This window comes from Giraffa tippelskirchi, chromosome 1 (genome assembly GCF_054371585.1).
Source record: "Giraffa tippelskirchi isolate mGirTip1 chromosome 1, T2T-mGirTip1v1.2.pri, whole genome shotgun sequence".
Taxonomy (NCBI): domain Eukaryota; kingdom Metazoa; phylum Chordata; class Mammalia; order Artiodactyla; family Giraffidae; genus Giraffa; species Giraffa tippelskirchi.
In genome coordinates, this window is record NC_137275.1 from 94,302,627 (window position 1) to 94,590,984 (window position 288,358).

Here is a 288,358-nt window from a genome sequence, read left to right on the forward strand (position 1 = left end):
AGCATGTCTGGCTGTTAGGTAGAGAAGGGGTTGGTTTTTCTCACAAAGCACATCTAACCAAGGGAAAGAGGCATCTTGTCCCACTGAAGACCAGAGGGCACCCTGTCTCTCTGAGGGGCAGTGGAGGCCTTCTGAGAACCACTCCACCTAGCCAGGCCAAGAGGTTGCAGGGCCCAGTGGACAGATGCAATAGCAGCTGGGCTGGCTGTGGATGGCAGGGAGGTGGGGTGGGAGTGACCACATAGCAGAAATGCCTGACAGAGGCTGTGAGACTCCCCTTGGCAATTTCTAGAATTAGATGTAAGGGACTTGGCAGGAAGTCAGAGGTCCTGCATCAGTGGGAGCTACAAACCAGCAAACAATTTGCCTCTACAGGCCAGTGGGTCTGGGGGAAATTCGGCTTAGGTGAAAATAAACAAATGAGTTGCCTTGGCCGCCTAAGTCAGTTTGGAAGCTCAGTAGATTTATGTTGTATAGATTTGATTATTCTAAAACCAAGTTGAAATAAGAACTGCTTCTGATTAGGAGACAAAATGCTCGTTTTGCAAAAATGAACTGGTATTTTATAGTAACTCACACCGAGTTACAAGCCAGACAAGATGCAAGCATTGCAAACCTGTTTGCCTTCTCTTTGTAGAGAGATATTGGCTGCCTGAAGAAACACCCAGTAGAGTTTTCATAAATAAAACACAGCATAGCAACACCCAGGGGGGCAGTTTTTCCCTCTAGTATGAAAGGAATTAGTGTAGTCGATAGAAAAGGAAGCTGTGTATGAAACCCCAGCCTGTAGCACAGGGTTTTCACCCTGGGGGGCTGAAAATACCAAAGACTGCAGAATCCAGTAGTGAGACGGTAGGGGGTGTGTCAGGAGGGGCTGCCCCATGGGTTTAACCCTGAGGATGCTGTGCTGTTTTCTGAGAGCCTATAAATATGTCTTCCATATATACACGTCTTCTATAATGCATATATTTTCCTTGGTGGCTCATATGGTAAAGAATCTGCCTGCAATGCAGGAGACCTGGATTTGATCCCTGGGTTGGGAAGATCTCCTGGGGAAGGGAGTGGCAACCTACTCCAGTATTCTTGCGTGGAGAACCCCACGGACAGAGGAGCCATGTATAAGTAAGGTGGAATACTAATGGTTACATCCTTCAACTATTACATAGATGAAGAATGTAAAGCAGAAGGAAATGTCAAAGGTTACAGACTGAACTGGGTCAGTGAATTTAATCTGCTCTAATCCAGATCTTCTCATTTTGTCTGGAGTCCTTTATGGTGACACGAGGGTGCAGGTGTCACAGGCTGAGGGGGAGAGCACGTGTATGATTCTGTGTATGTCTGAGTGCACAGTTTTGTGAGGGGTGGGGTCGCTTGGTGCAGCCCACCTCTCCCCGCACAGTGGAAACCCCTGCGGTCACCAGTGCTTCAGCAAGGCCTCTGTTTAGTCTCAGGACATGTGTTTGGCAATAAATGAAACCTCGCCCCAGATCTATGAGGCCTGTAGATTCATCAGCAACAGACCAACCAGTGGGGAGCCCTTTTAATTACTCTGTTGACCATGCATTTAATGATACCTCATTATGGCTCCAATTAATTTCATTCATGTTGCAGAAACAACCAAGAGTGGTCATGTTGCTGAAATACTGTATTCTGACCCTATTCTTATTTTTCCATCCCTAGGAAGCCTGCTATAGCATATTCTTGGTCTTGAAGTGTCATAAGTACAGCATTTTTGCTACATAGATAGTGATATAAAATGCTCATGTTTTAATGTGCGCCATATTCATTTCTGAAGCTTGTATACTATTATATGAGACTGCGTTTCTATCAGAAGCTATCTGATGGCACAATCATTTGTACTGGGGTCTGAGACTGCTATGAAAAAGAGAAACACCTCTAAGGTTTGTTTCTGCTTTTCCTTTACACACACTATTTTTTGTTGTTGTTGTGAAGTTAATAAAAATGACTTTCTGTGCAGTATAGGTCTCCCCTTCCCCATCCACCCATTTTGACCTGAATTAAGAACATACATTAAATGAGTTACAAATGGGAAGTTTTGTCTTAATTTATTCTGAGATGATGTGAAAAGAGAGGCGCGCTCATGGCAGTTTAGCTATAGAGAACCTTCACAAGTAACAGGTTCTTGGTTTTAAATATAAATGCTGTAGGGACATTGCTATTGTACACATTGTAGAGAAAAACATGAACTTGTAGCCTGAAACACATACAATAGATCATACAGAAACGTTAAAAGTTGAAGGCCAAATTTTAGGAGCGGGGAGTAGAGGGCTGTGCTCCCCTTGCTGGTCACGGATGAGTAAGTGATGTACCGCCCCTCCTAGGGGGTAGGCGCTATGTTTCCTGTTTCCAACACATTTTGTCCTGGAACTCTTTGTCCAGTGACATGGCACAGTGCTTCCTAGTTCAGGGCTGAGCCTTGGAATTTCACTCATTTATACTACTTTCCAGAGAAGGCAATGGCACCCCACTCCAGTACTCTTGCCTGGAAAATCCCATGGATGGAGGAGCCTGGTAGGCTGCAGTCCATGGGGTCACTAAGAGTCAGACACGACTGAACGACTTCACTTTCACTTTCACTTTTCACTTTCATGCATTGGAGGAGGAAATGGCAACCCACTCCAGTGTTCTTGCCTGGAGAATCCCAGGGACGGCAGAGCCTGGTGGGCTACCGTCTATGGGGTCGCACAGAGTTGGACACGGCTGAGGTGACTTAGCAGCATACTACTTTCAGGAGATTATGTTTACATCTTGTTCCTTCTAATTTGGTGACATTTGATCTAATGAACACCTTTCCAACTTAGACTACCTGCCCCATGAGGACTGCTCTGACGTGTCAGGTCTGGAGAATATGTGCTGTGTTTCACCCTTGAAACACTATGGGAGGGCTGGACACCTGTGGGGTTTTGATCGGAAGTATCTGGGACCCACATCATTCCTGGGCTCTGCTTGAGAACTGGGGAGTTTCAGTGACTCTCCTGTGTTCCGTGAGCACACTGGAAGGCCTTTCTGAGATTTCTAAGTAGCCCTTATGGATGCCTCCTTTGCACTGCCCAGAATAAGAAAGAAAAGAAACCGGAAACAGTTTGGTTTTAAATCAAAAGTTATGATTTTATTTTTAATATACCAGAAAAAATATTTCTTTTAATGTCGTGAAATCAGCACTTGAAAATAACAATTCCAACATTGCTGTGATTTCCTCTGTGAGGCTTACATGGGTGGGCTTTTAGTTGAATAGAGGCACTGGGTCCTCTAAGAGGCGGAATCTTCCAGTGGTTTTCCGGGTAGCAGTAAGCAACCTCCTGCCTGAACATGCCCAGAGAGCAGACCTGTTTGAATTGACAGGCTTGGGCAGCACTATGAGGCTACTTCTGGAGCATTCTAGGGTTCTGTCTCCTGGGAAAAAGTCTCCAGTGGCACCAAGCATTGAGAGAATAACAGTGTTCAATACCAGCATGAGGTGGGACCTTGAAATCCTGGCTTAAATGTGTTGCAAAAATGGCCTGACTGTGATTTATACAACCAGTTTCTTTAACCAGTTGCTTCAGGAGCTGTTTACTGCAATGTAGTTTCGTGTTTGGATTTCTGTGAAGTGTATCTGATGCGAAGACTTTTACTTGCCCAACATGAAATCAAACTGCCATTCTTAAGATTTCCCTAGCCTCCCTGAACTCCGCCATGGATGTGTTCCCACTGTCTGTCTCGTTAGTGCTAGAATAACTTGTTTCACTTTTTTTTAAAAAAGTATAATTCAGGAGGAAGGGAGACCTGGGGACTATTTTTCCCTCTCTGTGAGCCCTGAATTTTCAGAGTATCTGAGGATGAAGCAAGTAACTTGGTGATTCACCAGGCCTGTGAATAGTCTTTGATGCCCTGCACAGGGGTACCTAACTGGTCTCTTTAGCTATGGGTTTTGCCACATGACTCAAAGATGTTTATAATTGGCGTGTTACAACTGGCATCCAAGAAAATGCTATAACTACAATGATCCTTGTTTTGCTTAAGTATTGGGTACCAGCATACAGAGGCTGTTGGTTCACTGCAAGACTGGGACCTAACACTTCATATTGATTGTCAGTATCATAGGGTATCATTGCTTTATCAGCTCTCACTTTAATGTGTATACAACAGAGGCCAAACCCTGTGGTTCATTCTTATCAAAATCTCTTTTGGTTGGTTGATGGGTCTGAGGCACAAAGAATCGGTTCCTGTACACAGATAGAAAAGGGACAGAATAACAAGTTAAGTTACAGGAGACAGTGACTCACAGCACAAAAATAGGCTCTACTACCATCCTGAATTGATAGCAAAATATTTATTATTGAAAGCAAAAAGATCGGACCACTAGACTTTCATCATAAAGCTCTCACACAATTGTACTTTTCAGGATGGAAACATTTTCAGGGAAAGAAGTGTCAAAGAGACAGGCACAGACCATGTACACACAACTCAAAGCACTGAACTCAGGGAGGTGGTCTGTTTGACCATTTCCACTCTCCTAACAGCTCTCTTGAGTCAGCACATGACCAACCCAACAACTATGTTGAAGATTCATTTATTAACCAAAATGGGGGGAAAAAGTGCGCTGGAGCTTAGTTGTGTCTGAAGAAAGGCTGTTCTCTCATAATAGATAGCAACCTGAGCTTTTTTCTCCCTGGTAACCCAGCAGTCTGGAACCAGACCAGACTTGTGGAATATTCTTCTCCAGTGTAGTTTACTCCAGGTGCTTTCTTGTTCTTAATGTGACAGGTTTTATCTTATGATGATACCACAGCTGATTAAAAAAAAATTTTTTTTTTTCTGTGAGTCTCTTTCCTAAGTGTTCTTCCATCCCATTCTGCAAAAACCCCACCCAGTAAAGTTCCAGACTCAGAGCCACATTAATAGAAATGACAGGGATATAATTTTTTCTTTCCCCATCAGCAAAGTATATGAACGTATTGTCCCTGTCCCCTCGTGTTTATAGCAGCGTATGATTAGAAGGTTTTCCCTGGTGGCTCAGGTAAATGGTAAAGAAGGTAACTGAAATGGTAAAGAAGCTGCCTGAAATGTGGGAGACACGGGTTGGATCCCTGGGTTGGGAAGATCCCCTGGAGAAGGAACAGGCGGTTAGAAGGATGGGAGTAAATTAACTGGAATCATCTCAACACATGATTTTTGAATATAGTAGTGGCTCTGTTTTCATGAGCAAAACTAGAAGGTCCAGATAAAACCTCCTGATCTGTGAATTAGAGAATTTCTCACTAGAATGTTTTTCACTGCAAACTCATAGACTTGGGTTGATGCTCAGACCTTGTGTATCAAATTGCATGTATTTATGTCTGAAATGAAGGTTTGGTTTAAAACATTTTTTCAATCCAGGAATGTTTTCATGATACTGGAATTGAAATGCAGTGGAAAATCTTCAATAGAAAGGAAATCTATTGCAGCATAGTGGGGCAGCTATAAAAACTTGCTTGCCCAAGTTTTTCTGGAATGTTCAGTGACAGCAGGATTATCTATGTGGCAGTCAATTCTCTGACAGGCTTCAGATTTGCCATGGGGTAGTGGTCCAGCCTCATATCTTAATAGAATTAATCACTTAAGCTGAGATGTTATAAACAGTGTGTTGAACCTGTAATACCAGAATTTCAGTTTTTTTAAAGGTGTGATTTTTTTTCCCCCTCCCATGATAAACATTGGAAATGCCTTTAGATATATTTAGCTAATTTTAAAACTATTTATTAGACATTCAACCTGTAAACAAAATTTCTAAATTATCTCATAAGTAGACACAAGTATGAACCTGTGCCAAGATGAAAGTGCTTTGGAAGCATCAGAGTCTGTTTAAAGTCTATGATTATTTCCTTATTCTAACCTGCATTAAAGGATCACTGATAAATCAATGGATTAAATCATTAAATTAAATCAACCAAATAAGCGCTAACTCTCCTTCAGTTAAATTCAAGTCAACTGTTATTTGGCCTTTTCTTCATTATTCTGCTCATTTTCTGTTATAAGGAAAAAAAGCTTATTGCACAGTATCATGTATTTTCAAAGCTCAAAATAACATTGTTTACATCCTAATAATCTACTAGTTGTTATAGCAGGACTTGTCTTTTCAGTCCATGTCAGTTTTTGCCCTAATAATACATTCCTCGATCAATGCATCTATGAACCAATGTCAAGACGTCATAGATTGTTCACAATAATTTAACACAGACATAACAGCTTCCCTTCCCTGCATACAGCCCCACCCTCCATCCCATCAGTCATGACTTGGTTTGCACGGATTCTCTGTTCATGGTTCAGACCATTCACACAGAATGGAATAAAACTTTATTCTTTTCAATTCCACACATAGAGGAGATGCTGAGAAAGCCCTTGTCATCTCTGACAGAGAAGCAGAGCAGCTCTGTTTCATGAATGACAGCACAATTAAAGCTAAAATAATATAAAAATAATTTGAAAAATCCCTTTTCTGTACACACTCAAAGCAAGAAAGCTAAACAGCTTCTTTTTCTGCTAGCCAGAAAACATGTTTCTATTTATTTGGGCTTTAAAGTTCAGTGGACTTCACATCTGTGTATATATACGTGTGGTTATGCATGTCTAATCTATGCAGTGTAGTAGCCCCTAATTTTTATCTAGTTTGTCTAATCATTAAGCTATATAACCAATTAGAATACTATTATATCACATTGAACAACTTGACATAATTGCTTCTTTGAAATACAGGAATGTTTACACATTTATTTGGCTTGTAAAGGACTGAAATATTACAGATATTATAGTATCTAGCTTTTTTTTTTTAAAGAATATGGCTCTTAATAAGTTGATTTTCTGAATTCCAGAGCGAAAGTCCCTTTTCAAAAAATTTCTGAAGCTGACTCAAAGTAGGAAGAATGTCTTCTGATTTAGCTAAAAATATGGTGAATATTTTGTATCATTTAAAATTTGAAGTATAAGTCTCTAAGGGGGCCCTTTGTGTGTCAACTGTTCAGCCCAACTTGCCATGAAGTGTGTTTGTCAAAGTATCTCCGCTTGACCAGCAGAGGGCACTTTAAACACCTCTGCATTGCTTCAGGGAGCAACAGCAGATGATGCAGAAACACAGTGTTCACCCAAGATCAAGGAGAGAGCCCTGTGGGTTGCTCTGTGAAATTCACAAAAAATATAGAAAATGTGGACTGTACCACAGGGTTTCATTTGGAAAGTTATGTGTGGAGTCAACTATGGAGGGGTGTACTTATTGTCTCTCATATTGATCTTCGGCTCACTTCTCTTTCCCAGCTCAAGAACTTCGGTACAGGGCCATAACTTTTTACAGGTAAGAGAGTCTATTTTTCAAATAATTTGGTTGCGTTGTCTGTTTTCTATTCTATATTTATTCTTCTGTTTGAAAGCCCAAGGCAACTGAACAAAGGATGCTGTGTCCTACCTCATTTAGGGGTGGAAATAAGACTCTCAGAAATGCTGAGATTGGAGCTGCCCTTTCAGGAGTTGGGCTGCACTGTTTCCTTCCTCCCAGGGAGAGCCCCGGGAAAATATTGTGCCCCGTTTTGTTATGGCTGTGCTATGAAGGGGAACGAGTCTTTCTCTCAGTGGAAATATACTTTATCATCTGTTTTCTCAGGAGGTGATTAAGACATCTCTTCTCACGGGGGCTACAACCAGTAAGCTTTCTTAAAAAGTATTTCCAATTTTGCAAAAGCGTTATTCTAGATATACACCCCATGTCTCTTCCATTTTTACCTTTTCTGTTGCTCCAGTTTAGTGTCAGAAAGGATTGTATGTATGTGCTCACATGGTTTTTAAGTAAACTTCTTTGATCCTTAGAGAAATATAACACTTAGTAAATTCATTTATTTTTTCCATATACTGTTAATAGCTTGTTTGCCTTCTGTCTCTCTGCCTCTGGTCCACTTTGTTCTCATGTGCCCTAGAGTTGACAGGTAAAGAGGGAATGGGGTCTTCCAGCAGCAGTCCTTTGAGATGGAGGTGTACTCAGTGAGTCCTCACCCAAAAAGGATCACTAACTTACTGGGTTAAGTCAACCTAATTATCCCTAAGCTGCCTTGGGTTGTGTGTTTGCTCATGTGTCTTGTTTTGTTTTAGCTGCACCATATGTGATTCCTTGTGCCATTTTCTTTTGTCTGTTATTTTTCTTGATGACCCTGAGCTACGGCTTCCTCCTCAGTTCCGACACTAGTCAGCCTTCATGGCTTTCATCTTGCTGCCGATGTAGGCCTCAAAGAAGAAGTGGCAGAAGAGCACAAAGTAGCTGAGGTACATGAGTGAGGACCAGAAGATGTTCTGAAAGTGAGAGTGACACTGGTCATGCTGCATCCATTGGAAGACCAAGTAATTAATGACACAGCCTATCAGCATCTGAATGATCTGGGACAAGGTGATGAACATGGCGAACTTCCGGGAGACTCGGAAACCCGCCGCTCGCAAGGCATAGTAAGAGTACATCACAGAGTGCACGCTATAGTTCATAGTCATAAACCAGCCACCCCCAGCAACCATGTCCTTGTAGGAGTACCAGGAGTACAGGAGCACAGTGATGTGGTGGTACCAGTGTAGGAAGATCAGCTTCTGCTTCCTCAGAATAATGAATATTGTATCTCCTGGAAGACACAAAAAGATAGGGACATGAGCCCCTTGACTAGACTCTATATCAAGAAGGTAAATGTCTTGAACTTGTACCTGAGAATGAGATGGATTTGGGTTAGACTTGTGGATTGATATTTACTAGCTTTGTGACCCTGGCAGGTTATTCATCCTATTTTCTAGTTTCCTCATCTGTAATATGGAGATAGTAGCTTGGAATTATCTGAGGATTAAATAGGGTACAAAACAGGCAGGTGGTAAGCACTCCATAAATGTTACTTTCAGAAAGGTGTTTTGCACACAATCATATTTTGATTTGGAAGGGACACTACTAAGTATATTGTCCATTTCCAATGAGGCTATGCATTTTAGGAAATATCACCTAGAAGAGAGTCAAGTGATATTCAAGAGAAACAAATTTGAATTTAAGTGCCCAGTAAAATGTTTTTAGGCCGCTCTGGAGTAATAAAACTACCTTTCTTTGGTATGTGACAAAAGTACCTTTTAAAAACATATCTATCTTTGTAGGTTCCCTATAAAATGTGAAGCCTTGACACATGGAAATTAGAAAAGTAAAATTTAAACAAAAGGCTATTCCTGGATAAGAGACAAGATAGAGGAGTAGGACTTGAGCTCAACTTTTCTCACAAAAACATCAAAATCCTAAGTAACTACTGAACAACTATTGACAAAAAAGATACTCTATATCCAAAGACAAAGACATCACACCAGTCAGAATGTCCATTATCAAAAAGTCTACAAAAAATACCTTTTTAGGGTATTTACATATAAGTAATATATATAATATAACATTTGTCTTTCTGTGTCTGACTTATTTCACTCAGTATGACAATCTCTGGATCTATTCATTTTGCTGCAAATATCAATATTTTGTAATTTTTTAATGACTGAGTAATATTCCAGTGTGTGTATGGAACTCATTTACAAAACAGAAGTAGAGTCACAGATGTAGAAAACTAGGTTATGGTATGTATGGTTACTATGTGATAAAGTAGGGGAGGGATAAATTGGGAGACCGGGATTGACTTATATACACTACAATATATAAAAAAGATAACGCAGAATCTTCTGTAGAGCACAGGGAACTCTACTCAATATTCTAAATGGCCTATATGGGGAAAGAATCCCAAAAAGAAACCAAGTTGATATCAGTTATACAACTGATTCACTTTGCTGTATACCGGAAACTAACACAGCACTGTAAATCAACTATACTCCAATGAATTTTTTTTTTAAAAGTCTACAAACAATAAATCCTGGAGAAGGTGTGGAGAAAAGGGAACCAACCTGCACTGTTGTAGAAATGTAAATTGGTACAGCCACCATGGAGAACAGTACGGAGGGTCCTTAAAAAACGAAAAATAGAACTATCCTATGACCCAGCAATCCTACTCCTGGGCATATATCCAGAGAAAACCATAACTTGAAAAGATGCATGTACCCCAGTGTTTATTGCAGCACTGTTTACAATAGCTAAAACACGGACGCAGTGTAAATGTCCATCACAAGAGGAATGGGAAAGATGTGGTGCATATATACAATGGAATATTAGTCATAAAAAAAGAGCGAAATAATGCCATTGGAAGCAATGGATGAGAGATTATCATACTAAGTGAAATAAGTCAGAGGAAGACAAACATCACACAATATCACTTATATGTGGAATCTAAAAATGATACAAATGAACTTATTTGCAAAACAGACTTCAAAAACAAACTTATGGTTTCCAAAGGGTGGGGGAGGGATAAATTAGGCATTTAGATAATCAACAAGGGCCTACTGTATAGCACAGGGAAATCTACTCAATACTCTAGTAATCTATACGGGAAAAGAATCTGACAAAGAAGGAGTATATGTATATTTATAAGTGAATCACTGCTGTGCACCTGCAACTAACAGCATGGTAAATCAACTGTACTCTAATATAAATTTTGAAACGTTAAAAGACAAAAACAGAAAAAGAACAAAAATTATCCTCTGTATTTACTGAAGAGGATAATAGGTATCATTTTGGTAGCAATGAATCAAGTGATAAAAAGCTGAGAATGACACTTTCTTGTGGAATTTACTTGAAAATGCTTTACAGGATTATCCAAAATCTCAGCAACATTAACCCCTTGAAGAAAAAGACTACTGTTTCTTTGGTCTAACTCTCCTATCTGAGCTATATTGGCTACCCAAAAGACCACTATTCACATCTAAGGTAGAGAATTTATATTATAGAAGCAAGAATGGTGTCCATGTAGGTAGATGCTATTTGTGTATAATGATTCTCTGAAAAGCCTAGGGATTCTGAAAAATATACTTAAGAACACTTACATAAAAATAGATGAAGAGCAGGCACAGTGACAAATACACCCAATTCCATTAACAAGTACCAAAAAAAAAAACAACCCACTGGGATGTGAGACAGAGCAGGATTTATACGGCAGATGCTTCATTCTCTTTCCTATCTCGGTGGTTTTCAGATATGAGAAAAATCAATATCCTTCATGACCTTTGGTGACCTCAACTTCTTTTTGTATAACAGGGATAACTAGGTGGTCCCTCTTCTTATTCTGAAATTTAATTAACCACAAGGGGAATTAGTACTTACCCTTGTCTTATCCCTTATTCTTCAAGGATGCCCTAAAACATTGGGTACAAAGGAAGGTCAGACAGTGTTGGATCTTGGAAAGACTTAAGGTTCTGATGGGACCTTAAGTAAACAGAAAAGATAAGACTGATGGGAATGTAAACTGGTATAGCCATTATGAAGAACAGTATGGAGGTTCCTCAAAAAACTAAAAACAGAGCTACTATATGATCCAGCAATCCCACTTCTGGGCATATATTCTGAAAAGACAAAATCTCTAACTAAAAAAAATACATGCACTCCAATGTTCATACAAGCATGATAAACAACATGTGTCCATCAGCAGATGGATGGATAGAAATGTGATACGGCAACCCAGGCCAGTACTCTTGTCTGGGAAATTCCACGGACAGAGGAGCTTGGTGGGCTACAGTCCGTGGGGTCGAAAAGAGTTGGACAGGACTTAGCTACTAAACAACAACTACTACACACACAGGAATATTACTCAGCCATAAAAAAGAAATATTGCCATTTGCAACAACATGAATGGACTTAGAGAATATCATAAGTGAAGTCAAAGACAAATGTTATAATGATATCACTTATATGTGGAATCTAAAATATATGCAAATGAATTCATTTACAAAACAGACTCACAAACATAGAAAACAAACTTATGGTCACCAAAGGAAAAAGTGGGAGCAGGGCATGGGGTAAATTAGGAGTTTCAATCCCAAAGAAGGGCAACACCAAACAATGTTCAAATAACCATACAATTGCACTCATTTCACATGTTAGCAAGGTTAAGCTCAAAATCCTTCAAGCTAGGCTAGCAGTTCATGAACCAAGAACTTCCAGATGTACAAGCTGGATTTAGAAGACAGAGGAACCAGAGATCAAATTAGATCTGGTAGACAGAATGCCTGAAGAACTATGGACAGAGCTTTGTAACATTGTACAGGAGGTGGTGATCAAAACCATCCTCAAAAAAAAGAAATGCAAGAAGGCAAAGTGGTTGTCTGAGGAGGCCTTACAAATAGCTGAGAAAAGAAGAGAAGCTAAAGGCAAAGGGGAAAGCGAAAGATATACCCAACTGAATGCAGAGTTCCAAAGAATAGCAAGGAAGTGAACAATGCAAAGAAATAGGGGAAAACAATAGAATGGGAGACTAGAGCTCTTTTCAAGAAAATTATAGAGATACCAAGGGAACATTTCATACAAAGATAGGCACAATTAAGGACAGAAACAGCAAGGACCTAACAGAAGAAGAGATTAAGAAGAAGTGGCAAAAATACCCAGAAGAACTGTACAAAAATGACAGTTAATGACCTGGATAATCATGATGGTGTGGTCACTCACCTGGAGTGTGAAGTCAAGTGAGCCTTAGGAAGCGTTACTACAAACAAACTAGTGGAGGTGATGGAATTCCAGCTGAGCTATTTCAAACCCTAAAAGATGATGCTGTGAAAATGCTCCACTCAATATGCTAGCAAATCTGTAAAATTAAGCAGTAGCCACAGGACTGGAAAAGGTCAGTTTTCATTCCAATCCCAAAGAAGGGCAATGCCAAAGGATGTTCAAATTACCGCACAATTGCACTCATTTCACATGCCAGCAAGGTAATGCTCAAAACCCTTCAAGCTAGGCTTCAACAGCATGTGAACCAAGAACTTCCAGATGTACAAGCTGGATTTAGAAAAGGCAGAGGAACCAGAGATCAAATTGCTAACATCTGTTGGATCACAGCAAAAGCAAGGGAATTCCAAAAAAACCCATCTACTTCTGCTTCATTGACCATGCTGAAGTCTTTGCCTGTGTCGATCACAACAAACTGTGGAAAATTCTTAGAGAGATGGGAATACCCAACTATTTTACCTGCCTTCTGAGAAACCTGTGTGCAGGACAAGAAGCAACAGTTAGTATTATACATGGAACAATCGACTGGTTCAAAATTGGGAAAAGAGTAACTTAAGGCTATATGTTGTCACCCTGCTTATTTAACTTATATGCACAGTACATCATGCTAGGCTAGATGAATCACAAGTGGAATCAAGATTGCCAGGAGATATCAATAATTTCAGATATGCAGATGATACCACTTTAATGGCAGAAAGCAAAGAGGAACTACAGAGTCTCTAGATGAAGGTGAAAGAGGACAGTGAAAAAGCTAGCTTAAAACTCAACATTCAAAAAACTAAGATCATGGCATCTGGTCCCATCACTTTGTGGCAAATAGATGGGGACAAAGTGGAAACAGTATCAGATTTTATTTTCTTGGGCCCCAAAATCCTGTGGTTGATGACTGCAGCCATGAAATTAAAAGACATTTGCTTCTTAGAAGAAAGCTATGACAAACCTAGACAGTGTTTGCCAACAAAGGTCCATATAGTCAAAGCTATGGTTTTTCCAGTTGTCATGTATGGATATAAGAGTTGGACCATAAAGAAGGCTGAGCACTGAAGAATTGATGCTTTTGAAGTGTGGTGCTGGAGAAGACTCTTGAGAGTCCCCTGGATAGCAAGGAGATCCAGTCAATCCTAAAGGAAATCAACCTTGAATATTTATTGGAAGGACTGATGCTGAAACTGAAGCTCTAATACTTTGGCCACCTGATCGGAAGCAGTTCATGGGGTCATAGAGAGTGGAACACAACTTGGCAACTGAACAACAACAACAATGGGATTAACAGATACACATGCTATTATATATAAAGTAGATAAACAAAGATTCACTGTATAGCATGGAAAACTGTATTCAATGTCTTGTAATAAACTATCATGGAAAAAAAATTTTTTTAATAAAAAATCTGAATCACTTTGCTGTACACCTGAAATTAACAAGATTGTAAATCAGCTATTCTTTAGTAAAACATACAGTCAGTTGCTACCTAGGGAATATGAAAAAAAAAAAAGAAAAAGCAAACTCCAACATTATTACTTCTTATTTGTTTAGAACAGAAAGGAATAGTTTCCAGCTGCTGCATTTCTGAACCTTTTATAAAATTTTCTTTGAAGTCTTCTCTATTGTGAGATGCTTGCATATTAAGCCTATAAATGTCAGACAGACTAATAATGATCGATGGTGACAGTAACTCTCAGTTGTATGTTAAAGGTACACAACTAGTGTTAGGAGACCTGGTGTTTACTTATTTGTGTTAATCTGTGCTATTTTTGTGTGCTTGTCAAAGATCCACTATTTCCGTGTAATTGCTACTCTGCGTCTCCCTTCCTTCTATGGACTATAATGTAGACATGGTAATTTCAGGTTACCTTTGTTCACAGTGGAAAGAAGGTAAAATTTCCAAGGAATTGTACGTTAAAAGCAAATTTATTTATTTGTAATTGAGACTTTGAGTCTCTAAATATTAACTAAGATAAATATAAAGCCTGTACAATATTCAAACCTAATTAGTTATTTGCCATAAAATAACGAGCACTTTATCCTTTTACATTCCTTAGATTTAATTTTACCTCTGTCATCTCCTTTACATTAAAACTTTATTGTCTAAAGAACAGTCTGAGTGGGAAAGTGATAGGGGACAAAACACAGATCATGAGAATGGGCTAACATAGAAGCTACAAATCTGGAACGGAATATTGTGTTCTTCCCGTCTGAGTGGGGGTCTCTGGCTCGATATAGGACATACTAGGTGTTTCCATTTAACATGGGGAAGTGGGGGCAAAGCTCATGCCATGAGATCTTCAAAATGAAAGAGTCGGACACGACTGAGTGACTGAACTGAACTGAACATTTTTCTCAGAACAGCTATGCAGGGTGATTAGATGGAGAAGGAAGATGAGGATCTTCCAGTAATGGCCTTGAGTCTCTCAGGAGTAGCACTCCGATTCCATATCAAAGTTACTGTCGCCAGAGAGGCCACCAACCCAGAGGAGGGGAGTTTCCCTTGAGTGAGGTTCTAGAAAGGACTCCCTGAGACCTCTCATGGTTCTTCTGATATCACAGCTGAGATGCACCAGTCATGCAGCTCTGGGAATTATGAATTATTTTTACTCTGGGAAGAATCACACATTAACCCATTTAATTTGTTTTGAGTCAATCATACTGATAGCATTCCACATCCAGGCCTATCAAAAGCTACAGACTGACCAAGAAATGCAAACAAAAGATATTGAGACTGTGAATGCAGAGTCAGCCAATCAATCTTTCTTGGTCAAAGGTCCTGTGGGCAATATGGGAAGAATTCTGGCCATGTATAAGCAGTGGATCTTCCGACTCATGAATGTTTTGGCCATGTCACGTATTTTAGCTTCCTCTGGTTCATGTTCTTTACCACAGTCTAACCTTTGGTTTGGCTATTTTCAGTCAAGAGCTAGCCTGAAGCCAGATCATGGTGATCTGGTATCTAAGTGTCCCTCCTGAACTATGCCTTCTGCCCACATGTCAAGTGCAGCCCTGTGTGTAGCTCTGGAGAAGCTCACGAGCATGTGGAAGCTCCAGCCAGCCCCAGCCACCAAGAGATGGAGAGCCCACTGCCTGTGTGATTTGTTACAGATGGCTGTGCCCCTCTTCGCAGAGTTAGCGGGAGCTCCGCTGAGTCAGAGTTTCAAAAACAATGACAAGCTCAACTGAGCAAGGACCTAGACTCAGAACAGATGTTTCCAAGTTTTAACAAAACAAAATCTCAGCAGGTTTTAATATAATTCAAACAGTAGTCAGTCAAAGATTTTGGCACACAAAGCAGGTTGGTGGCTCTCTTCCCCTCACTTGTTCTAGTAGACCGTAGCCCTGGGATTCACTGAAATGAGCTCATTGTTCTCTGCTGAGACAGAAAGCCCTTCTTGCTATTAAAAGTCCAGTGAAGGGGGAATGTTAGTGTTTAATGGGCACAGAGTTTTCAGTTGGGGAAGATAAAAGTTCTGGAGATGGATGGTGTGATGGCTGCACAACAATGCCAAGGACCATAATGCAGCAGCCCTGTCACCTAGAAATGGCCAATTTTACGTATGCTTTGCCACAATAAAAAAAAAAAAAAAAAAAAAAAAAAACTTTAGTGAAAACTGCAGGCATGCAGGTTTTGGGAGTGGGAAAATAGAGTTTTCAGTATTGAACATGGAAGAACCGTTCTTTTTTCTCTCTCAAGACCTTTTCTTTCTGAGATACATCAGGGAGTTCAGAATAGAGAACTGAAAGCAGAACTGGGGACCTAAAAAATAAGAAAAATTCTAAATAATCCAAATGAATAAAGCTTTCTTAATTAAATAGTAGCGACAAGGTTTTCTAAGAGTGAAAAACAGGGAAGTAATTTAACTTCCCAAACCAACAAAAAGCCATCCAAAGCACCCATGTTCACTAAACTAGGTGAACTGGTTTAGGATCTATTTTGATGAAGCAGTTTACCTTGGGAAGATAGTTATCAAGTAAGATCCAGGATATCTGAAAGGGAATAAGTCATATTTGAAAATTGAAAAAGGGTACTCAAGACTGAAAATATCTGTATAATGGATCTGAAACCACATGAAGAATTGGTGTCACACACTACCCTCATTAAAGAGCTGCATCAAGTTTAGGATTTATTTTTCAACTCTTTAGCCCACTGACAGCACTTCAATCCCTTGTCTGAACTGTGAAGGAATGGATTGTTTGATATACAGCCTATAAACTGCTGTGGTGAATGAGGCTTCTCCAGGCAAAGTGATATCAAGCCAATGGCATGAGGAACTAGAGTACAGCTCCTTTGGGCCTCAAGAGGGAACAGAATTATGTCCAATTACAAGGTCTACATTGGGGCAGGAGGGAGTGGTATGTTCGAGCCTAGATTAATTAAGACAGGAACTATTTTTATTCTCAAGTCCCACAAACACAACTGGATAAAACTCAGAGCACAGACAAGCAGCCCTGGCAGGGAAATGCACTTCTAGAAGCAAAGACTGAAGTAGCTCCTTTGCAATTAGAGGCCTAAAGGCCAGAAGCATAGAGGCACCTTTTCTGATTAAAACAAGCAAGAAAGTACTTTTTGAGGGTAGGGAGGGGGAAACTGTGAAGGTGTTCAGGGACGGCATGCAGAGGGAATCAAGGTTCATGCATTTACTATATTCATGTATCTATAGACAATTCTTTATCAAAAAGGCGGGGGGGGGCAGTTCATAAGGATACTTATACAGAATAAAGTAAAAGTCAAAGGGATATATTTCTCAATTTGAATAATTCTTTAGTCTGACTCAGAGCAGAGACTCTGACTCTGAATAAAAAATCACTATGAGAAATGTAGACAATCTTTTATCTATACCTGAAAATACAAAATTAAAATGTTCTCAAAGAATTTTGAAATTCCTAGAAAACACATCTGTAGGATTTTAGGCATTGTCTGTAGCTCCAAGTCTGAAGAACACTTCTCTAGTCTAAGACTTTGCAGCTAGTGGTCCTAATCTAAATATTAAAAAATAGCTGCCTGGGGGCCTGGTTCATAAAAAATTCATATGATAAATTTCTCTTTTGGATAAAGTAGCAATTCCATTTCAGTATTTTAAATGCCTGGCCCATGGTAGGTGCTTATTATAAGTTTATTAAAGGACCCACACACCTATGGTCAAATTAATCTTTGACAAAAGAGGCAAGGATATACAAGAAAAAGACAGTCTCTTCAGTAAGGGGTGTTAGGAAAGTTGGACAGCTTCATGTAAATCAGTGGAGTTAGGACACACCCTCTCACCATACACAAAAATAAACTCAAGATGGCTTAAAGACATAAATATAAGACATGATACCATAAAACTCTTAGGAGAGAACATAGGCAAAATATTCTCTGATGTAAATCTTACCAATATTTTCTAAGGCCCTTCTCCCAAGGCAATAGATATAAAAGCAGAAATTAAAGGAGCTAATTAAACTTGCAAGCTTTTGCATGGCAAAGGAAAACATACACAGGGAAAAAAAAAAAAAGACAACCCATGGACTGGGAGAAAATATTTGTAAACAACATGACCAACAAGAGGTTAATTTCCAAAATATACAAACAGTTCATAGAGTTCGACAACAATAAAAACAAACATCCCAATTGAAAAATGGGCAGAAGACCTAATAGGCATTTCTTTAAAGAAGATATACAGATGACCCGTAGGCACATGAAAAGATGCTCAACCATCAGTAATTATTAGAGAAATGCAAATCAAAACCACAATGATGTACTACCTCACACCAGTCAGAATGTCCATCATTAAAACATTTACAAATAACAAATGCTGTAGAGGTTGTGGAGAAAAGGGAACCCTCCTACACTGTTGGTGGGAATGTAAGTTAGTACAGCCACTATGGAACAGTATGGAAGTCCCTTAAAAAACTAAAAACAGAGCTACCACATGATCCAGCAATCCCACTTGTGGGCATATATTCAGACAAAACTATAATGTAAAAAGATACATGCAACCCCTATGTTCATAACAGCACTATTCACAATAGCCAAGACATAGAAACAACCTAAAGTATCTGTCAACAAATGAATAAAGAAGATGTGGTACATATATACAGTGGAATACTACTCTGCCACAAAAAAATAAAATACTGCCATATGCAGCAGTGTAGATGGGATGATCATACTAAGTGAAATAAGTCAGAAAGGCAAATACCATATGATATCACTTATATGTAGAATCCACCATAGGACACAAATGAATTTTATAAAACAGAAATGGATTCACTGACATAGAGAAGTGACCTGAGGTTGCCAAGGGGCCAAGCAGGGGAGGCATGAAGTGTGAGTTTTGGATTAGCAGATGGAAACTATTGTATATAGAATGGATAACAACAAAGTCCTACTGTAGAACACAGGGAACTATTAATATATTCAATATCCTATGATAAGCCATAATGAAGAAGAATGTATAAAAAAAAAGAATGTGTATGAATAACAGAATCACCTTACTGTACAGCAGAAATTAGGGCAACATGTAAATCAACTATACTTCAATAAAAAATTTTAAAAATTTATTAAAGGAATAAACTAATGAGTCCATACTAATGCATTTCACTCTAAGACTTCTGATAGGCTGTGTGTGTGAGTGCTGAAGTTTTTTCCTGCTGTTCCTCCCTTGTCTTTGACCTGGGAAGAAATGGCCAAACCAACAGTTCAAACCAATTGCCAGCAGATTAGAGCCCCTGATGAAGAGCGGCTAGAGGTAGAGGATGCATACACAGAAGACACGTCATATCCTCTGTGAACAGACGCAAACTAGGAGAACCTTTCAGAAAGACTCGATAGCTAATACTGTAGGTAACTTACAATGAAATTACAACTTCCAACCCCCTTTTCAGGAGAAACAGGAGATGGAACGCAATTTATAAATAAAAATTTTGAACTAAATAAACCAATTCTTAATTACAGATAAAACATTAAGAAACCCAGAGGATGGACAGGTGTCCCCTAAGGATGTGGACCAATTTGTGACATGCTGGCCAGCATGGCTCATAGATGAACTCAGATCTTTTTATCACTGGTGGCTCCCTTTTTCTGGCAACAAAGATATTTTCCTGGGGAACTGTGCCTGTGTTAAAAAAAAAAACCCTTGCTACTTGATTTTCCACTGTGTCTGTTACCTTGTGACACACTTATATTCAAAACTATTAAAGAGTTAAAGCAAAAATTGTTAGAAATCTACCTATCTATCTAGTACCTGAATTTTGGATTAATTTCTAGAAGATGAATTATATTTCTCTCAGGCCTATTTCTTCAATTGATTAAAATTAAACAACATCAGAAACTAACCCTTAATATTTTGTGAATGAGAACATGAGGATCCCCAAACAAAAGGCTGAATGTCCTAGTCTGTATCCAAACTCCAGAGCTGAACATACGCTTCGCTGTGAGACTGGGAAATAGCTGTGAGGCTAACTTTCCCCACTATTCTAATGTTAGCTCAGCTGTTAAAGGCCTCAGAGAAGGGGCTAGGTAGATGTTCTTAGCCCCTGGAACTGTGCTTTCAGTGAGGCTTGGATCCGTGCACGTTCTAGATAAACTTTTTGGCTCTTGATACACACAAGGTACAATTATTTAAAAGGAGGGAAGAGAACAAAAATAATGGAAGTTAGTTAAGAATGCAAATTCACTTATTGTAATTTTCCTGCAACCAGTAAAACAGGACCTTCAAATTATTTATTCGTTCATTTTTCAATAGATATTACGGGTGTGTAACTACAAAGGGGTGAGGGTGGGGGAGGAAATGGAAGGAGAGAAGAAAGACACTCACCTAGTTCGGGTGCTTTGCTTAGCACAAATGCGTAAGCCCAGAATTTGCTGACAGGTCCATTGTAAAAACCCTGGTCACAAACTGAATGCTTCAGGCCTTTGGTCATCACAGTGTACACCATATAAGCACCAGTTCGAAGAGCACCGAATATACTTCACAACGAAAAGAGAAAAGAAACAATATTCAGGAAAACAATTTCACGTCTGACATTAACCATTAGTAGAAGACTGCCATTGGCAGGAATAGGCAGAACTGCATCACTATCATTTGCATTTACCCAGAAGCATTTAAAAATGTTTTGTTAACAAGAGCAAGAAAACTACTCAGAGCTTTATTCTGAAGGCCATGCCACTTACTCTTCATCCATGTTCCAAAAAGAGGTCAAGGGAAAGGGGACTAGATCCAGGGCAGGATCTCAAGAACTCCAATTACCATAGTGTTTCAACTTGAGAACTACCCCTTGGGGATGAGAGGGAGTTGGCTGAAAACTTTTGGAATTATGTCAGTTCTGTCCTTTGTCCAATCATTCTCCAAATCCCCTGCCTCTGTTCCCTTGAATCGCTCTAATCCATTTTGTTCTCACAGAAGCCAGAGGAAGAAGGCTTAGCTCTACTGTCAACCCTGAAGCCCATCCAGGTTCACTCCCTTGAGCTCCCATAACTAGGCCCTGACACTCCGTTAACACTGTTCTGCAGTGTCCTGTAACGTATTTGCCTCTGCATAGCCACAGGTGCTCCAAGTGCTGAAAAAGTGAGATCGTTGGTTGAGAAGTAAACTTACATATGGACTTGTTATCACAGAACTGCTAAAGAAACAGGAGAGGTCTGGAGTGTGTTGAGCTCAGTGATGTAAGTGAAGAATGAAAGGACTTGTCAGCTGGAACACACAGCCCCCATCATGGTGTGAAGCCCATCGACATGTGTCCCAGAGTTCACAAGCCACGTGCATGCGTGAAAGGAGAGCTGACTGATCACGGGAGAGACGTGTTTGCCCATCTTTTATTGTGGCAGCATTCCCTTTTTAGGTTCTAAAGTCAGTTAGCATAGAAAACAAACTTATGGTTACCAAAGGGGAAAGGGGGTTGGGGGAGGGATAAATTAGGAATTTAGGATTAGCTGACACACACACTACTATATAAAAAATAGATAAATAACAAGGTCCTACTGTATAGCACAGGGAACTATATTCAATATCTTATAATAAACCATAATGGAAAATATGAAAAAGAACTACACACACACACATACATACATATGTATGTATAACTGAATCACTTTAGCATTTAAAATGTCTTCAGCGTCACTTGACTAAGTCATCCCACTGCTGCTGCTGCTGCTAAGTCGCTTCAGTCGTGTCCGACCCTGCGCGACCCCATAGACGGCAGCCCACTAGGCTCCCCCGTCCCTGGGATTCTCCAGGCAAGAACACTGGAGTGGGTTGCCATTTCCTTCTCCAATGCATGAAAGTGAAAAGTGAAAGTGAAGTCGCTCGGTCATGTCCGACTGTTAGCGACCCCATAGACTGCAGCCCACCAGGCTCTGCCGTCGATGGGATTTTCCAGGCAAGAGTACTGGAGTGGGGTGCCATTGCCTTCTCTGGTCATCCCACTAGGCTACCCCATTCACAAACATGCATCCACTAGCGAGAACTGAAGGCCGGCTTTGCATAGAATAGAGGTTATGAAGTTGAATTCTTGGCAACTGCCTATTAAGTGAGGACTCTATAAGCAGCTTTTCTAATAACATATGGCCTACCTTAAACAGAGTTCCTCTTTTCAACATACAAAACCATTCTGCACAGGATTACTGGTATGATTTTACAGTTGTAGATCCCTGTTTAAGCCAGTGTCTTCCTGCTGAACACACAATGTAACCCCCAACTCCTAAACAGAAACGGCAAGACTCTGGATGGCTCCTCCTTCTTCACCCCTGCCTCCTGCCATGCTCTTCCTGCTCCTGTGAGCCAATCACTCCAGCACGTTCTGATCCTTTCAGTTTTCTGCTTTAGGACCCGTGCATATGATACTTCCCCTTCTTGGGGAGCTTTTTTCCTGTTTACTTGAAGGCTGCTCTTCGCGGTCTCTTATCTCAAAGAAATGTCCCCTCCTGCTGGAATGACCTAAAAGCCTTTAGAGTCAATAAACTTGCCCTGATTTGAGAACGGGGAGTTGGATTTCATTGGTACTGTCAAATAATGGAGAATTTTCTGTCTTAACCTGAATTGATTTTTCATGTTTTGTCTTTATTCCACCAGACGATGGCTAAATTTCATAGGAAAAGTAGCCACTGTCACCAAATTATTACCAAATTGGGGACTGGTTTGCTGCTGTGGAAGGTACTATGCAAAAATGGATATGGCACTTCCACTGAGCATACAGAGAGACATTCTGGTTGTCTATCCAGGGGCCAAGTCCCTTCCTTCTTCTCCATGTGAAAAGAGCCCTGATTTTGTCCAGGTTCTCCCAAACCACGATTGCCTCCAGGAAAGTGATCTTATCTTCAATTTAGGAGTAAATCCTAATTACCTAAGCAAGTATTAGTAATCCCACTTCCCTTTCTCACTGACTTGTTAGGATGGATAATGACCCAATTCTAATCAATATGATGTGAGGAGAGAGCGGTGAGGGGCCTTCTGGGGAAAGTTTTCCTTGCTCATTACCACATACTACTTGGAAGAGCAGCAGACATCTTGCCACCAGGAGGGAGCTCCCTTGAGGATAAAGTTCAGTCAGAGAAGATCACAAAGTATTCCTCCAAGGTGTGACTGACCTGCTGAATGCACCAATCTTTCAGTGACTTTACCATGAGACTTCTTGGTTTGGGGATAGAGCTTCCTTACTGTATAAGCCATTTGGAGTTTTGCTTTTTATTATTTAGACCTCAGAGCATCCTACTTTCAGGAAACTTCTGAACACTGGTTAACATTTTGTGGCTATCAAATATGTCTTGGTCACAGATACTGCTGGTGAACCACCTACTGTATTAGTTAGCTGGCTTTCATAGACAGATACGTCAGTGGGAGATACATTAGTGATTTCTATACCAGTTGAAAGCAAAGAAACACACACACGACACACTTTCAAGATGTATCAGTCCCTGCTCCTGAGGCCCCAGATCTGTGACTTTTCTGAACAATCAGCACGTTGTAGAGACCATGTCTTTCCCTCTGAGCCCCTCGCAGCATACCTAGGAAGCAGAGCCCTTTCTCCACCACGTTTTGCTGCTAGACTATGTGCTTCAGACGTGATCATAGTAGATCCAGGGAAAGGAGTTTTGGAGTAATGACTTTTTTATCTTCCTGAGTTTCAAAACTCACTGTAGTTTAACTATACCCCATACTCTAAGCATTGGCTTAGCTATTAATTCTTTCATTTGTTAAATACTCATTGGCAATGTTCCAGGTGCTAAGGTGACAAGAATTGGTACACCAACACTGGCTGCTGCTGCTGCTGCTAGTAGTCCTGGAAGAGGAGGTGGTATTTGAGTTAGGGTTAAATAGGTATCCAGATTCTGAGGGGAGGGCACGAAGGGGAGGTCATTTCAGAGCACTGCAGAATTGAAAGTTTAGGTCTCACAGTGACCCACGATATTACTGGCAACAAGTCTATAGCTCATCTTATTGTCCCATATCTGGACATGCGCCTCCCCCCCTAAGCTCTGAACAATAAGGCTGACTAAAAACAGAGGACAGTGCATTTTTCAGGGAAACCCTCAGTGCCAGCCATCGGGTGCATGTGTCTGAGGGCAAAGGCGCTTTGTTGTGATGTGACAATGCCACTGCCGGGGAACCGTCAGGGAGCTGCTTGGCCACTGGGATGATTGTTATTTGTGGGAAACCAGACCTCTGCCCCTGGCATATCTCAGCCACTGTGTGCTTTGGAACCAGGCAGCTTTCTGTTATAACTGGGCACAGGGTTCTTAGACTCTGAGACTTCACCAACACGTACTTTAAGGGAGGAGGCTTTTTCTCCTCCATAATTTACATCATCTTGATGTGACGCAAGAGACCAATATACAGCTTATGTCTGGCTATTCCCAGTCCTTACTCATACTCATGGCAGACAGTACTCACCAATTTTGACACACTTTCCAGGCCACATGCCTGGACCACTGTTAGCCAAGACCGATAGATTAGAGTTGCAAATTCCAATCACAGTGCTTTCATTAGTTTCATGACTGGACAAATTACTTAACCTCTCTCAGTCTTTATTCATCTGAATTAATACTTAATTTGTAAATTAGTTCTATAAATTTTATAGGACAGTATAAGTAAGATATTTAGTTAGCACACAGCCTCTCGTATGTAGGTGTTGAATAAATTATTATACTATTATTATTTTATTACTATTTATTGTTATCACTGCTGCTTTACTTAGTCTGTCCTTCAGTGTTGAAAATCACTTTTAACTTTCTCCAGTTAAGGCTAAATATCCTTAATTGAAATTATCCTATTTGAAAGTCAAGGAAATTGATAAATGGAGAATTTGATTGGCACTGATGATTTCATGTTATTATGTGTTTTATTCTTAAGTGTTATGAGCATTTTCCAACAGGAAGAAGAGATTGTTGGTATAGAAAAGCTCCTGGTTCATGTGAAATTTATCTTTCGATCAGATGATAAAGATTCTAAATCTAGGCCTTCAAAGAGGCTAAGAGTATGGGCCATTGTATTTAATGGGAGCATGTGACTACATATATCATCACACCCTTTTCCCAGCTGTAAAGTCACACCAGCATCCTTTTTTTTTTTTTAAAGAAATACATCATTTTTCTTGCCTGAGTCTAGTTTTGATTATAACAGTTAATGGAAGAGGGGAGAGCTCAGTGGAGGACATGGTAGATGTTCCTCTCCTGCTTCAGCTACTGGGTCCTATTAGACACAATGCAGGAAGGAGATCGGGAAGAAACCACAGCCCTGATTAACCAAGGTGCTTCTTCTCAATCAGATGTTCTAGATTTCTGGCCCAGAAGAAGCCTGTTTCATCATCATTACCATTTGCCACAGCATGTACTCAAGGAGGTACCAAGAATGCCCACTGGACTCCTACTGTGACACCCCAGGGATGGAGATGGCAAACTTCTATTTTGTACTGTACACATATTTCTGCATTGCCTGACTACTGGGAAGCAAGCTGGTATTAGACAATTTAAAAAATATATTTTTAAATAGGCACCTACTTGCAAGTGATACACTGAATAATCACAATGGTGCTAGCTTGCAACTTCTTAGTATGAGACTGAGATGAAATATTACTCCCTGACCTGCCCATGCATGACGCACTGGCATTGGTGAAGAAAGACTACCCATTTATTGAATCAACATCTATTCATTAACATCCATCAAGTATCAGATATCATAATCCACTGGGGCAGGGAGAGACTCTCTACAGCTCATTATAGGTGGTAATAGACATGTAAATAAACAAATATATATATTATATAAACAAATTTCAAATTCTGACAGAAACAACTCATGCTATAAACACTGAGGTCCCTTCCAAAAAAGCTTGAGCAATATGGCTAATCTTTCAAACCCAAGCTGTGATCATGAGGTCTGACTGTATTTAGTTGAGAAAAAGTTGAATAACTGTATTCTAATCTTCCAATTTTAGTGCCTTCTGGAAGTCAAAGTGGAATATCTCAGTAATGACTATAAGAATTCCAGAATTCTACCCTGAGAATAAAGAGCCTTGGGTATAAATCATCAATAATACTTTCAATTATTTCTGCATGAACACTAAGAGTTGATAATACCACTTTTGCATTGCTTCCTTCTTGGCCCTCAACTTAAATGTTAGGTATTTAGGGATCAAAACAAGGTTTCTCAAGGATTTTTCATTCTACAGGGCCAACCACCCTGGCCTCCCTTCCTCCGCCCCCCATCCCTGCTAACTCAATACCCAAAGGTGCAATCCCTTCCAGTATTGAGCAACAAAAATGTTTCATTACTCTTGTATCTTGTAATCAGAAAAAAAAAATACTTACGAGATCTTATCAGTTGTCACTGACTATGCCAAAGCCTTTGACGGTGTGGAACACAATAAACTGTGGAAAATTCTGAAAGAGATGGGAATACCAGACCACCTTACCTGTCTCTTGAGAAACCTGTATGCAGGTCAGGAAGCAACAGTTAGAACTGGACATGGAACAACAGATTGGTTCCAAATAGGAAAAGGAGTACGTCAAGGCTGTATATTGTCACCTTGCTTATTTAACTTATATGCAGAGTACATCATGAGAAACGCTGGGCTGGAAGAAACACAAGCTGGAATCAAGATTGCCAGGAGAAATATCAATAACCTCAGATATGCAGATGACACCACCCTTACGGCAGAAAGTGAAGAAGAACTAAAGAGTCTCTTGATGAAAGTGAAAGAGGAGAGTGAAAAAGTTGGCTTAAAGCTCAACGTTCAGAAAACTAAGATCATGGCATCTGGTCCCATCACTTCATAGGAAATAGATGGGGAAACAGTGGAAACAGTGTCAGACTTTATTTTTTTGGGCTTCAAAATCACTGCTGATGGTGATTGCAACCATGAAATTAAAAGACGGTTACTCCTTGGAAGGAAAGTTATGACCAACCTAGATAGCATATTTAAAAGCAGAGACATTACTTTGCCAACAAAGGTCTGTCTAGTCAAGGCTATGGTTTTTCCACTGGTCATGTATGGATGTGAGAGTTGGACGGTGAAGAAAGCTGAGCGCCGAAGAATTGATGCTTTTGAACTGTGGTGTTGGAGAAGACTCTTCAGAGTCCCTTGGACTGCAAGGAGATCTAACCAGTCCATCCTAAAGGAGATCAGTCCTGGGTGTTCATTGGAAGGACTCATGTTGAAGCTGAAACTCCAATACTTTGGCCACCTCATGTGAAGAATTGACTCATTGGAAAAGACCCTATTGCTGGGAAGGATTGGGGGCAGGAGGAGAAGGGGATGACAGAGGATGAGATGGTTGGATGGCATCACCAATTCGATGGACATGGGTTTGGGTAAACTCCAGGAGTTGGTGATGGACAGGGAGGCCTGGCGTGCTGCAATTCATGGGCTCACAAAGAGTCGGACACGACTGAGCGACTGAACTGAACTGAACTGATCAGTTGTCAAAAAAATGGGGATGGCTGATCTAACGGTAGCAATTTTTTGTAAACATGGGAGATGCCACTGATTTCCCTGATAACAAACTTTAACTGCCATTAGACTGTCCTAGACTCTGACAGTTTCCAGAATAGGAAGAATACTCAGTGACCCCCGAATACGTTAAAGCAAATCAATGAGAACCAAAATATTATTACAGTGCTTGTGACAGGGAATGAAGGCATCTCCACATCCGTATCTTGTCTCTATTGACAACCCACCTTTCCACACTTGAGGACACGTATCTGTAATAGAGAATGTCTCCTTTTGTTTGGTCTAGACTGCTCCTTGCTACAAACACATTTTCCAATAATAATATAACAAGTCAAAGTCTGAAGCTTTTTTTTTTGTCCAATAAACAGGCAGTAAAATAGGGATGTATTGGATTGGCCAAAAAATTCATATTTTTCTGTACGATACTATGGAAAAAACAGAATGAACTTTTTGGCCAACCCCACACATCGTAGTTTTTAAAAATTTATTTTCTCTACTCCTCTTTCATTAACAATTCAGAGTGCACAATTTCACTTTTTACTGAGTGGTCATTTCTAGCTGTGACTGATTGATCTTGACTTGGATATTTAGTTGTATATCTCCATTAGAAAGTTTGAAGTTTCTTGTGGATCAAGAAAGGTGACGTTAAAATTGCATAATATAACGAATATATATATATTTCTTCTTGAAAAAGAAATGCAAGAAGGCAAAGTAGTTGTCTGAGGAGACTTTAAAAATAGCTGAGAAAAGAAGAGAAGTAAAAGGCAAAGGAGAAAGGAAAAGATATTCCCAACTGAATGCACAGTTCCAGAGAATAGCAAGGAGAGAAAAGAAAAACTTCTGAAGCAAACAGTGCAAAGAAATAGGGTAAAACAACAGAATGGGAAAGACTTGTGATCTCTTCAAGAAAATTAGAGATACCAAGGGAAAGATTCATGCAAAGATGGGCTCAATAAAGGACAAAAATGTCAAGGACCTAACAGAAGCAGAAGATATTACGAAGACATGGCAAGAATACACAGAACTGTACAAAAAAGCTCTTAATGACCCAGATAACCATGATGGTGTGGTCACTCACCAAGAGCCAGACATCCTGGAGTGCGAAGTCAAGTGAGCCTTAGGAAGTATCACTACGAACAAAGCTAGTGGAAGTGATGTAATTTCAGCTGAGCTATATCAAATCCTAAAAGATGATGTTGTTAAAGTGCTGCACTCAATATGCAAGTAAATATGCAACTGAACAACCTATATATATTCACCAAAATTGAAAATATACACATCTTTTGAAACCTAGCCATTTGGGACAATATGCGTGGACCTTGAAGGGGTTATTAAGGTAAGTGAAAAAAGTCAGACTGACAAATTCCATATTGTTTCACTCACATGTAGAATATAAGAAAACCAATAAACTAACAGCAAAATAAATGAATAAACCAAACCAAACAAAACAGAAAACACGTAGATGCAGAAGAGATAGTATTGATTACCAGGGAGCAAAATGGGTAAAGGGGATCTACTCTATGGTAACAGATACTAGAATTTTGCTGGTGAGCAAGCTGTAAGGTAGACAGAAGTAAAAATGTTATGTATTGGGCTGGCCAAAAGGTTCATTTAGGTTTTTCTGTAACACCCTGTGGAATAATCCAAATGAATTTTTGGCCAACCCGGTACCCATGGGCTTCCCTGGTGGCTCAGATGGTAAAGAATATGCTTGCTATGCAGGAGACTCAGGTTCAATCCCTGCATCAGGAAGATCCCCTGGAGAAGGGAATGGCAACCACTCTGGCATTCTTGCCTGGAGAATCTCATGGACAGAAGAGCCTAGTGGGCTACAGTCCATGGGGTAGCAAAGAGTCAGACACGACTGAGAAACCAACAACTTTCGATACACATAAAACTTGTAAAATATTATGAGCCAATGTTACTGCAATTTAAAAAATTGATTAAAAAAAAAGATGGCTAAGACATAATCATCTCAATATAACTGACATGAAATGATTAATTACAGTGAAAACAATATAGCAATAAAATATACCAGGTACATTTGCCTTGGGTGTTGACATAGAAAAGCTCCAGGATATGTGGTGATTAAGTGAAAAATATAAGGACCCAAACATTCTATAGTATAATCCAGGTTATACATTTAAAAGGTTATACATACATAGACTGTGAGTTGTAAAAATATATATGAAGGTAAACCACATGAAACCAGCTTCAGTTCTGGCTGACAAGGGCTTAACTAGATGGTGGCATAGTATTTCACATTTAAAGAACTTTATTGAGTCCCTACATTATGAAATTTGATTTTCACAACAACTTCATGTGGTACCACTGTGGCGTGGTATGTAACCTTCATGGTTACATAGACAAAGAGAGAAATAGGCATGGAGAAGGCAGGGGCCTGGCCTGAGATTACAGTTACGAAGTAGCAGAATCTTCTGACTATAGCTCCAGTCCTTTGCCCTTTACCCAGACCTGACCCTGAACTTGCCAGTAGGCTTTCATTTAGTATAGTGATTCTCAAGTTGACTGGACTTTACAATCACCAAGATGCATGCTAAAACAATTCTAATACCCAGGACCCATCTCATACCAATTCACTTGGCATCTTGGATGTGGAAGCACCTAGGAGTGCTGGCTCTGAATTAGGGATGTCCTAGAGACTTCACCCTGCAGACTGCCTTCCACTCCCTACTTCATGAACCTTTGGATGAAGCCGTCCAGGTAACTGATGTAGACAGATGCCTATCTCTGCATCACTGCTGTCCTAGGTGAGAGCCCTTCTCCCTGAATTTCACCACTGATGGGATGCCATCTAACTCATTCCTGAGCAAAGGGAGACTTGCTCATGACTAAGGTTTATTAACTTTCACCAACACATGGAAAGAACAATGTGCTGATTCCTGGACTTTTAAGATGGGAACAATGAGATAAAGTCTTACCATTAGTGATCTTAATTAAGTATGGCAGAAAATTAAAGAAAGAGACTTGAATGAACTAAAAAGAACCTGAAAATAAATATGGGCATAGTAGAAATTAATGTTGAAGCAAAAAACTCACCAGAATTACAAAAGTGGTTAAATATCTTGTTTCTACAGAAAGCTTTGTTTCTTTGAGAAAACTCTTAATCTCTTTTGGAATATTCCCAAATTACTAGGACAATGATAACTCCAGTGCCAAGACAAATAGCAGTGACCCATTAATTCCACTGCACAGTCTTAACTAGGGTTCGCAACTGCAAGAAGAAACCAAATTTCTTTTTTTCCACCTGAGAGATGATTAATGAAAATTTCACTGGGAGAGTACTTGAATAATGATATATAACATTATTTGTATAAATGGTCTCTCCCCTGACCCAAAAACTGAAACAAAAAAGAAAGAAAGTGAGGAAAGAAGAGAAAAGTAACTATGATGCTCAGCTTTCCACACCTTAAAACTGGGGACTAGGAATGTCTTTTAGGATTTGAGCCCTAAACTTACGTGAGATCATGTTTTACCCATAAGAAAGGGAGGAGGCGTAAGCCATAAGTTTCTGCTCTCTGTGTGCCCAATTCCTTTTGTCGGGCTGTTCTAAAAATCCATTAGATAAATGGATGCATGAAATGAAAAAGAATTGCAACAAGGCAAAATGGTTGCAAGGAGGCCTGACAAATAGCTGAGAGAAGGAGAGAAGCTAAAGGCAAAGGAGAAAAGGAAAGATACATCCATTTGAAAGCAGAGTTCCAAAGAATAACAAAGAGAGATAAGAAAGACTTCTTAAGCAAACAATGCAAAGAAATATAGAAAACAACAGAATGGGAAAGACTAGAGATCTCTTCAAGAAAATTAGAGATACCAAGGGAAAGTTTCATGCAAAGATGGGCTCAATAAAAGATAGAAATAGCAAGGACCTAACAGAAGAAGCAGAGATTAAGAAGAGGTGGAAATAATACACAAAAGAACTGTACAAAAAAGGTCTTAATGACCTGTATAACCATGATGGTGTGGTCACTCACTGGGAGTGTGAAGTCAAGCGGGGCTTAGGAAGCATTACTACAAACAAAGCTAGTGGAGGTGATAGAATTCCAGTTGAGCTATTTCAAATCCTAAAAAATGATGCTGTTAAAGTGCTGCTCTCAATATGCCAGCAAATCTGGAAAACTTAGCAATGGCCACAGGACTAGAAAGGGTCAGTTTTCATTCCAATCCAATCCCAAAGAGAGGCAATGTCAAAGAATGCTCAAGCTACCAGACAATTGCACTCATTTCAATGCTAGGAAGGTAATGCTCAAAACACTTCAAGCTAGGCTTCAACAGTACGTGAACCGAGAAATTCCAGATGTACAAGCTAGATTTATAAAAGGCAGAGGAACCAGAGATCAAATTGCCAACATCCTCCAGAGAAATCTGTATGCGGGTCAGTATGGAATAGTTAGAACCAGACATGGAACAACAGACTGGTTCCAAATTGCACGGTCACAGCCAATATCAACACCAGAGTTAAGAGACTGCCTGATAAATGACTCAGCACTTGCTGCTATAAATTGAATCCATTTATCACTGAAGGTGAAGAATCAGTGATGAGTGGCTGAAGGAAAGAAAGAGAGATAAACATCAGTACAAATGTCTTGGGATAGGAATGCTACGAAGCATGAGAGGAAGAAGATGAAATCAGAACGCTTCTCTATAATATACTATATATAACTATATGTTATAGGATGTATCAAGTTTTCACTCTTGTTGTTCAGTTGCTAAGTCATGTCCCATTCTTTGGGACCCCACGAACTGCAGCAGGCCAGGCTTCCCTGTCCTTCACCATCCCCCAGAATTTGCTCAAACTCATATCCATTGGATTGGTGATACCATCCAACCGTCTCATCCTCTGTCATCCCCTTCTCCTCTTGCCTTCAATCTTTCCCAGCATCGAGGTCTTTTCCAATGAGTCAGCTGTTTGCATCAGGTGGCCAAAGTATTAGAGCTTCAGCATCAATCCTTCCAATGAATATTCAGGATGGATTTCCTTCAGGATTGACTAGTTTGATCTCTTTGCTGTCCAAGGAAGAGTATTCTCCAGCACCACAATTTGGAAGTATCATTTCTTCAGTGCTCAGCCTTCTTTATGGTCCTCATTATAGAATCGTAATGAACTCGACCATTATCCACAAACCCTCTTAGCAGCTTCATAGAAATTTCAGATTAAGGAAACCATTGGCATTGTTACATGTAAATATCAGAGTTCATAATCCTTACTTGAATACTGAGACAAGAATCTGACACTCAATGTAAGTAAAATCATTGCATATATATCCCTTTACAAAATTTTAATTTTATCAGATTGTTTCTACCTAGGTTTAGTCAGAGAAGGCAATGGCACCCCACTCCAGTGCTCTTGCCTGGAAAATCCCATGGACGGAGGAACCTGGTAGGCTACAGTCTATGGGGTCGCTAAGAGTCGGACACGACTGAGCGACTTCACTTTCACTTTTCCCTTTCACGCACTGGAGAAGGAAATGGCAACCCACGCCAGTGTTCTTGCCTGAAGAATCCCAGGGACGGCAGAGCCTGGTGGGCTGCCGTCTATGGGGTCGCGCAGAGTCGGACACGACTGAAGCGACTTAGCAGCAGCAGCAGTAGGTTTATCATCTAAAAATACTACTACCTTTTTATTCCTCACAGTGTGAAAGTTCCTCTGATCTGCTGACAAACACATAACATCGGTAGGAAAAAAAAATGTTCCTGGAGATTTAATCCATCCAGGCAGCTGATTTATTGCAAAAGAAGAAACAACTAACTAATTCTCCCATTAGACTTGCTAAAGCTACAAGTAAGGGACAATATCAATGGTTGGAGAGAATGGGGAGCAACTGGAATTTTCACATGCTGTTGGTGAGAATTTAAATTGGTATAAACTCTCTGGAAAACATTTAAGCCAAACCTTCTGACTGAGCAATTCCTCTCATAAGTAAAAACCGAGCAGAAACACCAACATAGTACACACTAAAGGGCAGCTATTCAAATGTTCACAACAGCATTATTCATAATATCTACACAGTAAAAACCAAATGTCAACCTGCCATAGGGTAAAATAAATGAATAATAAATGAAGTACTAGAGAGTAATAAGAACAAAGCAACAACTTCTACATGCAAAACATGGCTGATTCTCACAAATGTAATGAATGAAAGAATCAGGACACACAAGGATATACATTGTGTGATCCTGTTCATATGAAGTTCAAATACAGGCAAAGTCAGATTGGTAGTTACTTTGGGAGAGATAACAGTTGGGAAGGGGCACAGAGGGAAGCTTCCGAGGTGCTGGTAACATTCTATACTTTGACTGGGGTGGGGATCACACAAGTGAGTTCACTTTGCTAAAAAAAAATCATTGCATTCTACATTAATTATTTGTGCATTTTTCTGAATATATATGAATATCTCCAACAAAAAGGTTTACAGAAAAAAAAAAAAAGTGACATGTGAACTGATGAAAAGGAGCCACCGTGGCCAAGACCTGGAGAAGAACACGACAGGGACAGACGACAGCAGAGCAGGAGTGAGCTGTGTGTGCTTGTGATGCAAGGCTGGGAGGTGACAGAGGCAGGAGGGAAATGCGCTTCAACAGGTGGACAGGGCCCAGCACTGGTGGGGCCTTTGAGGGTTTCATATGTCACAGTGATAGTAATATTAAAAATTAACAATAAACGTCATAAAATGTACTTCATCCTAACTGCACTGCATAGACATTGATGGATTTTAAGCAAGGGAGTGACACAATGTTGATTTATGTTTTTAATGATCACTCAGACCACTGTGTGAAGAATAGTCTATAATACAAAGACAACTACAATAATTAATGTAACATTAATAGCTAATCATAGGGACTTCCCTGGTAGTCCAGTGGTTAAGATTCCACCTTGCAATACAGGGTACTCGGGTTCGATCCCTGATTGGGTAGCTAAGATCCCACATGTCTCAAAGAAACTAAGCCTGCAGGCTACAACTAGGGAGTCCGTGAGCCCCAGTCGTATCACAAAAGATCCATCGTGACTCAACGAAGATCCTGTGTGTTGCAGCTAGGACCTGACACAGCCAGATAAATAAATAAATAAAATTAAAAAAAATAGATAATCATATAATTAAGACTAATGTGTAATTATGAATAATATTAAATGATAATTTATCATTATATAAGAAATCCACCAGGGAGAACATTTAAAAGGACATTATATCTCTATTTCCAAATGAGAGAGGTGGTCACAGCAGGCATGAACAGAAAGCAGCAGACAAATCTGTATACCTGAGAGGACACCCTGGAATACTGAGAGTGGGGCCAAATCACAAGGAGGAAGACTAAGATTTCTGGCCTGATGAACAAGAACGGATAATGATGCCAGGTACTTAGCTAGAGAGGCCTCGACCTAATAATTAACTTATCTGCATGTTAATTAAGTCATAGTGGGGCATGGGCAGAGGGGAAATCCAGACCTCTGTTTAGGGACATGAGACATGAGATGCCTACCATATGCACATCTTAGTGAAGATGAAGTAGCTTTAGATGAAGGGAAGTTTGTAGTTTAGGGAAGAGATCAGGGCTGGACACTTCCATATAAGAGTCATCTGATATTTAAACATGGGCTGAATAAGGTGAGATCCCTTAGGGAGAGAACTGAAATAGAGGGCAAGAGAGCACCTAACTGAGCCCTAGGACACTTTGACTTCTAGAGGTCAGAGCAGAGGGGTGCAATGGAGCACTACTGCAGAGGGAGTGAGGAAGCTGCTGGAAGGTCCACTAGAGCTGTCACCTGAGCAGAGAGCTGCCCAATGAGGGTGAAGTCAAAGCTTACTCCCTCCATTGAGCCTCATAAATAGGAGGTAATCAGGCCACCCTGACTGCAAAGTTTGATAAGCTTTATTAAAAAGATAAATAATTACAGCATATAGACTTTAGAAAATTCAGAAAATAGAGAGGAAAAGAACAATCATGATCCTATAAACATAACACAATGGTTATAATTTTTATTCCTTCCAATCTTGTTCACTTTCCATTCAAGGTTGAGCTTCAAGTACCTAAGCAGAGCAGCCTACCTAAGTACATTTCCAACTTATCATCAGCAATTTCCCAAGTTGCTACCCAGTCTTCCTGAACCCCCTATTTAATATCTGCCTCATGATTCCACCGGATGTTTGCACTGTAACTTACCACTCCCTTCTTTCTTTCTTTCTCTATTGCTTATTTAAGTGCCAATAATGCTGCCATAAACATCATTATACAGGAAGCCTCTCCTTGTTTGACTTTATTTCCTTGCAATATATTCCCCACGGTGAAATTTTGAGTTAAGGGACTGGCTGTGAACATTTTCCATTAAACAGGTTCAGGTAGTGTTGAGTTTGAGGCCAGATGGGGCAGCCAAGAGAGAAAATGCAGACCGATAATGGAACAGGACCTCAAGACTTGGCAAATCATGTGTGCATGTTGAGCGGAGGGAGGAGGGGTGGAGAAACCAGGATTAGGGAGAGACTTCCCTCACAGGAAATCATAGTGGAGGGCTGAGACACTGTTGGGGCGGCTGGCTTTGCCTCCCCTGGCTCTGCCAAGATGGCTTTTGGTCGACCAGGAAGCTGATCGTGATACAACGCACCTGAGTGAAAAGTTACCAAAACACACTGTTATCTCAGGTGAAAGCACCTAGTGAATACTCCATGGTGCTGGAGAAAGTCTATAGAAAGGCAGAGGCACAGTAAGAAATGCATGAGTAAGGATCAAGTGTGCTGGAGTTGGCAGTCAGTCTGTCACCTCTGCAGGGCAGCTCACCACACACCGAACATCTTCTGCAAGTCTTTTGCTGTTCTGTTGCCAGTTTGTGTGTAGGTCTACGTGTGTGTGTAGGAGGGAGTTATCTAGATTTGGAGTTAGGGGATAGAGTGATGTCTCAAGGACATATGAGAGCCCTGAAATTACACAGACATTTTAACGACAGTAAACCATGGAGGTCGATAAAAATGCAGATTTCCAAGCTCTACCACCAGAGGCTCCAATTTTATAGCTTTGGAGGAAGACCCAGAACTGGGAATTTTTAATAGACATTCCAGATGTTTTGATGCAGCTTGAGAAACAGTCGTTTCTCCTCCTTCCCTGGCTTGTAAGATCATCTTCCCCCTCTTATGTAAGCCACTCACAAAGTCTTTCTGGAATGAGGACTTTTATTTCTGATTTTCCCAGTTATGTGAGCAGCATGGCACTGAGCAGACAGTATGGGTTTTTGAGTCAGACCAACTAAATGTGGTCCTGTCACCTGTAAGCTGTAAGGTAAATTTCTTCATCACTCTAAGCAAAATAGCAACACAGATGCATTTTACATGGATTTGGATCATGACATTGTGAAATATTGATGTACTATATGATATCAATCAGGATGTACCTAATATGTGAAATTTGAAGGAATGTGAATCCCCCACATCTAAAATACACTCAAGAATCATGCAATTTCAAAGCTGCCGGACCTGATTAAACTACCTTTACAGTGTTGCCCATGGGAGCACCACATCAGTGAGGAACAGAAATACCTACAGCTTTGGTCATTATCTTCTGAACCGCTCTTTTGTTTAGATACCTCAGAAGTCTTAATGGTGATTTTGGTGACTACTGGGGGCTGTTAGTTTAACAATCATTGTAGCTAAGTTATAACAATGCTATCTGAGTAGTCATTAAGTGGAGGGGCTAGTGGTAGAACAGAAAAATGTGTTAGAAACCAAGAACTTTTAAATGAAGAAACAAAAGTTAGATATGATGAAAAGTTACTCTTAGGTATATATTTGTTATGTTTAAAATATTCCTATGGGAAAATGCTTTTGAATTATGAAAGTTCTAAATTATTTGAAATATCCAAAGAACTCATCTCATCTAGAAAAATGTGACCTCCCTAGGATGAATACAACAGTGTAGATAAAGTATCCAGCATATACCATCTGATCTGGTTATTAGGTTTGGAAATTTAGAGCAAAACCTATCATTTCTTCTCTATTCTAAACAAAGGAGATCTGTTCACTTTAAATCAGGGTAATCTTTAAAAATTTTGGAAAATAAGGAGCTTTCAGGACAATAAAAATTTCCCATTCAACACTGAGATCTACTTCTGTTCCCCTGCCCCAGCAAAGGGTTTCATGAATTATCTAAATAAAAGTCCCAATGAAGCCTGGTTGAAATTCTCAGCTTTTCGATTATTAGAGTAGCCTAGGAATGGATAATAAGTCTGATTTCCTCTCTTTCTGTTGTCTGTGGTTTTGACTGGATGGTTCTCTACTTTGCATTCTGTTAGTCAAAGCAAAAGGACCACTTTTGAGAAACTTGCTCCTTAGAAATATTCTTTATAAAATCCAGTCACTATTCTTGTACCTTGGCCCACATTTCTTTCCTACTACAAGAGCAGGGTTATCTGAATAGCCTGAAAACTTGGCAGTTCTAGAGGGTAATTTTCCTCACTTTTGGACTTGATCCAGTACAGGAAACAATAAAAGACTTCCAGAAGGTTTTGCAAGCCCAGCTGTCTCTGACACTTCTCATTCTGCAAAAATATTTGAATGAGTTTCTTAGTGCACCTGTTACTAATGTCACAGCAGAGACATTTGCCCTTACCTTGTCTGTGTAGCTACTTAAACTGCATTAAGAAATAATAATTTAAAACTTACGGTGGGAGAGAGGAGGAGTTAATTTTTTGAAGTAGCTCCTACTTTTTGGTTGGTTTTTGGTACAAATTACTTTTAATCAAAGTGATTTCTACTAGTTTTGTTTTGTCAAAAGTGCTCATTTTGTCCTTAAAAATCAGTCACTTTGGTTCTAGTCTTTCCTTTTTGAATAAAGATTAAAAAAAATACATGGTTTTATTGATTTTAAAAACATTTTAAATTATAAGTCTATTTAGGATTTATAGAGCATCTCATAGGGTTTTGTCCAGAAGTTTCAAAGAAACAAGAGGCAGTGGTACCAAAGCTTACACAACCTTTGGTCATTTCTACTCAAAGGCTTCAGTGGAACTAAGTATGGAGTTTGTTTTCACCGAAGCCAACATCAGGGTTTTATGGCTTGTATATTTCATGAGAACAAATATTACTTTCTATCCAAATGCCAAGTACAGCAAGAGCAAGTGAAAGCAGAAGGACTTACTTGGGTATACTGGTGTTTTAATGTAGAGACTCTATTATTTAACTTAGCCAGAACTTTCACAACAGTTTTCTTTTCCTCTTTAAAAAAAAAAAAAAAAGTCTTTTTTATTTGGGTTATTCAGTTTTTTCCCTTTCTGGCAGATGTTACTTTGATAAATATTTCAAGTGATAATTATATATTTAGGATAGAGTGTTTTTTTTAAAAAAAAAAATCAAAATTAACAGTTCAGTCTTTTCCTCATGAAGAAATAGATGTTCAGTCTTTTCCCCATGAAGAAATAATGGACACTGTGTATGAAAACTTGCATTTGGTTGAATATAAAATGCTACAAGGCTGCCTACACACCTGGTGTCCATTTCTACTGGCAGTCTCACAAATGGATAAACACTGTATCTCTGCATTTCTCAATAATTGAAATCACTGACAGATCACTAACAATAGAATAGGAAAGACTAGAGATCTCTTCAAGAAAATTAGAGATACCAAGGGAACATTTCATGCAAAGATGGGCTCAATAAAGGACAGAAATGGTAGGGACCTGACAGAAGCAGAAGATATTAAGAAGAGGTGGCAAGAATACACAGAAGAACTGTACAAAAAAGATCTTCATGACCCAGATAATCACGATGGTGTGATCACCTAGAGCCAGACATCCTGGAATGTGAAGTCAAGTGGGCCTTAGGAAGCATCAGTACGAACAAAGCTAGTGGAGGTGATGGAATTCCAGTTGAGTTATTTCAAATCCTGAAAGATGATGCTGTGAAAGTGCTGCACTCAATATGCCAACAAATTTGGAAAACTCAGCAGTGGCCACAGGACTGGAAAAGGTCAGTTTTCATTCAAATCCCAAAGAAAGGCAATGCCAAAGAATGCTCAAACTACTGCACAATTGCACTCATGTCACATGCTAGTAAAGTAATGTTTAAAATTCTCCAAGCCAGGCTTCAGCAATACATAAACTGTGCACATCCAGATGTTCAAGCTGGTTTTAGAAAAGGCAGAGGAACCAGAGATCAAATTGCCAACTGGATCATCGAAAAAGCAAGAGAGTTCCAGAAAAACATCTATTTCTGCTTTATTGACTATGCCAAAGCCTTTGATTGTGTGGATCACAATAAACTGTGGAAAATTCTGAAAGAGATGGGAATACCAGACCACCTGACCTGTCTCTTGAGAAACCTGTATGCAGGTCAAGAAGCAACAGTTAGAACTGGACATGGAACAACAGACTGGTTCCAAATAGGAAAAGGAATACGTCAAGGCTGTATATTTTCACCCTGCTTATTTAACTTATATGCAGAGTACATCATGAGAAACACTGGGCTGGAGGAAGCACAAGCTGGAATCAAGATTGCTGGGAGAAATATCAATAACCTCAGATATGCAGATGACACCACCCTTATGGCAGAAAGTGAAGAAGAACTAAAGAGTCTCTTGATGAAAGTGAAAGAGGAGAGTGAAAAAGTTGGCTTAAAACTCAACATTCAGAAAACTAAGATCATGGCATCTGGTCCCATCACTTCATGGCAAATAGTTGTGGAAACAGTGGCTGACTTCATTTTGGGGGGCTCCAAAATCACCACAGATGGTGACTGAAGCCATGAAATTAAAAGACTTAATCCTTGGAAGGAAAGTTATGACCAACTTAGATAGCATATTAAAAAGCAGAGACATTACTTTGCCAACAAAGGTCCGTCTAGTCAAGGCTATGGTTTTTCCAGTAGTCATGTATGGATGTGAGAGTTGGACTATAAAGAAAGCTGAGTGCAGAAGAATTGATGCTTTTGAACTGTGGTGTTGGAAAAGACTCTTGAGAGTCCCTTGGACTGCAAGGAGATCAAACCAGTCCATCCTAATGGAGATCAGTCCTGGGTGTTCATTGGAAGGACTGATGTTGAAGTTGAAACTCCAATACTTTGGCCACCTGATACGAAGAGCTGACTCATTTGAAAAGACCCTGATGCTGGGAAAGATTGAGGGCAGGAGGAGAAGGGGACGACAGAGGATGAGATGGCTATATGGCATCATCGACTCAATGGACATGGGTTTGGGTAAACTCCAAGAGTTGGTGATGGACAGGGAGGCCTGGCGTGCTGCGGTTCCTGGGATCACAAAGAGTTGGACATGACTGAGCGACTGAACTGAACTGAACAGATCACGTCCCTTTTTTAAAATTTTAGATTCAGGCATTGGGTGCTAACATTGTGGACTATATGGGATTCTTGCCCAAGAAGAACTTGTATCAGATGGGCCATCTTTTCTCCTCAGAGCTGCTCATTGTTCTGACGTGTTATCACTGCATCAGGACAGCAAGTCATAAATATTACCAATGTAGTGCTCCTACCCAAAGGGCCTTGGGCTGCAGGAAGAGCACAGCCATGATGTTGACTATGACTATGAGGAGGAAGAGAACAGTAATTTAGCCAAGAGGGCAGTAGGTTCTTATGTCACAGCAATTTTCTTTGTAAAATACAATAGGCTTTAGGTTTATTGCCTAGCAGTAAGCATGGGAAGATTACTTAAACCTCTCTGAGATTTGGTTTCCTCATTTGTAAAAGGAGAAAACATATACCTCAAGGCAGCCGTGAAAGTCAGATCCCTGGCTGGGGAACTAAAATCCCATACACCGCAGGTCATGGCCATTACAAAAATGCTAACTTAAAAAAAAAAGCGGGGGACATGGGTGTACCTACGGATGATTCTTGTTGATGCTTGACAGAAAACCACACAATTCTGTAAAGCAATTATCCTTCAATTAAAGAAATAAAGTGGCAAAAATAAATAAATAAAAAACCATTGATCCTCAAAAAAAAAAAAAAAAAGAAAGAAAGAAAAGAAATAAACAAGGCAGGAAAATGGGTCTTTGCTTTAACTTTTAATGACTTCAAACTTTAACCCAAAAAAAAAAAAAAAAAAAAAAACTTTAACCCCATTCTCCTTAATGCATTTAGGGAGAAGTCCTTAAGGAGTGCAGGAAATGTTATACATTTACATCCTAGAGGTGTCAATCAGCAGATTAGTGAATGCTCAAGTACAATTCCCTCACTGCTCAGTGTGACAAAAGATGAGTTTGGTCTCAGCAAGAATGTAAGTGGTGGTAAGAACATCTTGAGAAGTTTAGATGCAACCTCCTAGGCCAGGCTGCCAATTCAAAATTGGAAAAATTCTAGACAGTTTTTCTTTCTTTCTTTCTTTTTTTTGAAGAGTTTTAAAGGCAAAATTTTTCTTTTCCTTCCTCAGCCCTTCTTTCCTGATCTCTGTGTCCTTGACCTGGGTCTTTTTGAATTTTTTTTTTTCCACCAAGCTAGTATAAACTATAATTTAAAGCTAAACCCTTTCAGAGAAGCTGAATCCCTGCCTCCTGCATAAGAGAACTCTGAATAGCTAATGATTCATAATTTCTTCAAGTGATAGGCAATTCTCTAAGCTGTACTGATGGTTTCTGCTGTGGGTTAACACATATATACCTAGAATCAATGGACAGTTTTCCCCAGCTACTGTAATCACCCTGCTCATCTGCTTCTCAGAACAAAAGAACAAAAAGCCACCTGTCTGTCCACCATGGTACTGTTAATAATGAAATAAAAAAGAATAAAAGAAAATCATGCCATTAGGAAAATGCAGCATGAGAGCTATGAAGTATTTTGCCCCAAATCAACCATTTGAGTCATATCAATTTTTTTCTAAACCCCAGGGCTCTGAAAACTATAAAGGGAATAGTGGATTGCAATGAATACAGTGAGGACTGCTGGGGTACCACAGCCTCCACCACAAAGGACCATCCAGTCCTAAGTGATGAGAAGGCATCCAACAGCCCCCATCAATTTTCACTCAATAGTTTGTAAAACAAATGGCAGGAATCGAGTTCCATGGAGAACCAGCAATTGACTAAAGTAATCCATCTATTGGTAGCATGGACTACAAGACACGCTGGTTACCAGGGAGAAAACCGGGTCCTTCTATCACATGCAAAATCAAGTGGGATGTGGGCAGCCTGTCAATTTTACAGCATCATCAAAAATAGATGAGCAGTTACTATTTGGAGTTCTTGGTTGAAATACAGAGAATAAAAATTGATAGCTCTCATGAAAGGACTGCTGATACTTTCAAGATGGAGGTCAGAAGTCTCCTGCGAGAACTATTTCATATTTCCCTTGATTCTGACAGCTGTGGTTAACCCTAGCATGAGTTATCAATGTTTCTTTCCTGAACCCTCATCTCATCTTTCCTATAGTTCACTCTCTACTCACACTCATGCCTTGAGGATATGCGGACCTTGAGAAGAAGGAAGTTTTCTCTCTCCATATTTCACTTAATTCTGTGCAAACAGGCCTTTCCAGAATAAGCTTATAGTACTTTTCCATGTTATTCATTTTGTTTTCTTCAGCCAGTCTACAATTGTGGTTACTGTAGTTACTTCATCTTAATAAGGATGTTACATCACCTGATGCACTCTAGATTATGCAGTTAGGCGATTTTATGCAAAGTTAGGTCTGAAGAGTCTTTTGAGGATTCAATTTTTTGTTCAATATCATATATTTTTTAAACCCTACTAAACAAGGATTCTTTAAGAATTTTGAGGTAATACTGCAAGTTTATAAGCAAAGTAATCCTTAACTAGCTTTAACTCAAAATAATCCTTAACAAATGGTTTAGTTATAACACTTATATCCTAAATTACTGTGAAGTCTCTTCAAGAACACTCATGTTATTTCTCACACAAGTTTCAGAAAAGCTGTTATTCTAGCTATTTCAATACTAATTCCTTTTGATAAAATGATTTAAAATGCCTTATGTGTCACTGTTTTACGTTGTTCTAGCACCTGTAATACAAACATATTACTGAAGTACTATTTTCATCCAGACTCAAATATATTACTTGGATTACACAAAATTAAAATTATGAGGAAAGAATCTCAAGCTTAACATTATCAAGAGGGCATGCACCAAAATATTAATAGCAAATATCTGTGGGTTTCTGAAAGGAAAGGTTTTGTGTTTGTGCTTTTCCGCAGTTACCAGTTTTACGAACAGAGAATTCTCACTCTTATAACTATAAAAAAATCATTTAATAAAACAATGACTACTGGATCCCATTTCCAGCTGTAAAGAAGCAAAGGTTGGCAGGCAGACAGTAGTTCTGGGAATAGGAGGCCACTGCCGCCTGGACTCATTACCCTGCAGCTCCCTTCATGTACACACTGGGGACAGGTCCTCTCATAATTTACATTTACAACAAACTGTACACTTTGCTCCTATTTGGACCAGATCATGACACTATGAGTTGATTTTTTTGTTAATCTGGAGCAGTCGAGTGACCTGCAGGTCCATGCCATCCCCGCGGTAGGAGAGGCCAGGGCTCTGCCTAGAGCCCAGATTCCACCTGCAAAGCAGGGTGATGTTTGTTCTCCTGGCCTTCCTCAGAAAACTCTTACAGCAGCTCTGAATCCTCCCCTATAATGGACATCTTAATTTTTCTTTATAGCAAAATATTAAGCATTTAGTTAATCAATCTAATTACTATTTTCCTAGGAATACTGGAAAATCCACATTGTTCGGAGTCAAGGGAAAAGCACAAAAAATACCCTATTTCCGTCTTTGGAAAGAAGACTTTTCAAAAAAGGAAGGAGACTTACTAACAACTATTTACAAATCTCTTTTCATTTTCTTTTTTCATTTTGAAAAGCTATTTTTTTTCAATGCCTAGGTGGACACTAGAGACATAGCAAAAAAAAGTCAGACAAAATCCTTCCCCTCAAGGAACTCAGAGTTGAATACAGAAGAGAATGAGCAAGATTAGCAACACACATAGTGGCTGGAAGGTGATCAAGGAGAAAAGGAAATCAGGACAATGAGGAGTGAGGGTGGGTGTTATTGTGATGTTAGATAGGGAGGTGGGAAGGTTAGATTTGAGCCAAGGTCTGATGGAGGCAGAGGACAGGCTATTAGAATAATGGGCAATGAATGTTCCAGTCAAGGGAGCGGCCAGTATGAGAGCCCTGAGGCAGCAACCTTGTTAATAGGTTTGAGAAAGAACAGAGCTGCCACTCTGGCCTGAGGGATGGGAGAGGAGGAGAGGTCAGACAGGAACAAAGGCGATTCTGTGCACTGCTCTGCAGGCCTCTGCAAGGCTCCTCCAACTCCACGACATCGACTCTGGATTTCTTGAAGCACATCTGTACTTTTATTTTTGAATGACTTAAAGATGTTCACTAGGAAAATAGTGACAAATTTTGAAAAATTTTAAAGGGCTATCAAAAAGGCATCAGTTTGAATACTTTAAATTTGAGTGACAATATGTTAAATGTTTGGGAATATTATGGACAGAGGAGCAAGTTTCAGAGAGGAGAGAAATGCTAAAAATAAAGATTTGTTGGGGCAACTTTGCAAATGATAGTTGGAATTTCCCCTTTTTCTGTTTTATTAAGCCAACTCAGTTCCTCAGTGGGTTATAACTAGATTAACCATTATCTTTTACCATTCAAAGTGGGTCACTGTTGAGAGTGAAAGGGGAGCTATTAATAATTATGCTGAGGCAATGGGTATAAAAGTAAGTTTACCCTGAGCAAACCAGGATGTATGGATTTTAGTTTATTGGTTTCACATGGAGAGTTGCCATTTCTTTTTAGTATTGCTCTTGGTTTTTCACAATGAGTCAAAAGTGATTCAACTAGTGTCATAAGAAAACAACCAGAAGAAAGGTCCCCAAATTATCCTTCCAGCTACACATACAGACTGAGCTCAGGGTCACTGTCAGAAAATAGAAAACAAAAAAAGTTCTTAATTTGGACTTCGCAATGGTACAGTGGATCAGAGCCCGCCTGCCAAAACAGGGGACACAGGTTTGATCCCTGGTCTGGGAAGATTCCTCATGCCACAGAGCAACTGAGCCTGCATGCTGCAACTACTGAAGCCTGAGTGCCTACAGCCTGTGCTCAGTAACAAGAGAAGCCACTGCAATGAGAAGCCCATGCGCTGCACCTAGAGAAAACAGCAGCAATGAAGTGCAGCAATGAAGACCCGGAGCAGTTAAACATAAATAAGTAATGTATATACAAAACAGCTTCCCTGGTGGCTCACACAATAAAGCGTCTGCCTGCAATGCAAGAGGCCTGGGTTCAATCCCTGGGTCAGGAAGATCTCCTGGGGAAGGAAATGGCAACCTGCTCCAGTATTCTTGCCTGGAGAATCCCACGGACAGAAGAGCTTGGCAAGCCCCAGTCCATGGGGTTGCAAAGAGTCGGACACAACTGAGCGACTAACAGGACGAACTGAGTAACTAATTAGAGAAAACAGCAGCAATGAAGTGCAGCAACGAAGACCCAGAACAGTCAAAAATAAATAAATAATGTATATATAAAGACCATAAAGAAGGCTGAATACTGAAGAATTGGTGCTTTTGAATTGTGCTGGAGAAGATTCTTCAGAGTCTCTTGGACAGCAAGGAGATCAAACCAGTCAATCCTAAAGGAAATCAACCCTGAATATTCAATGGAAGGACTGATGCTGAAGCTGAAGCTCCAATACTTTGGCCACCTGGTGTGAAGAGCCGACTCATTGGAAAAGACTCTGATTCTGGGAAAGATAGAAGGAAGGAGGAGAAAGGGACGACAGAGGATGAGATGGTTGGATGGCATCACTGACTCAATGGACATGAGTTTGAGCAAATTCCAGGAGATAGTGAAGGACAGGGAAGCCAGGAGTGCTGCAGTCCACAAGGTCACGAAGGATTGGACACAACTTAGCAATCAAACAACAACAATATTTAATTCTAACTATAAATCTGCCATTATTGTGCTGGTATTTAGATCAACAAGGCACAAAGTTTGAGTATTGATATGAACTTGCTTTATTTAATGTAAACCAGCATTTTGCCAGAATCTTATAAAATGACTACAATTGCTAGCTTTCCTTTAAACAACTGACTTCTTTTCATTATTTGCTTTCAACTTAAGAAAATTTGCTATCCATACTTGTATCGAACAGTTATTTTTTTTTTCTTATTTAACTTTTTCATAATAGCAAGGTCATACAAAATCAGGGCAAGCTTCCCTCAGACCTTCTCTGATCTCACTGGGCTCCCTGAGTCCCCAGAAAGAATCACTAGCCTGAACTTTTTAAATGTTGTCTTTATGTTTTACTACACGCATGTTAATAAATACAACGTAGTGTTAATTTATAGGTTATTAAACTTTTCACAAAAGGTATCACATTGCCACAATTATTCATCAGCTTGCCTTTCATTGCTACTCAGTATATGCTTTCTAGAAATACCTTCTGCTTTGTTACGTTTGGCGTTTTGATGCTGTGTCTTAAAAAATGTGAAGTTTATAACCTGCTGTTGAAAAACTAGGAGCTTTTCCCCTATGACAGTTTATAGTGTATGTATTCATTTCCTTCATAATATTAATATCGCTGTAATCATTGTCTGTAATGTTCTCAGTGGATTAGGAAGGACCACTTCTGGAAACCATAACAAAGCACTAGATACAAGGAGCGTGAGTATAAAATTCAGTTTTGAAATTTGTTATTTTCAATGTGTCCTCACTTTATAGGTCAATGATGTACTTAACTCCTTCAATATGGGTTTTTAAAATGTCATATTTTTCTCATCTGAACAGTTTCAGTTGGTTTTATTATATATCTGTTTCTTTAAAAATAAGGCAGTTGCCAATAATTCTTCCAATATTAAATACTGATGGATGTATAAAACCACAAGTAGATTTGATTAAATATCATTCATGTGCATCTTTGCTCTGTTAAACACACTTTTCTGAATGTGTCCTATGGTATATATAAGCCCTTTGTTCATGGAACTCTTACTAAAGAAAAAGAGTAATTTTCTATTCACTTTGAATATATTTTATACTTAAGCCGAAGATGAAATTCAATGACAAAATAAAAATAAGCCCAGGGTATAAGAATTAGTTTCAACAGAGAAAATCACTGGATAATAACATGGCAAAAAGTCTAACTGTAAAGTGAGGATATGTGGCTTTGAACAAATAAAGCCTAAAGCAATTGAGGCCAGAGTGAATCACCAGGAGACAGGAATAAGCAAATCTGAAGCAGGTGTGATACTGGCATCTACAAATATGCAGCACAAAGTAATTAACTTATTCTAATGTGCACTGACTAGACACCTGTCCTTTGATCTGCTCTGGGTCAGAGACCTAGAAGAAGGCTCCTTATTCTGCCAGTGAGAAGAAAACTCTGCCAGACAGAGACCTGGTAAAGGCTGCTTGAATCAGAAGCATGCACATCTGCACCCAATCTAGAAGGATTTAAAGTTATTAAATCAGTACATAGAAAGTCTTTTACAAATCAACAGAAGTAACCCCGCTGAGATGCCATAGCAACATGATTTAATGACTCAGGAAGAATAGGTGGCTGGCACCTTGAAGGGCTTAAGGCTGTCTGCCATAAGCAATAATCTCAGGATTTACTAGTTCAAATTACCAGAATTTTTTTCAGTATTTACCCTAAGGAAATATCCAAATATCTAGGGCCAAACGCCACCTGGAATTGTCTCATCAAATAAGAAAATGCTTATCCTTGGGTTGTAGGCTGCTATGTCCTAATCTTATCCGTAAAGATTGATACAGAAGCTGATGGCTTGGGTCTAAAAGGGGAGGCATAGCTTGAGGTTAATGGGAAGAAATTGTCAAGAAAACCCCAGAGAAGTCATTCTTTAATGAAATAAATCCATGGTGGACCTGGGAAAAACCTCACTTGATCATATCCTATCTACTCCGTCAAAACTTATGACAGCCTTCAATAAAGTACAATGTATTTAACCTATATGAAAACTGCTGTTATATCAGTCAAAATCCAAAGATAAAGAAAGAAAACATGCTACAGGTAATGCTCACCAAATCATATAACACCCCCCCCCTCCTTCTGGAACAGAGCAGTAAAAAGAGAGAGGTTTCTTTTTGCTTAGGGAGCCTACATATCTGATTTAATTTCCACCCAGTTGTCTCAGTTCATGAGTAAACACAGTTTGGGGTATCCGGAAATAAGTCTAAATTGGGTCTCTAGTTACTGTAAAGAAGCTAACAGGCAAGCTTGAAAAACTGGGGAAAAGGCATTCGTTTTAAGCAGTAATATACATTAAAAAATCTTTTCAGTGATTTTCTAAAAGCAAAATCTTACTCTTCGTCTCCCTCAGTTCTAATTCCTCTAACAGAAAAGTTAGGTTCTCTCTCCTCTTTTTACCAAATCCATAATATCCTATTAGTGGTAAGCAGTGGCTCTTAGGGTCCTACATAATTGCATGCCATCTCATGCAGGAATCTCTTGTGTAAGGACTTTATATACTTATATATTAAACACTATTTATAGGTGAATTTGAAAATTTGTGAATTATAGTAAAATAAGAGTCATAATTTTCTACAAACATATTCTTATAATAATGAAGTTATTTTATTAATATATGACCTAGGTAGGAGAATTTTTATTAATACTCATCCAAAACATCTGTTTGTGAGCTTATTTTTTTGATGCTTTATATAAATTTTTGATGCTTTATGTCAATTTCATTCAAAAGCTATTTGGATTCTAAAAGAAAGAGGAAATATCACTTGAGATTCTCTAAGCTGTGTATGAGACTGTGTATGCATGTGTGTATATTTTAGAAAATGCTGTAAATGCAGTAAAGCACAAAGACTAATAAACACCCAATATCCAGAAGTGAGCTGTCAACATGATTCTTGTTTCATTTCTTTTGAATAAGAAGATAAGGCATCACAAAAAAATTTAAATCCTTTTTGCTTTACATTACTGGTCCACTAGAACCAACCTCTATAAACTCTGAAATTTTTTCTGTTTATTTTCCAGTAAATAGTGGGCATTTAAAAGCCTGTCTCCTCTCCCTTTCCATAGATGTAAGAATTGAGTATATTTTCTTCTATTATCTTTTTAGATATTTTTACAAATTCTTAAACATATTAATGAACAGCATATGTTTTATGTCTAGGAGTAAAATTTACATAAACATTCCATTAAAAAATTCATTCTGTATTTAGCCTTTTCATTCAATGCACTGTTGATCAGAACTAAGCACAGAGAAACCTTAATAAACTCTTCCTAACATGGGACATGTTCAATTAGTACAACCACAGAATTCCATTATAATGTTTCCAAATAACTGATTAGAATATTATGATCAATTTTTATAAGACCCAAGACAGTCCATGCTTGGACACCTTTCTGTAGTTCCAGCTTTTAAAATTTTATACAAAACATGGCTCTGAAGAAAGTAAAGTAACCAATAGAATTAAGGAAATTGAAGATGAAACAGTAACTTGTCAGGGTGTTAACCACTAACGCATATGTTCTATGGTGTAAGTAAGTACTGACCTTGGGAACTTGGCTTTTGGCATAGGAAGAAGGAGAAATCCATTAAGTAAAAACTCCCTAGTCATAAATATGAACCAGAAGTATGAATACTAACTCTGGATACATTCTTTCAAAATAACGAATAATTTTCTATTTCTGCTCTCTGAGAGGCCTAAAAATAAGAACTTAGTGACAACAACCACCCCTAGTACTTATAGTTATTTCTAAATACTATCCTTCTCCAAAAGGAACTTGGGATCTTTTGAGAAATGACTGATTCCAGTTCTGGACAAAGATATGCAACATGCTTGGCCTGGGACAGCTTGTCATCCCCACCCCCACCGCCAATCACATACACACATACACACCCCCAAATACACACACATACACAAAAACAAGCTGTGAGCACTACTCAGGATGGGGAAAGGATTCAGGAGCCGATCTGAAGAAAATCCCTTTGGCCAAACATGGGTTAACTTAGCAATAAAAAAAAAATAATAGCACCGGACTACAATACATCAAATCCAAATTCACCTCACACTCACTGACATGTAAAAAAGTATAATTCTGTAAGTTCATAATGATACTTAAAAACACCCATTATTATTCACATGCTAAGTAATCAATTTTTTTGAAACTGCTAAATATGACTAAAGAATCAAGTATTTATCCTTTCTTTTGTTTCACTAACTTCTTATAAAAAGTCCTATCAAATCTAAATATAATAAAATTTCTAGCTCTGTTGACTAACAAAGAATACAGGATTTCAGAAGAACGCAATCAGTAACATCCTGTCTGGGAGAAACTCTAAAAGAGAAACAATTTGGATTATCCGAAGAATGGATTGGAAGTGGAAGGAAGGACAAAACCTCTAAGTTAAATCAACCAATGGAAAAGTGTGGACCTGTTCGACTGAGGATTCTTTACTATTTTTCAGCTCCTTATCAGTTGACTATTTTATATATAGTAGTGTGTATATGTCCATTGGGTCAAAATTCTTAAAAATAAATTGTACAAAAAAAAAAAATTGAAACAACTGGAGAAAATGGAACACTCAATCAGAAAAAATTATTACTAATTTAGGTGAGATAATGACACTGACCAGTCTAGTAAGACTACTTAACTTTTAGAAATGGTATCATTTCATTCAGAAATAGTTGAGTCTGTAATAGTTCCCAATAATTTGGGTCAAGGGAGAAGTTGGTGGGAATATAGATGAAACAGTGTTGATAACTGTTTAAGCAGGAGAACAGGTACGTGGGGGTCCCTGGACTTTCTTCTTCCCTCTTATACATGCTAAGGTTAAGAAAACAGAAGATAAAGGTTCAGGGGATGCTGAAAGATCTGGAAAATGCTGAAAGGCATCATCAAGATAATTTTTTCCTCAAATATCAAACTACTTAAGGTGAGGCATACTCTATGAACCTTCAATGTAAATAAAAATGAAAATGCTGCTTTGTATTAGAGAATTAGGACCTGATACGGCTTCCCTTGTAGCTCAGTCGGTAGAGAATCTGCCTGCAATGCAGGAGACCTGGGTTCGATTCTGGGTTGGGAAGATCCCCTGGAGAAGGAAATGGCAATCCACTCCAGTATTCTTGCCTGGAAAATCCCATGGACAGAGGTGGCGGGCTACAGTCCATAGGGTCGCAAGAGTCGGACACGACTTAGCGACTAAACCACCACCACATATGAAATGGAAGGAGTCTTTAGTGATAGGTTCAAATCACAAGTATCTCACATGTGGTGCCTTATGAAATGCACCAAAATAGAGTGCCTGCAGTAGCAAGCAGATCAGTGTTTCAGATGCAGGAAGCTAGCCTGATGGAAATGTACAGATCAGAGTTTGTGAAAATTCTCTTCCTGCCTGATCATCTTTAAAAAGCCTTAAGTGACTAATGAGGCTTTTAATGATTCCATGTATTTTTCCTTAGGGGTGCATGCTAAGTCACATCAGTCATGTCCGACTCTTTGTGACCCCATGGATTGTAGCCCACCAGGCTCCTCTGTCCATGGTATTCTCCAGGCAAGAATACTGGAGAGGGTTGCCATGCCCTCCTCCAGGGGACCTTCCCAACACAGGGATCAGTCAGTGTCTACTGTGGTTCCTGCATTGCAGGCGGATTCTTTACCACTGAACCACCGGAGAAGTAGAACTGTTTATATGTAATACAATAAAAGTAGAAATACTCCTATATATTAGAAAGCATAGGTTTTTATTCTGTAGCATATTTATACCTGCTTCCTACCTGCCCCCAAACCTAGTTATCAACCTGCTGGTTTTGACCAGCAAAACACAAATAGAATAGGTGCCTTTGTTAGCACTGTAGATAAGTTCTGGCACCTGTTTGGATACCAGCTGTGTGTTAATTCATCTTATGATTGTCAAATCACCAAATATTACAAAACTAGACATGTTCCTTCAGGGTTCCAAGGGTGTGTCTGTATATTGGCTGGCAGATATTCCTGGAGAGACCAGGCCTGATCCTGACCAGCCTCTATGACGAGTTTCGCCTGATGCAAAGTAAGACCTGAATGCATAACCATATGCCTGTGAGTCAGTTCAGGCGGAGGATGCTTTGGGGGATATGAACAGAAGCATTCTCTGCTCCAGTGTCTCATCAAATGCCTGAAAGCCATTTTTGACTATGTACCAGTCAGTAAGAGTATGCCCACCACATCTGAACACTACCATACACTTCCACAGTTTACTGTCGCAGCTTTCCATTTACCCCCACATCTATATTTATAAGCCAAAAAATGGAACTGACGTACTGCTTCTAGTCCTAAGACATAAACTGAGTTACTGCACGCACAGTTTGGACAGGAGAGGAGATGGCCTGAGGGTTCTCAAAATGAATAGAGCATGGCAAGCTTGCTTGCATGAAGGCTTTCTCTCTGGATGTGGTGTTACTTTACATCCTTAATAATAAAAAATATGAGATGCAGGATGTTGTCTTTCAGCCAATCTGATGAAATAGATGGATTTTATTTGAAAAATGAAAAAAAAAAACAAACCTACCTGAAGACTGCAAGGGTCAGGGACCAGAGCACTAATGGCTTCCTCAGTTCAAACTTCGCCCGTTTGTTCATTAGGTGCCGACCACCAAAGACAAAGGCAGCATACAGAGCGGAAAACAGGAAAGATTTCTTCCTATGAACAAACAGAAAAACAAAATCTTATGAAATAAAGATCTTTCAGCAATTTATCTTTATTCATTAGAAATGTATATTTATTCACCAACTTTTATACCACTCCTCTCTTCATACTCACTGAAAATATACTCTTGGGAATGTGCCCCCTTCACTGAAGAGAGAAACTTTAGTCCATTTGGCAACATGGTGGCTATTGATTCCTCCCCTGATAAAATAGGCCATCCAGGTTAACTCATGTTAGGAAAGATGTATTTTCTTTGGGGGCTCTGTAACTATAAACATTTCATCAACATGGTACTGAGGTACAAAAAGAAACATTTTTACCAAGAGAAACAATTTTCAGAGTTTGTTGGACAATTTAGACAGATTAATTTAAAAGGACCATTTTATTGGAAATAGAAAAACTAGGTGACAGACCTGTGTCCTAGGACAAGAAAGCCTTTAAAAATGGCATCTTCCTACTAGACTAATGATACTAAAAAATGATTTTGGAGAAACGCTTCATGATTTAAAACACTAAAATCAAGCTACATGAATTATGGCTCCTGAAAGATAGATTCCTGACATCTTCACCAGGGGAGGCAGGTATTAAATTTCAGTATAATCATTAATAATAAGCCTAATTGTCAGACATCATACAATGCAATAGGAAGAACACACAACTTCTTATAGTACAGTGGCCTAAAACCTTGAGGTTGAATCTCATCAAATATCTGATTTTTCTACCTGTTTATAGGAAAGATAGGGGATAAAGCCAAACTGTGAAACATTCTGTTGTTACTCAGTCACTAAGTTGTGTCCGACTCTTTGCAACCCTGTGGACTGTAGCCTGCCAGGCTCCTCTGTCCGTGGGATTCTCCAGGCAAGAATACTGGAGTGAGTTGCCACTTCCTTTTCCAGGGGCTCTTCCCCACCCAGGGATTGAACCCGCGTCTCCAGCTTGGCAGGCAGATTTTTTATCACTGAGCCACCTGGGAAGCCCAGGACATTCTGTAGGACAGCTGACTTTCTTTCTTCAAACTGTCAGTGGTAAGAAATAAAAATCTAGGGCTGTTCTATATTAAAAGCAACTTGATAGACATAATTAAATATAATTAAATACAATATGTTGAACTTTTGGGGATCCTTATTTGAACAGATTGTTGTTTTTTTTTTTAAATCTCTAATAAAATCAGAAAGTTATCAGTCATAATTTTAAAAGTTCTTATCCGTTAATATTTATGGGTGAAATTATACGTCTTGGATTTGCTTTAAAGTACTCTAGGAAACAAACAGAACTCAGGCAGTATTAAGAATGGAGAAATGAAAGGAGATTTTTTTTTAAAAAATGATGGAACACAGGGTCTTCAGCACCCATTTATGATTAAAATGCTTCAAAAAATGGGCAAAGAAGGAACCTACCTCAACATAATAAAGGCCATATATGATAAGTCCACAGCAAACATTATTCTCAATGGAAAAAACTGAAAGCATTCCCCCTAAGATCAGGAACAAGACAAGGGTGCCACTTTCACCACTATTATTCAACATAGTTTTGGAAGTCCTAGCTACAGCAATCGGAGAAGAAAAAGAAATAAAAGCAATCCAGATTGGAAAAGAAGAATTAAAACTCTCATTGTTCGCTGATGACAAGACACTATACACAGAAAGCCCTAAAGATACTATCAGATAATTACTAGAGCTAATCAGTGAATTCAGCAAGGTCTCAGGATACAATATCAGTACACAGAAATCACTTGCATTCCTATATACTAACAATGAAACACCAGAAAGAGAACTTAAGGAATCAATCCCATTTACCATTGTAACACAAAGAATAAAATATCTAGGAATAAACTTCCCTAAGGAGACAAAAGAACTGTATACAGAAAATTATAAGACACTGATGAAAGAAATCAAAGATGACATAAACAGATGGAGAGATATTCCATGTTCCTGGGTAGGAAGAATCAATATTGTGAAAATGACTATACAACCAAATGCAATCTGCAGATTCAATGCAATCCCTATCAAATTACCAATGGCATTTTTCACAGAACTAGAACAAAAAATTTCACAATTCATATGGAAACACAAAAGACCCCAAATAGCCAAACAGTCTTGAGAAAGAATGGAGCTGGAGGACTCAATCTTCCTGACTTCAGATTATACTACAAAGCTACAGTCATCAAGACAGTATGGTACTGGCACAAAAACAGAAATATAGAACAATGGAACAAGATAGAAAGCCCAGAAATAAAGCCATTACTTTGCCAACAAAGGTTCTTCTAGTCAAAGCTATGGTTTTTCCAGTAGTCATGTATGGATGAGAGAGTTGGACTATAAAGAAAGCTGAGCACCGCAAAATTGATGCTTTTGAACTGTGATGTTGGAGAAGACACTTGAGAGTCCCTTGGACTGCAAGGAGATCCAACCAGTCCATCCTAAAGGAGATCAGTCCTGGGTGTTCATTGGAAGGACTGATGTTGAAGCTGGAACTCCAATACTTTAGCCACCTCATGTGAAGAGTTGACTCATTTGAAAAGATCCTGATGCTGGGAAAGATTGAAGGCGGGAGGAGAAGTGGACAACAGAGGATGAGATGGTTGGATGGCATTACTAACTCAATGGACATGAGTTTGAGTAAACTCCAGGAGTTGGTGACGGACAGGGAGGCCTGGCGTGCTACAGTCCATGGGGTCGCATAGAGTTGGACACGACTGAGTAACTGAACTGAACTGAACCTATGGGTACCTCATTTATGACAAAGGAGGCAAGAATATACAATGGGGCAAAGGCAGCCTCTTTAATAAGTGGTGCTGGGAAAACTGGACAGCTACATGTAAAAGAATGAAATTAGAATGCTTTCTAACACCATACACAAAGATAAACTCAAAATGGATTAAAGACCTAAATGAAAGACCAGAAACTACATAAAACTTAGAGAAAACATAGGCAGAACACTGGACGACACAAAGCAAGATCCTCTATGACCCACCTCCTAGAGTAATGGAAATAAAAACAAAGGTAAACAAGATGAAACTTAAAAGCTTTTGCACAGCAAAGGAAACTATAAGCAAGGTAAGAGGACAACCCTCAGAATGGGAGAAAATAATAGCAAATGAAACAACTGACAAAGGATTAATTTCCAAAATATACAAGCAGTCATACAACTCAATACCAGAAAAATAAACAACCCAATCAAAAGGCGGGAAAAAGGCCTAAACAGACATTTCTCCAAAGAAGACATACAGATGGCTAACAAACACATAAAAAGATGCTCAACATCACTCATTATTAGAGAAATGTGAATCAAAACTACAATGAGATATCACCTCACACTGGTCAGAATGGCCATCATCAAAAAGTCTACAAACAATAAATGCTGGAGAGGGGGTGGGGAAAAGGGAAACCTCTTGCACTGTTGGTGGGAATGTAAATTGATACAGCCACTATGGATGACAGTATGGAGATTCCTTAAAAAACTAGGAATAAAACCACCATGTGACCCAGCAATCCCACTCCTAGGCATATACCCTGAGGAAACCAATATTGAAAAAGACACATGTATCCCATTGTTCATTCCAGCACTGTTTACAATAGCTAGAACATGGAAGCAACCTAGATGTCCATTGACAGAAGAATGGATAAAGAAGTTTTGATACATATACACAATGGAATATTACTCAGCCATAAAAAGGAACACATTTGAGTCAGTTCTAATGAGGTGAGCCTAAAGCCTATTATACAGAGTGAAGTAAGTCAGAAAGAGAAAGAAATATCGTATACCAGTGCATATATACAGAATCTAGAAAGATGTACCGAAGAATTTATTTGCAGAGCAGCAATGGAGAAATAGACATAGAGAACAGACTTATGGAGATGGGGAGAGGAGAGGAGAGGGTAAGATTAAGGAGAGAGTAACATGGAAACTTATATTACCATATGTAAAATAGATAGCCAACAGGAATTTGCTGTATATTTCAGGAAACTCAAACAGGGGCTCTGTATCAACCTTGAGGGGTAGAATGGGGAAGGAGATGGGAGGGAGGTTCAAGAGGGAGGGGCTGTATACCTATGGCTGATTCATGTTGAGGTTTGAAAACAATAAAATTCTGTAAAGCAATTATCCTTCAATTAAAAAAATAAAGTAAAAAAAAAAAACCCTCACATTTCAGAAAATACCTACCCACCAACAAACACTTTTAAAGAACTTGTTTGTTTTTGAAGATTGTTTTATCAACATAATGTATGAAATTAGGAAAACAACTAAGAGCTCAGGCATTCTAAACCAAAAGGCAAACTCAAGAGAATCAAGAATTAAGTTTTAAGAACAGTTGAATTTAACAGAACTTCACCCATTTTTACTACTAAATTATATAAGAATCTATAGGAAATTTTTAGCTAAAGTCCATCTTCATTTGAGTTATGTCAAATAAAATCAAAATTTTTTAATTGGCTTCCTCATATATTAGTAAGCTGATTATTTTTCAAACTTTAAACTTTTTATTTTGTATTGGGGTATAGCCGATTAACAATCTTGTGGCAGTTTCAGGTGAACAGCGAAAGGACTCAGCCATATATACACGGGGTCGCAAAGAGTCGGACACGACTGAGCGACTTCACTTTCACTTTTCACTTTCACGCATTGGAGAAGGAAATGGCAACCCACTCCAGTATTCTTGCCTGGAGAATCCCAGGGATGGAGGAGCCTGGTGGGCAGCCGTCTATGGGGTCGCACAGAGTCGGACATGACTGAAGCAACTTAGCAGCAGCAGCAGCAGCAGCAGCAGCATCTTTTCTCCTCCAAACCTCCCTCTCATCCAGGCTGGCACAGAACACTGAGTAGAGTTCCATGTGCTATACAATAGGTCCTAGTTGTTAAATTGTTATTTTTAATGAAAATCTAAAATGGTAATTTTTAACAAGTCTAAAAAGTTTTCAGAAAAATAAATGAAATCTCAGAAATAAAAAAGATAAAAAAGAAAAAAGAATGGAGAGATGAAAGAAGAGTAATTAAAAAAATGATGGAACACAGGATCTTATGAGTCCTTTTTTCTTTTTGTTAGGTTTAGGTGGGACTTTTAGTCAGCAAGGCCTGGGTAAATAGAATAGAATCTGCATGTCCTGCACATTTATTAGTGTACCAAGGGGAAGTGAACAATAGTATCGATAATGCCATAAAGAACAAAACCACAAAGTTTTCGTAGAGTACAATTCAATAGAAAGTAACAGAGGCCATGTATTACAAATAACTAAAACATCTGAATACTGTCTGATATGATAAAGCAATGTTTCTTTTAAAATGGGTACTCCTCACTCAAGGGCTCAAAAATAAGTTCCAAGATGTAATACAAAAAGAACAATGCATTCACCCAAAGAGCATTACTTGTAAAGGGCTTTGCATTTTTTCCCCAATGACTGCCACGTATTGCTGACTCATGAGAGATCTTACTGTTCACACAGCATCATTCTTCCAGTGATTGCAAGTGACTGACTTGGTGAACACCACCAAGTAAAGTGGTGATTTCTGAAATCAACTGGTAAATAGATTTAAATAAATCACTTCCACTGAGTGTCACAAAATCTTGGAAACATAAGACCTGGCACAGACTAGTGCTTAATAAATGTTTGTTGAATGATCATGATCTTATACTGAATTTTCTGATAAGAGAAAATATAATTAATGTACTCAGGCACATGGAAGCCCAGAGAACACTGAGTAAATCAACAGTTGGGGGCTCAGATGGAAAAGAATCTGCCTGCAATGTGGGAGAGCTAGGTTCGATCCCTGGGTCAGGAAGATCCCCTGGAGAAGGGAATGGCTACCCACTCCAGTAGTCTGGGTTGGAGAATTCCATGGACAGAGGAACCTGGCAGACTACAGTCCATGGGGGTCACAAAGAGTCGGACACAACTCAGCAACTAACAGTTTCACTTTTTCACTTTCCCTTTCCCAGTTAATGTCTTAATAACTAAAGAATAAAATATTTAGAAAAAAAAATATGATCCATTTTCTTCTTCAAGAAAGAGACTATTTCTGTATTTCAAAGAGAAGCAGAAAAGTGAGACAGTTTTATAGAAACTGTTAACTATTGAACATTTGAAGAATAAAGCAGTTTGGGCCATAAATACATTTATTGCTTTTACTCCTTTGAAGTTTGAAAGTGTATGGCATTACTTTAAAACTCAGAATCTCTATCTCTACTTATGTGCAGGTAAGGATTCACTCAAGAAAAACAAAATTTATTAAGTTAATGTAGACAGTAGTAATAAGCAAAAGCATATATTCTTTTCTAAATTAAAGGTAATGATAAGTGACAATAATCATAGTATTATGATTTAAGGAGTGACTCCTGGGGGTAGAGATAGTGCTAAAAATCTTTGGTATTTAATTCTCTTAATCATCCTTAATGTACGTAAAACATTTTCTTCATGTTATGGCCAAGGAGCCTGACTTCGAGATTAAGTAGCCTTAGTCTTATTGTAAGAAGAGTTTATCTGCTGTGTTATGAGAATTCCTTAAACCCCTTTACAGAACTACAAGGCTATTGTGTAACTTTGTGGCACACTGTTTGCACTGTTTGTGAAAAGATGAAGAGGAATCTCTACACCTTTGTTTCAACTGCCACATTTTCTGGGCAGTGGAAGTCTTTGATCCACATCCTCTTCAGAACAAATTCACTATATGTATCACTGAAACTCTTCCTTTCAATGATTTATTATTTTTCTCTTGCTCATTCAGTCTAATTCCAAGTTCAGTTATAGTTACATTAATTATATTACTCACAATTATGAACCAAGTTAAAGAATATGTATATGATCCTATCATTCTAGAATTAGGGAAAACTAATGTGCCTTGAAGAACTACCCAAAAAATAAAAGTCTTCCCTCTGTATTCTTTCCTCAAATTTCTTCAGTTCCAGAATGAGAATTAGTCCTAAGGTACTGCTAGGTTCTTGGCCAGGGCTGTTCCATTTTTCACGTGTTTATTAAGATCTCTTTAAGAATCTTCAATTCCAGAGCTAGGACAACCAAGTTAATTAATATAAACATGCAGAATTTGAGAACTGTGAGGGACAAATGTTCTTGTTCTATAGAAAAGGAAATGAGGTGGGGAGTGCTGATGACATTGGTTGTTCAGGGTCACGTGGCTGCATTCATACATATTGGTCAAAATTACCAAAAATTCAAATGGCTGTGATCAAGTATGTAGGTAAACAAAAATCAATTATCTAAGCTCTATCTGGGTCCCAGGCAGTCAATAATGAGTGCTATCACTTCAGTCGTCTCTGACTCTCTGCGATGCTATGGACTGTAGCCTGCCAGGCTCCTCTGTCCATGGGGATTTTTCAGGTAAGAATCCTGGAATGTGTTGCCATGCCCTTCTCCACTAGTGGTAATCACTAGTTTTCCAGGGGATCTTCCTAACCCAGGGATTGAACCCACATCTCTTAACGTATCCTACATCAACAGGCAGGTTCTTTACCACTAGTGCCACCTGGGAAGCCCCCAGTCAATAATAGGGACTAAATATAAATATTACAATAAAAAACAAGTTACTTATTGTATCCTACATAAATCTTCCACTGTGGTGAAATTTAAATAATGTTTTGGCAAAAACGGATGGACTTGGAATGCCATTATGCTAAGTAAAATGAGACAGACAAGAAAGAATACTGTATGATATTACTTATACAAGGAATCTAAAAAATACAACAAAGTAACGAATATAAGAAAAATGAAGCAGTCTCACAGATATAGAGAGAATACTACTGTTAGCAGTGGGGAAGGGAACGGGAGAGGCAGTATAAAGGTGGGAGGGTAGGAGAAATCAACTGTTGGATGTAAGATAGGCTACAAGGTTGTATTTTACAAACGGGAAATATAACCAATGTTTTGCAACAACTGTAAAAGGAGTATAAACTTTAAAAATTACAGTAAAAATGAGTAAATACACAAAAAGTAAAAATGTTAAATAATGCTTTGAGTTAATTTAGAACTAAGTTTAGGGTTCTACTAAGAGAAGGAGTCATTTGAGGAAGCATTAACTGAGTAAACATTTCTCATTCATAGTTGAATGTTATGATTTTTCCATTTTGCTAGAAGAAAATTTTTCTTGAGCCAAAAGGGTGACTTAAGTGGGTTAAAACTGTATTTCCATCCTGGTATCTCTTTGGTAAAGTTTCAATTACAGTCAAGATGAATAATGACTTGCCACAGGCCCACTTACTATTTAATGTGGATAGATGACTTCCCTAAAACTTCAACAGTAATCCAATAATACTTCAATATTCTGACAGGCCTCCATAGCTGGGTATAATGGTTAACACTGCACTATTTTATCACCAGATAACTAGAAATTTCTAGATGGTATGGACTCTTGTTTAGTAAATGCACTCTTAAAAGCAAAATCATACAGCACAACCTTTAACTGTAGGTACTAAACTTTTCATACTGTTCATGGGGTCCTCAAGGCAAGATACTGAAGTGATTTGCCATTCCCTTCTCCAGTGGAACACATTTTGTCAGAACTCTCCACCATGACCCATACATCTTGGGTGGCCCTACAGGGCATGTCTCATAGATTCATTGAGTTAGACAAGGCAGTGGTCCATGTGAGCAGATTGGTTAGTTTTTTGTGATTGTAGTTTTAAGTCTGTCTGCCCTCTGATGGAGAAGAATAAGAGGCTTATGGAATCTTCCTGAAGGGAGAGACTGATTGAGGGGGAAAGTGGGTCTTGTTCTGATGGGCGGGGCCATGCTTAGTAAATCTTTAATACAATTTTCTGTTGATGGGTGGAGCTGTGTTCACTCCCTGCTATTTCAGTTCAGTTCAGTGGCTCAGTCCTGTCCCACTCTTTGGGACCCCATGAATCGAAGCATGCCAGGCCTCCCTGTCCATCACCAACTCCTGGAGTTTACCCAAACTCATGTCCATTGAGTCGGTGATGCAATCCAGCCATCTTATCATGTCGTCCCCTTTTCCACCTGCCCCCAATCCTTCCCAGCATCAGGGTCTTTTCAAATGAGTCAACTCTTTGCATGGGGTGGCCAAAGTATTGGAGTTTCAGCTTCAACATCAGTCCTTCCAATGAACACCCAGGACTGATCTCCTTTACGATGGACTGATTGGATCTCCTTGCAGTCCAAGGGACTCTCAAGAGTCTTCTCCAACACCACAGTTCAAAAGCATCAATTCTTCCACACTCAGCTTTCTTCACCATCCCACTCTCATGCATCCATACATGACTACTGGAAAAACCATAGCCTTGACTAGATGGACCTTTCTTGGCAAAGTAATGTCTCTGATTTTTAATAGGCTGTCTAGGTTGGTCATAACTTTCTTTCCAAGGAGTAAGTGTCTTTTTAATTTCATGGCTGCAATGACCATCTGCAGTGATTTTGGAACCCCCAAAAATAAAGTCTGACACGGTTTCCCCATCTATTTCCCATAAGTGATGGGACCAGATGCCATGATCTTAGTTCTCTGAATGTTGAGCTTTAAGTCAACTTTTCCACTCTCCTCTCTCACTTTGATCAAGAGCCTTTTTAGTTCTTCTTCACTTTCTGCCATAAGGGTGGTGTCATCTGCATATCTGAAGTTATTGTTATTTCTCCCGGCAATCTTGATTCCAGCTTGTGCTCTTCCAGGGCAGTGTTTATCGTGATGTACTTTGTATATAAGTTAAATAAGCAGGGTGACAATATACAGCCTTGACGTACTCCTTTTCCTATTTGGAACCAGTCTGTTGTTCCATGTCCAGTTCTAAAGGTTGCTTCTTGACCTGCATTACAGGTTTCTCAATAGGCAGGTCAGATGTTCTGGTACTCCCATCTCTTGAAGAATTTTCCAAAGTTTATTGTGATCCACGCAGTCAAAGGCTTTGGCACAGTCAATAAAGCAGAAATAGATGTTTTTCTGGAAATCTCTTGCTTTTTCCATGATCCAGCGGATGTAGGCAATTTGATCTCTGGTTCCGCTGCCTTTTCTAAAACCAGCTTGAACATCTGGAAGTTCACGGTTCACGTATTGCTGAAGCCTGGCTTGGAGAATTTTGAGCATTACTTTACTAGCGTGTGAGATGAGTGCAACTGTGCGGTAGTTTGAGCATTCTTTGGCATTGCCTTTCTTTGGGATTGAAATGAAAACTGACCTTTTCCAGTCCTGTGGCCACTGCTGAGTTTTCCAAATTTGCTGGCATATAGAGTGCAGCACTTCCACAGCATCATCTTTCATGATTTGAAATAGCTCAATTGGAATTCAGTCACCTACACTAGCTTTGTTCATAGTGATGCTTTCTAAGGCCCACTTGACTTCACATTCTAGGATGTCTGGCTCTAGGTGAGTGATCACACCATCGTGATTATCTGGGTCATGAGGATCTTTTTTGTTCAGTTCTTCTGTGTATTCCTGCCACCTCTTCTTAATATTTTCTGCTTCTGTTAGGCCCCTACCATTTCTGTCCTTTATTGAGCCCATCTTTGCATGAAATGTTCCCTTGGTATCTCTAATTTTCTTGAAGAGATCTCAAGTTTTTCCCAATCTGTTGTTTTCCTCTATTTCTTTGCACTGATCACTGAGGATGGCTTTCTTATCTCTCCTTGCTATCCTTTGGAACTCTGCATTCAAATGGGTATATCTTTCCTTTTCTCCTTTGCTTTTTGCTTCTCTTCTTTTCACAGCTATTTGTAAGGCCTCCTCAGACAGCCATTTTGCTTTTTTGCATTTCTTTTCCATGGGGATGATCTTGATTCCTGTCTCCTGTACAATGTCACGAACCTCTGTCCATAGTTCATCAGGCACTCTGTCTATCAGATCTAGTCCCTTAAATCTATTTCTCACTTCCACTGCATAATCATAAGGGATTTGATTTAGGTCATACCTGAATGGTCTAGTGGTTGTCCCTACTCTCTTCAATTTCAGTCTGAATTTGGCAATAAGAAGTTCGTGATCTGAGCCACAATCAGCTCCCGGTCTTGTTTTTGCTGACTGTATAGAGCTTCTCCATCTTTGGCTGCAAAGAATATAATCAATCTGATTTCGGTGTTGACCATCTGGTGATGTCCACGTGTAGAGTCTTCTCTTGTGTTGTTGGAAGAGGGTGTTTGCTATGACCAGGGCATTCTCTTGGCAGAACTCTATTAGCCTTTGCCCTGCTTCATTCTGTACTCCATGGACAAATCTGCCTGTTACTCCAGGTGTTTCTTGACTTCCTACTTTTGCATTCCACTCCCCTATAATGAAAAGGACATCTTTTTTGGGTGTTAGTTCTAAAGGTCTTGTAGGTCTTCATAGAACCGTTCAACTTCAGCTTCTTCAGCGTTACTGGTTGGGGCATAGGCTTGGATTAGTGTGATATTGAATGGTTTGCCTTGGAAATGAACAGAGATCATTCTGCTGTTTTTGAGATTGCATCGAAGTACTGCATTTCAGACTCTTTTGTTGACCATGATGGCTACTCCATTTCTTCTAAGGGATTCCTGCCCACAGTAGTAGACATAATGGTCATCTGAGTTAAATTCACCCATTCCAGTCCATCTTAGTTCTCTGATTCTTAGAATGTTGACGTTCACTCTTGCCATCTCCTGTTTGACCACTTCCAATTTGCCTTGATTCATGGACCTAACATTCGAGGTTCCTATGCAATATTGCTCTTTACAGCATTGAATCTTGCTTCTATCACCAGTTCCATCCACAGCTGGGTATTGTTTTTGCTTTGGCTCCATCCCTTCCTTCTTTCTGGAGTTATTTCTCCACTGATTCCAGTAGCATACTGGGCACCTACCGACGTGGAGAGTTCCTCTTTCAGTATCCTATCATTTTGCCTTTTCATACTGTTCATGGTGTTCTCAAGGCAAGAATACTGAAGTGGTTTGCCATTCCCTTCTCCAGTGGACCACATTCTGTTAGACCTCTCCACCATGACCCGTCTGTCTTGGGTGGCCCCACACAGTAAACTATGGTGGAGGTAATGAAGATAATGGTGACCTCCTTCAAAAGATCCCCGGATGTACTGCTATACTTAGTGCCCCCAACGCTGCAGCAGGCCACCACTGACCCATGCCTCCGCTGGAGACTCCTGGACACTCACGGGCAACTCTGGGTCAGCCTCTTGTGGGGTCACTGTTCCTTTCTCCTGGTCCGATGCTGTAAAGAGCAATATTGCATATGAACCTGGAATGTTAGGTCCATGAATCGAGGCAAATTGGAAGTGGTCAAACAGGAGATGGCAAGAGTGAACATCAACCTTTTAGGAATCAGTGAACTAAAATGGACTGGAATGGGTGAATTTAACTCAGATGACCATTATGTCTACTACTATGGGCAAGAATCCCTTAAAAGAAATGAAGTAGCCATCCTAGTCAACAAAAGAGTCCGAAATACAGTACTTGGATGCAGTCTCAAAAGAACAAAATGATCTCTGTTCATTTCCAAGGCAAACTATTCGATATCACAGTAATCCAAGTCTATGCCCTGACCAGTAATGTTGAAGAAGCTGAAGTTGAACGGTTATTTGAAAACCTACAAGACCTTCTAGAACTAACACACCAAAAAGATGTCCTTTTCATTATAGAGGTGTGGAATGCAAAAGTAGGAAGTCAAGAAACACCTGGAGTAACAGGCAACTTTGGCCTTGGAGTACAGAATGAAGCAGAGCAAAGTCTAGTAGAGTTCTGCCAAGAGAATGCACTGGTCATAGCAAACACCCTCTTCCAACAACACAACAGAAGACTCTACATGTGGACATCACCAGATGGTCAATACCAAAATCAGATTGATTATATTCTTTGCAGTCAAAGATGGAGAAGCTCTATACAGTCAGCAAAAACAAGACCAGGAGCTGACTGTGGCTCAGATGAAGAACTCCTTATTGCCAAATTCACACTTATATTGAAGAAAGTAGGGACAACCACTAGACCATTCAGGTATGACCTAAATCAAATCCCTTATGATTATACAGTGGAAGTGACAAATAGATTCAAGGGATTAGATCTGATAGACAGAGTGCCTGATGAAGTATGGATGGAGGTTCATGACATTGTACAGGAGACAGGAATCAAGACCATCCCCAAGAAAAAGAAATGCAAAAAAGCAAAATGGCTGTCTGAGGAGGCCTTACAAATAGCTGTGAAAAGAAGAGAAGTGAAAAGGAACGAGAAAAGGAAAGTATACCCATTTGAATGCAGAGTTCCAAAGAATAGCAAGGAGAGATAAGAAAGCCTTCCTCGGTGATCAGTGGAAAGAAATAGAGGAAAACAATAGAATGGGAAAGACTAGAGATCTCTTCAAGAAAATTAGAGATACCAAGGAACATTTCATGCAGAAATGGGCACAATAAAGGACAAAAACAGCAAGGACCTAACAGAAGAAGAAGAGATTAAGAAGAGGTGGCAAGAATACACAAAAGAACTGTACAAAAAAGGTCTTAATGAACTGGATAACGATGATGGTGTGGGCACTCATGGAGAGTGTGAAATCAAGCAGGGCTCAGGAAGCATTATTACAAACAAAGCTAGTAGAGGTGATGGAATTCCAGTTGAGCTATTTCAAATCCTAAAAGATGATGCTGTGAAAGTGCTGCTCTCAACATGACAGCAAATTGGGAAAAGTCAGCAGTGGCCACAGGACTGGAAAAGGTCAGTTTTCATTCCAATCCCAAAGAAAGGCTATGCCAAAGAATGCTCAAACTACCACACAATTGCACTCATCTCACATGCTAGTAAAGTAATGCTCAAAATTCTCCAAGCCAGGCTTCAACTGTATGTGAACCGCCAACTGCCAGATGTTCAAGCTGGCTTTAGAAAAGGCAACAGAACCAGAGATCAAATTGCCAACATCTGTTGGATTTTCGAAAAAGCAGCAGAGTTCTAGAAAAACATCTATTTCTGCTTTGTTGACTGTGCCAAAGCCTTTGACTGTGTGGATCACAATAAACTGTGGAAAATTCTGAAAGAGATGGGAATACCAGACCACATGACCTGCCTGTTGAGAAACCTGTATGTACATCAGGAAGCTACAGTTAGAAGTGGACATGGAAAAACAGACTGTTTCCAAATTGGAGAGGAGTACGTCAAGCCTCTATATTTTCACCCTGCTTATTTAACTTATATGCAGAGTACATCATGAGAAACGCTGGGCTGGAGGAAGCACAGGCTGCAATCAAGATTGCCGGGAGAAATATGAATAACCACATATATGCAGATAAAACCACCCTAAATGGCAGAAAGCACAGAGGAACTAAAGAGCCTCTTGATAAAGGTAAAAGAGGAGAGTGAAAAAAGCTGGCTTAGAACTCATCATTCAAAAAAGGAAGATCATAGCATCTGGTCCCATCACTTCATGGCAAATAGATGGGGAAACAGTGGAAACAGTGACACATGTTGCTTTTTTGGGTTCCAAATCACTGCAGATGGTGACTGCAGCCATGAAATTAAAAGATGCTTGCTTGCTCCTTGGAAGAAAAGTTATGACCAACCTAGACAGCATATTAAAAAGCAGAGACACTACTTTGTCAACAAAGGTCCATTTAGTAAAGGCTATGGTTTTTCCAGTAGTCATGTATGGATGTGAGAGTTGGAGTATAAGGAAAGCTGAGCGCCGAAGACTTGATGCTTTTGAACTGTGGTGTTGGAGAAAATTCTTGAGAGTCCCTTGGACTGCAAGGAGATCCAATCAGTCCATCCTAAAGGAAAGCAGTCTTGAATATTCACTGGAAGGACTGATGTTGAAGTTGAAACTCTAATTACTTTGGCCACCTGATACGGAGAACTGACTCATTTGAAAAGACCCCGATGCTGGGAAAGATTGAGGGAGGGAGGAGAAGGGGACGGCAGATGATGAGATGGTTGGATGGCATCACAGACTCAATGGACATGTGTTTGAGTAAACTCTGGGACTTGGTGATGGACAGGGAGGCCTGGCATGATGCAGTCCATGGGGTCGCAAAGAGTAGGACATGACTGAACTACTGAACTGAATACTTTTCAGATAGTGATTCTACAGCCCAGTTACAATAGTTATAGGGCTTCCCAGGTGGCACTAGTAGTAAAGAACCCACCTGCCAATGCAGGAGACATAAGAGATGTGGGCTGGATCCCTGGGTTGGGAAGTCCCCTGGAGAAGGAAATGGCAATCCACTCCAGTATTCTTGCCTGGAGAATCCCATGGACAGAGCATCTTGGTCGGCTACAGTCAATGGGGTTGTAAAGTGTCAAACATGACAGAAGTGACCTAGCACACACAAGAAGTAACCAACCAAATGAGGACCACCCAAATGCAATATGTATATGCTTGCATATACCCTTTCTTTCCATTTTATTTCTGTCCCCGTGATTAATGAAAATTGGCCCATAATTAATCAAAACAATAGTTTTACCATTTATCTTCAGAAATCTAGATTTCTTCATCATGCTATATTGTTCCAAAACATTCCTACATGTTTTTCCTATTCTGACCTATTCTGCGTACCTGCTTATGATTCGTATTGATACTTATTGTTCTAGCTAACAAAACTTGTTAAGGAGTATATGTGTATATATATATATGTTTTTAAAACTTTTTTGCTTTTCAACTCCTGGGATTACACTGAAACCAGCACTTAGTAGCTTGAGTCTCCCATCAAAATCTCTGCCAGATGATTGGCACTCCTTTGGAAGTCAGAGAGGTTTGAAAATGGTGAAACTTTCATGTGGGTAGCATTTCACTCAGGATAATTGCTAATGAACCCCCTGGGGAGATGACCTGAGCCTCTTTATATCAGCAATCTTGTTTTAATGGCTACTATGTACGTGTCAGACACAAGGAGTTGTGAAAGAGAAAATTATGCTGTGAGGGAGAAAAGGAACAAAAAGGAGACCTAAAAGGACCTCAGATTTCGGCTGATCTATCTGGTACATAGAAAGTTTCCACCTTCTAAGCCAAAGAATGTGAAGCCCAGAAGGTATGCTGCTTAGTAAGGCCACATCTCCTTTCAGATTTCTCCTTTAGTTCGGTTGCTGATTCAAGCCATAAAAATAATTTAAGGTTCTGAAAGTAATTGTAGGACACACATGAACTGGAGACTATAAAAATCAGTGAACAGAAACCTCAATTAAATAGAGTCCGGAGACCTGAAGGGGAAATTCCCCTGTTCCGCTACCATGTCCTGTTTGTTGTTTTAGTCGCTAAGTCGTCTCTGACTCTTTTGCAACCCCATGGACTGTAGTCTGCCAGGCTCCTCTGTCCATGGGATTTCCAGGTAAGAATACTGGAGTGGGCTGCCATTTCCTTCTCCATGGGATGTTCCCTACCCAGGGATCAAACCTGCGTCTCCTGCATTGGCAGGCAGATTCTTTGCCACTGAGCCTCCAGGGAAGCCCCTGTGACCATAGCAGAGACCAACAAGAAAAAGAACGATTTCTCATTTTTCCTGGCAACAACACAGCCGATGAAAAGTCATGGATTCTGTTTATTATAGCCCTCTGCACTTCCTTATAAAAGCATTCTCCTTTCCTTGCATGGTTGTAACACCCTAAGCTGCAATTCTCTGCTTATCCCCAATAAATTCATCTTTGCTGGAGAAATATCTGGTCATCTATTTGTTTGATGTCAAACAAGACCAAGAGACTGAAGGAAATATACTGCTTTTCCCCCCGACAACACACTCAGGGGATGTGTATTGTGGTTACAATTTGATGAGGGTATAAATGGAGATTTTCTGGTGAGGGATCCTGAAATTATGCACAGTCTAGGCAGGGCTGGACTGTGTCACTTTCTTGAGAGTTCCACCAAGACTTCAAGCATTTTTCTATATTAAAAATGATGGGAAATTTTCAGCAGTTTTTATCCTTAATTATAACTAGGAATTAACTCTGTGCCCAGAAATTCTGACAAATAATTTTGTGAATAATGGAGTATGTCTGTAATTAATACAAATGGTGACTTTATAATTGCAAGACAAGCCATTACTAAAGAAAAGGGTGTTATTCTAATCTATTTGATCAAGCACATATTGTGTGACTTGAGCTTTGAGTTGCAAACACCTCTGCTTCTCACTCTACTTTCCCCTCAGATGCTAATTTAAAGATCACAGGTTCTCTTTATTTAAGGTGAGAAAACCATTTTTTTTTATCATTCTATTGTCAAAGTAGGTCATGATCAAAGTAGTTACATTAATACAATGGATTCAATGACATGGTCATAAATCCCTTTCCAGGGAAGAGCACTCCTCTTAGGACAGATCTGTTGTAGAATGTTGCCTGTACATTATCTGTCAACATCTTTTTTCCCTTTGCTACAAAACAAACAAACAAACAAACAAACAAACAAAAAAACCACCCAACTTGATAAACTGTTTTCTTGTTATTTTCTTTTTACAATTGGAAATAAGATCTTTGGGGGAAAAATACTTTCAAAATGTGTAAAACACTCACACACAGCCCCCTAAAAAATGCCACCTCTCTAATACTTAAACTGGTAAGATACCAATTAATTACCTTTGTTTCCCTAGATATTTTCACCTGTTGATGAAAATGCTCACATCTATCCATCCATTCAAAATATGACCATCTTTTTCATTTGCAGTGTGTTTAGGATGCCAGTGTGTTTAGTATGTTTAATGGTTTAAAAAAAATTCCCATGTAGGAACAAATTCTGCCTTTGACAGGAAAAAATGTGTTGGTGCTTTGAGGTGGACCCTTAAGGCTTTGGATGGATGGACAGAGGCAAGAGACCTTGGGTGGGAAGCAGCAGTGGTGTTTGGCATGAGCTAGGCCGGGAGCATATCAGACGCTTTGGAGAGGAGAAAGCTAGTTTGGAAATAAAGGGGAAAGTCGAAGTATGTAGAGTTCTGAAAACAGCAGAGCTAACTCTGCCTGCATCTTAGCTCAAAGTTGCAATAGGTTTTAAGGCAGGTGGCGAGTAATTTGTTACCATTAATAATTACAGTACCAAAATCTGTGGCTTAATTTTCTTTCCTTTCCTCCTTCTTAAAATACATTATGTGACTTGGATGCAAGAAGAAGGAGGGGAAGAATGATGGATAGTGATTCCAGAAAGAGAAAGATGGAGAATGCTTGTTTAAGTCGTGGAGAGCAATGAAAGACTTGGAGATGGGAGGGGGCAGAATAAAAAAGCCTTTGACTGTGTGGATCACAGTAAACTGGAAAACTCTTAAAGAGGTGGGAATACCAGACCACCTTATCTGCCTCCTGAGAAACCTGTATGCAGGTCAAGAAGCAACAGTGAGAACTGGACATGGAACAATGGACTACTTCAAAATTGGGAAAGGAGTATGTCAAGGCTGTATATTGTCACTCTGCCTATTTAGCTTCTATGCAGAGTACATCATGTGAAATGCCAGGCTGGATGAAGATCAAGCTGGAATCAAGATTGCCGGGAGAAATATCAATAACCACATACATGCAGATAACACCACCCTAAATGGCAGAAAGCACAGAGGAACTAAAGAGCCTCTTGATAAAGGTGAAAGAGGAGAGTGAAAAAAGCTGGCTTAAAACTCAACATTCAAAAAACGAAGATCATAGCATCCAGTCCCATTGCTTCATGGCAAATAGAAGGGGAAACAATGGAAACAGTGACAGACTATTTTCTTGGGCTCCAAAATCACTGAGGATAGTGACTGCAGCCATGAAATTCAAAGATGCTTACTCCTTGGAAGAAAAGCTATGACAAAAGCAGAGACATTACTTTGCCGACAAAGGTCCATCTAGTCAAATCTATGGTGTTTCAGATAGTCATGTATGGATGTGAGAATTGGACCATAAAGAAGGCTGAGTGCCAAAGAATTAATGCTTTCAAATTGTGGTGATGAAGAAGACTCTTGAGAGTCCCTTGGACTGCAAGGGGATCAAACCAGTCAATCCTAAAGGAAATCAACCCTGAATATTCACTGGAAGGACTGATGTTGAAGCTGAAGCTCCAATACTTTGGCCACCTGATGCAAAGAGCTGACTCACTGGAAAAGACCCTGATGCTGAGAAAGCTTGAGGGCAGAAGGAGAAGGGGGCAATAGAGGATGAGATGGTTAGATGGCATCACTGACTCAATGAACATGAGTTTGAGCAAGCTCCAGGTGATGGTGAAGAAAAGGGAATCCTGGTGTGCTATAGTCCTTGGGGTTGCAAAGAGTCAGACAGGACATAGCAACTGAACAACTACAACAAAGAATTAAAGAAAAGATATGCTCACAGAGAAACTTGGCATTAATTACTTCTATTCTAGTGGGGAGATGTGGCTGAACTTTAATCCTAGTACTCTAAGTTAGTACATTCTGGCATATTCCCCACAACCTATATTGTCAGCATCCGTAGCTGCAGGAGTTACTGAAGCACATGTATGAACTGAAGGATCTTCTTTAATGAATTGTTCCTCTTCACAGGCATTATCAGATGGGACCTTCTTTAAATTATCACTTAAAAATGGATATCCTCCTGTCCTGAGAAAATTTTTGAAAATGGCTAGGCTAATCATGGCATTATTTCAGTCAAGCTGTGTCCTGAATTGTCACATAGAGTAAAGGTCAATTTTAATCCTAAAGTACTGCATCCTCAAGAGATACAAGAATATTTTTGTTTTGGAAGACATGGTTTAACCTAACAAATCAGAAAGAATTAATGTCAAAGTTAGCATCAAAGATTTTTGAGGACAGTAAATAAAAGAAAAAGAATTCTTTGACAAAGTTTTCTTATTTCCTTAAACAGGGTAAACATGTGTCAAAACCTCTGAATAACATGTTAGCCAAAAATCTATCAGTGGTTTTAATTAGACACATTTCCTCCCATCTTACAATGCTAACTTACAATGAGCTCTGCATTGACAAAACAATTTTTAGCTTCTGTATTGTTTGCAAATATTGCTCTCAATCATCCTGATTCTTTGCTAATGATTATCACTTCAAGTTAGAATTTTCAAATAACTGTCTTATATAATACATAAGCTACTGATACTAGACATGGGGCCATTACCAAGAAAAAAACAAACAACAAAACACAGTACATTCCTAATAGGAGAGGCACCAAGCAGAAACAGAATCCAGAAAGTAATTTCATCAACAATTCAGTTTCATTGTGCTAAAGCCCTTAAAGAAATGCCCTTTGTTCTAAGAAACAGAAAGCTTTCATCTTAATTTCCAATGAAGAAATGCTCACTTGGTTATTTTCAAGTATAATAATAAAGATAATACAGAAAGCATACTAGAATTCTGAAATGGCTATTAAATAGAAGCAGTTGAGGGACACTCCTGTCAACAGATTAAACTTTATCTCTCACAGGCTTAAAACCTACCAAGTAATATAAATGAGGTATTGATGACTTTTTCCCCCTGAATATGAAATTTTCTTGGACCAGAAGTTGTACAGTGTAGAATTATGGGTTTGTATCAAGGCTGCAAGCTTTAAAAAAGATCTTGTTGTCCACTTAAATGGGCAGCTGACTATAGAAATATTAAATATCTAAAAAATAAAAATAAAATCAGAGTCAAACTAAAAATGTTGCCTGTTTGTCTTTATTCTGAAGAAGCCCTGAATGTTCTGTGGATAATAAAGTTATCTCAGCCCTGGAGACTAAAACCAGAAATGAAAAAACACTATGAAAAGCATATGACTGTTCACAATGGAATGGAAACCGGATTTCCAGTTTACAAGATTAAATCCAATTCAGACATAAAATGTTCCCAGATTTACGTCCAAATGACAGCCACACAGATAATTATATAAATAAGCATAAATGTACCCAAATCTGAGAGCATTTTCTCTACACTCAAGGAGGAACTGTTTGAACTGAAAGGTGATCCATTTCTGTTAACTATCTCCTTACATTTACAAAGAGTTTTAGTTGAAAGGACCTACTGTATAGCACAGGGAACTCTGCTCATTGCGATGTGGCAGCAGGGATGGGAGGGGAGTTTGGGGAGAATGGATACATGTAAATGTATGGCTGAGTCCCTTTGCTGTTCACCTGAAACTATCACAACATTGCTAATCAACTATATCCCAACACAAAATAACAAGTTAAAAATTTTTTTTGTTGTTGACATTCATTGCTTCAGGCAACTTTAAAGCTGGAAAATACTCTCAAGGAAAAAATTATGTTTTCATGTTAACTACTGGGTGATTAAATATACCATTGCATTAACTTTCTCCTGGATATAAATTTTGAAAGTGTATTGGAGAGGCAATGAGAAAATATGCCTCAAACACTATTTCTGGATTAGGGAGAAAATAAGTCAGCAATAATAAAGATTACTTCACTGTCTAACTCATGGACACCTTTCTGTCACCAAATCATATTTACATAAGAAATGAAGCCTGATGGAAATACGAAAAACCTCGAAGAGCCAAAGCAATCTTGAGAAAGAAGAATAGAACTGGAGGAATCAACCTGCCTGACTTCAGGCTCTACTACAAAGCCACAGTCATCAAGACAGTATGGCACTGGCACAAAGATAGAAATATAGATCAATGGAACAAAATAGAAAGCCCAGAGATAAATCCACACACCTATGGACACCTTATCTTTGACAAAGGAGGCAAGAATATACAATGGAGAAAAGACAATCTCTTTAACAAGTGGTGCTGGGAAAACTGTTCAACCACTTGTAAAAGAATGAAACTAGAACACTTTCTAACACCATACACAAAAATAAATTCAAAATGGATTAAAGATCTAAATGTAAGACCAGAAACTATAAAACTCCTAGAGGAAAACATAGGCAAAACACTCTCCGACATAAATCACAGCAGGATCCTCTATGACCCACCTCCCAGAATATTGGAAATAAAAGCAAAAATAAACAACTGGGACCTAATTAAAATTAAAAGCTTCTGCAGAACAAAGGAAACTGTAAGCAAGATGAAAAGACAGCCTTCAGAATGGGAGAAAATAACAGCAAACGAAGCAAAGGACAAACAATTAATCTCAAAAATATACAAGCAACTCCTGCAGCTGAATTCCAGAAAAATAAACGACCCAATCAAAAAGTGGGCCAAAGAACTAAACAGACACTTCTCCAAAGAAGACATACAGATGGCTAACAAACACATGAAAAGATGCTCAACATCACTCATTATCAGAGAAATGCAAATCAAAACCACAATGAGGTACCATTTCACGCCCGTCAGAATGGCTGCTATCCAAAAGTCTACAAGCAATAAATGCTGGAGAGGGTGTGGAGAAAAGGGAACCCTCTTACACTGTTGCTGGGAATGCAAACTAATACAGCCACTATGGAGAAGAGCGTGGAGATTCCTCAAAAAACTGGAAATAGAACTGCCATATGACCCAGCAATCCCACTGCTGGGCATACACACTGAGGAAACCAGAATTGAAAGAGACACGTGTACCCCAATGTTCATCACAGCACTGTTAATAATAGCCAGGACATGGAAGCAGCCTAGATGCCCATCAGCAGACGAATGGATAAGGAAGCTATGGTACATATACACAATGGAGTATTACTCAGCCATTAAAAAGAATACATTCGATTCAGTTCTAATGAGGTGGATGAAACTGGAGCCTATTATACAGAGTGAAGTAAGCCAGAAAGAAAAACACCAATACAGTATACTAACACATATATATGGTATTTAGTTAATCGGTAAAGATAACCCTGTATGCGAGATATCAAAAGAGACACAGATAAATAGAACAGTATTATGGACTCTGTGGGAGAGGGCGACGGTGGGAGGATATGGGAGAATGGCATTGAAGCATGTAAATTATCATATGTGAAACGAACCGCCAGTCCAGGTTCGAAGCATGATACAGGGCGCTCGGGGCTGGCGCACCGGGATGACCCAGAGAGATGGGATGGGGAGGGAGGTGGGAGGGGGGTTCTGGAAGGGGGAAACATGTACACTCATGGTGGATTCATGTCAATGTATGGCAAAACAAATACAATATTGTAGAGTTAAAAAAAATAGATAAATAAACTAATTAAAAAAAAAAAAAGAAATGAAGCCTGAGTAAAAATTAGCAATGACAAGAAGAAGCAATGATATATTAGCAAGGTTGCTGTAGTTGTTTATTGTTTAGTCACTAAGTTGTGTCCGACTTTTGTGATCCCATGGACTGTAGCCCATCAGGCTCCTCTGTCCATGAGATTTCCCAGGCAAGAATACTGGAGTGGGGTGTTACCTCTTTTTCCAGGGGATCTTCCTGACCCAGGGATTGAACCCGCATTTCTTGTGTCTCCTGCATTGGCAGGCAAATTCTTTACCACTGAGTCACCAGGAAAGCCCATTAGCGAGGTTAACAGACATTTTTTCACCCATGAGATACCATCCACTTATCCAAGCAAAGACTATCAATTTCATTTTACTCTTGAAAATAATAATAAGGCAAAATTTTAATTAGGCTATTCACACTGCTACTTCAAAATCTGAATGCTCATTCAGTGACATAAGACAAGGCCCAAGGACACTAGCTTTGAAAAGGCTGGTCATCAAGAAAACCTGCCTTACAAATTGGATTGTATTACTTTCCGACTGTTGCAGTAACAAATTCCCACCAAGTTAGTGGGTTGAAAATGACATGTATTTATGATCTTATAGTTCTGAAGGTCAGAAGTCTCCAGTGAGTTTCATGGGATTAAAATCAAGGTGTTCCCAGGGCTGCATTCTTTCTGGAGGTTCTTGGGGAAATCTGCTCCCTTGCCTTTTTGTGTCTCCCCAGATATCCCAGACTACTCTTCTCATCTTAAATTCCTAACCTTACTCCCACATGCAGAGTCTCTTTTTGATCTGTCAGGTAACATATCAACACTTCCAGGGATTAAGACATGGACATCTTGGAGGGACTATTTTCATTTTACTACATGGATTATGCTGATTAAGAGCAGAGTCTAAAGCCCCTTTTCTATTGTGACAGAGAGGAATCCCCTACAGATGGCAAACCTTTCACCTTTATTCTGGGTTTGCTAGATCCAAAAGCAGTCTCTTCTCTCCAGCTCAAGAAAGCATTTTAGAATTCAATGGGCTGAGAGTCACAGTGTTAAGGATTGTGCTGGAACGACTCATGGATATATAAATTCACAAATGTAAGTACTTGAATTTGCATTAGTAACAAATGGCTTATCATATAGTATTAATACCTTAAATGGACAAGGCACCAAAGATTAGGATTTCTAGTGAAACGTGCAGTTAGAAATTAGTAGGTACTCAGTTTATCCCAACTGTCACAGGTTCTAAAGTGCCATCTTATGCTATTTTTCATCAACAAAGTTTATTTGGCCTGTGACCAACCTCTGAATTTCAATTTTAAAATATATACTATAGGGACTTCCCTGGTGGTCCAGTGGTGAAGACTCTGTCCTCCCATTGCAGGGGGCATAGGTTCAATCCCTAGTTGGGGAACTAAGACCCCACATGCCACCTGGTGTGGCCAAAAAAGAAAAAGCAATTGAACTTGTTTCTATGGCATATTAAACAATCTTACACACACACACACACACACACACACACACACACACACACACACACACACACTACAGGCTCCATCAAGTACATTTTCCTATCAGAGCAGTCCATTTGTTCTAAACTTTAAAATCTTTAAATCCCTAAGGAAGAGTCTTCATTTCGAGTGGCCTAATGAACACTTTTGACACAAATGGTAATCCCTTCTTTGCTGTGACACTTTTTTCACTTGATTTATGGTACACTACATTCTCTTGTTTCTTCTTCAACTTCACCACCTGCCCATTTTTCCATTCTCATTTGCTAGCTCCCTCTTCATCTCCCTCAATCTTTAAAGTTTGAAGGGCTCCCAGGGTTCAGTCTGTGGACCACTTTTCTCTTCATCCACACCAGTGGTTCTCAGAGGGGGTGATACCCTCCTGCAGAAGGTATTTGACAATGTCTGGAGATGTCCACACAGCTGGTGGAGGGCTGACTGCTGCCATCTGACGTGTAGAGGGCCTGCCGGGTGCTGCACGGGACAGCTGTTCACAACAAGAACTATCCACATGTAAGGTCAACAGTGCCAAGGCTGAGAAGAAAAATATAAAGAGTCCAGGAGTTGGTGATGGACAGGGAAGCTTGGCGTGCTGCAATCCCTGGGGTTGCAAAGAGTTGGACGCCACTGAGTGACTGAACTGAAGAACAGAGAAGTTGAAACATGTAAGAGTATACGTTGAAATGTGATATAGCTTCCAAAGCACGAAGTATTTGTTGGTTAGAATGACAGTCACTTATCCTTCAGATACCCTCAGGCTAAACTGCTTCAAACCAATTCCAAGCACTGAGTAAACAAAGGAAACACCTGGTTTCAAATCAGCAGTTCCATTTAAAGTTGAGACTAAAGCAGAGCCACCAATTTGGAGCAATATTTCCCTGCACTGCTCTAGAATTAGGTTCCTTTCTGCCTACAATCAAGTCATGGTCCAGCCCCCATGGGAAGCCTGGAGTGATCCGTTCTTACAAACTGTACACCTGTTGTGATGCTTCCCTTGCCAAGAAGGTCATCGAGACTGCATTTTATAACAACTCTCCAGGCAAGAGAAACAGATAACCTGAAATGAAGAACAGTCACCGCCAAGACAACTTCCTTCTGAAGTAGAATTTCAGTTATTTCCATTCACCTCGAGTATAAAAATTCGATGATGCCCAACACTTTCCTAGCCCTGGCTGGGTAATGCTGTAAAAATAACATTAGACTACCAGGACTTACACCTCTAAATTTGATCTTAAATGTTCTTAGCCAATTTCTTCTAAATCAAAGTATGACACTTTGATAACAATAAAGGTTTCTGTGCTGCAATCTTTTTAAAATTAAGATAACTCTATTTTGTAAATCTCAGAACTATGTAAGTAGGTGCTAGCATATGCCAAAGAATGCCAATTGTAACGAATAAAATGAACTGCACTGTTTTCTACATCTTAGAACAAATTATTAGTTTTACTAGCCACGCTCAGGCGTTGGGTCCCCTGCATTTCTGCCATGTTGAGAGATACTAATCCTGCCCTGATGATTGTGTGCCAAGCTGAACAAGTCGAACAGGAAGCTGCTCTCTATTAGGTGTGTGTCATCAATTTCTACAGGGGGAACCAGAATAAAACCTGCCAGAGAGTGGCCAATACTGGTTTAGGAGCTTTTTATCTTTACATCTGTGTTCATCATTTCCCACAGAGACTTTCACTTTGTTGTTTTTTTTTTAAACTCCCTTCAATTATAGGATCAAAGCTAGGAACAATGATAAAAATTTCTCTTGGGGAAAATGTTTAACAGAAAAATCTCCAGGTCTACCAAACAAACATGGAAGTGGAAAGCACAGCTCCCATCTCTCCAGAAAGGGAAAAGAGAATTTGTCTCATTTCTAACATTTCTTTTTACTACTGTGCTGTAAGACAAGAATAATTTCTACTTCACTTGCATGGCAGGTGAATCCTGAGACATGACTAAGGTACAGCTGGGATTTATCAAGTACATGTTCTGAGAAAAGAGATTCTTAAAATAGCAATATGCCCAGAGCACGCCTTTTTTCAATCAGTTTCAGAAGGAAGTAAAATTTCTTAAGGAGACACATGTGTATCTGACTCATGGTTTCTTTGAAAGCTGGAAGCTTGATGGGTCTTCCCATATTCCTAAGAGCATTCCCCTCGGGAATGTGCATTATGAGGGACTGAGTCCTTGAGATTATTCACAGTTGCATGCACATGCTGTGTCAAGACAGCCATCACTCTAAATAGTAAACCTCAGCCTTTGCTTTTCTTATTTGTCAAGGCCAATTTAATAAGCAACAAGATTTGGGAGAAAGAATATTCTTTACTTAGCTATGTTTATATAAAGGGTCCACCCCCCCCAAAAAAAAATTAAAAAATGATTTAGCAAGTGTTAATTCAAAATACATCCTTCAGTCTAAAGCATTTTTGAAACAATTTGAGAAATTCTGCCTATGTGCTATGAGCGTACATGTGCATGCACAGTCATTACGTCGTGTCCGACTCTGCGACCCCATGAACTGAGAATACTGGAGTAGGTTGCCATTTCCTTTTCCAGGAGATCTTCCACACCCAGGGATTAAACCTGCATCTCCTGCATCTTCTGCATTGGCAGGAAGCCCCACCTATGTGCTATAAGGACATTTAAACACCAATAACATTAAACACCAATATTACTGTGAGTGTTTACTGAGCACCCACAGTAAATCTCTATTACATGAATTTACTATTCCACAATAGACACAAAATTGAACACTGGCCTAGAATGCATATTTGTGCACTGCTGCAGACCACTAAGATTCAATTTGGTAAGTAATAATAACTTGTTTAACCAAGCACAAATTCTTAGTGTTCCAAGGACTTGTTATACAAACTGTCTTCAGAGAATATGTCCGTTTTGCAGACAAAGAAACTGCTGCTGCTGCTGCTGCTAAGTCGCATCAGTCGTGTCCGACTCTGTGCGACCCCATAGACGGCAGCCCATCAGGCTCCGCCGTCCCTGGGATTCTCCAGGCAAGAACACTGGAGTGGGTTGCCATTGCCTTCTCCAACGCATGAAAGTGAAAAGTGAAAGTGAAGTCGCTTAGTCGTGTCCGACTCGTAGCGACCCCATGGACTGCAGCCTACCAGGCTCCTCCGTCCATGGGATTTTCCAGGCAAGAGTACTGAGGTGGGGTGCCATTGCCTTCTCCGGACAAAGAAACTAAAGAACAAGATTAAATAAATTGTACAAGAACCCAGAACTTTGCAGTGATGGTGCTGGGACTTAAACCAAGGCAGCCAAGTGTTAGCCCAGGGCCCTTAACCACTACGTTGTGTTCCTATGCAAAATATTAGACTACTTCCTCTTTGGTTCTTTCAAAGGTAATGTATCATCACTTTTTCTAGTTCTCCATCACGCTACCATTCACGAATGTAAATCATCATTTACTCTTGAAATCCACTTGTTCTTCAAAAAAAATATTCCTTTTAAGTCATATTAACAAGGCTATTAATTTCAATAGAGAGAAATAGCTTGAAGAAGATAAACTAAAACAGTGCTCTTGCCTAAGAGGTCAAAGTTTCTAGAGAATGCATCTCAAAAAGCCACTGCATGCTAGAAGCTGACTCTTTCAATCTGACGTTTGCCTACTTTTTTCGTATGCTGACAGGCATATTCCCTGGATCACTTAATGGTTGGACATACTTTGGGATTTTACACAATTCTCCATATGATTTCTTTGTAATCTGTGGCATAATAATTTTCTGTCTTTGTGTCCTCCTACTTAGAATGATGTACTCTGTAGTTCTAGCTGTCCAAAAGGACATGCTGTATTCCTGTGTTTTGGATCTTAAAATCTAGTATTCAAAAATTATTGAGGACACACGTACAAGACTATATCTAAGGAAACATAAACATTAAATCATACAGATTTAATGGTCCCATGGAAGATCCCATGTGCTACAAGTAAGACTTGGTACAAATACATGAGTAAATAAAGAAATTTTTACAAAAGAAATAATAAATTATGTTAGAAGATTATACATATGGTGGAAAGAAGAGAAAGTAAAAGCAGTGTGCAGGAAAAACAAGGCAGGAAATGAGGGGCAGACCATAGTTTAAATAGGGTGGCCAGGGAGGACACACTGAGAAGGTGAATTTGAGCGAAAAAAAGTATAGAAAGGAAGTGAACCACCCTGGGAAAAGCTGTGTAAGGCTGAGAAAAAAACAGGGCAACAACTGTCTTCTGTGTTTACTTTTATCAAGTTCTGCCAGTTTTGCCTTTGGAAATTTCAGTATACTGGGATATCCTTTGGGTATGTATCTCCAAGTGTGTATCTGAAAAAGTAATTCTGCTTCTTTCAGTAATTTTTCTTGTAAATATAGCTATGTTTGCATGGTCATAAATATCATTCAGAAAGAATGAGCATAAAAGTATTTCGAATATGGTAAAGAAAGTTATTAATTTATATAAGCAAATAATATTTATTTAGTGGATAATTATAATTGCAAATCTGAGTTCCTAAGAAATCCCTAAACTTTTGAGTTTCTGATTTCTTGTGAATTAAGGTAGTCTGTAGACAAAAGATTATGAGGTACCATGGTAGAATCTTAAATTAAGACAGATCTAAAGTTGCTTGACACTAGAGATGAATTTATTTAATCTTTCTCGTAAAGAAGATGTATACTATTCTTTCAGGATTTCCTCCTGCAAACCCAAACCTGAATATACAAAAGCAAAGGCTGGTTCTTTAAAAAAAAAAAAATTGCCAAGATTATTCCCCAACTAGAGACAGAATTTGATTTTCTGTGAGCACATTAATTCTGCTTCACTGGCAAAATGGCTTTAGGTCCAAGTAGCAAAAAAAATGGGTAATAATTCCTGACAAGGACAAAGAAATAAGTTTTCAGTTTTCTTCCTGAATCAACGGGAGGAGGGGCGGCGGGGGAGAGGGGGGTTGTAGGACATAAGTGACTTTTTAATGTATATTTTTCTAAATGTCCTTTAAGAAGCAAACCCCAATGGTACTGTAGAAATCAAAACTTTAGAAAAAGAGGCAAATGAATAAAATATGACTTTAAAACTAAAAAAAGGAACTAAGTGAATTTCTTTTAAAATATACCGTAGCAACTATTTCCATTTTTTAAAAAATTTAGGCTTTTTATTCTAGAGCTTAAATGAGTTGCAGTTAGGTTTTAAATTTTCAACCAAGTAATAACACAATATAACTATAACCTAATCCCAATTTTAGGAAGTCACCATAATACTTCAAATATAAGGGCTAGTTGTTTCTCTAAAAGCCAAAAACTAATAGCTTACTTTTAAGAAAATTCTGTATTTCCCTAGTTCATCCTTTCTAATGTCACAAAAGATTATCATCACATCCTTACAGAACTCAGATTGCTGCCTGTGAAATGAGAGGCTAAAACTATATTAATATATATAAAGAGAAGAGTGGATAAAAGTTAATTTTCTTTATTTACTCTTTATTAAAAAGAAACATTGAGATGGTAGGTTTACGGCTAACTTATTTTCTGCTTGTGTTTGTGCAAGATGTATTTTAAAACAGGATATTTTATTTTATAAGTTTTAATTGGAGTGAGATAAGAGAGCTAGAGATTGGGAGTGAGAATTGAGGAAAACTGGCAAAAAGTGAAGTCTTAAACAAAAAATGTCAGATCCTAGTATGAGTTGGAGGAAGGCCTGGCATTTCCAGTAACGGCAAACCAGTAGCTCAATGTTGTCCCTTTGGTAGCTCAGGAGGCCTTTGGTAGCTCAGGAGGCCTTTGGTAGCTCAGGAAGCCTTTGGAAAAAGTGTTTCTATGGAAGGTGATGAGGGATTAGAAGCCAATTTTCTCCCACCTTCTAATCTGATCCCTGATAATATGGAAAGAGTTTAAGCAGACCTGGAGGTGGGTGCTGGTCTTCTAACATCTATATACAAGTGTACATTTTCTAACTATGCACCTTTTCCTAGCAAATCCTACATGTTTCTCAACGTGGTCCATTGACTGCTTGCATCAGAACCTCTGGGTGCTTGTTACAGCGGCATATTCTCCCTTTCCAGACCTAGATCTGAATCTAGGGAGTTCTATGGTCCAAATGTCTGTGTTCCCTTTAAAATCTGTGTCGAAATCCTAACCTCCAGTGTGACAGTGGTAAGAGACGGGGCCTTTGGGAGATAGCAGAGATCTCCTGAATGGAATCAGTGTCCTTATAAAAGAAAGTTCCATATGAAGTTGAAGAGAGAAGATGGCCATCTAAGGAGCAGGACCTTTCCACATATGGAATCTGCTGCTGTCTTGATCATGAACTTTTCAGTCTCCAGAATTGTGAGAAAACTTTGTTGCTTAAGCAACGCAGTCTATGGTACTGTGTTATAGCAGCCTGAACAGACTAAGAATAAAAAGTAACCCTAAAAGTCTGCACTTCAGTACACCTCTTAGGAGACGCACATCAGGATCAAACTGAGCTTTCTGCCTTAGGCCACCACCATCCCTCCTGGTTCTTTGATTTCCTACCTCAAATATAACACAACTGTAATGCACAGCAAAATCAATTATATCCTACAATCAAATTAAAAAACTTCTGACTAATACCATATTTACAAAAACAAGAAAAGAAAAAAATCAGTGCATTACAAAGAGCAAAGACTTCGACAAAAGAGAGGAAAACAAAAAGAAAGGAAGTTGTTATTGCTGAGTTGCTCAGTCATGTCCAACTCTTTGTGACCCCATGGTGGTAGCCCGCCAGGCTCCCTGGCCCATGGGATTTCCCAGGCAAGAATACTGGAGTGGGTTGTCATTCCCTTCTCCAGAGGATCTTCCTGCCCCAGGGACTGAACCCAGGTCTCCTGCATTGGCAGGCAGATTCTTTACCACTGAGCCACCAGGGAAGCCCCAAAGAAAGAAGCGTGGCGCACCATCTCTTGTGCTCCGCACTGACAATAGAGGCAGGACATTGCGCTGCAGCTGCCCTTCAACTCTGATGATGAGAAGGTAAGTCTACATCTCACTAAGCATCTCATTTATGTGAAAATTTAACACACACATTAGTCTCATTCTTTGCCCTTTAGACAGATAACTAAAACGTAGGAACTTTTTTTCACATATAATGAGCTACTTCAGTTGAAAGATACACTTTTTAAGAAATTCCTTGGAGGAAGATAATTTAGTCTAATAACATAGATCAAAGATACTTATCTCCTAGTTAATATAAATTTATGAAGTCTTTTGGCTACAGAACCAAATTTTGCTGAATTTGTACTGCTAAGAGTTTATCTGGGCTAAGGGTATGGAGAGTTCTGAATTATCCATTCTTTCATATTGCAGTTCAACAAATATTTATTAAGTGCTGACTACATGCAAGGCATTGAGAAGAGTTGATTATGTTCAAGGCATTGAGAAGGGTTGACAAAAGAGACACACTCCCTGATCCCTTGGAGACTTTAAAGCTTTTTGGGGCTAATAGACAAGTGAACGTGAAAGTGGGGGAAAAGATAATAAGGAAACACTCCAATAATAGGTGAGGAGAAAATGGAACTCTCCTGCCACTGTTGGTGGGAAGGTAAATTGATACAGCCACTATGGAGAACAGTATGGAAATTTCTTAAAAAAACAAAAAATAGAACTACCATATGACCCAGCAATCCCACAAATGGGCATATAACCTGAGAAAACCATAACGCAAAAAGACACATGTTTCCTGATGTTCACTGAAGCACTATTTACAATACCCAGAACATGGAAACAATCTGAATGCCTGCCTAAGAAGAGATGAATGGATAAAGAAGATGTGATACATATGTACAATGGAATATTACTCAGCCATAAAAAGGAATGAAACTGGGTCATCTGTAGCGATGTGGATGAACCTAGAGTCTGTCATACAGTGAAGTAAGACAGAAAGAGAAAAACAAATATATTAATGCATATATATAGAATCTAGAAAAATTGTACAGGTGGACCTATTAGAAGGGTAGGAATAAAGACATAGACATACAGAACAGACATGGGGAAGGGAAGCGTGGGATGAATTGTGAGATTAGGATTGACACACATATGCTACTATATGTAAAACAGCTAGTAGGAACCCTCTATACAGCACGGAAGCTCAGACCCATGCTCTGTGATGACCTAGGTGGGTGGGTGTTGTGCAAGGGAGGCTCAAGAGGAAGAGATACATGTAGCTGATTCATTTCATGTTAGAAACTAATACAACATTGTAAAGCAATTATACCCCAATCAAAAAAAAAAATTATAAGGATGCTCTTTAACCCATATTTAGACCAGATGAGTGAGTGAGTGGGAATAGCATGGGCAGAGAGAGAAACCACATTCAAGCAACTATAGGAAATTTAGTGGGCTTGATCTTCAAATTCCAAGAGAAGGTTTTGAGAGTTGTAGAAGCAAGAGTATGAGGGCTTATAGATTATGTTAAAATGTTTCTTTTTAATCCTAAGAGCAACAGGAAGCCATTGAAGACTTTAAATAAATGAAGTCAATATGCTCTTATTTGTGATATGTAAAGATTGCTCACTGATAAGATGAAGGCAGGAGCTTGAGTAAGTCTTGAATGAGTGGCACAGGTTTTAGATAGGGCAGGTCCTGGAGCTGAAGATAAGGGAGGAGAGTGCAGTAAGGTTTTAGCAAGTCTCCAGTTTGAACATTCCGAGCTGGGGAATCATTTCACAGGAACAGATCATACGGTCTAATGCTCAGTGTAAGGAAGGGTGTATGAGGTTAGTCAAGTGACTTCTGCAAATTATTTTCACTCTACCCATCGATGCATATAGGGAATATAGCAAAGTATAATATTTCCTCATGGTTTTGGTGCTTATCATGATCTTGGCTATAAAATTATGCTCCTTCCTATAATGTGTCAAACAATGATGTGCAATGATGTCAGGACTAAGAAAACATTCACCCATTTTCCTAACCAACAAGGCAGAATTTGTAAAGTTCTAAGCTCATGTGGAACACACTTATGAAGATCTAATACAGAGGTGACTGATTACCAAGATTTTATTATGAATTTCATATTCATGTCTCAAAAGTAAAATAAACCTTTTTAAAGTACAGGTTTATCTTGCTTTAAACAACAGATTCCCCAGAAAATTGTTTAACTATACAATTGTATAATTGTATAAATTATTTTAAACTATTGTGAGAAACTTTAGGGAGCTTCCCTACTGAAGAATTGAATGATTACTTGTAAAGATCAAATCTTGTTATTGTATTATATATTTTCTCAAGTGAGGCACATCTATACTGGATTGCTCTAGCTTCTCATCAGCTGAGAGGAGACATTGTCCCCAGGGTCATTTCCTGCAAAGTTCCTAAGTCTCTCAAGAGATGCCCAACACCAGGGCAAACATTACAGTGAGTGATGTGTTCCACAGATGTCCTCTGATTGGAACCCTAGTTTCAGTGGACTGCATCCTTAGGGAGATTGTCTGAGGATGGCGGTATGACTGAGCTGCCAACCACAATGCCCTTCTCCCTGGCTCCCTTCCAGCAAATGGTCTAGGGCTAGTCATGTGATGGAGTTCTGGCAATGACGCAAAAAGTAGAAGTGGCCAGATGGGACTTCTGGGTTTCTTGCTTAAGCTGACATACCCCTTCAGAGTTTTGCTGCTTTGTACTTCTTTTATGCCTTGGAGTACAGAATGAAGCAGGGCAAAGGCTAATAGAGTTTTGCCAAGAGAACGCACTGGTCATAGCAAACACCCTCTTCCAACAACACAAGAGAAGACTCTACATGTGGACATCACCAGATGGTCAACACCGAAATCAGATTGATTATATTCTTTGCAGCCAAAGATGGAGAAGCTCTATATAGTCAGCAAAAACAAGACTGGGAGCAGACTGTGGCTCAGATCATGAACTCCTTATTGCCAAATTCAGACTTAAATTGAAGAAAGTAGGGAAAACCACTGGACCATTCAGGTATGACCTAGATCAAATCCTTTATGAGTATACAGTAGAAGTGACAAATAGATTTAAGGGACTAGATCTGATAGATAGAGTGCTTGATGAACTATGGACAGAGGTTCGTGACATTGTACAGGAGACAGGGATCAAGACCACCCCATGGAAAAGAAATGCAAAAAATGCAAAAAAGCAAAATGACTGTCTGAGGAGGCCTTACAGATAGCTGGGAAGATAAGAGAAGCGAAAAGCAAAGGAGAAAGGGAAAGATATTCCCATCTGAATGCAGAGTTCCAAAGAATAGCAAGGAGAGATAAAAAAGCCTTCCTCAGCGATCAGTGCAAAGAAATAGAGGAAAACAACAGATTGGGAAAGACTAGAGATCTCTTCAAGAAAATTAGAGATACCAAGGGAACATTTCATGCAAAGATGGGCTCGATAAAGGACAGAAATTGTATGGACCTAACAGAAGCAGAAGATATTAAGAAGAGGTGACAAGAATACACAGAAGAACTGTACAAAAAAGGTCTTCATGACCCAGATAATCATGATGGTGTGATCACTCACCTAGAGCCAGACATCCTGGAATGTGAAGTCAAGTGGGCCTTAGAAAGCATCACTATGAACAAAGCTAGTGGAGGTGATGGAATTCCAGTTGAGCTATTTCAAATCCTGAAAGATGATGCTGTGAAAGTGCTGCACTCGATATGCCAGCAAATTTGGAAAACTCAGCCGTGGCCACAGGACTGGAAAAGGTCCGTTTTCATTCCAATGCCAAAGAATGCTCAAACTATCGCACAATTGCACTCATCTCACACGCTAGTAAAGTAATGCTCAAAATTCTCCAAGCCTGGCTTCAGCAATACATGAACTGTGAACTTCCAGATGTTCAAGCTGGTTTTAGAAAAGGCAGAGGAACCAGAGATCAAATTGCCAATATCTGCTGGATCATTGAAAAAGCAAGAGAGTTCCAGAAAAACATCTATTTCTGCTTTATTGACTATGTCAAAGCCTTTGACTGTGTGGATCACAATCAACTGTGGAAAATTCTGAAAGAGATGGGAATACCAGACCATCTGACCTGTCTCTTGAGAAATCTGTATGCAGGTCAGGAAGCAACATTTAGAACTGGACATGGAACAACAGACTGGTTCCAAACAGGAAAAGGAGTACGTCAAGGCTGTATATTGTCACCCTGCTTATTTAACTTCTATGCAGAGTACATCATGAGAAACGCTGGGCTAGAAGAAATAAAAGCTGGAATCAAGATTGCTGGGAGAAATATCAATAACCTCAGATATGCAGATGACAGCACCCTTATGGCAGAAAGTGAAGAAGAACTAAAGAGCCTCTTGATGAAAGTGAGAGAGAGTGAAAAAGTTGGCTTAAAGCTCAACGTTCAGAGAACTAAGATCATGGCATCTGGTCCCATCACTTCATGGGAAATAGATGGGGAAACAGTGGAAACAGTGTCAGACTTTATTTTTGGGAGCTCCAAAATCACCGCTGATGGTCATTGCAGCCATGAAATTAAAAGACACTTACTCCTTGAAAGGAAGGTTATGGCCAACCTAGATAGCATATTTAAAAGCAGATACATTATTTTGCCAACAAAAGTCTGTCTAGTCAAGGCTATGGTTTTTCCAGTGGTCATGTATGAATGTGCGAGTTGGACAGTGAAGAAACCTGAGCGCCGCAGAATTGATGCTTTTGAACTGTGGTGTTGGAGAAGACTCTTGAGAGTCCTTGGACTGCAAGGAGATCCAGTCAATCCATCCTAAAGGAGATCAGTCCTGGGTGTTCATTGGAAGGATTGATGTTGAAGCTAAAACTCCAATACTTTGGCCACCTCATGGGAAGAGTTGACTCATTGGAAAAGACCTAATGCTGGGAAGCATTGGGGGCAGGAGGAGAAGGGGACGACAGAGGATGAGATGGTTGGATGGCATCACTGACTCGATGGATATGGGTTTGGGTGGGCTCCGGAAGTTGGTGATGGACAGGGAGGCCTGGCGTGCTGCGATTCATGGGGTCGCAAAGACTCGGCCATGACTGAGGGACTGAACTGAACTGAACTGAACCTGCCTTGTCACAGAGCAGAGCCTGGTTGCAGCCATCTTATAGCCATGGGAGAGAAAGCTGACAGCACAGAAAGGTGAGGTAAGCTTGGTTTTCAGATGGCATCACTGGGCTGCTTTATCAACTCTGGATTGTGTGCTCTGGATTTCTGTTGAATGAAACAAGGAAATCTCTATATTTAATTAAGGTTCTATTTGTTGATTTTTCTGTTAGTTTCCAGCATACTCTTAATCAGTACCCTGAGTTTCTATTCAAACTTCTCTTTGCTACTGACATATATGGAATTCTGTTGCAAGTTGATGACACTGCCTGGGAATAAGCAAGCCGTTACCTCCAAAACATAAATGACATTTGCAGAGCCTGCTTACAGAAAAAATGCTGGGCTACCTGATCTACTGTGTTGTTACCAAAAAACAACAGGGAAACAAAACCCCCAAACTCTCTACATCCTGCCAAGGCATTTTGGCCACAATTACTTTCACTTAGTTGAGCTTGATTGGTCAAGTATTAAAAATGACTGAGCCCTGAATGCTACAGCAGAAGAGACACACTGGCTCAAGGATATGACTTTCTAAAAAATTAAGAACCAAATGTTTTATGGACAATTTGGGGCAAATTAAAGTTATGCAATAGTAAGCACAAACCAGCCAAAATCATTAGTCACCAGGGACTGGATGGTTCTCTTTGCACAAACATGTGAACTAAAGTCCACAACAGCTACCAGCTGTTGTGCAACCTGTCTGGCAGACTCCAGGATCTTCAGATTAGTTTATAAGTACATGACAATAAATCTTTATAGGATACCAAAGACATCAACGTCATACTTACACATATATGTATTTATATTGGCACTTAAAAGGAATAAATGTAGGTAAGTACATATTTCTGTTCAAGGAAATAATATGTGAGTTTAAACATCACAAGAGACTTCTCATTCCCACTCGTATATAGAAGTTACGGCTGCACTGTTTTTTGGTTTTCTTTGTATATAACAAAAATTTCAGTTAAGGGAGCTTCCTAAGCATTAATACTATATTATGTGTAGGGGCTACACCTGGACATTGAACTCAAAATGATGGAACACATAAAGTGTCTGCCACAATGATTTTCAAATTCCTATAAGCCCAGGAATTTGAATTTGCACAGAGAGAAACTGAGTTCCAGAGAGGTGAGACCAAGTGCTTATGTAATTAATAAGAAGAGTCATCTGGCCTGCTTAAATCTAGTTGTATGGATTATTTCATTTGAACTCTTCAAATGGTTTAGTAAACTGATTAGAATTGACCGTAGGACTTTCAAACCCCAGTTCATTTTATGACGTAGAGGTAAACTTTTCTCTCAGAAATTAAATGGTTTTTCCGAAACAGGATGAGTATTTATAGAATGATCAGCAACAAATCCAAGTTACTATAGTGTATGTGAACTAGTAAAATATAAGCTCAAAGTCACCAGCTGATTTATTTAAAAATATTTGTTGAATATATATATTCATAAAAATTATCTGGAGAATCCATTAAAAAAAAACCAACAGAAATTCTGACTCTCTGGGTCCTATGGGGGGAGAGGAGAGCCCAACAACATGAATGTTGACAATGGCTAAATGAATCTGAGCCAGGAAGGCCTGTGGACCTCCCTTTGAGAGACACTAGTCTATATGCTTCTGTATGCCAGAGATACAAAGCTCAAACTGTTCAGACTAGTGAGACACAAAGAAACAACAATTTTCCAATGCCTTCAAAGTATTCAGAGAGGAATGAAGGCATAAAACTGAGTGCAGAAGTGAGACTAAGCTCCCTTGTGAAATGAACTAGTTTTAAAAGAGTCGAGAAGCAAAAGAATGGAAGGAAAGTGCTCAGGCAGGACGTGGCATGGCAAGGACAAGCGCTGAGCGAGGCTTGTGGGAAACTGAACAAGGAGTTTGGACTGACCAGGACAGCCGAGGAGTCGGAAATGAGGTGGGAGAGTTGGGAAGTGGTGTCCTGAATGACTTTTCTGTCTCTGTGGGACTTGTTGGAACTTTTGAAGGCACAGGAGGTAGCTGAGGGTTGAGGCACGAGGGGCAGAGTTAAATTCAATTTTTAGAAAGCTCACAGACCATAGTCACACAGAGGACACTCGGGAGGAATGCAACCTGACGGAAGCAGAGAGGCCAGGGAACTGCAGTTCTCAAGAGAAGAAGCCAGGACTGGTGAAGGCAGGTACATGCCATTTGGAAGATGGTAACCCAGAGTAATCATTCTCTATGTGGGTGGAAGTGAATTCAATAGGGGAGGTAGAACAGAGAGGTCTTAGCACCTAATCTAATGTGGCTGTGCTCAGTCACTTGGTCGTGTTCAACTCTTTGCAACCCCATGGACTGCAGCCTGCCAGGCTCCTCTGTCCATGGAATTTTCCAGGCAAGAATACCGGAGCGAGTTGCCATTTCCTTTTCCAGGAGATCACTCCAGCCCAGGGATCAAACCCGTGTCTCTAGTGTCTCCTACATTGGCAGGTGGATTTTTTTTTTTTACCACTAGCGCCATCTGGGAAGCCCTTAGCAACTAATCTAATGTGGGGAGGAAGGGGAAAAAGAGAGATTAGGTGATGGTTCTTAGGTTTCTGGTTTGTGTGACTTGGTAGCTGGTGTTAGTTTTGTGGGTGGGGAGTAAAGAAGTGACATTTTAATATTTACTAATAAAGAGAGCTAATAAGATTGTGTGTGACTTGCTGGTAGAGATTAAAAGAGACCTATAGGGCGTGGGACTTAGAAATGTGTGGGCTGGTCTGGTATCTGTTTGGAAGCCATCCACGTCTGCTTGGTGATGGCTGAAGTCACAAAACTGGATGAGGTCATTCAGGGGGAATTTCCTGAGAATCAAGGTAGATAGAGCCTAACTGGAGGGGAGTGAGTGACAGTCACTCAGTCGTGTCCAACTCTTTGCGACCCCATGGACTGTACCCTGCTAGGCTCCTCTGTCCATGGGATGCTCCAGGCAAGAATACTGGAGTGGGTTGCCATTTCCTTCTCCAACTGGGAGGGAGGTATCACCATTTAAGGGGGAGATGAAAAGAAACAAGTAGGAAAGAACAAGAGACAATCAAAAGGTAAGAAGAAAACCTAGGAAAATCATGGAAAAAAGGTCACAGCAGAGAGGGTCAAGCGTCCCTGAGCAATCAAGACAGATAAGTGCTGATCAAGTGTTCCAATTTGACCTAAAGTAGATTCCTCTGTGCAACGATCACTCATTTCTTCAAATATTTACTGAAGTCCCCTGGGTGTCAGGTGCTGGAAAAGATAAACCTCAAGGACAGCATCATCCTACTTTGAAAGTATAACAAAATCACTTCCATTTCCTTATCAATGTTGCACTTTGTAGATGTGAATGGAAATTGGATTCATATGCAAAGCACTGGAGGAAACTGCACATGGGCAAACAGCAAAAAGAGGTGAGATGACATGCCTCAGAAGGAAGGAGTCTGAGATGAAAGTGGGGACAGGAAGAAAAGGCACTGCAGCATCACCTCCTCCTCATCCTGAGCTTTTCTCTGTTTAACCCTGACTTAACTCCATCTTAACGATGCTTGCCTGGGGAGCAAAGTCCTCTGCTGAGAAGTCCTTATTTCCCAAAAGACTCTTTTGGTATTGCAAGAAGAAGAATAAGATAGGAAAGAGTTAAACTTACCAAATTTAACTGAAATGTTTCTGGACTACATTTTTGAAACCTCATCTCATAGTTATTTAGCATAGTGCCTTAGTTTCATTCTCTTTTTTCTTTTAAAATAAAACAAGTCTTCCAGGTTTTTTAATTACCAAAAAACTTTTTTAAAAAAACCTTTCTGACTGTGTGCTTGTGCCTTTCATACTTTGACCAGGATTTTCTGTTCCTCAGTAAGGAGAATGAGCCTGACCTGTTTAGCACACGTGGACCCACCAGAGGCCCTGCTGACATGTTTTTTCATTTCAGATAACCTCTCAAGAACTTCAGGTCTCACAGCATGAACTTCTCAGCACACACCACATACAGATTTTGGTGCTTTCCCCAATCCTCTTGGTATAGAAGCAAATAATTCTACTACCAGGGGTTCAATACTGCCTAGTTTTATTAGAGGCTGTATTTCAGGAGAGCCTGCGATGGTGTGTCAAGCTCGGGACCACCATGCTCAATGCCTCTAAACACCATCCCTGGAAGGGCTTCCACTTTTTAAAATGACTCTGCAAAGTTAACCTCTAAGCCTCTAAAACAAGTTGTTAGAAACCTTGTTTTTGTACCTTTAGAAAATAAGAACACATACCATCCGTACTTTAGCAAGAGTAAAGCCTATGATTATTTCAGTAAAGGAAAAGGTAGGAAGGAAGAAGAAAAAGAGGTTTGAAAAGAAAACCTTATCACAGAAACATCCAGTCTTCTGGGATTGTCATTTAAAGAGCTGTGTAAATCACCTAAACTCAGAATTATGTTCTTTCCTTCTTCTTGGCTGGAAGCCCGAGGACACAGGTCAAAGTCTGGTAGAGAAAATGGCACCTTTGGAAATTTTATGGTCTGGCATTATATAAAGGTCAAGAAATACAATAAAACTGGTTCTTTGGTTTCCTTAGAAGACTGGAAATCAAGAGAACTTTTGGGTTAATATAAGTACATTTTAGTTCCTTCTAGCACTAGAATTCAGAGGTTCCTTAATTCTGAGCTTGTATTAAACCTACCTTGGTTGAGTATAAACCTGGCACTGGCTGGCTGCCTTTAGTGATTTTGCACTTTATGGCTGCCTCCTCTTAAAAAGTTCACCATTGTGACTAATTTCTTTGGTAGTATGTTGGAAAGCAGAGGGCAAAGTCAATCTGAAATGGAGCAAACAAACTCACCTTCTACTCCCTGGCAAGGAGGATATTTTCACTATTGTTACTGAACCAAACTTGGGTCCACTTGCCCATGCACAGCACAATGTACCAACACCAGGTTGTTCTGAAGAAAAGGGCAGTTTACATAAGGTACCAGACAAGGAGTCCACGGCAGCCAGCGCTCAAAAAAGCCTGAGCTCCCCGTGGGTTTCAGCAAAGCACTTCTAAAGGCAAGGTGAGAGAGGGGTGTCCCAGGGCAAGTGATCAGCTCACGCACAATTCTCTGACTGGTTGATGGTGAGGTAATAGGGCAGCGTCACAGGACTTAATGAGTCTTAGGTGCCAGTAGGTCTTGGGGCTGCATGCTCATGGTCATTAAGTAGTTGATTTCTTTCACTTGGTGGTAGTTCCAGCCTCTGATGTGCATCAGCTGGTATTATCTAAGCACCTCTGAGAGGAGCTGAAGCAGAGGGTATGGAGGAGGAAGTCTGTCCCAAGAAGGCCCTACAGGGTCCTGCTCAATTACACGAAGAAACATCACCATTGACCAGGTTTGACAAGTTATTTTGACTATACTGGAGTCAGTTAAGCTGATGCTTCTAGCGCTGTGCTTAGTCACTCAGTCGTGTCCGACTCTTTGCGACCCCATAGACTGTAGCCTGCCAGGCTCCTCTGTCCATGGGGATTCTCTAGGCAAGAATACTGGAGTGGGCTGCCATGCCCTCCTCCAGGGGAACTTCCCAACCCAGGGATCGAATCAGGGTCTCCGGCATTGCAGACAGATTCTTTACCAGCTGAGCTACCAGAGAAGCCCATGCTTCTAGTAAGTCTATCTAAATTTAAAAGGTAAAAACCAAGAGTCACTATTAATCGATTCTTACTTATTAATAAAATCTATTTTTTTAACCATATAATAATAAAGCGACCATAAATTCATTTGGCACTTGGCAATTCACAAAACACTTCTACTAACATTACACAGATTCCTCAGCAACCCACTCTGAGACAAAAACAAATTTGTGGAACCAACACAATTGGCAATGGGCTCACACATGTCTGGAATTCCCAGGCAGTCAGCTGCACGTGTTCCCCTTTTCATTAATTTCAAAATAATAAGACTTTCAGCTTCACTTATATATTATGGCAGGTTTTAATTGTATGTTGTCACCTACCTTATTCCTATGAGACCAAATCATTTGCCTTTTACAGGTAAGAAAATGGAGACTCTTAAAAAAAAAAAGAAGTTACTAATAAATGACTAAGAAATAGAAGATCTATGATTAGAAAAAGTACAATTCTTTCCTCCATCCCGCAGCTTCTGCCAAGTCATTATAAAAATGTGCAGGGAGGTTCTTATCCCTTGCTGCTGGGTTTCTCAAGAATGGTAACCCACTTTAGTAACACGGCATGCTCTGTAATTTACTACTGACAAAGCTACTACTAGAAATTTATTAGTAACTTTTAATTTGGTAAAACATGACTAATAAAAAGCAATCCAACACTAACCTCTTCACTACCTCACAGCTGTAAAGCAAGCTAGTTTTATGTTTGTGGATTTGTGCTAATGATAATATATAATGATAATATACAGATATACAGATCATTAATTCCCCAAATATATACTGAACACCTACCTATTCTCTGCCAGACCCTATGTGAAGTGCTGGATACAAAGTAGTGAAAAAAGATGGGCACTGCATTCTGTTGAGTAGGAGAGAGATGTTAATCAACAGATAAACAAAAATAACCTGGTATGGTGCATTTTGAAAAAAAATGAGAGTATTAGGAGCTGGGGGTTTTTTTGGCCACACTTGGAGGCATGCAGGATCTTCATTCACTGAGCAGGGATGGAACTCATGTCCCTTGCAGTGGAAATGCAGTCTTAACCACTGGACTGCCAGAGAGGGCCCACGAGAGATTACTGGGAAAGACAGTGTTTGAGGGTGGGAAGCTCTTTTAGATGGAGAATGAGAATATCTCAGTAGAGGTGGCACATAAATTGCGATCACAAAAATGAGAACGAGCTGGCCTCGAGAAGCATGGAAGAATATTCAAGGTAGAAAGAAACGCATGCTGAAAAGTCTGAAAACTAGAGTTTCGTTTGTGTAAGGGGCTGAGAAATGGTCATTGTGTGGGTAGGACCAGGCAGTGTTAGGGAAGGAATGAGATAAGGCTGGAGTCCTAAACTGCTGTGTGTGTGTGCTTAGTCACTCAATACTGGCCCACTCTTTGTGACCCTTTGGAATGTAGCCTGTCAGGCTTGTCAGTCTTTCAACTGCCTCAAGGCATCAGCTACTCTACTATTTGCCTTCAACTGACTGCACTTAACTGCCTTGGAGAAGGCAATGGCACCCCACTCCAGTACTCTTGCCTAGAAAACCCCATGGACGGAGGAGCCTGGTAGGCTACGGTCCATGGGATCCCTAAGAGTCGGACACGACTGAGTGACTTCACTTTCACTTTTCCCTTTCATGCACTGGAGAAGGAAATGGCAACCCACTCCAGTATTCTTGCCTGGAGAATCCCGGGGACGGCGGAGCCTGGTGGGCTGCGGTCTATGGGGTCACACAGAGTCGGACATGACTGAAGTGACTTAGCAGCAGCAGCAACTGCCTTGTAGCTTCCCAAGTGGCGCTAGTGATAAAGAACCCACCTGCCAAAGCAGGAGATGTAAGAGACACGGGTTCAATCCCTGGGTAGGGAAGATTCCCTGGAGGAGGGTATGGCAACCCACTCCAGTATTCTTGCCTGGTGAACCCCATGGACATAGGAGCCTGGTGGGCTACATCCATGGGGTTGCAAAGAGTTGGATGTGACTGAAGCAACTATCACTTTCACTTTCAACTGCCTTATAATCCAGAAACTATCCCTGATTAAGCAGATAAAGCCAAAAATATAATACCAAAAGTCTACCTAGGCCAAGGACACAAGTTTCCATCTTTTTAATGAAGGTTTGCAACAAGTTAAATCATTATAGATACCTATATAGATACAAGAATGGACAGATACATATCTCTAGTGTTGTAGAAGAAAAGTAATATATCAAGGTGGGAGGACAGGGAGTGAGATTATAGGGACTTGCTTTTTGTGTATATTTTTTAAATTAAGGAAATAAACAGCAAAATGAGAAAAACCTTTTTGCTTTTAGGAAAGCCTAGTTTTAAGAAGAGTTTCAGCTGGTTACATTTTGGAAGCTAAAAAAAAAACCCAAATTCAAAAATGTTCCCTGGACTTGAGCCTATGCATTTTTATTTAAATAAGAATTGAATATGCATTTTTGTCCCCTTGGAGCCCTGGAATGTCAATATTTTACTTTTCAGAGATGAGCAGACAGCATAGGTAATCATGGTGACTTCAGTAACACTTTCCCTTATTTAAATCAGTCTTCTTTCCAAAGTATTTTGCCTGTTAAAGATAACTCTTTTTTTTTTGGCTCACAGATACGTTTTTAGAGAACAACCATGCACATAAAAATTCTTCCTTTTGCTCTGGTGGATCTGGACTTTCTCTTTTATATGTCTACTCTTTTATCTCTTTTTAGAGGCGATTTGGAAGCAAAGAAGAGAATGGCTGTGTAGTTGACCCAATTCTTTCTCTTTTTCTTTCTTTTTTTTTTGGCTATGTCACTCGGTATGCGAGCTCTTAATTCCCCAACTGGGAACAGAACTTAAGTCCCTTGCAGTGGAAGTGCAGAGTCTTAACCACTGGACCACCAGAGTAGGCCCAACTCTTTCTAGTAACAGTGTTTTAACTTGGAATTTTTAAGTGTAAGTGAACTATATCTTAAGTTTGTTTGTTTGTTTTTCTTTTTCAGGTTAACTCTAGCCCCGTTCCTCTTTTTCAGCAATAACAATCTCTAACAACTGCCACCATCTTACCGTGGCTGAACTTTCATAGCAAAGAATCTCAACTTTCCATTGGTTACACACTATTTTGTCACATCTAAGTGTCTGACAGGGTTTTGTCCTGCCCCTTCCCTTCTGTGGCAGAACACCTTACCTAAATTGCCCTTAAATTAGTCATATTAGGCATCGTTGGGGAAGGTTCGGGATAGTTCTGTCACCCCATCCGCTTGGTATCCCTCTACTCCAAGCACTTGTCCATAAGTCCCAAACTTGACTTTGCATTCCACAGAAAGGTGGAGAAGTTGGATCTCCTTCCACTTTCTCTTTTTACAAGAAGATAAGACCAGAGGAAGCCTGTACTGTCTTTATTTCTGCAATTGCAATGATCAGCTGCTTTATGCTCCTCACTTCTAAGTTTTTGTGCACTCAAGTATCAAATCAGGACCAATCTCAACCACTTCCTCTGCTAAAGAGAATGATTTGCTCATGCTGAGGGTCTAGTTCTTTTTAATGTTTTGGATCACTTTTTGCCTTCAGTTCTGAGCACTGTTTACTTGTAACCAAGAGACAACATTTTTGTGAATTTTTAAGATTATCAACGAATACTCAACGTTTTGATGACATATAAATGATAATAATCACGTTCTTACTGTCCAAGTGCCTTCAGTGATGACTTGTTAATTGCAACCAAGGATAATATTTCTTAATGAATATGTTGAGGTCTTAGAGAAGTGCCTAAGATTTAACAACACACAAACAATACTGTGTGTAAAAGTCACCTCTTGGATACCATAAAAACACCACAGTAAACTCTTCCAGAATGATTAGTTTTTCTAATGTTTCTTAGATAAACTTTAATTCTGATCTTAACAACCAACAGGTAAATACGGGCCATTTAACAACTTATTGAGAGCATATTATATCAATACCCTGCTCTTGGCTCCCAGAAAAAGACAAAGCCTTCTGCTGTTTTTCTGCAGGTGGTTTGCAACCAGTTGAATAGCTTACAGTTTAAACTGAATGAAATATTGACTTAAATAAAATAAATTCTGTTACCCCAAGTTTACAGACTATTAAAATGTTTGCTTTTTTTAATGGCTCACAATGACTATTAAAATTTCTCCTTCACTCATTGTCATAGCTCTTTGTTCTGAAAACACTCAGTCCAGGGGGAACTGACTCACCTTGAGGTATAAATGAATGAATGATAGTTCTCATGTTTAATTCTTGAAAGTTGCATGGTTCTAAGCCCTGGGGCACGATAGAATCATCTAGAGAGCTTTAAAAAATACAGTATTTGAGAACTGCCTCCTAGAGAATCTGATTTGTCTAGGGGTAAGACACATTGGTATCTTTAAAAAGCTGCCCAAGTAACTCTAATATTCAGCCCCAGCACATCTGAAGGATACTCACAATGTACCTGAAGAATACAACAGAAACAGCATTTCCTGGGGCCACCTACTCAGAAAGGAGTCTATCAGATGATCATGAGGAGGGCAGTAGAAGGAGTTGGGAAGTCTGAAGGTGACTGATAATAAACCACATGGAGGGGAATGGTCCTTATCTAGAGAGTCACTATGATTCTTGCAGAAATATTCAAATTCTCCTAGTATGAATTCATGTTTTATTAATCTAAAAGAACCTTGTGATGCTTTGGAATTTTAGGTAAAATGTTTACAAATGTGAGAAAGTCAGCTGGTGTGAGAGACTATACAATAAAGCAGAATGACTACCATATAGATAGCTTAGCCTCATTGTAATAGCTTCACTTTGCAACTTTCCTGTAAGCCGGTCCTGTGTTTCTGATCATATTCCTTTTGTCCACTTCTGAACTTGCAGAATACCCCCAAGTGGCTCACATTCTTTTCAGTGGGAAAGTGCCTTGTAAGCCACAATGGCCACCCATCCATGTCTGTCCACTTATTACTATGGTCTGTTTCCAGTTTCTATAAAAATGCCAATACCCATTGTGTTCCATAGTCCAGTGGAGCTGGCAGACAACCAAAAGGGAAACTTGATATTTTCTGGCCACCACTGCAGAGCACTGCTCCCCACTAAAACTAACTGAATGGAAATTTGTTTGTGATCTGAATTTATATAATGGCAGATATCTCATGTCCCCTCTTTGAAGTCTTCTTTAAGCTCCAAAGATTAGAGAAGCACTTTGCTTTTTTCTCACTGGTGGGATGCCTCGTTTTTCATATAGATAGCACAAAATGACTGATTCTGAAATGAGCAGCTCTTCTGTCTAGAAGAAATAGAATTTTTCATATGCAAAAGATACCTCCTGATTGAATTCTATAAAGAGGTATTACCATTCCCATACTAACAGGTTTTAAAATTTTTTCTTAATCACAAAATAAGTTGTCACATTCCCAGAGTTACTATTTCTACTATGGCAAGTGAAGAATACACGGCGGCCGGGAGCTGGGGGCGGCGGCCGACAGGGACTAGGCCGGGTCGGGGGCCGGGGGCAGGGGGCGGCAGCCGAGAGGGGCTAGGCCAGGCCGGGGGCTGGGGCCGGCGGCGGCGGTGGCGGCGGCAAGAGGAATTACCCAAGGCCCAAGGTAAGAGAAACCCAAGTAAGACGGTAAGTGTTGCGAGAGGGCATCAGAGGGCAGGCACACTAAAATTAAAACTACAGAAAACTAGCTAATCTGATCACACGGACCACAGCCTTGTCTATCTCAATGAAACTAAGCCATGCCCTGTGGGGCCACCCAAGACAGATGGGTCATGGTGGAGAGGTCTGACAGATTGTGGTCCACTGGAGAAGGGCATGGCAAACCACTTCAGTATTCTTGCCTTGAGAACCCCATGAACAGTATGAAAAGGCAAAAGGATAGGACACTGAAAGATGAACTCCCCAGGTCAGTAGGTGCCCAATATGCTAATGGAGATCAGTGGAGAAATAAATCCAGAAAGAATGATGGGATGGAGCCAAAGCAAAAACGATACCCAACTGTGGATGTGACTGGTGATAGACGCAAAGTCCGATGCTGTAAAGAGCAATATTGCATAGGAACCTGGAATGTTAGGTCCATGAATCAAGGCAAACTGGAAGTGGTCAAACTGGAGATGGCAAGAGGGAACGTTGACATTCTAGGAATCAGCGAACTAAGATGGACTGGAATGGGTGAATTTAACTCAGATGACCATTATATCTACTACTGTGGGCAAGAATCCCTTAGAAGAAATGGAGTAGCCATCATGGTCAACAAAAGAGTCCGAATTGCAGTACTTGGATGCAATCTCAAAAACGACAGAATGATCTCTGTTCGTTTCCAAGGCAAACCATTCAATATCACGGTAATCCAAGTCTATGCCCCAACCAGTAACGCCGAAGAAGCTGAAGTTAAACGGTTCTATGAAGACCTACAAGACCTTCTAGAACTAACACCCAAAAAAGATGTCCTTTTCATTATAGGGGACTGGAATGCAAAAGTAGGAAGTCAAGAAACACCTGGCGTAACAGGCAACTTTGGCCTTGGAGTACAGAATGAAGCAGGGCAAAGGCTAATAGAGTTTTGCCACGAGAACGCACTGGTAATAGCAAACACCTTATTCCAACAACACAAGAGAAGACTCTACACGTGGACATCACCAGATGGTCAACACCGAAATCAGATTGATTATATTCTTTGCAGCCAAAGATGGAGAAGCTCTATACAGTCAGCAAAAACAAGACCGGGAGCAGACTGTGGCTCGGATCATGAACTGCTTATTGCCAAATTCAGACTTAAATTGAAGAAAGTAGGGAAAACCACTAGACCATTCAGGTATGACCTAGATCAGATCCCTTATGAGTATACAGTGGAAGTGACAAATAGATTTAAGGGACTAGACCTGATAGACAGAATGCCTGATGAACTATGGACGGAGGTTCGTGACATTGTACAGGAGACAGGGATCAAGAAAATCCCCATGGAAAACAAATGCAAAAAAGCAAAATGGCTGTCTGAGGAGGCCTTACAGATAGCTGGGAAGAGAAGAGAAGCGAAAAGCAAAGGAGAAAAGGAAAGATATCCTCATCTGAATGCAGAGTTCCAAAGAATAGCAAGGAGAGATAAGAAAGCCTTCCTCAGCGATCAGTGCAAACAAATAGAGGAAAACAACAGATTGGGAAAGACTAGAGACCTCTTCAAGAAAATTAGAGATACCAAGGGAACATTTCATGCAAAGATAGGCTCGATAAAGGACAGAAATGGTATGGACCTAACAGAAGCAGAAGATATTAAGAAGAGGTGGCAAGAATACACAGAAGAACTGTACAAAAAAGATCTTCATGACCCAGATAATCACGATGGTGTGATCACTCACCTAGAGCCAGACATCCTGGAATGTGAAGTTAAGTGGGCCTTAGAAAGCATCACTACGAACAAAGCTAGTGGAGGTGATGGAATTCCAGTTGAGCTATTTCAAATCCTCAAAGGTGATGCTGTGAAAGTGCTGCACTCAATATGCCAGCAAATTTGGACAACTCAGCAGTGGCCACAGGACTGGAAAAGGTCAGTTTTCGTTCCAATCCCAAAGAAAGGCAATGCCAAAGAATGCTCAAACTACTGCACAATTCCACTCATCTCACATGCTAGCAAAGTAATGCTCAAAATTCTCCAAGCCAGGCTTCAGCAATACGTGAACCGTGAACTTCCAGATGTTCAAGCTGGTTTTAGAAAAGGCAGAGGAACCAGAGATCAAATTGCCAATATCCGCTGGATCATCGAAAAAGCAAGAGAGTTCCAGAAAAACATCTATTTCTGCTTTATTGACTATGTCAAAGCCTTTGACTGTGTGGATCACAATCAACTGTGGAAAATTCTGAAAGAGATGGGAATACCAGACCATCTGACCTGTCTCTTGAGAAACCTGTGTGCAGGTCAGGAAGCAACAATTAGAACTGGACATGGAACAACAGACTGGTTCCCAATAGGAAAAAGAGTACGTCAAGGCTGTATATTGTCACCCTGCTTATTTAACTCATATGCAGAGTACATCATGAGAAACGCTGGGCTGGAAGAAACACAAGCTGGTATCAAGATTGCCAGGAGAAATATCAATAACCTCAGATATGCGGATGATACCACCCTTATGGCAGAAAGTGAAGAAGAACTAAAGAGCCTCTTGATGAAAGTGAGAGAGGAGAGTGAAAAAGTTGGCTTAAAGCTCAATGTTCAGAAAACTAAGATCATGGCATCTGGTCCCATCACTTCATGGGAAGTAGATGGGGAAACAGTGGAAACAGTGTCAGACTTTATTTTTTTGGGCTCCAGAATCACTGCTGATGGTGCTTGCAGCCATGAAATTAAAAGACGCTTACTCCTGGAAGGAAGGTTATGACCAACCTAGATAGCATATTTAAAAGCAGAGACATTACTTTGCCAACAAAGGTCCATCTAGTCAAGGCTATGGTTTTTCCAGTGGTCATGTATGGATGTGCTAGTTGGACGGTGAAGAAACCTGGGTGCCGCAGAATTGATGCTTTTGAACTGTGGTGTTGGAGAAGACTCTTGAGAGTCCCTTGGATTTCAAGAAGATCCAACCAGTCTATCCTAAAAGAGATCAGTCCTGGTTGTTCACTGGACTGATGTTGAAGCTGAAACTCCAATACTTTGGCCACCTCATGTAAAGAGTTGACTCATTGGAAAAGACCCTAATGCTGGGAAGTATTGGGGGCAGGAGGAGAAGGGGACGACAGAGGATGAGATGGTTGGATGGCATCACCGACTCAATGGACATGCGTTTGGGTAAGCTCCGGGAGTTGGTGATGGACAGAGAGGCCTGGCGTGCTGCAGTTCATGGGGTCGCAAAGAGTCGGACATGACTGAGCGACTGAACTGAACTGAACTGATTTACATACAAGTTCAAGTACTCTTTATTGGCACTCCTGAATTTGTGGATTATGTCAAAATATGTCAAGCTCTGGTTTCATGTTTTGTATTTCTAGAGTAGTTGTAAAGCAGGTTCAGAAGGAAAGATTTCAGTTTAGAGCTAGGTAGATAAATAATGCATCCCCCCCCAAATAAAGAAGAATAAAGAGAGAAGATAAAACTGATCAAAAAAGGATTGTTTACCAGCTGCTCAATCCCAATGCCCACTCCTCAAAGTGAATCCTGGCTGGAAACCGCCTACTCAAGACATTGATAATGCTGATAAGAAAACTGTCACCAAGGCCATTCCCAAGATGAGCTGTTTACCATAGTAAAGACGTCTGCTTTGGTTGTAGAGAAGAGGTGAATCAGTCTATGGACATCTGGGTGATCACAAACCAGGACAAAGACAAGACAGAAAAAGACAACTATTAGAGACAGAAAAAGATTTTGGAATGAAACAGATATGGGTTTGAATTTTATCAGGACCACTTTCTCTTATCTCCCTGTTAAAATGTCTTCCTAAGACTAGACATTTACCTGTCTACATAGAATAATTTCCACTTAAAAAAGACCTACATAGAAAAACATGTTATAAGCACATCACAACTGACAAATGAATTTGTTCCCTATAGACTTTAGAGAGTTTAATACCTTCTTAGTCACATTCTTGGTTGAATTCTTACTAATTTCTTTAAACTAAGGACATCAATGAAGCCAGTGAGCAATTGTGTTGTTAAAAAGTAAAAATCTGAGTGGGAACTGTTTCTTCTTTTCTGCATTATAGTCCATATACTTCCAAAATAACCATGAAAGCACATGTACTCGAGTTCATACAACATTCTTATTCCTAAATTGCCTAATTTAAACATAGAGGCTTCCCTAGTATCTCAGATGGTAAAGAATCTGTCTGCAATGCAGGAGACCTGGGTTCCATCCCTGGGTCAGGAAGATACCCTGGAGAAGGGAATGGCAACCCACTCCAATATTCTTGCCTAGAAAATTCCATGGACAGAGGAGCCTGGCAGGCTATAGTCCACAGGGTTGCAAAGAGTCAGACACGGCTGAGCAACTAACACTTTTTCTTTTAAACACAGAGGCAGCAAAAATTATACTCCTAAGTTTAAAGTTCTTGGCTTGCATAGCTTGATCTAGATTTGTTTTTCAAGATTCTCCATAAATATCCAAACATACTGGTAATTTCCATATTATCATATGGCACTATATTGTCTGGCAAAAGGAAATCTCTTACTCATCACCTGTCAATAGCCAGTTTTTAAAACCAATGATTTCTCAACAATAAGGAAAATTAAGCAAATATTTTCAAAAGTCCTCCAATTTGTATTTTACAAAACTAAAAGATGTTTAAAAATCTTAAGGGCTTCACTGGTGGCTCAGTGGTAAAGAAACCACCTGCCAATGCAGGAGACATGGGTTTGATCCCCGATCCAGGAAGATCCCACATGCTGGAGATCAACTAAGCCCGTGTGCCACTAATATCGAGCCTATGCTCTAGGGCCTAGAAAGAACCACTGAGCCCACGTGCCACAACTCCTGAAGCCTGTGTGTCCTAGAGCCCGTGCTCTGCAACAAGAGTGTGTGTGTGTGAGTATGAAGTCCCTTCAGTTGTGTCCAACTCTTTATGGACTGTAGCTCCTCTGTCCGTGGGATTCTCCAGGCAAGAATACTGGTGTGGGTTGCCATGCCCTTCTCCAGGGAATCTTCCCCCTCTAAAGATCGAACCCACGTCGCTTACATCTCCTGCATTGGCAGGCAGGTTCTTTACCACTAGTGCCACTTGGAACACCCCAACAACAAAACAAACCACCACAATGAGAAGCCGGCACGCCGCAACTAGAGAGTAGCCTGCACAGCAACAAAGACCCAACACAACCAGAAATAAATAAATACAATTTAAAATAATTTTTTAAAAAAGAAGAATACTTAAAGCATCAATTTGACATGATTTAAATGACTTTAGATATTAATTCACTATATGATCATTTCTATAATTTAATCTTATTTGGCAATATGTTGATAATTTAAAAATAAAAATCTATCTTTAAAATGAAACAAAAATTCTTAGCTGGATTTCTATACCTCTTTTTTGCATAAGTTCCACATGAAAAGAGAGGTTTCGAAGTCTTCTCATACCATTATTATAGTAATGAGTCACCAATGAGACCAGTATTTGGGTGGGAATGATAAGATAGGTGTTTGGTTGTCTCAAAAGATTTGCATGTAATTATTTACAGAAAGGTTTTACTAACTAGAGCAATAATGAGGTTTGAAACACTTTCCATTCCTAAGAGCCAGTGCTCCTGGGCCATAAAGAAGTCTAGAAGGCAATCTAGTATCATAATTGAGAGACTTTGGAATGAGAGATCCTGGGCTTATTACTTGCTTCTGCCACTTACTAGCTATACAGTTTTTAGCACATTACTTAATCTCATAGCTTCTCAGTTTCTTCATCAGTATTAAAAGGAAATAATTAGTCCTTAGTTGCCTAGTAGTATTGTGAAGATTAACTTAATGAATTCTGCTGGCTGCATTTACTAATCAGCTAATAAATATTAATCTTAGAGAAGTTGTAGCAGTCAATAATAAGAAGTCATTACCTGAAACTATGAACATCTCTAAATTCTAAATTCTAGTGGTAATGAAATTCTATTGGTAAAAAGAAAGTTTATCTAATACATGTGTCAACTAGAAACTGGTGCTTGCCAAAGGCTTTTGCCATCTGCCTCTGCAATTGAATCCAGCTGCTGCAGCTGCTGACCTTTGACATGCCCTGAGGGAGTTCAGGGTGGAGAGTAAGGCACACACCAGGGAAACTGGTGGAACAGGTCCTTCAGTTCAGTTCAGTTCTGTCACTCAGTCGTGTCCGACTCTTTGCGATCTCATGGACGGCAGCACGCCAGGCCTCCCTGTCCATCACCAACTCCCGGAGTTTACCCAAACTCATGTCCATCGAGTCGGTGATGCCATCCAACCATCTCATCCTCCATCGTCCCCTTCTCCTCCTGCCCTCAATCTTTCCCAGTATCAAGGTCTTTTCAAATGAGTCAGCTCTTCGCATCAGGTGGCCAAAGTATTGGAGTTTCAGCTTCAACATCAGTCCTTCCAATGAACACCCAGGACTGATCTCCTTTAGGATGGACTGGTTGGATCTCCTTGCAGTCCAAGGGACTCTCAAGAGTCTTCTCCAACACCACAGTTCAAAAGCATCAACGCTTCGTCGCTCAGCTTTCTTTATAGTCCAACTCTCACATCCATACATGACTACTGGAAAAACCATAGCGTTGACTAGATGGACCAGGTCTTTAGATGGTTAGATATTTTCAGGAACTGATTTCCTAACCCAATCCTTGCATCTCCTCATATCTGGAAAAGCAGTAAATCCCTTCATGGTGCAATCAGTTCCTCATGACTAGCAGAAAACCTGTAAAAGTAGTGCTTCAAACTCCCTCTTCAACAAAATCGTATATTGACATATTGACCTTCCCCCACTACCTCTTTGGAGCAGTTTCCTCCCTCAGAGCTCTCTGAGGTTCCATCTCCCGGGCTGCAGTCCTCATTTTGCCACCAATAAAACTTAACTCACGACTCTCAGGTTGTGCATCTCTTTTTAGTCGACACATGTTAACAATAAAATGAATATTATATGAGAAGTACTCAATTCTAAACAGTGGATTCCTATTGATTTGGCTCTTGGAACTCCCACACCCTCCAAAACATATTTTTACAGCTTCATACTGTTTGGATTACTATAAAAAGAAACAGTTTTCCTTAGAGACTACTGAAAGGCCACATTTTACATCATCCCAGTCCCCAAAATGGACCTTTCTCTTTGCAGATCTTTAACTGAAGACACCATCTAAGAGGAAACTGCTGAGGGGAAAAAAAGAAATCTGTCACAATGGAGTCTTTTCAACTATTTCCCTGGCATTATTTTACAGCTGCTATTGTCACATTATTATGGTTATAAAACCTTTACCTGCCTAGGTCTCACCTCTCCACTACCCCATTCAGGACCTCCCTTGCCTAGGGAAAAAAAAGCAGGATTCTCTCAAGCACAGAAAAATACTTTTTTTTTTTTCCAGTGAAAATACAGACAGTGCCTTTCTGCCAGACAGTGATTGACTCCCTGACACCAGCTCTTCAAATTCTGAATATGTTTGAGCATATGAAACACCTGGAGATCTTGTTAAAATGCAGATTTTGATTCAGTGGGTCTGGGGTGGGGCCTGATATGCTGTATGTGTAGCAAGCTCCCCAGTGATGCTGCTGGTCCACACACAGAGCCAGGTCCTAAGTAGTGAGGATTGTTGACAACTAGGTCACTATAGTGTGTGTGTGCGTGTGTGTGTGTGTGTGTGTGCACGTGCACGCATGCGTGCGCATATGCATGTGTGACATGGCTAAAAATATTTCAGAAATTTTTAGATGAAGAAGGGGGAAGCACTCACTGCACTGTCCTAGAAACCTTATTTCAAGATGAACACTTGGTTCTTCCAAAATTTGCTTTTTCAAACTGGTAAAGACAGTTTTTTGTCTCTCAGAATAAGGCTCTCAAACCTAGGTGACCCTTCCATAACTAAAGACACTGGCCTGTAAGACAGCAGAGAGGACACAGTAGTTAATGAACTACTTCTCTGATACACCCATGGTCACTTTTTAATGTCATGATCAGCCTGTGTCTCTTAGGTGGCCAGGGCACCGACAGACATGAAGAAAACTACAAACGGAATGTATGTGAGGATGATTTCCTGATGTCATGGATAAGATTTTTCAAATTTATTAATAATAATAGTAAACTATAACTTTGGTAACTTTGTGAAAATGATACCATTCTGTACAAAGTAAATGGCGAGTGTCACTTTTGAGACCTTATTTAAGGTTGTACTTAATCTCTTACACAAAATTTTTATCTTTGAAACAGAATGATAGCATTAACCACCTACCTATCTTTCTTGAATGCTTTAACCTTAAGAAACAGTGGGATAAGTTCATAGATAGTTATTAGACAGTGAGGTGAAGTTTAATTGATAGTGGAACAAAATGAGAAATATCCTCTCTAAGAGAGGCAGTTCTGAAGAAGCTCATAAAAAAAGAAACGTATTTGATGATATGAAATCTAGTAGAGTGGTTATGTGAATGGTGCCATATAAAGGAAATAGAGTGTAAAAAACGCTTAAGATTCATAAGCTGTTGACATATTTTATTCTCCATGTAAATCGTAAAAGACAGCTTTTTTTTTGATGTTTCAAAAACTGAACCTTTAAATCTTATGCTCCCATGTAAAAATGGAAGTGAAAAGTATTATAATCTAGAAAATTTTAAGGATGATTTTACAGATTTAAACAAAACTAACAGATCTTTGTTTAAAATGGGATCCACTGAACTTTGCAGTGCCATTCCTGAAATAACTCTAGAGATGGAATAATGGGCTGCTTCTTACTTTGTAGTTTCTTAATGCAAAGTAAGCAGCTTTACAGAGCTTAGCTGTCTCCACTGACCTAACAGCATTCTTTACCTCATTTGTAATGAAACAGAAATAGTTTCACTCCAACGCAATTTTATACCAAGGTATAGACTTTGTCTATTAAAAATTACATTTCCTCTTTTGTTTAGAAAAGTTCAGAAATGTTAAAAGTCCCAGGCATTGTGTCGTCAATATTAATTTCTTAGTGTCTTCCTAATTGCCTCTCTCCAGGAATTTTTTAAGGCCATCTCTGTCATCAGACCCAAACTCTGCCTGAATTTCTTATCAGCTGCCAGCTTTTGTCTTGTACTGTCACCGCTGGGTAGAGCAAGGGGCTTGGTGTGCATGGAAATTAAGAAGGAATGGCAATATAATGGCCAAGACAGAGACTCCTATATTATGCTGCTCTCCAACTATGAAACTCCATTTCTTATCTGTAACTACCTTGGAGAAGACATGCTATTCTGGCTGCTGTAAGGCCAAAAATGTGGTAGAAGCAGAAACAACAACAGCCTTTCAGAAAGACAGGGCTGAGTCAAAATCCTACCCTTTTGAGTTACTAATTCTGTGATGGAGCCCCAGCTTCTTTATCTGTAAAATGGAGAGAATCTCTTCCCTGTAGCATTATTCTGAGAATCAAATAAGTAATACATTTTAAGCACAATAGGCAATTAATTTACTTTATTAACCCCATAAATTGTAGCAAATTTTGGGCACAACTGGTAACAAATTTTTAAAATTCCTTGAAAATATAATGTTAAAGTATATATTGAACATGTTTACATAGACAAAAACTAACTTTTACTTCTTATAAGTTTTCAGATGATAAATCATTATAAATGCATGTTTGGAACCAAATCTTAATTCCAATACATACTAATGACCTTGTGGTTTTAGAAATCCTCTTACAGTTAGTCACACATATTTATTAGTGTGTTAACATACTGACATATCATTTAAAACATTATTTAAAAATATAGGCACCAAAAATGATTAGCCCCGGGACCTGAGGGAATAGAAAACTTTACTATCTTTAGCAAAAAATTTTGTTTATAATAAAGGAAAAAAGAAAACAAGGAAGATAACTATAAAATATGAAAATACTAAAAATATTTAACTGCATTTTATTTCAAATCAGATAATATATAACAAAATCAAAATTTAAAAACTTGTTTAAGTATCAAGATTTAACTACACTATAGGCATTTGTTGGAATATTTATTTTTACTCTAACACAATTTCAGTTTTTTCAGACAGTAAGAAAGAGAGACCCATGTTGTCCTGGTTCATATACTCATATCTAGAGGCATGGCAGAATGGCTACATTTTCTAGGTAGATTTTAAATAACCAGAATTACTTGGGCAGATAACAGACCTCATGTCTCTAACATCTTCCTACATACAGGTTCTCATTACCCCATCTCCCGGGTAAGGTTTTAAACCTAATCTCCACCTCCAGAGATACTAAGGTGACTTTGCATGGTGACTGCAAAATCTTTCCAAGTGATTACAATGTGGGAAGTACAAGTCATGTGAAGAACCGACTATGCTAAATAATAAGAATGGCTACAAGGCAGTGCAAGAATAGTAAAGCACAGGAGTGTTAAAAAAGACATGAACAAATGTTCTCTTAAGAATAGTGCCTTAGTGGGCATACCTCCATATATGCCTGCTGTCTTCTCTTTAAATATCTGTTCAAAAAGATTAAAAAAAAAAAAAAAAGGGTAGAACAAGAAGAGGTAGACAAAAGAAAACCAGAACTTACTGGAAAAGGAGGATTCCATCAGAGCCACCTTGAAAATGCAAGAGATGGGTAGTTGTTACTGAACCTGCCACATTTGGTGAAATCTGAATATCTGGGAAGTTCAAATGCTTTCAAGAGTGGGAGGCATGTCAGGAAAGAGGATTAGGTAACAAGTGACCTGAAATTAGGATGTGATTCTCCCTGAAGGAGAGAACTATACAGAGGTTGTAATGAAAGGAAGGGCTTTTCTAAGACACTTCCTTGCGACTCTACTGTCTAAAATCTTACCAATGTTCATGAGCAGAAATGAAAGGGTTTCACGTATGCTTAATTACATACTTCATTTTCAGGAAAGGAAGGACAAGAGAATTGAATTAGTGTCTTTAAACAGTTAGTTTTGTGCTTCCTTGGTTAGTTAAATAAAAAATGTGATTAATCAATGTCTGCCTTGAAACAAAATGTATCAAGACACAGCATCCACACCCAAGCACAAAATTATTCCTCAAAAAACTCTTTCAGATGGTAGCTTGTGGCTGGATATTTGTGGCTACAGGAAGCCACAGCCAAACTGGTAAAAGACGCTGTTTCCTCACTCACTCAACTGATCTGTATCAACCTATGCAACTGGCTAATCATCATTTGGACCCATTTTTGGAAGACTTGGACAGGGGGACAGTCCAAGAGCATAAGGCCAGGCACCCCCTGGTTTCCTTGCAGCAAGGCCATAGCCCAGGATTAGTGAGAGGTTTGTGAGAGAAAGGCTCAGACATTTCATCTATCCTAATACCAACCTCACTTGTTCCCTCCATAATTTACTGCTAACTGAAGCATAACAGGAACATCTGTACAAAGTGACTGACCATTGTACAGATGGTCCCTAAATTAAGTAACAATTTGGAATATGCAATGTGAATTATGTATCTGCTGTGGAAAATATAAAAACACTCTCATGGAGTTACACATGTTGAATTAGCCATTAGCCTAAATGACACTTTTTGTCATTGCATGCTAAGTTGCTTGAGTCCTGTCCGACTCTTTGCAGCCTTATTGTTTCATTATACTAAGCAATTTTTTTAAAGGAAAAGAAGTAAGAAATATATTCATGACGCTAAGAAGTGAACCAGAGATCAGTGCTTAGTATTTTGACATCTAATCGCTAATTCTTTTCAAGGAAAAGGAAGGATTAAACAAATACATACAAATAGTAACCAAATACTCAGTTACTTTATATTTAAATATAAAGGTAATCCAAAATTCATGGATATAATACATTGAAAAAGAAGTTTGCCAAATCAGTTAATTATGCTTTCATACACAGCTTAAGAAACTTATTACATTATTTTCTTGTACTTTATTGAATTTATTAACGTGAACATTACTTTAAAAAATCCAATCATAGTATACATCCCTATATTACTTTATATTATATAAGGGTGCTTTTTTCCACGGCACTATATATTCATCCATCGCCACAGAAATAGAGGACTCCACAGTGACCATTGTATAGAGGGTCCATAATTTAAGTAATCCCATTTTGAATATCACAACAAATTTTAAGCCAAACACGATGCAATTTATTTTGTGCCACCTATGGAATCAATCTGCACATTTTCTTCATTTGTGATCTGTTTACTGAGACAGAAACACAGCTTTGATGAAGGAAAACGCCACTCTCATTAACATCTTTCTGGATCCCTGGCACACCATTTATCAAGAAGCAGGACAAAACGGGAACAGCCATCCTCTAGTTGGTAACCAAGAAAGCTGGATAATACACTAAGTTAAACAACTAGTCACGACTCACAAAATCTTAGCCTCAGCTCTAATGCCAAACTTACTTTGCACAGTTGCTTTATTTTATCTATTCTATTCACAACGGACTTACTTTGTAAGTTTTTTCATAGTTTGTCTGTAAAACAGAGGGAATAGTGTACCTGCCCAGGATGATGGTAATATTGGAATAGTGAACACTGTTTAAAAATCATTTTCCTTTATTCATTTAGCCAGCAAACTTTCATGGAGTGCCTACCACATGCCAAGGAACCAGAACACACCCAGGGGAGCAAGACGGGCAAATCTTCTACTGTCACGGGATTTATAATACAGGGGGACAGCCAGTCAATAAAACATATGAAGGAAATTTTAAAAATTGACGATTACTTTGCTTAATCATGAAAAAAGATAAATGCTTTTCAATTTAAGCAGGTGAGATTAAAATTTTTACCCTAAAAATAAGAAATGCCCAGGGTTAGAGAAAAAAGAGAAAGTCAAGTAATATAAGAATGATGCAAAATGAAAACCAAGTCTCCTTACCTTTCCCACTGACTCCCAATTTCATTCCTTGGGTTTTTATGCATATTTGTATATTAATATATGCATACACACTTTTAAAAAGCTGTATCTTAATACTATTGTGTATTTTCATGTTTTTCACTTATGGCAATGTATTTGAAATCTTTTTACCTTAGCAGGAGTCACTACTTCCATCTTTTTAACAGTTCATAGAGAACACAAAATTACCCTCAAAAATGACTCCAAAAAGTACAGAAATTTCTATCCTTCTACCAAAATATTTTCCCACACTCCCCAGCATTGAGAGTGTGGAAAAATTTTAATCTCTCATAGTCTAGAAGATGAAAGTAGTATCTCATTGCTGTTTTCTACTCTTAAATTGGCACCTAAAGCAAACACTAAAACAAAAATTAAATACTTTTTAAATAATACAATGGGAATTTGTTTACCACTTTGCTCCACATTAAATGCAAACACATAAACACACACACACAGGTGTGTACTATTAAATGACATGATTTCTTATCATTTTAACAATGTGTGTGGTAGATCTTCCCATCACAGCACTTGAAGCTTGACCTCATTTTTTCTGCAATTCTGTAGTATTTCATGGCTTCAATGTGGCCTTGGAAAGCATATAGAATGCCTTCAATTATTTGCTATTAAAAAGAATACTGCAAAGAACATTCTTGCACCTATATCATTTTGTACACAGTATAAGGGCAGCGGGATCCCAGTCATGGGCAAAACGCTTTTACGATGAAAAGTCTTGACAGTGCCTAAAATTCTCCAAGATTGTAGCCATTGACTGTCCCACCAATAGTACACATGACTGTCTATTCTCCCATACCCTCAACACACTGATAGAGATCAAATTTTAAAATCTAGTTCCTTTGACTCTTTGCCTGGAGTCTTTTTCTCTTACCTGTCCCCTCACTAACCTGCTCCTGCCATCCTGGCCCCTTGACAGATATGTGACTTTCCTGCCAGGTAGAGCCTATTCTTGGGCTCTTTCCTCATTCTGGCATCTCAGAATCTGCATAGTTTACCCTCTTTACTTTACAATCTTTACTCAGATACTATCTTTCCTAACATTCCTGCCAAACCGGACCTTCCAACTATTCCCAACTCCTGTCTAAGCCATCCTGCTTTGCTTTTCTCCATAGCACACATCACTATCAGGCACACTAGATATAAACCAGAAATATACATGATTAACTTATTTTATCTATCTCTTACTACTAATATATAAACTTCATAAAAAGAAAGTGAAAGTCACTCAGTCATGTCTGTCTCTTTCCGACCTTCATAGAGGCAGGGAGTAAAAATGCTATTTTATTAAACAATCTGCACAGCTATGCCATTTTGCTAGGTTTAATGCACATCAACTTCATGGTAATGAAGCTTCAGATATTTTAAATGTATTCAAATTATCCACTCTAGTCTGTTGTTACAATACTAAAAGCATGCATGTTGCCCATATGTTGCTACAACATGTACTGATTTTGGAAACATGATATTTTCTATAGAAAGTGTAACTAGAATGGGAAATAACAAATGGATTCATGTGACATACCAAGAAGGGTGATGTACCAAATGAAAAGTTTAGGAAATAGGTAGACAAAGGGGGGAAGGAACCTCATTATCTCACACACTGACTCCTTTGAGGTTTTTTTTTTAATTATTTTCTATTCAGTAGGTTCTTATGCCTTATTGGAAAATTTAGTAAGATGGTTTCTCTGACATAGGAGATTGATATTAAGATATAATTCATATCATTACAACCAGCAAAAGATGATGCTATGTGGAAGAATACCATTCCCTCTTAAAATAGTGGTAGCAGTGTATAATGTACACCGTCAGAGAGGGCAATTTGACAATATCCATCAACATTTTCATTGCAGTTTGTTCCATGTATATCTTACAGATATACTGTATCTCAAATAATAAAGGATTGGAAACAACACAAATGCCCATGTAACAAAACAATATACAGCTTCAAAAATACACAATGCAGAAGCTCCTTTTTCACTGAAATAAAAACAATACATGTATGTGTATATAAAATAAGTTTAAATAGTAGTGCTCAATGAAGAAATGAAGATGTAGAACATTATGTATAGAATCCTACCTTGTGTATCTAAAATTAGAAAACAGAATATATTTGCAGATTTTGTATTTGCAAATTCTCCTACTCACTAAAATTTACTTCTACCCTCCCCTGAAATCAACACTTGCAGCACTTTCAGCATCAACTGTGGACACGTACAGAGTGGCAAAAAAATTTGAGTCATATGACATACATGCCCAGCTGAGGCAGAACAAGACAAAGGACTCTCTGCTTCTAATTTCAGCTCTCGCGCTGTAAGCACCTGTCCTTTCCAGGTCTTAGCACCCTGTCTTTTGCATTTCTGTGCTTTTTTTGTTGATGTTTTGTTGTTTAAAATGGCCCCCAGTGCTAACGTGCTGCCTAGTGTTCCCAAGCAAAGCTGTGATATGTCTTATGAAGAAATTTCATGCATGAATCAAGAGAGCCACTGGCTGGGTTCACTGTTAATGAATGAACAATATATATTAAATAGTATGTATTTAAACAGAAATGTATACAAAACAAAAATATATAATGATCAAAGTATATATTGATCAAAGTGACGACAAGCTCTCAGGAACCAAATCCTGTATTTCCCCTGAGTGCATTGGTTCTGTATTAGCTAATTCAGTGTTTGTGGTGATTTTATAGAACATAGCTACCACCAGTAATACATCCCAGGTGGTGCTAACGGTAAAGAACCCGCCTGCCAATGCAGAAGATATAAGAGATGTGGGTTTGATCCCTGGGTTGTGAAGATTCCCCTGGAGAGCAACCCACTTCAGTATTCTTGCCTGGAGAATCCCATGGACAGAGGAGCCTGGCACGCTACAGTCATAGGGTCACACAGAGTCAGATATGACTAAAGCGACTTAGCATGCACGCACCACCAATAATGAGAACTGATTGTATTTGTAGTTGCTTTTACATGCAAGACCATAAAGGTACGCTGGTTATCCACAGGAAGGGGCACTGTGAATTAAAAATGGATTTATACCCCTTTATGGATTTCCCAAGTAGCTCAGAGGTACAGAATTCTCCTGCAATGCAGGAGACACAGGTTTGATCCCTGTGTTGGGAAGATCCCCTGGAGAAGGAAATGGCATCCCATTCCAGTATTTTTGCCTGGAGAATTCCATGGACAAAGGAGTCTGGCGAGCTACAGTCCATGAGGTCACTAAAGAGTCGGACACGAGTTAGCGACTAAACAACAAATCCCTTTACATTGAATACACTTTCCGATAAGTACCCTTGTGTACATTTTTTATTTTATATCATGCCTATTTTAAACTATTTTTTAAATGAATAAAACTAAAGGTAAAAAAAATTAACTAAAAGAATGTTAACAGTAGAAAGTTCAACAACTGGCTTTAAAGGCTACCCACAGTAGAATTATAAAGATAATAGACAACCAAATACCAAAATTCTCTCAACTTTAGACTCAATACAGTTTTAATGTGGCTATTTCAAGGTGGTATAATAAACCATTTTGCTGAAGATATTTAGCTATTTTGGACAATTTTTCCCCAGAAATTTTTTTTTTGCCATTTTCCCTCCTTCTCTCCCTGCTGTAAATATAAAATAGGGGATCCTGAAACATGCCTATTTGGACTCTGAAGACAAATTGAATTATATTTTGGTTAAGGAAATATCTACTGGCAGTTTCTCCAGCTCACTTAACATGTTATAATGTCTATTCTTAAATCACCATAGTTCCCTCATCAAAACAACTCCTTGAGGGGTTTTTGGGGAGAGGAGTATGTATGCAAGCACCTTCCTTGAGGACTTGCTATGCTTCTGATTTTGGCAGGCATAAATTTGCTTCCTTAAGATGAAAACTCCACAGCAATGAATGTTTAACCACTGAAATGAATGGCAATGATATAGAAACACAAGCTTAGAATCTAGATTTACATACCATATTGGTAATTTATTTTAATAGGATAATATATTTTAAGGTACCTGAAATATCAGGCTTCCCAGGTGACACTAGTGGTAAAGAACCTGCCTGCCAATGCAGGAAATGTGGGTTTGACCCCTGGATCAGGAGGATCCCCTGGAGAAGGAAATGGCAACCCACTCCACTCCAAGGAAATGGCTCCACTCCAGAGGAGCCTCGGGGCTATAGTCCATGAGGTTGCAAGAGTCGGACATGACTTATTGACTAAATAACAACAACAAATAGTTATTGAACTTACTGTGCTTTGTGGCAGGCTTGATTGAAAGGCAAATCTTATCAAAATTAGTATAAAATGCTATAAAGATGATAATACAAGTCACAACTAACTTTATTAAGAGAGAATCTGCCAGAGAATCTGCCAGAGCTAAGTAGGAGTTTAGGGGTTTTAAATGCAAATGGAAGAGTTAGGGGTTTTAAAGGCAAAGATTGCAACTATTTCAAAAAACTTAAGTATTTATGAAGGTGGTAGGGAATGTGGAGCTTTCTGGGTAAGTTTTCAAAGCAGGGAAAGGAGATGGATATTCCAGGTGACAGAAATAAAAGGAAAAGATGGGATGGAAACACAAGGGAAGTAAGAAGTGCTTCAGTCTGCCATGAACAGAAGCTATCCATAGGAAAATGGGGGAACTAACTTAATACAGAAATGGTGAGTTGAGTTCATATTGCCAAGAATCTTGCATATCAGGTTGAGAAATTTGAGTCCATGGATAGACAATCTGTGAGCGGTGAAAAGGTTTTAGACAGACTTGTGACACAATTTTTCTGAATGCCTACTGAGAAGTTAAAAAGAAGTGTTGGATTATGAATGAACCCTGTTGTTATATGGAGACCCAGGCAAAAATTAAATGGTGGCTCACAGACAAACCAGTAAAAGCTATCTTTTACAGAGGGTTTATAAAACGCTGGACATTTGTAAGAGGTTTACACACTTTATCTAGTTTAATTCTGGCCAGGACTAAATGAATATTCACAACTGATCTCCTTTAGGATGGACTGGTTGGATCTCCTTGCAGTCCAAGGGACTCTCAAGAGTTTTCTCCAACACCACAGTTCAAAAGCATCAATTCTTCAGTGCTCAGCTGTATTTTTGGGGGCTCCAAAATCACTGCAGATGGTGACTGCAGCCATGAAATTAAAAGACACTTGCTCATTTGAAGAAAAGCTATGACAAACCTAGACAGCATATTAAAAAGCAGAGACATTACTTTGGCAACAAAGGTCCATCTAGCCAAGGCTATGGTTTTTCCAGTAGTCATGAATAGATGTGAGAGTTGGACTATAAAGAAAGCTGAGCGCCAAAGAATTGATGCTTTTGAACTGTGGTGTTGGAGAAGATTCTTGAGAATCCCTTGGACTGTGGGGAGATCCAACCAGTCCATCCTAAAGGAGATCAGTCCTGAGCATTCATTGGAAGGACGGATGTTGAAGCTGAAACTCCAATACTTTGGCCACTTGATGCGAAGAGCTGACTCATTTGAAAAGACCCTGATGCTGGGAAAGGTTGAGGGCGACGACAGAGGATGAAATGGTTGGATGGCATCATCGACTCAATGGACATGAGTTTGGGTAGGCTCTGGGAGTTGGTGATGGACAGGGAGGCCTGGTGTGCTGCAGCCCATGGGGTCACAAAGAGTCAGACACGACTGAGTGACTGAACTGAACTGAACTGAACTGAAGTTCAGCAAACCATGAAGTGGCAAATGGCTAAGGTGGATCTGGAACTCAGTGTGCCTGCATCCACAGGATAGACTATATACTAGGCCGTAAGACAATCTTCAAAATATTTTAAAAGATTGAAATCATACAGGGTATATTCTCTACCACAAAGGAATGAAATTAGAATGAAATACCAGAAAGAGGTGCCAGACGGTCACACACTGCTTCTTTAATGACACATTCAGGGAAAGGAAAGTTGAGGCCATGGTTTTAAAAAGAGAAATGGAAAAGTGCATTTATGGCATGGGTGAGCGAATTCACTTTCACTTTTCCCTTTCATGCACTGGAGAAGGAAATGGCAACCCACTCCAGTATTCTTGCCTGGAGGATCCCAGGGATGGCAGAGCCTGGTGGGCTACCGTCTATGGGGTTGCACAGAGTTGGACACGACTGAAGCGACTTAGCAGCAGCAGCAGCAGCATTATAACCCAGGCACTATGTACACACTTAAATAATTCCATTATCACAAGTCTACCATAGACATGCCATGAGGATTTGTTGAAAGACAGAAAATAGGATGGAAGGCAGGCAGGTAGGCTGTTTGTTTCTGATGAAAGCAATGATTTCCAAAAAGTAATACTGCGCGTGGCCTTTCTATCAATTTAAGTTTTATGTTTATCCTAATTGCGGCAAATACATAAATTTGTGCAGCAGGTTTGGTGTTTTTTCTGCACAAAGAGAACTGACTTCCAACTAGTTGGACAGGCAATACAGATTGTCTGCTTGGTGTCTGCAAACAATGCTAAATTAAAGGCAACCCTCTCCAACAGCCTCTCGGTGAAAGTGGATGTGAAATAGGAGTATGATTAAAACAACAAGGAACATGTTTTAGCTGAACCATATGATGTTGTTATTTCAAAGGTCAAAATATTTAAGTATCGGCACTTGCATATAGCTCCTAAATACGATTTGGGCTTATGAAAGAAGAGGGCACTTTTACCATTATGTTCCTACCTGATTTACATGTGTTTTTCTCCCTCCTGGCCCGCCATGCCTACTGAAGTTACTCCAATTCCTAAGGCTGGTTTCCAAGTTGCCAATCTACCCACATGTATCCAACCTCATTCCTCACAACAACCTCAAGTAAACCTGTCAGGCAGGGCTGAGTCTCCTTGTAGCTAGCGATGCTTATCAAATCCGTCATTTTAATGTCACTGCAAGAAAGAGTAGGTGGGAATGAGTTCGGCTTGTCCAACTCAGAGACAAGGAAGGGCCACGCTTTACCTGTTCTCCTCAACGTGTGGGGCTGTAGTGGGTTGGGAGAAGCATGGGCTCCAGTCTTGGGAGATGGGCATGCTCAAGATTGAATCCCAAGTCAGTCACTCACTCGCTCTGGGGCAGAGGTGAGCAAATCACTTCTTTAAGATTCACTTTCCTCAACTATAAAGTAACAGTTACAATGCATTGCTGCCCAGACTGTCAGGGGCATTTACAAAATAAGGTATGTGGAAGTTACCAGGTAACATCTGCTTAAAAAAACCAAACATTTACCCATGCATTGGAGAGAAGCCAAGATGGATTTCCAAGGACAATCAACCCTACATTGTCCACCTGCACCCTTTGGCCCACCAGGGCAGGTGGAAAGGAGGGGTGGTCCTCTCTAAGCAAGGTGACCAATTAGGCTTTTCTACCTTCCTAACTAATTATCAACAAGTGATCCGCTTTTCAATATACCTGGCCACTTCCCCTGTCAGTGACACAGAGTTCCAGTACTCCTGGGACAGCTTATCAACACAGCCCGGCTCAGAGCCCATCTTCAAGGATGATACTGTCAGCATTATCCATTCCCCTGGGGACTGAATTCTAGCCTGTTCTTTATCGAGATTAGGAAATGCCTTGGGTCACATGAATATGGGCCCTGGGCTGGTATGTTCTTTGGTATTATATCACTGACTTTCTTCCAAACATTGCTGCAGTCTTTGGTCTAGGACATTGCCTTGTCCTTGCCTTACTGCCAAAATTATCTAAGTCTTTCGAGCAATAATTAGATACCTGGATGCCCTCCTCTTTTCAGATATTAACTCTCTTAAATTCTGTGTTTGTACTTTTGGCCTGGCTAACAGAGAGCAGCTGAACACTGCCTCTTAATCTCAGCCCTCTGTACACAGTCATGGCTGGCATATCGGAGAACATGGGGTTGGTTTTCTCTTGCTACCACCTTAAAAGTAAACGCCCAGTTCTCCTTTTTGTCAATCTACCTACAATAAAAGTTCTCAAGGTTCCTGCCTTTTAATGGAGTCTTTCTAAAGTCCCACTATAGTGATTTTCTTTTCTATTTTCTATAATTTCTATATTCCAGCACTTGAATATTTGCTCTGCTATATGACACCTACCTATATTTTGCATGGACATTTGCCTTCCTGAATGGATTGTAATTCCAATAGATAGAGATATTTACAGAGGATCTAACACTCATAGGACATTGCCTTCTTCTCTCTCTTCTTGCCCGTCTCCTGCATGTCACGCACACTCTGATCTTTTAGTAATTACCAGCTGGTTTGACCCAAGAACAGATGGATCAGCCTTGATGCACACAGCTGCTGAAGACCAAGACCTCTAGAAGTCTCTCCACTAGTAAAATATTAGGTGCATTGAGACAACTACTGGTTCCCTGGAGTAAAAACTTAACCCTGTCTTCAAAAGACAATCATAATTAGAATTTTGGTACATACACAGTTAAAACTGTAACTAACTAACTGTACTAACTATGTATATGTATGTGTGCAATGTGTGTGTTTTACAAATTGGCCAGAGTGTTTTGTAGGCAGGTAATTTTCCCCTGTAACATTATATGATGTACATTTTCTACCAAGATATATTTCTCAGTAATGTAACTTTAATGGGTATATAAGTATCTATAAAGGTTTTTCTGGGTTTTTTTTGGGGGGGGCAGGTAGAGGACCCTTCTATCAGACTATTCTTGACTACAATTGATCTCAGTCAAGTACATACAAGAAGATCACTGATATCAATTTTTAATAATAATTACGTATATCTATAGGCAATGGCACCCCACTCCAATATTCTTGCCTGGAAAATCCCATGGATGGAGAAGCCTGGTGGGCTGCAGTCCATGGGGTCGCTAAGAGTCAGACGCGACTGAGCGACTTCACTTTCACTTTTCACTTTCAGGCATTGGAGAAGGAAATGGCAACCCACTCCAGTGTTCTTGCCTGGAGAATCCCAGGGACGGAGGAGCCTGATGGGCTGCCGTCTATGGGGTCGCACAGAGTTGGACACAACTGAAGTGACTTAGCAGCAGCAGCAGCAGCATACTTATTTTGTAGAGTTATTTTCTTAGCCACAGAAGAACAGAATGCCTGCCTCAATGTTTAAGGCTAATTTAATAGTCTGCACCAATTTTTCTGAGGCCTATAGATGCTGACAAATATCAGCCCAATTAAGGAAGTTCTTTCTTGTATTTTTGGTATAAAATTCTAGATTTAGCGCTTGATTCCAATTGGAAAGTCCAGTAAGGGAATTTTTTTTTTAAGATTAATGCTCAGTAGAAATTCTGCCTTTGTATCACTATAAGACTACAGCCCAGAATATGTGAACACAGTAGAGATAACTAAAAAAAAAAAAACTCTTCAAGAGTGAATAAGCGTATTCTATAAGTATTTTTAGCTTCTTAAGTGAGCATTATATTGCTGTAAATTATTGGAATAAGAGTCTAATCCAGAAGATACAACCACAATTATTACCAAAACTCCTATTTCATATAGTATACTTCCAGTGATCTGGACTTTCCTAAACAAAATGAATGAAGCCCACTCTGTCACCCATCCCTACACTTTTAAAACACTGTCTTTGGAAATGGTTTCTGTGATTTTCCCAGTAGGTGCTGGGGTTGCAGGCCAAAGTGGGCGACAGAGTGCAGCCCAGTGGGCGGACTCAGCCTACCAGGCTATGAACCCATCTCCGAGGATGCCCAGCATCTGAACCCATCTCTGTAGGAGTCTTTTCGAGTTACTCATCCTCTCTATACCTGGGGTTCCTCAGCTGCAAAACAGGCCCCATCACAAACTGCATTTTGTAAAGTGGAGGCTTAGTTGCGTCAGTGTTCATGAAGTCCATGTTAGACCTGGGATAGGCTCTCAATAACTGTTAGTTAACAGTCTTGTTGGGCTTCCCAGGTGGAACAGTGGTAAAGAATCTGCGTGCCAATGCAAGAGACACAAGTTTGATCCCTGGGTCGGGAAGATCTCCTGGAGAAGGAAATGGCAACCCACTCCAGTATTCTTGCCTGGAAAATTCCATGGACAGAGGAGCCTGGTGGGCTGCAGTCCATGGGGTCGCTAAGAGTAGGACATGACCGAGCGACTTCACTTTTACTTTTCACTTTCACGCATTGGAGAAGGAAATGGCAACCCACTCCAGTGTTCTTGCCTGGAGAATCCCAGGGACAGAGGAGCCTAGTGGGCTGCCATCTATGGGGTCGCACAGAGTCGGACACAACTGATGTGACTTAGCAGCAGCTAGCAAACACAATTTAATCACTTTCCACAATCATAAATCCAATTGATAAGGATTAATTGTGTATGTTTGTGTGCGTGTATAGGTGTGTTTTCAATTATCCATCCTTTGCTCCCCAGTTCTGTCTGGATTCTCCCTTAGAAAACCACAACAGTTTTCTTTAGTCCCTTAATTATCTCCTTTAATAAAATTTCAAATCTCGAGGTTTAAAGGCATGCTTTGTGATACAAATCTGAAAAGACAAGTTCTCTGTATGTATGAAGAGATGCCTTCTAAGCATTCTGTGAAAAAGTATTTTCACTGCTAAGCATAGCTGAGTGCTGCCATTATAAATCAGGGTTATCCAGGACAGTACAAACACTTGAACTCTGGATGTTACCTCCTATAGCGGAATACAGTTGATCTTCATTATTGCAAGTTCACCTACTCATTAGAATTTATTTCTCATCCCCACACAGTCCTTCCATGGTCATTCATGGTCATTCACAGAGTGGTGAATAATCTGAGTTGCCCAATGCCTGAGTTTCAGGCTTAGGTCAAACAAGGTAATGCTCTGCCTTCTTATTTCGACTCTCATATTGTAAATAAGTGTCCATTTTTCAGTCTACTTAGTGCCACATGTCGGAGAAGGAAATGGCAACCCACTCCAGTGTTCTTGCCTGGAGAATCCCAGGGACGGGGGAGCCTGGTGGGCTGCCGTCTATGGGGTCGCACAGAGTCAGACACGACTGAAGCGACTTAGCAGCAGCAGTATCAGTGTCATATGTTCTGCATTTTTGTGCTTTGTTGTTGGTGATTTCCCTGTTAAAAATGGCCCCCAGTGCTGAAATGCCATCTAACTGGTGTTCCGAAATACAAAGCTGTGCTGTTTTACAGAGAAATTCATGTGTTAGAGAACATTCTTTCAGGCATGAGTTATGGTGCTGTTGGCTGTGAGTTCAGTGTTAATGAATCAACTATACATAAATAAGGTGTAAAGTAAGGAGTCTTTAAACAGAAACATTGGAGTAGGAAATGGCAACCCACTCCAATATTCTTGCTTGGAAAACTCCATGGACAGAGAGGAGCCTGGTGGGCTAAAGTCCATGGGGTCACAAACAGTCAGACATGACTGAACAAGTGAGCATGCAAACAGAAACACATAAAACAAAGTTATGTGTTGACTGGTTGACAAAAATATGGCCAGAAGCTTGCAGGAACCTCACTCTGTATTTCCTCTAGGAACAGAATTTGCCAATTTAGTGTTTCCTATGACTTTATAGAACATATCTAGTCAAGTAATGAGATTCAATTGTACCACCTATAAGGAAAGTGGATAGACGTAGACAGTACTAATGCATTAAAGAACTTTGTGGAGTATAATCTGGACTTCATATTGGTTGGTTAGTGAGTGATTACCTTCCCTTTTGTAACCAAGAACTCTGCAAGGCTTTTAAGTCTTGTTACAGTGAGACAGGGGGTTCTCTGGTGACTCAGAAGGTGAAGAATCTGCCCACAGTGCAGGAGGACCAGGGTTCGATCCCTGGGTTGGGAAGATCCCCTAGAGAAGGGAATGGCAACTCACTCCAGCATTCTTGCCTGGAAAATTCCATGGACAGACAACCTGGTAGGCTACAGTCCATGGGGTGGCAAAGAATTGGACACAACTGAGCGACTAACACAGTGAGACAATGAACCTACGTTGCCTGGAATATGGGGACTTTTCATCTGAACTTTATGTTATCTAGTGCAGACGAAGTACATGAAAACGAACATTCAGGGATCTCCCAAACCTGCTTTTCTTCAGATCCTAAGTACAAGAGGAAAAACAGCATTCAGAGCCACCCTGAATGAAAAGCCACCCTGACTTTTCATATGTTCATGTGATACCTTCCAGCAGCCCTGTGCTGAGTCATCTTCAGGTCTGTGTAAGAAAGCAGAAAAAGCCCAACCTGCATAACCATAGTAGTGTGCTATTTCATCCACTGACCTCATCTGCTTATCAGTGTATTCAAACAGCACCTCTGACCTGCTTCTCCACCTCAACAACACAAATTGCTGGGTGTGACTTAGTCAAGTGTGAGAATGAACACCAACAGAGAGAGGTGAACTTGGGCCTGACAAGGCTCAGGAGCAGGCCATCACAGAAGTAGGCAGATACAGTAAGGACGGCAAAAACTCAGAATCTGAAACACTGATAACATTATTAAGCCACCGAACAACTACAGAGTCTTCCAATTGGAGTTACTCTTATATGAGATAATTAGAAGTTTTATGTTTTAAGCCACAGTTAATTATAATCTGTTACTTGCAGTTAAAAGCATCTTAACACTGTTCCTTGATTGGTGGTTTGTTCTGCACAGCAAACTGATAAGTTATTACCCAAAGAAGACATAATCCGTGAAGAAAATAATCTGAAATATACTGCATATTTATTCTACTGGTCAAACTTAAAACCATTTTAATGCTATTAACCAGTGTATTCTTTGCTCTTTTAAAGCTACTAGTTTCCTTTTTCTAAGAATGATAGAAAATATGTTGATTGAAAAGAGTGACACATGTCTCCCTCAAGCTTTTCCAATGTCAGCTAGAACACTACATTAAAGAAACAAAATTATCCCACTTAACAATTTGGTGAAGAAGAATTTAAGAATAGGGAAAAATGTTCCATCCTTTATCAAGAAAAAAAAGTCAGGTTACAGAAAAATAGAGTATGAACTCTATGAAAATATTCTTGCTAAAAATATAAAGATGGATAAATGGAAAGAAAGATGTTTAAAAAGATTTACACCAAAATGTTTATCTAAAGGTAACTTTTACTCTATTTTTTCTTGTGTTTCCCAAATTTCTGACAATGTATAATTTCAAGTTACTTGCACCAGGCCTATCCACCGAATGAAGAAACTACAACTACAAAGAAACTAAAAAAAAAAAAAGAAGAAGCTACAACTTAATAGGAGTTTATTCCTTTAAAAAGTGTTTGTGACAATACATACCTTTATCAAGATGCATCCTAATACTTTTCTACATAAAAATCTTAAGAAAAAAGTAAAGATTTTATGTATATCTCCTAATTCTAGGCCTCCGTACGCATATAATTTGATGAAAAACAACGCATATACAAACTTCAGGAACTAGTGTGGAAATGTTAAATCTTTAAGCTGAACTCATGAGAAAACAAGAGTATTATTTTCAGGTGGAAAAAAAAAAAAGCAATTTAAGCCTACTACTGGAGACAACCGGCATGCTATTGATGGTCTGACCCAAGATCAATGAAAACACAGTTTATAGCAATACTTGGGTAAACTCCTATATTCCAAATATTCTAGACTTTGCATATAAATGAGGCATTTGGAGCTCGTTTGTAACCACCTATGGAAAATAGTTCAAATCTATTAGAGCACATCTAGACAAGATAGACTATAAACATAAAAGCGACTATGTATTCTACTCAGTAAGAAAAATTTTATCCCCAAAGGAGTATACAATTGCACCATTTTTCGTTAGAATCTATGTTCCAGTGAGTCCCTTGGACAGCAAGGAGATCAAACCAGTCAATCATGAAGGAAATCGACACTGAATATTCACTGGAAGAACTGAGGCTGAAGCTGAAGTTCCAATAATTTGGCTACTTGATGCAAACAGCCAACTCATTGGAGAAGACTCTGATGCTGGGAAAGATTGAGGGCAGGAGGAGAAGGGGACAACAGAGGATGAGATGATTGGATAACATCACCAACTCAATGGACATGAGTGTGAGCAAACTCCAGGAGACAGTGAAGGACAGGGAAGCCTGGTGTGCTGCAGTCCATGGGGTTGCAAAGACTAACACGCAACTGAGCAACTGAACAAGAACAATATTTCAATGTGAGAAGGTAGGATGAGCATAATTCACCAGCTTGAGTCCCTATACCCTGTCCCTTCAGCATTGCTGGGGGAAAAAAGAGGCTCTGGATACCAAATGTTTTGTGGGGAAGAAACAATCTCCCCAAAACTGAGCTTTTTGTTCCTTGCTGCTACTGCTGCTAAGTCACTTCAGTCGTGTCCGACTCTGTGCGACCCCATAGATGGCAGCCGACCAGGCTCCCCAGTCCCTGGGATTCTCCAAGCAAGAACACTAGCCAAGAGATAATCCTCAAAAACACAGTAGAGTCTTTCGTCTTCTTTTTTTTGGTCCAGTTTATTCTGTGCAGATTTCCATTGTGAGTGTGTTAGTCTCTCTATGTAATAATGCAAGTTTAAAAAAGCAGCTCTCTGGTTTGCCTGAACTATCCACATAAATACCACCAATCCAAGCCTACATAGCAGCCGCAGGATGTTGACCATTTCTTATCTGCCTCAGCAGAACTAAAGGAGGGATAAGCATCAACATTGGCTCAATTAAAAAAAAATCCAATAATTAATAAAGATTTCTTTGTAAAAGTACCACAATATTCATATCTTATGGCATTGAAATGAAAGCCTACTTTCAAGATAAAGTATAGATAGATATCAAGTGTTTAAAATATGTGAAAATTTGTTTAAACATTTAAAAATTTATCCAAGTTTATAATGTGAAAATTTCTGTTATAATGTTTTACAAAGTCAAGGACAATCGTATAGCCTTCACGCTCTACTGGTTGGAACTATATCTACATACTCAGAGATTGTGCCAATCAGAACACCGTACACCTGATGGGCTGTAATTTTGGTATTAGACTCATAAACATGTTGCTCTAGAATATGAAATGATGAACAATTGCTTATGCTTTATTTTAGAGTAGTTGTCAAACTAAAAAAAAGTTTTTTTCTATGATAGGAAAAAACTTGCCTTAAAAAATTACCTGAAAAGGAATAAAGGTACTTTTTCTTCTAATGTTACAGAAGTCATAAATGCTTAGCAAATTAAATTTTAAAGTTTACTTCAAGAAATATTATTTTTTGAGGAAAGTTAATGTTCTTTTAGAAAAATCAAGTCTAATATACCTAACACATATTAAGTATGCGGTATTTTCCTTATAGTGAGTATTTTCTTTTTTGGTTCTTTAGAATATTTCTAACTGTATTTCTTGTTTTCTTGCTTCCAAAAAGAACACTTAAGTTGTCTGGAGTTTAAGTGCAGAACTTTTTCAAATTTATAAAAGGTAAGACCAAAATCTCATCATTAAATTACAGAAATTTTGTTACAAACTATATCCCATAGGATTTGGAGCCATTCTCCTCCACCCTCTTTTCCCCACTCCAGTGACCTTTGGTATGCTGACTGAGACAATGCAAAGACTCTTGTGGAAAAGGAACACCAAGTCTTCCTAGACACAGCAAACTAAAAATGAAACATTACTTCTCATGTTCTCACCTGGAAATCCCTGTCTCTCTCTTCTAAGAGGAAATATAGAAGAAGCAAGTGTTCAAAGCAATGCTCCAAAGTGATTAAGATCTCTGCAAGGCAATCTTGTGAAAAAGCTCTTGTCACTTAGTTCCCAACCAGATCCCTGGTCCTTCCTACCAGACCAGACACACCAGATTCTCTGGCTCCACACAGGCTGGCCTCTGGACTAGACTGGTCCTTTATACCCCTTATAACCTTCACTGCAGAGAGTAACTAAATCCTTCCAGTGCCTCTAAATCAGACTCTAACTCCCAGGCAATGGGCAGTGCTGGAGTATTTGTTAATGATATATCCCAGGTATGTGTGCACAGTCTGTTTCCAGGTGCCACAAGGTCCCTGAGCCAATTATCCTATTGTTTTTTGCTCTCCAGAGGCAGGTTTATGTTTAATCTTTTATTGCTGTTAGATTAGATGACTCGTCCCTGGGGAACCTTTGCCCTATTAGATACATTCCTGAAACCCAGACGTAAAAGTTGTCATGTTCAAGTCAAACGAATGTCTGTTATAACCTTCCTTAAACAAGCAGGACTCTTTCCTACTAAAAAAAAAAAAAAATCAAACTGTATAATTTGGAATTGCAGAAAGAGAGAGACATTTATTGTGACCTCAATCAACAGTATGGCTTACCTCTACCTTAATCTGATAAAAGTATATTTATCTGAGGTAAGAATGTGCATTTCTGTCCTCTCAAAATGCTTTTATGTTTAAGTATGCTGCTTAATGTTTATTAAAACAGGTATTGGTTTTTTCTTCAAGTAATTTTTACCTTATATCGGATACTACACCATTGTAAAATAAAGCCTGTCTTTTACTACGAAGTAAATATATTATAGCTAATGCAAAAAATGCAAAAAAAAAAGACCAATATGCAAAATCTCACCACCCTACGTACCCAGAATGTAATATAAAAAAATTATGGAAAACTGGAAGAGCAAAAAGAAAAATAATAACCATCATTTTATACAACTACTTTTTACTATTTTGGTATTACTTTCTTCCTGATTTTTTTTTTCCTTGTGTATACAATCCCACCTTCCCTACCACTTTAAGCAAACTTTTGACTTCTTTCTGATTGGAGTATTATTATTTCAAGAAGATATTAGTCAGTCCATAATTCACTTAAGGACAACATAAAGAGATGTTGAATAATAAATACATCTGAGAGTGAGTAAACAGCCTTGTGCATTCATGCATGACTTCTCCAGTGGTCCAGTGGTAAAGAATCTGGCTGGCAATGCAGGAGACTGCCTGCCAATACAGGGTTCGGTCCTTGTGTCAGGAAGATCCTCTGCAGAAGGAAATGGCAACCTATTCCAGAACTGCCACGCACAGAGGAGCCTGGTGGGCTACAATCCATGGGGTTGCAGAGTCAGACAGGATTTAGCCACTAAACAACAACAACATCCATGCATACCTGCATTCATCTAGTCCACACACAGTAAGGGCAACTACACGCCAAATTCTATGATAGGCACTTATTTCTAAGACAGAAAAGTGAAAGTTGCTCAGTCTAGTCTGACTCTTTGTGACTCCACGGACTGTAGCCCACCAGGCTCCTCTGTCCATGGGATTCTCCAGGCACGAATACCAGAGTGGGTTGCAATTTCCTACTTCAGGGGATCATCCTGACACAGAGATTGAACCCAGATCTCCTGCATTGCAGACAGATTCTCTACCATCTGAGCCACCAGGGAAGCCCAATATAGAAGAAAGAATACTAATCTATTTATGAGCCAAGTGCCAGGAAACCACAAAAAAAGTAGCAACAGATTTTGATGGGTGGGGAAGAGAAGGGATTTGTATTTGAATAGGCCTGGGAGAAGGGCTACTTAAATAGGTAACATTAGGAAGATAATCTTGGAGCTGGATTTTGAATGACCTTTCAAATCAATCAGAAAAATTTGGATTTATCCTACAGACAGTGGGAAACCATTGAGAGTTTTTTACCATAGGAGTGACAGGAGAAGGCAGAGAGCTGGGGTAGGAAAGTGAGGAAGGAGAGATGGAAGTAGGAAACAAAAGTAGTGATGGGGGCCTGAAGGAGGTGACTGGCAATGGAAAGCATTGAGAGAAAGCAAATTGAGGGCCCGATCACAAAGATCTTGGTTGTTGATTAGAGACAAGGAGGGAGAGCAGGGTGTTGGGAAGCTTGATATCCTGGTCCCAGGGAGCTGACAAAGGAGGCAAAGCAGGCTGGAAGAGGAAGAGATGTCCAATGTGTGAAATTAATGAGCTGAGAAGACAGACCTAAAGACTGAGATGAAATCAGCAGTTACCAGGGCAGCGCTCCTCGCTGATACAAGCTTCAGCTGGGAAGATCTTTCCCAGTACCTGGGCCCCACCAGGGACCCGTTAATTCTGAATCTCTGAGATGAAGCCCGTACAAGTGTATCCCGAGGAAAAACAAACTCTCCACGTGACCCTGGCCCAAACACCTGGTTAAGGATCGAGGACACAGATCGAGGTTCTCAAACTTTTTTTTTTTTTTTAACCTCCAAACTACCCTTTTGTCGGTAGACAGTGAGCCCAGTAATTATAAAGAACTGGAGAAGAGCTGAGCACCAACCAAAGCAGGATAATCACAAACAATATCAGCCATCGTGAAATACAGTTTCCGAAAAATGTTTCTACAAACATGAAAGCAGGAACAGTCACTGAAAAGCAACTACAACTCAAGACAACCCCGGTGGCTCAGGGTTAACACAGAGTCCTTAAAATTTCCAGAATGTCATATACAATAGGAGCTTTGTAATGTTCCGAAGCACCATGTGGCAGACTTTTCAGCAGAATACTAAATTAGAAGTCCCCCCTTGCCTGCTGCACACCTCTAATATATGCTTACTCATTTTAATGTATAAGTGCCAAATCTGAGTAAGTTTTAATATATTTCTCAGGAGTTTCCTAGTAGGTAACATTTAATTATTCAAAAGTATAGGAGTTCTGACTTTTTTTTATTTTTTACAAATACCCATGTGGATTACCAGAGGACTGCTGATGATATTCTAAAAAAGAAAGCCTAGAGAGGAGATAGTAGTCATTTTCAAATGCATCCAAGACAGTCACGCAGATGTGAGAATAAACTACAGCTAGTAATTAGAACAGTCTTCTAATAATCAGAGCCACCCCAAGTAGAATGGACTGAAAGGAGCTTCCTGAGAAAGCTCTCAGGTTCTTTCAGTGGATGACCAAGTCAAGAATAAGGAAGTGCTTTGCCCAATTAGAGGCTTCCCTGCTGGCTCCGGTGGTAAAGAATTCGCCTGCAATGCAGGAGACCTGGGTTTGATCCCTGGGTTGGGAAGATCCCCTGGTGAAGGGGATTCTTGCCTGGGGATTCTCCAGTATTCTTGCCTGGGAAATCCCATGGACAGAGGAGGCTGGAGGGCTACAGACCATGGAATTGCAAAGAGTCAGACACAACCGAGTGACTAACACTTGCCCAATTAGGAAACTAGCCCTAATGACAACACACACAGAAATGCTATCAGCTATAACCTTCTCTATAGTCAAGAAAAGATCATTTAAGACATTACCTGTGTCTCTCCTTCTTGCCCCAAAAGCAAAGTAAAAAATGAACAATGATGTGAGCCATAATGATAATCTTCACTTTCTTTTCCCCTACTGATTAGACCTCACATTTTGAACGTTAAGCTGTTCTGAATTCATAACAACCAGAAACAATATAGGATGAGTACAGCCGAGTTTGTTAAATGTATCAATGTGGAATATGGACCATTTTTTTGAGCTAACAATGAATGAAACCACGGACTAGAATCTTACACATTTCAGATTTGTTGTCCATTACTCAATAAAAAGATAAACCTATCTTATCAAGTCATGAAATATTTATTAAAACTAGCCCATCCTCATTTTATTTATCTCTATTAAAAATTTAATTTACTTCAACTTACAAAGGAAAAAATATTAAATGTGTGAGGCAGTATGTAATTTTTCAAACGTCTTTTAGGTGGATGTCAGCAAAAACATTTGAAGAATCCTCCTTTAATATAGAAAATTTAATTAAACCACCTATTTTTTTTTGATTAAGGATCACAATGTTCCTTGATCTCTTAATCTTCTCTTACTTTTAGAGTCAGTACCAAGTGTTGCACTCCTTTGTGGGACCATTTTTCACAAGGACATAAGCTTTTACCTCAAGATTTCCTACCTACCAGACAATAAAAGAAAGCAAACATAACTGCTCTGAGAACTAAAGCCAAAAAACAAACAAGCCAACAAAAAAACCAAACTGTTTCATTTCCTGGATTGCTGGAGTATTCTCCAAGTCAAAACTGCTAGTGTTAAAAGCATAAATTCTAAGTATCTACAACACTAGGTCTTAAAGGGGAATCACTCCACAGTTGATAGGGGTCCAGTGGTCAGGCTACATATGAGTTAAGTATTAGTAATAACAGGTTAATTGTAAAACATCTCTAATAGCATGGCACATTTTACCTGTGCTGTCATCACAAAGAGGGGCTCAAGCTGCCCAATGCAATGTCAACTCTGGGCCTAGAAGGAGAGCTGTTAGTTTGTATCCCCAGGAGTTCCAAAGTAAAATTTGAAATTGGCTCCCTTACACTGGAAGGCAGGAAGAGACCAAAAGAGAAGGCAGCCGCTGGAGATGGGTAGGTGGCAGGCAGTAAGCAAGAGACTCACCTACCAGGCTAGTCTTGGGTGGCTGCCCACCAGAGCTAAGAGTCTATATACTGTCCTTGAGGTGGCTCAGTATGCGTATCATCTAGATGATCTCAGCAACACATCACCCTCTCAAGGCTGCATCCCTGAAACAGCTCCGGCTGTGGGAACGGCGGGCAAACACATTCCAAGGGCAGGTGAGGCGTGAGGAGCGTTGATTGCCCAGGGCTGGCTTTCTGGTCAGCTGAGGGCCATATACTCTTGATGACCTCCGCTGATGTCAAGAGGTCTATTTCTACAGCAAAATATTAGAAATTCAACATGTCCAACCTAACATGTAAGGGAATGGTTACCTAAATTAAAGTTCAAACAATACAATGTTAAATAGCCACTGAAAATTATACCCATGGAGAGGAGAGGTTTTAGTGACATGAAAAACATTTATAATGTAAAGAGGAAATGAAGCAACATATAAAGTTGTAATGAGGCAGCAGGTGAATGAAAACTATCCAGTGCAGTCCCTGGCGTATAATAGACAACTCAGTCCATTGCTGACATGCACTGAATGAACTAAAGTATATAAAAATCTTGAAAACAAGGCTGAAAGAAACATGGCAAATAACAGTGGTTACATCTGGATAAGAATTAAAGGTGTTTTCTTTCCAGAATCTTTATGCTTTTTAATGTTTTCATTTCTTTTTGCTATAATAAATATTTTTACTATAAAGTCAGGAAAAGGCTTTAAAACTAATTTTTAAAGAAACCCGACAGGCTCTCTATTTCTTCACACTGTAGGAACTGACCTTCAAGAACAGGGACATCTCCAGGTCATATGAATGGGTGTGTGTGAGTCTGTGCGTGCATGCGTGCTAAGTCGCTTCAGTTGTGTCAGACTCTTTGCGACCCTATGCACTGTAGCCCGCCAGGCTCCTCTGTCCATAGGATTTGCCACGCAAGAATACTGGAGTGGGTTGCCATGCCCTCCTCCAGGGATCCTCCTGACCCAGGGATCGAATCCATATCTCTTATGGCTCCTGCATGGGCAGGTGGGTTCTTTACCACTAGTGCCACCCGGGAAGCCCATATATATAATACATACATATACATATATATTCTTTCCCCCTGCTGACAGGCAGTATAACAGGTAGAAATACAAGCTTGGAGTCTAGAACCAAGCTGAGTGGACAAAGCGTATAGCATAGAAAAGCAGACAGAAAGTATGCTTTGTAAGAAATGTTCCAAGTCTGTGGGTCATGGTTTGAGATGAAACTGAAATATTTTATGATAGAAGCATTATTAAAGGTGACATGGCTTCCCACAATTTTAAAAGTACTGATCAATTTTGATTAAGTAATATTCTGAAAATAATAATTCTGCATGATTCCAGTATCTATATCTACATAGGGCAATTATAACATTAATAGTGCTTTTTGTAGTTATCCTTGCCTTAAGTGTTCAGGAATCACTTATTGAACAATAGGAAACAGACACTGTAAGATCCTAAATTAAAAACTACAGATCTCTTCCATGTTTACAGTGCTGCCAAGTTTCCAAGCACATTTTTTTATCGATTGAATATTTATTCTAACACAAACAGGGGGATGATTAAGGCCCGGGTGACTAAGCTTTGGTCAATGCTGGAGCCCATTTCTCTTTTTTTCATCCCTACATACAAATTCCAACTTGTGAAACCTCATTGGGCCTCATTTCCTATTGTTTAAAATAAAAAAGATAATACATCAAAGGGTGGTTGGGAGGATTTAATTATTAACATATATAAAACATTTTAAAAGAATGCCTGCAATCAGTAAATGACCATGTTCTCAACTGTTAGTATCATTAGTTCAGAATGAAGAAAACTTACCCTCCTTTCTAAGATCTTTAAATCTATGTCAAAAAGTCATAAAATTGAAAGGAAACTACAGACCTTGATATTTAGAGTAACTTTTTATAGAGCTTCCTACTCTCTTATTGTAATGATAACCACTGCTATACCAGCTTTTAAATGCTTAAGGCATCCATAGACTTCAAGCGAAATCTCACACATTAAAAAAAAAAAAGAAAGAAAGTTTCAGGGGTAAACCTTTTCTTCAGGCTTTCCCCCACCAGCCGCTGCCACCCCACCCCTCACCACCTCCTTGAGGCTCCTAAAACAAGATCATGAAATTCTCAGCTTCAAAATGTTCAATTCAACTAAACCCACTTCACCTGAAAAAGTCAATTACCCCAGCTAGAGTGGGCCGAGTATCTTAAAAACTTTTATACCGTACTTCTATTACAAATAGAAGGAGCTAGTCAACTGGGACTTGAGGGTTTCACCTACTATTACCCATATTGAAGATTTTTAAAAAGTATTAATAACTGGGGTAAATCCAAGTATTAAATGTTCAACTTTTGCAGTTTTAAGAAATTCACTAAAATAGTATTATTTAGTCTAAAAAATTGACAAAATATTCAAATTAGGACCTATTTTGCAGTGAATTTTAGAAAAGTACATTTGGTTCAGGAAGATGCTTCTATTGCTGTGTTTGTTGCCCCAGGTAGCCTGTGGGATCTCAGTTCCCCAGCCAGGGATTGAACCTAGGCCCATGGCAGTGAAAGCGTCAAGTCCTAACCACTGGACAGCCAGTGAATTCCCAAGGAAGACACTTTTCTATTAGCAGGAAATACACAAAAAGTGGTCTTTAATGGGGTATTGGTTTTCATTTTTTTAAAAAGTCACTTTAACATAGTTATGTGTATTTATAGGTTTGTGTGTATATATATAAACATATACTTTTCTAACTAACTGTATAGACATTTATGCATAAACATGCATTTCATTAATCTTTCCAGTCTTCAAAGAATGATCTCGTGTGCTGCCCATTAAGCGTTAATAGTCAGTTCAAAAATTTAGCCTCATAAAGGCTGTACTTTCATCAAGTGGGATTGTTTGGGGTCAGGCCCTGAACATTATCCTGCTTAAAAATCTGCCAAGGGAAGACAAGTCAAGGGGAGCAAAAGGAGCCACTGGGGCCAGAGGCATGACAAGGGATGGAATCCTGGGGGCCCAGGGCAAAGGAGGGGCTCCAGGGACTAGAGGCGCTTCTTGGGGTGGGAGGATGCAGTAACAGTGTCTCCCCCTTCTCTCTGCCACACTAGCTCCAGCCTGGCCTTTTCTTTTCACCCCTCTCCCCCACTAAGAACCTATGACACTGGCCACATTCCTGTGTCCCCTGAATGTTCCCCACTCTTCACCCCTTCCTTTTGTGCGGACCCCATTACAATAAATTTTAAATAAAATCCAGGAAAAAAAAAATCAGTCTCAGAATTTAAACGATTTTTTTTTAAAAAAATTAAGGGTTGAGTGAAAACATCTGAAATTTATCTTTAAGAAAATGAATCTTTCATTTGTACATTATTTTGGGCACCCAGGTTTAAAGTTAAATTTTAGAAAGTTCACAGTGGGTGACTGACTCAACAAAAGGGTTCCTAATAATACCTGTCATTCTAATATACTAAGATAACCTTGAAACTTAAAATCATGAGTACTCAGTACAGAAAGAAATCATGATAAAATTGTAAACTTGATGACTTACAAAGCTTAGATGTAAGCTTACAAAGATCTGTGATTTGGGATGCTTTTTGCTCAATGAACTTAAAATTACAAATCCATTTTTGACTCTAGGGCAGTCTTCTTTCAAAAAAGGATTAATCTTATAAAATTATTGGAAGTTAAGTACAGCTAAGGATGCTGTTAAAGTTCTGAACTTTACATGTTCATACCTGCCTGTATATACTCACAGAAGAAGTAAAGTTGCTCAGTTGTGTGTGATTCTTTGCGATCCAATGGACTGCAATCTACCAGGCTCCTCTATCCATGGAATTTTCCAGGCAAGAGTACTGGAGTGGGTTGCCATCTCCTCTCCGGGGAATCCTCCTCACCCAGTGATTGAACCCAGGTCTTCTGCATTGCAGGCAGACGCTTTACCCTCTGAGCCACCAGGGAAGCCATATACTCACAATCAGAATACAAATAAAGAAATGAAGTTATGAGCCTCCACCTTTCAATAAAGCCATGTTATATTTTTATTCAGATTTCCTTAGACTATCAACAGGAATATCTGTGATATGGGTAACTTTCCCAAGGTAAACTTTTCCAGGTAAGCATCTATGCTCTTCTAACAAAGATAAATGTAAAGTAAGTGGAGCAGTGGATTTGAAGCTAAGAATAAAAATAGAAAGCTAGGCAAATTTGTGGACTGTTGTCTGATTCTTATTAATAAAAGCCAGCTCAGCTCACCTGTATCCAGACATGAAAAATTAAGTGAATTGTAGCAACAGTTTTTGGATAACTCATCTCAGAAAGTGTCGGACATGAAATATCCAGATCATTGAACCAAATATGAATTCTTGATTTGCTGTATTCCATTTTACTTTGTTGGCTTAAGACAGGTCAGATGGTTACTAATGCTCTCCAAAGTATTTCTAAGTCTTCTTCCCCTCTCAAAACTTTCCCACAAAATAGATTCTCCTTAAAGAGAAACAGGCAAAGCAACTCTTGGATCTAGAGTGGATTGACTTTGTAATTAAATTCCAATGTGATCCTGACACAGAATTTACTATCATCTAACATTAAAAGCACCATGGAGTCGTGTCTAGACCACAAAATTTAACTTCCAATTTAACAAAAGGCCTATGTAAACATTTTATCACCATATGCATATTTATTACTAATGCGAATATAGAGACAGATAATCATAAAGTAATTTGCATTATTCCTGGAAACCCTAGAGAAACCAGACTGCATGAATATACATCACATAAAAGTTCAGATTAAAGTTCTTACACAACATTATTTGCTAGGATCACAACAGAGATCACAATTTTCCTCTGTATACGTTTTCTCAGTGTTCTCATTCTTAACCTAGTGCATAAGAGGCCAACATCTCAAGTGCTTTCTAAAGTTTAGTGGATGAATGTTAAGTTCCTCACACTTAGGGTTTTCAATTTTAAGGCTAATATGAACTGTGATTCTCCAACCTAAATGGTAAAAACACACTGGGTACAGTGTGGACACAGTAGTTTCCTAGACAGCTAACCAAATTTGTATTGATTAAATGAGACATTGTGGCCTTTTCTGTCGTATCCACAGACGGTACTGTTTTCCAGCCACTTTTCTTACAAAAACATACAAGTCACAAGGAGGATTTTAGAGATCACTGCAAAGCAATTGTCACTACATTGAAAACAGCCTGCATTCCAAAGTGTGATAGACATTAGATGTTATATTTTGAGTAAAAATCGAACACAGGCTTATTTTTGTTTTTTCATATTGAAATTGTTCGTTACCTTCCAAATCTCACATCTAAGAAAAAACATAAAGATGTGCAATTTCTTTTTAACAGTGTTTAATTTTTTCCTTAGTAAAAACCAATCTGTGGATAGTTTACTTAGCCAGACAGTATCCACTTCTAAAAATCCCTACACTATCTTATAGACCCCAAACACAGCATATAAAATATAAAAACAATAAAATCTTTATAACCATTACCACGGGTGGAAAGAAAGTCAGAAAAATATACAAAGCAGTGAAAGGCTGGATGTGAAGGATGTCAGAGGGGAGCGGGGGAGGGTTTCGTGAGGTTCTAGGCAAACCCTGTGATGACGTCACCTCACATACATAATGTTACAGCAGTCAGCACAGGCCTCCTGCTTTCCTATTGGTGAACACCGTGTCAGCCGACATCAGAAGATAATCATCATTGGTCAGACAATTACAACTGAAGCAACTAGCATCCACCACTGCTAGCACAGACCTGGCAGGCTGCTGAAAGAGAGGAGAGCCTAGCTGCCCTTCTCAGTAAATGAATTTTATGTCACCTTACCAATCTTTAAGCGATTTTGCCCCTTTCCCAGCAGACCTAATAAATGAAGTCAGCTATTTGTGAAAATAACAGGTAAAGGCCAGACATCTCATAAAAGAACAAAATGCCTCTATTTTCAATGCTGTAAAATCCCAAGGGCTTTTCAGTGTCAAAAATCAGATCTTAAAAATGTTGTTGAGCTAAAAGCAGTTATTTTCCTCTACCTCATGCAATATACTCTCATTTACCAGATAATATTACCCAGGATATTTTTTAATTGACATATAAAGATGTGGCTCAGGGTGATTCTCCAAGGCATATTTATTACTCTGCATTTTTCCATAGTTTTTCTAACGTATTATATGTGAAACTATTTGCTAGAAAAGTAAAATGGTCTATAGTATTTTTCCCATGTCTAAAACAATGAATACAGGGTTAATCATTGTTGGAGCAGCAATAAACTTGATAAATTTGCCTCAGTTGAACTCTTTAGTTTATAAAAACACCACTCCAAAATAAGGGTCCCATTACATTAATATGTAATAAAGTAATGAATACAGATTATAGGATAAGTTTAATAACGGCCTTCTTAAATCATATTCAAAAGGTAGTGCAGACAGCACCCTGACAAAACAACACTCCTTACCTTCCTTACAATTCTTCAAAACACAGTGAGTGCAGCTTAATCTTTGAGAGATAAGTTATAACTTAATTCTGTAACCTGAGCTTTATTTGAGCCTATCTCTAGGGAATTTTTAAGGACAATCGAAAATAATTTGTCAAAAAAATAAGAGTAGAAACTTCACAACATTGTTTTTCCTCCAGAAGCTATTTCAAGTCATCTGTAGTTAATGAGTATGGCAAATGCAAGACCTTGTGCTTCCTAAACTTTCATTTTCTTATACACCTGGTTCAAGACTTTTTGGCTGTTGACATTTTGGGAGAGATTTATAAAATGGGCACCCAAGGATACTGGGAGAAATGCATATATTCTGGGATAAAAAAAGAAAGCAAGACAATTAGGGTCAAAGAGAGAAAAAGTCAGGAAAGGGAACCCCTAATATGTGACTATGGCATAATATTCAAAACTCAAGGGAAGGCCAAGTATGCTAAGGTTCAGGTAGCAGTGCCTGCAATAAAATAGACATCTGTCATCATTTTAACTCACTAGCCAACACTTTTCCCCAGCATCTGCCCTGTACAATGCATTCTTCATGCATTCAAGAGTGGAATGAGAAACATGCCCTGAAGAGATGATGGTTTAGTAGGAGGCACAGTGTGTGTTAGTCACTCAGCCGCGTCCGACTCTCTGTGACCCCACGGACTGCAGCCCGCCAGGCTCCTCTGGCCATGGAATTCTCTAGGCAAGAATACTGGAGTGGGTGGCCATTTCCTTCTCCTAGGAGGCACAGACACATCTAAATACTTACGCATATGAATAAAAGCTAGGCAAGATACTGCCAGATGAAATGTACAGAAAAAGAGCTAAGAGTGGTAAGAGTTCAAAAGGCGAAGATAAATTGGTGCATTTTTTCCCCTTTTCAGTCCCCAGAGGGTTAGGCCCTGTTTGATTCAGGGTGTATTGGTTCGTCAATGGACAAAGAGGCGGGAAATGGTACCAGGAGGTGGTGGAAGCACAGAAAGTGGCCGCAGAGAAAAGGCAAGAAGTGAGTAAGAGGCAGTATCCACCGCAGAGGGGCAAGGAGAGGGACTAGCCCACAGTGAACTCGAGCAGCCGGCCCGAGGGGAGGCCAGTTCTGGAGGGGCAGGTTCAACCAGGGTGCAGCAAGTTGGAGACTGATCAGATATCAGGAAACACAGAGAGTGCAAGGCCGACGGAGCGGGAAGATGGACTGAGCCGTGTGACAAGACACCACGACAAACAGTTGCAGAGAAGACCTTTGCCTTCTGCAGGTCCGCCGCGCGGCTCCCGGCGCCGGCCACCCCAGGCACCGCCCCCGCCCGGCCTTCAGCGCCACCCCCTACGCGGGAGGAGGAAGTGCCTTTAGAGAAGGTCCCTTTGCTGGGGCCCGCGGGAAGCTTGGCTTCCCCAAGCGCAGAGGCCTTAACTGTCTAAACTCCTATGGGATCGAGCCTTCCGGTGCACAACCGTCTTTCGGACCCACTTGCGGCCTCGGAGGCCCAGAGCGCTGCCGCACTTCCCAGCCTTCCGAGCGAATCGCGTGGCCCTCCTGGCTTCCGGCTGCGGCCCTCCGGCCCCAGCGCCGGAGGAAGCCCCCAACCACGCCGCAGCAAGTGTGAGAGCGCCGGGCCGCGCGCCGCGCCCGCCCCAACCGGCCCGGCCCCGCCGGCGCGCACTGCGCAGGGGGCGGGCCCGGCCCAGCTTTGGCCGCAAATGGCCAGCTGGTCCCCGGCAGGCCGGCCGCGAGGGAGGAGGCGGGAGCCGCGGCCGAATCTCCCGAGAAGAAGTTGTGTCCCCATTGCCGGGTTCCAGCGCAGAGCACCCACCCGCCCCAGCCTCCGGGCGCGCTAGCGTCTCCGGTTTCCCATTGATGCGATGGGGGAGGGAAGGCAGGTCGTGAGGGCGCCGGGGGCACGCGCTAGCGCACGCGGCAGGCGGAATTTCCCCCACCTCCCGAGAGCCCCCTCGGCCTGACCCTCTCAAACTGTATCTAGGAGGTTGCCAGCAGCTGCCCAGCTGGCGGTTGCCTTGGGCTTTCTCTTTACTGATCGTCAGACACGGGGTTAAGCGGGGGTGGTTAGAGAATGTCTGCCACAGCAGCTCCGTCTACAAGCAAGAAGCGAGATGAGCATACACACCCTCCCCTGTTAAATACTGCAAGGTGACACGGGATCGCTTCCCACACAGGGATTTCCAAAAGGACTGGCGGAGGGAACACAGTTAACAAGAAAGATGCTTTCCCCGGTTAGAAGTGGTGTGGGGAACACTCTCCACCTCCCAAGGACTCTGCGGACCCAGGGGTTTTTAATCTGTGTCTCAACTCCAATCAGCAGCTTCCCACTGAATTAGGATCGAGTGTGTCCAAAAGGCGTTTCCGTAAAACAAACTTAATAATGGCGTGGCTCGGGTTCATTCATTTTTATTACTGTTTTCATTGTCCCCTCCTCCCCCACTCCCCGCCTCCGTCTCTTCATGAAACTGGAAAGGGATCCGCGTGGGGAAAAGGGGTACAGAAAAAGAGGAATTTGTCTGGGGAGCAGCAAAGAGGAAGACGGTGAAGTAGGAGAGCTGCAAGGAGAAAAAGGAAGGACAGACAGGAGAGATGGGGAAAGGGCGAGGACCAGAGTAGAGGACGGCGGATGGGAGAGGGTTAAACAGAGCCGGAGACCGGGTCCTCCCTCCACTGCCTTTCACTCTGCTTGCGGGAGGCCAAGCAAGAAAACCCAAATCTAGAGGGAAACCAGGAGTAGCACAGGTAGGGTCTGTGGCGTCTCTCCCGCCTTCCCTGTCGCACTCTATGTACACATGTATGTTCTATGTTATATAATCTATGTTAAAGATGCATGTGTAGCCACGGTTCACCCAGGGGCACCCACAGACTCACGCGCTTCATGCAGCCCCAATGTCTCCTGCACCGGGGAGACTCGGGAACTCAGCGATCCGCTCCCGCTGCCCGCGGTTCCTCGCTCCATTCACGCCCCAGAAAGGGAGTACCGACATTAAGGCACACCGGGAAAACGCGCGGGGCTCCTAGGGACAGTATCACACGAAAGCATCACCTACCAGTTTTCCTGCATCCACTGGATGGCTTCATTCTCGTTGAACTGCTTTTCGAATTCATATTCTTGTAGAGTCAACACTGACATGTTCACTGGGGCTGATCTTCGGAGTCGCTACGTGTTCTCTATACAAAATAAAATAATCTGTAAAGCGCTAGATTTCGAGTGCTGTCCAGTCTGTTTCCCCCACCCACCCCCCAAGGTCTTCCCCTCGCCGGTCGGTCTCCGGCAACCGGTTTCCCCCAGCCTCTCTCAGCTACAGTCGGGGTTGAGCATTGCCTGTGCCTCGGCTCCCAGCTCCTCTCTCCGGGACTCTCCTCCTCCCGGCGTCCGCATCCACCGTAAGAGGAAATGAATGCCTTGCGGTCTTAGTGCCCGCACGTTTGTCCATCACCCTTTTTACTTGTCTGTGGCGAATCTCCTCCCCCTCGTGCGAGCCAACAAATTTTAACTCTTTGCGAGAGAGAGCGAGACCTCTCTAGCCCCGGGGGCAGTTTTGTTTTTGTAAAGGTGACTAGAGGAGAGGAGGAAGGGCTTGGAGGGGGAGAAAGTAGCCTTGAGGTCATCTACAACGCCCTGTCCCGACCTCGTGGGCCTCCTAGCCTGGCCTTTGAATGAAGTTTCTGAAAACCAAGGGAAGCCCCAGGGAGAGCTTAGCACGTAGGCTATATGTAAATAATAAAACCTGCCACCTTCCTCGCCAAGAACTCCAGAGAAATTTGCGCTGAAATGCCACGTGAAACGAACGCATTTTCTACCTCCTAGCCACCGCCGCACCGTCCAGGTCACTCACCGCCGAGCTCTGGCTTTGACTCAAGGGAACTTGGGGCCCGGTCTGCGGAGCCCCCCAATCGCGTGCCGGCTGGGGATGCTGAGGGCGAAGGCGGCGGAAAGTCGAGACTGACTAGAAGCCAGAAGAGGAGAGAGGTTAGGTGGAGAGTTTGAATACGGGAAAGGGTAGAGATAGCGAACTGAAACAAAGGGGGTAAGGAAGTTAGCAGATAAGAGAACTGGACCAACTGGTCCAATGCAAAAACTATTTGCATGCATAAGAAATTCACCTTATTTATTTTACGGGTGTAGATGGAACAGAATCACCTTTGAGAAGGCTAAAGTTACCACTGACCGCTACTGATCTCTCAGTCTCACACCAATGTTTTAATGTCAGTTTCCATATACACCCTCTTCCTTTACTCAGAGGGAAAGTATTTTTACTCTGTCCCTCCTTCCACTCATTCGCCACAAGTTATAGAGGCATCTAATAATATTATGTATGCATGTAATTGTAAGCAAGAATAACGAACCTATGCTTTAAAAATTAGGTGGACATTAGGACCAAGAAGAAAATTCTCTTTCTCTGCACCTCCCCACCTCCAAGGCCTTCCAAAGAGGATATTTTCATTTAAAGTCGAGTGCCTCAAACCACTGAAAACTGGAAACTGTGAGAAACATCTCTTTAAATAAGGAGGTTATACTAAAAAGTTAGAGTTTAAAAAAAAAAAAAAAAATCCAGTGTATATGTATAGAGAGAGATACAGACTTCCCAGGTAGTGCTAATGGTAAAGAACCCGCCTACCAATGCAGGAGATATAAGAGACATGGGTTCAATCCCTGGCTTAGGGTGATCCCCTGGAGCAGGGCATGGCAACCCACTCCAGTATTCTTGCCTGGAGAATTTCATGAACAGAGGAGCCTGGTGGGCTACAGCCCATCATGTCGCAAAGAGTTGGACACGACTAAATCGGCTTTGCAGGCACTCACACACACACATATGACAAATTAATTTATAAGTTGATGCTCCCAAATATTCCATATACAAACTTTCCTCATCTCTCCATTTAAGAGTTGTTATTCTAGAGACTTCTGCAGCAAAAGTGAATAAATCTGAAAGTAAAGCTAGGCCAAAAGACTCGGTAGTCTTTAGGTGGAAGGTGAGTGTGGCCTGATGAGATCAGGATTTTAGCACTGCACCTAGGCATGTGAGTAATCAACAAATACTTGTAAAGTGAAGTGATTTAAGTAGGTGAAAGAAGGGAGGCATGTTTTGGTTAGTCACTCAGTCCTGCCCGACTCTATGTTACCCCACTGACTGAGCCTGCCAGGCGTCTCTGTCCATGGGATTCTCCAGGCAAGAATACTGGAGTGGGTTGCCATGCCCTCCTCCAGGGGATCTTCCCAACCCAGGGATTGAACCCTGTTTCCTGCATTGCAGGTGGACTCTTTACCATCTGAGCCACAAGGGAAGGCTCCTAAAGAAGCGAGGAAAGTGACAAAGGAAACAGGGTGAGAAAATCCAGCAAATATTTTGCTATATATTGCAAGGATAAGTCCTACTTTTGCCTTAAAAAGATCCCATTTTTAAACTAAGTGTTATTCTCACTAGGCATCATGTCAATTTTAAACTAGTATGAGAAATTTTTATTGACTTACTATCTTGTCTGTTATTACCTGTTTATTTTCTAGAGGTGGAGTTGGGGTTTTGTTAAAAGCAAATATCTGATTTGTTCTTAACAGTGTCTGAAGAAAAAATACAATGGGAGGTAAGTCCCTATTTCCTGAACTTTAAAGTGGACAAGTACCAAAAAATGGTAAATTCTTAATAGTATTATGTGTTTTTAAGAGTATTCAAAACACACTGTCAGTGGTTTTGAAAACTGGTGACTTTACCTGGAAAGCAATTTGCCAGCCTATTTAATCATTTTAAATACGCTTATCCTTTGACCATATATTTACCAGATATTCCTTGAGCCTGTGTTCTGCTGAGCTCTTGGGAATCAGAGGAAGAAGAAAGACGGGACTCCTGCCCGTTTGGAGCTCATATTCCAGAGAAGACAAAATAATTTCATATAAGGTGACATTCTAAGATTAAAATTAAGTAGCATCATGTAAAGAGATGGGACTGCTCATTTAAACCCTGAAGGCTTCACTGAGAAGGTGACTATGAGTCTTATAAAAAATTAATACACAGAAATCCCAATTAGAGCTGGGAGACCAGAAGGGGGAGCTCTCCTGCCCTGCAACCACAGCAGAGCCCAACAGGAAGAAGAAAAACTCCTCTTTTTTTCTGGCAACAACTGAATCAATGAAAAACCATGGCCTCTTTGTTTATTACACCCTCCCCACTTCCTTTCCCCCCTATAGAGTGTTCTCCCTCCCTTCCTCTGTGGCAACTTGCACGTGGTTTACCACAGTTACACACTCTGAACCGTAATTCTCTATTAAATCTGAATAAACTCACCCTTGCTGGAGCAATAATCACCAGCCTATTTGTTATAGGTCAGTAGTTGAAACCACAGTGACAAAGAGTCACTGATTTTTGCAGAAGCAAGAGCAAGTACAAACACTCTAAGGTAAGGGGTGAGTTTGTAGGTTGGTATGTTTCCAGGTCATAAGGAAGGAATGACTGATAGGTTGGAGAGGCGGGCATGGGCCAGATTTTGGCAAACTGGCAAATCAAGATGAGATAATTGGATTAGTCCACTCCAGTATTCTTGCTTGAAAATTCTATGGACAGAGGAGCCTGGCAGGCTACAGTCCATGGGGTCACAAAGAGTTGGACATGACTGAGCACATACACACATTAACTGCAATGGGGTGAGGAGACATTAAAAGAATTTTAGATAGAGAATAGCATGATAATTCCTAGTAATTCCATTACTAGGAACTTACTCTGTGGATACACTCATAAACACATTTTAATTATATGTATAAGATATTGTTCAGCACTGTTTGTATTAAAAAAACATTGGAAATAATTGGGAGCTAACTAAATGATGGTTAATATTAACTAGATGATGGCAAACCTTTGCAATAGAATATTTTAAAGCCTTTTAAAAAGAAATGGTTCTGTTGGTTGCAATATTCAGAGAGCTTCCAGAAATATTTTTAAGGAAAATTAAAAAGCAAGGCACAGGGCATTTTGTATTGTGATATATTTAAGACAAATATTTACAAACGTATACTTTTGTGGAGGTTGGAGGGAAGAGTTTGTTGGTGATGTATATGTTTGGGGAAAGACCTGGGAGCAAACTAAAGAGAGTTCCTAGTGTTTATTTTTCCACAGTATTTGAATTTTATGATGTATTTGTATTTCATTAAAAAAAAAAAGTCAACAGAGTTAGCTGAGTAGTGAAATAATGGATTATTTTTCTATTAGAAATAAAATATTTTAAATGATGATTTTTCTACATTTATTTTATACTGCAAAACACATACTAAGACCTGGCTATTTGTGTAGATAATTTTTTTCCTGCAAGGGGGCTATAGAAGCTTAGGAGAAATGGAGAAGAATGTTGGGAAGGTGTCCAGCAACACCACTAGGAATTTTTATGAAAAGATTTATTGTGTGTGTTTCTAACTCATAACCAGATAGGTAGTTAATATTAAATATAAATAATTGGGGCTTAAAAAATAACAGCTAATTGACATTTAGTAGTAAAATTCTCAAAATTAGTTCAGAGAGTAAGGCATACTTTAAAAGACAAATTTATTTACAAAGATGAATGACTGCTAAACAAAAGAACTGGAGTTTGGTCCTGACTCTATTCCAGACCTGGCTATTGGGGAAAGTACATTGGATCCTCAATTTCATTTTCTATATGTAAAATAACCACTGGGTTGCATGATACCAGCTCAAAATTTCACTGGTTCAGAAATATGTTAAAAAACGCTTACTCCTTGGAAGGAAAGTTATGACCAACTTAGACAGCATATTAAAAAACAGAGACATTACTTTGTCAACAAAGATCCATCTAGTCAAGGCTATGGTTTTTCCAGTGGTCATGTATGGATGTGAGATTTGGACTATAAAGAAAGCTGAGCACCGAAGAATTGATGCTTTTGAACTGTGGTGTTAGAGAAGACTCTGGAGAGTCCCTTGGACTGCAAGGAGATCCAACCAGTCCATCCTAAAGGAGATCAGTCCTGGGTGTTCATTGGAAGGACTGATGTTGAAGCTGAAACTCCAATACTTTGGCCACCTGATGTGAAGAGCTGACACATTTGAAAAGGCCCTGATGCTGGGAAGGATTGGAGGCAGGAGGAGAAGGGGACAACAGAGGATGAGATGGCTGGATGGCATCACCGACTCAACGGACATGGGTTTGAGTGGACTCTGGCAGCTGGTGATGGACAGGGAGGCCTGGCGTGCTGCGGTTCATAGGGTTGCAAAGAGTCGGACATGATATAGAGACTGAACTGAACTGAACTGATACTCATTGTTTCTGGGCCCATCTAACACCTACTTTTCTAGACCTCTGGTCCCTGGATGAGTCTAGCCGTGCTGACCCATTTCATATCCTCTGAAGATCTTGAGTTTGAGCTCCGTTTGTCCCATCTTTCTCTTTGCTTGGATACCCTTCTTTCCGAAACCTCTTTGGTTATTCACAAGCTACTTCCAGCTTAAGGCTTTACCTGTTCAAAAATAAGCTTCCTTGCTCTCTCACCTCCTAAACTCTTGTGCTTGTTACCACCACTCTGAAGCCCTCAGCCACGTGGGAGGTGGTGGTGATTGATGGTTTTCGTCGCTAAGTTGTGTCCTACTTTTGTGACCCCATGGACTGTGGCCTGCCAGGCTCCTCTGTCCACGGGATTCTCCAGGCAACAGTACTGCAGTGGGTTCCTATTTCCTTCTCCAGGGTATCTTCCTGACCCAGGGATCCAACCCATGTCTCCTGCATTGCAGGTGGATTATTTAACACTGAGACACCGGGGAAGCCATTCTACCTTGTATCTTAAGGTCAGATAAAATGAGTTCTTAGTTTCATAGGGCTGCTGTAACAAATGACTACAAACAACCACATCACAACAGAGTTGTATAGCTCTGTTTCAACAGATATAAAGATTTCTGAACTGAAAAACACACCTCAAGTAGGTGATTCCATTTTTCCTTGTCCTCTGATTCAATTGACCCCTTAAGAGGGATTCAGATCATAATTTCTTCATGTACCTTCTTTGATGTCACCAAGCTGGCATTGGGTCTGGCACAGGTGGAAAGGGACTACACCTCTCTGACGACAGTGGTAAGTTGCAATTTTATTCTGGCCCTGCTTACAGAGGTTGGCAACACAGGGACCACATATCATCACTTTTTTTTTTTCCTAATAAACTTTGCTAACCTAACTGGAGATAGTTTCCAAAGTTGGAAGCTATATTGGTTTGTAAGCGAGAAATTCTAACATTGGAAGAAAAAAAAAAAACAAACCCCAAAACAAAACTCCCAGAGAGAAAAATCAATATTCAGTTCCTGGTCATTTTCACTTTCTTTCTTTTTTTTTAATTTCCACTTTAGATCTCTCTGAAAAATTAAAAAGTTTAGGAAGATTTTTTTTTTCTCAAAGACACAATTTACTTACAAACAAAAGAAGCCAAGGAGCCTTAACTTTCCCCATTCCTTTTCTGACAAAAAGTGACAGAACTGAGGTGGCTTGCAAGAGTTTTGATTGGAACAGGGAAGTTGGGGCCTGGAGCCTTCTTAAAGACTGTGGCAGGGCAGAGGCCTCCCCCAAACACTGGGAGGAACAGGGTGACCTGGGACCCCACCTTCTGCTCCTGCTTCCCACTGCCCTCCAGAGGCACTCTGTATGTGCCTCAGGTGGCACCCTGCATCTCCCTGTCATGGTGCTTGGCCAGAGTTCCAAAGTATCGTCTTCCTTTGCCACAAAGTTTGAGGTGGGCCTGAGCCACTTCAGAGCCCATCCCAAGTAGACCTGTCCTAAAAGGATCTTTTTTTTCCCATTTTTTAAAATAAATTTATTTATTTTAGTTGGGGGCTAATTACTTTACAATATTGTAATAGTTTTTGCCATACATTGACATGAATCAGCCATGGGTTTACATGTGTTCCCCTTCCTGGACCCCCCACCCACCTCCCTCCCCATCCCATCCCTCTGGGTCATCCCATTGCCCCGGCCCTGAGCCCTTGTCTCATGCATCGAACATGGAATGGTGTTCTGTTTCACATATGATAATATACATGTTTCAATGCTATTCTCCCAGAACGTCCCACCCTCACCTTCTCCCTCAGAGTCCATAAAATTGTTCTATGCATCTGTGTCTCTTATTCTGTCTCGCATATAGGGTTATCGTTACCATCTTTCAAATTCCATATATATGCATTAGTATACTGTATTGTTGTTTTTCTTTCTGGCTTACTTCACTCTGTATAATGGGCTCCAGTTTCATCCATCTCAGTAGAACCGATTCAAATGTATTTTTTTTTAATGGCTGAGTAATATTCCATTGTGTATATGTACCACAGCTTCCTTATCCATTCGTCTGCTGATGGACATCTAGGTTGCTTCCATGTCCTGGCTATTGTAAACAGTGCTGCGATGAACATTGGGGTACACGCGTCTCTTTCAATTCTGGTTTCCTCGGTGTATATGCCCAGCAGTGGGATTGCTGGGTCATATGGCAGTTCTATTCCCAGTTTTTTAAGGAATCTCCACACTGTTCTCCATAGTGGCTGTACTAGTTTGCATTCCCACCAACAGTGTAAGAGGGTTCCCTTTTCTCCACACCCTCTCCAGCATTTATTGCTTGTAGACTTTTGGATAGCAGCCATTCTGACTGGTGTGAAATGATACCTCATTGTGGTTTTGATTTGCATTTCTCTAATAATGAGTGATGTTGAGCATCTTTTCATGTGTTTGTTAGCCATCTGTATGTCTTCTTTGGAGAAATGTCTGTTTAGTTCTTTGGCCCATTTTTTGATTGGGTCGTTTATTTTTCTGGAATTCAGCTGCAGAAGTTGCTTGTATATTTTTGAGATTAATTGTCTGTTGCTTCGTTTGCTATTATTTTCTCCCATTCTGAAGGCTGTCTTTTCACCTTGCTTATAGTTTCCTTTGTTGTGCAAAAGCTTTTAATTTTAATTAGGTCCCATTTGTTTATTTTTGCTTTTATTTCCAATATTCTGGGAGGTGGGTCATGGAGGATCCTGCTGTGATTTATGTCAGAGAGTGTTTTGCCTATGTTTTCCTCTAGGAGTTTTATAGTTTCTGGTCTTACATTTAGAGCTTTAATCCATTTTGAGTTTATTTTTGTGTACGGTGTTAGGAAGTGTTCTAGTTTCATTCTTTTACAAGTGGTTGACCAGTTTTCCCAGCACCACTTGTTAAAGAGATTGTCTTTTCTCCATTGTATATTCTTGCCTCCTTTGTCGAAGATAAGGTGTCCATATGTGCGTGGGTTTATCTCTGGGCTTTCTATTTTGTTCCATTGATCTATATTTCTATCTTTGTGCCAGTACCATACTGTCTTGATGACTGTGGCTTTGTAGTAGAGCCTGAAGTCAGGCAAGTTGATTCCTCCAGTTCCATTCTTCTTCCTCAAGATTGCTTTGGCTATTCGAGGTTTCTTATATTTCCATACAAATTGTGAGATGATTTGTTCTAGTTCTGTGAAAAATACCATTGGTAGCTTGATAGGGATTGCATTGAATCTATAGAATGCTTTGGGTAGTATACTCATTTTCGCTATATTAATTCTTCCAATCCATGAACACGGTATATTTCTCCATCTGTTTGTGTCCTCTTTGATTTCTTTCATCAGTGTTTTATAGTTTTCTATATATAAGTCTTTTGTTTCTTTAGGTAGATATATTCCTAAGTATTTTATTCTTTTTGTTGCAATGGTGAATGGTATTGTTTCCTTAATTTCTCTTTCTGTTTTCTCATTATTGGAGTATAGGAATGCAAGGGATTTCTGTGTGTTAATTTTATATCCTGCAACTTTACTATATTCATTGATCAACTCTAGTAATTTTCTAGTAGAGTCTTTAGGGTTTTCTATGTAGAGGATCATGTCATCTGCAAACAGTGAGAGTTTTACTTCTTCTTTTCCTATCTGTATTCCTTTTATTTCTTTTTCAGCTCTGATTGCTGTGGCCAAAACTTCCAAAACTATGTTGAATAGTAGTGGTGAGAGTGGGCATCCTTGCCTTGTTCCTGACTTTAGGGGAAATGCTTTCAATTTTTCACCATTGAGGATAATGTTTGCTGTGGGTTTGTCATATATAGCTTTTATTATGTTGAGATATGTTCCTTCTATTCCTGCTTTCTGGAGGGTTTTTATCATAAATGGATGCTGAATTTTGTCAAAGGCTTTTTCTGCATCTATTGAGATAACCATATGGTTTTTTTCTTTCAATTTGTTAATGTGGTGTATTACATTGATTGATTTGCGGATGTTAAAAAAACCTTGCATTCCTGGGATAAAGCCCACTTGGTCATGATGTATGATCTTTTTAATATGATGCTGGATTCTGTTTGCTAGAATTTTATTAAGGATTTTTGCATCTATGTTCATCAGTGATATTGGCCTGTAGTTTTCCTTTTTTGTGACATCTTTGTCTGGTTTTGGAATTAGGGTGATGGTGGCCTCATAGAATGAGTTTGGAAGTTTACCATCTGCAATTTTCTGGAAGAGTTTAAGTAGGATAGGTGTTAGCTCTTCTCTAAATTTTTGGTAGAATTCCACTGTGAAGCCGTCTGGTCCTGGGCTTTTGTTTGCTGGAAGATTTCTGATTACAGTTTCGATTTCCGTGCTTGTGATGGGTCTGTTAAGATCTTCTATTTCTTCCTGGTTCAGTTTTGGAAAGTTATACTTTTCTAAGAATTTGTCCATTTCTTCCAAGTTGTCCATTTTATTGGCATATAGCTGTTGGTAGTAGTCTCTTATGATCCTTTGTATTTCTGTAGAGTCTGTTGTGATCTCTCCATTTTCATTTCTAATTTTGTTGATCTGATTCTTCTCCCTTTGTTTCTTGATGAGTCTGGCTAATGGCTTGTAAATTTTGTTTATCTTCTCGAAAAACCAGCTTTTAGTTTTGTTGATTTTTGCTATGGTCTCTTTTGTTTCTTTTGCATTTATTTCTGCCCTAATTTTTAAGATTTCTTTCCTTCTACTGACCCTGGGGTTTTTCATTTCTTCCTTCTCTAGTTGCTTTAGGTGTAGAGTTAGTTGATTTATTTGATTTTTTTCTTGTTTCTTGAGGTACGCCTGTATTGCTATGAACCTTCCCCTTAGTATTGCTTTTACAGTGTCCCATAGGTTTTGGGTTGTTGTGTTTTCATTTTCATTCGTTTCTATGCATAATTTGATTTCTTTTTTGATTTCTTCTGTGATTTGTTGGTTATTCAGAAGCGTGTTGTTTAGCCTCCATATGTTGGAATTTTTAATAGTTTTTTTCCTGTAATTGAGGTCTAATCTTACTGCATTGTGGTCAGAGAAGATGGCTGGGATGATTTCAATTTTTTTGAATTTACCAAGGCTAGATTTATGGCCCAGGATGTGATCTATCCTGGAGAAAGTTCCATGTGCACTTGAGAAAAAGGTAAAATTGATTGTTTTGGGGTGGAAAGTCCTGCAAATATCAATTAAATCTAATTTGTCTAATGTATCATTTAAAGTTTGTGTTTCCTTGTTAATTTTCTGTTTAGTTGATCTATCCATATGCGTGAGTGGAGTATTAAAGTCTCCCACTATTATTGTGTTATTGTTAATTTCCCCTTTCATACTTGTTAGTATTTGCCTTATATATTGTGGTGCTCCTATGTTGGGTGCATACATATTTATGATTGTTACGTCTTCTTCTTGGATTGATCCTTTGATCTTTATGTAGTGTCCTTCTTTGTCCCTTTTCACATCCTTTATTTTAAAGCCTATTTTATCTGAAATGAGTATTGCGACTCCTGCTTTCTTTTGGTCTCCGTTTGCATGAAATATGTTTTTCCATCCCTTCACTTTCAGCCTGTGTGTGTCCCTAGTTTTGAGGTGGGTCTCTTGTAGACAGCATATATAGGGGTCCTGTTTTTGTATCCATTCAGCAAGCCTTTGTCTTTTGGTTGGGGCATTCAACCCATTTACATTTAAGGTAATTATTGATAAGTATGATCCCGTTGCCATTTACTTTGTTGTTTTGAGTTCGTGTTGAAACATCCTTTCTGTGTTTCCTGTTTAGAGAAGATCCTTTAGCATTTGTTGGAGAGCTGGTTTGGTGGTGCTGAATTCCCTCAGCTCTTGCTTGTCTGTAAAGCTTTTGAATTCTCCTTCATATCTGAATGAGATCCTTGCTGGGTACAGTAATCTGGGTTGTAGATTATTCTCTTTCATTACTTTAAGTATGTCCTGCCATTCCCTTCTAGCCTGAAGGGTTTCTATTGAAAGATCAGCTGTTATCCTTATGGGGATCCCCTTGTGTGTTATTTGTTGTTTTTCCCTTGCTGCTTTTAATATTTGTTCTTTGTTAATTTGATTAATATGTGTCTTGGGGTGTTTCGCCTTGGGTTTATCCTGTTTGGAACTCTCTGGGTTTCTTGGACTTCTGTGACTATTTCTTTCCTCATTTTAGGGAAATTTTCAACTATTATCTCCTCGAGTATTTTTTCATGGCCTTTCCTTTTATCTTCTTCTTCTGGGACTCCTATGATTCGAATGTTGGGGCGTTTCATATTGTCCCAGAGGTCCCTGAGGTTTTCCTCATTTCTTTTGATTCTTTTTTCTTTTTTCCTCTGCTTCATTTATTTCCATCATTCTATCTTCTACCTCACTTATCCTATCTTCTGCCTCCGTTATTCTACTGTTGGTTCCCTCCAGAGTGTCTTTTATCTCCTTTATTTCATTATTCATTCTATATTGACTCCTTTTTATTTCTTCTAAGTCCTTGATAAACATTTCTTGCATCTTCTCAATCTTTGTCTCCAGGCTATTTATCTGTAACTCCATTTTGCTTTCAAGATTTTGGATCATTTTTATTATCATTATTCTAAATTCTTTTTCAGATAGATTCCCTATCTCCTCCTCTTTTGTTTGGCTTTGTGGGCATTTCTCATTTTCCTTTACTTGCTGAGTATTTCTCTGCCTTTTCATCTTGTTTAGATTGCTGTGTTAGGCGTGGCCCTTCTGTATTCTGGTAGTATGAAGTTCCTCTTTATTGTGGAGGTTCCTCACTGCGGTTGGGGTTGGACAGGTGGCTTGTCAAGGCTTCCTGGTTGGGGGAGCTTGTGTCGGTGTTCTGGTGGGTGGAGCTGGATTTCTGCTCTCTAGAGTGCAATGGAGTGACCAGTATTAATTTTTGAGATGTCTATGGATTTGGTGTGCCTCTGGGCAGCCTGTATATTGATGCTCAGGTCTATGTTCCTGCATTGCTGGAGAATTTGTGTGGTATGTCTTGCTCTGGAACTTATTGGCTCTTGGGTGGAGCTTGGTGTCAGTGTATATATGGAGGCTATTGGATGGTCTCTTATTAATTAATGTTTCCCCTGGCTTTCAGTCTTATTCTTGCAGTAGCCTCAAGACTTCTCCTTCCATACAGCCTCAATAATAAAACTTTTAGGTTAATGGTGAAAAGATTCTCCACAGTGAGGGATACCCAGAAAGGTTCACTGAGTTACATGGAGAGATGAGGTGGGGGGGGGGGGTTGAGGTGACCAGGAGGGGAAGAGGGGAATTCAAATGTGGAGAGAGCAATCTAGCCAGTAAGCACTTCCCTCTGTGCTTTCCACAGTTTGGAACCCTCAGAGTTGTTCGCAGAGATACATAGAGAGGGGGGAGGAAGGTAATAGAGGTGAGCATGAGTAGAAAGGGAGGAATCAAGAGGGGAGAGAGAGATCTGGGCAGTATCCTGTTCCTGAAGTGTTCTCCGGTACCCAGAACACCCTCAGAGATTCACTGAATTGGGTTGAGAAGAGAAGGAGGAGGGTGGGAGATAGAGGTTCCCTGGGGGAGAAGAAAGAGCATCAATAGGGGGAGAGAGTAATCAGGCCAGTGATCACACTCCTGAGTAAAAATGGGTCCTAAAGATTGGGTTCTTAAATGTACAAAATTGATATCAAATATGTAAAACAAAGATTAAAAATCTAGAGTAGAGGTTAGACTCTTATAAAACTTACAATATTAAAAAAAAAAAGAAAAAAGGAAACAGTGTAAAAAGAAAAAAAAACAGTAAAACAGTAAAAAAAGAAACAGTAAAAAAAGTAAAACAGGAAAATAAACATTAAAAAAAGAAAACACAAAAGGTATAAGATATATGTACGTAGTTTGCTTCAAAAATAGGGTTTTTTTTTTTGCAAGTTAATAGTGGGTTATGAAAATGAAAGTTAAAGGTGTAATAGAGGACTTGAAGAAAAAGGAAAGAAGAGAAAAAAAATTTTTTTTAATTTAAAAAAAAAATTATAAAAAAAAAATAATAATAGGAAAAATATATATATCCCGGACTTTCTCTGGAGCTGTTGTGAGCAGTGTGGGATCTGCTCAGTTTCAGATAGATCCTTATTCCTGCTTATACTTTTCAAGATCTATAGGTCCTTTTCAATGCAGTCGGTATTAACAACAGGGATTTTAATCTGTTTGCCTGTCCCTTCCAAAGCACTTCCCTCTGTTTATTTGGCTTCTGTTTGGAGATCTCTTCCGTATCTAATTTCCGCCCTGCAACAAAGCGGTGGAGGTGATCTCTTTTGGTTCGCTTGTTCAATCGTGCTGTGGGGAGGAAGGAACACTGCAAATCTGGCGTGTGTGTGGTAAGCTCGCAGTGTCTCGGCCGTACTGGGTTCGCCCCCGCTCACGGCGTGTGTGCTTTCCCCGTCTACCCTGCTCAGGCTTCAGGTTACTCGGCCGGGGAGCGGGCCCTGAGCTGCGTGCACTTCCCAGGTCTAAGCCGCTCAGGTTCAGGCTCCCGGTTACTCCACAAAGGCGCAGACTTTGTTGGGCCCACGGTTTGTGCCGTTCCGGGTCGGAGCTGCCCCGGCGGCCAGGAGTTTGGCGAGCGCGCTCTCCCCTGTTGGGGCGGTGTGGCTTATCACCTCCCTGGTCCCCGCCTCGGTTTACGGGCGCGCCCGGCTCCGGTGTGCTTTGTGTCGGTTCTGGGGAGCTGGTCTCTGGCTGCGACCCTCCCGGCGGCTGTCGACCCTCCGGGATCTCAGGCAGTCTTTGCTTAGAAACTGGGAGCCTGTTTGCAGTTTGGTAGGGGGTGCCCTCTCTGGAGCCGAGTTTGCCCCTTTCCGGCTCTGGCGGGCCCCGCCTGCCCGCTGTGTCCGGCGGGGGATGGGGCGGTCCGCAGCCGGCTAGCTCTCCTCTGGTATCGCTCAGTCCTTTGTTCTGTGAGCGGGCCGGCAGTGCTTTAGAGTTGGGCTTTTCGCGGGATAGTTCTCTCTCTCTGGCTGTCCCACAGTTTAGGTTACTATCTCACGTTAGCTCCCTCAGATTGCCCTCGGGGCACTCGGGCCCGGTCCTTACCCTAGGCAGTGCCGCCCGCTCCTCTCCGTTCAGCCCCCACTTGCTGGTGGCGGATGATGCGAGCGTCTGGGGTTCTTTGCTGGGAGTTGCTTTAGGCACGTAATCTGTGGATTTTATTTATTTTTTCCTCCCAGTTACGTTGCCCTCCGAGATAAGAAATCTTCCCCCACACCCGCCGGTGAGAGGGTTTCCTGGTGCTTGGAAATTCCTCCTCTTTTACGACTCCCTCCCCAGGACGGGTCTCCGTCCCTAACTCTTTTGTCTCTCTTTTTATCTTTTATAATTTCTCCTACCTCTTTTGAAGATAATGCGCTGTCTTTGTGGAAGCCTGACGTCCTCTGCCAGCCTTCAGAAGTAGTTTTGTGAAGTTTGGTCAGCGTTCAGATGTTCTTTCGATAAATTTGTGGAGGAGAGAGTGGTCTCCCCGTCCTATTCCTCCGCCATCTTAGCCCCCATAAAAAGATCTTATCATAGTGATCAACATGCCTTATCAATCTTGGAAGAGATTAAGGGAAATATAAAAGATCAAAATTTTATGTAAATAAGAGATGTACAAATAATTACATAAAAATAAACTCACACTGCAAAATAGACACCTTCAATTCAGTGAATTGAATAAGTTCAATTAAGTGAGTGGTGAGCACAGCATTTCAGAGGAAGACATCTAATTTAAGAAAATGTAATAAGGGAATGTGATAGGTGTTCAAAAATCCAGTTTAACTCTGGGGTTTTCACAACACTGAGCATGTGCCTTCCATGCTACAGACAGTTGCTTGCTGCCTGAAAGCCTCTGAGTTTCTGAGCCAAGACTTTTTACCCTGGGAGTAGCAAAGAGCGAGTTTTCCTTGGCCCTTGAGGGACTTCTGGGAAAGGAGATCAGATAGGAGGCAATGGGATCCTACCTCTCATGCTTTCTTTATTCAGATATATTCTGATAAACTTCCCCTGTATGTGTTCAACACACAGAATTATTTGGTAGCACAAAAAAATGTATTTGGGATATAAAGGAAAACCTCAAGACCATTATTTGATAATGAAAACAATTTCTTATTATTGCTATTAAGATCAAAGCACCCCTGGAGAACAATTAGGCAACCTGCATGTTAATGGAAATCTAGAGTTACTTTTCACTGCAGATGGTGACTGCAGCCATGACATTAAAAGACACTTACTCCTTGGAAGGGAAGTTATGACCAACCTAGACAGTATATTAAAAAGCAGAGACATTACTTTGGCAACAAAGGTCCACCTAGTCAAGGTTATGGTTTTTCCAGTGGTCATGTATGGATGTGAGAGTTGGACTGTGAAGAAAGCTGAGTGCCAAAGAATCGATGCTTTTGAACTGTGGTGTTAGAGAAGACTCTTGAGAGTCCCTTGGACTGCAAGGAGATCCAACCAGTCCGTCCTAAAAGAGATCAGTCCTGAGTATTCATTGGAAGGACTGATGCTGAAGCTGAAACTCCAATACTTTGGCCACCTGATGGCAAGAACTGACTCATTTGAAAAGACCCTGATGCTGGGAAAGATTGAGAGCAGGAGGAGAAGGGGACAATAGAGGATGAGATGGTTGGATGGGATCACCGACTCAATGAACATGAGTTTGAGTAAACTCTGGGAGTTGGTGATGGACAGGGAGGCCTGGCGTGCTGCATTCCATGGGGTTGCAAAGAGTCGGACATGACTGAGCGACTGAACTGAACTGAACTGAAGAGTTACTTTTACATTATATTAAGGTTCCCACACTCTTTCCATATATATATGTGTGTGTGTGTGTGTGTGTGTGTATGCATATATGTTTGTATGTATTAATGAGAGCTTCCCTAGTGGCTCAGTGGTAAAGAGTCTGCCTGCCAATGCAGGAGACATGGGTTTGATCCCTGGGTTGGGAAGATCCTCTGGAGAAGGAAATGGCAACCCACTCCAGTATTCTTGCCTGGGAAATCCCATGGACAGAAGACTGGCGGGCTACAGTCCATGGGGTCACAAAAGAGTCAGACATAACTTAGCGACTAAACAAATGTATTAATGAACTGGCTGCTAGGAAACTGTGTTTACTCTTTATTTTTGTGTTAGTAGAAAATAGGAGATGCATGGAAATTTATAATGAATAAACTTCTTTTAATTACAAAGAAATACCTAGACCCTCTCGGACTCTTACCCTGATAAATATTGGTCCAAACTATAAAGCAGACCTTGAAAAAGGCATGAATCTCAATGAGTCCCTTTCCCACCATGACCCAACTTTAACCTGTCAGAGGCACGTGGCAGGACAGTGGACCATAGCTGAGCCTTCAGACCTGCAGAGCAGTTACTCTCATGTAAGACTGAGGAGGGCTTTACCACCTTATGACTTGGCCTAAGACAGTGAATACTAATTAAACTCCTGAAGACTGTCTTTTCAATGTGTTCCACAGCAAATAGCCTAAAAGGAACAACAACAAATCTTCAAATATTTTGATTATAAGGAAACTCTGAAGAGTATTTCTATCTGGTCTCAGTGTTAATAGTTGTGTCATCTTAGGTACTTGATTTATTATCAAGAATCATGTGAATTATGTTTCTACTGTTAGAAAAATTTGGAGGCAAACCTGAGACTCACCTTTGTATATGTTTTTACCTTAATATAATACACATTTTTAACCTTATTCCCATCTCCATCTTGTAATCTCCACCCTGATTTTTTCTTCTGTTACTTGTTTTTATGATTGTATTGTATTTTATACATCATTTTTCCATATTTTATATACAACAAGGAAGGAAAAGAATGCAAGGAAGGAGGAGAGAGAGGAAGGGAAGAAGACCAACCAGCCCCACATGCAGGCAAAGGGAGACTTGGCAGGAGAAGTCGTTTCAACTCCCGTTAGAGGAAGGATAAGAAAGGGAAAACTGTAGCACAGGGAGAGAACACCAGACCTACTCTCAGAAGGCCTGAGTTCTTTCCTGATGGTGGTGGTGGTTTAGTTGCTCAGTCATGTCCGACTCTTGAAACCCCATGGACTGTAGCCCACCAGGCTCCCTTGTTCATGGGATTTCCCAGGCAAGAATACTGGAGTGGTTTGCAGTTTCCTTCTCCAGGGGACCTTCCTGACCCAGGGATCGAACCTGGGGCTCTTGCACTGCAGGCAGATTCTTTACTAACTGAGCTGCCAGGGAATCCTGAGCTCTTTCCTAGCCCTACATTAATTAATTTACCAGGTATCTTAGGGAGATCCCTTTCCTTTTGGTGGCCTCAGTTTTCTCCTGTAGAATGAGGATTATTGGACAGTTAGGTGTCCTCCACTTGACAATGTTTTATGGTTCTTAGTAGGAAAAGGAGGAAGAGGGAAGGCCGAGTTTGGCCATCCGCACTGCAGATGGCCAAGCTCCCACCCACACCCCCACCTTGGCCTGACCATCTATGGTTCACAAGCTGTCTGTGCTGCTGGCATTCACAGCAGCAGAGTCCTCTCCAACAGTTCTACTTTGAGCCTGGAGTCTTTCTCAATTAGACCATGTAGAGAACTCTTGTAATGATTCAAGCATCTTAGGAAAAAAATTGATGCTTTTGAACTGTGGTGTTGGAGAAGATTCTTGAGAGTCCCTTGGACTCAAGGAGACCCAACCAGTCCATCCTAAAGGAGATCAGTCCTGGGTGTTCATTGGAAGGACTGACGTTGAAGCTGAAACTCCAATACTTTGGCCACCTGATGTGAAGAGCCGACTCATTGGAAAAGACCTTGATGCTGGGAAAGACTGAAGGCAGGAGGAGAAGGGGATGACAGAGAATGAGATGGTTGGATGGCATCACTGACTCGATGGACATGAGTTTGAGCAAGCTCTGGGAGTTGGTGAAGGACAGGGAAGCCTGGTGTGCTACAGTCCATGGGGTCACAGAGAGTCAGACACGACTGAGTGACTGAACTGACTGAACTAGGGGAAAAAACTTTGGAAGAGATTGGAGGATGTTTAAGCTGAAAAATAAGGTGACCTTGAGAAAAAAATATCATCCACAAAATAAGAGTTTCCAAGAAGCCAAATGAGTAAAACAGTTCCCAAAATGTGGGATTTCCAAAATCATGGTGATTTATTTATGTATTTGGCTGCACAGGATCCTAGCTGTGGCACTTGGGATCTTTTGTTGCAGCACATGGACTCTCTTGTGGGCTTCACTTATGGCTCAGCGGGTAAAGAATCCTCCTGCAACGAGGGAAACCTGGGTTCGATCCCTGGGTTGGGAAGATCCTCTGGAGAAGGGAAAGGCTACCCACTCCAGTATTCTGGAGAATTGCACAGAACTGCACATTCCATAGGGTTGCAAAGAGTTGGATGTGACTAAGTGACTTTCACTAATGAACTCTGTAGCTGTGGTGTGATCTCTTCAATAGTTGCAGCTCCAGTGTTCTTGCCTTGGGCCTAGCTGCTCTGAAGCATGTGGGATCCTAGTTTCCTGGACCAGGACTCAAACCCATGTCTCTTGCATTGCAAAGTGGACTCCCAACCATCAGACAGCTAGGGAAATCCCCATGCTGATTTATTAATGTCTGAGTCTTTGTTTGAAGTTCTGTACTTTAGACTTTTGAAGCTTTTTTCTTTTTTAAGATCATATAATACCTGTTATAAAGTCTAATGATTTCTGGGGTCTTCTGAATTTGGATCCAGTTTTTTGGTTTTTGTTTTTTTTTTTAATGGAGAAGGGAAGAGTGGCTTTGTTACTTTGCCAGGCAAAGGGGGAACACAGTAGGCTAGGGCCTCAAGTGCCCCCACTCCCTGGTGAGTAGGGAGAAGTTATATAGTCAGCAAGGGTATGTGATAAAGATCAAGGCAGTAACAGCAGTCTTGCATTCCTCTTCTACAAAGTTTCAAAAGGTTGGAGTTGCTGACAAGATTAGGGTGTATGCAGAGTCTTAGATGGTCCAGTCTCCTAATCTTGATGTCCCTTTAATCTTGCCTCAGGTGGTTTCTTGGCTGCTTTGGGTGTACTGTCTAATCACTGAATTTTTAAAACTGAAGTTTTAATCAAGATGGGGAAGAAGAAAAAATAGAATTATTGGAGATAAGTTAATAGGAAGGGGATTAGACATAAACATACCTCTGCTGGCTCATCTGCCTACAATGCGAGAGACCCGGGTTCGATCCCTGGGTCGGGAAGATCCCCTGGAGAAGAAAATGGCAACCCAGTCCAGTACTCTTGCCTGGAAAATCCCATGGACAGAGGAGCCTGGTAGGCTACAGTCCAAGGGATCGCAAAGAGTCAGACACAACTGAGCAACTTCACTTTCTTTTCTTTAGACATAAACAGGGCTTCCCTAATGGCTCAGTTGGTAAAGAATCTGCCTGCAATGCAGGAGACACCGGTTCAATTCCTGGGTCAGGAAGATCTGCTGGAAAAGAGATAGGCTACCCACTCCATTTATTCTTGGGCTTCCCTTGTGGCTCAGCTGATAAAGAATCCACCTGCAATGCAGAAGACCTGGGTTCAATCCCTTTGGATCCCCAGGGTTAGGAAGATTCCCTGGAGAAAGGAAAGGCTAAACACTCCAGTATTCTGGCCTGGAGAATTCCATGGACTGTATAGTCCTTGGGGTCACAAAGAGTCGGACAGGACTGAGCGACTTTCACTTTCTTTAGACATAAACAAAAGTTGCAAATTGGCTTGAAAGAGGTTTGAAAGTAAACACACTGAAAACTTTCCAAAGCCATAGAAAGATTTGAGATCAGTGACATAAGGGATTGTGTTTGCAGCATCAGTAGGGAAATTCAGAAAAATAGAGCTTGTACTCATGTCTTTCTATATTGATGTGGACGCATGCTGTCTTGGCCTTTCCTCTTTTGGTAACTACATCCCACGGTAGCTTTGGGGGGCTTTTGTTACTGAGTCCAAGCTCCTACTGCTCTCTGCATGACAGGTCAATAAATCAAGAGACGATTTGTTGAAGCAAGGAATAGAGACTTTATTTGGAAAGCCAACACACCAAGAAAATGGTGAACTAGTGTCCCAAAGAACTGTCTTCCCTGAGTTAGAACTCAGGCTTTTTTTATACTCAAAGGAGAAGGTGTAAAGTCCTGGTTCTAGCAGACTCTAGAGGGGTCATATTAATATCTTACTTTCTGCAGCCAATCACAGGTGGGCCTGGTCAGGATGTTTCCTGTGAGGCAAACAAAAGTATTTGAGTTTAATGTTCATATACCTGGGCCATTATGTATGATGTAAACTTATAGGCAACGTCCCTTTTGTGATTAATTTGCAATAGAATACAAAGATTCTTCCCTATCACACTTTGGGAAACCCCTTAATTCCACATGGATCCTGTCAATTATGGGGCAACACATTTCTCTCTCTTACCTCTATTTCCTTCTCTGAAAATGAGGATTAAATACAGTAAAGGCGTAAATGGATAATCTATGTAATGTGACTAGCATAGTGCCTGGGACAATAACAGCATGATATTCATGTTATAACCTTTCCTCAAGTCCCTGTAGAACAACTGAGGTATAGAAGACAAGCCAGGCCAGCCACTTCCATGCTAGAAATGGGGAAATAGGCCTAGAGAGGTTGAGTGGCTTTTGCAAAGGTATTTGTTCTCAGAGCCTGTTCATTTAGAAACAGTGAAAGCCTCAGACTAGAAATCACTGGTGCTCATGACTTAGCAAATGTTCCACCAAGAGAACACTAAACTGAGCCTCACCTATGATCTTGGAGAGCAGCTGCCACCCTGTCAATGTTCATGACCTCTGAGGCCACTGGATGTATTTAGATCCATGAACTCCATAAACATTACATTCTTTAGAAAAGAAAAACAGGGTGGCTCAGTGGTAAAGTATCTTCCTGACCAAGCAGGAGACCTGAGTTTGATTCCTGGGTCAGAAAGATCCCCTGGTGAAGGAAATGGCAACTCACTCCAGTATCCTTGCCTGGGAAATCCCACGGACAGAGAAAGATAAGTTTTACAATTTTGAACAATTATAGAGTCAAGAAAGCACTGTGGAGAATGGATTTTTAAAATATTAGACTTGTTTGTTAGAGCAATTGCACTGGTCACCTTAGCTGCACTCTCCACTGACTCATAATCCCCTGCAAATTTGCCAGACGTTGGCATTCTTGCCCTACAGCCTCTATTCCATCTGGGGAGAGTCTGGGAAGAGGCAGTCCTATGAGAAACTCATAGGTTAACACCTGATTAAACAAATCTTCTAGTTGCTCTGATCTCACTAAGGACTTACCTGCCTAAGGTAGTTTTTCTCTCTAAGCCTTCTCTCTCTAATATTGTGAAGTTCTGTTGGATCTACTTGTGCTTGTAGATCACAGAAGATGATGACCCTCTGCTTAGGGAGCCTTTCAGTCCCTCAATGACCAGAAGAAGAGGCTCATCTGCTTCCCACCAATAAGTCATTTAGGAGCAATGCCTTCCTTCAACCCAGATGAGCTCAGACAGTCACAAAGGTCTAAGCCCAAAGAAAAGTGACTTCATTGTGTTTCTATTCTGAAGTGTTTTGAAATGATTCTGCCAATATCCAGTAAACCTCTCTTGCAGTGTGGCAGAATGAGGAAATGCACGAATGACCCTGAACCTATAAGATTCTTACCTGGCTTTAAAAATACCCGTATTTCATCCATGTAAAATTCATCCATATCTAAGGACACACAGGTCCTTTCCTAGGATGACAATAAGGCAAAATAATTTGAGCAGAAGTAAGGGTGGACCTACAAGTGATAAGGGGCTTCCGGTTTGGACTTTCTACCATAGAGTATTGCAAAACAGCTTCAGTTTACTGAGTGCTTAATGTGGCATTATGATAAGCAGCTTACCTTTATTATTTCTTTTAATTCTCACAACCAACTTGTATTATCTTCATTTTACTGATCAGGAAATTGATGTTGAAAGAGATGAATGACTTACCCAAAGACACAAACTTGGGAAGTATGAGATTTGGTATTCTTACCCAAGACCTTCAGGATCAGAAGACTATGTTTTACATATTCCATGAACATGTATGCTAAAAATGTATTCCTCATTTATTTATTTGCTCAGGTAACATTCACAGAGTACTTGCCAAGTGCGGATAAGTTTTCTAGATACTGATTTTTTTTTTGAGATAAAAGGCTTCCTCTGCTGCATCTGGGTGATTTGTTATTAAATCTCCTCAAATAGGCAAGATGAGTGGTTGCCAAACATTTTATTGTACACTTCTATTAGTAAAATAAAAAAGAAAATTAGTGAGCACTCCCTTCATACACATTTATTTTTTAAAAAATCATATACAGGTGCCACTGGTACATATTATGTTCATTTTATGCATTGTTAAAAATATCAAAATCTAAAATAAAATGAAAATATAAACAGAAATTAATTTTTTTAATTGAAGATTTAACACTTACTTTATGCACACAAATGGGTATTGCATGTCCCACCACTGGAGACTGAAACAGAAAGTGAAGCTCATGACGTTTCATACACTTCTCTTGAGGAATTCACGATCCAGTTGATACATGCTCTGCAGTACATGTTGTAAAGGCAGCATTTGAGGTTACCTGGGAAAAATCAACAAAGGCTTTATGAAACAGGTGACATTTGCACTGAATCTTGGAGGATGGGTGAGAGTGATGGCAAGTGAAAAAATAGCATGCGCAAAACCATGCATTTGTGAAGGCCTAGTGTATGGGAGGAGAATAAAAATTTTAGCATGTAATTAGAACCATGAGTGTGGGGAGAAATAAAGTGGTGAAGTAGTTTGGGGTCAGATAATGAAAAGTTATTTGTGTGATGCTATACTCTTGGACTTTGTACCTTAGGAAGCAGGGAAGCATTGAAAGTAAGTGGAAAAGAGTTGGCAAACTCTTAACATGATCTGGGAGAAAAGATATAAAAGGCATAAACAGATGCAGTGGCAGTGGGATGCGAGGAGGAAATGGATCCAAGAACTGTAACTGAATTTGGACAGGAATGGCTTCCTTGTTGAACAGGTGTGCGTAAGAGGAAGAGGGAGAAATTGAGGAAGAAACCTGGGTTTCTATTAAGACTGGAGAGTGACTCCAGTGGTGACATAAGGGAACTTGTGTCCGCTTTTCAGCTGTACTGTAGACTGGAGAAAGCACAGCCTCTGGAAACATAAGGGGCCTGGGTTCGATCCCTGGGTCAGGAAGATCCCCTGGAGAGGGAAATGGCAACCCACTCCAATACTCTTGCTTGGGAAATCCCGTGGACAGAGGAGCCTGGCAGGCTACAGTCCCTGGGGTCACAAACAGTCGAACACAACTGAGCGATTAACACTACTACTGAAATCAGAGCACCCAAGCTTAAATCACCACTGAGGCACTGTCTGTCTTGTGTGAGCTAAAGCAACGTGCTCTGTCTCTAACTCACACTCACATCTCCACAACCTGTATACACTGGGGCTCCGTAGCAATGCGTCATTGGACAAAAATTGCCTTAAGCAACTGAGCTAGTAGGCTCTAATATTTCAGTTGTGAAGTACTTGTCCTGTGACTATTAGAGTAAATCACTGTAAACCTGGTTGGCTTAAAATGACAGAAATTTATTTCTCACAAATCTAGAGGCCAGAGTCCAAAATCAGTGTCACTAGGTCAAAACCAAGGTGTCAGCTGGACCATGCTCCTTTGGTGGCTAGAGGGGAGAAGCTCTTAGTTCTTCCAGTTTTTGATGGCTGCTGGCATTCCTTGGTTTGTGGCAGCATCACTCTCATCTTTGAGGCCAGTATCTTCAAATCTGTCTTCATATATCTTTCTCCTCTGTATATCCATGTTAAATCTCCCTCTGCCTCCCCCTAATAAGGATACATGCATCCTTGCATTTAGGGCCCACCTGGATAAACCAGGATAAGCTCACCATCTCAATAGCCTTATTTTAATCACATCTGAAAAGATTTTTTTTTTGTATAAGGTAATGTTTATAAGTTCCAAGGATGAGGACCTAATATATTTAGGTGGCTGTTGTTCAGCCTTTCAGCCTACTGCAGTACTGTATTTAATATTTGTAGAGTTTTCAGATTTTATGTGATGCAAGCCAAAATGTCTTTTTTCCTGGATTTTTTTTTCCATAGGAGAGAATGAATAAATTTGAGGAAAGCACAGGTTTTAAAATAATTTCAAGATCAAATGGGCACTACACATGTCAGATTCTTCTTCCCTGTAATATCAAGCAGTTGGAAATTTGGCGATGTGTAGCCATAGATCATGAATAAATGGAAACTGTATGCTTAATCATTTCATTGATATTCAAAGTTGCCAGGTAACACTACTTGCATTTCCTCTGCTTTCAATAGATTTACTTAAAATAATTTATTTCCCAAAGCGGGCAACTTCCATCATGTTTTTCTGGCACTGTATAATTTTAGAATGCACAAATACAATATATTAGGACAATGATACGATGTCTGTGACAGATATTGAAGAATGGCCTGCTAAGGTCCATTTCACTCTCCTATTAGAATGTCTTTATGTAAACTTGGGGGCTTCCCTTGTGGTTCAGCTGGCAAAGAATCTGACTGCAATGCGGGAGACCTGGGTTTGATCCCTGGGTTATCCGGTCCCATCACTTCATGGCAAATAGATGGGGAAACAACGGAAACAGTGACAGACTTTATTTTTTGGGGCTCCAAAATCACTGCAGATGGTAACTGCAGGCTTGAAATTAAAAGACGCTTGCTCCTTGGAAGAAAAGCTGTAACCAATCTAGACAGCATATTAAAAAGCAGAGACATTATTTTACCAAAAAAGGTCCGTCTAGTCAAAGCTATAGTTTTTCCAGTAGTCATGTATGGATGTGAGAGCTGGACTATAAAGAAAGCTGAGCACCGAAGAATTGATGCTTTTGAACTGTGGTGTTGGAGAAGACTCTTGAGAGTCCCTTGAACTGCAAGGAGATCCAACCAGTCCATCCTAAAGGAAATCAGTCCTGTATATTCACTGGAAGGACTGATGCTGAAGCTGAAGCTTCAATACTTTGGCCACCTGATGTGAAGAACTGACTCATTTGAAAAAACCCTGATGCTGGGAAAGATTGAAGGTGGGAGGAGAAGGGGACGACAGAGGATGAGATGGTTGGATGGCATCACCGACTCAATGAACATGAGTTTGAGTAGGCTCCAGGGGTTGGTGATGGACAGGGAAGCCTGGTGTGCTGCATTCCATGGGGTCGCAAAGAGACACAACTGAGCAGCTGAACTGAACTGAACTGATGTAAACTTGAGACTGGAAAACTGAAAACTATGTTGACCAATCTCCTTTGCATCTGTAATCTGGATGCAAGTTAGGTTCTGTCTATCAGATGCAGTCATGACACATTTGGAAGGAAGAAGGTTGCGGGGGAAAAAAAACCTGTTTTTCCCTGCCATATACGTCATTCTCAGTACTTCACTTCTGATGCCATATGTGTAGGCTTTTTCACTCCGAGCAATTTTCCAACTTGCTATAGACACCAACTGCATGTCAGAGTGGAACTCGATTCTGACACTACCTGGAGATAGCATCAGATTGCACAGGTTAAAGGGCTTAGTCCTGCAAGACTCCACCCCACATCCCCAGTTCAGATGCCAATCATAAGTCCAGGTTATCACCTGTGCTTTTGATGTACCTGCCACAAATAGGAGGTTCTCCAACCCCTCCATAGGTTTAATAATATGCTATAATGACTCAGAGAACTGAAGAAAATATTTTACTTACTAGATTACTAGTTTATCATAAAGGTTTCAACTCAAGAACAGCCAGATGGAAGAGATGCATAGGGCAAGGTATAGCAGAAGGGCACAGAGCTTTCCATAGTCAGGGGATGGCTGATAGCTCCCTTGGCAACCAGCCTTTATCTTGAAGCTAACCGAAAGTCACATCATTGATAAAAACTCAGATGTGATTGAAAGGGCCTTGTTATGAATAATAACAATACCTTTATAATTATTTTAAATTATGTATTTTTTGTCACGCTGGGCTTTTGTTGTTGCGCTCAAGCTTTCTCTAGGTGCGGGGAGCAGGACTTCTCCAGGTTGTGGCGCACAGAATTATTGAGGTAGTTTCTCTTATTGTGGTGCACAGGTTCTCCATGCAGGGGCTTCAGTAGTTGCAGCACGGGGGCTCAGTAGTTGCAGTGTGGGCTCTAGAACATGGGCTCAGTAGCTGCGGTCACTGGCTTAGTTGCACTGTGGATGTGGAATCTTCCCAGACCAGGGATTGAACCCATGTCCCCTGCATTGGCAGGTGGGTTCTTATCCATTGCATCATCAGGGAAGTCCTATCATTTTTATCATTAAGGAAATTCCAAGGGTTTTAGGAGATCTGTGTCAGGAATGAGGGCAAAAGCCAAATATTTCTTCTTTTAAATTTCTTTTTTTTTTATTAATTTATTTATTTTAATTGGAGGCTAATTACTTTACAATATTGTAGTGGGTTTTGACATGACATGAATTTGACATGACACTGACATGAATCAGCCACGGGTGTACATATGTCTTTACAAGTCAAAATATTACGAAGGTGGCTACAAGTCATTTTCCTGCCCATTTTGGCTCTTCTCTTATGGCTGGCAGAAAATATCTGCAGCAGTTTTCCAGGGTCTGTTCTTCTGCGTCCTGGCTGTCTATGCATGTGCAACACAGGCAGCAGTGACTTTATTCCCTTTTATCCTGTTTCCCCATTCCTGGGTTACAGCTGCAGTGGTGCGCTCGAAACTCAGTAATTCCAGGGTGGCCCAGAGATAGTAGCTCTTCCAACATATCATTTTGTCATTTCTAGGACTCATTCTTAAAAAAGACTCATTCTTAAAAAAGAGCCCTCTGCATGAGTTATTCCAAAAATTTTGTCAGGACCTAATTCCCTGTATTCAGTTCCTTTCTACTTAAAGTAACTACAGTAATTTAAGTGTGTGTTTCACTAAATACCAACTGGCATTAATTATCAAGTGATGTGGAAGTGAACAGAGATCAATCCAATTTCAAGATTCTACAACTTTAGCCCTATTTTTAGGAAACATGACTTCATTCCTTCCCTGATATGTCCCCAATTTTCTTTTCATTTACAAAGCTCCGATCAAAATACAAGGTGCAATTATGTGACATATAACTTCTAACTTTCCAATAATAAAATCTTTGTTTCTTTTCTTCAAAACATATAGTGAAAGAATTCTCAAGAAAAAAGAAAACACATAATCAAGAAGGAAATATATGTTATGGTTATTATGTATTATATGTAGTATTATGTGTCAGTTAAAGCCAGGTCAAATGTTCAGTTCAGATAACACTGGTCTCAGAGCTAATAACTAAGGGAAATTTGTATGTAGTTGGACATAAAATTGGATGTGAAAGCTAACCATCAGTGTAGAACTGGAGTGTCAGAGGCAGGTTGGCATCTTAAGTATTGGTGTGTAACAAAATGAAAATTTAAATTCGGATAGTGGAATGCTAAAGCACTGAGGCCTTGAAACAAAAGTGTTGAAAGCAAAAGTTCCAGAATTTTGTGACAAATTTTAGGTCAATGGATAAAAAATGCCCTCAATACTTTTCCTTCCCATATGCATGGCAGACATTGCATATTAATCAGTCTTTAATTCTTCTAAATTGAGTCTTCAGTTCTTCTAAATATAACACTCTTAGCAGCCCCTACCAATAAACAGGAGTAAGAGGATATGGCAGAAGCTTCTGATTTCCTACCAATGGCCATTCTTCTTCCTTTCTTCTTTACTAAAGAGCCTATCTCCCAGGATAGAGGATGAAAATATAATGCCAGATACTTAGGATTCTTGGATTCTTCAGTTCAGTTCAGTCACTCAGTTGTGTCCGACTCTTTGCAACCCGATGGACTATAGAATGCCAGGCTTCGCTGTCCTGTATCAACTCCCAGAGCTTGCTCAAACTCATGTCCATTGAGTCAGTGATAACATGCAATCATCTCATCTGCTGTCATCTCCTTCTCGTCCTGCCTTCAGTATTTCCCAGCATCAGGGTCTTTTCAAATGAGTCAGTTCTTCCCATCAGGTGGCCAAAATATTGGAATTTCAGCTTCAGCATCAGTCCTTCCAGTGAATATTCAGGACTGATTTCCTTTAGGATTGACTGGTTGGATCTCCTTGCAGTCCAAGGGACTCTCAAGAGTCTTCTCCAACACCACAGTTCAAAAGCATCAATTCTTCGGTGCTCAGCTTTCTTTATAGTCCAGTTCTCACATCCATACATGACTACTGGAAAAACCATAGCTTTGATTAGACAGATCTTTGTTGGCAAAGTAATGTCTCTGTTTTTTAATATGCTGTCTAGGTTGGTGATAGCTTTTCTTCCAAGGAGCAAGCACCTTTTAATTTCATGGCTTCGGTCACCATCTGCAGTGATTTTGGAGCCCCCCAAAATATTCTCTCACTGTTTCCATTGTTTCCCCATCTATTTGCCATGAAGTGATGGCACCGGATGCCATGATCTTAGTTTTCTGAATGTTGAGTTTTAAGCCAGCTTTTTCACTCTTTTTCACTTTCATCAAGAGGCTCTTTAGTTCTTCTTCGCTTTCTGCCATAAGAGTGGTTTCATGCACAGATCTGAGGTTATTGATATTTCTCCCGGCAATCTTGATTCCAGTTTCTGCCTCATCCAGCCTGGCATTTCACATGATGTACTCTGCATATAAGTTAAATGAGCAGGGTGACAATATACATCCTTGACATACTCCTTTCCTGACTTGGAACCAGTCTGTTGTTCCATGTCTGGTTCTAACTGTTGCTTCTTGAACTGCATACAGGTTTCTCAGGAGGCAAGTAAGGTGGTCTGGTATTCCCATCTCCTGAAGAATTTTCCACAGTTTGTTGTGATCCACACAGTCAAAGGCTTTGGCATAGTCAATGAAGTGGAAGTAGATGTTTTTCTGGAATTCTCTTGCTTTTTCGATGATCCAACAGATCATCATTGGCAATTTGATCTCTGGTTCCTCTGGCTTTTATAAATCCAGCTTGAACATCTGGAAGTTCTTGGTTTACGTATTGCTGAAGCCTGGCTTGGAGAATTTTTACCATTACTCTGATAGTGTGTGAGATGAGTGCATTTGTGAGGTAGTTTGAACATTCTTTCTTTGGCATTGCCTTTCTTTGGTATTGGAAAGTCTTTTCCAGTCCTGTGGCCACTGCTGAGTTTTCCCAATTGCTGGCATATTGCGAGCAGCACTTTCACAGCATCATCTTTTAGGATTTGAAATAGCTCAACTGGAATTCCATCACCTCTGCTAGCTTTGTTCATAATGATGCTTCCTAAGGCCCACTTGACTTCTCATTCCAAGATGTCTGGCTCTAGGTGAGTGATCACACCATCGTGGTTATCTAGGTCATGAAGATCTTTTTGTATAGTTCTTCTGTGTATTCTTGTCATCTCTTCTTAATATCTTTTGCTTCTGTTAGGTCCATACAATTGGATTCTTAGTCAAAAACATGAGCCTGGGTCCCACTGGACTTTTTGGAAAGTATTAGAAGAAACACCCATCTTCTTCAGTTGGATGTTGGTGTATCTACAAGGGATGATTACTGAAATATGCCAATGATGCTGTGTCCAGAAAGGATCCAAATCTATTGGATGTGGATGGCAGGATAGGAAAGTAAAAACACTTCAGTCATTGATGATTTTGTTAAGCCACTGATCCAAGTCAGGGATTGCTTTCCTCTGGTTCTCCTGTTTTGCAGGAAAATGAATAAGTCATAGATATTTGAGTAAATATAAAATTTTTTTATCTCGCTTTCTTAAAATATATGTTACTGCTGAAACCAAAAGTTATAGCTTTGCCTTGTGGAGTTTATAATGTATGTAAATGTAATACATATGACAGCTGTATGTATAGCTGAATAAAAAATAGGGGCAGTAAATGGACTTATATGGTCATAAGGTTCCTACATTTTATATTAGGTGGTACAATATTAGCTCTAGATCTATCACAAAAGGTTAAAGATGTATATTGTAATCCTTATGATAACCACTAAAAATTAATGCAAAGAAATATAGTATATAAGTTTATAGATTAAAATGGAATTCTAAAAAATGTTCAAACAATTCAAAAGAAAGTAGGAAACACATGAAACAGGAAAGTAAGACAGAAAACAGCAGAGGAAAAACAGAACACAGTAAAATGATCTACCTAAACTTACTGTGTTGTTAATTATATTAAATACTATTAGTCAAAACACTGCAATTAAAAAGCAGAGATTTTCCAAATGGATTGAAGAGCAAGACTGGACTATATGCATTGACTGCAGAGGCACTATAAATATAAAGCTACAAATAGGCTTTATACATGGAATAAATACATGGAAATAGGTATATCATTCACGCAGTAAGTATACAAAAGATGAAATTTTTATATTACTATCAGCTGTGTTAGACTTCAAAACAATGAGTGTCATCAGAAATAAAGAAGGAGACTTCACAATGATGTAAGGGTCAATTCATTAGGAAGACATAACAATAATAAGATTATAGCACCTAATAATGGATTGGATCACAAAATCAAATCCAATTGAAAGCTGTGTACAATGAACATACCTACTAAAAAGTAATTCAGAAAGATGAAAAACAAAAGAATACATAAAATTATAACAGACGAATGTGACAAAAAGAGAATAGGGACTGTGACCTTAATGTAAGACAAAATATAACTGAAATTATAAAGTAGTGTACTTTATAATGCTGAGTTTCATAAAGATATAGAAATTATAAATACCTATGCATATAACTGATTAGCCACAATATTCATTAACCTAAGATTATGGGGAAGTAAGGGCTTCCCTGATAGCTCAGGTGGTAAAGAACCCACCTGCAATGCAGGAGACCTCGGTTCAATTCCTGGGTCAGGAAGATCTGGTGGAGAAGGGATAGACTACCCACTCCAGTATTCTTGGGCTTCCCTGGTGGCTCAGCTGGTAAAGAATCTGCCTGTAATGTGGGAGACCTGGGTTGGATTCCTGGGTAGGGAAGATCCCCCGGAGAAGGGAATAGCTACCCACTCCAGTATTCTGGCCTGAAGAATTCCATGGATTTTATAGTCCATGTGGTTGCAAAGAGTTGGACACAACTGAGTGACTTTCACTAACTAAGCAGAACTAAAAATAAATACATTAATAATGATAGATGTTGTTTACCCTTTCTCAGTAAAAAAATGTGACAGTTGGACAAAAAAATAAGTAAGGATATAAAATACTTAAATACTACATCAGTAAGGTAGATTTAATTGATAAATATTAGAACTGAAGACTACGAATGCCCATACTAAAGTCACAAATATGATTATATGTTAGGCTTCCAAGAAATACTCAGTGAGTATACTCTGATGAGAAGATTAAGAATATGTTCAAGGAAACGGGACATTGTTGATCTAAAAATTTATTTCTTAAAAAAAAATAGATATCCTATGGAAAAAATAGAAATGAAATAAAGAGATAAATTTTATAGGAAAAATGTGCCAATGGATGTGAGGTAAACAGTAGGTAAACAAGATCCTTGTTCTCAAGAAGAGTATAAGCTAAAATGGGAGAGAGAAACAAGCCTTTCAAATACAAGTCAACAAATGAAATGTGCTATGAGAACAATATAAATATGTACTCTGAGAGTGCAGAGGGGCCCACAGCCCCTCATTCATGGAGGGAAAGCTTGAGATAGACTTTTCCTTAGTTCAGGCTCTCCCAGAAGCCAACTCTGAGATGAGGATGTAAGAAGTAGTTTTAGGAAGAACTGATGGGGAAAAAGGAAATGAGTCAGGGAAGGAAAGGAAAGCAACACAAAGCATGTAAAGAGAAATTAGAGCTCAATCCCACAGGGAACTCCTTCTGAGAGACGGTAAACGATGTTTCTCACAGTTGGCCCACCTGGGGAAGAAGCCGCTGCAGTATGTATCCACTAACTCTGATCATCATTGATTGAGAGTTGCTTTCTGAGGTATTAACTATGAGTTACATCAGTAGTTACGGCGTGCCCCACAAGTGAGGCATACTTCTGTGGCTTGATGATCATAGGTGCCAAGGGGATGTAAATGAAGCAATATCAGCACCTCTTATCATACTGAAAGTTGAATAAAGATTCTCCAGGTAAAGAGTATTTCTTGAATTAATGGATGGATAAATGGCTGGATGGGTGTGTGGGATGGATTCATGTGGGACAAAACAAAATGAAATGGAATTGAAATAGCATTGTGGACTTTTGAATTTGCACCTTTTTCTTAGTTACAGAGATCTTTGTGTATTAAATATTAACTATTTTGTGTCATCTTTATCACAAACTTTTTTTTTAGTTATTGTTATCTCAGTTTTCACTGAGCTGATTTTAGGCTTCAAGAGCTGTGCTTAGTTTCTCAGTCCTGTCTGACTCTGTGACACCATGGACTGTAGCCTGCCATACTCCTCTGTCCACTGTGGCTCTCCAGGCAAGAATACTGGAGTGGGTTGCCATGCCCTCCTACAGGGGATCTTTGCAACCCAGGGATCAAACCCAGGTCTCTCCCATTGCAGGCATATTTTTTACCATCTGAGCCACCAAGCTTAATAATTTGTTTTAAATGAAATACAAGAATTGCAATCCATAGAGGAGAAAAGAAATCCAAGAGCGGTGGAAAAAATAAAGAGGGGTTATTTTGTTTTGGGGGTTTATATGAAAGACCCATTTCTATTTATTTACTTAATTTGGTACTATGCTTTTTATCAGTTCAAAGTATATACAATGTTATGTATGTGATTCAGAAGGATTTCTGTACCTGGCAAATTGCAACCATGTAAAATATATACTATCTTACCTTTTTACCTCCTACTGTAAATAAAACACTTATTTAATAAAATCCAATGCTCAAAGATCCTTCTCCAATTCCTCTCTACCTGCATGCCATTTTTGCACACTGAATGAATATAAAGTGCTGTACCTGTCTACCCGATTTTAAAATATGATACTTGGTTTCACATGTGGTCTGTTGATAGTCTAGAATTCAGCAGAGTTCCAAGCAGAAATTCTATACTATAAAAACATTGTTTTAGCAGGTAATACCAGTAAAGCAGAAATAGACATCTTCTTCTAGTTCACAACTGTTCATCTGAAAAGTCTTTTTAATAGTGGTGGTATAATAAGGTGTCTTTTATAATCTAAGCCTTCTGGATTTTGCACCATCATTATTAACTTATGACTTTACCCAAGTTTCCAGTGACTTGATTATTTATTTTTCTTTATGATCATTTTGTCCTTTCACACGGACCTTTTTGTCACTAAATATGAACTTATAAATGTACATACTCTTTTGAAAAATAGGAATAACATCTCTCCTAGAGATTTGATGAGGGAAGAAACCCGTAAAACTTATGTTTCTAAATTTTTTTTAAATCTGAGGATGATTATGGTCTTTGTCCTATGACTGTCTCACCATTGTAGTTGGGCGTGGGAGTGGATGAAGGTAACTGGCCCCTTTAGTGCACAGATCTTTGGGTGGACAGGAACTGGGCCCCAGGAGCAGTACTTAAGACCCAGAAACTGAAGTGCCTCTTCTGTACCTGGACCTGATTCAAATGATGAGATTCCATACTTTGAGCTGATGCTGTAATGGGATGAGACTTCCAGAAGACTTGGGAAGGACTGAGTGTATGTTGCATGTAGAAGAATGTGTAACATGTTAGAAGGCATTCTGTGGTGGTTTTTAAATATGATCATTCAGAGTCTTAGCTACTCTTTCCTTTAAGAGGTGAAGTTTAATTTCCTACCCCTTGAATATGGTCTGGAGTTAGTGGATTTCTCCTAATGAATATGATAAGACGGAAGTTGCAGCATGTGGTTTTGGAGACAAGGTCAAAAAGGCTTTGAGGTTTCCTTTGTGCTGTTTCTCTCAAAGGGAAGTTAGCTGCCAGGCCATGAGGACACTCAGGCACCCTATGGCAAGGTCCACATGGCAAGGAACTGAGATGTCCTGTCAATAGCATTCAAAGACTTATTAAGGTCCCTAGCTATTAACCTTATGAATGAGCCATCTCAGGATCAGGTCTTCCAGTTAAGCCTTTAGATGACTGACTACAGCCCCTCCCAACATCCTAACTGCAATCACATGAAAGACTCTGAGTCAGAACCACTCAGCTAAGCCTCCTTGAATTCTTGACCACAGAGATAGTAAGATAAGCGATGTTTGTAATTTTAAACCATTAAGTTTGGGGATAATTTACACAACAATAGATATCTAATACAATGGGATGGGATGATATATCAGTTAAATATGAGAAACTGCAAGTTCTGTGACAAAAGGTATAGCTATAAGGAAGGTGAAAACTTAGGGCCATTTAAGGCCATCTACCACAAACAAGATGAAGGGAGTAAATTTTATAGCAAATCAGAGCTAGTTTGAAAGGAATAAGAATCAGAAAAAAACTGCAACGTCTGAAGACCAGGGTGATTCCACTGACAATGAGGCTGCACTGTCTTGTACGTTCATTTCATAGAAAGTGATGTTGAGCTCAAATTTATGCAGGTGAACCCCTTTGAAAATTCCAGGACCTTAGGAGTATAACTATGACTGTGGCTCAGATCATGAACTCCTTATTGCAAAATTCAGACTTAAATTGAAGAAAGTAGGGAAAACCACTAGACCATTCAGGCATGACCTAAGTCAAATCTGTTATGATTATACAGTGGAAGTGAAACATAGATTCAAGGGATTAGATCTGATAGAGTGCGTGAAGAGCTATGGATGGAGGCTCATTACATTGTACAGGAGGCAGTGATCAAAACCATCCCCAAGAAGAAATGCAAAAAGGCAAAATGGTTGTCTGTGGAGGCCTTACAAATAGCTGAGAAAAGAAGAGAAGCGGAAGGCAAGGAGAAAGGGAAAGTTATACACATCTGAATGCAGAGTTCCAAAGAATAGCAAGGAGAGATAAGAAAACCTTCCTTAGTGATCAATGCAAAGAAATAGAGGAAAACAATACAAAGAGAAAGACTAGAGATCTCTTCAAGAAAATTAGAGATACCAAGGGAACATTTCATGAAAAGATGGGCACAATAAAGGACAGAAATAGTATGGACCTAACAGAAGCAGAAGATATTAAGAAGAGGTGGCAAGAATATACAGAACTGTACAAAAAAGATCTTCATGATCCAGATAACCATGATGGTGTGATCACTCACCTAGAGCCAGACATCCTGGAGTGCAAAGTCAAGTGGGCCTTAGAAACCATCACTATGAACAAAGCTAGTGGAGGTGATAGAATTCCAGCTGAGCAATTTCAAATCCTAACAAGATGGTGCTGTGAAAGTGTTGCACTTAATATGCCAGCAAATTTGGAAAATTCAGCAGTGGCCACAGGACTGGAAAATGTCAGTTTTCATTCCAACCCCAAAGAAAGGCAATGCCAAACAAAGAATGTTCAAACTACCTCACAATTGCACTCATCTCACATGCTAGCAAAGTAATGCTCAAAATTCTCCAAGCTAGGTGTCAAAAGTATGTGGACCAAGAACTTCCAGATATTCAAGCTAGATTTAGAAAAGGTGGAAGAACCAGAGAACAAATTGCCAACATCTGTTGGATCATTGAAAAAGCAAGAGAGTTCCAGGAAAACATCTACTTATGCTTTATTGACTATGCCAAAGCCTTTGACTGTGTGGATCACAACAAATTGTGGAATAATCTTAAAGAGATGGGAATCAACCCTGAATATTCACTGGAAGGACAGATGCTGAGGCTGAAGCTCCAATACTTTGGCCACCTGATGCAAAGAACCGACTCATTGGAAAAGAGCCTGATGCTGGGAAAGATTGAAGCAGGAGGAAAAGGGAATGACAGAAGATGAGATGGTTGGATGGCATCACCGACTCGATGGACCTGAGTTTGAGCAAGGTCTGGGAGTTGAAGGACAGGGAAGCCTGGTGTGCTGCAGTCCATGGGTTGCAAAAAGTCAGACATGACTGAGCAACTGAACTGAACTGAACTGAGGAGTGTGAGTTATGAGCTGTATTCTTGTAAGAAAAGGGAGTGAAAACAGATTCTGAGATACATTTGACAGCACTGGATATGTATTAACATTTTTTTTTAATTAATGATCAAGGTTGGAGTTTCATGCTCAAATATCCTTCTTCATATGTAAACATCTATTATGTTTGTTAGGAAAAGATTCATGTTACTTGGAACAATACAGTTTCCCTTGCTTTTCAACAGTGGAGTATTCCTACGAAATCTTTCGTAAGCAGAAATGGTGTAAAACAAAACAACGATTACATTAGAATACTTCTTGCTAATGGATGCACAGAATACATTGTTGAAAAAGCAGATGCTCACACAGTTCAAAGCTATGGTGGCTTAATGGAGAAATGCTGAGTGAACCTTCTAGGGAGAAGCTTGACAGGGCCACGCCAGTCCTCAGTACCTGCTACAGCTAAAAAGGCTCCTAAGAGATCAACATTAAATGCCATTTTTGCTTTCTGCCTTTTTCTGTGGAAGCGAAAACCTTTGGATTTCTTTTGGTTAGCAAATACAGGCACTTACGCAGGTCTTTGGTAAAAGTAAAGTAGTGTAAAGCAAACTTTCAGAAAGTGGGAGATGCTTTTAATATTCAAATATATCCATACATTTGACTAAGGTAGTCCTTGGAATTTCAGATGAAAAGGTAGAATTGAGCAACTTACAGAATATTCTATGGTTTTTCTTTCCTTAAATTTAAATTTATTTATTTTTAATTGGAGGATAACTGCTTTATAATATTGTGGTGGTGTTGTTCAGGCAACAATATTGTGGTGGTGTTGACTCTTTGCTTGCCATGAACCTCAGTACACCAAGATTCCCTGTCCTTCACTCTCTCCCAGAGTTTGCTCAGACTCATGTCGACTGAGTCAGTGATGCCATCTAACCATCTCATCCTCTACACCCCCTTCTTCTCCTGCCCTCAGTCTTTCACAGCATCAGGGTCTTTTCCAATGAGTTGGCTCTTCGCATCAAGTGGCTAAAGTATTGGAGCTTCAGCATCAGCATCTGTCCTTCCAGTGAATGTTCAGGGTTGATTTCCTTTGGGGTTGACTGGTTTGATCTCCATGAAGTCCAAGGGACGCTCAAGAGTCTTCTCCAACAACACTGTTCAAAGCATCAGTTCTTCGGTGCTCAGCTTTCTTTATGGTCCAACTCTCATATCCATACATGACTACTGGAAAAAACCATAGAAATGAGTAGACAGACCTTTGGTAGTAATATCTCTGCTTTTAAATATGCTATCTAGGTTAGCCATAACCTTCCTTCCAAGGAGCAAGCGTCTTTTAATTTCATGGCTGCAGTCACCATCTGCAGTGACTTTGGAGCCCAAGAAAATAAAGTCTCTCGCTGTTCCCCCATATATTTGCCATGAAGAGATGGGACCAGATGCTATGATCTTCATTTTTTGAATGTTGAGTTTTAAGCCAGCTTTTTCACTCTCTTCTTTCACTTTCATCAAGAGGCTCTTCAGTTCCTCTTCACTTTCTGCCATTAGAGTGGTATCATCTTCATATCTGAGGTTGTTGATATTTCTCCTGGCAATCTAGATTCTGGCTTGTGCTTCATCCAGCTGGGCATTTCGCTTGATGTACTCTGCATATAAGTTAAATAACAGGGTGACAATATACAGCCTTGACGTACTTCTTTCCCAATTTGAAGCCAGTCTGTTGTTCCATGTCCAGTTCTAATTGTTGCTTCTTGACCTGCATACAGATTTTTCAGGAGGCAGGTCAGGTGGTCTGGTATTCCCATCTCTTGAAGAATTTTTCACAGTTTGTTTGGATCCACACAGTCAAAGGCTTTAACGTAATCAGTGAAGCAGAAGTAGATATTTTTCTGGAATTCTCTCGCTTTTTCAATGATCCAACAGATGCTGGCAATTTGTTCTCTGGTTCCTCTGCCTTTTCTAAATCCAGCTTGAACATCTGGAAATTCTCAGTTCACATACTGTTGAAGCCTAACTTGAAGAATTTTGAGCATTACCTTGCTAGCATGTGAAATTAATGCAATTGTACAATAGTTTGAGCATTCTTTGGCATTGCGTTTCTGTGGGACTGGAATGAAAACTAACCTTTTCCAGTCTTGTGGCCTTAAACTGAAATTTTCCAAATTTGCTAGCATATTGAGTGCAGCACTTTCACAGCATCATCTTTTAGGATTTGAAATAGCTCAGCTGGAATTCCATCACTTCCACTAGCTTTGTTCGTAGTAATGCTTCCTAAGGCCTGCTTAACTACACTCCAGGATGTCAGGCTCTAGGTTTGTGACCACACCACCTTGGTTATCTAGATCATTAAGACCTTTTTTTGTACAGTTCTTCTGTGTATTCCTGCCACCTCTTAATATCTTCTACTTTTGTTAGGTCCATACCATTACGTCCTTTATTGTGCTTTTCTTTACATGAAATATTCCCCGGGTATCTCCATTTTTCTTGAAGAGATCGTTAGTCTTTCCCATTCTATTGTTTTCCTCTCTTTCTTTGCATTGTTCATTTAAGAAGGCTTTCTTATATCTCCTTGCTATTCTTTGAAACTCTTGCATTCAGATGTGTATAACTTTCCGTTTCTCCTTTGCCTTTCACTTTTCTTCTTTTCTCAGCTATTTGTAAGGCCTCCTCAAGCAACCATTTTGCCTTCTTGCATTGCATTTCTTTTTCTTAGGAATGGTTTTGGTCACTGCATCCTATACAACATAATGAACTTCCATCCAGATTTCTTCAGGCAGTCTATCTACCAGAATTAATCCCTTGAATCTATTTGTTCCTTTCACTGGATAATCATAAGGGATTTGATATATGTCATACTTGAATGTTCTAATGATTTTCCCTCCTTTCTTCAATGTAAGCCTGGATTTTGCAATAAGGAGCCACAGTCAGCTCCAGGTCTTGTTTTTGCCAACTGTAGAGAGCTTCTCCATATTTGGCTGCAAATATAATCAGTCTGACTTCAGTATTGACCATTTGGTGAAGTCCATGTGTAGATTTGGAATATTAAACAAATGCAACCATATTATGTTAGTCTCTGCCATATATACATGGCTCAGCCATAGGTATACATATGTCCCTCCCTCTTGAATCTCTCTCCTACTTTGCGCCTTATCCCACTCCTCTAGTTTGTCACTGAGCACTGGATTTGAGCTCCCTGTGTCATACAGCAGATTTCCATTGACTATTTAAATTTACATATATTAATGTACATGTTTCATTGGCACTCTCTCAATTCATCCCACCCTCTCCCTCCCCCACTGTGTCCACAAGTCTGTTCTCTATGTCTGTGTCTCCATTACTGACCTGCAGATAAGTTCATCAGTACCATCTTTCTAAATTCCATATATATATGTTAATATATGATATTTGTTTTTCTCTTTCTGACTAACTTCACTCTGTGTAATAGGCTCTAGGTTCATCCACCTTATTATAACTGAGTTGAATGTGTTTCTTTTTACAGCTGAGTAATATTCCACTGTGTATATGTACCACAACTTCTTTATCCATTCATCTGTCAATGGACATTGAGGTTGCTTCCATGACTGAGCTATTGTAAACAGCACTGCAATGAATATTAGGGGGTGTGTGTGGGGGTGGGGTGGGGTGTGTGTGTGCATGCGTGCTTAGTCATTCTGTCGTATCCAACTCTGCAACCCAATGGACTGTAGCCACTGGCTCCTCTGTCCATGGGATTTTCTAGGCAAGAATACTGGAGTGGGTTGCCATTCCTCCAGGGGATCTTCCCCACCCAGGGCTTGAAGCCAGGGCTCCTGTGTTGCAGGCACATTCTTTACTCTCTGAGCTACCAGAGAAGCCTGAATATTGGGGTACATATGTCTTTTTAAATTATATTTTCCTCAGGGTATATGCCCAGTAGTGGGATTGTTGTGTCATACGGTAGTTTTATTCCTATTTTTTTAAGAGGGAAGGTTATATATTCAAATCCTCAAATTAAGCTTTTTTTCCCTAATTGAAATAAAACTTGAACAAGTCCTTTTTGGCCTGTGACAGTCACCATTAACATTATTCAGGGTTTCAAGTGGAGCAAACAGAAGTGTAGTGTAATTGGAAAAAAAAGAAAAGGAAAGGAAGGAGAATCATTGAGCTTGTTCGTTTATTTCCACTTTGTTCTCTCCCACCTCAGTGCCCTCATGTGCTAACTAGAGATTCTGTTCTATCTACTATTGGTTTTTACTGTTGTGCAGTAAGCCTGTAAAATGAATTGCCCAAGAGTCATTCATAGACATTCTCTGTCCTATTCTTTATCCCATGGGCTCAGTATGTGTATATGCTCAGATTTGGAGTAGGCAATGTTTCTTAACCTTTAGATTGTAAAATTGGACTGGATTATTTTCTCATTTCCTTCCAATGGTACCATACCATAATTAAGTATAGCAGGACTGAGCTGGTTCACTGAAACTGGCAAGCTTGAATTTGGGTCTCACCAGGAGTTATACTAAATTTCATTAATGAGAACTTGTTTTCTCTTTCAGTATTGAGGCCTGTTATAAAGAATTTCCCACTTTATCATCTCATATGTTCTACAGTGAAATAAATAAAGAGGTGGTGAATTTTACCATGAGTCATCTGTGTAAAAGACTCTTTAATCTGTGGTGAAGATTTCATCCTCAAAATTTCAAAATGACCTGGAAAAATATATTGCATGGTATTAGGCAAAAATTATAACAGTTGCACTATGGTGTTGAAATTATCTCACATTTTTTTTTCCCTCTGGATTTACAATAGTCTAGTTTGGGTGAAACATTATTTTATACCTAAAAAAATTCATACTTAAACAAAAAGATGGAGTTGAGAAATATCAGTAGGAAAATGTTTATTATTTTATTTTTTTAAATGCTAGGTTCAAATGTCTCTTTCTAAAATCAGTGCTGACTCTGACCCACAGTTTTCTAATGTTCTTGAACAGGCTTCCTTACAGCAGAACATTTTGGGTGAAAGAAATGGCCTTTGACAAAAGAATCCTTGAGATATAGCTTGAGAAGTTTGAAAAGGCCTATTTTACATGTTTGACAAAGGAGATCTAGAATTTCTTGTTTCATGAAGCATATAACTTTGTGTTGAATGCCTGTGTTTAAGGATCTCTTATGTTCTGAATGCCTCTTTTTTTAATTGAAATATAGTTGACATACAATATTATGTTGGTTTCAGGTGTATTAAATAATGACTTGACATTTTTAGACATTATGAAATGATCAACATCACAAATCTAGTAACCATCTGTCTCCATACAGTTATTTCAATATTATTTACCTTATTCCTTATAATTTCTATTACATCCCTGTGACATGTTGATTACATAACTGGACGTTTGTAAGTGTTAATGCTTTCCACCTATTTCATTCAGGCCTCCTACCCTCCTTTCCTCTGGCAACACCCTGTTGGTTCTTTGTATCTATGAGTCTGTTCTCATTTTGTCTTGTTTGTATTTTTTTGTCTTATTTTTTAGATTAGACATATAAGTGAGATCATGATGTATTTTTATTTCTCTGACTGACTCATTTCAGTTAGTGTAATCCCCTCCAAGTCCATCCATGTTGCTGTAAATGGCAAACTTTCTTTTTTGTGACTGAGTAGTAATCCATTTTTATGTACATACCACTTCTTCTTTGTCCACGCATCTGTTGATGGACACTAAAGTTGCTTCCATATCTAAGCTATCATAAATAATGTTGCAATGAACATTGGGGTACATGTATCTTTTACAATTATTTTTTTATTATTTTCATATGTATACCCAGGAGTGAAATTGCTGGGTCATGTGGTAGTTCAAGTTTTAGTTTTTTGAGAAACCTCCACACAGTTTTCCACAATGGCTGCACCAATTTATATTCCCACTGACAGTGTAGGAGGATTTTTCCTTTAGCCATATAATTGCCAAAATTTCTTCTTTGTTGTCTTTGTGATGAAAGCCATTATGACACGTGGTTTTGGTTTGCATTTCCCCAATGATCAGTGATGTTGAGCACCTTCTCAGTACCTGGTAGCTATCTGTATGTGTTATTTGGAGAAATGTCTATTTAAATCCTCTGCCTAATTTTTAAGCAGATCATTTGTTTTTTTAATATTGAGTTGTATGAGTTCTTTGTATATTTTGGGTATCAACGTCTTGTTGGATATATTATTTGCAAACATCTTCTCCCATTCAGTAGGTGGCCTTTTCGGTTTTTTTGATAGTATTTTTTGCTATGAAAAAGCCTTTTCATTTGATTAGTCTATTTGTTTATTTTTGTTTTGTTTCCCTTGCCTTGGTACAAAAAAACATTTCCATGAGTGATGTCAGAAAATTTAACTGTTTATGTTTCCATAAGTTTCCATAAATTTCATGTTATCAGATCTTAAGATTAAATCTTTAATCTATTTTGAGTTTGTTTTTGTTCATGGTGTAACAGAACATATTCAGTTGCTCAGTCATGTCTGACTTTGCAACTCTATGGGCTGTAGACTGTCAGGGATTTTCCGGAAAAGAATTCAGAAGTGAGTTGCCATTTTCTCCTCCAGGGGATCTTCCTGGCCCTGGGATCAAACCAGCATCTCTTCCGTTGGTAGACGGATTCTTGACCACCGAGCCACTATGGAAGCCCAATAGAAAAGTCCACTTTGACTCTTCTACATGTAGCTGTCCAGTTCTCTAAGACCATTTATCAAAGAATCTGTTTGTTTGTTTTTTCTCCGTTTTATATTCCTAGCTCCTTTGTCATTGATTAATTGCCCATATAAGAGGGGTTTGTTTCTGGGCTCTCTATTCTGTTCCATTGAGCTTTGTGTCTGTTTTTATGGCTGTACCAGACTGTTCTGGCATCCCAGTACTGGTGTGACAGGCTGGTGGGCAGGCCTGGGCCCTAGGCCCCAGGCGCCGGTAAAGCTAAAGGGAGCATTCCAAATTGCCTAAACCAGTGTCCTCAGATTAGATCAAGCTCCCCAGAATGACTGACACCAGTGTTTATGTCTCCATGGTGAACTCCAATTACCTCTGCCTCTTCAGCAGACTCTCCAAGATCAGCAAGTGTGTCTGACCCAGGCTCCTTTCAAATTACTGCCTCTGCCCTGGGTCCTGGAGTGTGTGAGATTTTGTGGGTGCCCTTTAAGAGTGGGGTCTCTATTTCCCACAGCTCTCTGCCTCTCTGGAAAGTAAGCCCTGCTGGCTTTCAAAGCCAAATGTTCTGGGACCTTATCTTTCTTGTACAGGACCCTTGGGCTGGAGACCTCAGTGTAGGACTCAGACCCCTTGTTCCTTGGGGAGAAGCTCTGCAATTCTTCTTGTCCTCCCATTTGTGAGTTGCCCATTCGGGTTATGGGTCTTGACTATGCCTCTGTACCTTCTACCATTGCGTTGTGGTTTCTTCTTTATATCTTTGGTTGTATAAGATTGAATTTTCTTAATTGCAATTTTTTTTAATACCATGATTGTTTATTGGGATAGATTTAATTTGCATGAAGTTTTAGATAAATTTCCTGAGATGGGTTAGTCTTAACTCTTCAGGCAGGTTTGGAGTTGATGTGGCTCAGGTATAAGAGTTAGATCATCTGAATTCTATTTCTAAGTACCATGGCTTCAGGGTTAGAGTAGGTAGAGAGACAGGGAGCAGAAAGTTAACCTCTCCTTTCACTAAAGTGAAAATGAAAGTCTCTCAGTCATGTCCAACTCCTTGCAACCCCATGGACTATACAGTCCATGGAATTCTCCAGGCAAGAATACTGGAGTAGGTAGCCTTTCCCTTCTCCAGGGGATCTTCCCAACCCAGGGACCGAACCCAGGTTTCCCTCACTGCAGGTGGATTCTTTACCAGCTAAGCCACAAGGGAAGCCCAAGGATTCTGTACTGGGTAGCTTATCCCTTCTCCAGCGGATCTTCGCAACCCACGAATCAAACTGGGGTCTCCTGCATTTCAGGTGGATTCTTTACCAACTGTGCTATCAGGGAAGCCCTCCTTTCAGTAAACAATACACCGGTTGGGTGTTTTTTTCTAAGTTGCACAAAAGTCCCTGTGGGCTACCAGTGGTCATGGCTGCATTGTTGAGGGGAAGGCAGGAGGTCAGTGCTGTCCTTGATGTTGTCTGGCATCCATTGGAACAGTCATCATCCTATCTGGTCCTTAAATGAAGGTCTATGTTATTGCCTAGTTGTACCTAATTCTCCATGAGCCCTCCATTTTTATCACTCTCTCTGTGCTTCTCTGAGGAGCCATGTAAATCATCCAGACTGTGTTGGGGCTTGGGGAAGCCTAAAGCATTGTCTCCAGTGCCACCTGGGTAGGCTTGCTGTGCAACAACTTTTCCTCCAAGGCTATGTCATTTCCAAAGGCTCTGCCTAAATAATGGGAGCTGGTTTCCTTTCCTCCCAGAGACCACCAGCCCATATAGGGGTTTTGAATCCTTCCTAGCACTCAACCCAAGAACTCAAGGGCAAAGTTCCTCTTTCTGGGACCCTTTAGATGCTCTGTTACCGCTTCTGTGTTTCCATTGCAATAAAATGGACTCTTCTTTTAGCCTGAGGACTCCTTTCTACTTTTGAGGTTGGAGATTGACAAGGAGTAGAGTGAGGATGGGATATTTTTCTTATGTATCACGTACTTTCCCACTTACATAGTATCTGTCATGGCTCTTTCTTGTTCTCCAAACTGCCTAAGTTTTAAAATCCCAAATCTAAGAATTAAGCCTTTTAATTTGTTGACACATCCTCTCCTCTAGTCCAGGAGGTAGAACAATCTTGTTGTCTGAATGGTGGTGGTAGTTATGTGTGGGAGGCAAACGGGGAATTAGAGAAGAAAATATTGAGGAATGGGGGTATAAGAATATTTTAATATTTTTAAATATTAAATAAAATTTTTTTCTTGTGTTCTTTTTGTTGATCCTAACTAAGGCCCTCAGAGGCTTTATTTCCCCAACTTGAATAATGCAGCAGCCCTTTTAAAGAGAAAGTCATTTGTAACTTCCCTGGTGGTCCAGCAGTTAAGACTCCATGCTTCCACTGCTGGGGGCACCAATTCACTCCCTGGTCAGGGAACTAAGATCTCACATGCCACTTGGCGGCCAAAAAGTAAAAACAGAAATAAATAAGAAAAAGAAAATCATTTGGCACATCCCTGAGAATAAATCTGTGAACCATGTACACTGAACTATAGTTGTGAAACTGTGCCTCTGGAGAAGGTTACTCAAGTGCTGGATAGGGGTTCTGACTCAACATCTTTATCTGGCAATGTTTCCCTGGAGTAGAGCCCTCTCTCTTTTCATGAAAGGGATTTAAAGTCACAGTACACATATAGGTAAAGACTTTGGGGATGCATTCTCTTTCATGAGAGCTAACTTGTGATGCATGGGGCTTACAGTGGTTATTTCTTTGTCTCACTTCCAGTTGCTTTGACATGAATTTGAAGGGAAATGTGATCATTTCCTGCTCGGTGATCATTGTCTTCCTCTTTTTTTGACTGCCCCTTAATTCTTTCTTTGGGATCTATCACTTCCAGATATCTGAAGAATTACAGAAAGTCTGGAAGTGTTTCTTATTTGAAAAAAGTTTGCCTGTGTGTCTCCTTTTTTTAAAAAAAATTGTTTTTCCCCTTTTTTCTTGAGGTATATTCTATGTGCAATGAAATGCACAAATATTAAGTGAACAGTTGGAAGAATTTTTGCTTACTTATATATCCACATGTAGTCACTGCTGGGATCAAAACAGAAACAGTTCCATGATTCTGGTGGTTTCCTAATGCCCTTTCCTAGTCAATACTTTCTCCCCTCAGGTAGCCAGCACTGTGATTCCTATCAGCTCTTTGGTGGAGTCTTTGGCATCTGGTGGGCATTCTCTTGTGACAGCTGGTAAAGTAAGCTCATTCACTGGCCCATGGAAAGAGCGAGTCTGTTGGTATTGTGGAAGAACCCAGCTTTTTTGTTCTGTCACTCAGTATTCCTCTGTTGCTGCTTTTCGTTGGACAAGCTTTTCCCTCTGGATTGGAGAAGTTTGAGATTCAGGTGCTTAGGGAATAGGGGCAATGTAGATTATTTGGTTTGCTTTGGATCCAGGTCTTAGGCTGCCCTTGGCTAGGGAAATGATATCTTTCCAATAGTCCATTCTAGTCCATCAATAAGAAGGATGTTTTTATGATTTTCCATAGTCTACCTTCTCTTCCATGACACTATCTCTGAGGTGGCCTACAACCAGCAACAATAATGTGGTTTTAGGTTGTAGCTAAGGTTTGAAATATCCACTTCAGCTCAAGAAATGCTATTGGTGGTGGGTAGTTGCTGTGATTTAAGTGTTAAGGCTTGCACTTTATTTTAGACATTTCCATAAAGTTTTCTAAACTCAGTGGTTAAAGGGCTGGTCCTGTGAACATTTGTAGGATTGGGACTCATGAGACCATTGGGGTTGGAGTGATCCAGTTCTGAAGGTGCTGATGTTGGTGTTACCCCAATGTGACCCACTAAAGAAAAATACAAAAGTTGGTGCAAGTTGTTGAGGAAGGAATAAGACTCAACTCAGGCATGGAGTGTGACCCCTCCTGTAGGGTCAGAGAAAAATAAGAATTTGGGGAGGATAAGCATTGATTACCTCTTCTGGGACTTAAAATTGAAGGAGAGATCTACCTAGAGGGACATTAATTTGTTTATTTTTGGAACAAGGATGGACTTGTTAGTTGGAGGAGCTTCATTATCTTAAATTTGTAAGGTGGTGGCCAGGTTCAAGGATTTCACACATTTGGATTTACATTCTCATGTGATCCATGTTGTGCAGCCATCCATGTTGGCTGGAAAGTTTAGCACAGCTTAATTTGATTGTTCTAAGAAGGCAGCATGAGCTTTCTCTGTTGTGGTGTTGTAGGTTAGTTTCCCAGTAGTCTGTATGTATAGGGACACAGTAGTCTGTGTGTATATGTGTATATTTGGGTCAGAAGACTTTACTTTCTGCAAGTGTAGAGTTTAATCAGAGGGATAGAGAAGGTACAAATACTAGAATGGGGAGAACTTCATTCTGTGGCCGTCCTCCCTAATTCTCCCCAGAAAAGAGCTACAATTATATTTTTTTAAATCCTTAATGTTTTGTTGTTGTGTGTCTTTATTTTTTCTCTGTAGGTGAAATGCTGGTGCTCATATGAATAGAGATAGGAACACATGAGGATGGAAAGGGCAGTCAGTGGGTCACTGACTGGAGCATGTTTTCCATGGGCAGAATTGTACTTACACCTCTGCTTTTGGCCTGCTTTTATTTTTTCACTCCGGGCCACTTCAGATAGTCTCATTCAGTGTCTTAGAACTGAAAGTAGTTCTTTTTGCTGAAATCCCTTCCTTTTCCCCTGCAAGACCCTGGTGTTTTCATCTTCTTTCCATCCACTAGAAACTTGTTGAGTTCTCCTATCTACTGACAGCACCCCCTTGTTCTCTTGTGTTGTCTGCCATCTTGAACCAAAGGCTGTCAGACATAATTTGGGATATACACAGACAGTTGTAAATAGTGTGCCTTTAAGACTGAATTGGGCTTTCCCGGTGGCTCAGCAGTAAAGAATCTGCCCTCCAATGCAGGAGATATGGGTTCAATCCCTGGGTTGGGAAGATAATTCTTGCCTGGAAAATCCTATGGACAGAGGAGCCTGGTGGGCTGTAGTTCATGGGTTCTCAAAGAGTTGGAGACAACTTAGCGACTAACCAACAACAACAAGATCGAATTAACAGCCCATTCTAGATTATTTCAGATGCTTCTAGAATAAGAAAGTAGAAATATTCACAAGGTACTAATGGACAGAACTCCCTGTCATATCTAGGAGCATTGACAATTTCCTGACAAAGGAATAAACAAGGTATTCCAATATTTCCCTCCTGCTAATTGAATGTTTGAAGTGTTACTGAGCTTGTTAACAGGCTAAAAAAAAAAAAAAAAATGCTGGTGAATGTTGGCTCAGGAGATTATAGTTCCTTCACAAATTATCCCACCTGTGGCCAATTTCTCTTTTTCCCTTAATATAAAAGTGTCCTCTTCCTTTATTTATTTATTTTTGGTTATGGTAATACTCACAGCCATACTTCTGCCTCCCTTACAGGTAGAGGTGTCATTGGATACAGTTCTAGCAAATGAGATACAAGCAGAAGTGATGAGACGGTGGCATTCTTGGGAAGCTCTTTAAAAGGAAACTGATACTACTGACAGAATCCTTCTTTGCCTTCTCTTCCTCCTGACTGAAGGGACTTTCAAGATTCCAGGAGCTCAGAGTATACTCTAGAAGGAGTTATGGACCCAGTCCCTTGTCCCTTTATGCACATGGAAGGATGAATTCAGAGGAGAGCTTAAGTTGGTAGGACTCCTTTGTCTCGGCAGGAGTGCTAATTTAGCTCTCTTTCTGATTTTACTTTCTATGCATAGATAGGTATTTCCTGCTTAATTCCAGTAATTCATTTCTGAAAATCAGACTTTATGGTATTAATACAAGAACATTCACAGGAAATGTATTTCACATTATTTTAAATTATAAAAATTATATAATGCTGCATATTAATCCCAAATTCTGAGCCAACTTCTTGAAATGTAAACACATCCAAATACTATGTATAATAAATAAACTATCTATAAGAATGGAAAATGTTTAAAATATCATTTCCCAGTCACCCAAAAAAATTAATATGGATGTTAATTTCTTTGCTTTGTCTGTAGTTAATACAACCTCTCTTGGTGCCAGCAAGAATTATACATCCACTTAACTGACCCTTGGGGTTCTTTTCCTATGATTCTTTTATTCTGTCAGTTTGGAAAATAATTGAGACTTTTTATGTGTATTGTTTTGTTTAAAATGTTGTATTGAGTTTTAAAGACATACATACACATTTTGCCTGTGTAAATATTATTCCCGAAAATGTGGTGAGAGATATGTACCATCATGAGGTCTGGATGTTAAAGACCAAAAGATGTCCTACAAGAAAAAGATGAATTGCCTGCCTTTCTTTCAGGGATTTCTCTGCCAGTATGTGGATCTTTGTGAGTAGAATTTAAAGATTCAGAATTTCATGTTCTTGCTAGCCGTCCTTTCATCTTTTCCCATATCTATACCATTATCACATCAAGACAAGTTTCTTTGTGTAATTAAAGAGAAATGTATTGAGAAATGTAAACTTGTCAAATGCTACCCAGCAGCACAGCTTGAAAAGTTCTCATAAAGAGAAACATATTTAAAAAACAGAGCCTCAGATTCTGGCACCTTGACCTAGAATCATAATGAAGGTTCTTCTAGCAACTCTAATATAATTTTCTTTAATTCATTCTGAAGCTCAAAGATAGATGAAATATACTTTTTGCAATAAAGTCAAACCTGGGTTCAAATCTTCCCTCACCACTTACCATCTTTGTGACCTGTTGAAGAGAAAATTGTAAAACTTTACTGAGAGAATCTTAATAAATTTCCAGTAAGAACAAACTACATGATTTCAGTTTGTCTTCTTTTAAACCTATAACTGTCTTTCAGTGAGTTCAAGGTTAGGTAGAATCTTCCTCTTGACCTCTAGCCCATCTCCATGCTCACCTCTAATCAGTTCCAGTAGATCATCTTCCAGGTTAGGTCCTTGAATAACAGATGCTCCTTCATCTTCTCTCCCTTGACCAGGTAGAATGTCCTCACTCTCTGGTGGCTCCTCTTGTTGAGACTGTTCACCAGTGGGCTGCTGGGAAACCACAGGTCCAGTTGGATTATTTTACTACTTGGAGCCCCAATTTCCCTATGATAAAAACTGGTGTCTTGAGGGGGGGTTTTGGTGAGGTTTAAATGAGATACTATTTATAAAGCAAGCAGCACACTGCCTGGCATAAAATAGATCTTCAACATATATAATCTTTTTTTTTCTAATTTATTTATTTAGCTACACCCGGTCTTAGCTGTAGCATGTGGGATCTAGTTCCCTGATGAGGGATTAAACCTACGGCCCCTGCATTGGGAGCTCAGAGTCTTAGCCACTGGACGGCCAGGGAACTTCCAACATATATAATCTTAATTCAGCTAATAGTTATTAGGGAACTACTCTATGTCCAACAGTCTGCAAGACACTGGAAACATATATTGAATAAGAGTTAGTCTTCACTCTTTAGGGTCTTATGTATCCCAAGGGGATACAGACAGGTAAACTGATGAGGAAAGCATACTGTGATAGATGTTGCCAGATGAAGAATTAGAGTTTTTATGAAAGTTTGTAAGAAACGCTCAGAATTAAAAATTGGAAGCTTGGGGCCCCCTGACGAAAGGATGCCAAAGTTGAGGCATGCAGAGTGAGTAGGGATGAGACAATGGAAGAAAGGAGAAGGAATATGTGGCATTTCTAGTGAATCATGGAGAGATTAGGATGGTTGGAACCAAAAATGGCAGACCAAGACTAAGGCTAACAAGGTGAGAATTGAGGCTGGAAAGGGAAACAACAGAGTCATTAGTGAGTGCTTTATAAACTGTGGGGGATTCAAAACTATCCTAAAAGGGATGTGCAGCCATTAAATGTTTGTAATAAGGGGGTGGATATCATCTGAATGGCCTAGGGTTTTTTGTTTTTATTTATTTTTATTTATTTATTTATTTTGGCCTGGGGTTTTTTAAGAAATATTTTTATTTTTTTTTCTTCACACTATGCAGCATGTGGGATCTTAGTTTCCCACCAGGGATCAAACCTGCACCCTTTGCAATGGAAACGTGGAGTCTCAACTGTTGGACCAACAGGGACGTCCATGGGTCTAGGGTTTTCAGAAAAGGTAAACATCATCTCAAATGCTGCAAAACTTGCATGTAATAAGATGAGAACTAAACACATTTCTGTAAGGTTTACAAGGAAATCTTTAGTGACCTTGGTGAGAACAGTTTGCAAAGATGGGTAGAGGCAGAAGCCAGATGGGTAGTGATAGAACTGGAAATGAGGACATGGTTACAGCTCTCCATACTCCACATGGGCAGGGACTTTTGTCTACTGTGTTTTTCACTGAATCTCTAGTACTTAAAGCAAAACCTTGCATGCAGTTGACATTTATAAACTATTTGCTGAATAAATGAATCAACTGTTTATAAAATTTGACTCTGAAGAGAAAGATAGACTCATACCTAGATGCAGAGAAGGTTGGCAGGGTGGGGGACACATACCTAGATGAAATGAAGGATGGTGAGGTGTGGGGACATAGATTTTATTTAAATACCAGGTCAGAGGTGAGAAAGAAAGAAGTGAAGCTCAGAGGAAGTCTCCCAGGAGGCAGGATCCCAAGTAGAGGCTTAGAGGATTAACCATTGGACCACTAGGGAAGTCCCATATCTTGTGGTACTTTTGAGACTGGACACCATGAACATGGCAGCCGGGGTCCATGACTTCTTCTCTCCTTTTACCAAATTCCTTATATAAATGAACATTTCATTTTTACCTGTTACAGCATACAGATCTATTTTACTTTCAGGAACCTCAGACAACTTAGTTATTCTTAACACAAGTGTCCAGCTATCAGTTCGGTTCAGTTCAGTTGCTCAGTCGTGTTTGACTCTTTGCGACCCCATGAATTTTAGCACGCCAGGCCTCCCTGTCCATCACCAACTGCTGGAGTTTACCCAAATTCATGTCCATCGAGTCGGTGATGCCATCCAGCCATCTCATCCTCTGTCATCCCCTTCTCCTCCTGCCCCCAATACTTCCCAGCATTAGGGTCTTTTCCAATGAGTCAACTCTTTGCATGAGGTGGCCAAAGTATTGGAGTTTCAGCTTCAACATCAGTCCTTCCAATGAACACCCAGGACTGATCTCCTTTAGGATAGACTGGTTGGATCTCCTTGCAGTCCAAGGGACTCTCAAGAGTCTTCTCCAACACCACAGTTCAAAAGCATCAGTTCTTCGGTGCTCAGCTTTCTTCATAGTCCAACTCTCACATCCATACATGACCACTGGAAAAACCATAGCCTTGACTAGACGGACCTTTGTTGGCAAAGTAATAGCAAACTGCAAATCGAAGGTCACTCTTTAGGCCAGCAAGTTTGAAATACTATGGGGAACTGGAAATGGAGACGCTGAATTTGCTCTTAGCTAAGTTGATTTGTATATATCTTTAGAAGGGCAAAAATAAAAAATGTATTCATACATACAGGGGAAAAAATTGGAAGATGTGTGTATGCTCAGTCACTTCAGTCATGTCTGACTCTTTTCGACCCAATGGACTGTAGCCCTCCAGTCTCCTCAGTCCATGGGGATTCTCCAGGTAACAACAGTGGAACGGATTGCCATTTCCTTCTCCAAGGGTTCTTCCTGAACCAAGGATTGAACCCATGTCACTTATGTTTCCTGCGTTGGCAGGCAGGTTCTTTACTATGAGCACCACCTGGGAAGCCCATCCTTTGGTAGGTGAAAGGATAAACTGTGGTACTTCCAGACAATGGAATATTATTCAGCACTAAAACAAAATGAGAAGTGAATGACAGTATCCATTGTTCTAGGAGTCCTCAACTAGGACTTCTTCCTGAAGGTGTTTTCGTTTTTGAGGGACATTTCTTTTCTTATCATTAAATGTTTATTGACATTCAGGCTGATTAATGATTAGAAGAGTAAGACTCAGATAGTGTTGGATGAACAGCATTGTATTCGAGGTGTCTGAAATGCTTTGGATACTATATTGTTACCTCTGGCCACTGCAGTGATGGATCTTGTTCAGAGATCTCATGGAAACAACTATCATTCAGAAAAGAATTACTAATAAAGTCACACAGGGTTATGCAGTGAGCACAGACTTCACGCAATGTAGCAAGTACAATAAGGGAAAACTTTAATGCTCCACTTGTCACCATATATGCAGGCAGTAAAACTGCTCTAGGGTGTTCTATTATTATTGTGGTGGTGGTTGTTATACTAACATTTTTTAATTTTTGTTCATTTGAATTTTTAAAAATTTTATTTATATTACTCACTAAATTTCATAATAATCATATAATTTTCACTTCAGTTCAGTTGCTCAGTCATGATGGACTCTTTGCGACCCCATGAACCGCAGCACACCAGGCCTCCCTGTCTATCACCAACTCCCAGAATCCACCCAAACCCATGTCCATTGAGTCGGTGATGCCATCCAACCATCTCATCCTCTGTCATCCCCTTCTCCTGCCCTCAATCTTTCCCAGCATCGGGGTCTTTTCAAATGATTCAGCTCTTTGCATCAGGTGGCCAAAGTATTGGAATCTCAGCTTCAACATCAGTCCTTCCAATGAACACCCAGGACTAATTTCCTTTAGGATGGACTGGTTGGATCTCCTTGCAGTCCAAGGGACCCTCAAGATTCTTCTCCAATACCACAGTTCAAAAGCATCAATTCTTCAGTGCTCAGCTTTCTTTATAGTCCAACTCTCACATCTATACATGATCACTAGAAAAACCATAGCCTTCACTATACGGACCTTTGTTGGCAAAGTAGTATCTCTGCTTTTTAATATGCTGTCTAGGTTGGTCATAACTTTCCTTCCAAGGAGTAAGCATCTTTTAATTTCATGGCTGCAATCACCATTGGCAGTGATTTTGGAGCCCAGAAAAATAAAGTCTGACACTGTTTCCACTGTTTCCCCATCTGTTTGCCATGAAGTGATGGGACCGGATGCCATGATCTTAGTTTTCTGAATGTTGAGCTTTAAGCCAACTTTTTCACTCTCCTCTTTCACTTTCTCCTCTTGGCCCTCCTGTGCCCATGCAGACGCTGCTCCTTGGGCCTGGGGTAACTCCTCTCACTGCTGGTCTGGCCTAGCTCCTCTCGGCCGCCGCCCCTGGCCCGGCCTAGCTCCTCTTGCCGCTGCCACTGGCCCCCGGCCCGGCTTAGCTCCGTCGGACACCACCCCCGGCCCAGCCTAGCTCCCCTCGGCCGCCACCCCCCAGCCCCTGACCCGGCCTAGCTCCCCTTGGCCACCGCCCCCAGCCCCCAGCCCGGCCTAGCTCCTCTCGGCCTCGCTTCTGCGCAGAGCTGTTGCAACCAGGAGGGGCTGTGGTGAGTAGATACCCCTTGTCCAAGGTAAGGTGCAATGGCTGCACTTTGCTGGAGCAGCCATGAAGAAATACCCCATGTCCAAGGAAAGAGAAACCCAAGTAAGACGGTAGGTATTGCGAGAGGGCATCAGAGGGCAGACACACTGAAACTAAAATTACAGAAAACTAGCTAATCGGATCACATGGACCACAGCCTTGTCTATCTCAATGAAACTAAGCCATGCTGTGTGGGGCCAACCAAGACGGATGGGTCATGGTAGAGAGGTTTGACAGAATGTGGCCCACTGGAGAAGGGCATGGCAAACCACTTCAGTATTCTTGCCTTTAGAACCCAATGAACAGTACAAAAAGGCAAAAAGATAGGACATTAAAAGATGAACTCCCTAGGTCAGTAAGTGCCCAATATGCTACTGGAGATCAGTGGAGAAATAACTCCAGAATAAATGATGGGATGGAGCCAAAGCAAAAACAATACTCAACTGTGGATGTGACTGGTGATAGAAGCAAAGTCTGATGCTGTAAAGAGCAACCTTGCATAGGAACCTGGAATGTTAGGTACATGAATCAAGGCAAATTGGAAGTGGTCAAACAGGAGATGGCAAGAGTGAACGTCAACATTCTAGGAATCAGAGAACTAAGATGGACTGGAATGGGTGAATTTAACTCAGATGACCATTATATCTACTACTGTGGGCAAGAATCCCTTAGAAGAAATGGAGTAGCCATCATGGTCAACAAAAGAGTCCGAATTGCAGTACTTGGGTGCAATCTCAAAAACGATAGAATGGTCTCTGTTCGTTTCCAAGGCAAACCATTCAATATCACAGTAATCCAAGTCTATGCCCCGACAAGTAATGCCAAAGAATCGGAAGTTGAACGGTTCTATGAAGACCTACAAGACCTTCTAGAACTAACACCCAAAAAAGATGTCCTTTTCATTATAGGGGACTGGAATGCAAAAGTAGGAAGCCAAGAAACACCTGGCGTAACAGGCAAATTTGGCCTTGGAGTACAGAATGAAGCAGGGCAAAGGCTAATAGAGTTTTGCCAAGAGAACGCACTGGTCATAGCAAACACCTTCTTCCAACAACACAAGAGAAGACTCTACACGTGGACATCACCAGATGGTCAACACCAAAATCAGATTGATTATATTCTTTGCAGCCAAAGATGGAGAAGCTCTATACAGTCAGCAAAAACAAGACTGGGAGCTGACTGTGGCTCAGATCATGAACTGCTTATTGCCAAATTCAAACTTAAATTGAAGAAAGTAGGGAAAACCACTAGTCCATTCAGGTATGACCTAGGTCAAATCCCTTATGAGTATACAGTAGAAGTTACAAATAGATTTAAGGGACTAGATCTGATAGACAGAGTACCTAATGAACTATGGACAGAGGTTTGTGACATTGTACAGGAGACAGGGGTCAAGACAATCCCCATGGAAAAGAAATGCAAAAAAGCAAAATGGCTGTCTAAGGAGGCCTTACAGATAGCTGGGAAGAGAAGAGAAGCAAAAAGCAAAGGAGAAAAGGAAAGATATTCCCATCTGAATGCAGAGTTCCAAAGAATAGCAAGGAGAGATAAGAAAGCCTTCCTCAGCGATCAAGGCAAAGAAATAGAGGAAAACAACAGATTGGGAAAGACTAGAGATCTCTTCAAGAAAATTAGAGATACCAAGGGAACGTTTCATGCAAAGATAGGCTAGATAAAGGACAGAAATGGTATGGACCTAACAGAAGCAGACGATATTAAGAAGAGGTGGCAAGAATACACAGAAGAACTGTACAAAAAAGATCTTCACGACCCAGATAATCATGATGGTGAGATCACTCACCTAGAGCCAGACATCCTGGAATGTGAAGTCAAGTGGGCCTTCGAAAGCTTCAGTATGAACAAAGCTAGTGGAGGTGATGGAATTCCAGTTGAGCTATTTCAAATCCTGAAAGATGATGCTGTGAAAGTGCTGCACTCGATATGCCAGCAAATTTGGAAAACTCAGCAGTGGCCACAGGACTGGAAAAGGTCAGTTTTCGTTCCAATCCCAAAGAAAGGCAATGCCGAAGAATGCTCAAACTACTGCACAATTATACTCATCTCACATGCTAGTAAGTAATGCTCAAAATTCTCCAAGCCAGGCTTCAGCAATATGTGAACTGCAAACCTCCAGATGTTCAAGCTGGTTTTAGAAAAGGCAGAGGAACCAGAGATCAAATTGCCAATATCTGCTGGATCATAGAAAAAGCAAGAGAGATCCAGAAAAACATCTATTTCTACTTTATTGAATATGCCAAAGCCTTTGACTGTGTGGATCACAATAAACTGTGGAAAATTCTGAAAGAGATGGGAATACCAGACCACCTGATCTGCCTCTTGAGAAACCTGTATGCAGATCAGGAAGCAACAGTTAGAACTGGACATGGAATAACAGACTGGTTCCAAATAGGAAAAAGAGTACGTCAAGGCTGTATATTGTCACCCTGTTCATTTAACTTATATGCAGACTAACATCAAGAGAAATGCTAGGCTGGATGAAACACAAGCTGGAATCAAGATTGCAGGGAGAAATATCAATAACCTCAGATATGCAGATGACACCACCCTTATGGCAGAAAGTGAAGAAGGACTAAAGAGCCTCTTGATGAAAGTGAAAGAGGAAAGTGAAAAGGTCGGCTTAAAGCTCAATGCTCAGAAAACTAAGATCATGGCATCTGGTCCCATCACTTCATGGCAAATAGATGGGGAAACAGTGGAAACAGTGTCAGACTTTACTTTTTTGGGCTCCAAAATCACTGCTGATTGTGATTGCAGCCATGAAATTAAAAGACTCTTACTCTTTGGAAGGAAGGTTATGGCCAACCTAGATAGCATATTTAAAAGCAGAGGCATTACTTTGCCAACAAAAGTCCATCTAGTCAAGGCTATGGTTTTTCCAGTGGTCATGTATGGATGTGAGAGTTGGACGGTGAAGAAAGCTGAGCGCCGAAGAATTGATGCTTTTGAACTGTGGTGTTGGAGAAGACTCTTGAGAGTCCCTTGGACTGCAAGGAGATCCAATCAATCCATCCTAAAGGAGATGAATCCTGGGTGTTCATTGGAAGGACTGATGTTGAAGCTGAAGCTCCAATACTTTGGCAACCTCATGCAAAGAGTTGACTCATTGGAAAAGATCCTAATGCTGGGTAGGATTGGGGGAAGGAGGAAAAGGGGGCGACAGAGGATGAGATGGTTGGATGGCTCACTGACTCTATGGACACGGTTTTGTGTAGACTCCGGGAGTTGGTGATGGACAGAGAGGCCTGGCGTGCTGCAATTCATGGGGTCGCAGAGAGTCGGACACGACTGAGCGACTGAACTGAACTGAACTGAACTTTCACTTTCATCAAGAGGCTCTTTGGTTCTTCTTCACTTTCTGCCATAAGGGTGGTGTCATTTGCATATCTGAGGTTATTGATATTTCTCCCAGCAATCCTGATTCCAGCTTGTGCTTCTTCCAACCCAACGTTTCTCATGAAGTACTCTGCATATAAGTTAAATAAGGAGGGTGACAATATACGGTCTGACGTACTCCTTTTCCTGTTTGGAACCAGTCTATTTTTCCATGTCCAGTTCTAACTGTTGCTTCCTGACCTGCATACAGGTTTCTCAAGAGACAGGTCAGATGGTCTGGTATTCCCATCTCTTTCAGAATTTTCCACAGTTTGTTTGGATCCACACAGTCAAAGGCTTTGGCATATTCATTAAAGTAGAAATAGATGTTTTTCTGGAACTCTCTTGCTTTTTCGATGATCCAGCAGATGTTGGCAATTTAACCTCTGGTTCCACTGCCTTTTCTAAAACCAGCTTGAACATCTGGAAGTTAACGGTTCACATATTGCTGAAGCCTGGCTTGAAGAATTTTGAGCATTACTTTACTAGCATGTGAGATGAGTGCAACTGTGCGGTAGTTTGAGCATTCTTCAGCATTGCCTTTCTTTGGGATTGGAACGAAAACTGACATTTTCCAGTCCTGTGGCCACTGCTGAGTTTTCCAAATTTGTTGACATATTGAGTGCAGCACTTTCACAGCATCATCTTTCAGGATTTGAAATAGCTCAACTGGAATTCCATCACCTCCACTAGCTTTGTTCATGGTGATGCTTTCTAAGGCCCACTTGACTTCACATTTCAGGATGTCTGGCTCTAGGTGAGTGATCACACCATTGTGATTATCTGGGTTGTGAAGATCTTTTTTGTACAGTTCTTCTGTGTATTCTTGCCACCTCTTCTTAATATCTTCTGCTTCCGTTTGGTCTATACTATCTCTGTCCTTTATTGAGCCCATCTTTGCATGAAGTATTCCCTTGGTATTTCTAATTTTCTTGAAGAGATCTCTATTCTTTCCATTCTATTGTTTTCCTCTATTTCTTTGCATTGATCACTGAGGAAGGCTTTCTTATCTCTCCTTGCTATTCTTTGGAACTCTGCATTCAAATGGGTATTTCTTTCCTTTTCTCCTTTGCTTTTCGCTTCTCTTCTTTTCACAGCTATTTGTAAGTCCTCCTCAGAGAGTCATTTTGCTTTTTTGCCTTTCTTTTTCGTGGAGATGGTCTTGATTCCTGTGTCTTGTACAATGTCACGAACCTCAGTCCATAGTTCTTCAGGCACTCTGTCTATCAGATCTAGTCCCTTAAATCTGTTTCTTACTTCCACTGTATAGTCATAAGGGATTTGACCTAGGTCATACCTGAATGGACTAGTGGTTTTCCCTACTTTCTTCGATTTAAGTCTGAATTTGGCAATAAGCAGTTCATGATCCGAGCCACAGCCAGCTCCCGGTCTTGTTTTTGCTGACTGTATAGAGCTTCTCCATCTTTGGCTGCAAAGAATATAATCAATCTGATTTTGGTGTTGACCATTTGGTGATGTCCATGTGTAGAGTCTTCTCTTGTGTTGTTGGAAGAGAGTGTTTGCTATGACCAGTATGTTCTCTTGGAAGAACTCTATTAGCCTTTGCCCTGCTTCATTCTGTACTCCAAGGCCAAATTTGCCCGTTACGCCAGGTGTTTCTTGACTTCCTACTCTTGCATTCCAGTCCCCTATAGTCAAAAGGACATCTTTTTTGGGTCTTAGTGCTAGATAATAATGCTATTTATATTTTCTTGGTACACCTGAGGTGATCCCAGTTCAATCCATGTCTTGCTTAACCCCCAGACCAGTCATACTGCACTTTAGTTCATCAAACTGATTAAAAGATTAAATATATGGTATATTACATTCACCAGAGAAACAGAAGCAATAGGATATACAGTTGACCCTTGACAACATAAGGGTTAGGGGTGCTGACCCTCCATATAGTCGAAAATCCATGCCATGGTTCTATAGTTGCCCTCTGTATCCACTTATTCTACCAACTTTGGATCATGGAGTATCGCAGTATTTATTGAAAAAAAAAACTACATATAAGAGGACTTACACAGTTCAAATCTGTGTTGTTCAGACCTGTGTTTTTCAATGGTCTACTGTATATGTACATACATATATTGTGCATTGTGCTTGCGTTCAGTCATTCCAACTCTTTGAGACACCATAGGCCCCATAGCCTGCCAGATTCCTCCATCCATGGGATTTCCCAGGCAAGAATACTGGGGTGGGTTGCCATTTCCTTCTTCAACATACATATGTATATACATGTATATACACGCATATATGTATGTGTGTGCTGTCATATCAGCCGTGTCCGACTCTTGCAACCCTATTGACTGTAGCCCACCAAGCTCCTATGTCCACGGGGTTCTCCAGGCAAGAATACTGGAGTGGGTTGCCATGCCCTCCTCCAGGGGATTATCCTTACCCAGGAGCTTTTATATTGTGATCAAACCTGTGTCTCTTACGTTTCCTGCATTGGTACGTGGGTTCTTTACCACTAGTGCCATCTGTGTATTACATACACATATAATAGTGAGCAATGCTATCTTTTGTGGAGGACTGTGTGTATTATTGATTTGCCTCCTCTCCAGTCAACTTAGTGAGGAAGACCACCCCTCCAGTGATTACTGCAGAAATATGATACTGAATATTTATTTAAAGCTTTTCCATTTCTTCTGGCTCTCTGATTACCACTTCATTTCTTCTCTCTCCTTCTCTGTTTTCTTTTTGCACCTTAGAAACCCCTTCTAGGCAACTTTCATTTGAATCTTCAGCCCTGCCATGACATCTAACATCACCAATGGCCTGTTTATTATTTCTCCCTTGGCTGGACTTGCTCTCATCTCAAAATAACTTGTTTCAAGGCTCCTTCCTCCTAACAACACAATCAAAAATATGTCAGACTCTTCTATCAACTTTTCCAGTATATTGATTGATTTTATATCCTTTTGGGATACACAAGGAAATTCATTGTTCAATTCTTCATATTAACTTGTTGCAAAATATTAGACACTTCCATTACTTTCCTTTCATTTGGTTGTTCAGTCAAAAAATCATGTTAATTTCTTAGCATGTAGTGTAACTGTATTCTCTTTGTTACATTCACACTGCTTCTGCCCCCATTCTTGTTCTCAGGACCTGATGTGTGGATTCATGAAGTTTCTCCCCATTTCATACTGTGTTGCAAGATATTGCTTTCCTAATACAATTCAATAGTCAAGGAACTTCAATGGATCCCTAATTGTACAAACAAAACTGCTGGTATTCAAGGATGGCAATATGTATTTTTGTCCTATTTATTCAACTTTCCTATCCTTCTGAACTTGGACAGCTGAGTACTGCTGGAGAGACACATAGACTGGCACCATCACAAACTTGTTATCTCCACCCAATCTTATGAGCTTTCCACACCACCTGTCAACATTCAGCTTTCTCTGCTCTACTCTTCAATGACTATTCTAAATTCTCTCAAGCATTAACCTAAAACTTTCATTCTCAGGAGGTCATCTCTTTGTCCTGGAAGATTGAGAAACTATGTATGATTTCTTTCTCAACTATCTTCCCATCTTCTTATAAGCTTACTCACACCTACTCATTTTTAGCAACTTGATTTTAATATTCTGAAACCTGTCAGGGTACAATTTAAACTCTGCTGAAGAGTCAGTGAATGAAATGTGCAGAGTAAGGGTAAGGGATATTTTTGTGGGTAATGTGCTTTATTAAATTAGCTCAATTATTTCTTTTCTGTTCCTGATTATAGGGGATATGCATATTAAATATTTTCATCAATTTCTTGGATATGAATAAAATAAATATTTGTGGTTTGTTACTTTAGTTGTCATCACTTTTAATTTGATCCTCCCTGGAAAAGGCCAACTTAAAACTGCTTTCTGCAAGGCAAAAGATATTTTTTAAATGAGAAATTTCTGATTTTATTGGCCATTATTTCATAATATTTCTAGTGATTAAAATTATATCTGTCTCTCACAGATATAGACAACTATTGGTTACTAGTGGGGAGAGGGAATGGGGGAGGGGCAACATGGGGTAGGGAAGTAAGAGGTACAAATTATTATGCATAAAAATAAACTACAAGAATATATTGTACTACACAGGGAATATAGCCAATATTTTATAATAACTATAAGTGGAAAACCTTTAAAAATTTTGAATCACTCTATTGCACGTCTGTAACTTATATGAGCCTGTATATCAACTACTGGCTTCCCTGGTGATTCAATGGTGAAGAATCTGCCTGCCAATACAGGAGACCTGGGTTCAACTCCTGGGTTGAGAAGATCCTCTGGAAATGGAAATAGTAATCCACTCCGGTATTCTTGCCTGGGAAATCCCATGGACAGAAGCCTATCAGTCCATGGGGTCACAAAAGAGTCAAATATGATTTGGCAACTAAATAACAACTTGTTGACTGAAAGAAAAACACAATATAAAAGCTCCAAATTTTATTCAAGCACCTTACTGAGGACTGGGCTTCCCTAGTAGCTCAGACAGTAAAAAAATCCACCTGCAATGTGGGAAACCTGGATTCGATCCCTGAGTTAGGAAGATCTCTGGAGAAGGGAATGGTTACCCACTCCAGTTACCCACTCAGTCACTCAGTTCAGTCAGTCGTGTCCGACTCTTTGCGACCCCATGGACTGCAGCACGCCAGGCCTCCCTGTCCATCACCAACTCCCGGAGCTTCCTCAAACTCATGTCCATCGAGTCGGTGATGCCATCCAACCATCTCATCCTCTGTCGTCCCCTTCTCCTCCCACCTTCAATCTTTCCCAGCATCAGGGTCTTTTCCAATGAGTCAGTTCTTCGCATGAGGTGGCCAAAGTATTGGAGTTTCAACTTCAGCATTAGTCCTTCCTGTGAATATTCAGGACTGATTTCCTTTAGGATTGACTGGTTTGATCTCCTTGCAGTCTGGGATACTCTCAAGAGTCTTCTCCAACACCACAGTTCAAAAGAATCATTCAGTATTCTTGCCTGGAGAATTCCATGGACACAGGAGCCTGGCAGGCTACAGTCCATGGAGTCACGGAGTTGGACATGACTGACTTTCACTTTACTGAGGACTACAGCCTCTCAGAAGCTCTGAGAGAACTGTTCCAAAGAGGAAAGGGAGGAGCTGTGTATATATATATATATATATATTTTTTTTTTTTCTTTAACCTGGGAAATAGATGTAGTCAAGCATTTGTGGTTGTTGTCGTTCGGTTGCTAAGTTGTGTCCAACTCTTTTACTATCTCATGTACTGTAGCCCCACTAGGCTTCTCTGTCCACGGGATTCCCAGACAAGAATATTCGAGCAGGTTGCCATTTCCCTCTCCACGGGATTTTCCCAACCCATGGATCAAATCCCTGTCTCCTGCATTGGCAGATGGATTCTTTACCACTGACCACTTGGAAAGTCTGTAGTCAAGCATACATCTTGGTAAAAGATTACTGCTAATCACACACACACAAAACAAACTTCTCAAGTTTAATGATTTCAGTGCTACTTTACTGGAAGATATAAGATCCAGTGTCATTGAGATCTCTCTTAGATCTGCATATTAACTATCTAGGGACACATATATCCAAAATATGAATGCTTCATCCTATTTTTCTTCCATCTCAAATTCCCCTCAGGGTAGCTGTCCTGGGCAACTGCAGAGGGATGAAACTTCCGTTCAATTCAGTCACTCAGTCGTGTCCAACTCTTTGCGACGCCATGAACTGCAGCATGCCAGGCCTCTCTGTCCATTACCAACTCCCAGAGTTTACCCAAACTCATGTCCATTGAGTCGGTGATGCCATTCAACCATCTCATCTTCTGTCGTCCCCTTCTTCTCCTGCCCTCAATCTTTCCCAGCATCAGGGTCTTTTCAAATGAGTCAGCTCTTTGCATCAGGTGGCCAAAGTATTGGAGTTTCAGCTTCAACATCAGTCCTTCCAATGAACACTCAGGACTGATCTCCTTTAGGATGGACTGGTTGGATCTCCAAGGGACTCTCAAGAGTCTTCTCCAACACCACAGTTCAAAAGCATCAATTCTTCGGCATTCAGCTTTCTTTATAGTCCAACTCTCACATCCATACATGACCACTGGAAAAACCATAGCCTTGACTAGACGGACCTTTGTTGACAAAGTAATGTCTCTACTGTTTAATATGCTGTTTAGCTTGATCATAACTTTACTTCCAAGGAGTAAGCGTCTTTTAATTTCATGGCTGCAATCACCATCTGCACTGATTTTGGAGCCCAGAAAAATAAAGTCAGCCACTGTTTCCCCATGCCATGAAGTGATGGGACCGGATGCCATGATCTTAGTTTTCTGAATGTTGAGCTTTAAGCCAATTTTTTAACTCTCCTCTTTCACTTTCATCAAGAGGCTCTTTAGTTCTTCTTCACTTTCTGCCATAAGGGTGGTGTCATCTGCATATCTGAGGTTATCTATATTTCTCCCAGCAATCTTGATTCCAGCTTGTGCTTCCTCCAGCCCAGTGTTTCTCATGATGTACTCTGCATATAAGTTAAATAAGCAAGGTGACAATATACAGTCTTGACATACTCCTTTTCCTTTTTGGAAGCAGTCTGTTGTTCCATGTCCAGTTCTAACTGTTGCTTCCTGATCTGCATACAGGTTTCTCAAGAGGCAGATCAGATGGTCTGGTATTCCCATCTCTTTCAGAATTTTCCACAGTTTATTGTGATCCACACAGTCACAATAAAGGATGAAACTTAACTCTTTTTATAACTGGATAATGAGAGACACTCTGTTCTTTTTGTTTACAGTACAAGTACTACTTGTTGTTTAGTCACTAAGTTCAACTCTTTGTCCAACTCTTTGGGACCCCAAGGACTGCAGCACACCAAGCTTCCCTGTGCACTATCTCCTGGAGTTTGCTCAAATTCATGTGGATTGAGTTAGTGATGCCATCCAATCATCTCATCCTCCATCGCCCCCTTCTCCATCTGCCTTCAATATTTCCCAGCATCAGGGTCTTTTCTAATGAGTTAGCTCTTTGCATCAGGTGGCCAAATTGGAGCTTCAGCTTCAACATCAGTCCTTTCAATGAATATTTGGGGTTGATTTTTCTTAAGATTGACTAGTTTGATCTCCTTGCTGTCCAAGGGACTCTCAAGAGTCTTCTCCAGCACCGCAGTTTGATATTATTAGTTCTTCAGTGCTCATCCTTCCTTATGGTCCAACTTTCACATCTGTGAGTCGTAGAAAGTTGTAGGCTTCTCTGGTGGCTCAGAAGGTAAAGCGTCTTCCTGCAAAGCGGGAGACCTGGGTTCAATCCCTGGGTAGGGAAGATCCCCTGGAGAAGGAAATGGCAACCCACTCCAGTATTCTCTCCTGAAAAATTCCATGGATGGAGGAGCCTGGTAGGCTATAGTCCATGGAGTTGCAAGATGTCAGACACGACTGAGCGACTTCACTTTCACTTTCACATCTGTACATGATTTCTGAAAAAGCCTAGCTTTGACTATATGGACCTTTGTTGGCAAACTGATATCTCTGTTTTTTATATGCTGCCTCAGTTTATCATAGCTTTCCTTCCAAGGAACAAGTGTGTTTTAATTTCATGGCTACAGTCACCATCCACAGTGATTTTGGAGCTCAAAAAAATGAAATCTGCCGCTGTTTCCATTTTTTCCCCAACTATTTGCCACGAAGTGATGGAACCAGATGACATGATCTTAGTTTTCTGAATGTTGAGTTTTAAGCCAGCTTTTTCACTCTCCTTATGCACCTTCAACAAGAGCCTCTTTAGTTACTCTTCACTTTCTGCCATTAGAATGGTATCATGTGCATATCTGAGGTTGTTGATATTTCTCCCAGCAACTTTAATTTCAGTTTGTGATTCATCCAGTTGTTATTTCACATGATATACTCTTCATATAAGTTATATAAGCAGGGTGACAATATACAGCCTTGACATTTTCGTTTCCCAGTTTCAAACCAGTCCGTGGTTCCATGTTCAATTATAACTGCTTCTTCTTGACCCACATACAGATTTCTCAGGAGGCAGGTAAAGTGGTCTGGTATTCCCATCTATTGAAGAATTTTCCACATTTTTGTGATCCACACAGTTAAAGGCTTTGGCAAACATAGTCAATGAAGCAGAAAAAGGTGTTTTTTGGAATTCTCTTGCTTTTTCTGTGATCCAAGAGGCATTGGCAATTTGATCTCTGGTTCCACTGCCTCTTCTAAGCCCAGCTTGTACATCTGGAAATTCTCAGTTCACATACTGCTGAAGCTTAGCTTGAAGGATTTTGAGCATTACCTTGCTAGCATGTGAAATGAGCACAATTGTGGAATAGATTGAACATTCTTTGGCATTGCCCTTTTTTGGGGACTGGAATGAAAACTGACCTTTTCCAGTACTGTGGCCACTGCTCAGTTTTCCAAATTTGCTAGCATGTTGACTGCAGCACTTTAACAGCATCATCTTTTTGGATTTGAAATAGCTCAGCTGTTGGGTCATATAGTAGTTTTATTCCTATTTTTTTAAGGAGGACTATTATATATTTAAGTGTTCAAATTAAGCTTTTTTCCCTAATTGAAATGAAACTTGAACAAGGCCTTTTTAGCCTGTGGCAATCAGCATAAACATTATTTGGTGCTTCAAGTGGAGCAAACAGAAGTGTAGTATAATTGGAAAAAAAAAAGAAAAGGAAAGGCTAGGAAGGGGAGTCATTGAGCTTGTTCATTTGTTTCCACTTTGTTCTCTCCCACCTCAGTGCCCTCATGTGCTAACTAGAGATTCTGTTCTATCTACTATTGGTTTTTACTGTTGTGCAGTAAGCCTGTAAAATGAATTTCCCAAGAGTCATTCATAGACAAATTCTCTCTCCTATCCTTTCTCTCATGGGCTCAGTATGTGTATATGCTCAGATTTGGAGTAGGCAATGTCTCTTAACCTTTAGATTGTAAAACTGGACTGGACTATTTTCTTGTTTCCAACAGTACTATATCATAAATAAGTACAGTAGGACTGAGCTGGTTCACTGTAACTGGCAAGCTTGAAGTTGGGTCTCACCAGGAGTTAACCTAAGTTTCATTATTGAGAACTTCTCATCTTTTTCAATATTGAGGCCTGTTGTAAAAAATTTCCCACGACTTTATCATCTCATCTGTACTATAATGAGATAAATATCTTTAAGGAAGTGAAGAATTTTACAACAGTGAGTCATCTCTATTAAGAGCTATTTAATCTATGCTGTTTCCAAATAGGAAAAGGAGTGTGTCAAGGCGGTATATTGTCACCCTGCTTATTTAACTTATATGCAGACTACATCATGAGAAACACTGGGCTGGAAGAAACACAAGCTGGAATCAAGATTGCCGGGAGAAATATCAATAACCTCAGGTATGCAAATGACACCACCCTTATGGCAGAAAGTGAAGAAGAACTAAAGGGCCTCTTGATGAAAGTGAAAGAGGAGAGTGAAAAAGTTGGCTTAAAGCTCAACATTCAGAAAACTAAGATCATGGCATTTGGTCCCATCACTTCATGGGAAATAGATGGGGAAACAGTGGCTGACTTTATTTTTCTGGGCTCCAAAATCAGTGCAGATGGTGATTGCAGCCATGAAATTAAAAGACACTTACTCCTTGGAAGGAAACTTATGACCAATCTGGACAGCAAATTGAAAGCAGAGACATTACTTTACCAGCAAAGGTCTGTCTAGTCAAGGCTACGGTTTTTCCAGTAGTCATGTATGGATGTGAGAGTTGGACTGTGAAGAAAGCCGAGTGCTGAAGAATTGATGCTTTTGAACTGTGGTGTTGGAGAAGACTCTTGAGAGTCCCTTGGACTGCAAGGAAATCCAACCACTCCATCCTAAAGGAGATCAGCCCTGGGTGTTCATTGGAAGGACTGATGTTGAAGCTGAAACTCCAATACTTTGGCCACCTCATGGGAAGAGTTGAGGAAAAGACCCTGATGCTGGGAAGGATTGGGGACAGGAGGAGAAGGGGCAACAGAGGATGAGATGGCTGGATGGCATCATCGACCTGATGGATATGAGTCTGGGTAAACTCCGGAAGTTGGTGATGGATAGGGAGGCCTGGCGTGCTGCAATTCATGGGGTTGCAGAGTCGGACACAGCTGAGCGACTGAACTGAACTGAATCTATACTGAAGATTCATCCTCAAACTTTCAAAATGACCTGGAAAAAAATACTGTTGGGTATTAGGCAAAAATTATAATTGTTACATTATGGTGATGAAATTATCTGAGTTTGTTCCCCTCTGGATTCACAGTAATCTAGAATAGGGTAATATTATTTTACACCTAAAAATATCATGCTTAAACAAAAAGATGGAGAAGAAATATCAGTACTGGAAATGTTAATTATGGTATTTTTTAAAATGTTAGGTTCAAATGTCTCTTTTTAAAATCAGTGCTGACTCTGACCCACAGTTTTCTAATGTTATTGAACAGGCTTCCTCACAGCAGAGCATTTTGGCAAAAGAAATCACCTTTGACAAAAGAATTCTTGAGATTTAGCTGGAGAAATTTGAAAAGGCCTATTTTACATGTTTGACAAAGGATATCTAGAACTTTTTGTTTCATGAAGCATATAACTTTGTGTTGAATGCCTGTGTTTAAGGATCTCTTATGTTCTGAATGCCTTTTTTTAAAATTGAAATATAGTTGACATACAATATTAGTTTCAAGTGTACTACATAATGATTTGACATTTGTAGACATTGTGAAATGATCAACATTACAAATCTAGTAACCAGCTATCTCCATGCAAAATTATTTCAATATTATTGAAGTTATTCCTTATAATTTCTATTACATCCCTGTGACGTGTTTATTACATACCTGGAGGTTTGTAAGTGTTAATCCTTTCCACATATTTCATTCAGCCCTCCTACCCCTCCTTTCCTCTGGCAACAACCTGTTGGTTCTTTGTATCTATGAGTCCATTCTCATTTTGTCTTGTTTGTATTTTTTGTTTTATTTTTTAGATTCGACATATAAGTGAGATCATGACGTATTTTTATTTCTCTGCCTGACTCATTTCAGTTAGTGTAATCCTCTCCAAGTCCATCCATGTTGCTGTAAATGGCAAACTTTCTTTTGACTGAGTAGTATCCCATTTTTATATACATACCACTTCTTCTTTGTCCATGCATATGTTGATGGACACTAAAATTACTTCCATATCTAAGCAATCATAAATAATGCTGCAATGAACATTGGGGTACATGTATCTTTTACAATTAATGTTTTTATTTTTTTCATATGTATACCCAGGAATGAAATTGCTGGGTCATGTGGTAGTTCAAGTTTTAGTTTTTTGAGAAACCTCCACACGGTTTTCCACAGTGGCTGCATCAATTCACATTCTCACCAACAGTGTAGCAGGACATTTTTTTTAACCTTATCCTTACCAAAATTTCTTCTTTGTTGTCTTTTTGATGAAAGCCATTATGACAGGTGGTTTTGGTTTGCATTTCCCCGATGATCAGTGATGTTGAGCACCTCCTCAGCACCTGGTAGCTATCTGTATGTGTTATTTGGAGAAATGTCTATTTAAATCTTCTGCCTAATTTTTAAGCAGATCATTTGTTTTTTTGATGTTGTGTTGTATGAGTTCTTTGTATATTTTGGGTATTAACATCTTGTTGGATATATTATTTGCAAACATCTTCTTCCATTCAGTAGGTGGCCTTTTTGTTTTGCTATGCAAAAGCCTTTTACTTTGATGTAGTCCTATTTCTTTACCTTTGTTTTGTTTTCCTTGACTGAGGAGACATAGCCAAAAACCATTGCTAAGATTGATGTCAGGTAACTTAACTATTTATGTTATCTCTTGGAGGTGTCATGGTTTCAGAGATCTTAAGTGAAATCTTTAATCTATTTTGAGTGTATTTTTGTTCATGATGTGATAGAATGTGTTCAGTAGCTCATTCTTGTCCGACTTTGCAACTCTATGGGCTGTAGCCTGTTGTGCTCCTCTGTCCAAGGGATTTTCCTGGCAAGAATACAGGAGTGAGTTGCCATTTTCTCCTCCAGGGGATCTTCCTGGCCCTGGGATCAAACCAGCATCTCTTGCATTGGCAGACAGATTCTTGACCACTGAGCCACCATGGAAACCTAATAGAAAAGTCTACTTTGACGCTTCTACCTGTAGCTGTCCAGTTCTCTAAGACCATTTATCAAAGAATCTGTTTGTTTGTTTTTTCTCCGTTTTATATTCCTAGCTCCTTTGTCATTGATTAATTGCCCATATAAGAAGGGTTCGTTTCTGGGCTCTCTATTCTGTTCTATTGAGCTTTGTGTCTGTTTTTATGGCTGTACCAGACTGTTCTGGCATCCTAGTACTGGTGTGACAGGCTGGTGGGCAGGCCTGGGCCCTAGGCCCCAGGCGCTGGTAAAGCTAAAGGGAGCATTCCAAATTGCCTAAACCAGTGTCCTCAGATTAGATCAAGCTCCCCAGAATGACTGACACCAGTGTTTACATCTCCAAGGTGAACTCCAATTACCTCTGCCTCTTCGGCAGACTCTCCAAGATCAGCAAGTGTGTCTGACCCAGGCTCCTTTCAAATTACTGCCTCTGCCCTGGGTCCTGGGGTGTGTGAGATTTTGTGGGTGCCCTTTAAGAGTGGGGTCTCTATTTCCCACAGCTCTCTGCCTCTCTGGAAAGTAAGCCCTGCTGGCTTTCAAAGCCAAATGTTCTGGGACCTTATCTTTCTTGTACAGGACCCTTGGGCTGGAGACCTCAGTGTAGGACTCAGACCCCTTGTTCCTTGGGGAGAAGCTCTGCAATTCTTGTCCTCCCATTTGTGAGTTGCCCATTCAGGTTATGGGTCTTGACTATGCCTCTGCACCTTCTACCATTGCGTTGTAGTTTCTTCTTTATATCTTTGGTTGCAAATGATTGAATTTTCTTAATTACAATTTTTTTAATACCATGATTGTTTATTGGGATAGATTTAATTTGCATGAAGTTTTAGATAAATTTCCTGAGATGGGTTAGTCTTAACTCTTCAGGCAGATTTGGAGTTGATGTGGTTCAGGTATAAGAGTTAGACCATCTGAATTCTATTTTTAAGTACTATGGCTTGGGGGTTGGAGTAGGTAGAGAGACAAGTCAGCTGAAAGCTAACCTCTCCTTTCACTAAGCAGTATACATTTTACAGGTATTTTTTCTAAGTTGCACAAAAGTCCCTGTGGGCTACCAGTGGTCATGGCTGCATTGTTGAGGGGAAGGCAGGAGGTCAGTGTTGTCCTTGATGTTGTCTGGCATCCATTGGAACAGTCATCATCCTATTTTGTCCTTAAATGAAGGTCTATGTTATTGCCTACTTGTACCTAATTCCCAACTCCATGAGCCCTCCATTTTTATCACTCTATCTGTGCTTCTCTGAGGAGCCATGTAAATCATCCAGACTGTGCTGGGGCTTGGGGAAGCCTAAGGCATTGTCTCCAGTGCCACCTGGGTAGGCTTGCTGTGCAACAACTTTTCCTCCAAGGCTATGTCATTTCCAAAGGCTCTGCCTAAATAATGGGAGCTGGTTTCCTTTCTTCCCAGAGACCACCAGCCCATATAGGGGTTTTGAATCCTTCCTAGCACTCAACCCAAGAACTCGAGGGCAAGGTTCCTCTTTCTGGGACCCTTTAGATGCTCTGTTACCACTTCTGTGTTTCCATTGCAATAAAATGGACTCTTTTTTTAGCCTGAGGATTCCTTTCTACTTTAGAGGTTGGAGATTGACAGGGAGTAGAATGAGGATAAGATATTTTGCTCTTTTGTATCAGATAGTTTCCCATTTATGTTGCATCTGTCATGGCTCTTTTTTGGTCTCCAAACTGCCTAAGTTTTAAATCCCAAATTTTACATTATAAATTAAATATTTTAAGAATAAAATCTTTTAATTTGTTGACACATCCTCTCCTCTAGTCCAGGAGGTAGAACAATCTAGTTGTCTGAATGGTGGTGGTAGTTGTGTGTGGGAGGCAAACGGGGAATTAGAGAAGAAAATATTGAGGAATGGGGGTATAAGAATATTTTAATATTTTAAAATGTCAAATAAAGTTTTTTTCTCGTGTTCTTTTTGTTAGTCCTAACTAAGGCCCTCAGAGGCTTTATTTCCCCAACTTGAATAATGCAGCAGTCCTTTTAAAGAGAAAGTCATTTGTGACTTCCCTGGTGGTCCAGCAGTTAAGACTCCATGCTTCCATTGCTGGGGGCACCAATTCACTCCCTGGTCAGGGAACTAAGATCTCACATGCCACTTAGTGGCCAAAAAGTAAAAATAAAAACAACTAAAAATGAAAATCATTTGCCATGTCCTTAAGAATATATCTGTGCATTAGTTGCACTGAACTATAGTTGTGAAGCTGTGCCTCCAGAGAAGGTTACTCCAGGGTTGGACAGCAGTTTGGACTCATCATTTCTATATGGCCAGGTTTCCCTGGGATGGAACCCTCATTGTTTTCATGAAAGAGCTTTTAAGTCATAGTGTACATACAGGTGATGACTTTGGGTTGCATTCTCTTTCATGAGAACTAAGTCGTGATAGGTGAGGGCATTATTTCTTTGTCTCTCTTCCAGTTGCTTTGCCATGAGTTTGAAGGGAAATGAAAACAATCCTGTTCTGTGATCATTGTCTTCTTCTTTTTTGACTGCCCCTTAATTCTTTCTTTGGGATCTATCACTTCCAGAAATCTGGAGAATTAAAGAAAGTCTGGAAGTGTTTCTTATTGGAAAAAAGTTTCGCTATGTGTCTCCTTTTTTAAAAAAAATGTCCCCCCCCCTTTTTTCTTGAGGTATAATCTACATGCAATGAAATGCACAAATCTTAAGTGAGCAGTTGGAAGAATTTTTGCCTACATATATCCACATACAATGACTACCCAGATCAAAATAGAAATATTTCTGTGACTCTGGTGGTTTCCTAGTTCCCCTTCCTAGTCAATACTTTCTCCCCCCAAGTAGCCAGCACTGTTATTCCTATCAGATCTTTGGTGGACTCTTTGGCATTATGTGGGCATTCTCTTCTGACAGCTGGTGAAGAGAAGCTGGTGACTTCTAGATTGTTCCTATAGCCCATGGAAGGAGTGAGTCTCTTGGCGTTGTGGAAGAACCCCAGCTTTTTCGTTCTGTCTCTCGGCACTCCTCTGCTGCTGCTTTTTGTTAGACAAATTTTCCCTCTGGATTTGAAAAGTTTGCCATTCAGGTGCTTAGGAAATAGGGGTAAATTTGGTCATTTTGGCTTGCTTTGGATCCCGGCCTTAGGCTGCCATTGAAAGACTTGCCTTAAACTGATTCAGGGTCTCATCAAATATCTCCACTTTGCACTCCTCCTTCTGAGAGTCCTTCCGATTCCATGCTCTTTCTTACCAAGGTAGGTATAAGGTTAGCTTGTCTTATCAGCAGGTTGTCTTAGTGATATTTTAGGGAGCCAGGCTTCCCTGATGGCTCAGATGGTAAACAATCTGCCTATAATGCGGGAGACCTGGGTTCGATTCCTGGGCTGGGAAAATCTCATGGAGGAGGACATGGTAACCCACTTCAGTATTCTTGTCTGGAGCAACCCCATGGACAGAGGAGCCTGGCAGGGTACAGGCCATGGGGTTGCAAAGAGCAGGACATGACTGAGTGACTCAGTTCAGTTCAGTCACTCAGTCATGTCCAGCTCTTTGCAACCTCATGGATGGCAGCATGCCAGGCTTCCCTGTCCATCACCAACTTCCAGAGCTTACTCAAACTCATTTCCATCGAGTCAGTGATGCCATGTAACCATCTCAACCTCTGTTGGCCCCTTCTCCTCCCTCCTTCAATCTTTCCCAACATCAGGGTCTTTTCTTGTGAGTCAGTTCTTCACATCAGGCGGCCAAAGTATTGGAGTTTCAGCGTCAGTCTTTACAATGAATATTCCAACTAGTCTATCCTAAAGGACTGAGCGACCAAGCATACACATAAAAGGCCTTCCTAGAACATTCTTATTAAAACTGCAGCCCAGTTTTAATTCTTGGAATTTTATTTCCCCCTTCGCTGCTTTAATATCCTGCATAGCACTTCTGTTTTTTACTATTTATGTGCTTAATGTGGTTCTACTAGAAAAATTTCAGTCCCATGAAGGCTGGTGTTTCTGTCTCAAAGCCCAGAACAGTTGCTGATACCTAACAATCAATTTTTATTGTTGAATAAATGGATATTATGTAATTACTGTGAACACAAATAACTTAAACTCCAAATTCATTTTGGGCAGACATCTTCAATCATTTAATTGACTTCAGTTAGGTTCAGTTCAGTTGCTCAGTTGTGTCCGACTCTGCGACCCCATGGACTGTAGCACACCAAGCTTCCCTGTCCACCAGCAACTCCTGGAGCTTGCTCAAACTTATGTCCATCGAGTCAGTGATGCCATCCAATCATGTCATCCTCTGTTGTCCCCTTCACCTCCTGCCTTCAATCTTTCCCAGAATCAGTGTGTTTTCCAGTGAGTCAGTTCTTCACATAAGGTGGCCAAAGTATTGGAGTTTCAGCTGCAGCATCAGTCCTTCCATAAAATTCAGGACTGAGTTCCTTTAGTACTGACTGGTTTCATCTCCTTGCAGTCCAAGGGACTCTCAAGAGTCTTCTCCAATACCACATTTCAAAATAATCAATTCTTTGGCACTCAGTGTTCTTTATGGTCCAACTCTCACATCCATACATGACTACTGGAAAAACCAAAGCTTTTATTAATTGACTTACATCCGACAAACCTGTGTGAGTTTTCCTCATGTTAAAGAAGGTCAAGGAGGACCTATGGAAGCCATGGTAGGATTCTCTTATTGAGATTTTTGTTCTCATGACTTTGTCGCTACTGGAAAAACATGCTCTGGGAAGTTTCTAGCTAACATAATCACATGGAACTTGGGTTCTTTGTTAGTTCGTTTGTCTTTGGTTGCACAATCTTATAATCATTTTCTGAGGGACACACTGGACTTTTCCATAGGAACTCTATCATCCCATCTCCACATCCATTCAGGCTGGCCTCTTATTCATCAAATTGATTTAAACAAGACAATGTCAATCAAACCTTCTGATTACTCCCATCAATCTTTAATTCCAGAGAAGTTCTCTCAGTAGAAACTCCTTTGTGAGAAATTATATACATGCCTACTGGATACACTATCTCTTCATCCTTTTGGGTATTATTACAGTTACTAGTCCTGAATCTAGCCAGATCATCAGTAAGACTTTTCTTAGAGTATCCTTGTCACTCCTGGCTACTTTACTGAAATACCTTTGATGTAACACTTTCACAAGACTCAATAATAGAGATACACACACACACAATAAGAATTCACTAGTAGGGGAGCAGATGGTGGAGGAATAGGACAGGGAGACCACTTTCTCCCCCACACATTCATTGAAAGATCGTTTGAACGCTAAGCAAATTCCATAAAACAACTTCTGAACTCTGGCAGAGGACACCAGACACCCAGAAAGGCAGCCCATTGTCTTCGAAAGGAGTTAAGACAAAATATAAAAGATAAGAAGAGAGACAAAAGAGTTAGGGATGGAGACCTGTCCTGGGGAGGGAGTCGTGAAACAGAAGAAGTTTCCAAATACCACGAAACCCTCTCACTGGCGGGTCTGTGGGGAATTTTGGATTCTCAGAGGGCAACATAACCGTGAGGAAAAATTAAATAAATAAAGCCCACAGATTACATGCCTAACTACAACTCCCAGTGGAGAAGTAGTCCAGATGCTTGTGTCCACCACCAGCAAGCGGGGGCTGAACAGGGAGGCGCGGGCTGCATTGCTTAGGGTAAGGAAGGGCCTGAATGCCCTGAAGACAATCTGAGAGAGCTGATGTAAGATAGCAACCCAAAGTGTGGGATAGCCAGAGAGAGAGAGGGAGAGAGAAAAAAAGAGAGAGAGAGAAAAAAAGAGAGAGAGAGAAAAAAAGAGAGAGAGAGAAAAAAAGAGAGAGAGAGAAAGAGAGAACTTTCCTGTGAAAAGCTCTAACCTAAGGCACTGCCAGGCCTGCTGACAGAACAAAGGACTGATTGAATACCAGAGGAGAGCTAGCCTGCTGCAGGCTGGCCCATCCCCTGCCATCCAGAGGCAGAGAGGCCGGTGGACGACAGCCAGAGCTGGAAGGCAAGGGGGCAATCTCAGCCCCAGAGATGGCATCCTCTATCAAACTGCAAGCAGGCTCCCAGTTGCTAACCAAGTCTTCCTGTGATCCTGGACGGTTGACATCCACTAGGAGGGTTGCAGCCAGAGATCAGCTCCCCAGAGGAGACACACGGCACACCTGAGATGGCACTCCTGCTGTGCACCCAGGAAACCAAGTGGCTGGGATGGGGAAGGTGATAAGATGCAGCATCCACCTGGGGAGAGTGTGCTTGCCAAGCACCTGGTCACCTGAGCTGCTCAGACCTATGAAGGGCACAAAACGCAGGCCCAACTGAGTCTGTGCTTTGTGGAGTACCCAAGAACCTGAACCTGAGCAGCTTAGACCTGGGAAGTGCAAGCAAGCCAGGGCCCACTTTAGACAGTTCCCCTGCAGAGCAACCTGGAGCTTGAGCATTGTAGACCGGAAAGCACACACGCCGTGAGCGGGGGCAAACCCAATGTGGCCCAGACACTGAGGACTCCCCACACATGCCAGTGATATTTGTTTGCAGTGTTTCTCCCTCCCCATGCACAACTGAACAAGTGAGCCTAAATAACTGACCACCTCCGCCCCCTCTGTCAGGGTGGAAATTAGACACTGAAGAGACTTGCAAACAGCAGAAGCCAAAATAAACAGAGGGAACCACTTCGGAAGTGATAGGTGCAACAGATTAAAGCCCTGTAGTTAGCACCGACTACATTGGAAGGGGCCTGTAGACCTCGAGAAGAAGTATAATCTGGAACAAGAAACTATCTGAAACTGAACTGACCCCACAATGCCCACAACAGCTCCAGAGAAATTCCTAGATATATTTTACTATTATCATTCTTTTAATTAAAAAAATTTATTTTTAAGTCCTTAATTACTCCTTTAGTTTTCATTTTTATAACCTACTATTACCTTGAAAAAAAAAAGACCCTATTTTTAAAGCAAATTTCGTATATATTTTTTATAATTCCTATGATTTCGTTTTGCTTTTTTAATATTGTATTTAATATTTAATATTGTATTTTTGAGAGTCTAACCTCGACTCTAGGTTTTGAATCTTTGCTTTTTGGTATTTGTTATCAATTTTGTACCTTTAAGAATCCAATTTTCAGTACCCATTTTTACTTAGGAGTGTGATTACTGGCTTGATTACCCTCTTCCCCTTTTGACTCTCCTTTTTCTCCCCCAGGTCACCTCTATCTCCTCCTTCTCCCTTCTCTTCTCTACCCAACTCTGTGAATCTCTGGGTATTCCAGGCTGTGGAGAACATTTAGGGAACTGATTACTGGCTAGATCTGTCTCGCCCCTTTTGATTCCCCCTCTTCTCCTCCTGGTCACCTCTATCTCCCTCCTCCTTCTTCTCTTCGCTATCTAACTCTGCGAACCTCTCTGGATGTCCCTCACTGTGGAGAATCTTTTCTCCATTAACCTAGATGTTTTATCATCAGTGTGGTATGGATGTAGAAGTCTTGAGGCTACTGTAAAAATATGATTGAAAACCAGAGGCAGGAGGCTTAAATCCAAAACATGAAAACACCAGAAAACTCCTGACTCCAGGGAACATTAATTGACAAGAGCCTCCACACCTACACTGAAACCAAGCTCCACCCAAGAGCCAACAAGTTCCAAAGCAAGACATAGCAGGCTAATTCTCCAGCAATGCAGGAACATAGCTCTGAGCATTAATATACAGGCTGCACACCAAACCCATAGACACCTCAAAACTCACCACTGGACACTTCATTGCACTCCAGAGAGAAGAGATCCAGCCCAACCCACCAGAACACTGACGCAAGCTTCCCTAACCAGGAAACCTTGACAAGCCACTTGTCCAACCCAACCCACAGGGAGGAACCTCCACAATAAAGAGGAACCACAAACTTCCAGCATACAGAAAGGCCACCCCAAACACAGCAATCTAAACAAGATGAAAAGGCAGAGAAATATTCAGCAGGTAAAAGAACATGATAAATGCCCACCAAACCAAAGAAGAGGAGATAGGGAGTCTACCTGAAAAAAAATTCGGAATAATGAAGAATAATGATAGTAAAATGATCCAAAATCTTGAAAACAAAATGGAGTTACAGATAAATAGCCTGGAGACAAGGACTGAGAAAATGCAAGATATGTGTAACAAGGACCTAGAAGAAATAAAAAACAGTCAATCGATAATGAATAATGCAATAATTGAGATCAAAAACACTCTAGAGGGAACCAACAGTAGAATAACTGAGGCAGAAGATAGGATAAGTGAGGTGAAAGATAGAATGGTGGAAATAAATGAAGAAGAGAGGAAAAAAGAAAAAAGAATTAAAAGAAATGAGGACAAACTCAGAGACCTCTGGGACAATGTCAAATGCTCCAACATTCGAATCATAGGCATCCCTGAAGAAGAAGCCAAAAAGAAAGGCCATAAGAAAATACTTGAGGAGATAATAGTTGAAAACTTCCCTAAAATGGGGAAGGAAATAGCCACCCAAGTCCAAGAAACCCAGAGAGTCCCAAACAGGATAAACCCAAGGTGAAACACCCCAAGACACATATTAATCAAATTAATGAAGATCAAACACAAAAAACAAATATTAAAAGCAGCAAGGGGAAAACAACAAATAACACACAAGGGGATTCCCATAGGATAACAGCTGATCTTTCAATAGAAACTCTTCAGGCCAGAAGGGAATGGCAAGACATACTTAAGTGATGAAAGAACCTACAACCCAGATTACTGTACCCAGCAAGGATCTCATTCAAATATGAAAGAGAAGTTAAAAGCTTTACAGACAAGCAAAAGCTGAGAGAATTCAGCACCACCAAACCAGCTCTTCTACAAATGCTAAATGATCTTCTCTAGACAGGAAACACAGAAAAGGTTTACAAACTCGAATCCAAAACAACAAAGTAAACAGCAACAGGATCATACTTATCAATAATTATCTTAAATGTAAATGGGTTGAATGCCCCAACCACAAGACAAAGACTGGCTGAATGGATACAAAAACAGGACCCCTATATATGCTGTCTACAAGAGACCCACCTCAAAACAAGGGACACATACAGACTGAAAGTGAAGGGGTGGAAAAAAGATATTTCATGCGAATGGAGACCAAAAAAAGAAGCAGGTGTACCAATACTCATATCAGATAAAATAGACTTTGAAATAAAGGCTGTGAAAAGAGACAAAGAAGGACACTACATAATGATCAAAGGGTCAATCCAAGAAGAAGATACAACAATTGTAAATATATATGCACCCAACATAGGAGCACCACAAGATACAAGGCAAATGCTAATAAGTATGAAAGGGGAAATTAATAGTAACAGAGTAATAGTGGGAGACTTTAATATCTCACTCGCACCTATGGATAGATCAACTAAACAGAAAATTAGCAAGGAAACACAAACTTTAAATGATACAATTAGATCTAATTGATATCTATAGGACATTTCACCCCAAAACAATGAATTTCACCTTTTTTCTCAAGTGCACACGGAAGCTTCTCCAGGATACATCACATCCTGGGCCATAAATCTAGCCTTGGTAAATTAAAAAAAAATTGAAATCATTGCAAGCATCTTTTCTGATCACAGTGTGGTAAGACTAGATGTCAATTACAGGAAAAAAAAACTATTAAAAATACAAACATATGGAGGCTAAACAACATGCTTCTTAATAACCAGCAAATCACAGAAGAAATCAAAAAAGAAATCAAAATATGCATAGAAATGAATGAAAATGAAAACACAACAACCCAGAACCCATGGGACTCAGTAAAAGCAGCGCTAAGGGGAAGGTTCATAGCAATACAAGCTTACCTCAAGAAACAAGAGAAAAGTCAAATAAATAACCTAACTCTACACCTAAAGGAACTAGAAAAGAAAGAAATGAAGAACCCCAGGGTTAGTAGAAAGAAAGAAATCATAAAAATTAGGGCAGAAATAAATGAAAAAGAAGCAAAGAAGACCATAGCAAAAATCAACAAAGCTAAAAGCTGGTTCTTTGAGAAGATAAATAAAATAGACAAATCATTAGCCAGACTCATCCAGAAACAAAGTGAGAAGAATCAAGTCAACAAAATTAGAAATGAAAATGGAGAAATCACAACAGACAACACAAAAATACAAAGGCTCATGAGAGACTACTATCAGCAACTATATGCCAATAAAATGGACAGCTTGGAAGAAATGGACAAATTCTTAGAAAAGTATAACTTTCCAAAACTGAACCGGGAAGAAATAGAAAATCTTAACAGACCCATCGAAGCACGGAAATCGAAACTGTGATCAGAAATCTTCCAGCAAACGAAAGCCCAGGACCTTACGGCTTCGCAGCCGAATTCTACCAAAAATTTAGAGAAGAATTAACCCCTATCCTACTCAAACTCTTCCAGAAAATTGCAGAGGAAGGTAAACTTCCAAACTCATTCTATGAGGCCACCATCACCCTAATACCAAAACCAGACAAAGATGTCACAAAAAAGGAAAACTACAGGCCAATATCACTGATGAGCATAGATGCAAAAATCCTTAATAAAATTCTAGCAAACAGAATCCAACAACATATTAAAAAGATCAAACATCATGACCAAGTGGGCTTTATCCCAGGGATGCAAGGATTCTTTAATATCCACAAATCAATCAATGTGATACACCACATTAACAAATTGAAAGATAAAAACCATATGATTATATCAATAGATGCAGAGAAAGCCTTTGACAAAATTCAACATCCATTTATGATAAAAACCATCCAGAAAGCAGGAATAGAAGGAACATATCTGAACATAATAAAATCCATATATCATAAACCCACAGCAAACATTATCCTCAATGGTGAAAAATTGCAAACATTTCCCCTAAAGTCAGGAACAAGACAAGGGTGCCCACTCTCACCTCTACTATTCAACATAGTTTTGGAAGTTTTGGCCACAGCAATCAGAGCGGAAAAAGAAATAAAAGGAATACAGATAGGAAAAGAGGAATTAAAACTCTCACTGTTTGCAGATGACATGATCCTCTACATAGAAAACCCTAAAGATTCTACCAGAAAATTACTAGAGCTAATCAATGAATATAGTAAAGTTGCAGGATAAAAAATTAACACACAGAAATCCCTTGCATTAAATACACTAACAATGAGAAAACAGAAAGAGAAATTAAGGAAACAATTCCATTCACCATTGCAACAAAAAGAATAAAATACTTAGGAATAAATCCACCTAAAGAAACAAAAGACCTATATATAGAAAACTATAAAACACTGATGAAACAAATCAAAGATGACACAAACAGATGGAGAAATATACCATGTTCATGGATCGGAAGAATCAATATAGTGAAAATGAGTATACTACCTAAAGCAATCTATAGACTCAAAGCAATCCCTAGCAAGCCACCAATGGTATTTTTCAGAAAACTAGAACAAATAATTTCACAATTTGTGTGGAAATACAAAAAACCTCGAATAGCCAAAGCAATCTTTAGAAAGAAGAATGGAACTGGAGGAATCAACCTGCCTGACTTCAGGCTCTACTACAAAGCCACAGTAATCAAGACAGTATGGTACTAGCACAAAGCAGAAATATAGGTCAATGGAACAAAAAATAGAAAGCCCAGAGATAAATCCACACACCTATGGACACTTTTGACAAAGGAGGTAAGAATATACAATGGAGAAAAGACAATCTCTTTAATAAGTGGTGCTGGGAAAACTGGTCAACCACTTGTAAAAGAATGAAACTAAAACACTTCCTAACACCATACACAAAAATAAACTCAAAATGGATTAAAGATCTAAACGTAAGACCAGAAACTATAAAACTCCTAGAGGAAAACATAGGCAAAACACTCTCTGACACAAATCACAGCAGGATCCTCTATGACCCACCTCCCAGAATATTGGAAATAAAAGCAAAAATAAACAAATGGGACCTAATTAAAATGAAAAGCTTTTGCACAACAAAGGACACTATAAGCCAGGTGAAAAGAGCCTTCAGAATGGGAGAAAATAATAGCAAATGAAACAATTGACAAAGAATTAATCTCAAAATTATGCAAGCAGCTCCTGTAGCTCAATTCCAGAAAAATAAACGACCCAATCAAAAAATGGGACAAAGAACTAAACAGACATTTCTCCAAAGAAGACATACAGATGGCTAACGAACACATGAAAATATGCTCAACATCACTCATTATCAGAGAAATGCAAATCAAAACCACAATGAGGTACCATCTCACCCCAGTCAGAATGGCTGCTATCCAAAAGTCTATAAGCAATAAATGCTGGAGAGGGTGTGGAGAAAAGGGAACCCTCTTACACTGTTGGTGGGAATGCAAACTAGTACAGCCACTATGGAGAACAGTGTGGAGATGCCTTAAAAAACTGAAAATAAAACTGCCACACGACCCAGCAATCCCACTGCTGGGCATACACACCGAGGAAACCAGAATTGAAAGAGACACGTGTACCCCAATGTTCATCGCAGCACTGTTTACAATAGCCAGGGCATTGAAGCAACCTAGACGTCCATCGGAAGACAAATGGATAAGGAAGCTGTGGTACATATACACAATGGAATATTACTCAGCCATTATAAAGAAGGCATCTGAATCAGTTCTAATGAGGTGGATGAAACTGGAGCCTATTATACAGAGTGAAGTAAGTCAGAAAGAAAAACATCAATACAGTATACTAATGCATATATATGGAATTTAGAAAGATGGTAATGATGACCCTATGTGTGAGACAGCAAAAGAGACACAGATGTAAAGGACAGTCTTTTGGACTCTGTGGGAGAAGGTGAGGGTGGGATGATTTGAGAAGGTAGCATTGAAACGTGTATATTATCATATGTGAAGTGGATCACCGGACCAGGTTAAAGGCATGAGACAGGGTGCTCAGGGCTGGTGCACTGGAATGACCCTGGGGTATGAGATGGGGAGGGAGATGGGAGGTGGGTTCTGGATGGGGAACACATGTACACCCATGGCTGATTCATTTCGATGTATGGCAGAAACCACTATAAAATTGTAAAGCAATTGCCTCCAATTAAAATAAATAAATTAATTTAATAAAAATTGAAAGAAAAAAAAAGAACTCACTGGTATATTTACTGTAGGGATGATGTTGAGAACATCATCTACAACATTCCCAACTATCAACCCTTCATAAATATCCACAGGAAAAATAGCCATAATATGAGAAAAAAGCTATGCTTGTTTTGTGCAACAGGCAGGCTTTGAATGTGTACTCTATCATGTATTTTATTAGTTTATTTCTTTGCTTTGGTGGCTAGGAAACTCAAAGCTAAATCTGCTCCTTACCTTCAGCAGCTGTGTAAGAACTTTTGTAAATTTTACTTTGGCTTTATTTTACTCTTCCTCCCACACTCCCCTTCACTTTGACTCTATTATCTGCTTTATCCCATTTAATTTTATGTATTTTATCTCTTGTCTCAAACTTTTTTTGGATGTAAGTATGTGGGCATATGTTAATAAATAAATTAAGCACTTAATATAAGGATTTGTTCAAGAAGGATTGTCTTTTAATCGTAACTTTCTGACTTGTCCATACCTTTTGTTTTCCTGTCTTTTTGTTCTACTAACTAAAAAACTCCCCCCAAGAGACCAGTTGTCAAATGTAAAAAATGCACAGTATGATTGATATCATTTAGAAAACCATACAGAATATTTAATTAATACATAATTGCTTTATTTAAATAATATACAGGGTACTACAGTTGATTAGCTGGTTCTTTTTTCTTATTAATTTTACTAAATGAAGTAGCTGTTAATAAAATATTCAGGAGGTCAAGTCAACATTCATGAAGCATCATAATTTACCTGTAAAGCTTTGTTGTCAGTTATCAAACATAAATAGAGTGAAAAAATGAGTCTAAGAAAAATAATTTAAAAGCTATCAACATGGTGATTTATGTTAGACATTTAAACAAACCATAACCATCGTGTCAATAATAAATGACATATAAATACTTAAAAATTCTTTACTGTGTTTCCCCTCCAAAACTATCTTCTGGAGAGTTTTAAACCTATTAGTCACTTTTATAGACCTTAGTGCCTCAGATCACCTACTTCTTTTCCATTTCATTCCCTAGGCTGCTCAGAATGGGTGCTTTGGCCTGTACCAGATGGTCTTGTAATTTCCAGGCTGTAGCTTTTAATTCATGCAAAACTGTCTTTAAACAATGTCAGAGCTTGAGCTGCCTTTTGGGGTTAAATCTCTTTCTTCCCTATGGGGGAGCTTCAATCTGTGATCCTCTGAGTAACCCAGATGAAAGGCTTTTCTGCAAGTCTCTAAATCTGTTTTAAGATCCCGAATTTAAGACCAGTATTCATGGAAAAACTGATCCAAGATATCTGTTTGGATGATGTTTCTGACAGCCAAAGAAAGGGTAATGAGCATTCAGTTTCTCTTTTGGGGACCAAGACTATCCTGATCTCATTCCCTTTGAGCACAGGTTTTCTGTGCATCATTTGAAACTGAGAGACAAAAGGGGTGGAAAAGGGTCAACTGAAGCCCTTTTCCCAACTGTCACCTTGAACAGGGATATATTTGACAAACTATGAATGAAGGTGTGCCCTTAACAAACTTCCCAAGTGGCGCTAGTGGTAAAGAACCTGCCTGCCAATTCAGGAGATATAAGAAATGTGAGTTCAATCCCTGGGTCAGGAAGATCCCCTGGAGGAGAGCACGGCAACCCACTCCAGTATTCTTCCCTGGAGAATTCCAGGGACAGAGGAGCCTGGTGGGTTACAGTCCACAGGGTTACAAAGAGTTGGACACGACTAAAGCGATTTAGCATGCATGCACGTGCCCTAACATTTTGCTAAGTGAGATGTGAGATTTGAAATTCAGGAGTGATAGGGCTAAAGACCTCTCTCTTTACTATAGAAAGGATGTTGAGCATGTGTCAGTCAGAGTCCAGTCAGGAAAAGAGAAACCACAACAAGTGTTTTAACAAAGACAATTTAATGTGGGGGGTTGGTCAAATGGGAAATGGAAGGGATACAGAAAAAACAGATAATAACTTCAGGAAATAGCTTCATTTTTAGTACTAGAGAAACAAAGGGAAGAGATTGGGGTTCTCAAAAAACCTAGACACTTGGAGCAAGGGCCCTCAGAACTGCTTGCCTGGTGGTTACCTCTCTAAGGGCCTGATATGACATTGCATCCAAGAGGTGGGAAAAACCTGGAAACTGGAACTACCTGCTTCTGGAACCAACCGTGCTACTTGGGTAAAGAGCCATACTAGGGTGACCCATGGAGCTACTGCTGCTGCTAAGTCGCTTCAGTCGTGTCCGACTCTGTGCGATCCCATAGACGGCAGCCCACCAGGATCCCCCATCCCTGGGATTCTCCAGGCAAGAACACCGGAGTGGGTTGCCATTTCCTTCTCCAAGGGCGACCACGGAGCAGTAGAAAGCAAAAGAGAAATGCTGAATTCTTTCTCCCTCCTCCTGCCTACTGGTTGCCCTCTAGTTTTTCCTACTGGTGAAACTTTCCTCTAAAAGGAAACCATAGAAGTATTTGCAGAAGCCCAGTCTCAATATTACAAAGATAAAGGGGCAAGTTTGAAGCTGAGAGACAACAGATTAATAACTGATGAGATGCTACACTGGGATGAAAACAGGAGAAAAAAATCTAACGACTAGATTGTAAGAAAGAAACACTGGGAGCTGGAGAGGAGATGATTGTAAATAAATATTTAGGAAAATCCATACTAATTGACAATAATTTGGATTAGGTTTGTGTTTTGAAGGGTTGTGATAAAGCACTGTGACTTTATCTCAGTGAGCATGGGATGGAAGCATAGTCTGCCTAAGAGGACCAATCATTACGGCTTACTTGTGGATAAGCAAAGAAAGGTAAGGCATAACTAAAAAAGAGCGATTAGGGCTTGTCTGCTATTCCAGTGGTTGGGAATCTGCCTGCTAGTGCAGGGGACACAGGTTTGATCCCTGGTCTGGGATAATTACATGCTTTGAGGCAACTAAGCCCATGTGCCTCAACTACTGAAGCCTGAGTGCCCCAGAGCCCATGCTCCACAACAAGTGAAGCCACTGCAATGAGAAGCCCATGCACTGTAACTAGAGAGTAGTCCCAGTTCACTGCAACTAGAGAAAGCCCAGGCACAGAAGTGAAGGCCCAGTACAGCCAAAAAAAAAAAAAAATAGTAATAATAAAATTTTTTTGAAAATAAAAGAGAGCAATCAAATAAAAACATAGAAATTAAATTTAATAGCTCCTCAAAAGATTAAGTACATTCTTCTTTTTTTTTTCAAAATTAAAAGTGACCAAAAAGAAGTAGCAAATACAAATTGTCCAGTCTAAAAGATGATAGTGAACCAACAATTCATTCTAGACATATTCATGAAATGTTTCTGTTGAAACAAATAATTTAATAACTACCTTAATATGTGATCAGACAAAAAATCTCTTTGGTCCTTTCTTCTTATTTGTAATACATGAGTTGAACTAAATGGAGCCTATCCTCTTTTAGCTTTTAAATGTTCATGCCTATTAAAATGACTACCTTTCCCCTTGAATCTGATATCTGAAGTATTTATAGTCCAAACCCAGCAAACCAGAGATTCTCCTTTAGTTTTGATTTTATCATTCCCAAATCTTTAGATAACAGAATTTAATTAACTGCAATGGTAGCAGAGATTATGAAGGTGATGAGTTAGGAAAAGAACACATGAAAACCAAAGAAAGAATCACATTTAATTATCTGGTATAGCAGGTTTTATATCATTTTCTCCTATTAAGACAATATATTCAGTGTTTAAATAATCACAGGTATTTGAAAACTTTTCAATAAGATGAGTAGAAAGAAAGACATGAAGCTATTTTAAGAATCAATTCCTGAACGTTTGAAATAGAAATTCTGGAGAGAGAAGAAATTCCATCAGGGTCCTGATATCATCTGTTTGCTTAGATCATCACTTGTTTGCCTTAAATCGTTATTTCTTAAACCTGAGAGCCATGAATATCTGAAACTACATCTGCAGACTCCAGTATGACAAATCTATTTTAAGTCGTATCATGAAATTACCAAAAAATTGGAGAAGAGTTTATCCTGATGACCTAGCAAGAGTCAGTGCAATTTTCTGTATTGTCATGGATGAGTTACTGATTAATTACTTAGTGTCTTTTTTGTTGGTGTGGAGGAAGGGACAAAAAGAGTCAAAGATTACTTCTCCTTTTGCTTTTGTAGATGCTCAGCCAGCTCTTTGTGTTCTGAGTGTGTCAGGTCCACTGATACTAACCAAGGGTGTACTGAGTGGGGAGTGAAAGGAAGCATCTGCTTTGCCAGAGTAAGACAAGGATGTGGGTTTACCTTGGAAAGAGGTTGGATTTATCAAGACTAGAAGGACTGGAGGGTGGGGGGTTTCTGTGGTGATCAGTGCACTGGCCTGTTGGAGTTGACTGTGTGGGTGCCTGGGGACTGGGCACTCACACTGCTCCCTTGGTTGGATAGCAAAGGTCCCAGTGGTGAAACTTTCCTCAGTGGGTGTAGACACTGCTCACTGACTCACTGATCTTCATCTGGATGATGTAGACTTGGACAATAAGCATCTCAGCAGTGACATAATGGAATGAACATCAGATCTTCCTCACTTTTACAAAATTATATAAATGTTAGGGGTTTTGTACAATGTTAAAGGAGGGGTAGGGTCCCCAAACTGACCAATACTGGATTTCCTCCCAACACGTGCTGTTAACATCTAGGGACATTAGTACATGGACAACAAATTCACACCATAACATGGCACATTACCTGCTGAGGGGAACAGAGTCTAATCTAACAGATTATTGTAGAAAAAGCTTTTTACTGAAAGCTTAAAAAGAAAAACCTATCCATAATTATTTCTAAGCCCATACTATGTGGCTAGTATGATATATTAGGCACTTAAAATTCAAAATTTAATAATAATAATCATAACAGAACATTGTGTTTTACAAAATATTTTCACAGTGATCATATCTATCATCTTCACAACAATTCTATAAGGTGTCATTGCTCCTCATCTATAGGTAGAAAGCTGAAGCTCAAAAAGTTACTGAAGCTACTTTGCATAGTTTTAAAGTAAATAAGCTCATGAGTTAAGTTCTATCAACTATATGCCTTCAGACCCAATACTATTAAAATCCTTGCTTTACAAATAAGAAAGCTGAGGCTCCAAAGGGTGAAATAACATTTCAGAGGCCCCATAAACCCTTGAATGGGGCAGAATCAGAATCTATGACTCTAAACTTCACCACTTTAATAAATTCTAGACACAGAGGTGAAGGGAAAAGCTATTCTAGGGGAAAGAACAGCTTGTGTGAAGGACTGAAGTGAGGAATGTATTTGGCTTCCTCCATCAACTTTTTATTCTGAAAATGTTTTAACTTGGAGACAATTTAAACAGTTTAATGAACATTCGTCTCTTAGATTCCCACTTTTTTTTTTTGATAGGAAAGTAGGATTTATTGGTGGGCATGACTAAGGAGAGAACAGAGCCAAGGTTTTCATGAGTGCAGGGCCTCCCATTTGTCCAGAGGGTCACAATTAGGGATATATTTGACCCCACAGCCCTCTGGGATGAGCTGCTTTTCTGCCACCATGTTTTCAAATTCATCCACATTTAATTTAGTAAATCCCCACTTCTTGGAGATATGGACCTTCTGGCATCCAGGGAACTTGAACTTGGCCCTGTGGAAGGCCTGGCCTCAACCACAGGCTCCTTCTTCTGCAGCTTGGTGAAGATGGACATTATGACTTTGCCAATGTGACCCTGGCCACTGTGTCCTGGGGCTTTCCAAAGGTACCACACATACCTGTCTGGAGCCAAGACTGGGGACAGCATGCCAGTCAGGACTGTCCACTGGAAAGAGTTGTCTCCAAGGTCCCTTAGGGCAAACTGTGCAGGCAACAGGCTGTGTACAGTACCAAGAAGGCTGCTCTTTGCAGTCATTGCACACTGGGGACCCATGGGGAAAACAGCACAGTATGCTTTATTGGATGCAAATAGATTCTCACTTTTAACATTTTGCCACATTTCAAAATAAGTTGCAGATATAATGACATTTCATCTTTGAATATTTCTGACACCACACTTACGGCAGAAAGCAAAGAACTAAAGAGTCTCTTGATGAAAATGAAAGAAGAGAGTGAAAAAGGTGGCTTAAAACTCAGCATTCAGAAAACTAAGATCATGGCATCTGGTCCCATCAATCACTTTATGGCAAATAGATGGGGAAACAGTGGAAACACTGACAGACTTCATTTTGGGGGGCTTCAAAAATCTCTGCAGATGGTGACTGCAGCCATGAAATTAAAAGACACTTACTCCTTGGAAGAAAAGTTATGACCAACCTAGACAGCATATTAAAAAGCAGAGACATTACTTTGGCAACAAAGGTCCAGGTAGTCAAAGCTGTGGTTTTTCCAGTATTCACGTATGGATGTGAGAGTTGGACTATAAAAAAAGGTGACTGCCAAAGAATCGATGCTTTTGAACTGTGGTGTTGGAGAAGACTCTTGAGAGTCCCTTGGACTGCAAGGAGATCAAACCAGTCCATTCTAAAGGAAATCAGTCCTGAATATTCATTGGAAGGACTGATGTTGAAGCTGAAACTCCAATACTTTGGCCACCTAGTGTGAAGAACTGACTCATTTGAAAAGACCCGATGCTGGGAAAGATTGAAGGCGGGAGGAGAAGCGGGTATCAGAGGATGAGATGGTTAAAAAGCATCACTGACTCAATGGACTTGAATTTGAACAAATTCTGAAAGATAATGGAGGACAGAGGGGCATGGTGTGCTGCAGTCCATAGGGTTGCAAAGAGTTGGACATGACTTAGGAACTGAACAACAAAACAACAAATGAAGCAACTGCTCAATGAATAGTTAGCATACATGAAAAAAATATTTCAGCATAAGCAGGATGGTTAGACACTTCCCAGAGAATCTGATCTCCTGGGTTCTTACAAAGACTTGGAATGAATACCTCATGTTCCTGCAATTTAACCATTTGTCTTCAAATAAAGAAATAACAAACCTAATATTTCCTTTCTAATTGCTATAGATATGTGACGAGAAATCAGAATTTTTTTCAGAATTTTCTGAGGACCTGATAAAATAGTACTAAGAAAGGTAGCATTCTCCTCATATTTTTCTGAATTAGGTAAGAGAAATATAGTTTTGTGGGTTTTTTTCTTTCATTTTTGGAGGTTTTAGTGAAACTCAGTCCTGGCCATGAGGGCCAATGAGCTGACAGCAGAGAGAGGTAGAGAGAGGTATTGAAATGACCCAGGATTTCAGAGTTCTCACAATCACAAGTTTTCTGGGTCGTTGTAAACTCTGATAATTCTGATTATGATATGATTCTGGTTATACGACCATAGATTTTGCTAATGTTATACTTGAAACATCTATTTCTGCTTTATTGACTATGCCAAAGCCTTTGACTGTGTGGATCACAATAAACTGTGGAAAATTCTGAAACAGATGAGAATACCAGACCATCTGACCTGTCCCTTGAGAAACCTGTATGTAGGTCAGGAAGCAACAGTTAGAACTCGACATGGAACAACAGATTGGTTCCAAATAGGAAAAGGAGTACGTCAAGGCTGTATATTATCACCCTGCTTATTTAACTTATATGCAGAGTACATCATGAGAAACGCTGGGCTGGAAGAAACACAAGCTGGAATCAAGATTGCTGGGAGAAATATCAATAACCTCAGATATGCGGATGACACCACCCTTATGGCAGAAAGTGAAGAAGAACTAAAGAGTCTCTTGATGAAGGTGAAAGAGGAGAGTGAAAAAGTTGGCTTAAAGCTCAATGTTCAGAAAACTAAGATCGTGGCATCTGGTCCCATCACTTCATGGGAAATAGATGGAGAAACAGTGGAAACAGTGTCAGACTTTATTTTTTTGGGCTCCAGAATCACTGCTGATGGTGACTGCAGCTATGAAATTAAAAGACGCTTACTCCTTGGAAGGAAGGTTATGGCTAACCTAGATAGCATATTTAAAAGCAGAGACATTACTTTGCCAACAAAAGTCCGTCTAGTCAAGGCTATGGTTTTTCCACTGGTCATGTATGGATGTGAGAGTTGGATGGTGAAGAAAGCTGAGTGCCAAAGAATTGATGCTTTTGAACTGTGGTGTTGGAGAAGACTCTTGAGAGTCCCTTGGACTGCAAGGAGATCCAACAATCCATCCTAAAAGAGATCAATCCTGGGTGTTCATTGGAAGGATTGGTGTTGAAGCGGAAACTCCAATACTTTGGCCACCTCATGAGAAGGGTTGACTCATTGGAAAAGACCCTAATGCTGGGTAGGATTGGGGGCAGGAGGAGAAGGGGACGACAGAGGATGAGATGGTTGGATGGCATCACCGACTCGATGGACATGGGTTTGGTAGACTCCGGGAGTTGGTGATGGACAGAGAGGCATGGCGTGCTGCAATTCATGGGGTCGCAGAAAGTCGGACACGACTGAGCGACTGAACTGAACTGATACTTGAATGAGATCTACAGTCTTCTTTATGTTTGTTTGAGAACCATCTGCTTCATTGCTTTGGAGTAAATTAGTTGAAAACTTTTCAGAGAAACTTGAAAATTTCAAGTTTCACGTGAACTTTAGATAGGTAACTTTTTGCTTCAGTGCTTCAGATTGTGGTCATCAGTGTCTATTTCACTTTTTCTGAACTTTGGTGGTGAATCCCCTGACCTTTTCTCCCTCAGTTCTTCTGTCTTTTGGATAAATCTTTATTCTTATAATAAACCCTTTATTTCTGGAATTTTAAAATTGCTCTAGTTTCATAACCAAATCCCGACTGAATAAGTCCAGTTCCCTGGGTATATGTGTTGGTAGTTGTTTAGTTTGGAAAGAATGTAAATACCAAGAAGAAAAATGAAAGTATTGTAAGAATGAGGTAGGTAATAATGTACTGGAGATGACAGGAAGGGTTGTGGTCAAAAGTACTGTTGAATGAGCTATCCTTAAGCAGGAGGAGGAAGGGATATATTCTTAAGACTAGAAACAAGAATGATGTTGTATTAGTTTGGTTCCTCTGAGAAGAAGACACCAGAATGGAACTAAATATGCAAGTTATTTGCTGGGGAAAATGCCAGTGAGGGAAAATGAAGAGGAAGCTGGAGGAGGCTTTAGTTCAGGGGAGAACTCTAGTTCAGGTATGACCTCTGTGAAGGAAAGATGGAAGAAAAAAATGTTGAGTAGGAAGTGCAGGTGCCATTTTGGAATTCTTTATCTGACCTGTTACCACCTATGGGCACATTCCACAGAAAGGCCCCCACACACTGCACCTTAGCTGGATCTTACAGCTGCTTAACAGCCACAGGTACACTGAGGCAGCTACCACTGGGTCTTACAACCATCTGGAGGCCATCCCCACCCATCAGCTTCCTACAGTAGCTACAGCCCAAGCACTCCAGAAGGGCACACACAGACTACAGGGCATACCCTTTGATCTCCTGGCTCTGATGGCACTTCTGAGCCCCACAGGACATCCTTTAAACAAGGACAGTCCTTCGAAACTGGGAGACACAGCTGACATACCTAATACATAGAAACAAACAGAATTAGGCAAACAGAGGAGACAGAGGAATACGTTCCAATCAAAAGAATAAGACAAAAACCTCAGCAAAAGAGGTAAATGAAATGGAGATATAAAAAAAAAAAAGGGAATGGAGATAAGCAATGTACATGATAAAGCGTTCAAAGTATTGGTCATAAAGATGCTCACAAAACTTGGGAAAAGAATGTATGAACAGAACAATGACTTCAGCAAAGAGATAGAAAAAATAAGAAAGTAACAAACAATTTAAAATTGAACTGAAAAATATATCACAGCGGTTTGGTATCAGAACAGATGAGGCAGAACAAATCAGTGATCTGGAAGGCAAAACAATGAAATGTAAGACTTGAGATCATTTCATTCCTTGAAGAAAAAATGAAGGTAGTAACTTCACTGAGATTTGGCTTACTGATGATGTTTGTTTGTTTTTATTTGTCTCCAAAGGCAAGAGGGAAAAAAAAAAGAATAAATGGGACTGCATTAAACTAAAAAGTTTCTGCAAAGTGAAAGAAACTATCATCAAAATGAAAAAGCAGCCTACTCAATGGGAGAAGATATTTGCAAATCATGTATCTGATAAGAGGTTAATATTAAAAAATATATAAAGTACTCATACAACTCATCAAAAAAAAAACATTCTGATTAAAAAATGGAAAGAGAATATGAATAGACATTTTCTATTCCAAATAGAAATGTGGACAATAGATATTCCTTCTATTCCAAAGAAGACATACAGATGGCCAAGAGACATGAAAAGACGCTCAACATGTCTAATTATTAGGGAAATGCAATGAGGTATCACCTCATGCCCATTAGAATGGCTATAATGGAAAGGACAAGAAACAACAAATGTTGGAGAGTATACAGAGAAAGGTGAACCCTTGTACTCTGTCAGTGGGAATATAAATTGGTGCAACCACTATAGAAAACAGCATGGAGATGCCTCATAAAATTGAAAATAGAACTATCATATGACCAAGTTATTCTACTTCTGGTATTTAACTGAAGAACATGAAAATACTAATTAAAAAGGACATATGCCCTTTTATGTTCACTGAAGCATTATTTACGATAGCCAAAATATGACAACAACCTAAGTGCCCATTGATGGATGAACAGATAAAGAAGATGTAGTACGTATATACACATATACATACAATAGAACATTATTCAGCCATAAAAAATGAAATATTGCCATTTATGATAACCTGGCTAGACTTTAAAGATATCATGCTAAGTGAAATAATTCTGGTGGAGAAAGACAAATACTATATGATCTCACTCATACATAGATGAGTGAAACAAAAAGGGAACAAACAAAATAAAACAAAAACAAACTGATGAATACAGAGAACACACTAATGGTTACCAGAGGGAAGAGGCGGTTGGGGGTGGGTAGGTGAAATGAATGAAGAAGGTCAATCGTATTGGGAAGGATGATAACTAGACTAGTGGCAGTAATCATTTTGTAGTATATACAGATGTTGAATTATAATGCTGTACACATGAAACATATATATGTTTGTGTATATATATATATATGTATGTCATACAAAAGCCATAAAATGAAAAAGAAAAGACAGATATTGAAATAAATTGTGAGAGAATTAAAGTTTTAAATTATTTGTATTTAAATTAAATCTATCTTACCCAATAAGAAATGCTGTGAATAATTTTTCTCCACTGGAAGTATAGCTTCTAAAAGGAAGGAGAAAAACCCTTCTGTGTTTCTAGTCAAGTTGCTGGGAATTTAGGCACAATTTTGGTCATTTTAAACAGGTTCATTCATACTGACTTTTGTGGGGAACATTTTGAACAATTGTGCTGACAGTTTGAAATAGGTTCTGTCAACACTGAACTAAGTTATAATAGCTTATTTTTTCTCTTTGTGAAGCTAGCCAAAATGAAGGGATAAGATCGGTTCAATATTTGCACTGAAGTTAGTCCAATTAGAACTCTGGCAGTAGAACTATAATCTTAGTCAAGAGTTGAGTGTTTTAGAGAAGTCTGCATGCGGTCAAGGCATGCACACGCAATGGTTTGGCAATAGGTAGAGGCTGTCCAGAGAATAAGACAGTCTGTGTCCTTTATTCACTTTGCCTTCATGGAATGAAGAGTAATTCTCACTGGGGGGATTTTTCATGTTCACTGGAAAACTGATGATGTTAAAATTATTAAATGATATCATGTTCTCTTCAATTTATGCCAGTGCCATACTTTTATCCATATTGAATTGAAAGATTTTGGATTGCTAATTTTAAAAACAGGGAAAAAATTCTTAGATCTTTCTTCTAGTGAATTCATTACTAAATCACTACTCTTTGTAGTGATTTAGAACTCCTCATTTTAGAAGAAGATAGCAATTTTGTTGATTTAATTTACAATTATGGCATGATGTGAAGACCTTGATCTTGGCCCGTGGAATAACTCTTGAATAGATAACCCAGGCTTAGGAAAATTATAATGTTTACTGACAGTTATTATTGTTCTTATTTTTGGACCATTTCCAAGTGGGTATTTTTTTAAATTCAATTTTCCTAAGGCTGACAAAGGAGAGTAAATTTTATTATTTATTTATTGATTTGGCTGCTCTGGGTCTTAGTTGTGGCATGAGGGCTCTTCAATCTTGGCGGCACTTGGGATCTTTAGTTGCAGCATGTGAGGTCTAGATCCCTGGCCAGGGACTGAACCTGGGCCCCCTGCATTGGGAGCTTGGAGTCTTAGCCTCTGGACCACAAGGGAAGTCCAAAAGAGAGTAAATTTTAGACTTATATTGTCCAGTATGGCAGCTACTAGCTTATATGGAGCTTTTAAACATTGAAATGTGGCTGGCTCAGATTGAGATGTCCTATAAATGTAAAATACACACCAGTTTCAGGTCTTAGTACAACAAAACAAAGTATAATGGTTATTGATTACATGGATACAAATGTTAAATAATATATACACATGTACCAATTAATTTTAACTATTTTAACTTTAGATTTACATATGTGGCTCACATTACATTTGTTAGATAACATGGCTACAGAGTATTCCACAAGAAAAGATGAAGAAGTATCAGGATTTAGACTGCTACTAGACAAGAAGAAGGTAAAAAAAAAAAAGCGCAGAAAAAGCAGGGCTAGTAGAAATCAGGAAAAGTATAAGTATGGTGGAAATAAAATAAACATATAAGTAATAAAAATAGATGTAGAAGTCTCACGATCTTAAAACTGAGTTCACAGACATGTAGATGAGCGAAAAGTGCTTATGAGAAAAGCGTCTTTTTTGTTTTTTAAGTTATTCTGTGTCGTGTTATAGTTAGTCTTTTTCTTCTAATGGTAGGGTTATAGACATACTATTCTAGAGATGGGCAGGTGGATAAAAAATTTTAGAACTCAACTAGGGAGAAAAAAGATTTCTTTTAAAATCATGTTTTATTATTGGAGACAAGGAACTATATAATAGCTGATCATCTTGGTGGTATTATAACTCTGAATAGCTTATTACTACACTCAGAATTTTAAGGTTCTTTCTATTTAATTTCAGAAATACCATTCCTGGAAGATTAACTTGCAGACTAGTATTGTGAAAAATATGCAAGGTATCTTATGAATAACTGTTGAGTTGAATAAGAGAAAGGATATATACTCATGTTCATATTGTGTGTTCATAAGTTAAACATGCCCATCTGTAGGAGGCAATTTGTAGCTACCTTGATTAACACTTTCAGTTTTGATCAAAATCATTCAACACCTGTCATTTTTGCAAGGCTAGAAAGAAAGGATTACAATTTACAACAGTAAAAGAGATGATGATTAAAAAAATAACAAAAAAGAAGTGATGATTTATTTGCTCACTGAAATTTTCATTTGGATTTGATGTGGGAGAATATCTGAAATTATGCAAAGAAAATCCACAACCTTCAAATCCCTTAAAATCTAATGAAAAAAAATGGTGTCTCTTATATAAACATGTTTTATAAACTTCATTAAAAATAGATAGTTTAAACATCTAGCCTAGTTATGGCAAAAAGACATTGGAGAATTTTTTTGTTTTGTAATTCTTGGCTTATATGTTAATTTAATTTTGAACTCAATATTATAAAGTAATAAAACTACTCTAAATTCTTTATTTTAAAACTTATATTAGGTGACTTTATTCAGAGATTGGTATAGTAATATGTCATCTTCTTTTATTACATCATTCATTCATTTAATCAACAAATATTTATCTACCTACTATGTGCCAAGAACTAACTCTATTAAGGATTCATAATGGCCAAAGACATGTTTATGTTGTCATGTTGCTGTCAGTTGAGTGGAGGAAATAGTCATATGAGTAGAAAAGTCAAACCTAATGAGGGAAGGAGTGTAATAGGGAGCTAAACCAAGCATGAGGGAGCACAGAGGGAAGCAAGAAATCTTCGTTTGCAAGAAACTTTCATTTTCCTAAAAAAAAAAAAATCACTTTCTTCCACAAATAGAAATTAAAGCTGTAGGAATATAGATATAAAGTAATGCATTCCTTGTTTGTACAAGTATACAAGTTGAATAAAGATTTCTGATTAGATGATATAGCTGCTCCTGTATTTATAAATGGAGAATTTCACTACCTTCTACAATGTACACCTTATACTGTGCATTAAGAGTACACATATGATAGAATATTCATTATATAGCAAAAGGAAAATAATTGTCTAGAGTGTGTAACATGCTCAGGCTGTGTGTGCTCAGCGTGTAACATGCTCAGGCTGAGCAGCAAAGAGGTGATTATAAACAAAAAGTCTTCAATCATATGGCATATACAAGTGGTGAGCAGTCAGCATCTGCTCTCATATTTCTTTATACAATACTTGCGACCACAGTGTTTGTTGGGAGTCAGTCTTGGGCTAGTGTGTTCTGGGTAATGTGCCATTTACTAATTCTGAACACTTGGGAAAGTCAATCCATTTCTTGAAGCTTCAGTTTCCTTCTTTGAAAAATGAGGATAACAATAATACTTCATATGTTTGTTGTGAGGATTATATGAGAAAATCTTATTGAAACTCTTAGCACAGAGCCTGGAAATAAGACATGCTTAGCTATTAATATGATTAATTTGCCTTGTCAAGTTATTTTTAAAATCTTTACATTGGTTATTGACCCTCTGGCATTATTTCTGGGACTTCTTTTACTCCCTAAGGCTAGAAAGCAATCAACAAAGGGATAGATTTTTGGAGAGACTGGCTTCAGCCCTAATAGAAGTAACCACTTCCTTCTAGTGCTTTCTTTCCTAGAAAATCTAATTTGAGGAGAAGTATTATGGCTGGCTAGCATACAGGTTGAAACTCAGAAGATCAATGAACATTTATGAGGTACAGCTATAGATCTCTCTGATTCTCAGTTTCCTTGTCTATAAAGAGTTGGGTTAAATCTCCAACTCCAATTCCATATTGCATTATTTAGAATTAGATGCTGCTCTAACTGGAAAAGAAAAGCTAAACAGGACAGAGTTTACTTCTCTCTCACAACAGAGTCCAGGACATTTCCATGGGGAGGGTATGACAGATTGACTCTGCAAAAATCTAAAAAGCTTAAACTCGTTTGGAGAATCACTGAGGAAATAGTCCCCATCTTCTTTATTCAAGGTGGTGACTGGTATCAAGAGATCAAAACCTGGTTAGAGATGCCAGCCTTTGCAATGAGGATCAGTCATTAAAGAACAACCCATAAGGGGCTTAATGGACAATGGGGATAGAGGAGGTCCCAGTGTGGCAACCACCTGGTCACAGTGGCTATTAAATCTTTATTGACTGAAATGACCCCTCCACTCTATTTTTGTATTGTTTTCATACAGACTCCAGCAACTGAAGGCTGCCAATCCGAGTAGTTTTCAAATGCGAAGAATTACTGGTCTTGGATTTTTTTCCCATTAAATTCAGCTGATCATATTGATCAGTAGATAAATGTAAATAGCTTCAAATTTTACACATCAAATTTAAAAGTTGATTCAGTGTTTTTTCTTTTCACTATATCAAACAATGTCAGCACTTTAGTTAGTTATTTTTTTCTGTATCATAGCAATTGTTACTTGCTTATATATTACACTGTCAATTATGCATTTACAAATTTACATATAAATGCATTATTTGCCAGTTTTATTATATAGGCTATGGACCTTGCATGCATACAGAAGGACAGAAAACTAGCTCTACCACAGGTTGCGAAATGTTATCTAAGATCTTAGAACATAGACTGCTAGTCTCAGCTTACTCTGTGGTGTCAAGTGCAGAATGTACAATTAGCCAATGATTTTCTCATACTTTCGATACTACTTGTCCCTGTATGTCTTTCAGAAAGACATTGGTGGACTCAGTATCCCTTCTGTATTTTTAATATAATAATAGTGCATATTTGATATGTTTTTGATTAAGATGGTAGAAAGGTACTATGTTTATACTTCTACATCCAAGTTTGTCCAAGCTGGAAAATAAATATGACATAATGTCTTGTCTATAAAAAATAAAAAAGAATATAGTGACTGGAGTGCTAGAGCTACAGCCAGAAGTGATATTGGCACACTGGGCATCACGCTGTGACAAAGAATAATGGGCAAAGAGCCCACTAGGTATTTCATTAAAAAGGTTAAAAAAATAACTATTTTAAAGCATAAAACTTAATAACTATTTTAAAGCATAAAACATTTAGAATATTCACAATGTTGTGCAACTGCCACCTCTTACTAGTTCTAAAACAATTTCACCATTCAAATGAAGCCCCCCAACACCCAATTAGGCAGTGACTCAAATGGTCAAGTAGCACTGACATATATACACTGCCATATGTAAAATAGAAAGCTGGTGGGAAGCTGCTATATAACACAGGGAGCCCAGCCTGGTCCTCTGTGATGACTTAGAGGGGTGGAGTGGGGGTGGGGTGGGAGGAAGGCTCAAGAGAGAGGGGATATATGTATAATTATGATTGGTTTGCATTGTATGGCAGAAACCAACACAACACTGTAAAGCAACGATCCTCCAATTAAAAATTAAAAAAATACTTTAAATTGCAACCTGTACACTATCGTTATTCCCTCCTTAAGCTTCCTAGAGTTACCACAACAAAGTACCAAAAACTGGGGGACTTAGAACAGCAGAAATGTATTGCTTCACATATCTAACACTACAAGCCTGTGATCTAGATGGCAGAGTTGGTTCTTTGGGAGAGTTTCCTTTTCTTATTTATTTATTCTTAATTGGAGGATGATTGCTTTACAATATTGTGTTGGTTTATGCCATACATCAGCATGAATCAGCCATAGGTATATGTATGTCCTTTCCTTCATGAACCTCCCTCTCACCCTCCACCCCTTTGGGAGAGTTTTAAGATACAATCTGTTTCATGCCTCTCCCCTAGCTTCTGGCAGTTGTTTGGGTTTTCTTTTCTTTTTTTTTTTTTTTTTTGCAGTCTTGAGCATTCTTTGGCTTGTAAGGGTATCACTCTAAAACATGCACATGGCATTCTCCTGGTGTATATATCTGTGTCCAAATTTCCCTTTTTTATAAGAATGTCTGACATGCTGGATTTGGGGGCCCACCCTGCTCCATTATGACCTCATATTAACTAATTACATCTGCAGTGATGTAACTGACAAGTATGGTCACATTATGAAGTAGTGGGAGTTAGGACTTCAACATATGAACTTTGAGGGGCTCACAATTCAACCCGTAACATCATCCAACATACTATATGTTTTCCGTATTATGGTTGTGGTTTGTTTTCTCTCAGTTAAAATACTAGCTGCCAGGAGGGCAAGTATTGTCAGTCTTCCCATACTAGCTAAGCAATGAATTGACAACTGGAATGTAAATTCCTTGAAGACAGAGAATTTGTCTGTTTTGGGCTGTTGAATCACCTTCACCTAAAACAGAATCTGGCACACAGAAAGCACTCAATAAATGTTTGTTGAACGAACTGATGACAGGCAGAGTCAGGTAGACCAGTCTTGCCTTTCTTTAATAGATTCTATGTTAAGCAATCAATATAATAATCACTTATGGGGAAAAAAGAGGAACATCTGCATTTCTGAAAATCTGGACACGAGAAGGACATTTTCCCTAGGAGGAAATTCTTTATTCATGACTGTCAACCATGATGTGAAATGACTAATATACCAGGAAAACTAGAATCACTACCCTAACACTTTCCTTAATTTTCCCAGAAATGAGATCTGAAATTTTCTGTATTTCCCTGAATCATTTCTTTATTCAATACTATTAATATGTTTTAGTTTCACAATATCAATTAGACAAGTGATAATTACAAAATAAACCTGCTTATAAAAAACAAGAAAAAATAAGAATTAAAAAATAAAAAATTTATATGGCCACATAAAAATTATTGTGTGATAGCATGAAAGACAGAACTGAACAAAGTTCCAAAAGGCAATTATTAAAATGTATTAGAGAACAAAACACTTATGCTGCTGCTGCTGCTGCTAAGTCGCTTCAGTCGTGTCTGACTCTGTGCGACCCCATAGATGGAAGCCCACCAGGCTCCCCCGTCCCTGGGATTCTCCAGGCAAGCACACTGGAGTGGGTTGCCGTTTCCTTCTCCAATGCATCAAAGTGAAAAGTGAAAGTGAAGTTGCTCAGTCGTGTCCGACTCTTGGCGACCCCATGGACGGAAAATCCTCCGTCCATGGGATTTTCCAGGCAAGAGTACGGGAGTTGGGTGCCATTGCCTTCTCCGAAACACTTATAGAAAGGCCAAAATAAATCATTTCATCAAAGTCAGCATGCTGACACAGGTGGTGCTATTCTATCTTCACTAAGAAAGTGAAATTAACTACGTTGGGAAGGACTGTGAAAGACACCTGAAGCAGTCCTCTTTTTTTTTAGCACAGTAATTTAGACAAATGACCTAGAATTAAAAATGCTTTTTATAGAAGTACATCTTTCTCCATTATTTTATTCTCATGAAAACTACCTAAACATGGGTATTCTATTCAATTAAAGAGTAGAAAATTAGTGAAGTAGATAATAAAGACAGGAAAATAGATTAGAACTTGTTTTGTGGATGTTTGTCACCACGCTCAGAATATCGATTCTTAATTAGTTGGTATTTAACTAATTAAATTCTTTAAAAAATATTTAGTACACACAATATGTTCAGCAAAGTAATAAGTACTTAGCATACATCCATAAACAAAATCAACAAAGATTCCTGTTTCAGTGCAGCTTCTGTTGTAGCAGAGATAGAAAGACAATACAAATAAGAAATAAGAAAATTGTATAGTATGTTAGAAGGTGGTGAGTGCCACCATGAAAAAAAGAAAGTTAGAATATGGTGAGGAGGTTCAAGAATACTGGGCAGTAGAGAGGGTTTGAGTCTATGGAGAGGGTTTGATTCTGCTATTAAACAAAAATATGAAATACGTAAGCAAAACGGCCTGGTAAATAACTGGGTAAAGATTAGTCCATGCAGAGAGAACAAACTATCCAAAGGCCTTAAGCTGGGAGCTTGTCTGGCTTGTTTGGAGAACTCAGCAAGGATGCTGGCACAGCTGCAGGGGTGAGCAAGAGGAGAGCGTTAGGTGGTGAGGTCAGGAAGGTGAGGTGGAGGGCAGATCACGTGTGATCAGGCAGACCACTATAGGATATTAGAGGAATTAGTGCTATTCCCAGCTTTTCAACAAAGGAGTAACAAAACTGATTTATATACTTTTTTTTTTAAAGGATCATTCTGTCATGTGATGAGAATAGCAAACTTGCACATGGGAGACAAGGTAGGGGCTACTGCAACAATGGAAGCAAAAGTTGAGTGGCTCAGGCCTTATCAGTGGAGGCACTGAGAAGTAGTTGGATCCTGGATACATATTTTGATACTACAGCTTACAGATTTTTTTTTTCCCTGAAGGACTGGATGCTAAGTATGGGAATGAGTGCATGCTAAGTCGCTTCAGTTATGTTTGACTCTTTGCCAACCTATGGACTATAGTGCCAGGCTCCTCTGTCCATGGGATTCTCCATGCAAGAATACTGGACTGGGTTGTGTGCCCTCCTCCAAGGGATCTTCCCAATCCACGTCTCTAAAGTATGGGAACACACATCTCTTAAATATGGGAATAAGAGGTATTATAAAATAAAAAAAAAAAAGACTTGAAGATTTTTGCCCTGATTAACTGGAATGACAGAGAAAACTATAGGAGGAGTGAGTTTTGCAAAATAAATCAGGAGCTGCCAGCGAAACATGTTGATTTTGTAATGCCCATCACTGACTGAGATGGAAATAGTATGGGAAATGAGAGTTTGGAGGAGATTAAGACTCGCAACATAAATCAGGAGCTGCCAGCAAAACATGTTGATTTTGTAATGCCCATATGGGAAATGAGAGTTTGGAGGAGATTAAGGCCACACTTTTGGACATACTGAATTTGAGATGACTACTAGCCATCAATGTGGCAAGAAGGAGCTCCTGAAGGTTTTTGAGTGTAGAATCGGTAATCAGTTTGCATTGGCAGGGAATGCCTCAGAACAGCGAACAGAGGAAATGATCTTGAAGGCAGTTATAACTGGGGCCAGATAAGGAAAGCCAGAATTTGAACGGGCTTCAGTTGTGTCCTATTCTGCGACACAATGGACTGTAGCCACCATGCTCCTCTGTCCTTGGGATTCTCCAGGCAAGAAGGCTGGAGTGGGTTGCCATGCCCTTCTCCAGGGAATCTTCCCAACCCAGGGGTCAAACATATGTCTCCCGTGGCTCAGAAGACAGTGATACTGCACAGGCAGAATGTCAAGAATTTAGTGGCTGACTAGACTTGTAGAGTGAGAAAAAGATTAGATGCCTGGGTAAAGGGATGGTGGTTAATGACATTAGTCCAATAGAAGAGGTGAATTACAGAGGAAGATTTTTTTCTGCATGTTTATATATTGATTTCTCAATTCTCCTGCATTTTGAAAAATGAAACAGAAAATTCTCTTTGTCTCATTTCTAAAAAGCCTTAATGAGGGAATTCCCTGGAGGTCCAGGGGATAGGACTTGGCGCTTCCACTGCTGTGGACAGGGTTCAATCCCTGGTCAGGAACTAAGATTCCTCAAGGTGCATGCTACTGCTGCTGCTGCTGCTGCTAAGTCGCTTCAGTCGTGCCCGACTCTGTGCGACCCCATAGACGGCAGCCCACCAGGCTCCGCCATCCCTGGGATTCTCCAGGCAAGAAGACTGGAGTGGGTTGCCATTTCCTTCTCCAGTGCATAGTGTGGCCAAAAAAAAAAAAAAAAAAGCATCAAAGAAACTGGGGAATACACCCCACTGGGTTTAGGGGGGAAAATCCTTTGATATATTTATTCCTTTATTAAATTGTGATTCTTTTAAAACCTCACTTGAGTCATGTCTAATTCATTACTGCAACCAAGAAACTCACATTGTTTTTCAAGATGAAGTAACCTGCACTGCTTTTGGTAATAAATAATGTGGGGAATACATTTTTCATCAAGAAAGTAGGAAATAGGTCAAGATCAACTGATCAACTGTGTTGAGAAGGGCAACAAGGACCACTCTGAAGTGGCACTTAGGTATTTGCCCTTCCAAAGCACATATTTGAAAAATACCATATAATGCCTTTGTGGTATTGAAAGGGTAACAGGAAGGAAGGCTAGGGGTCTCCAAATGGAGGAAATAGGCTGCAAGTGTCAGACGTTTTCAGTGTCAGATTTTTTTTCCTTTCTGTATGCAAAATTAAAGGGAAGTTTCTCTCAAAATTCTGTGTTGCCATGACACTTGGCTCCACCTGAACTTAACTTTTCTCAAACCTTGAGCTAACCAATGCTGTTTTCTTATGGAAATGTTTTTCTTAAGCTCTGTTAATGTACTATGTATTTACCGTAGACTCTGTCTTTCTTCAAGTTGGGTCCAACTAAGACTCAGAACCAACCAATAAGGGCTCAAAAAACCAGTGTGTTTTACACATACATTGTTCTCCTAATCTATGTTAATGAATCTATATATTTACTTGGAAACCTGCCTTTCTTCAAGATTCATGTCAATCATTTTATGGCATGGGATGACTCACCTGGTGCCAATGTTATCTCAAAATGCATGCTGTGGGTGAGAGGCTTGGTGCCACTCTGAGTTTTGAGACATCTCCTTTCTCTAATTAACAGCTTGCTGATAGGTATATAACATACTGCTAAAGACTAGCGGGGGGGCAACTCTTTCTGCCCCCTTCTGATGTCTATGTCAGAAGCTTTCGCTATTTCTTTTACACTTTAATAAAACTTTATTACACAAAAGCTCTGAGTGATCAATCCTCGTCACTGGCCCCAGATTGAATTCTCCTCCTCCAGAGGCCAAGATTCCAGCGTTTTTCATGCCTCAACAACAACCTTTCAGTATTTTGCAAAATGCCTTTCTAACTTGTAACTCTTCCTGCAACAATTGGTAACACTAATGTCTGAATATGAAATAGCAAAAGGGTGACATACTACTCACCTGTATGTGTGCATGCTAAGTCACTTCCATCATGTCTGACTCTTTGTGACCCTATGGACTGTAGCCTGCCATGCTCCTCTGTCTATCGAATTCTCCAGGCAAGAATACTGGAGTGGGTTGCCATACCCTCCTCCAGGGGATCTTCCCAACCCAGGGATTGAACCAGCATCTCTTATGTCTCCTGCATTGGCAGATGGGTTCTTTACCATTAGGGCTATTAGGGGAAGCACACTGACTGAAACCGCACACCCTGGCCAGGCACCATAGGAACCATTCACACGAGTTGTCTTATGACAGGTGGTCATGGTAAGGAACATGAAACTAATAAGCCACCACCAACCGGAAGAGTTTGGGAAAGGTCAAAAGGAGACACCACATGTCTGACCACCTCCCAGAATCCTTCTCTCTGGCATCCATCTTGGCTGAACAAGGTGTACACCACAAGGAAGGACTCCGAGTCAGAATGATTGGCTAAAGACAACCCGGAAACTAATCGCATCACCATAAAACCCGAGAATATGAGCCACACGGCAGAGCTGTTCTCTTGGATTCCCTTACCCTACTGCTCTCCAACTGGGTGCCCTTTCCTAACAAAATCTCTTGCTTTGTCAGCACATGTGTCTCCTTGGACAATTCATTTCCAAGTGTTAGACCAGAGCCCAGTTTTGGGCCCTGGAAGGGATCCCCCTTCATGCAACAAATGGTGACTCTGGTGGGACTCTTTTCACTGCAACTGACATCCTGACCACTTAGGGTACTCAGGGACCAGCTTGCCTGCTGATGGACCAGACCCAGTGACTGCAACTGGGACCATTTTGTCCCTGGTCTCCTCCTGACTCAGGCAACTGGCCAGAGTGTCCCAACCAGGTAAGGAGAAAGATACTTTATTGACCTCTCTCCCCTTCCTTCTCTCTTTCCTCTCCTTCCCCTTTTTTCTAGTCCTCTGGTTCTGGATGCAAGAATCTGGTTGAAGGCCCTCAGCCTAAGCTGAGGATTGGAGACTGCAGTCACCATCTGCAGTGATTTTGGAGACCAAAAAAACAAAGTCTTCCACTGTTTCCCCATCTATTTGCCATGGAGTGATGGGACTAGATGCCATGATCTTAGTTTTCTGAATGTTGAGCTTTAAGCCAATTTTTTCACTCTCCACTTTCAAAATCACTGCAGATGGTAACTGCAGCCATGAAATTAAAAGACACTTACTCCTCGGAAGGAAAGTTATGACCAACCTAGACAGCATATTAAAAAGCAGAGACATTACTTTACCAACAAAGGTCCATCTAGTCAAGGCTATGGTTTTTCCAGTATTCATGTATGGATGTGAGAGTTGGACTACAAAGAAAGCTGAGTGCCAAAGAATTGATGCTTTTGAACTGTGGTGTTGGAGAAGACTCTTGAGTCCCTTGGATTGCAAGGAGATCAAACCAGTCCATCCTAAAGGAAATCAGTCCTGAATATTCATTGGAAGGACTGATGCTGAAGCTGAAACTCCAATACTTTGGCCACCTGATGCAAAGAGTTGACTCATTTGAAAAAACCCTGATGCTGGGAAAGATTGAAGGTGGGAGGAGAAGGGGATGACAGAGGATGAGATGGTTGGATGGCATCACCGACTCAACGGACGTAAGTTTGAGTAAACTCCAGGAGCTAGTGATGGACAGGGAGACCTGGCATGCTGCAGTCCCTGGGGTTGCAAAGAGTTGGACGCAACTGAGCAACTGAACTGAACTGAACTGAACATCTCCTCTTGGCAGAGAACTCGAATACTGGTTCTGTTCTGGTCTGGTTTTTGGTAGGGCCGAGTTCCAGTCCTCCTTTCTCTGGAGGCCCAGGGTAAAATCCCATAACACCTGGGTATCTGCAGGTGGCAGGAGACATCTGTAAGGCCACCCCTTTTGCCTCCCTCTTCCACTTCCTCCCCCTTCTTCTTTCAACCTGGCTTCCTTTCCTCTCTTTGAAATCTTTGAAGACCTGGGATATTTTCACTTACTCTGTTAGTACTTGGATCTGAAGTTCTGTGTTTCTGTAGGAGGTTTTCTGAGAGACTGTATTCTTGTATTTAAGGAAGTGTCTGATGAGGACTGCCAGTTTAAACTCTGTTCTGTATTGTGATTTTTGATGGCCATTTTGCTTTGTCTGGCCACCATTTGATTTAGATCTGCTGCCATTTTGTTAGAACTTGATTTTCTTTCCCTGTGCCTTGAGACCAGGGCTGTCAGGAACACTTATCTAGACCATCTCTAACTCCTGAGGCTGAGGAAAAATGGGAAAAAGCCTTTAAAATTTTTATTTATTCCAATTGTTTTTTATAAACTGGTAAATTTTATATTGTAATATCTAATTCATGACTGAGCTTAGAAAATGATGCTAGACCTTGCGCTGTGTCTGTCTAAATATGTCTCGGTGTGTCTTTGTCTCTGGATAATATTTTTGAGATTAATTTGTAAATGAGCTCTATTTAATTGGCTTAAAGAAAGGTAAGAGCTTACAAATCAAAAAATCCTAAATTAAACAACAAATTCCAGGTTCATATGAACTGGGAAATATTCAGTATTAAATACCTGATATTAATGTTTGCTTGTTGACCTATCTAATATTGACATGTCTTAGAGTAATTAACATTAAATAGAATATTTTCATTGTAGCTAGGTTTAATATAAGTTAAATATTATCATATCTGTTATAAGTTTGTCAACAAGGAAATTATCTCAAGTGAAGAAACTTCTAAAAAAATGTAAATGAAATATGAACTTTTAGATAAACTCTATTAAGAATAATTATGCTTTAAGACTATCTCTTTAAAATAGTCTCTCCAGATTGGGTTAAATTTAATTTCTAAGGGTTGTGCTAAACTCAGTGTTGGAAGTCTAATGAATAGTTAGGTCATTTCCAAATAAAATAAGATTTTGAAACATTTACTACTAAACACTAATTTCCTTTTACCGATAAACTAAAGAGATTTGGGACTATAAATGAATAATGTTTGGTGCCATCCTAAAATGTTCTAAGAAAGCAAGGGTTTTAGAAATTATCACTGGTATTTATGCTCATCAATCTATAAAATGCTAATATAAATGTTAGTTCTTGGTTGCTAAAGGAAATTAGGAAGTGTATTTTCAGCAAAAAAAAAAAAAAGGTATAAAAAAATACTAAAGGATGATCAGGATTTTCTAAAATTGGATTACAATTAGTTAGATAAATGGATTTTGTTAGGAATGACACAGCCATAGGAAAACTGGTTAGAGCCAACTAGGTCCAGAATGGCAGAGTCAACTTTCACTAGACTTTGAGCCTTGATATATACGTACACTGTGACTTATCAACAAGCTAAGTGATACACCCATTTACAACATTGACTAAATCTGACCAAATGTTCTAAACCCTTATAACTGGTTTTTTTGACGAAATTTCCTAAATTGAATTCTTTTGAACTTCCTTTGACCTCTAGGTAACTTTGGGGTGCTTCAGAGGGCCCCTGAAACATCCCAAAGAGAGATTTTAAACTAATTGTGTTTATGTGGTTGGTTAAATTGCATGAAAAATATTATCAAATGAGTAATAAATCCTCTCATGTTATAATGTATGGTAAATATTACTAACATAGATATTCTAGAAACTATATGGAGTTCTTAACATTCTGATATGTCCTGGTATTCTAATGGAAAACCTGATGACTTCACAAACGTTAACAAAAGGACTGAATGAACCAGCAAATATGCCTATAACTTCTATGGTTTCTATCTGAAAAATTATGGGTTTGAATCTTGTGTTTTTTGGGAGTAGGGAAAACCTTCCTCTCAAACTAATTATGACAATCATTTGGTAAAATTATCTGTTATAAACAAAACAATTGTATTTTCTCTCTATCTGACTCTTCCATAAATTGGAAACTCTTAGGTTTCCAGTAAGTTTATCAAATGTGTTAGGGAGGTTATCTCACTAACAGGTACAAAAATCTCAAGGAATTTTTGAAACCTTAAAAAGGGAAGAATTCACCTAGATTTATTAGGCGAAATCTGTGATAAGCCTTTGGTGTGAGTTTCTCAGCCCTGTTTTATTTTAAAAGTTCAGTCTGAGACTCTATAAATGTTTCAGCAAAATAAAAAGTCTATGATCAATTATGGTTATATAAATCATCAGGCCAAAATTAGCAAGAGCAGACTATGCAAACAAATTAGCCTTAATTTGGTTATATTTGATTAAAATGAGGGTAATTTTAGGGAGAAAAAGATGTTTTAATAAGTGTTAAATCCCAGTTGTTAATGGAGGTCTGCATCTAGTAAGACTCATTTTTTGAGTAGCTCTTTGCTGTTATGCGATATTAATGTAAAATTTAACTGAATTCTTAAAGAACTCCCTAAGTTTGTTTCTGAAGCTTATCTCAGTAATCTATCTTTGGATGAAGATCAGATGCCTCATGACCTACAACCAGGACTGGAAAAGACATAATTTAAGGGACTGTCTCCAACCTGGATAGAAGGACTTTTTTATCAGGTACTCTTAACTAGCTTATGCACAATGAAACTGAAAAGAAATTGACTCTTAGATTAATTCCCACCTCCAAAGGCCCCCACACTGGACTGGTCTATAGAGAAGACAGCGAACCTGATCTTACCTTAAAATGATGCTCAAACAGAGGAGAAATTACACTACACCAGGATGAGAAGATGACACCATCAGAGGTAGACAGCTTGCTAAGATGCTGGACCTGATTCATATGATCATTTATAATGTTTTCTTGACTTCTTAGACCTTTGCATATAAATCAAATACTTTTCTATCATAGGCCTGATCCTATGCTAGTTTTAGAAGTCAATCCAATTGTTGGGTTTGTGGCCAATTACCTGTGTCTAGTTCTGGGTTACATTGGTAAATTTCTCTACTACAAGGCTCTAACTGGTTGGCCCTGAGAAAATTTACTTCAAAAAAAATTATAGTCATATTCAGGTCACTATTGATATTACTAGATGGAATTCCCTCACTGGGCCAATTAATAATGCCTGCTCTAACTCTGACCATAAATTTGAGTTTTCTTCTATTACTCAAGCTCAATCAGAGCAATGAACAAAGTTTCAGCAAAGGAAAAAAATCTCCTACAGTTATGGGATGGATTTATATAGCTAACACCAGGCTATGGTAATTTAGGTTTAAAGTCTCCTCTATTTTGGAAGCAATTAAATCATACTAAGGATAAATCAGTCTAGTAACACTAGAAAACTGGGCTATGTGCCTTATAGACAGTGCCAATATATAATTTCCCTGGAAGATAAAGATTCGTACAGAGTAGACTAAGTCAGATGACCTGGGATATACTGGGCTACATCTAACAGAAGCTCTTAACTTAAGTCTTACTTCTGATTTTACTAATACTGCCGGTTATGTTATTTGTATTTCACCTGTTTTACAAAATTGCTGTTTCTTACACTGCCAAATGTGTGACTGAGGACTCTGATATAATATATAGTTCCTTATGAGACTGATGATGGTTACTGTAACTCTAGATATGGGAAGAAGCAATAAGAGGGCATGTTTTCCTGGACCAAGAGACTAGTAAGACAGGTGGTCCAGAGAATTTTGGATACTGTTTTATGACCTAGTCCAGTAACAGCACATTGAGTGGCCTGTCAACAAAATCTTTGCCAAACCTGAGAATGGATATTCTCAGCACCATGGGATAAAATGGTCATGAAATGCCCCCCTCTAAATCATGGTCAAGTTTATGAGCAAAAAAGCGCTCTGCCAACTGAAAATTGACACTTGCCATCTACGTCTACAAAGATTAAATCATGGCCACTGCAACTGCTAACCTTCAACTCCCCTGAAAGGAGTTCAGGGTGAAAATCAGGAATGAGGCACTCTGTGCTCTGGGAAAAACTGGCAGAACAGGCCTTCAGATAGTTAGATCTTTTCAGGAGAAGATTTTATGAGTCCCAGTTCTTGCATCTTCTCATACCTAGAGAAACACTGATGTCATTAATGGTGACATCTGCTTTGGCTATTAAGGAAAATTCTACAATTAAAAGTCAAAATAGAGTAGCTATGGTTCAGACATCCTGGGAAATAACTAGGTGATACTATTGGTGTAATATCAGAATAGATCTTGTATTGCTAAACACTTGAATTTTCTGAGTCATGTCAGGCTTGGATGCCACCGTTTTCAAAACAATGTCTGTTGGAAGCTAGTAACTGCAACCGTACTTTTTATAAAATTAGACAACTGGATACCTGGCTACAAGTCTCCCTGAAGTGCCAGGTCCAGACTGGGTTTCAGGCCTATTCTTCTAAAAAGAAATCAGACTTATTTTGTCTATTAAAATTCCAGTTATCACTCCTCCAACTACTTCTAATTGGATTTGTTACACCAAAATGGGAGACCAAGGGATTGAGATTTTAATCATACAAGACTCAGATCCAAGACTTGGAAATCAGGAATACTTCCGATTCAGTGTCTATTCTCTAAGTTGAGGCAATAATGTGCCCCATTTTGACAGGAAATTATCACAGTCATAGTTGCCCAGTTCCCTAAGTTAAAACTGAGCAGGACTCTGTGGGGCGCTGGAGTACAGATCTGTTCTGTGTTCTCCATTTCTTGTCTGTAGCATATAGGCTTCATTCAGCCTCCTTGACCTTCCCTGAGTTACAAAGGGTGGATTCAAATAATTGCTAATCAGGGAAGGGAGGGGATACAGAAACAGGAGAAACAATTAAATGGTGGTACAGCCTTGAGACAGGGTCCTGGTTCCTACTCAAAAAAATATGCATAACAATGTCTTTGAATTCTTCTACAGAACTGGGGCCCCCACCCAGGTGGAGGATGGTAACTTCAGACTGAACACAAGATTCCTGGAGCACAGCTCTGTTGCCTCTCCACCAACCAATCAAAAAAAGTCACAAATCCTGCAACCCTTATCCCAAATGTTGCCTTCTGTTTCTGGGGACCAGTGATGACATCCTGTTAGGTCTCCTGTTTGGTCTCCCTGTCTATTTCATCTCTGAGAGGAGCCAACATTTTAAACTAAATTGCTGTTATTACAAGGGTGAATGCTGGTTTCAGGCAAAAAATACCTTGACTTAGATCAGGTAGAGAGAGACTTCTGCTCTGCTAGGCAGGCCTATGCCCATGTGTACCAGGAAGACGTTACAGAAGAAAGAGACCTCTGCCCCAATTCCCAAGAAGTATCTTGAGTATGAAGTCTCTCAGGGGGGAGTTGTTAGGGGAAGCACACTGACTGAAACCACGCACCCTGGCCAGGCACCATAGGAACCATTCACATGAGTTGTTTTACAACAGCAGGTCCTGGAAAGGAACACAAAACTAATAAGCCACCACCAACGGAAAGAGTTCAGAAAGGTAAAAAGGAGACACCACATGTCTGACCACCTCCCAGAATCCTTCTCTCAGGCATCCATCTTGGCCGAACAAGGCGTGCATCACCAGGAAGGACTCGGAGTCAGTCAGTTCAGTTCATTTCAGTTGCTCAGTCGTGTCCAACTCTTCTCGACCGCATGGACTGCAGCACCCCAGGCCTCCCTGTCCATCACCAACTCCCGGACTTCACTCAAACTCAACTCCATTGAGTCAGTGAAATAAGTCCACCTCATCCTCTGTCATCCACTTCTCCTCCTGCTTCCAATCTTTCCCAGCATCAAGGTCTTTTCAAATGAGTCAGCTCTTTGCATCAGGTGACCAAAGTATTGGAGTTTCAGCTTCAGCATCAGTCCTTCCAATGAACACACAGGGCTGGTCTCCTTTAGGATAGACTGGTTGGATCTCCTTGCAGTCCAAGGGACTCTCAAGAGTCTTCTCCAACACCACAGTTCAAAACCATCAATTCTTTGGCGCTCAGCTTTCTTTATAGTCCAACTCTGAGAGTCATCCATACATGACTACTGGGAAAACCATAGCCTTGACTAGACAGACCTTTGTTGGCAAAGGAATGTCTCAGCTTTTTAATATGCTGTCCAGGTTGGTCATAACTTTCCTTCCAAGGAGTAAGCATCTTTTAATATTATGGCTGCAGTCACCATCTGCAGTGATTTTGGAACCTAAAAAAAGTCTGACACTGTTTCCCCATCTATTTCCCATGAAGTGATGGGACTGGAAGCCAAGATCTTGGTTTTCTGAATGTTGAGCTCTAAGCCAACATTTTCACTCCCTTCTTTCACCTTCATCAAGAGGTCCTTTATTTCTTCTTCATTTTCTGCCATAAGGGTGGTGTCATCTGCATATCTGAGGTTATTGATATTTCTCCCGGCAATCTTGATTCCAGCTTGTGCTTCATCCAGCCCAGCGTTTCTCATGATGTACTCTGCATATAAGTTAAATAAGCAGGGTGACAATATACAGCCTTGACGTACTCCTTTACCTATTGGGAACCAATCTGTTGTTCCATGTCCAGTTTTAACTGTTGCTTCCTGACCTGCATACAGATTTCTTAAGAGGCAGGTCAGGTGGTCTGCTATTCTCATCTCTTGAGAATTTTCTACAGTTTATTGTGATCCACACAGTCAAAGGCTTTGGCATAGTGGATAAAGCAGAAATAGATGTTTTTTCTGGAACTCTCTTGCTTTTTCGATGATCCAGCAGATGTTGGCAATTTGATCTCTGGTTCCTCTGCCTTTTGTAAAACCAGCTTGAACGTCTGGAAGTTCACAGTTCACGTATTGCTAAAGCCTGGCTTGGAGAATTTTGAGGGTTACTTTACTAGCGTGTGAGATGAGTGCAATTGTGCAGTAGTTTGAGCATTCTTTGGCATTGCCTTTCTTTAGGATTGGAATGAAAGCTGACCTTTTCCAGTCCTGTGGCCACTACTGAGTTTTCCAAATTTGCTGACATATTGAGTGCAGCACTTTCACAGCATCATCTTTTAGGATTTGAAATAGCTCAACTGGAATTCCAACACCTCCACTAGTTTTGTTCATAGTGATGCTTCCTAAGGCCCACTTGACTTCATATTCCAGGATGTCTGGCTCTAGGTGAGTGATCACACCATCGTGATTGTCTGGGTCATGAAGATCTTTTTTGTACAGTTCTTCTGTGTATTCTTGCCATCTCTTCTTATTATCTTCTGCGTCTGTTAGGTCCATACCATTTCTGTTCTTTATTGAGCCCATCTTTGCATGAAATCTTCCTTTGATATCTCTAATTTTCTTGAGGAGATCTCTAGTCTTTCCCATTCTATTGTTTTCCTCTATTTCTTTGCACTGATCACTGAGGAAGGCTTTCTTATCTCTACTTGCTGTTCTTTGGAACTCTAAGTCAGAATGATTGGTTAAAGATAACCCAGAAACTAATCCCATCACCGTAAAACCCGAGACTGTGAGCCACGTGGCAGAGCTGTTCTCTTGGATTCCCTTACCCTACTGCTCTCCACCTGGTGTCCTTTCCCAATAAGATCTCTTGCTTTGTCAGCACATGTGTCTCCTTGGACAATTCATTTCCAAGTCTTAGACCAGAGCCCAGTTTTGGGCCCTGGAAGGGGTCCCCCTTCCTGCAACAGGGTCACCTGGGAAGCCCACTCACCTGTACAGACATTACTAAATGAAGGGAGTTCTTATATACACATTTCCAATTTATAAGGTATCTTAAAATCTACCAATGTTACCAAGGTTATCATATGAGTTATTATTCAACACATATTCACACCTGCCAGGTGCTAGGCACTAGTCCAGGATGTAACCACACAGAATTAAAATATCTGTATTTCATTAAACCTAAGGCACTTTGCTGTTGGTGCCTTCTTGCTCTTTCCAAATAGTATCAAGGAAAGCTTTTAGATACCTATGTCAGGACTGCTACTGGCTGCCAGAGATTGTAAGATACCATAGATTTCAGGTTGCAACCTGATTGTACAGGTTTAAATGAAAAAAACATACATTTTAAAACTGATGAAGTAGGCAATAGGTAATATTTTTGGAGTGCTAACTCTGTGCCAGGCACAATGCTAATGATCCAGACTTATTTCAGTTTGGAATATCTGCATTCAAATTAAAATTTTGTCCAAATTACAGTTTCCCTAAGAACATGGGAGATGCTTGTTTTACAGTTATTTAACTAAATTACCTAAATACAGTTTCCCTGCTTGTAACTTAGAAATGCAAGGTTTATTTTCTTTCCTAATTTTGCCAATTAAGAATTCCTCAAATCGTAGATAGTAAATTTTAAGCAGGAGACATTTATCATATAATTTGTATAAATTAAATTCAACCAAGATTTCTTTACTACTTACTTTATGATAAGAACTATGGTAGATACTCTGAGACTGGGTTATTGCTATTTGGAAGCACAGACGTTATTAGATCCTATAAGCTGTGGCAGAATGGCCTTTGGGGTGAGAGTCACATGTTGTAGACATGTGAAAGAAAACCAATCTATTCTAATGGGTGAGGGGCTGGGAGGGAGATCAGGGCCAGCTTGATGGAGACACTGACATTTGAGTTGGCTGTCATGAATAAGGCTTCAAAAGTGGAGAACTAGTCCAATCAAACATATTTTTTGTTGTTTTTCAGTTGCTAAGCGTGTCCGACTCTGTGACCCTGTGGACTGCCCTACGAGTGGATGAGTGGAGGCTCCTCTGTCCTCCACTGCTTCCTGGACTTTGCTCAAATTCATGTCCATTGAGTTGGTGGTGCTATGTAACCATCTCATCCTCTGCTGCCCCCTTCTCCTTTTGCCTTCAATCTTTCCTAGTATCAGAATCTTTTAAATACAATAAAATGTCAAACAGCCTCAAACCATGGATAATAATGTATGACTGTGGGACACGTGTATTTTAGAGATGATGTCTGACTGAAATCTATGCTACCCACGAGTATACTTAAAATTCAACAACATTATGTTTTACTATTTATGTTTTGTTGGAGGAGGTAATCAAGAGGATGTGGGGGCCAGTTGCCCCTTGAGCTGGACTGGGGCATTCAGAGGCTCCTCACCCCCTCCGCTGTCCTTGCAATGCACACTCCGCCCCACGTTTCCACAGTGGGAGTTACTCCAAGGACATGAGTAAGGTGTTGTTGGGACCATGTAGACTCTGTATGTGACTGAGCCCAGTTAAATCCTCTATACATTTTTTTCTGATTCTGGGGGCAGGAGCAGAGATTTACTTGTCTTGTGGGTGCCAAAGATAAGCCCCCAAAGTAGTTCCCTTACTTATAAAAACTGCCACTCCTGCTTTCTTTTGGTCTCCGTTTGCATGGAATATGTTTTTCCATCCTTTCACTTTCAGCCTGTGTGTGTCCCTAGTTTTGAGGTGGGTCTCTTGTAGACAGCATATATAGGGGTCTTGTTTTTGTATCCATTCAGCAACCCTTTGCCTTTTGGTTGGGGCATTCAACCCATTTACATTTAAGGTAATTATTGATAAGTATGATCCCGTTGCCATTTACTTTGTTGTTTTGAGTTCGTGTTGAAACATCCTTTCTGTGTTTCCTGTTTAGAGAAGATCCTTTAGCATTTGCTGGAGAGCTGGTTTGGTGGTGCTGAATTCCCTCAGCTCTTGCTTGTCTGTAAAGCTTTTGAATTCTCCTTCATATCTGAATGAGATCCTTGCTGGGTACAGTAATCTGGGTTGTAGATTATTCTCTTTCATTACTTTAAGTATGTCCTGCCATTCCCTTCTAGCCTGAAGGGTTTCTATTGAAAGATCAGCTGTTATCCTTATGGGGATCCCCTTGTGTGTTATTTGTTGTTTTTCCCTTGCTGCTTTTAATATTTGTTCTTTGTGTTTGATCTTTGTTAATTTGATTAATATGTGTCTTGGGGTGTTTCGCCTTGGGTTTATCCTGTTTGGAACTCTCTGGGTTTCTTGGACTTCTGTGACTATTTCTTTCCTCAATTTAGGGAAATTCTCAACTATTATCTCCTCGAGTATTTTTTCATGGCCTTTCCTTTTATCTTCTTCTTCTGGGACTCCTATGATTCGAATGTTGGGGCGTTTCATATTGTCCCAGAGGTCCCGGAGGTTTTCCTCATTTCTTTTGATTCTTTTTTCTTTTTTCCTCTCTGCTTCATTTATTTCCATCATTCTATCTTCTACCTCACTTATCCTATCTTCTGCCTCCGTTATTCTACTGTTGGTTCCCTCCAGAGTGTCTTTTATCTCCTTTATTTCATTATTCATTCTATATTGATTCCTTTTTATTTCTTCTAAGTCCTTGATAAACATTTCTTGCATCTTCTCAATCTTTGTCTCCAGGCTATTTATCTGTAACTCCATTTTGCTTTCAAGATTTTGGATCATTTTTATTATCCTTATTCTAAATTCTTTTTCGGATAGATTCCCTATCTCCTCCTCTTTTGTTTGGCTTTGTGGGCATTTCTCATTTTCCTTTACTTGCTGAGTATTTCTCTGCCTTTTCATCTTGTTTAGATTGCTGTGTTAGGCGTGGCCCTTCTGTATTCTGGTAGTATGAAGTTCCTCTTTGTTGTGGAGGTTCCTCACTGCGGTTGGGGTTGGACAGGTGGCTTGTCAAGGTTTCCTGGTTGGGGGAGCTTGTGTCGGTGTTCTGGTGGGTGGAGCTGGATTTCTGCTCTCTTGAGTGTAATGGAGTGACCAGTATTAATTTTTGAGATGTCTATGGATTTGGTGTGCCTCTGGGCAGCCTGTATATTGATGCTCAGGTCTATGTTCCTGCGTTGCTGGAGAATTTGCGTGGTATGTCTTGACTTTAAAATAAAGGATGTGAAAAGGGACAAAGAAGGACACTACATAAAGATCAAAGGATCAATTCAAGAAGAAGACGTAACAATCATAAATATATATGCACCCAACATAGGAGCACCACAATATATAAGGCAAATACTAACAAGTATGAAAGGGGAAATTAACAATAACACAATAATAGTGGGAGACTTTAATACTCCACTCACGCATATGGATAGATCAACTAAACAGAAAATTAACAAGGAAACACAAACTTTAAATGATACAATAGACAAATTAGATTTAATTGATATTTACAGGAGTTTCCACCCCAAAACAATCAATTTTACCTTTTTCTCAAGTGCACATGGAACTTTCTCCAGGATAGATCACATCCTGGGCCATAAATCTAGCCTTGGTAAATTCAAAAAAATTGAAATCATCCCAGCCATCTTCTCTGACCACAATGCAGTAAGATTAGACCTCAATTACAGGAAAAAAACTATTAAAAGTTCCAACATATGGAGGCTAAACAACACGCTTCTGAATAACCAACAAATCACAGAAGAAATCAAAAAAGAAATCAAATTATGCATAGAAACGAATGAAAATGAAAACACAACAACCCAAAACCTATGGGACACTGTAAAAGCAATACTAAGGGGAAGGTTCATAGCAATACAGGCGTACCTCAAGAAACAAGAAAAAAATCAAATAAATCAACTAACTCTACACCTAAAGCAACTAGAGAAGGAAGAAATGAAAAACCCCAGGGTCAGTAGAAGGAAAGAAATCTTAAAAATTAGGGCAGAAATAAATGCAAAAGAAACAAAAGAGACCATAGCAAAAATCAACAAAACTAAAAGCTGGTTTTTCGAGAAGATAAACAAAATTGATAAGCCATTAGCCAGACTCATCAAGAAACAAAGGGAGAAGAATCAGATCAACAAAATTAGAAATGAAAATGGAGAGATCACAACAGATTCCACAGAAATACAAAGGATCATAAGAGACTACTACCAACAGCTATATGCCAATAAAATGGACAACTTGGAAGAAATGGACAAATTCTTAGAAAAGTATAACTTTCCAAAACTGAACCAGGAAGAAATAGAAGATCTTAACAGACCCATCACAAGCACGGAAATCGAAAGTGTAATCAGAAATCTTCCAGCAAACAAAAGCCCAGGACCAGACGGCTTCACAGCGGAATTCTACCAAAAATTTAGAGAAGAGCTAACACCTATCCTGCTCAAACTCTTCCAGAAAATTGCAGAAGATGGTAAACTTCCAAACTCATTCTATGAGGCCACCATCACCCTAATTCCAAAACTAGACAAAGATGTCACAAAAAAGGAAAACTACAGGCCAATATCACTGATGAACATAGATGCAAAAATCCTTAATAAAATTCTAGCAAACAGAATCCAACATCATATTAAAAAGATCATACATCATGACCAAGTGGGCTTTATCCCAGGAATGCAAGGTTTTTTTAACATCCGCAAATCAATCAATGTAATACACCACATTAACAAATTGAAAGAAAAAAACCATATGGTTATCTCAATAGATGCAGAAAAAGCCTTTGACAAAATTCAGCATCCATTTATGATTAAAACCCTCCAGAAAGCAGGAATAGAAGGAACATATCTCAACATAATAAAAGCTATATATGACAAACCCACAGCAAACATTATCCTCAATGGTGAAAAATTGAAAGCATTTCCCCTAAAGTCAGGAACAAGGCAAGGATGCCCACTTTCACCACTACTATTCAACATAGTTTTGGAAGTTTTGGCCACAGCAATCAGAGCTGAAAAAGAAATAAAAGGAATACAGATAGGAAAAGAAGAAGTAAAACTCTCACTGTTTGCAGATGACATGATCCTCTACATAGAAAACCCTAAAGACTCTACTAGAAAATTACTAGAGTTGATCAATGAATATAGTAAAGTTGCAGGATATAAAATTAACACACAGAAATCCCTTGCATTCCTATACTCCAATAATGAGAAAACAGAAAGAGAAATTAAGGAAACAATACCATTCACCATTGCATCAAAAAGAATAAAATACTTAGGAATATATCTACCTAAAGAAACAAAAGACTTATATATAGAAAACTATAAAACACTGATGAAAGAAATCAAAGAGGACACAAACAGATGGAGAAATATACCGTGTTCATGGATTGGAAGAATTAATATAGTGAAAATGAGTATTCTACCCAAAGCAATCTACAGATTCAATGCAATCCCTATCAAGCTACCAATGGTATTTTTCACAGAACTAGAACAAATCATCTCACAATTTGTATGGAAATATAAGAAACCTCGAATAGCCAAAGCAATCTTGAGGAAGAAGAATGGAACTGGAGGAATCAACCTGCCTGACTTCAGACTCTACTACAAAGCCACAGTCATCAAGACAGTATGGTACTGGCACAAAGATAGAAATATAGATCAATGGAACAAAATAGAAAGCCCAGAGATAAACCCACGCACATATGGACACCTTATCTTCGACAAAGGAGGCAAGAATATACAATGGAGAAAAGACAACCTCTTTAACAAGTGGTGCTGGGAAAACTGGTCAACCACTTGTAAAAGAATGAAACTAGAACACTTCCTAACACCGTACACAAAAATAAACTCAAAATGGATTAAAGATCTAAACGTAAGACCAGAAACAATAAAACTCCTAGAGGAAAACATAGGCAAAACACTCTCCGACATAAATCACAGCAGGATCCTCCATGACCCACCTCCCAGAATATTGGAAATAAAAGCAAAAATAAACAAATGGGACCTAATTAAAATTAAAAGCTTTTGCACAACAAAGGAAACTATAAACAAGGTGAAAAGACAGCCTTCAGAATGGGAGAAAATAATAGCAAATGAAGCAACAGACAAACAATTAATCTCCAAAATATACAAGCAACTTCTGCAGCTGAATTCCCGAAAAATAAATGACCCAATCAAAAAATGGGCCAAAGAACTAAACAGACATTTCTCCAAAGAAGACATACAGATGGCTAACAAACACATGAAAAGATGCTCAACATCACTCATTATTAGAGAAATGCAAATCAAAACCACAATGAGGTATCATTTCACACCAGTCAGAATGGCTGCTATCCAAAAGTCTACAAGCAATAAATGCTGGAGAGGGTGTGGAGAAAAGGGAACCCTCTTACACTGTTGGTGGGAATGCAAACTAGTACAGCCACTATGGAGAACAGTGTGGAGATTCCTTAAAAAACTGGGAATAGAACTGCCATATGACCCAGCAATCCCACTGCTGGGCATATACACCGAGGAAACCAGAATTGAAAGAGACGCGTGTACCCCAATGTTCATCGCAGCACTGTTTACAATAGCCAGGACATGGAAGCAACCTAGATGTCCATCAGCAGATGAATGGATAAGGAAGCTGTGGTACATATACACAATGGAATATTACTCAGCCATTAAAAAAAATACATTTGAACCGGTTCTACTGAGATGGATGAAACTGGAGCCCATTATACAGAGTGAAGTAAGCCAGAAAGAAAAACAACAATACAGTATACTAATGCATATATATGGAATCTGAAAGATGGTAACGATAACCCTATATGCGGGACAGAATGAGAGACACAGATGCATGGAACAATTTTATGGACTCTGAGGGAGAAGGTGAGGGTGGGACGTTCTGGGAGAATGGCATTGAGACATGTGTATTGTCATATGTGAAACAGAGCACCATTCCATGTTCGATGCATGTGACAAGGGCTCGGGGCCGGGGCAGTGGGATGATCCAGAGGGATGGGAGGGGGAGGGAGGTGGGTGGGGGGTTCGGGAAGGGGAACACATGTAAACCCATGGCTGATTCTTGTCAATGTATGGCAAAAACTATTACAATATTGTAAAGTAATTAGCCCCCAAGTAAAATAAATAAATTTATAAAAAAAAAAAAAAAAAAAAAAAAACTGCCACCTACCAATCTGTACAGTGCCCTGCTTCTTTTGTTTGGTCTCTTCTTGCCCTCCACATACAGAGGCCAGTTGGAAAATTAACATTTATTAAAATCAACTCTGAGCAGAATTTTCTGATTGGAAATAAGTGGAAAATGTTTTTTCTTAGGTCCATAGACTTTCAGTAGGATTTTAAAAGTCTTAAAAGATTTTTATGTTGAAATAATTATAGATCCACAGAAGCTGCAAAAACAGATGAGTCTCATGTACCTTTCCGGAGAAGGCAATGGCAACCCACTCCAGTACTCTTGCCTGGAGAATCCCAGGGACGGGGGAGCCCAGTGGGCTACCGTCTATGGGGTCGCACAGAGTCGGACACAACTGAAGCAACTTATTGGCAGCAGCATGTACCTTTCATCCAGCTTCGCCCAACAATTACGTCTTACAGAATCAGAGTACAATATCAATACCAAGAATTTGACATCAGTCTCAACTGTTGTGTAGTTCCATGTCATTTGATCATGTGAGATTTGTATAATAACCACTGCAATCAGGATATAGAGCTATTTCATCATTACAAAGATCTCCTTGGTGCTTTTATAGCCATACTCACCCATTCTTCCCCTATAATCCTAACACTTGGCAACAGCTAATCTATTTCCCATCTCTACAGGTTTGTCATTTATAGAATGCTATAAGTGGAATCACATTGTACTGACCTTTTGAGATGGGCTTCTCACTCAGCATAATGGCGTTGACTCTCATCCAAACTGTTGTGTGTACCAACAGTCTCTTTTTATTGCTGAGTATTCCAGTAATGGGGCTTCCCTGGTGGTTCAGATGGTAAAGAATCTGCCCACAATATGGTAGACCTGGGTTCTATCCCTGGATCAGGAAGATACCCTGGAGAAGGCAATGGCAACCCACTCCAGTATTATTGCCTGGAGAATTACATAGACAGAGGAGCCTGGCGGGCTATAGGCCGTAGGGTCACAAAGAGTCAGACACGACTGAGTGACTAACATTCCAGCAATAAATATGACATAATATGGATGTATCGTAATTTATTTAATCAGTCATCTGTTGAAGGAAGTTTTCATTGTTTCCACTTCTTAACTGTTATGGCTATGAACAACTGTGTATAGGTTTTGTGTGGGCCCAAGTTTTTATTCTTCTGGAATAAATGCCCAAGAGTGCAATTTCAGGGTCAAATGATAAGTACATGTTTAGTTTTTTAAGAAACTAACAAACTTTTTCCAGGATAGCTGCACCATTTTATGAGGACCATATGAGGGAAGATAATTCTTAAAAGAGTCATCTCTGTTTAAGAATCCCTTTAAGCTGTAAAGGGCTGTAAGTAGCACTTTCCTACAACTTACTTACTCTTTCCCCTATGGCTTTGGCAGCCAAAACATCTCCCTTTCTCTCTTAATCTGTTTCTCTCTACTGCAGCTGGACTTCTAGTGTGTGTGAAAAAATAAGCTGCTCACTGCCGGAAGCAAAATCCCTAGCTTTCTGTTTAGTAGGCAAAGGTGAATTGGGTGTTATAAGGAAAATAACATTGCTCTGATAAATCTTCCTGGAGGTAACTGAGGGTTTCCCAATCATTCCACCTACTAGTTTCTGTTTTCTCAGTCTTCCTACAGTTAACTTGTCCACATCCAGGACGTAGGTCTGTCATTTTGCTCCTCTGTTAGTACTAGTATGAGTTTAAATGCTATCTCAAGTAACAGAGTCCCTGGCTGGTTTGGTTTTGCACTCACTCCTAGCTCCCAACTTCTGCTAAAGTCCTAGCATTTCTCACTGTGTTAGACTAGTGGCTCATCTGTTCACTTCATTCAAGTCTCAGATCAAATGGCACCTCATCTGAGAGGTCTTCTCTGGCTGCCTTTATCTCACAAAACTGTTCATTTTAACTTATTTTATTTTTTTAGTCTTAAATTAGATTATTTCTCTATTTTTTTAACTTTATAATATTGTATTGTTTTGCCATACATTGACATGAATCCACCATTGGTGTACTTGTGTTCCCCTTCTAGAACTCCGCTCCCGCCCCCCTCCCCATCCCATCCCTCCAGGTCATCCCGGTGCACGAGCCCCAAGCACCCTGTATCATGCATCGAACCTGGACTGGCGATTCGTTTCACATATGATAATTTACATGCTTCCATGCCATTCTCCCATATCATCCCGCCCTCGCCCTCTCCCATAGAGTCCATGCTGCTGCTGCTACTGCTGCATTGCGTCAGTCGTGTCCGACTCTGTGCAACCCCATAGACAGCAGCCCAACAGGCTCCTCTGTCCCTGGGATTCTCCAGGCAAGAATACTGGAGTGGGTTGCCATTTCCTTCTCCAATCATTTTAACTTATTTTAAAATCAGAAGTAAAAGAATATAAAATAATGAATCGAGCCTGGATTATATTTGTATTTATACCAATAGAGTCCATTTTTCACATTTTTGGTGCAAGAAGAGGCTCATGGAAGCAAAAATGCTTAGGATCCGTGAAGATCACATTTTAAAAGATAAAATATACGGCATATTTGAGAAAAATAAATCAAGGAATGGGAATTAAAATTGTTAGGGAAAGGGGAGTTGAAATTTTAGATAGGAGCCCCAGGAGCTGTTTCCTGAGTAGGTAACATTTGAGTAGACCTGAAGGAGGTAAGTGAGTATTAAGGTATTTGAAATACAGACAGGTGTGCAGGTCCTGACACAAGAAGATGCCTGATGTCTGAATAACAGGAAGGAGGCTAGTATGACTTGAGAGCATGAACAAAGAGGAAAACAAAGGGCAGAGACGAAGTAGATGAAGTCAAAGAGGTGACTGTGAAACAGAACAGAACACTATGGTCCTTCTCTATGTCCTCTGCCTGCCTTTCGTCTGTGGAAAAACTTTAGCCAAAGAATAAGTTTACACAGAGAAGTGAAAAAATGCAGAAACAAAGGAAAATAGTCCAACAAGACTAAACAATAATAGTTTAGTCATAAGCATAGGCAAGGACCTTTAGTTCTTTCTCAAGGCTACAGATAATATTCTGAGAGCTATCTTACAGATGCTGAAACCTCCATCAAGTGGGAGGAGTTAATGCATGATGACCAGACTAGAGCAATGATAGAAGCTGCCACCATTTCAGCATTGGCCTCAAGGAAATGGGGACAGACTGATCCTGGAACTGAAGACTAACTGTACTTAAAATAGTCAAGATGATGCAGGTCATACCATCACATGACCAATTTCCAGATGATTATCAGAGCTTCCTGTGCTGTTTCTGTACATAGCCCTTCTGCCTCAGCCTATAAAACCTCTTACCCACTGTCAGCGTGGGGGAGTCAGCCTTTGGACAGGGATCCACCCTCTCCCCTGGTTGCTGGCATTCAAAATAAAGTGAACTTTCCTTTCCACCAGCCTTGCCTCTTTTTTGGCTTTTGAGTGGTGAACAGCCAGACCCCACTTTTGTGAGGTTAGCTCACATGGGGGCATGTAAGGTTATAGTAAGAACTCTGACTTATATTTTGACCTGATTGTATTTTAAAGGGTTCCCTTTGCATGTTGTGTTGAGAATAGATTGAAGCAGGCACAAACAGAAAGTGGAAGACCAGTTAGGAGGCCTTGTAATAATCCAAGCCATCAATAATGGTGATGTGGGTCAGGGTATTTGTATTGGGGGTAGTGAGAGGTGGATGGATTCTGTAAGGATTTTGAATCCAAGGATGACAGACGCTATTGATGGATTGGATATAGGTAATGAGGGGGAAAAAGGATTACTACAAGTGCTTTGGTCTAAGCAAAAGGATAGATGGCATTGCCATTGACTGAGATGGAGAGACTGAGGAAGAATTAGGTTGGGGAAGAAAGCTCTCTATTGAAAATGCAGTTTCAAATGCTGCGAAGGCAACTGAAGAGATCCCAGGTAGAAATATACTTTGGAGAGTCATCAGTTTATAGATGGTATTCAATGCCTCAGGACTGGGAGACATCACTGAGGGAGAGAGTATGGAAAATGACAATATTGTTTTACTTTTTGTATCTTCAACATCTAACTCATCACTTGACTTTCACTAAATAGTTTTAATTGAATGAAAATGTTTCTACTAGTCACAAGAGAGAGCAAAAAGCCCCCTAGGGAAGTTTTCCAAACTAGTGTCTGAACGAGTGTTAGAGCATCCTTGCTCTTCACTCATAGCTCTCAGCAGTTTTCTTTGAACACTTGTATTTACTTGCAATTCTATGTTTACTAAGATCATTTTTTAAGGTCTAGCTCTTTACTGACAAACAGTTCCAAGGGATTAGATCTGATGGATTGTCTGAAGAACTATGGATGGAGGTTTGTGATACTGTACTGGAAGCAGTGATCAAAACCATCCCCAAGAAGAAGAAATGCAAAAAGGTAAAATGGCTGTCTGAGGAAGCCTTACAAATAGCTGAGTAAAGAAGAGAAGCAAAAGGTAAAGGAGAAAAGGAAAGATATACCCATTTGAATGCAGAGTTCCAAAGAATAGCAAGGAGAGATAAGAAAGCCTTCCTCAGTGATCAGTGCAATAAATAGAGGAAAACAACAGAATGGGAAAGACTAGACATCTCTTCAAGAAAATTAGAGATTCAGAGGGAACATGTCATGCAAAGATGGGCTCAATAAAGGACAGAAATAGTATGGACCAAACAGAAGCAGAAGATATTAAGAAGAGGTGGCAAGAATACACGAAGAACTATACGAAAAAGATCTTTATGAGCCAGATAATCACGATGGTGTGATCACTTACCTAGAGCCAGACATCCTGGAGTGTGAAGGCAAGTGGGCCTTAGGAAGCGTCACTATGAACAAAGCTAGTGGAGGTGATGGAATTCCAGTTGAGTTATTTCAAATCCTAAAAGATGATGCTGTGAAAGTGCTGCACTCAGTATGCCAGCAAGTCTGGAAAACTCAGCAGTGGCCACAGGACTGGAAAAGTCCAGTTTTCATTCCAATCTCAAAGAAAGGCAATGCCAAAGAATGTTCAAACTACCTCACAATTGCACTCATCTCACACGTTAGCAAAGTAATGCTCAAAATTCTCCAAGCCAGGCTTCAACAGTATGTGAACCATGAACTTCCAGATATTCAAGCTGGATTTAGAAAAGGCAGAGGAACCAGAGATCAAATTGCCAACATCTGTTGGATCATCAAAAAAGCAAGAGAGTTCCAGAAAAACATCTACTTCTGTTTTATTGACTACGCCAAAGCCTTTGACTCTGTGGATCACAGCAAACTGCGGAAAATTCTGAAAGAGATGGGAATACCAGACCACCTTACTTGCCTCCTGAGAAACCTGTATTCAAGTCAATAAGCAACAGTTAGAACTGGACATGGAACAACAGACTGGTTCCAAATTGGGAAAGGAGTATGTCAGGGTGTATATTATCATCCTGCTTATTTAACTTCCATGCAGAGTACATCATGCGAACTGTTGGGATGGATGAAGCACAAGCTGGAATCAAGATTGCCAGGAGAAATATCAATAACCTCAGATAGTCAGATGACACCACCCTTATGGCAGAAAGTGAAGAAGAACTAAAGAGCCTCTTGATGAAAGTGAAAGAGGAGAGTGAAAAAGTTGGCTTAAAGCTCAGCATTCAGAAAACCAAGATCATGGCATCCAATCCCATCACTTCATGGGAAATAGATGGGGAAACAGTGGAAACAGTGGCTGACTTTTTTTAGGCTCCACAATCACTGCAGATGGTGACTGCAGCCATGAAATTAAAAGACGTTTGCTTCTTGCAAGAAAAGTTATGACCAACCTGGACAGCATATTAAGAAGCTGAGACATTCCTTTGCCAACAAAGGTCTGTCTAGTCAAGGCTATGGTTTTCCCAGTAGTCATGTATGGATGACTCTCAGAGTTGGACTATAAAGAAAGCTGAGCACCAAAGAATTGATGGTTTTGAACTGTGGTGTTGGAGAAGACTCTTGAGAGTCCCTTGGACTGCAAGGAGATCAAACCAGTCAATCCTAAAGGAAATCAGTTCTGAATGTTCATTGGAAGGACTGATGCTGAAGCTGAAAGTCCAATACTTTGGCCACCTGATGGGAAGAACTAACTTACTGGAAAAGACCCTGATGCTGGGAAACTTTGAAGGCAGGAGGAGAAGGGGCCAACACAGGATGAGATGGTTGGATGGCATCACCGACTGGATGGACATGAGTATGAGTAAACTCTGGGAGTTGGTGAAGGACAGGGAAGCCTGGCATGCTGCAGTCCATGGGATCACAAAGAGTCAGACACAAGTGAGTGACTGAACTGAGTTCTTTATTTAAGACAGACGAGGACAGAGGCCATATCTATTCCAGTCTCTTTTCGGAAAATGTTCTCCATACTGTTAGAGGACCTATCTGTATCTAATTATTTTCTGATTTTGACTCAGATGAACAAACTATTAACCTAAATCTCCTGTCATGAGCATAGGCTATCTTCTAATGTTTCAGGTAGTTTTGCTGACAGCTAATATTTAAGTGAGCTTTGTATAAAGAGTCATTTTATCTAAACTTTTAAGCTCTTTGCTGAAATGAACATCCATCTAATTCATCCCTTGTATTAGCTTACTCCTGGGTAAATATTCAGCTTGAATGTAAAATAGTTCTATATTGTATTGAAACTCTTACTTGTAGTTGCTGTTATACCTTTGAATGTCTTCTTCCCATTGCCCTGTCCTAGATGGAATTGTTTCCTATCTTCCCTTTGGTTCCCAGAAAAGTCTCCTACAGCAATGGTTCTCAATTGGGGGTAACTGTTCCCCTCCCTGCCCCTGGTGATGTCTGGCAATAGCTGGGGACATTTTTAGTTGTTACCCCTTGGGGTATGCCACTGGAATCTATTGTGTGGAGACTAGGGATACTGTTAAACATCCTGTAGTACACAGGACATGTCCCTACAAAAGATGATCCCCCTTAAAATGTCACCAGTACTACTGCTGAGAAACTCTGCCCCAGTAAGAGGGATATATTAATATCCACCATGGAAACACTTCTTGTTCATATTGATCAAATTTAATTGTATTGACATTAAAATTACAAACCTGTTATTTATGAGTAGGTAGAGGAAAATACCAGCAAAAATTACAGTTCTTGATTGTCAAGGGCCTATGCTGTGCTAGGCATTATGTCCTTACAACTTTATGAAAAAAGTTTTGTTGTTTCCCCCATTTTGCAGGATGGAAATGAAGTTTAGAAAGAGGTTAGTAAACATGCTTAAGGTCACATAGATAGAAAAGAGTGGAGCCAGGATTTGAGTCCTGGCATGACTCCAAGTCCATTTTCTTTCCACTACAGCTTCAGAATGATTCCTTCCCACTGGGAAGGAAATCACAGAAATAAAGTTCTCAACATTTTCAAATGCGTCTCTTGTCATTTCCTGAAATTCCTATTCAACAGCCTATTGGGCAGATGAGTCCATCCCTGAAAGTCAGGTGAGTCCTGACCTGCATCTCCCACTTCTCCATCAAGTACAACCCTCTTTCACATGGGGAAATTGGTGCCAAGAGGACTCCCGCGTTGGTGCTACATACCCTTTATGTAGCATTTTGAAATCTTCAGTCTATTTATTCCTTTGGTAACCTTGTGAAATAGGCAGGACAGATATTTTCATGTCTCTCTTAGGGATGAGAAAACTCAGGTTTGAAGTGTTAGATTGTTAAAGAGCATGTGGCTTGTAAGAAGTTTCTTTCCAGAAATTTTCTACGTATATTATAAATAGAATTTTACTATGATAATGCTCATATTCTTATTCTTCCAGAAAATTTCTGTGCATAAACATACATATATATTCATACATATATTTAAACCAAATGAAATCATACTGCATTGCATATTCAGATTTTTTTTTTTTCACTGAACAAGGCCTCCTGGAGACTCTTAGGAGTACATGAAAATCTAACTTGTTCTTTTTCATGGTTTTATGTTATTTCAGTATACCATGGTTTATTTAACTATTTCTCTGTGAATGAACATTTAGGCTGGTCTTGTTTTGGGCGTGTGTGTGTGTGTGTGTGTGTGTGTGTGTGTGTGTGTGTGTGTGTGATACAAGTGATACTGCAATTAAAATTTCATTTGAGGGCTCAGGGGCTAAGATGGCGGAGGAATAGGACGAGGAGACCACTCTCTCCCCCATAAATTTATTGAAAGAACATCTGAACGCTGAGAAAACTTCACAAAACAACTTCTGGACGCTGGCAGAGGACATCAGGCATCCAGGAAAAAAAGCCCATTATCTTCAAAAGGAGGTAGGACAAAATATAAAAGATAAAAAGAGAGACAAGAGAGTTAGGGACGGAGACCCGTCCCGGGGAGGGAGTCGTAAAAGAGGAGAAGTTTCCAAACACCAGGAAACCCTCTCACCGGCGGGTGTGGGGGAAGATTTCGAATCTCGGAGGGCAACATAACCGGGAGAAAAAATAAATAAAACCCAGAGATTATGTGCCTAAAGGCAAATCCCAGCAAAGAACCCCAGACACTTGCCATCTGCCACCAGCAAGTGGGGGCTGAACGGAGAGGAGCGGGCGGCACTGCCTAGGGTAAGGACCGGGCCCGAGTGCCCCAAGGGCAATCTGAGGAAGCTAAGGTGAGATAGCAACCTAAACTGTGGGACAGCCAGAGAGAGAGAACTATCCCGCGAAAAGCCCAAATCTAAGGCACTGCCGGCCCGCTCACAGAACAAAGGACTGAGCGATACCAGAGAGCTAGCCGGCTGCGGACCGCCCCATCCCCCGCCGGACACAGCGGGCAGGCGGGGCCAGTCAGAGCCAGAAAGGGGCAAACTCGACCCCAGAGAGGGCACCCCCTACCAAACTGCAAACAGGCTTCCAGTTTCTAAGGAAAGACTGCCTGAGATCCCGGAGGGTCGACAGCCGCTGGGAGGGTCGACAGCCGCTGGGAGGGTCGCAGCCAGAGACCAGCTCCCCAGAACTCACACAAAGCACACCAGAGCCGGGCGCGCCCGTAAACCGAGGCGGGGACCAGGGAGGTGATAAGCCGCACCGCCCCAACAGGGGAGAGCGCGCTCGCCAAACTCCTGGCCGCCTGAGCAGCTCCGACCCGGAACGGCACAAACCGCGGGCCCAACAAAGTCTGCGCCTTTGTGGAGTACCCGGGAACCTGAACCTGAGCGGCTTAGACCTGGGAAGTGCGTGCATCTCAGGGCCCACTCCCCGGCAGAGTTACCTGAAGCCTGAGCAGGGTAGACTGGGAAAGCACACACGCCCTGAGCGGGGGCAAACCCAGTGCGGCCGAGACACTGTGAGCTCTCCACACACACGCCAGTGATATAGGTTTGTAGTGTTCCTCCCTCCCCACAGCACGACTGAACAAGCGAACCTAAAGAGACCTCTTCCGCCCCTTTGTGGCAGGGCGGAAATTAGACACTGAAGAGACCTCCAAACAGAAGCTGAATAAACAGAAGGAAGCGCTTTGGAAGTGACAGGCCAACATATTAAAATTCCTGTAGTTAACACCGACTGTGTTGAAAGGGGCCTATAGATCTTGAAAAGTATAAGCAGGAACAAGGATCTATCTGAAGCTGAACAGACCCCACACTGCTCACAACAGCTCCAGAGAAAGTCCTGGATATATTTTTACTATTATCATTTTTTTTTAAATTAAAAAAAAATTTTTTTCTCTTTCTTTTTTCTTTAAGTCCTGTATTACACCTTTAATTTTAATTTTCATAACCCACTATTACCTTGAAAAAAAAAAAACCCTATTTTTAAAGCAAACCGCATACATATATCTTATACTTTTTGTGTTTTACTTTTTTTACTGTTTCTTTTGTTACTGTTTTATTGTTTCTTTTTTTTTTTTTACTGTTTTACTGTTTTTTTCTTTTTATACTGTTTTCTTTTTTTATATTGTATTTTTTATGAGTCTAACCTCTACTCTAGATTTTTAATCTTTGTTTTACATATTTGACATCAATTTTGTTCATTTAAGAACCCAATCTTTAGTACCCATTTTTACTCAGAAGTGTGATTACTAGCTTGATTACTCTCTCCCCCTGTTGACGCTCTTTCTTCTCCCCCAGGGAACCTCTATCTCCCACCCTCCTCCTTCTCTTCTCAACCCAAATCTGTGAATCTCTGAGGGCGTTCTGGGCACCAGAGAACACTTTGGGAACAGAATACTGCCCAGATCTCTCTCTCCCCTCTTGATTCCTCCCTTTCTACTCATGCTCACCTCTATTACCTTCCTCCCCCCTCTCTATGAATCTCTGTGAATCTCTCTGAGGGTTCCAGACTGTGGAGAGCACAGAGGGAAGTGCTTACTGGCTAGATTGCTCTCTCCACGTTTGAGTCCCCCTCTTCTCCTCTTGGTCACCTCAACCCCTCCCCCCTCACCTCTCCATGTAACTCAGTGAATCTCTCTGGGTATCCCTCACTGTGGAGAATCTTTTCACCATTAACCTAAAAGTTTTATTATTGATGCTGTATGGATGGAGAAGTCTTGAGGCTACTGCAAGAATAAGACTAAAAGCCAGAGGAAACATTAATTAATAAGAGATCATCCAAAAGCCTCCACATATACACTGAAACCAAGCTCCACCCAAGAGCCAATAAGTTCCAGAGCAAGACATACCACACAAATTCTCCAACAACGCAGGAACATAGCCCTGAGCATCAATACACAGGCTGCCCAGAGGCACATCAAATCCATAGACATCTAAAAACTCAATACTGGACACTCCATTGCACTCTAGAGAGAAGAAATCCAGCTCCACCCACCAGAACACCGACACAAGCTCCCCCAACCAGGAAACCTTGACAAGCCACCCGTCCAACCCTACCCACAGTGAGGAACCTCCACAATAAAGAGGAACTTCAAACTACCAGAATACAGAAAGGCCACGCCTAACACAGCAATCTAAACAAGATGAAAAGGCAGAGAAATACTCAGCAAGTAAAGGAAAATGAGAAATGCCCACCAAACCAAACAAAAGAGGAGGAGATAGGGAATCTATCTGAAAAAGAATTTAGAATAATGATAATAAAAATGATCCAAAATCTTGAAAACAAAATGGAGTTACAGATAAATAGCCTGGAGACAAGGATTGAGAAGATGCAAGAAATGTTTATCAAGGACCTAGAGGAAATAAAAAGGAGTCAATATATAATGAATAATGAAATAAAGGAGATAAAAGACAGTCTGGAGGGAACCAACAGTAGAATAACAGAGGCAGAAGATAGGATAAGTGAGGTAGAAGATAGAATTGTGGAAATATATGAAGCAGAGAAGAAAAAAGAAAAAAGAATCAAAAGAAATGAGGAAAACCTCAGGGGCCTCTGGGACAATATGAAACACCCCAACATTCGAATCATAGGAGTCCCAGAAGAAGAAGATAAAAGGAAAGGCCATGAAAAAATACTCGAGGAGATAATAGTTGAAAATTTCCCTAAAATGGGGAAGGAAATAGTCACAGAAGTCCAAGAAACCCAGAGAGTTCCAAACAGGATAAACCCAAGGCGAAACACCCCAAGACACATATTAATCAAATTAACAAGGATCAAACACAAAGAACAAATATTAAAAGCAGCAAGGGAAAAACAACAAATAACACACAAGGGGATCCCCATAAGGATAACAGCTGATCTTTCAATAGAAACTCTTTAGGCTAGAAGGGAATGGCAGGACATACTTAAAGTAATGAAAGAGAATAATCTACAACCCAGATTACTGTACCCAGCAAGGATCTCATTCAGATATGAAGGAGAATTCAAAAGCTTTACAGACAAGCAAGAGCTGAGGGAATTCAGCACCACCAAACCATCTCTCTAACAAATGCTAAAGGATCTTCTCTAAACAGGAAACACAGAAAGGATGTTTCAACACGAACTCAAAACAACAAAGTAAATGGCAACGGGACCATACTTATCAATAATTACCTTAAATGTAAATGGGTTGAATGCCCCAACCAAAAGACAAAGACTGGCTGAATGGATACAAAAACAAGACCCCTATATATGCTGTCTACAAGAGACCCACCTCAAAACTAGGGACACATACAGACTGAAAGTGAAGGGATGGAAAAACATATTTCATGCAAACGGAGACCAAAAGAAAGCAGGAGTTGCAATATTCATTTCAGATAAAATAGACTTTAAAATAAAGGCTGTGAAAAGAGACAAAGAATGACACTACCTAATGATCAAAGGATCAATCCAAGAAGAAGATATAACAATTATAAATATATATGCACCCAACATAGGAGCACCACAATATATAAGGCAAATACTAACAAGTATGAAAGGGGAAATTAACAATAACACAATAATAGTGGGAGACTTTAATACTCCACTCACACATATGGATAGATCAACTAAACAGAAAATTAACAAGGAAACACAAACTTTAAATGATACATTAGACAAATTAGATTTAATTGATATTTACAGGACTTTCCACTCCAAAACAATCAATTTCACCTTTTTCTCAAGTGCACATGGAACTTTCTCCAGGATAGATCACATCCTGGGCCATAAATCTAGCCTTGGTAAATTCAAAAAAATTGAAATCATCCCAGCCATCTTCTCTGACCACAATGCAGTAAGATTAGACCTCAATTACAGGAAAAAAACTATTAAAAATTCCAACATATGGAGGCTAAACAACACGCTTCTGAATAACCAACAAATCACAGAAGAAATCAAAAAAGAAATCAAATTATGCACAGAAACGAATGAAAATGAAAACACAACAACCCAAAACCTATGGGACACTGTAAAAGCAATACTAAGGGGAAGGTTCATAGCAATACAGGCGTACCTCAAGAAACAAGAAAAAAATCAAATAAATAATCTAACTCTACACCTAAAGCAACTAGAGAAGGAAGAAATGAAGAACCCCAGAGTTGGTAGAAGGAAAGAAATCTTAAAAATTAGGGCAGAAATAAATGCAAAAGGAACAAAAGAGACCATAGCAAAAATCAAAAAAACTAAAAGCTTGTTTTTCGAGAAGATAAAGAAGATAATTGACAAGCCATTAGCCAGACTCATCAAGAAACAAAGGGAGAAGAATCAGATCAACAAAATTAGAAATGAAAATGGAGAGATCACAACAGACTCCACAGAAATACAAAGGATCATAAGAGATTACTACCAACAGCTATATGCCAATGAAATGGACAACTTGGAAGAAATGGACAAATTCTTAGAAAAGTATAACTTTCCAAACTGAACCAGGAAGAAATAGAAGATCTTAACAGACCCATCACAAGCACGGAAATCGAAACTGTAATCAGAAATCTTCCAGCAAACAAAAGCCCAGGACCAGATGGCTTCACAGTGGAATTCTACCAAAAATTTAGAGAAGAGCTAACACCTATCCTACTCAAACTCTTCCAGAAAATTGCAGAAGATGGTAAACTTCCAAACTCATTCTATGAGGCCACCACTACTATTCAACATAGTTTTGGAAGTTTTGGCCACAGCAATCAGAGCGGAAAAAGAAATAAAAGGAATACAGATAGGAAAAGAGGAATTAAAACTCACTGTTTGCAGATGACATGATCCTCTACATAGAAAACCCTAAAGATTCTACCAGAAAATTACTAGAGCTAATCAATGAATATAGTAAAGTTGCAAGATATAAAATTAACACACAGAAATCCCTTGCATTCCTATACACCAATAATGAGAAAACAGAGAGAGAAATTAAGGAAACAATACCATTCACCATTGCAACAAAAAGAATAAAATACTTAGGAATATATCTACCTAAAGAAACAAAAGACTTATATATAGAAAACTATAAAACACTGATGAAAGAAATCAAAGAGAACACAAACAGATGGAGAAATATACTGTGTTCATGGATTGGAAGAATTAATATAGTGAAAATGAGTATACTACCCAAAGCAATCTATAGATTCAATGCAATCCCTATCAAGCTACCAATGGTATTTTTCACAGAACTAGAACAAATCATCTCACAATTTGTATGGAAATATAAGAAACCTCGAATAGCCAAAGCAATCTTGAGGAAGAAGAATGGAACTGGAGGAATCAACCTGCCTGACTTCAGGCTCTACTACAAAGCCACAGTCATCAAGACAGTATGGCACTGGCACAAAGATAGAAATATAGATCAATGGAACAAAATAGAAAGCCCAGAGATAAACCCACGCACCTATGGACACCTTATCTTCGACAAAGGAGGCAAGAATATTCAATGGAGAAAAGACAATCTCTTTAACAAGTGGTGCTGGGAAAACTGGTCAGCCACTTGTAAAAGAATGAAACTAGAACACTTTCTAACACCATACACAAAAATAAACTCAAAATGGATTAAAGATCTAAACGTAAGACCAGAAACTATAAAACTTCTAGAGGAAAACATAGGCAAAACACTCTCTGACATAAATCACAGCAGGATCCTCCATGACCCACCTCCCAGAATATTGGAAATAAAAGCAAAAATAAACAAATGGGACCTAATTAAACTTAAAAGCTTTTGCACAACAAAGGAAACTATAAGCAAGGTGAAAAGACAGGCTTCAGAATGGGAGAAAATAACAGCAAGTGAAGCAAAGGACAAACAATTAATCTCAAAAATATACAAGCAACTCCTGCAGCTGAATTCCAGAAAAATAAACGACCCAATCAAAAAATGGGCCAAAGAACTAAACAGACATTTCTCCAAAGAAGACATACAGATGGCTAACAAACACATGAGAAGATGCTCAACATCACTCATTATTAGAGAAATGCAAATCAAAACCACAATGAGGTACCATTTCACACCAGTCAGAATGGCTGCTATCCAAAAGTCTACAAGCAATAAATGCTGGAGACGGTGTGGAGAAAAGGGAACCCTCTTACACTGTTGGTGGGAATGCAAACTAGTACAGCCACTATGGAGAACAGTGTGGAGATTCCTTAAAAAACTGGGAATAGAACTGCCATATGACCCAGCAATCCCACTGCTGGGCATACACACCGAGGAAACCAGAATTGAAAGAGACGCGTGTACCCCAATGTTCATCGCAGCACTGTTTACAATAGCCAGGACATGGAAGCAACCTAGATGTCCATCAGCAGACGAATGGATAAGGAAGCTGTGGTACATATACACAATGGAATATTACTCAGCCATTAAAAAAATACATTTGAATCGGTTCTATTGAGATGGATGAAACTGGAGCCCATTATACAGAGTGAAGTAAGCCAGAAAGAAAATCACAAATACAGTATACTAATGCATATATATGGAATTTGAAAGATGGTAATGATAACCCTATATGCGAGACAGAGTAAGAGACACAGATGCATAGAACAGTCTTATGGACTCTGAGGGAGAAGGTGAGGGTGGGACGTTCTGGGAAAATAGCATTGAAATATGTATATTATCATGTGTGAAACGGAACACCATTCCAGGTTCGATGCATGAGACAAATGCTCGGGGCTGGGGCAATGGGATGACCCAGAGGGATGGGATGGGGAGGGAGGTGGGAGGGGCGTTCAGGATGGGGAACACATGTAAACCCATGGCTGATTCATGTCAAAGTATGGCAAAAACCACTACAATATTGTAAAGTAATTAGCCCCCAACTAAAATAAATAAATTTATTTAAAAAAAATAATAACATTAGGGATAAAAAAAAATTCATTTGATACATTTCTCTTTTGACATTTGTTTAAAGAGTTGTCAGAAAAATGTTTAGACGTGAAGTTGCTCCCCAGGGAGTTTGCTCCATAGTGTAGTTCTGTGAAAATTGCATGACAGTGCTATCTTCTCATATATTTACCAGCTAGGTATTATAAATCTTGTTAAGCTTTAACAATCTAATAGGTTAACAGTGGTTTTTTATTTTATTTTTCATAGAGATTTAAACATTTTTATAGCAGTTTTAGGGTTACAACAAAATTGTGAGGAAGGTACAGAGATTTTCCATCTGTCTTCTGCTCCATTCCTGCATATCCTCCCCCATTATTAACATAACTCACATTTTTTTTTTTTTATACCAAGGATGAACCTACATTGATGCACCATAATCACCCAAAATCCATAGTTCACCTTAGGGTTCACTGTTGGTATACATTCTATGGGTTTGGACAATGTATAATGACATACATTCATCATTATACTATCATACAGAGTATTTTCACTGCCTTAAAATTCCTCTGTGCTCTGCCTGTTCATCTCTTTCTTTCCTGACTCCACCCTTGCCAACCACTCATCTTTTTATTGTCTTCATAGTGTTAAAAATAAATTGAGGTATATTACAAATTTTAAGAGTTTGTTTGAGCAAATATCAAATTGAATCAGGCAGCATTCAATCTAGCAGAGAGAAAGGAGCTCTGAGGACCTGTACGAAACAAAAGACATTCAACAGAAAAGAGTGGGGAAAAGGAAATTTTACTAGGCAAAAAAGCAGCTTGTTTATTACAAGGTTACTGTCCTTTTGAGGATGGCAGGGGTCTATCAGGCAGATTACCTAACTAGGGCCCATCATCAATTCCTGAGCAACTGATTTCACATTCCATTTCTAGAGGAGCTGAAACTTTAAGTTAAGTCTTGGTTTGGTAATGTGGAGCTTAGCATTTGTGACCCCATTCTGGGCCTCCCTCTCTTTTCCTTTTTTAAGCAATAGTTTTGCCTTTTCCAGACTCCCACATAGCTGGAATCATAGCATATAGTATTAGCCTTTTCAGATTGGCTTTTTTTCACTAGTAATAGGCATTTTAGGTTCTTCCATGTCTTTTCATGGCTTTGTAGCTCATTTCTTTTTAGTGCTGAATAATAGTCCATTGTCTGGATGTACCACTGCTTATTTACCGTTCATCTACTGAAGACCTTCTTGGCTGGTTCTAAGTTTTGGCAATTACAAATAAACCTTCTATAAATATCTGTGTGAGGTTTTTGTGTGGACATACATTTTCAACTCCTTTGAGTAAGTAAATACCAAGGATTGTAATTGCTGGATCATATGGTAAGAGTATGTTAGTTTTGTAAGAAACCAGCATCTCCCAGAGTACGTGTACCATTTTACACACCTGCCAGCAATGAATAAGAGTTTCTGTGGTCCACATGCTCACCAGCATTTGGCATTGTCAATGATCTAGGTTTTGGCCTTTCTACTAGGTGAGTAGTGGCTTTAATTTGCCTTTCCCTGATGACATACGATGTGGAGGATCTTTTCACATGTTTATTTTCCATCTGTATATTTCCTTTGGTGCATTGTCTGATAAAGCCTTTGACCCATTTTCAACTAGGTTGTTTGTTTTCATTTTAGGACTGATTGTTGGAGGACCTAAATAGAATAAAAAGGTAGAGGAAGGAGAAAATTTGCTCTATGCTTGACCTGGGAGATTCATCTTCTCTTGCCCTTGAACACTGAGGTTCCTTGTTCTTAGGTCTTTGGACTTGCACCCAGATTTATACCATCATTTTCCCCATTCCATTTTTGGGACATTTAGACTCAGCCTGGGGCTTGTATCATATGCTCTCCTGATTCTCCTTGGACTCAGATGGAACTACACTATCAGCTTTCCTTGTTCTCCAGCTTGCAAATGGCAAATTGCAGGATTTACCTCCATAATTGAGTGAGACAGTTCCTATAAAAAAGCTCCTGTTATATGCCTCGACATATCCTATTGGTTCTCTTTCTTTAGAGAACCATAGTTTAAGGAGGTCATTTCATAAGATTGACCTTTGCTCCTAGAAGCAAGGGATTGCTAATCTTCTTCCCTCCTGTCCCTAAGCAGTTTTGATTTCATTTGTAAAGAAATATTTTAAAAATCAATTTCTGGCTCTCCGTGGCTAAGAAACTCATAGGAGGCATTTATCGTTCTCCTGGTTCTTATCTGCTTCCCTCTGCCAGCTGAAAAACAAAGCTTATGAATAATTTCATCAGTTCCTCAGGCTGTTGTGAGAGGACTTCCTCTAATTGGTCTCTGGCTGTAGCTCACAGCCCGCTGACCTGCTTGGATCCAACTGGGATTTTAATTTCTTTGATTCTTCCTTGGCCGTTGCTCTTCCTCTGGCTCTGAGTGGAGATTCATCAATCTGCCTGTCAGCTTCCTCCTACTATCCAAGGAGACATTTCTGAAACATACTGCACATATGAATATCTTGTGCAAGTTCCTACAGCTGACCTGAGCTACTGAGTCTGCCTGCCCAGCACTGCTTCTTGTGGGCCCTCTTCCCTTCTTTCTACTTGGAACTCCAGCTCTTTCTATCCCACTGTTATTCCCAAGTTCTGCTGGGGCTGGCTCAAGCTGTTTTAGATTTCATAGCTTTAACTCTGCTAAGAACTCTTCCATTATCTCTCTTGATTAAGTGTCCCCTTACCAGTCCAATACATGAGAGAGTGGTTTAATGTGAAAGGAGGGAGTTCCCTGGTGGTCCAGTGGTTAAAACATCACCTTCCAAGGCACATGGTGTGGGTTCATGCCTCAAGGCCAAAAATCAAAACATAAAACAGAGGCAATATTGTAACAAATTCAAAAAGGACTTTAAAAAATAGTCCATACTAAAAAAGAAATCTTAAAAAATATAATGTGAAAGGAAGGAGAGGGAGCTAGGAAAGAGGAGGGGAACGAGAAAGAGAATTGACATTAATTAAGGACAGATTTTGTACCAGGCCCTATGCTCAAGTGCTTTACACATTATCTCTTTAATCCTCCAAAACCCTGAGAATGGATTATTGTTGCTTTATTTTACTGATAGGAAAATGAAACATCAGAGATGTTAAAGTATTTGACCTTAAATATTCAATCGGAAGGATTTAAATTTAAATATGAAAAGGCAAAAAGATATGACACTGAAAGATGAACTCCCCAGTTCAGTAGGTGCCCAATATGCTACTGGAGAAAAGTGGAGAAATAGCTCCAGAAGGAATGAAGAGGCTGAGCCAAAGTGGAAACAGCACTCAGTTGTGCATGTACCTTTTGAGAAAGTAAAGTCCGATGCTATAAAGAACAATATTGCATAAGAACCTGGAATGTTAGGTCCATGAATCAAGGTAAATTGGAAGTGGTCAAATCAGGAGATGGCAAGAGTGAACATTGACATTTCAAGATCAGTGAACTAAAATGGACCAGAATGGGTGAATTTAATTCAGATGACCATTATATCTACTACTGTGGGCAAGAATCCCTTAGAAGAAATGGAGTAGCCCTCATAGTCAACAAAAGAGTCTAAAATGCAGTAGTTGGTACAATCTTAAAAATGACAGAATGATCTCTGTTCATTTCCAAGGCAAATCATTCAGTATCACAGTAATCCAAGCCTATGCCCCAATCACTAATGCTGAAGAAGCTGAAGTCGAACAGTACTATGAAGACCTGTTGACATGACCTTCTAGAACTAACACCAAAAAAAGATATTCTTTGCATCGTAGGGACAGTAATGTAAAAATAGGAAGTCAAGAGATACCTGGAGTAACAGGCAAGTTTAGCCTTGGAGTACAAAATGAAGCAGGGCAAAGGCTAATAGTTTTGCCAAGAGAACTCACTGGTCGTACCAAATACCCTCTTCCAACAACAGAAGAGAAGACTCTACACATGTTCATCATGAGATGGTCAATACCGAAATCAGATTGATAGTATTCTTTTCAGCTTAAGATGGAGAAGCTCTATACAGTCAGCAAAAACAGGTCGGGAGCTGACTGTGGCTCAGATCATGAACTCCTTATTGCAAAATTCAGGCTTAAGTTGATGAAAGTAGGGAAAACCACTAGACCATTCAGGTATGACCTAAATCAAATCCTTTATGACTATACAGTGGAAGTGACAAATAGATTCAAGGGATTAGATCTGATAGACAGAGTGCCTGAAGAACTATGGATGGAAGTTTGTAACATTGTACAGGAGGCAGTGATCAAAACCATCCCCAAGAAGAAGAAATGCAAAAAGGCAAATGGTTGTCTGAGAAGGCCTCACAAATAGCTGAAAAATGAAGAGAAGCAAAAGGCAAGGGAGAAAAGGAAAGATATATCCATCTGAATGCAGAGTTCCAAAGAATAGCAAAGAGTGAAAAGAAAGCCTTCCTAAGTGATCAATGCAAGAAATAGAGGAAAACAACAGAATGGGAAAGACTAGAGATCTCTTCAAGAAAATTAGAGATAACAAAGGAACATTTCATGCAAAGATGGGCTCGATAAAGGACAGAAATGGTATGGACCAAACAGAAGCAGAAGATATTAAGAAGAGGTGGCAAGAATACACAGAAGAACTATACGAGAAAGATTTTAATGACCCAGATAATCATGATGGTGTGATCACTCACCTAGAGCCAGACATCTTGGAGTGCAAAGTCAAGTGGGCCTTAGGAAGCATCACTATGAACAAAGCTAGTGGAGGTGATGGAATTCCAGCTGAGTTATTTCAAATCCAAAAGATACTGCTATAAAAGTGCTGCACTCAATATGCCAGCAAATTTGAAAAGCTCAGCAGTGGCCACAGAACTGGAAAAGGCCAGTTTTCATCCAATACCAAAGAAAGGCAATGCCAAAGAATGTTCAAACTACCACACAATTGCACTCTTCTCACATGCTAGCAAAGTAATGCTCAAAATTCTACAAGCTAGTCAACAGTATGTGAACTGAGAACTTCCAGATATTCAAGCTGGATTTAGAAAAGGCAGAGGAGCCAGAGATTAAATTGCCAACATTTGTTGGATCATAGGAAAAGCAAGAGAACTACAAGAAAACATCTACTTCTGCTTCATTGACTATGCTAAAGCCTTTGACTGTATGGATCCAAACAAACGGTGGAAAATTCTGAAAGAGATGGGAATACCAGACCACCTTACCTGGCTCCTGAGAAATCTGTATGCACATCAAGAAGGAACAGTTAGAATCAGACATGCAACAATGGACTCATTCAAAATTGGGAAAGGAGTATGTCAAGGCTTTATATTGTCACTCTGCTTATTTAACTTACATGCAGAGTACATCATGTGAAATGCTGGGCTGGATAAAGCACAAGCCAGAATCAAGATTGCTGGGGAAATATCAATAACCTCAGATATACAGATGACACCACCCTATGGCAGAAAGCAAAGAGGAACTAAAGAGCCTCTTGATGAAGGTGAAAGAGGAGAGTGAAAAAGCTGGTTTAAAGCTCAACATTCAAAAAACAAAGATCATGGCATCCAGTCCCATCACTTAATGGCAAATAGATGGGGAAATAATGGAAACAGTGACAGACTGTTTTCTTGGGCTCCAAAATCACTGCAGATGGTGACTGCAGCCATGAAATTAAAAGATGTTTGCTCCTTGGAAGAAAAGCTATGCCAAAGCTAGACAGTGTATTAAAAAGCAGAGACATTCCTTTGCCAACAAAAGTCCCTATAGTCAGAGCTATGGTTTTTCTAGTAGTCATGTATGGATGTGAGATTTGGAACATAAAGAAGGTTGAGCACTGAGGAATGGATGCTTTTGAACTGTGTTGTTGGAGAAGACTCTTGAGAGTCCCTTGTACTGCAAAGAGTTCAAGTCAGTCAATCCTAAAGGAAATCAATCCTGAATATTCATTGGAAGGACTGATGCTGAAGCTCCAATACTTCGGCCACCTGATGCAAAGAGTCAGCTCATTAGAAAAGACCCTGATGCGGGAAAGATTGAAAGCAGGAAGTGAAAGGGACAACAGAGCACGAGATGGTTAGATGGCATCACTGACTCAATGGACATGAGTTTGAGCATGCTCCAGAAGATGGTGAAGGACAGGGAAACCTGGCGTGCTGCAGTCCATGGGGTCACAGTCAGACACGACAGAGTGACTGAATAAGAACAGTGAAAAAAGCTTGTCCTATATTTATTACATGAGCAATCTTTATTTCCGTTAAACAGGATCACATATTTCTTTTACGGCAGTCTGAATACCCAACAGATGCTTTTGTTTGGTTTTGTAAACATATCACATTATAAACCTGTTTGGATTTTGTGAAGTTACTTAAGAACATTATTAAGGGATGAAAGGGATCATACTGAAAGCATTGTTTTTCAGCTTTAAACTTTTGCATTTACTGTCAACTAAGAGCTTAGAGATTTTTTTCCCATGGGGAAATGCATCAAGATGCCAGTCCTCAGTCTTTTCTTGGTGCATTTGGATTCATCATCTTCATCCATTCATCTGTCCATGGGCAGTCAGTTGTTTCCATATATATTTGCTATTGTAAATAATGTTGCAATGAATATAGGGTTGCATATATTGTTTTGAATTAGTGTTTTTCTACCAATACTATGCTTTTTTAATTACTTTTATGCTTTTTAGTTTAAGTTTAATTCAGGGAGTGTGATATATTCAGCTTTTTTTTCCTTCTGGCATTGCTGTGGCTATTTGAGGTCTTTTGTGGTTACATACAAATTTTGATCTGTTTGTCTTTAGAGCTGAGATGAGTCTTCTGAAAGCTGCGTATAATTTTTGTGTTTTAATCTATCCAGCACTCTGTGTCTTTTGATTGGTGAATTCAATGCGTTTACATTTAGATTGATTATTGGTATATGAGGACTATTGGTTTTTTTTGTTTTCTGGTTGCTCTATAGCTCCATAATTTCGTTTTCCATTTGTTTCTGCCTGCCATTTTAGTTTGATAGTTTTCTATGATAGTTTTCTTCGTTTTTGTTTCATGTCTCTGCTCTAGATTTATATTTTGTGGTTTCCATAAGGTTTGTATAGAATACCTCATAAATAAAACAGTCCTTGTTCTAAGGATAGCCTCTTATCTCTATTCAGCTGTACCGGTTCTGTCCTTTTTCTTTTCCCCTTTTGTTTTTGTTGTCTCAAATTACCCTATTTCACGTTGTGAATGTGTTACTAAGCTGAAGTAGCTATAGCTATTTTTACTGCTTTTTTTCTTTAGCCTTTACATTATAGTTGTTTAATAACCATTTTGATATAGACTTGCATTTTCATGATTCTATCACCTTACAGTTTTGTGTGGTTTTGCCTTTTTGTTTCAGAAAGAAGAACTCCTTTCAATATTTCCTCTAAAGCAGGTCTGATGATGATGAACTCCTTCAGCCTTTATTTGTTTTCATTTGAGTTTAGTTCAGTCGCTCAGTCATGTCCGACTCAGCAACCCCATGGACTGCAGCATGCTGGGCTTCCCTGTCCATCACCAACTCCCGGACTTTACTCAAACTCATGTCCATTGAGTTGGTGATGCCATCCAACCATCTCATCCTCTGTCATCCCCTTCTTCTCCTGCCCTCAATCTTTCCCAGCATCAGGGTCTTTTCCAATGAATCAGTTCTTCACATCAGGTGGCCAAGTATTGGAGTTTCAGCTTCAGCATCAGTCCTTCCAATGAATATTCAGGACTGGTCTCCTTTAGGATGGACTGGTTGGATCTCCTTGCAGTCCAAGGGACTCTCAAGAGTCTTCTCCAACACCACAGTTCAAAAGCATCAATGCTTCGGTGCTCAGCTTTCCTTATAGTCCAACTCTCACATCCATACATGACTACTGGGAAAAACCATAGCTTTGACTAGATGGACCTTTGTTGGCAAAATAATGTCTCTGCTATTTAAGATGCTGTCTAGGTTGGTCATAGCTTTTCTTCCAAGGAGCAAGCGTCTTTTAATTTCATGGCTGCAGTCACCATCTGCAGTCATTTTGGAGCCCCCCAAAATAAAGTTTGTCATTGTTTCCATTGTTTTGGGAAGCCTTTATTTCTCC

The 288,358-nt window shown here is 39.9% G+C and overlaps 1 protein-coding gene, 1 long non-coding RNA gene, 1 other non-coding gene and 1 pseudogene across 6 annotated transcripts; 1 reads left to right on the plus strand and 3 right to left on the minus strand.

The window, feature by feature from the left end:
- Positions 1 to 4,314: 4,314 nt before the first annotated feature.
- On the minus strand, positions 4,315 to 144,377 carry ELOVL6 (ELOVL fatty acid elongase 6). 4 transcript variants are annotated; one of them, XM_081561829.1, is made up of 5 exons: positions 144,193 to 144,377; positions 143,404 to 143,524; positions 53,040 to 53,171; positions 20,410 to 20,561; positions 4,315 to 8,630 (listed from the first exon to the last, which is right to left on the minus strand). In XM_081561829.1, exons 2-5 carry the CDS (start codon positions 143,484 to 143,486, stop codon positions 8,206 to 8,208), a joined length of 792 nt encoding a protein of 263 aa, XP_081417955.1. In that variant the 5' UTR covers positions 143,487 to 143,524; positions 144,193 to 144,377; the 3' UTR covers positions 4,315 to 8,205. The 4 variants fall into 4 exon arrangements, with proteins under 4 accessions (XP_081417955.1, XP_081417888.1, XP_081417802.1 ...); XM_081561762.1 differs by lacking the exon at positions 144,193 to 144,377 and adding an exon at positions 143,679 to 143,707; XM_081561676.1 differs by lacking the exon at positions 144,193 to 144,377 and having other exon boundaries at positions 143,404 to 143,707.
- LOC145538780 (large ribosomal subunit protein eL34 pseudogene) lies at positions 86,106 to 93,717 on the minus strand (annotated as a pseudogene).
- Positions 142,308 to 192,960, plus strand: LOC145534473 (uncharacterized). The gene is made up of 3 exons (XR_014074658.1): positions 142,308 to 144,326; positions 145,612 to 145,682; positions 191,596 to 192,960. It is a non-coding gene; the product is annotated as an uncharacterized LOC145534473 (long non-coding RNA).
- Positions 192,961 to 231,947: 38,987 nt separating this feature from the next.
- Positions 231,948 to 232,082, minus strand: LOC145521804 (small nucleolar RNA SNORA70). Its single transcript, XR_014065708.1, has one exon. It is a non-coding gene; the product is annotated as a small nucleolar RNA SNORA70 (small nucleolar RNA).
- Positions 232,083 to 288,358: the final 56,276 nt, after the last annotated feature.

Coding starts and splice junctions, on each gene's coding strand:
- ELOVL6 (XM_081561829.1), bottom strand. CDS start 143,486: ATGTCAGTGTTGACTCTACAAGAATATGAATTCGAAAAGCAGTTCAAC. Junction 53,172..143,403: donor CAGTGGATGCAGGAAAACTG/GTAGGTGATGCT, acceptor GTTTGTTCATAG/GAAGAAATCTTTCCTGTTTT. Junction 8,631..20,409: donor AAGCAAAGCACCCGAACTAG/GTGAGTGTCTTT, acceptor TGTGTCTTCCAG/GAGATACAATATTCATTATT.